This window comes from Syzygium oleosum, unplaced genomic scaffold, assembly GCF_021117445.2.
Source record: "Syzygium oleosum isolate NSW1041296 unplaced genomic scaffold, Sole_v2.1 Sole_v2.37, whole genome shotgun sequence".
Lineage (NCBI taxonomy): Eukaryota > Viridiplantae > Streptophyta > Magnoliopsida > Myrtales > Myrtaceae > Syzygium > Syzygium oleosum.
Genome location: NW_026607521.1, coordinates 2,726,387 through 2,953,328, shown reverse-complemented (window position 1 = coordinate 2,953,328; position 226,942 = coordinate 2,726,387). Strand labels below are relative to the sequence as shown.

The window sequence follows — 226,942 nt, the reverse complement described above, 5'->3', positions numbered from 1 at the left end:
TAGTAAAATGAATTACGATTTTTATATTTTTTTAAAAAAAATTCAATTTATTTAATATAATATAAGTGGTCCAGATAAGAACAGACAATTTGAGAACCAATCAATTCAATTTTTGGAAACGGGAGTCGCTATGTTCAACTATTTATGTTAGAACTTTTTAAATGCCTTTTGACTTAAAATTTCAACTAAATGGTGTGCACTTTGTAGTTATCAAACATACAAAATTGCATTAAATACTTGGGGAAAAAATAATTGTTAATATTTATTGGAATAATCAAACCATCGATAGTTTCGAGCCTTTATAGCCAAATTTGGTATAACTAATCGAGTATATGATTGGGAGCATCGCGGTAGAAACCCTGACATTTTTTTAACATTTTTTTGCCTAGAGAAGATTATCGAGAGGGAGCTCGAGTGTATTAAAATATTTAGTTTGACCCACGTTCGCTCAAAAACTTAAACTAATAAATTATGGGCTGATTTGAATATATTACTTTGTTTCCTACGTCACATTAATTTTTACAAATGAAATTTCTCGACTTAACTTTTACATGCATCCTAACAACGTGTCACTCAATTAAGTGTAGTGGCCTCTTTGGCCACGTCAAGGTTATATTCCTCCAGGAACCAACTTACTTCTTGATTTGATTTGATCTTGTTTTAAGCTAATGCATCATTTAAGTCAACCATTCTTTACCATTTGATAGACGAAGAGGGGAGGTTGCTGCCAACGTCGCCGCCACCTTTTTTGACCCCCAGCATTGCTAGAGGTGAACAAGCATTAATCACATGCTTTTTAGACAGAAATGTTCACACTCTCGAGAAGATGCAAAAATTTCTCCCTCCAGTTTTAGGTCTGCTCCATCTTAATTCAAGTATCTATACACAAGCTCTGATATCATAGAGCCGATACCTTTTGCCTGAGGACGTCGTTAAGAGGAAATCGAAATCGAGAACATTAAAATATGGAATTAGATAATGTATTTCGAAAACTTCATAGAATATTTGTTTGTAGTCAGTAGGGATATATTAACAGTTTTATCTTGCTAAATTCTTTGATGTACAATTTCCGTAACCACAGACTCCTAACAATATATCACTCCATTCGATGTAGTTCCTCTCGACTATCCAAGATTTATTTCTCTAGGCAAGTTGCTTGATTTGATTCGATCTCATTTTAAGCTAATGCATCATTTAAGTCGACATAAACACGAAACGGAAACAACGACATGCATCTAATTTTCATAAGAAATAACTATGTCGTTATAAGACGAGTACGATAAGGGCAACCCGGCGCTCCCAATCAAATTGTCATGAAAACAAAGCACGGGGCCCGAACTTGAGAACTACGAGAAGTATAGGGGACTAAAAGTCTTAACTTTAATTTAGAGATTTCTTATGTAGGAGCCATGTATCAATAACAAATGTTGACTCCATGAGTTCGACTAAAATTCGAACGAATTTTGATGGAATAACTTAAACCATCGAATACAATATTATAACGACTATAGTAGTAACTAATTAAGCAAAACAATAATGACCAAAAGTGAATTACTCGGTACTCACCAGATCCAAGAGCTAATTTTCACTCTCTCTTCTTATTGTCGTTTCGATTTGATATTTGAACTTGTCTGTTTTCATATTTAGAAAAGAAAATCTAACAGCGAATAGTTGATATAAAAGTTCCTTGAACATCTATTTGTTTATTTTAGATCTAATTGAGAAAAATCTCACAATACTCATCCCAACTTTCGGTACATTACACATTTTGCCCCTGTACTTTCAAATATTACATTATTCCCCAACTTTCCAAAATGGCCTCGCACTCGTCTTCCTACCTGTTCATGTACATCCCAAGCAATCAATTCTCATTGACGAAGTCATCCCAAACAATCAATTCTCCTGCAAGTCTCCGGACGACTGAGTCGATCCTCTTTTTTCATGGACTAGGTTGGGACCAGACCAGTCAATTTTTTCAGAAGATTATAAACAAAATCGATATATCGAATGAAATCTTGATATCTATTAATCTGCTTAATAGCAAAATTTGAGCACCGATTCAGGGATTAGCCCTCAAGCAGGACCGAACCAACACCGTGCAGTCCGATTTGAGTCGGCTCCCTTGGGAAATGGTCGATGCTCAATCCCGAAAATTGGGAACCGACACTGTAATCGGTCGGGTTCCAAGGTTAAGAAAGTCTTTGAACATAGGACCGACTTTTAGGCCGAATTTTTTTTACCGGAAAAAACTATATTAGTCGTTTTGCGTTTGGTTCTCAGGTGGTTTTAGAATTTAGAGCAATCTTTTGTGGATGAATGAGAGATGAAGTTCTATAAATACATCTCACCGTGCAGGTGGCAGCCATTGAAGCAGCAGCTCTTACTCTACATAAAAGGTTGAGTGTTCGAGATAAGTCTTAGCGGGGGTAATTACTTAGGTGCACGTGTGTGGTGGGTGCAGCAGCGTGTCGCAGGATTTGCACTCCCAGGTGGCTCGGCCGTCGCGAGGTTCGCAGATTAAATCAAAAAAAAAAAAAGTTCTATAAATACATCTTTTACGTTAAGTTTTCAGAACTTCTTGTTGTTTATTATATTTAAAGTGTTCATCTTTCGCGAATGGTTACTTTTGGCAAGTGGAGATCTTTACTTTTGCTTTAGCTTTCGTTTTGCTTGACCAAAGGATGAGTTGACTTGGATAATTCCCCGCCGCTTTAGATTTCTGTTTGGCTTTTACCGGCGTTTTACTTCTCGCCGGTTTTTTGTTTCTAAGCATCACGGTTCTAGATATTGCGTGTTGAAGGATACGTACTTTAAAGAGTAAGCCTGGCATTTCAAGAAATACAGAAAAAAAAAAAAAACACGAAACTAAAGAGGAGGAAGAAAAGGATCGGTTCGGTTCTCTGGATCGGCCCTCGGAATCGACAATAGGCATGGTGGTGGTTTCGGGGCTCTGCGGAGGTCGGTTCGGGTTTCTCAAAGCACGAAGCCTAGAGCCTGTAAGTGGGATTCCGGATTTGAGATCGGGACCCGGCTCGACTCAGAGACATTCGCTGCCCCCTACTCAATAGATTATTTTTTTGTTGGGAGATCTGTGAGAAAATCCCTTGGGATGGGAAAGGAACTCTTTTCAGTGTTTTTTTGAGTGGGCAAAGGAGGAGGAGGAGGAGGCCATTAGAATCATCATATCCCAAGTGGGACGTCCAAATTAGAAAAGCCCAAGCGCCCCACATCCGATGAAATTCAAGGCGAAAAAGTTAAATGGTTTCTCTAATGCTCCCGGGGAGGGGAGTGGGGGATGGAGTACGACAGGGTGTGGGAGCGCCACGTGTCGATGCGCCTTCCCCCGCGGGAGGGCTTTCGGATCTTCAGTGGGGCCCCCGGATGCTGATGCGGGCCGTCGCTTTCGAGCTTTTTCCGCTCTCTTTTGCGCCTCCCACGCCTTTTGGCAATTTGGGATTTGAGGTTCCCCCGGTTTCAAGTTCATCGTCATCCCTTTTCTTTTGTTCTCTCTCTTTTTCTCTGTTTTATAAGGAAAATACCACCGTCGTATATTTGGTCCAAACTTTTTTTTTCAGTCAAGCCATTTAAAAATCTCCCGATTCGTCAGATTTCTGTTGATGGGAATTTATTAAGAATCTGCAACCATAAATGTCAGGAAGCGAAACGGTATTAGGCGCTAAAGGTGTCAGCGGAATGCTTGACGGAAAGTGAATGTATCGCGTAAGTACGAGTTGAGATTTTTTTGTATCGCGAGAAAAAGTTTAGGAAAATGTGTCACCGTGAACGTACGATTTGTAATGTCTCGAAAAATTTCAAGATAAATATGTTATGGTGGCGATCGATTTGCCTTTTTCTGGCAAATCAGACTTTAAGCTCTTTTATCATTTGGATAGAGTTCTTGAATTTTTTTAATAATAAAAAGTGGAGAAATTTTAGGATGATGATTTCTTCTATGTGTTTGCAACAAAAGATTCTTGTTGGCGGTTGAAATTTGTCCAAGCCTTTCGTCTCGGTAGTCGCTCCTTGGACGTCGTAATAGCCCTCTTGTCTCGGCCACCGCCAGCTTCCCGAGCCTTGTCAAATTAGCTAGAATTCGGTTCACTCACGGGGCCACGCTAAAAGAGGTTGTGCTCCAATTCCCTCGGTCGATAATGTAGAAGCTCGTGCTTAGTTGGCCAAATCCTCCAAACGTGTGATTTAGAATTAAGGGACCATTTGGGTGTTAATCTTTACTTACAGAGATAACATCGTAAACCACTTTACTACAATAAGTACGACTTCATCGGGAGAAAATTTCATAGAAACAGGCCTAACTAGTGACATCATCAAATTGTGACCAACTGAGGATCATCGATCAAGAAATGTCACGCTTCCTTACCCCTTCGAAGATCTTCCTCAACACTTCCCAGAAAAAGGCATGATCATCATTTAATAGATTAAATTAAGGATCACTTATCATCTGCTCTACTTAAGTCTAATGGTGGCTTAATTAACACTCGATTCCCAAAGCAGGATCGATTGCCCCACCATCACATGAAGCAAGGCAAAGAAGAAATTTCTAGGGTTTCGATTGATCCTATGATTATGACCTCCAAGAACGTGATTAAGTTTTTTAATTGTCTTGATCAGTAGCCGCCACAAGCTTAGGAAGGCACGTGATGCACAACTAACGAGTGAAGAAGAAGGGACAGGTGTTTCATTAGATTGCGCAGGGCTTGCAAAGTGCGATTTTTTCGGGAATTGCCAAAAACTATTTAATTGATTTTCTCCTGAATTTTGATTTTCTACACAGTGGAAAACTTAATTTAATTTCTCATTTTTTTGCCCCTTTGGAAGATGGGACAAGCAAATGATTCCTAGTCAATATTTGTATGCTGATAAATTTCAAAAAGCTCGATATTGAGCACGAATATAAATCCCCTAAAAAGGTATAACCAAAAACAATAAGTCACCTTCGACCCAAAAAAAAAAAAGAAAACTAAAAGTCACCGAAAAATTCGAGATGTCTAACTTTTTAGCCCTTCGCGATAAATTACAACCGACTATGAAAGAAGTATTACATATCTATTCATGGAACTCCTCCGAAAATTCGAGAAACGAAAAAAAAGAATTAGACATAAATAATACATATAATTCCGCATTAAGCGATGCGGGTTAAATATAAATTAAAGTGCGAAGGTTGCTAAATTCAGCAAAAAAAAAAGAATAAATTTCAGAATCACTCCCAAAATTAGTCCCTAAAGCTAAAAATTAAATTACACGATCATCCTAAATACTAGACAACCTCAACAAAATAGAAAGACTAGTCAAGGGTATTTAGTATTTACATCTCCAAAAAAAAGGGGCAACAAGTCAAAACGATGTTCACAGTCTAGACTTCTTTAGCAGCAAAAAGGCCAAAAAATAGATTAAAAAAAAGGAATAAAAAGGGGAAAAAACGAAAGAAAAAACGGAAAAAAGCAACTTTTGGTTTAACTCCGAAAAGGACACGGGGCCCACCCGCAATTGGCCACTTTTTTTCCAATTTTTTAATCCCGCTTTTTCTTATCGCCAGATGGGCCAAACAACATTAACTGCATTGTCCAAATAATAATATAATATACCGACAAAGGGGAAAAAGACAATATCTTATAATATAATAATAATAAATATGATATCCTTTTTTTTTTTTAATATATATTTTCTCTCTCCTGCGCGCTTTTCATCGTCTTATGTCACCCTTCCTGCTCGGTTCATCACATTAGCACATGCACTCCTCCCGCAGACATACCCAACCCGCCATATATCTCTCTCTCTCTCCGATTCTGCGGCTCCTCCGCAGCTCTTCTTCTTCTTCGGTCGAGGGTTTCCCTGATCCTTCCTCCCCTCCTCCTCCTTTGCATGCTGCTGCTGCTGCTGCTGCGCTTCCTCGCCTGACGTCGGTGGCCGCCGGAGCTGGTTGGGTGATCTCGCCGCCGTCTGACGAGGTGGGGTTTTTTCGCGGCTGTTTGTCTGTCCGTGTCGTCTCGTTTTTTCGTGGGTTTTTGTTCGATTCGGACGGGTCGAAGCTGCGTCGCTCGAGATCAGCTTCGCGAGCTTGGTGATCGAGGAGGGCTTCGGTTTTTGGGTCGACCGGGGGTTGGGGATTGGGTGCGTGGGAGTTCCGCGGTTGGATCGCGGAGTTTCCGTGTTGGATTCAAGGGGAGGTGAATTGGAGGCGCTGGTGTAGTTCGGGGGTCTGTTTTTATCGATCGTTCCTCGTGATGTGGGAGGATAAGGTTTATGTGGTCCTTATTGCCGACGGACATGCCGATGTGAAATTGAATGCTTTTTTTTTTTTCAGTGGTAAAGAAGGATAATAGTTCTCTGGTTCTCCATAGGCTGACTGATGAAGTTAGAAATCTGCTTAGTTTTCTTGGTTAATCCACAAACCCTTTTGGACAAAGTTTTTCGTGCTTTCTTCAGGTAAACCCTCTGCATCAGTCTTGAGTTGCTTTAAGTTTCCCTAATATCTGCTGAAAGGTTTCACTTTTCCTCTTGACATTATCTCTAAGTAAAGGCTTCTTATAATTTTGTTGCTCTCAAGCTTGAAATTGGGGGTTTCCTATCATCTTTATAAAGCTCAATATTTTTCGTTGCATTTCTCATGTGTGTTTTCGCTTGAGCAAACTACTGCTTTGGGAATAGCAACACGAGAATTCTTGGTCGAGATTACTTCTTCTTTGCTTGTCCTATACAAGGACTCAAAGCTTGATCTCCTGAAGCTACATCCAGCTGACTAATATTCTATCTTGTTGACAGAAAGGAGAACTGTGTGACTGAGGATCGAGAAGGGCTTGGTGGAATCTCAGAGATTGGAAGAAGCTGTTCTTGCTGTTTATTTTTGAGATCCAGTATTGCGGTTTGAGTTGAAGAAGTATCCCAAATCTCTTGATTCTGTTCAGTCTCAACTAGGAGTTACCGCTTGAAAATGGGTTATATATGTGAGTTCTGTGGAGAGCAGAGGTCTATGGTGTATTGCCGATCTGATGCTGCATGCTTGTACTTATCATGTGATCGGAATGTTCATTCTGCCAACGCCCTTTCGAGGCGCCATTCCAGAACACGCTGTTATGTGAGAGGTGTAATTCACAACCTGCTGTTGTTAGATGTGCAGAAGAGAGGGTCTCGCTTGTCAGAATTGTGATTGGATCGGTCATGGGGCATCTACCTCTGCATCAACACCATAAGAGGCAAACATTAAACTGTTATCTGGTTGTCCCTCAGCAGCAGAGCTTTCTTCAATCTGGTCTTTGTGCTAGACTTCCCCAGTGTACGCGATTCCACGTGTGAGAAGGAAATGGGGTTGATGAGCATAGCAGAGGGGGGAAAACGCAGCTTTCTGCAGTCCGCCAAAAGATAGCAGTAGCCAAGATGTATCTGTTTGAGCTGATGTTGAGGCTGGGAAGGCAAAGGTTTGGGTCGGGTCATCTTCATTGCGGAACTTAAATCAGTGTCTGTGAACGTGGGTCAGCCGGCTGCATCTGCAAGCACAGCGACTCCTAAGGTAAACAACCAGTTCATTTTATTTGCATCTACTTTGAGAAAAGAAAGTCATCGAGAAGAACACGAAGCAACCAATGAGTTCTCTTCCAAGGCAGACAAGATTGTCGCAACATAGTTGGTGCATGATGGTGTGAAAAGAAAATTTTTAGGTTGAAAGGTATCTGATTCCCTGAAATCAGAACTGTTTGCTTGACAAGCATTATTCAAAGACGGAACTATTTTCTGATTGCTCCCTCCTTTTCCTCGATTGTTCTTGCCACCATTTAGTGAATGATTAAAACCATTTCCTTTATTTGACTGAATTTTTTTGCTAAATGACATGCACATTGGCGCTTATTATTATCTCTCTTGCAATCAGTGTTACTGAATTCTGTTGTGGCAGTAATAAGGTTTATTTTTGCCATTTGACGTTCAGAGACATGTTTGAAAGAATCAATCTAGATCCTGTGATTGTGAAGATACAAGTTTAATGATGCTTTACTAGGTCGGGAAAGAAGTGTCATCCCGAATTCTGTTTTCCATTCTTTTCAAAACAAATAATAGCAAATATGATACTAAAAAACCTACCAGTAAGGGTCAGAGTTCCTTAGTGCTTGAGAAGTTACTAATATCAGCTATTATTGAGCGATTTCTGTTTTCCATTTTCAGAACTTAAAAGGTTCTCAGCACTTAAAATTCGGTTCTATTATTTTTAGTTCTCAATTATAGTTCTATCAAAGAAGCCCTAAGTTTTCACTCAACTTCGCGTATGGGATGTATATTGTTGAGCTGAAAATTAAAATAGTGTGGGTAGCTCCATCTGCTATTTCGAGAGTGCTTTCACCTTTTAAACTTGTCCTGCCATGTTTAAATTCTAGAAAAATAGTCACATGAAAGTAATGATAATTCTATTGCTAAGGTATTTCTCTTGGTTTTACCCTTTAAAAATCATTCTGAATTAAGTTAGTCTATGAAGCGAATCAACAGTTAATTTCTTTTCAGGAATCTAACAGTATTTGTAAAATCCTTCTAATATGCATATCGCGTGAATGTGAGTTCTACTTTTTGGGTACAGATCTCATGAATTTGACTTTGTTTGTGCAAATGCTTGTTTATCACTGGACCGTGGTGTGATATTGAATTTTATTTTCAACCATCAAATAATCTGTCATCGATTTATCAAAGGTAAAACTTCTACATGAGCATCGACAAAGTTTGCGCTGTTCAGTTCCAATAACGTTGACCTTTTGCTTTAGAGGCCTTCATGAGAAAACGCAAGTTAGACAGGCATCTATGTTTCTCCACTCTTGTGCTGATCTTTTCTCCTGTAAATTCGATTCTTAGAGGGGCATCCTGGTGCTAGGCTCTAGCAGTAGTCCTGCTATTCTTTATTGTAGAGGAAAATGATTTGATAGCAACATTTCCATTAGTAGTAGATATCATAATATGTGGGTTCTGTTGTGGAAAATGACCCTGAAACACCACCAAAATCGATCGCTTTATTTGTCTTTGGGATTGATATCGGCTTTTCTAAACCTTTTTGCATTAAGCTCCCTCCGTTAGCATTTTGTACTCGTGCATATTGATGCAGTGCATCCATCACTGAATTCTGAAGCGTCCTATGCATCTTCATTTAGGTGTGCATCCCTATTACAAAAAGTCCGGGGCTTTTGAAGACGATAGGTTCTATGAGGATTTCAACATGGATGAAGTGGATTTGGATCTTGAAAATTATGAAGAACTTTTGGTGTTGCCCTAACTAACTCAGAATTGCTGTTTGAGAATGGTGGGATCGACAGCTTATTTGGGACAAAGGAAATGTCTGCTGGTGATTCCAACTGTCAGGGGTCCAGTAGTTGCTGAGGTATTTTGATAGTAAAGGAAGCGTTTTTGGTCTTTCTGAATATTTGCCAGCAAACTCTATCCTATGATCCGATAGAAAGAGACATGATCTCTCTACCACTCAATTGTGCATCATATGTTTTTCTGTGTTTGTTCCTCTTTTCTTTCCGTTTTCTGTTTGGCGGAAGAAGAGTGGAGTTTGGTTATGTTGTTATATCGGTAGTTGCTGTTGTTGAATCCTATCAATGTTTTTCCATGTTCGCTTTCTCAGAAAGGATAAATACTAGGTCTATGATAGTTTGCACTGTTTCTTGGGATGGATTGTATTCTCATCAGGAGAAGTCCTTAGGCGTTTTCTCATTGACATTGAGATGAAATGATGTAAAGTATTGGTTTTTCTAGGTTAAATAAAATTGGAGGCTGGGTATCCCTGTAAACATATTTGCTAGTAAGTTTTAATATATATTACTTGTTTGTTGTACACAGAACACTTTTTGAGGGATAAAATATAACTATAAACACAAGAGTTTCCAGCATGTCCTTGGTTTTGGCTATAGATTAAAGCAGCGTGAGATTGTCATCAAAGTCAAGCTACTTCTGGTATCGATTGTCACTTCAAACTGATTTGAGAAATAGTGGGCTATGTTTGAGAAGATACATACAAAGAAGGGTGGGGTAGTGGGATGTTGAAAAGAGTTGCTGTCTCCTTAAAAGCAGGGCATATGATTTTCCTTCAGACTGAACTAGCAGAGACACGGAGATGAAGAATAGTGCACGTAGGCTTAGACACGAGGGCATTCTTTTGAAGTAAAAAAGAAGAAGAGAACATGGGGTGGGACAATATGTCAAACACCGTGTTATTTAACTACCATTTAATAGAAGCTTGATGTTTGATGTCCCCTTTTGTTTATCCCAGCTCTGGGGTTGAGTACCGATTCAATCATGGTTGACTGTTCTTGGCTTGCTTTCTTGATGAGATGACAACCTTTGTCTTCCAAGGAAATAACTAATAATTTTGTGGGATAAGGCTTGGTGTTTGTTGTCGTTGTTGTTTGTGTTTCTTTCCATGGTGCAGGGAAGATTTCCCTCTCACTCAAATGTCTAGGAGGATGAGGAATAGTCCTTTCCCATTTTGAAAGATGGGTGACACTAAGCAATTGGAAACTGTAAGGGTATCTGAAAGTTGTTTTAACTCTACTATATGAATGCTCTTGGGAAGTGTCTGCTCATGGATCAATAATCTTGTTCTGATTCATCTTCTATTGTTGGTGACCATCATTACAAGGTCAAGGCATGCTGAATTTTTTTGCTGGTATTTTAAGTTCCTTTCTTCTGTATAATGAAGTAACGATTTGTGTTATATACTATCATTCTTTTTCAAACTCAGGAGGTTTGTTTGGTGGTATTGGGAATTCGCTTGGAGTCTAATGTCAATTTCATCACAATCTGGTTGGGTTAAGGTTATTGTGCTTAACCTGCTTTCTAGTTTGGCTTTATGGCTGGTTAGGTGCATAGTCTGTTGCAGCCATGGTATATAGGTGACAGGTTCGCTGAACTCTCTCGACATGATGCCACTGCCTCTTGTTTCTAAATCTTCCTAGCTGTCAGGAAATAATGGCATTGCTTCCACTGGTAGGGCTCGTAGAACTTCTCTCGCGTTCTTATTCTGTCTTAGTTTGAGTATTGCTGGCATAAGAAACTTGTATGTAGACATATGACTGAATAAAGATAATTCATGATTTTTCACAGGGATCATCTTCTGGACACGCAATACAGCCTGCATGCAGTGTTGCCTCGAAGCTGAGTCTAGTGATGAGCTCTAAAACCGAGCCTGTTATTTGTTTTTCGACAAGACAACCCCATTCCAATCTCTCATTCCTCTGGTCCTATTGGAGAGAATAGCGCTGGTGATTATCAAGATTGTGGGGCTTCATTAATGCTTCTTGTGGGAGAGCCTCCATGGTCTACCCCTGGTCCTGAAAATTCATTCACATCAGCAAGCAGGAGCAATGCTGTGATGCGTTACAAGGAAAAGAAGAAGTCACGCAAGTAAGCATGAGTTTAATTCCTTTACATCAAGTCATAGGCATGATAAAATAGATCCTGTACGTTGATCTGCTGTGTTGCTTGACATGTTTCCTGAGCTTTAATAGAAATTGAATAAAGTAGTTGGGAGGGGATTTCAGTACTGGTCCAGGGCCCGGCTGGCATAACTCTTTGGTTCTCCAGTTTGAGAGAGTTGAGTCGGGGGCAATGTGTGTTAATTGTTTCTCTCATACACTTTTAATGGCACACGTGAATTATGCTTTTTTTAGAAGTGCCACTAACTATTGGGTTGAGGTGGAAAATAAAAGATAAGCACTTGACATATTTGGGTGGGCTTGCAGTTCCCATTCTGATTGTGATGCAACTGTATATGAGCCTCACCCTCTTCAAAGTAACTTGCACGTTCTGTCCACATTAGTACCCAGCTAACCATTCTTTTTGTTTTCTTAATCAATGCCTGCTCCTATAAGCTATCCAGTGGTCCCATGTCTTCCCTTCTCCCTCCCTCCCCTCCCTCCCTCCCCTCTGTGTGTGTGTGGCCAACTTAGGGTTGAATAATTTTTTTGGCGGGTTATCAGTATCAATAGAAGAATTTGGGCCTGTGGTCCTAGTTTCATGCCGGCAAACAAGCTTCTGTACACTCATGACCGATGGCCTTCTTGCTCTTTGATGCACTTGCTTCTGTGATCTGGAGGGATTGAAGCCTGCGCTATTGATGTTACAGTTATTTTCTTTCAATATTTGTCTCTGTTCAGAGCTGCCAAGGGCATCAATTATCAACAGTCAAGCACACCAACTTTGGTCATTGGGCAGTGGTAGTTGATGGTCACAAAATCTTCGTTGCATGATTGTTTGACATTTATAGTGTGCTGGTATGTGTCTTTGGTTACTGAGAAATAGATGGATAACTAGTTGAGGAACTTTTTGTTTAAGCAAAGTAAATGGCCTGATCAACAGTTAATGCGTGAATTTACTCGTGACATTAGCAGATATGGTTTCGTTTTTGTGGCCAAAGATACTAGAGTCTAGAACGGCAGACAATGATGGCTCCCTTTGACACCCCTAAGCAAAGTTACTAACTCAGTAACTCGTATTCAATCATTTCAGAGTAAAGTAGGTTTGAAATAATCATCTTTTACATAGATCTACAAGTCTGTTCGCTTGTTATGTGCATTTATAGTAGTGGAGCTTCATGTAAAGTGCTGTACATATGCTTCATTGCCTATCCAACCACCTTTCCCCTGCCTGGTCTGCAATCTCCAGGAAAATTAAGCATTTATGCGCATTTTCTCTAGAGCCTTGTAATCAACAACTGCTTAATGCCGAAATGTGTTTCCATGCGTCTGCATTTGCTGGGTAGTTTTGTTTGATTCTCGGGACCCTCACAACCAACCACCACCACAAGCGGGAGGAGTTGTTTGTTTTGTACCTTGATTATTTTTATTAATCTCCATTAGTATCTTGGATTTATGCGTAGGTTTGAGAAGAAGGTAAGAGATATGCCTCTCGTAAAGCTAGAGCTGATGTGCGAAGCGCGAGTGGAAGGGGTCAGCTTTGTCAAAGGCTGGTGATGCTTATGACTATGACCCCATTGAGCCAAACCAGAAGCTACTGAGTTGATCGTATATATTCCCAGAGGGAAAACCCTCACCTTCTATTTGCAAATAGTTGGTCTCGATGGGAAGTGGATGGAGCAGGCGCAATTCTATCGATTGCCTTGACTATCTGCATGATGGTGACACTGGAGCCTCAGTTATAGCCAAGAGAGCTGAATATGAAAGGGATGGTGGGATGGCATTACTGAAATGTGGGAGCTGATCGTAGTCCCTGATCGCCATAAAGAATTAACTAATCAAGCAAATTCCTCCCGCCAAATTGTACAAATATCATTTGCTTGGCAGTTCCTGTTGCCTTGCCATCCTCTGGGCTCTTCACTGTGCTATAAGGGGGAAATCAGTAATTGGTGCCAACTAGACAAAGTTAGGGACGTCATAAATGATAATATGGGGTAGGCTTTTGTCTACACTCTTTCTCTGAAGCTCTTCCTGCATTTGGCTGCTCGACTCTGTGATTGGTCAAATTTACGGTGTTCAACTGAAGCTCAGTTTAATAGTGCTTTTATTGTTTCTATTGCAATTCATGTATAAGACAGCTGGGAAAAGAAAATCACACTTTCATGTATAGGCAGGATATAAATATATGTGGAATAGTGAAGGACCAAATCTGGCTATGGTCAGCGAAGTTATTGTAGTGTTTCATTCAGTACACATTTCTGTGTAGCACAGGGATCTCCTGTACGTCTCTTTTGCAGGGAATAATCTGTACTTATTTCATGTAGAGGATTCATTTTTTGTCTGTCATGCGAAGTATATGAACACTGAGTGCAGTGTAATTTCTCGTGTAAAACTTGTCGCCGTACTAGCTGTCACTTCTTCTATGGGATTTAAATTATCGATTGATGGCTCGAGTGAGGTGGTGGATGTGACATGGAACTTCTCGTGGAGGCTATTTCCTGCTGAGCCTCTTGGTTTAGGCTACTGAGATATTGAGTTCTGTTATTGTCATAGGTTTCCGACATATTGAGTTCTGTTCGAGGTTACCATTGTGGTGATGGTTTTCAGTGTTGAAAACATAGAACGTGGTTGCAAATTTTTCAAGAGCTTCGCAACGTAGGATCAACCGATTATCATCTTAAGTTTCCACAGAAAATAGTAGTTTTACTGCATTTAGAAACTTAGATCTACATTTTGTTTTTATGAGGAACAAAGAAATTAGTCTCTTTACTTAACATTTGTTAAATGAGCAGAGATTTGCCTTCCTTTTTTCGAACCGACGTGGAACTCATAGCACGGCAAGCTCTTGGTGGTAGGTGGGTGCAGTCTGAGAATGTTCAAGGTGCATGTTCTTGAATGAAACTCGCTCGACTGTATCCATTGTCGACTTGGGCTGTGGATGCAAAATAGTCGAGTTCATGTGTCGGATTGTGTTGCCATTGGACAGCCACTGTGTACTGTGTGGAGACCTCATGCGGTGGCTTCATGAGGAATGGAAAGTATCGTGGTTGTCTGTTCTTGAGTCGGATTCTTGTACCTGCTTTTGTGTCTTTTGATGATGGACGTCCTACGACATTTTTTATCCATGGACTCCCACTGACTTCTCATGTTCTTGCAACTTCTTCTGACAACGAGTGTGTAATAGAAGATGCTTTTTTCAGTTGAATTACTCTATCTATCATGGGTCGGAAAATTGGGATTGAGGACGTTCTCTCTTTTGTTTTGACAAACTAAATGCTTTTCTGATAAAACAGGAAAAACGAACCCGAAAGACCGATTTTCGATTTTACTTCAAATGAAATAAAAGCCGGAAAAGATTTTTGCGTGACCGGGTCCTTAGTAACGAAAGAAAAAAGAAATGAAAAATTGACCGTCGATCTCAGTAAAACACTAACTTCACATGTACCTTTAAGGCTTGAACTACTCAACGATTTTTCAACATAACCTCATCTATAACAAATAAAGCAAAATTATCATTGCATTCATATCTGTCACGAGATTGAACACGTTGCTTGTCAATATCAATAGTCACAACAACCGTTGGCTCTACAGGCTTCACGAAAAGGAAAGTATGCTTGTTGTTAGCAACAATTTTTTATTAAACATTGGACTTTTAGCAGGTTCAGTTTACTTTTGGATGTGCGACACGTGTACTCTTTAATAATTCTGTGATTAAACCCGTCCAACGATGAAGGCGTAGAAACATTTTTGTAGTGTCAGTGGACATAATAGGATGATATCAAACCAATATAAGTTATTATTAATAACAAAATGCTTTCCGAATCATCGATTGAGCGGCTCGTTCAAACTATATATATATATAAGAGATGGTACACATCAATAGCTCGAAAAAGGACTTTTTATTCGAAATGAAAATATGAGAATAGGTTTCGGACTCGATAAAGAACGTAGATTTCGTTCGGTTCGAACCACTTTTTTTCTTTTTCCTTTGAATTTTTTTTTTTGCCATAATTCGTGTCAAGCAACATTTTTTTTATTATTATTTTGCCATACGAGAATAATTAGGGATCATTATTATATCCACTTACGACGTAATTTATTTTTCCACGCATTTATCGTTAGGTGTAAAAATGGGCACGGACTAAACAAAAAAAAATAAAAAATGAAAAATCTAATGTTTTTAATTGAAATAAAAGTATTTTTTTCCCATTTTCCTATTGGACGGTGCTTCGGCGATACGAATGCTTTCCCGCGAGTCACCAGCAACCGCTCATTTCCTCTTCTTCTCCCCTCCCTCAGATAAGCTCTCTCTCTCTCTCTTCTCTCTCTCTACATCTGATCGGCCATGGCGGGAGCTGCTGCTGCTTCCAGAATCTTCCAGACTTCGCTCCTCCCGCCCTTCTCCCCTCCGCTCAACAGCAAGGCCTACAAGCCTCGCTCCCTTCCGCCGCCGCTCCCCGCCCCGCCCCTCGCTCCCGGCGGCGGCGGCGACGGTGGTCTGCTCCGCGCCCGCCGCCGCCGCCAGGGCGTCGGAGGCGCAGCGGATCCCCTGGGGGTGCGACGCCGACTCCCTCGAGAACGCGTCGGCGCTGCGGGGGTGGCTGTCGGACTCCGGCCTGCCGCCGCAGAAGATGGCGATCCAGCGGGTCGACGTCGGGGAGAGGGGGCTCGTCGCGTCGAAGAATGTAAGGAAGGGCGAGAAGTTGCTGTTCGTGCCTCCTTCGCTCGTGATCACCGCGGACTCGGTAAGGTTACTGTCGCCGTTGCTTCGGTATTGAGAAGAACGTGATCATCCCTATTTACTGTGTATTTCAAGGAGAGCGTCAGAAGCTTTGAAATTTGATATACAGTGAGGGTAAAGTGAGCAGGTCACGAGCTGAGCAATTTCACGTGAATTACGTAGTTTTGGCATGAATGGCTTGCCTTTCATGCGTCTGAGAGATGAATATAATAATGGGGTACGTGAAACAGAAGAAAGAAAGTAGATAATTTGCTCTGTCTGGAAAGCGATTTGTCGGGTGCTCTTTTACATGGTATTAGATCAGGTTAGGTGTTGGATCCGATTTATTTAACTGTCATGTCGTTCTAGAGTAATGAATTGGGCACCAATTTGGCAGAGGCTGTTCACAAATTCTTGTTTGGAAGTTTGCGATGCTCATTCATTACTTGCTAGATTCATTAATCAAGAAATTTTGTCTCTCTGCCTGTTTGCTTCGATGACGGTAGGAGTGGAGCTGCGCAGAGGCTGGCCAAGTTTTAAAGAAAAATTCAGTGCCAGATTGGCCGTTGCTTGCTACATACTTGATTAGCGAAGCAAGTTTGATGGGGTCTTCTAGGTGGAGCAATTATATCTCGGCTCTCCCCAGACAGCCGTATTCACTTTTATACTGGTAGTTCCTGCGCTGTTTTACCAACTTACTTACAAGTTCAATAGCTCTTGTTTCTATTTTCTCGTTTCAATTTATTTGATTAAGGATCTACTCTCAGTTTTTAATTTCAGGACGCGTGCAGAACTGGACAGATACCTAGAAGCATCACAAATTAGACAACGAGCAATTGAAAGGATTACTAATGTCATTGGAACGTAAGCTTGCCCTTTGCTTTGCCATTAACATTGCCATATTTCACTGTGATGTTGTTCTACTTGATTTCTGAGATCATGATTTTCAAAGGGTGGATGCTGATATCGATCTCCTGTGCAGATATAACGACTTAAGGTCCAGGATATTTTCCAAGCATCCTGAATTATTTCCTGAAGAGGTATTTACCTTAAATAAGTGTTGATATCCTAGAATGCTGGAGATTATTTTAGAAATATTTGGTAGCGGTAAACCTGCATTTAGTAATTTTTTGCCAAGACTTATAGACTTCCATATGTAATGTCGGAATTTGTTGACATTCAATATTGTAACTAGCATGTAAATTCTATTTCTCAAGTTATTTATCTGGTCCCGGATTCTCTTTTGTAGAGATTCCGTACTTGCTATAAGCAGGTTCTTCTCTTACCCTATAGTCATTGAATTACAGGTATATAATTTGGAGACATTCAAGTGGTCATTTGGCATTCTTTTCTCGCGCTTGGTAAGGAACTCTCAACAGCTCTAAGACATGTATCACCAAAATGACTTTTGCCTTTCGAGAATTACGTGTGCCCGTGATTCCTACTGCTGATGGATTGTTCATACCAACTGTTAATGAAGAACTGCAGTTACATTGCTGTAGGAAGAGGACATGACAGAAGGATGGTAGAAAGTAGTAACGTCCTATATAAAGAAATGGTCTATCATCTATATTCCAATGGATGTTTAAAAAAAAAAAAAAAAACAAGAAGTAATCAAGCCATCATTACATAATCTGTCCGAGTGCATATTTGGCTAGTGAGTGTTTTTAACTGTTTCTGGGATGAGGTGGTTAAAACAATGACATTTGATTTTAACATTGCTTTCAAACAGGTCCGTCTACCCTCAATGGATGGAAGGGTTGCATTGGTTCCATGGGCAGATATGTTGAATCACAGTTGTGAGGTGTGTTGATCATTCTCATGTCAAGCTATATGTTTTGTTTAGTGGTTGATGCTTAAATGGCAACCTCTGACTGGCCTAGGTCGAAACTTTTCTGGACTATGATAGTGCATCACAGGCAGTTGTCTTCACAACTGACCGGCCCTATCAACCAGGCGAGCAGGTAACTTTCTACAACTCGAACTGTTTTAAGAATGAGATGTGGAAGTCTTCTGATTTCTTGGATTGGCTTTTGCAGGTTTTCATATCATATGGCAGGAAGTCTAATGGAGAACTCCTACTGTCTTATGGGTTTGTTCCTAAAGAGGGCACGAACCCAAGTGATTCAGTAGAGATATTACTGTCACTCAAGAAATCCGACAAAAGTTACAGCAAAAAGCTAGAAGCTCTAAGGAAGCATGGCTTATCTGCGTAAGTAATCTAATTTTGCTACATCAATTTAATTTGCTCGACATCGACATCTGGTTGCAACCCCTGAATCACCTGCGACTAATATTTTGTTAGCATCCTGTTATATGCGATTTATGTACTAACATCAACATCCGATTGAGGCATTAAGGTTGATTTACCATTAGTTTTGATGTAATTGCGCATCTATGTCCTTCAGCATCGTGCTATACAAATCTTGGTCCTTGATATTTATTTTACACCATGTTTTGAGAAGCAAGTTATCTCTGTCTTGGCAGCTCCCAGTGTTTTCCCGTACAAATAACCGGCTGGCCGGTAGAGTTGATGGCATATGCTTATCTAGCTGTTAGCCCGCCCAGCATGAGCAGTCAATTTGAGGAGGTAGTTAAGTTTTGCTTCGAGAAATATAATTGTCATATTGTTATATTTTCCCTATACAGCTATTATCTGTTTGCAGTTGGCAGCTGCAGCTTCAAACAAAACAACAACAAAGAAGGACATGAGATTCCCTGAAATAGAGGAACAAGCATTGCAATACATACTAGACAGCTGTGAATTGAGTATATCTAAGTACTCCAAATTCTTGCAGGTGAACATTCTGCCTTTGGGACTGAATGTGTGCAGTTTGTTATATCTTGCATCAATTTTTAAACTGTGCCAATCTATAGTTTCCTCGTCTTGGAATAGTTAAATCCCACCTTGATCAGAAGTGATAACGTGACTATCGACCTTGTTGCTTCTTTCTTAATCTAATGTTTCAGGAGAGTGGGTTGATGGATTTAGACGTGACTTCTCCGAAACAACTCAACCGAAGATTGTTTCTAAAACAGTTGGCAGTAGACTTATGCACTAGTGAGAGAAGGATACTTTTCCCGAGCTCAATATGTAAGGAGTCTAATGTGCATCATTTGCCGATTAGTTGCATCTATTCTGTGTGATATATTCTTATGGCAGCAATGTCTGATTTGTCTGATTTGCCAACGGTCATCTTGGTCACTGTTCTGTACAGATAACATATGTGTGATATGGCATACGTATATTTGCAGCCATAAATATCGCTTTCCATGCTTACCCAGTGTGGCTATTCGTTTCAGATTCTGAGAAGAAGATTGAGAGATCTAAGGAGCGGCGAGCTGCGAGCTTTGACAATATTTAATGGGTTCAGAAAGCTCTTCAAATGAGTATGTGAGAAAAATGGTGATACTTCAAAAGGTGAACTCTCAGACTTGTTGAGATCTCAATGTGACCTCAGATCAAAATCTGACTTCGGCGTCAATGGAGATATGAGGACTTCGGCATCAACTGAGGTCAAGCAGGGATACAATCATCTTACTGTCACTCTATAAACTTTGATTGTACTTTTAGATTGCGAAGTATGGAGAGGATAGCAGATCAGGTGTCTCGGAATGTCATATTGCAACTGATGTTGCCTGTGCTGTTTCTAACTATCTTTTGCTTTTGAAATTCTAGATCAGACAGAGAAACGCTCGATCTGTCATTTTATGTTTTGTTTTGTTTTATTTCTGAAGAGATTATCGTCCAACACCTATTTAGAGTACTTTGATCTTGAATATCTAAGACTCTTATTTGGTTCAATGAGGATGATAGGAGGATAAATCTTTAATTTTTGTTGTTATTAAATCTAGCAAATCTCCACTTTTGAGGTTGAAAACTGGTTGAGCAGAGTGTTCTGAAATGAACTATGAACTCCCCATGATTCCATCCCGATAAACATATATGGCCATGCAGCATCGAGGCGTGCGTAATTGATGAAATTTATAGGTCAAGCTCTCAAAGTTTAACATTTATAAATTATTGAAACAGTTAGACATTTGAGTCAGTTACTAATGTTCATTTGATTGTTTCCTCACCGACTATTCCAATAATTCAATAGCAACGTCTAATAATTCACCGACTTAGTTTCATGTAAGAGCTGGCAAATTAAAGCTCTGCAAATAAATGTTGAAAAATTATTAACGTACTTAGCAATTTTGAAAATAATTAGTAAATTCGTGCAAGAGTTGGTAACTGTAACATGCCTTTAACTTTAACAAATAAATGTTGATAAATTATGGGGACGGATGATGTTGTCCAAACAATCTAATATACGTTAGTAAGTGGACTCAAATAACAATTGGTAAATATTAAGAAGAGTTAGTTGCATGGACAAGTTGGCAAATTGTGCAAATAAATTTAACTTCTTGGTGACTTTAACCAATAAATTGAAATGGTTGGCAATTTCAAATAATCAAATAAACATTAGCAAAAAGACTTAAATAAGAGTTGGTTAATTTACCATGCTGGTAAGCTTGCACATAAATGTCGATAATACATTCAAATAAGAGCTAGTAAAGTTGAAACTAATTGGTATATTAACATGCGAAAAGTTAATAATCACCCAAATTAAGGCTCATGGTTTTCTAAATCAAGTAATTTAGTAAATTTTATTGCATCAATAAATTTAACAAATAAATATTGGTAAATTATCGAATTGTTTTTTGACAAAAAAAAATATTGTTATGTGGACTCAAATAAATATTGGTCAAATGAACTATATCGACAAATCATCAAAATGTTTCGGATCCAATTAATAGGTTTAAAACCTTTTTTGGTCAAAAAATATTTAAGATTGAATTGCCATAAATACAATATGTTTAGGATTTCTCTAGAGATTTGCAAAAGAAAGTTTCAAGGGAGGGGGGAGCCGACAAACGGAAGAAACCTAATAAAACTGCCGCCAAAGCAACGCTCGAAAACTGGGAAGTCTCAAGTGAAGCGACTCCTAGTCCGACCAAAGTACCGAGGAGTTACAACGACCCGAGTACGAGGAGGATTCTTGTCCGAACCCACTTCGAGCGAAGCGAAACCCGGGCGCTGAATCGATATGGCTCTTTGGATGGAGAAGGGGTCGCAGCCCCAAACCGAGCGCGAGGCCGCCGACCTCGACGCCATTGCCGCCCTCAAAGAATCCGCCGCTCTCGAGCTGAAGGTCAGATCATCGCTTCCCTCAGCGGAATTCACGGTTTTTTGATGCGTGTAGCGGTTGCCCCTTTGCAAGTTCGCGTCTTGTTTCGCACCCATCACTCGACTTCGACGCCTCTTTGGCGCCGTCTAGACGTGCCGTATCGTGCAACAATTTGGCTCCGCGCGAGTCTTTGACGGATGCTTTTGGTGAAGTGGATTGGTTGGAGCGCGAATGGTGTGATTTCAGTTGTCAATTCGATCGGAAGTTCGAAACTTGGCTGACTTTCCTTTTTTTTTTCTATTGTGGGCCTGCTTGTGGGGGTAGGAGACTGTACGCTGTGGCAACTTAAATTGCTCTGTCAGTTGGTAACCATGTGAATTTCTTTTACATTGAGTTAAATTGTCTGTGATATTGCCACCTTCTTGATCGGAATACTAGTTGGATTCGTCGAGATGATGTGCTGTAATCAACAGATAGTATCGGTCGAGCTACTAGGTGTTAGGAACAGGAACTGGTGCTACATCCCTTATCGGGTCATCAGTACATGAATGTTGTGCTATGTTGGTGTGCCTATTCAGTTTGTAAGGACTGGGTTCTTTATATTGATGTAGAGCGACTTCTCTATTTATGTACGTTTGGCCGTCAAGATGCAGGAGTTTAAGTGCAAGTGCGCTTTTTAGGGGTAAGTTCATTGAGTAGATGTTGACAGGAACTGTTTTACTGATAGGTTAGTTGCACCTTGGGACTGCCAAAACACTGTCATTAGATTGATGCCTTCATCCATAGTTCAGACACTGTTGCTACTACCGCTTTTGAAAAGCAGTTTCTTCGTGTCTGTTTCACTTGTCCATTTGCTTTGCAGGAGAAAGGTAATGAATATGTCAAGTTGGGCAAGAAACACTATTCGGATGCTATTGATTGTTACACGAGGGCCATTAATCAGAAAGCTCTAAGCGACTCTGAGAATTCAGTTCTTTTTGCAAATAGAGCACATGTCAATCTGCTTCTTGGAAATTATAGGCGTGCTCTAACAGATGCCGAGGAGGCAATTAATCTGTGCCAAGCGAATGTTAAGGTAAGTCACCTACAGTTATATTCCAGTTATGTTGACTTTGTGGATCTTAAGGCATGATTGTGCATGCTATAGGCTTTTTATCGAGCTGCCAAAGCATCTTTGTCACTGAATCTGTTGAAAGAAGCCAAATTGTATTGTGAACATGGGCTCGAGAAGGACCCAAGTAATGAAGAACTAAAAAAACTTGCAAGGAAAGTCGAGTCCAACATAATGGAGCGCCAAAGCCATGAAGCCGAAGTTTCCAATGCGGTGACAGTAGCTAAGGTAGGCATCTCAAATATCTTCATCTGTACTTGTTCCAGGAAAATCTTCATTTTTTTACTGATTGTTTTACGTTATGTTTTTAACCTCTATGTCTTGGTCTTGGAGAAATTCTTAGGGCCTTGTTTCTGCAATTGAGGCACGCAAATTGAAGATGGGGAAGGCGATGTATCGAGAGCTTACTGGCCTGAAAAAGCCTGTACTAGATAAAGATAACATTCTTCACTGGCCAGTTCTCCTTCTGTATGCAGAGGTCATGTCCAGTGACTTCATTGAGGACTTCTGCGAGATTGACATGTTCTCAGCTCATCTTGACTTAATATCCTTTTCTTTTACATGATTTTTTACTTGACAGTTTGTTAACTCGATTTGCCATCACGTGGCAAAGTCTATATCCATGATCAGTTGCATGTTTGAGATAACTGCGTTTTATTTCCATCACGTGATTTCTCATTTGGATTCTGATGCTAACACGTGCAACCTCCTCCTGCCATCTGTGTTTTTGGTCTTCTGGACCATTTTCGGTAATGGGTCCTCAAAGAGATTTTTCACGTAGGATTAATGAGTTAGAATATCTCCATTGACTCTTGATTACGGATCGGTATTGTTTAAAACACATAAAAGGTTGATAAGAGTCTGTTATGAGATGGAGAAAAGACTTTGCAGAAGGCATTCATACTACTGTTGTGGTGAATTTACTTTGGGATAGCACTTTAAATGGAGTAGACAACGATGTACAATTACACTGGATTCTTAGAAATAGCAATTTAAAATGGTCAGTAGTTGATACAGGCATCAAATGCTTAAGGGTATTATTGATCTCATAAACCTTAGGATATAGCTCACAGTGTTTTGAGATCAGGCTCCTTTCCTAGCTAAACTTGTCATGAAGTCTTGTGAGATCAGGAACCTCTTCAGCGCCCTTCACATTATTTTCTCCCGAGTCAGTGTCCCTTGTGATTAATTGGTCTTTGCTGAATGCTGATCAGGGAAGAGGGTAGCGAAAGATGGAAGAGAGAAGGCTTCTATCAGCCCTTTTACTTTAGAAAAAGTACTTTACCTTCTTACCAAGAATTCCATCGAATTTGAAGAGAAAACTGGAGAATTTGTCATGGATTGGACAGTAGTCTGAATCAAGTCACCTCCGTGACAAATTTCTTAGTTGTGACTGATCTATAACCGGTTCTTAATGTACAACTAACATAATGAGATTGCAACGTGGGAGATTTTAGTGGTGCAACCGTCTTACAATCAGAGGGTTCTTTTTCCCCTTATCACCCCTGTTTGACAATCAGAATTTTGTGATGCGAGCACTTCCTTCATTGAATGTTTCCTTAACATTTGAACATCTTCTCAGAGGATTCTCCTCCATTGCCATGGGATACAGAAAATAAGTACACCCATGATGCTATTGAGATGTACTATGAGGTGAGCCGCTAAAGATTCTATGGTTAAGGTTGATACTTGTTCATCTTGTGTCTCTCATGAGTAATCTTGCCATCTAGGTCAAAATGCTTTTTCATTGTTTACATAGATTGATTCTCTACATCTCTGTTACTTTTTGTCGGTCATGTTATCGATGGATTACTTCTGAGCACAACGCAATGTTCCATACTAGAGGTTTGATCTTAGGAAGATGCTGGGAGATGGAAAAATTTCCACTATACTGTATCTACACCCTCGGGCAGAAGTGTTGGCAATAGTATACTGCAGATATATTGGGAGAGATTCTTCCATCAGTATCTTTTCCTTGAGAAACGACATGCTGCCTCTAACTTTATTGTGGAAGATTAATACAAGAGACTAACTTTGGTCTGCAGGCTAGTTCTGGAACTTGTCTGTCAACTGCAAAACTCCTCCAATATTTTTTAGAAGGTACTGCGGGTGCTAATGTGGAACTTCCATATGAAGATGAAAACGCTACAGGCAGTTCTTCTAGTACCACACTCTCTGCTGGTAGAGCTTCTCTTCGCTGAAACTTTCCTGTAGTGGTGCTCTTATTTTTCCTATTAGATTAGTTGCTTTGCAACACTTGACTTGAACATGTCTCTTACCGTTGGACTTTAAGAGTCTTTTAAGTGTAATTGTTTTCCCTATAGAAATATTAGGTACAAAATAATAAAACAACCTCAAATGAGGTTTTCGGATGCTTGGCCAGCATGAAAGGTTTTCATCAAAGAATAATTCGAGGGATTTCCTCTAAACATCTAGAAGGGTAGGTCAACTGATTGTGTGGGCCTCTCCATTGGTTATGTTGTTTATGAACATCAATCATTAATACTTTAGGACAACTTGCGAAGATGAAGCCATACTTACAGGCTCCTTTGGTATGTACTAAATTTTCTTATTTTAAGAGATTCTTAATTGGCTCCTGATTATTAAGTAGAATGTAACTAACTTAGATTGATATTTGGTTTTGAGATGAACATGAAGTCCTTCATGATCTTTGGGAGGATGATTTGAAAGACACCTGTGATTATCTAAAATGTGGGGAGATAAGTTTGAAGCTTAATGTGAGATTGAGAGTCATCATGAAGCATATATTTATAAGCTGGGAAAACATCTGATAGGAGACAATTAGCAGTAAGGAGCCTTAAAGAAGCCGGTTAAGTGAAATAAACCTTCAATGGCTGCTTTTGGGATTTATCAGGAGAGATGGAGGAATGCACTTCATGGGTTTGTTGGAGAGGCCAGAGGGAGTTTTTGGGTGCCGCTGAAGCAAACAGAAAACGGGTGGACAACTTGCGTTAGTTATCATATTGGACATTGTTTGGTGATAGTTGAAAGTGGTTACGTCTCATTATTTCCATGCTTGTTGGTTCATTGAAGGGTGAAGCATGCATATTCAGACCAACTGACTTCAACATAACTCGTTTGGGTCATTTACTCTTACTATTGAAGTTATCTTTGCTTTTGAACCTTTATGGAGTTAATGGTAATAGTCTGTTACCAGAAGTATAGTATCTGATTATCTGATGTTGGTGGCTTTCACTCATATTTGAAGTGATCTTTTCTCATGATTTGTTTAGTGCTATTTAGGAATGTAGTCTCAAGTTCATCTTATTTTATGGAAACGCAGCTTTAGATAGTTCATATGTTCCCTCTGTTGAGAAAATCTCAGTTGAAAGAAGTAGAGCTCGTCTATACATTTTATGTAATGCTTAATTCCCATCTATTCTCTGGGCATATTTTCAGGTGATGACTCTGGCAATAAGTGGATCAGAGTTAACGAGAAGAGAACACTCCATGATGTTTTGAGAGAGTCTAGATTCATTATTCCGGGAATTCCAGGTGCGTATTTATGACCTGTTTGTTTCAAGGAGTGAAATGTACTTTGGTTTTCTGGCAGAAACGGAATAAAATATGAAAAGAATCTAGATGACCTAAAATGACTTGCAATGATTGTAATATTTCTACCGTCATCTGCACTTCACCTCCCTAGCGAAATCTTTCATTGTTATCTCTTCCTTATTGAATGTGGTGGTGGCTGTGCAGTGTTCTTCGTCGTTTCCAGAAGGTCCAGCTTCTATCGAGTGTTCAAATCTGGAAAGTGGAGTCCACAATGATGTTAGGTGACCATGTTTGTTGTATCTTTGACAGAACTGTTTTCTTTTCCGCTTTTTTTTTTAATCAAAATGAGTGTGAGCACCACAATTTCTTATTTAATTTATTCATAGAGAAGAGGAACATATCCAATATACTAGCAGGAGCAACAGAGATCACATAAATGTTTCTGATGTTACGTTTAGTTAACATTCTGTAAACTATGTATGACCTTTTACCCTTTTGTGAATAACTACCAACTTCCAAAGGAGAGAATAATTTCTTTGGAAAGGTGTGGAGGGTAAAAAATTTAGATGACGATGGCAAATCATCAGCTCTTGTATATCTATGCGACAAATTGAGCCAGGCACAAAAACCATTACAAGTTGAGTGCATCTATATGGCCACTTTCTATTCTTTACCCATCACTTATTTTACTACCGTGTACTTGTTTGGACTGGATGTTAATACTCCAAAATCAGTGTCTGCCAACTCAAGAGAATGCATCTGAAAAAATTGGAGGGCCTTCTCATTTGGACATAAAATGAGTGGTAACACGTGCAATCTTTGGTCTTTGCTTTGTCGTTGAAGCGTCTGTATAATTGGTGATTCAGCAGTTGATGACTTATGATGATATACGTTAGAAGCATCTTTACATCATAAATTCTCCATACGGAATGGGGAGCCGGTGTGATTCCTATTTCTCAACGGTAGGCAGCCTAGACATATTTTTTAAGGAAGTTTGGCAAGAGAGAGAGAGAGAGAGAGAGAGAGAGAGAGAGAGAGAGAGAGAGAGAGATGCGTTCACAGAATGCGAAAATACCATGCTCATGCACTCGTGTACATGATGCTCGAGATGGAGCAAAGGCTACCATAGAAATGGTAGATTATTGGCAAAATTGCGCAAAACGCTCAGGAGAGGTTCCCAGTCTATCAAATGGAAATAATTATACAGAATGTTTATTGCGATGAACTCGGACCTAAGATGTCATCTCCTACCAGTAGATATTTGAATACAATGCTCTCCTCCATTTCTTTGCAAATGAGGAAGCTTAACAATGACCTGCAGATACGTCAAACAACAGTTCGCTTAGCGCATCCACGGCATGCTAGCTCCATTTTAACTTTGCTCTGAGCTCACAAGGAGAGGTCCTTCCCAAAAAGTCCTGCAATTCCCTTCCCGGGATCACTTTGCTTCACAATCGACTCCCCAACTAGGACCTGCAAAAGTAATATGAAAGTCCATCAAATCACCTGCAGCTCATCTGAGAATCATGTCTGGAAGTGTGGAAGTGTAAATTTGTAACGTTTATAATTCTTATATCACAAATAATTTCTTTGAACACAGTTCGGTACATTTATAGGTTGACCCGTTCCCCAATGATGGAGTTAATCTCATCATCCTCCCTTCAAGTACCATCAGATCCATCAAAACTACAACCCAAATGAGATGGTAGACAAAATGGAAAAAAACAGGAGAAAATTATCACTTGGGATTGGGGCTACAAATGATAGACTGACTTGACCACGAAAAAGTTCTTGCTTAAACAGCAAAACATGTATTTTGGGCGGGAATGAAGGAAATGCAGAGCAGATGCAGTGCTTACCGCCTTAACACCGGCTTCTTGTACATAGGCAATGTCATCAGGAGTAAACAGTCCAGACTCCCCAACAACCTTAAGGTTCATAATTATTGAGAAAGAAGATAGTTAGAGAGATTTAAGATCAGGCAAGCAACCGTTATGACATACAATACTTCCACCAATATGAAAGGAGACCAGAGGGGATTTGCTCTTTCTGCTTTGCAGCATGAAAGAAAATATAGTAGGGGGATGCCTTACAATTATATCCTTCTGACGGATTAATTGACCACGCTCTCCAAGAAGAAGCTTCTTTGTGTTGCTAATATCCACCTCAAATGTTTCTGCAAACAAAGAGGTCAAATCAATCATAAATACTAGAACGTGCAGGCGGTCTCATCGAATTCTACACCCCTCCAATATGATATCATCAAATTGAACACCATCCAATCTCTGGAGTAATGTCTAAATCCTGATTCACTTCTCATGGAGAATATATATTGCATTTGAGAGGAGATATAAAAATGCAGCTGAAGGACATCACTCTCTCTGAATGTGTTACTGCCTCCTTTCTTCTTTCTCCTTGCTAGAATCATTTACTATGTATTTTTCTCTTTTGTCGCAGTGGCTGTCCTTAAAATTCCAAGCTTATTCATTGGTTTTACCATCAATGATTCAGTTAGAAATAATAAACTGAAACTAACTAGTACAAAATTGTTCTCCCCTGATACTCACATCACATAGAATGACTAATTAGTTTAAAAGCTATGTCATCATATATAAGAAAAGCCTACCCAGATTGCGGTTGTTGATACCAATAAGCTCGACTCCCTCTATTCCAAGGACACGATCCATTTCCCGCTCATCATGCACCTATAAATAATTGCAATTCTTGTCAGGAAATAATTTGACCACATCGGAGCTGAAGTGAACCACCTGAATTAAAAGTCCAAGGCGATGATCCGACTAATACCTGTGTTACTAGGTATGGGACATAGATCACAAAGGACTAATAAAAGAGAACATCACAGAAGTTCCAATCACCAATAAAATGAGATGACTAGAACAAGGCATAGGCCTTCTGGCTAGATTATACCTTACAGATTTGCATATAAGCGTCGCAAACTTTTGAAGGATATGGTACGACAATAGGTAAAAATTTAATTTTAGAAGGCATCATGAGTTTTCCTAAGCTAACTTGCAACCAGGAGAGCAAAACTAGTTTCAAATGAGATAAGCTGACTCTGAACCAGAAGAGCAAAACCAGCTTGAAATGAGATCAGCCAACTCTCAACCAGAACAGCAAAACAAGCTTGAAACTAGGAAAAATACAAAGAGAGATATTCAAACCTCAACAAGAGCAGCCAAGCCAAGCATCTTACAAATCTTAATCATGTATCCGATGTCAAGGTCAGGCAGCACAGCTGCAATCAAAAGAATGGCGTCTGCACCTTTTACTCGAGCATAGTAGATCTGCCATGCATCTACTATAAACTCTTTGCACAGGAGAGGGCACTGCATAAATTATTTCATTAAGACGATAAGCAAAAACGAACTTCCTACTGATGTACCTATTCAAGAAGATAGCTTATCTCCAGGGGCAAACCTTTATTCCTGCACTCCTTATTGCTTCTAAATTATCAAAGCTCCCCTGGATTGGCCAAATTAAAATGAACAGGCATATATCAGCCACTGCCGTCAGTCGACATATCTATTATTTGCTATTCATATTGCTAATACTTATGAACATTAAAATGCTACACCCAAAGACAGTTCACCAACATGTTTACCTGAAAATACTTCTCATCAGTCAAAACACTTAGACATGCTGCCCCTCCTTTTTCATAAGCCTGAGCGATTTCAACCTGAAAGAAACATTTGCCAACAATAAATCGTTTCAAGAGATACTAACAGCCACTACTATTCGTCAAATTTCAGAGCCAGATCGCTGCCACAGCTTACCATACACCAGTAACGTCAACAACAATTAAGTACTTTCCCATTAAGTGGGATTGGTCGCATTGATTCTTTTCTAATCAAGGTATGTCTGTGCCAAATCCTCTGTTGCACAGCTGACGTCGAGTATTCTAGGGAAAATTCTCATGAAAAACGATGGAATTAAACCTATAGCGGCTTAGCTATGAATAGTGGATACAAACCAAGGCTCCCCAAAGCCTAAATAGGTGATAGATATCTGTAACTGGAAATGTGACATTCTCCTATAAAGAGATGAGGACATATCCATTGTCACCTAGCATACATTGTTACATTGGTATGACTTTAAGTAGGGTCACTTACAAATCTGTAAATAGGATAGGGATGTCATTAATACAACAGAACATGCGACTTACTGGATCAAAATCTTCCCTCAGTACTCCTCTACTTGGAGAAGCCTTTTTAACTTCAGCAATCAAACCTGGAAGTCCTGTACGCTCATGAGCAGCTTTAAGAGCTCCAACAAAATCTCTAGTCGCAGGAACATTTTGAAGGAATTTCTTAAGCACCCCCAGGGGTCGCTTTCCCTTCAACTGAAATTAAAAGCATAAGAAACAACTGATCACAATGAATCACCAATATTGCCTGCTTGATATACTACAAGAAAAATGATAATGAATTGCCTGTGAGACTTCCTTTTCCTTGTGCCATATGATCTCCTCCAGAATATTTCGAGGAGTGTTGCCTTCATTTTGCAATCGAAACTCAAAGGGCCCAACATAGTGCAAGGGAGGTCCAGTTGGTGGCCTTCTTCTAATCCTGATCCCTTGGCTAGCAGCTACTTCATTTTGGTACATCCCTAATTCCCAGTCCTTAGCATTAAGAGAATTTTCTTGTGATTCATTAGCAGATACAACTGTAGCAGATATATCACTGGTCTCCGACTGCATAGAAAAACAGTATATGCCTTTGCTGATGAATGCTATCATAGAAGTTAATAAGATCAACTATTTTGGAAAGATGATGAAACGAGCTTATAGTTTCCATATCAAGATGCCTATCTTGAATAGTACTGCAAATTACATAAAACTGAAGCACGAGTTCAGCGAAGATCTTCAAACTTTGTTGCTTCTATCATGAACACAAGCTAGCAAATGAGATAGGTGGTAAACATGGTACTTTCAATAAACAGTTGATGATCACAAAGCCGAGGAAAAGGTTGATGCCTTTAAAGGAAATATGAAAAGGTTGATGCCTTTAAAGGAAATATATCAGGCTTGCTATTTAACTCGAACAGCCATAATTTTTCTCATAGCATTTTGTTACTGAATCAAATGCTTGATATGTATCATAGTGCAGACATAACATGTGATATGTATCATAGTGCAGACATAACATGTCAATTCACCAAGACAAGATAATGGAGCACAAACACTCTACCAACAGCATTTATTTACTCAAATTATGCCCACATTGACTCTGCCTAGATCCGAGAAATTGAGCAGAAAAGTTCTTGATGCATATTCCAAAGATAAGTTGTGCTAATTCCCAAAAGTCATTAAGCAGGTAAAGCCAATTCGAAGATACTGGTTATGTAATTCTACCATAGAAACAACAGAGTTGGAAGAGAATATCAACCTGTTGAGCTCGGATACAGCTGACAGAGAGCTTACTTTCCTTGGCATGAAGGTTCATTGCAGCAATTGGAAGTAATTTACAGATTGATGACTTTGTGGGCCTGTGCATGAGGGAAGGTACACCATGAAATGGAACCCTAGCCGTCGCTCGAAAAGAAACTAACCCCTCCATCTTCTTCTTGATTTGGCTTTCTACCTTTACTTTCCAATGACTTTGTTGTTTGATTTTGGGCCTAGGCAAAACTAACTTCTGCCATAAAGAAATGAAAGAAAAAAAGAAAATTTCATTCTATCTATACAACCAAATAGTAGGAAATTAGGAATGACTTGTTGACCTTCTGGCACAGAACATGATTTTCTTTCCATGCATAGGTTTAATGCATGACATGAAAATTCAGTTCATACCCAAGTACACATGCAACTGAAAAAAGTTTTCGCAGGTGTGGGTATGAGATCACACAGTATTAGACTGAGCCACAACTTCTTGAATACTATTTAATATGAACTAAAGAGCATACATTGGCATAATAAAAGTTTTGATATAACAGGGTAATGTACGAGTTACATGATAAAAAACTTCTAGCAAATGCAAGGCTAATACCCACTTAGAAGGTTCCCTGTGGTGACAAACGGGTAGGTCCTATAAGCATTTGACTGAAATGGCCCATTTAACTCACATCTACATATTCAAACAGATACAACCTGCAGAGCCTTATCGAAACCAACCCAATCCAACCCAAAGCCACCCGATTTGCTCACATTTTAAGCATTTGAGCATATCAACACGCCAACCTATTCTGCTATTGCACTGTCTTACAGATAATGAGTGTAGAAATTATATCCGGGAAACCACCTTTCTATTGGAAATTAAACCAAACATTTGGCGTGCACACACGATTTTCTTGCATTCACACGCTCTTTTATCTTGGAAATACATTCACCGCACATATCAACAAACACATCTCCACATTCGCAGGTACAATACTTAAAAGTCACCCTTTAATCCAACGAGCAACCAACACACTATCAACTGAGTCCCAATAATGGCAAAATTCATAAATCCTTCGCTTAAGCTCGCTCAATCACTAACCAACCAGCAATGGTCACGGAACACTAATTCGATTGCTGAATGCACTCTAGCTTTAAAAGAGCCATTCCCACCACCACTTTTGTGCTGCTGATAGCTAAACGGCAATCACCAGCCACCATTTGCCAATAAAGTTTCGAACTTTAATCATGCCCAGGAGATTCCGATTAATCACACACGCAGAGTATTCTCTCACGTACTTCAATCACAACCTCTGCTATCAAAGAAACCAAAGAAAGAGAAAAAGAAAAGCCAAATTGGAATGAAAACTTGGAAGAACCAGAGCAGGACATACCCACCCTCGAGACAGCTGCAGATTCTGCGAAATTCGAGCAAGATTTCCAAGCCTCAACGATTGGTTCACGAGACGAGCAAGCGACCGGGAGCGCTCGGTTGCGCTCTTCAATACAGAAGACGGGTGTGTTCTTCGGCGACGGCAGGAGAGTTTCGGGCCGTATGCTCGCAACAAGCGGAGGGAGGGAGGGAGGGAAGAGAGCTGCAAAGATTAGGACACGAATTCCGTCTCCTTTAAGCACTCATCCCCATCTCATGACAGACGATCATAGTCACATTACAGGGAAGGCAAATAATGATAAATTAGCAAAATGGGAAATAAGAACCCTGTAGTAAATGGAAAATTCCAAATAATGACACGAAGTATTTTTATTTTCTCAAATAAGAGTTTGAAGTAAATTTTGTGTCAAATAAGAATCTGAAGTGTCCTCATTTTTTTCAAATAAGGGCTTAAAGTAAATCTTGTCTCAAATAAAAGTATGAAGTGACTATCTCAATCTCAAAAATGGGTCTAACCTCACTAAAATCAAGGCATTTTTGTTTTATAATTATTTTTTATTTTTTTTCCATTTTTTCTTTCTTTTGTTTCCTTTTTTTTTTCCATAAAAAACAAACTAAAAAAAAGCTAAAAAAAAAAAAAAAAAAACACACAACGAGAGGGCTGGCATCGCTCGCCTGTGGCCATCGCCCTATCGCCGATGGGGCGACGGCAATGACCAGTACCTCAGTGAGAGCCGGCAACCCTTGTTGACTAGAGGCGAGGGACCGGGAGAGGGTTGCTCTAGCGAGGGTTGCTCTAGCGAGGGTTGCCGGCGACCTCGCCAGTCATTGTCGTCGCTCCACTGGCGATGGGGTAGCAGCCACATGCGGGGAGGGCTGGGCTAGCCCTCCCACTTGTTTTTTTCTTCTTCTTTTTTTAATTTTTTAATTTAATTTAGCTAAAATTCATGTTAAATTTGTTTTTGGATGAAAATGCCTAGAAATTTTGGTTGGCCGGCGGGGAGGCTTTTATTTAAAATTGTTATAGCCACTTTAGGTCTTTATTTGAGAAAATAATGGCACTTCCCTTATTTGGAATTTTTCCCGTAGTAAATGACGGGGATAATTGCAAAAAAAGGAAAACACCACCAAAAACCCTAAACTATGCCACTTGTGACAAATTTACCCCAAACTTTTTTTTTGTGACACGAAAAACCCCAAACTATATCACTTGTGACACATTTACCCCACAATACATTTGTCCATGGACATTTTCGTCTTTTTCTTTTTTTTGTTTTTTCTTCCTTTTTTTTCCTTCTCTCTTCCCCTCCGCCGTGGTTGGTGGAAGTTCGGCAAGGGCAGCCCTCGCCCGACTAAAAAGTTCGGGGTAAATTTGTCACAAGTGGCATAGTTTGGGGTTTTTGGTGGTGTTTTCCCCAAAAAAAATCACAAACCTATCGTATTTATGTCAATTTAGTCCCAAACCTTTTAATTGTGCCAATTTAGTCTTACATTTTTCAAGTTTTGTCAATTGAGTCAATTAGGCTAATTTTTTTACCGAAATGGACGCTGATCATCTTACGTGGCACGGTTGAAGTTGACGTAACAACTTTGTTTAGTTTTTTAATATTGATTTCTCTTATGTTTTTTTTTTTCACTATGGGCGGCGAAAGTTGCTAGAGCTCCGCCGACCATTAGGCTAGAGCCACGAAGCCCTCATCGGCCGCTGGCGGAGGTTGCATCTCTCGTCTAGATCTGGGAAAGGCCATCGCGGCCGTGGGCGAGGCAATGGCGAGGCTGGGTGAGTATGGCCCTCGCCCAATGGCTGACGAACTACAACAATCCTTGCTGACCACAATAAAGAAAAGAAAAGAAGGAATAGAGAAGAAAATAAAAAAAGAAAAGAAAAGAAAAAAATTAACAAAAAATTCGGAAAATATTAAAAAATTAAAAATTTATCTATGTCAGTGTCGGTTATGCCACGTAAGATGGTCGATGTCCATGTTAGCGTTTTTTGGTCAAATGGACTCAATTGGCAAAATGTGAAAATGTTGAGTACTAAATTGGCACAATTGAAATATTTGTGGATTGAGTTGACATAAGTGTAATAAGTTTAGGAATCTTTTAATAATTATCCCGTAAATGAAGAGTGAGAAAATGCGAATTAACAACAGGAATTACAATTTCAAAAACTCAAATCATCATTTTTCAGGATCAAAAAGTACTTTTTACTTATTTGTTGCTTATTTTCATCGAACGTGCTTGGATCATTTTTTCTCTTTTCGTTTTCAAATTGTAATGAAAATATATCGCCAAATATAATTTAAAAAGATGTTTTCTCAATTTAATTGGGACAAAAGGCAAAACCTTTTAAGTCAATCGAAATCGTAGCAACTCCCTTAAGTAATACTTTGAGTCGAACCAAGCGTGTCATATCTTTCATTAGATGCACATTTCTAGGATTATATCTCAGTGAGAAGGGGCATTCGCTCGACCTCGCATATTAGATTTGGGGGGGAAGAATAGCAGAAGTGCCAAAAGTTGTGTACGGAGCTCACTTTGGTGCCAAAAGTTTCAAACGGATCACTTAAGTGCCAAAAGTTTACGCCGGCGATCACTTAAGTGCCAAATCGGAGAAAAAACGATCACTTAAGTGTCAACGGCAAGAAATTCCGACCAAATTTAATACGTGGCTTTTATATTTAAATTTTAATGACACGTGGCATTTTCACGTGTCTAATTCAATTTTTTAAATATTTTTTTCTGATTTTTTTTCTTTCTTTTCTTTCTTCTTCTTCTTCTTCTACCATGGTCGGTGGCTGGCCACCGGCCACCGGCCAAGGCCGGCCTCGCCAGGCGTCGCCTTCCACCTGGCGAGGCCCGGTGAGGCAGTCGTGGCCTCGGTGAGGGCTGGCCTCGCCGGATCTGGCGAGGCAAGCCCTCGCCAAGGCCACGGCGGCCTCGCCGAGGAGTCGCCTTCCTCCGGGCGAGGCCGCCGTGGCCTCGGCGAGGGCTGGCCTTGCCGGATCTGGCGAGGCGAGCCCTCGCCAAGGTCAGGCGGCCTCGCCGAGGCATCGCCTTCCTTCGGGCGAGGCCCGGCAAGGCCGGGCATGGCCGGTGGCTGGCCTCCGGCCACTGGCCATGGTAGAAGAAAGAAAAGAAAAAAAAGAAAAGAAAGGAAAAAAGAAAGAAAAGGAAAAAAAAAGAAAAGAAATCTGCCACATCAGCCTCCCAGCGATCCACATCAGCCTCGAGAAATTAATAAAAAAAACGCCACGTCGGATTTCCGCGATGTAGTGACTTAAGTGATCGTTTTCACAACTTTTGACACTTAAGCCGATCCGTTTGAAACTTTTTAGCGTAAAAAGCCGAGTTCCGTACACAATTTTTGGCACTTCGCTTGTTCTTCCCCCTAGATTTGGTATTACTTTTTCTTTTGGGTTCTCCTGGACATCATTTGGACATCATTTGGTACAATTGGAACGGAACAATATTTTTTTACCTAGTTTACAAAATAATTGCATGATTAATAACATAAACATTATAGCAACTATAGAGGAAATTAATTACTTTATTAAATGTTAAAATTAGCAGGGGATTAAAAGTCTAATCTGTTGTGGAGGCTCGGACGCGCAGGCACACGTGTCACCAACCGGTGCCAACTTGGCAAATTTCTGGCAAATTTGGGAATGGAAAACTGCTGAAAGGACTTAAATTGCATCATGAGAATAATATGACGAGCAAAAATGTAATTAAACCAAGTGTATAGGACCAAAAGTGAATTCCCCTACAGTTAGGGGACCGAAAATGTAATTCCGACAACCTTAAGTCCCATCATCTTCTTCGCTTTGTCGCAACATCAAAGTCTCTCTCTCCTCTCTTTCTCTCTCTACTGTGATTCTCTCTATCCATTGCGGCATTCTATCCACTGACAAGGAAACCTGAGTCAAGCTTTTCTCCTTCCAATGGCGAACTCGAGTCGTCCAAAAGCTTCGACTTGTCATGGCGGGCTCGGCGTTTCAGCTTCCTCCTTCGCTCAGCTGTGAGCCGTGAAGCGTGAGCTTTCCTCCGGCGGCGGCCGCCATGGACGTCTCTGAAGCTCTGCCTCGCCCCAACCTTCGCCACCTCTTCGCTCCCAACCCGTCTCCTCTGCTCTGCTCGTAAGTGTCGAAGCTCGTCTTGAGTTTTTCCGGTACCGACGCCGGTGGTTGAGTGTGTAATGGCGCGAGAGGTCGTCCGTCTCGCTGTCCTGTATCCGGGGATGAAATCTTTGGCTTGGTAGTCGTTTAGCCGGAATTCAATTGGAGCTTCTACTGCGACATGTTTGAGCATTTTACTGATGCTCTCTTTCTCTAAAAATGTGTGTGCCTTTGGCCGCTCTGGATATTTACGAAGCCGCACAGCGAGCGCATAGCGACCTTTTCTTTCTCGTTTTGCTTGAATGATTATGGAGTTCGTCGAATGAGGAATTTTCCGCTCAAGCTTTTGATATGAGGAGCCCTTAGTGTTCTGTGCATGGTTGTCGCTGAATACTTCTACGGCTTTGACTGAAATTGCAATTGCATGTAATAGTAATAACAAATTGAGGGTGGCAGTTCATTTGTAAGAAGTGCATTTTGAAGAGCCAGCGATGGTTCCCTTCAGAAGATGACTTTGGGATGCTTTCATGGGAAACATCCTCGAGATCATATTTTCTTTGGATTTTAACAATCGAATAAGCTTGGGATTTGTATGAGATGGTAGTTGGAGAACACTGGAAAGTGTTTTGTTTGCTAAAAACATGTCCTTTTCTCACAAAAATGTGAATTTACTGCGTGCGCTTAATTAGTCGACAATTGCTCTTTCTCTCTCTCTCTCTCTCTCTCTCTCTCTCTCTCTCTCTCTCTCTGTGGATGTGTGCATGTGCTGTGGGCGCATGTGCAGGCACTTGTTAACAGTATGAAAGCCATTGACGTTGGATTAATGCTGAACCAGGTCTATGTGCTGGCATCCACAATACGAAAATGTTTTGGGACATACTATTCGCACAGGAATTAACAATTTCTGCATGAGATCAGCTATAATGCATACAAGGAGAGGTAAAGTGCCACTCGCATTCTTTGCTTTTCTTTTTTGCCTTTTGGTGCCGGATTTTTGTTAATCTAATCTAACAAATAGTATGTTTGAGCGTTAGCAATCTATAAGATACCAGTGCTGTCGTTCTTCTCTTTTTCATTAAGATGGTTGCTTATGGCTAAGTTTTTGGTGTTCTCCCATGTCCATAGAGAAGAACCTTATAAACGGTACATTTGGAAGGAAGACCTCTTGTTCTTTTTCGAGTGGTGTCAGTTTTGCTCATTAGAGACATGGAAGAAATTCGAGTGTGAGCGTCCTTGATTCTGTATCATGGATAATTTATGATCTCAAAAGTGTTTATCAATCTAAGCAATTTAAAGGAGCTTTGTCCCATTAAACCACTTTCTAAACTTCAAAATTTTCTTGGTCTCACGTTTGGGGTCTATGTAGATCTTGTGATGATTACTGTCTGCTTGAAAAGTTTCTACCTAGGTAATTAGAGTTTCTAGCACTAAGTTACTTTACGTATTGAAAAAATTACTACCACACTGAGATAGTGTTATTGGATACCTGGGCATGTTTGCTTGTGTTCAACTTATTGGACTAATTTATTCTTCGAGAGCCTTGTTTACTAGGAAAAACTTATCAATAAAAATTGCAGGTGAAAGAGTTGCTGTTAGCTATATAGTTTCCAAGATGAACTAAATGGACTTCATGTATTAATTCATAGAGATACACCTTTCCCGATCATTTTATTTAGCTGTTTGGGATGAATACTTTGGAGAGACTGAGGCAGGTCTATCTCATTCCAAAATCCAGGGAAGTCCTCTATTACTTCTCAGAGCTACTGCAAGGTGGTTTGGACTGTTGAAGCAGAAGTAGCAGATGATCAACTTCTGTATCTAGCTGGTGATCTTATGGAACTAGGCTTCTGGGAACCCCAAATGGCCATACCAATGTCTCCAACTCAACACACCAACTTTTGGAAGGCTGAAGTCAAGGTAATTGTCACTAGATTGAAAACAATAAATTTAGTTGGCAAGTATCGAAATTGAAGTGTTGCCTGCTTAACAATATAGAATCGTAATTCTCTTGTTGAGTGCCTTAAGTGATCTGCCTTCACTTTTCAATTTACCTCTGGTGAGTTGATTGGTCTCTTGAGAGAGTGATGATTGATAGAGGTTAAGGAAGTAGTTGTTTCAGGGGCTTTTCTTCTTGTGCTTAATTTTTCTGTGTGTTCATTTTATTCATACTTTGATGGCTGAAAATTGGAATGAAACAGCAAACTTTCTGTCTGTCAAAATCAATAGGTCAGACTTTTCTAAGTAATAACAATCAAATCTTTTTCCATCAGATTGCTTGCGGGGTTAGTTTTAAATATAACTATTTCAAGAAAGGAGCATCATGGCCTCCTTATGATACTGTTTGGCGGTCTGGGCCTGAATTTTCTCTTGTCGTCCCTCAACATTACGAACAAGATAAGAATATTGTCGTGAGGGATTCATGGAAGGAGCTCGGAACCGGAAGTAGAATACCCTCAGCTCATTTATGGGGCTCATTGATAGAGGAAATTTACCTGCCAATTGAGCCTTTGACATCAACTGTGCCAAGAGGTATTATCTTTTTCTTGAATAGATTGTTACTGTAAAACTTCCTTACGGTGCTTCTGAACACTCAAATGCTTCCAGTGGCTTATCAGATGAAGATGAAATTGTCAGATGCCTGGGAACTGATCTGCTGGAGGCGGAAAGATCCTTAGATGTAGAGGTCAACCATGAGAGTTACTCCAATAATAAACACATGATAAGTAATACGCAGAAGGACTATGTTTCTGCTACTTTTATCTCTGAAAGACAGCAAGCTATTGAGGAGCCCTGGCTCATCTCAACTCTTCCTAGTCATATATCGAAGGGTATGGATTTTGATGTACCTACAGAGAGTGGCAGCGTGGAAGATGAGTTTACTCTAACAGAGTCTGAAAATCAGCATTATCAAGACGCTGGTGAGTTGTTGGCAGAAGAAGGAAAGCATCTAGTTTCAGTTGAGGATTCTATTTCTACTGTTATATTAATCAATTCCTCAATATGCACAATGCAAAGAATAGCAGTACTGGAAGATGGGAAGCTAGCTGAGTTACTTCTGGAGCCTGTTAAAACTGATGTACAATGTGATAGTGTGTATCTAGGTATCGTCATGAAACTTGTTCCACATATGGGTGGTGCTTTTGTCAACATTGGCAATTCGAGACACTCCCTTATGGATATCAGGCATAACAGAGAACCTTTTGTATTTCCTCCATTTCATCAACAAACAAGGAAAACAAAACCAAATGGCTCAGAGCACGAAGCTTTTGAAGGTCATCCACTTAATCATGGAGATATCCATGCACTAGATAATGTTGAAAGTATTGATGATGTCACAGAGATTTTCTCCCATGACGCTTCAGGAAAAGCTGGGCATGATGACTATGAGGAAAATGAATACGAGGATGATTTTGATGCTACAGAATCCTTGAATGGATTTTTGAATGGTAGTCTGTTGCATATAGATGAAGTTGGTGTGGCTGCTGGTATAGAGGATGGTGTTGGTGGAACCAACAAACATCAACAGGGTGAGTCTCTCGAAGGTTTTCTTCCTATTGAAACAGCAATTGCCACTAACTCTGAGAGATCTAAACTTCAAGATGCAAAGGACGCTACTCTTACATCTGCTGGGGATAATAAGTGGAGTAAGGTCCGGAAGGGCACCAAAATTGTTGTTCAAGTAGTCAAAGAAGGACTAGGCACAAAAGGTCCCATGTTGACTGCGTATCCTAAACTGAGGAGTAGATTCTGGGTGGGTTCTCCATCATATTTCATCTAGTCTGAATAGACTCTGTTGAGCTATTGTTTTGCGATATCTAATTTGCTTCAACCTCTATTGGTTTGCAGATATTGATGACTCGGTGCGATAGGATTGGAGTGTCAAAAAAGATTAGTGGAATGGAACGTACTCGATTAAAAGTTATAGCAAAGACTTTGCAGCCGCGAGGTTTTGGTTTGACTGTGAGGACTGTTGCTGCTGGTCATTCTTTAGAGGAATTGCAGAAGGATTTGGAAGGTTTGCTTTCAACCTGGAAAAACATAATGGAACATGCAAAATCTGCTGCTCTTGCTTCAGATGAAGGTGTTGAAGGAGCCGTTCCTTCTATTTTGCATAGGGCTATGGGTCAAACACTCTCAGTGGTCCAGGACTATTTTAACGAGAAGGTCACTGCCCTCTGCACCTGTATTATTTTAAATTACGATTTGTGGACATCATTTTTAATCTAATTGCATAAATTATACTAATCAAGACAAAGTTTCTGATCCACTTCTAGGTGACAAAAATGGTGGTCGACTCTCCAAGGACTTTTCATGAGGTATTGCTGAGTAAATGCGAAGCATGTTTTTGGTGAATTATGCATGCTTTTCTTTACTGGGCTGCTAATTGGATGGAATAGCACGGTAGTTTTCCCTGTTTCTGTGAGGTTCTGGATATGGGGAAAATATAGGTGATTACTCCTTCATATATAGATCGAGCACATCTCCTGATATCATTTAGAAGCAACCTGATCCATGTTGATATTGTTATGAACATATTAGTGGTTAAGATATCTCTATGCTATGAGATTTCTTATGATGATTTACTGAGCAAAACACTGTTTCTGTGCTGCTGTTTTACGTGGAACTGAGATGATGGTCGAAAAGCAATATGTGGCAGTGATTTTGTCTAAGTTGCTTCATAGTGCTTTGTTTATCTGGTTGGAACTAATTTTATTAGTTGCTTCTCACGATGAGGATAGTCTTTGCTATCCAATAAGGAGTATGGACTTTCTCTAACCTAAAAAGTATAAGCTGTCTCTTGTACTTTCAGGTTGCCAACTATCTTCAAGAAATGGCTCCATATCTTTGTGACCGAGTTGAGTTGCATGATAAAAGAATTCCTCTTTTTGATGAATTCAACATTGAAGGGGAGATTGATAATATCCTGAATAAAAGGTGAGTTCCATCCTGATATTACCTGGTTTAGGATTTTAAATGAAGAACTCAAATATGCTATACCTTTTTTTTAGAATTATTACTATAAGTTAAGTGGTTTATATACACTAGTATAACCAAAGATGTGTTGTAAGGCAGTACAAATTTGTTGCATGAGTTGAGCTTCTGCAGATAGAGTTTTCTCCAACTATTTGGTAGGTGAGAGTGAATTGCATTTTTGGATGATTTAGAGGATTGCAATTGGTAAAGTGTTGGAAAAGAGGAGGATGCTATCAATTATCCCTATTACGTTTTTATGAGATAATTGGAGGGAGGGAAATCTAGGGCTTTTGAGAATCAAGAATTTGAGTTTTCAAGTGCAATTAAAATTAGATGCAATATTATCTTGTGTATTACCTTTTACAATATATATATGCATAAAATCCAACTACTCCATTGGACTCAGGAGCTGCTCGAGTCAAGTACTGTCAATATGTGAGCTCAAACTTGGTTTGGTACTTGAGGCACTTTGATCTTAATGACAAATTGAGTCAAACTCAGATTTTCAGTGTCAATGAGTTGAGCTCTGGCTCATTTGCACTGTAGATGCAGCGTCCTTCGTCAACCACATCTTGCATGGCTACTGCATAATATTTCTTCTTAAAGAGTCATTGATCAGCTGAGGTATAAGGACAATTGTAGTGCCGTCACTTTCGTACAACACTCACTTTGGCTTCATAAATTTTTCGAGTGATTATTTAAGCATCATAACTGTTAAAAGCAGATCAATTAGGTTACATTGGCAGTTTTCTTCCCAAAATCCTACGAGGCATTAATGTTCGGTGGGCCACATCAGATGATTTAATATTAGATAAATGCCACATAGGATAGCCAAAGAAAAGTGCCCATATAATTTAAGTGATCAATTTATTGAAGTTATGATGCTCAAATAATCACTTGAAAAGTAATGGCACCAAAGTGAGCTTCAAATGAAAGTTATGGCACTGTCAGTGTCATTTTCCCATCAGTTGACTATTGAGGGGAAAAACTAGGAATTGGTAGCGGACTAGATTTCAAACTCAAATAAGATGTTGGAGGGTCCATTGAAAATAGAAGCTTAAAGTATTAGGAAAGCCAACGATAATTGTATATTGAAAATCCACTGGCAGAGTTGAGGGATAGGAAAGAAAGTCCAAAGATGGATGCTCATAGGGTAATTATTTCTCATCAAATGCATTTATACGACGAGCAATCTATTGGATCATGGAGGAAAAAATTACTCGTGATAATCTTCCTCTTTTATGTATTCATTTCTTGTATATTATTTGCAGCCTTAAAGATAATAATCTCATACTCATGTTTGGTTAAACTTGCTTCACTTTCGTACAATCTCAGGGTTCCACTTGCTAATGGGGGTTCCCTGGTGATTGAACAAACTGAGGCTTTAGTCTCTATTGATGTGAATGGCGGTCATGGGATGTTTGGACAGGGAAACTCACAAGAAAAGGCAATTCTTGATGTAAACCTTGCAGCAGCTAGACAGGTGCTTTGGATACTAAACTCTTATTGCAAGTCTTCGTGTACATATTGCAAAATGAAATGTTTTCAGTTTTCTTTTGCCTATTCTTCATTACAGTTCTTGCGTAGTATCTTTTTTATCCAAAAGCAAAACAAACTTCTTATATAGTATCCTCAAAGAAAATGAAGAGGAAAGATGGGGTGCTTTGAAACGACTTTTTCTAATGCAGTTAAAACGCTTAAAGAACATGCAATTTCACCCAAGTTCTATCTACTTAAACATAGTATGACTATAGAGAAGGATAGAGAGTATAAAACACGATGTAAAGTTGGTTGGCTTGTATTCAATCCTTTGTTGACCATCAGGAGCTTCTGTATTCAAGATTCACGGTTTCGATTTTATCTAGAGATAGCACAAACCTTTGATGCTCGACTTGAATGCAAAGCAATGTCTCGTCATACATCAATAGGAAGCCACAAGGATCAGAATGGTATCTCTCCAATATAGAGCAAATAAAAGTACTAGAGAGTGAGACTGATATAGGAGTGGATGTAATGCTAGAGTTAATAAGCATATGATGTTTTTTCCATCTATAAGTTTGCTTTTCATCTAGATACTAGTTATTCTGAGTAGTTAGTCTCCATTTATGCAATCTTTATTTAGAGGCCAAAGTATGTTAGATGTCAAGGATAGTGGTTTTGGTCAAGACAAATTTATTCAAGATCGCTCTAGATTGGATTTTACCAAAGTACATGTTACACACCAGGACATGCCTCATGGGTCCTGCTCATAAGTATGACACTGTCAAGTAGATACAAGCTAAAATTATTTGGCATTCCTGTTATTGTTCACATGTAGTTCTCTTAACACGACTCATCTTTTCATCTGAGTTGTCATTAGCGTCTGGTCTGTTTAGTACTATAATAACAATTATTATCGTCTTCCTACTGTCGTCATCTTTGTGATCATCATCGTCATCATCTTTTTATCATCATCAGCACAGTAAGATAGTTTTGTTACTATGGTCATGCATATCTAAGCTTTATTCCCAGCTCTGATATCTTAGAGGCATAAGCATGGTTAGTCTAATAATATTTTTCTTTGTCCTGGTTCCTGAATCAACTACTGAAGTCATGGGTGATTATCTAGGCATAATAAAGGGAATGTGTTCTATTTTGGCAAAAGCTAATGCCATAGCTGTTCTTGGTACGTTTCAGATTGCTAGGGAGTTAAGACTTCGGGATATCGGCGGCATTATTGTGGTAGACTTCATTGATATGGCAGACGAATGTAAGTGATCTCTCTCTCTCTCTCTCTCTCTCTCATGCTCACTCAATCGTGCCCCCAATGATGTTTCTGATAGTCCATTCTTTATTTAAATTTAGCTCCATATGCTGAAACTAGCAGAACTTGATTTGCATTTTTTCCTGAATAAGTTAGCTCTAGGAATACCGTGTCTAGCTATAGTTTACTGCGTAGTATATTATAGTACATTAACCCATTGAAACTATTCAAGTCATATTAATGATTTAATTACTGAAAGATGCTTTTTGGTGAGGTGATATATTGAGAGGACAGTATAAAATTCTCCAGAGAAAAAAAATATTGATGTTGCCGCAGATGAAAGTACTCATTTATGTATGGGACTGAATACCAGATTAAAAACAAGCTAATTTTCAATTGCCGACTCAGTGCGCCTGTGTATTATCAGGAGTGAAGATTGGGTCATGTTTAAGGTGCATTCAGTCTGCTGTTTCTGTTGAAAGAGTAATAGTATTTTATTGTTAATGGCTCTTCTCATTGTTTCTTATTGAGAACAATTGCTTCCTTCAGCAAATAAAAGGCTAGTATATGAAGAAGTGAAGAAGGCTGTGGAGAGAGACCGTTCTTTGGTGAAAGTATCTGAATTGTCCAAGCATGGACTCATGGAAATAACCAGAAAGAGGGTAGGTGGCTCTCTTATGCTTGCAATTTTACTAACATGCTTTTGGAAAGAAGTGCTTTGAGTATCTTTGGTACGGTCCTCTTGGTCACGGGGTGATATTTATCATTTGGTTTTTGTGCGTTGCTATCCTACAACATCCATTAGTTGATCATCCAAACAAACGCCACACTTTTATGGTTGCATACGTTGTTGGGGTTCAGCGTCCACAAATTTGTCTTGCTGATGTGTGCATAACGTGGGCAGGTTCGACCTAGTGTCACTTTTATGATAAGTGAGCCATGTACTTCTTGTCATGCTACTGGGAGAGTAGAAGCTCTAGAGACTTCATTCTCAAAGATTGAGCAGGAAATTTGCCGTTTGCTGGTGAGTAACATATCATGCCTCATGTTCATTTCTATATACTTTTGAAGCATGATAAACTAGATATATGTTGTAAGACTGCTGCCTGGAAAAAGAAAAGGAACTTACCAAGTTAAGTGCTTCCAGGGCTTCGATATGTTTCAGGGATGGAACTATTTGAGTATATTCAACCCGTATCATGATTTGTGACTGCATCAGATTTTTGACTGGTGATCCTTGCATTTTGATTTTTATTGGTACAGGCTGCCGCGGAGCCAAAAGCTGATCCTGAGGACCCTAAGTCCTGGCCAAGACTTGTGCTAAGGGTTGACAATCACATGTGCAACTACTTGACCTCTGGAAAGAAGACCCGGCTTGCATTTTTGAGCAGTTCTCTTAAAGTTTGGATTCTTCTGAAGGTATGCCCTGTCTTTAAGTGTTCTTTCAACCATAATGCAATCCCGAGTCAAAGGTCGAGAAGATTGTCGTGGCATAACTTCTCTAAATTTCTTTTAGCTGGAACGATAAATCACATCTGCTTGGACTTCCATTAAAAGCAAGCACTTGTCATATGGTTCGCTGAGTAGTCGTTTTGGCAACGAAAAGTTGTCAATGAAATGGGGGAAAAGGAGAAGTTTGAAGATTAACGTACGCCTTTTATTGCTGTAGAGATTTAATGCTTTTACGACCATATCTTTTTCCTTTTATACACGTGGCCTTTAATTGTCTTGTTATGCTATAAAAGTACAAGAAACAATAATCTAACCCTTCAACATGATGTTGGCTACTTTGACATGGCCATATCTCTGTCTTTGATATTCATAATTTCAGTTTTATCCATGTATTCAAGATCGTTCACCTTTATCATCCAAAAAATAAATTCGCGGAGGCCTTTTGACTTTAATCACTACCAAAAAGTCACATTCTAAGGAGTGTGCGCGGAGTCTGTCATTAAGAGTGTCCAAATCATGCAAGGTCGGGTAGAAAATTCCGTGGGTCAACGTGATAACATCAATCCTAAGACTGCAAAAGAAACATTATGTCTGTCTTTTATGACACCTTGCCACATGTTAGATACAGATTCCATCTATTGTAGGTTGTGAACAGCGCACTTGCATCTCCCCAAAAATATTTGATATGATCATGGAAGCTTATGAAAGATACATGAAAAGAGTTTGCTGGTCATTATCTCTTCTTTCTTTCTTTCTTATTTTTTTAATAATTTTTACGCTAATCAAATGGCTCAGGTTGCTAGAGGTTTCACCCGGGGTGAATTTGAAGTGAAGCCATTCGGCAATGACAACAAGGTGAATAAGAATCAGCATCAGGCTACCATTCCGATTCTACGGTCAAAGGAAAGAAGAGCCAAAGATTCAGGGAAACAGGTGACTATAATTCCAGTGAAGAAATGGAAAACTCGTCGATAGCACTTGCCCGGAGAAATAATTATCTTATGCAGACAGAAGTCGAGCCTTCCCGGGTGCAAAGTGGCAGAGGAAAAAGATCTGCGATTAATTCATTCTTTCGGAGGATACTTTGTGCCGCAAGCCAATGCTTAGTGCAGCCAATGAGATCAACATATTGAATGTTCGAACTCATGGCCATAGACTATGATGCCGGATGTGGAATGAAGTGCGTTGGTTCATGGAATCGATACGGTGAAAAGGGTCGGAATGATAAGTTAAGAATGTACATATTCTGATTGGAAATTTTTTTAGCAATTTTCCTTGTCAGAGTATTGTATTTTTCACTGGTGCAAAAATAATGTTAATTACCAAAATTTATGAATGAGAATGGCTTCCCCCCACATCAATTTACATTTGTCATCATTGAAAAAAAAGGAGATTTACGTTTCTGGCTGAAAAATAGGAGAGATGAGTTCCTTTGATACAAAGAATCCAGTGCAAAATACAAATTCCAATTCTACAAGTACACCAAAAGAAAAAGAAGGGAGGAGATTGCACGATCAATGTCAATTATGAATTGTATTGAACAAAGTAATAGCTAAAACTGAGCAAAGAATTGGAGACATCCCCTTTTTATTCATTACAAAAAGCTAAGCTGACAGACATTAGCTCACGGTTAAAGAGATCTTCCTACGCCTGTCCCTCGGGCCTATGCAGCTATGCTAATCGGGGTTTAATGCCTATTACCTAGACCCCATTGTAAGGTACATTGGCACACTGCCAAGCGCCAATCGGCTTTTGAAAACACTAGTACGATATATGGTAGCCATTGCCAAAGAGAAAATCTAGGGATCACTCGGATGAACAAATGGGATTTTATCCAAGTTGCAAACTCGGCCCTCCTCGTGCAGCATATGAAAGAAGCAATTGGAAAGAATCCATCCAGAGCATACCGGACAGTATGAGCTGGCGAGTATATCAACTGACAAAAACCTGAGGATGCGAAAGATTGACTAAGACAACAGCACCCGAGCTCACGACAAATGGAAGATCCTTGAAAGAACCAACACTAGGACAACATAATTGAAGCTAAAACCTTTCAATCTTTAATGCTACCAACTTACTAATGTTAGGTTTTTCAAGATGAAGAAACAGAGATAAACCAAGAAAGCAAAACATTTCTGAGACTTTTGAAAGAAGTGGGATGGGGAATAGAAGAAGCTAATTTGAAATCAATAAAGCTGGGCGATTATCCGCTACCAAATAGATTGTTATCTTAAGCCCGACTGCCACACAGGTCTACTAGCATGCAATAACCATAGGAACACCAATTCTCTCGATCTAAAGTGGTAAGTGAGGATATGGAGATGGTACCTCTTATCTACACATAATGCAATAGAAGATCCGAGGAGGAATTCTTTAGTCTACAGCTCTGTCCAAGATGAACATCCCCAAAAACATACCTGCACCACCATTAACCCGAGACGATGAATATTTGCAAGCACAAAAGAAGAAAGGCATGCTCAATAAGGCATAGCGGTTTAATAAAAAAGACACCTGTATTCGCAATATTTGGACCACGCACACCGAGCTTTCCCATAGTCCCAGTAACAGTCATTGTCCCTCAGAGGTCCACGCTTAGCTGCCAAAATTTTTTTTAGTAAGTGGACATTCCTATGTGCAGCCTTGAGCGTGAACAGTAATTAATAAGAAATGCATTCAAAACTGGTCGAGGGAGAGAAAATACCCTTTGTAACAAATTTTGTTTTTGCTTCAGGATGGATATCATGCCACATCTGAAGCCAAACTTCCCTCATTAATACTGGGGACCTCACGATATTCCTGTGATTTGCTACACTAATATAGCGTCAATTTACTATAACTGAATTGCCCAGATAAGATGGCATATACAGTTGACAAAAAATGACTTGCACTGATTTAACGTACATATGTCATGCTTCAACTCTTATACTATATTTATGCATGAAATAGAATATTTCACTGACGAATGAATAAGATCATACTACAGCAGCAATGTACGTACTTTAAAATATTCCGAATAGAAAGTAAATCAAAGGCTAACCCCCCATGATTTAATGATTACATGAAACTCGACGGCATCTTATTTAGCTAGGTAACAGAAAACAGAGTGAATGAATCAGTGAGACCAAAATCCAAGTCTAAAGCTTTGAGAAGGATGATTTGCCAGTTGGGCCAGCCACTGTGCAAGGTGTAGGAACCTCTTTCATGAAGTTCATAACTTATCAATCCAGTGTCATCCAAACTTAACTAGAGCTCATCTATCTTCAAGGAAAGAGAAACATCAAAATTATCATAAAAAGTGGAATCTAATTGGTATGGGCATGTGCTCTACTTCAGCTGCAACTAAACTAAGTGTCCGTGTAATTTAAATCCCAATTTCTAAAGGAAAGGAATATTCTTTTTTCTACAGTGGTTCTTCTTAAAAACTATAATGATAAATTTACTAGAAATAATCATTAATATCATTTCAGTTTTTATTCATTATCATTTTCATGAAAAAGTACCAATTATACGTTCTTCAGGTGGTAGCTGGTGACCGGCCAATAACAAAGTACTAGTTGGTGCAGTGCGCTAGGCATTGAAAAACCCATTCTGAAGCCAGATGTCCTTAGTCAACTCATCTATCAGCCAAACTCAAAAGGTCATATCAGTGTGTGAATCACCTTTATCAAGCTCCCAGACTGCTGTTGTCCTTCCTGGAATGCTTTCACCATCTTCATAATAGGTTATGTATTTGACCCTAGGAGATCTTGTCATGTTTGGAACAATATCTTCATCATAATGATGCTCCACATTCAATTCCACTTGGACATCTGAACCATCATGCTCAGACTGCAAATTCAGAGAGGCACATAAAATTAGCTCTTTGGTAACTACTTTATCATGCTCTAGCATGTGAGGTATGAGAAACTCCAATGTATATTAGTCTAGCCAGGCTACACGATGACTATTCCTGTGAAATTCAACATCATGAGTGTAGATTGTTGAGTCCATGAAATATATCAAACTCCAGAAAAATGGACCACAAACTCAATATTTTACTTCAGTGCCCATCAGGTTCATGCTTACAGAATTTGGAACAATCCAATGCAATTGTAAGCAATGAATATCACTACCATCTGTCAAATTGTTCGATATTCCTTGTTCAAATAAATAATTAGGTTATCTTCATTCTAATCCTCAACATGCACCAAAAGTAGGATCATCTAATAAAATTACCAATTTCATATGGAAACTTGAAAACTACAAACGTGAATTTAGGCCTAATTCCCCAACAAATCTCAAACTTTAGGTACAGTCCAAAATCTGTTTTGAAACTCTTCCTTTGTCTAAAAAAAAACCCCAAACTTTAGATTCAGTCCCAAATCTGCCCCAAGCTTTTTTTTTGTTTAAAAAAAACCTCAACTGTATGTCCAATCCTAAATCTGCCCTTGTTAGCCCTCCGTCCAAAAATCGTCATTAGTCATCCCTAATTTCCTTAATTTTCACATCAAAGAACCGTTTTGTTTTGAGATAATTTTCTATGTCACCTTATTGATGTGGATTTGTTATGGACGTGGAAATGCCACGTCAAACAACTAATGACAATTTTACGACGGAGGGTTAATGAGGGCAGATTTGAGACTAATTGGAAGTTGGTGATTTTTTTAGACAAAAAAAGTTTCCCTAATATTCCTAATTTTCATATCAAAGAACAATTTTGTTTTAGAGATAATTTTCCACATCACCTTGCTGATGTGGATTTGTTACTGACGTGAAAATACCACGTCAAGCAACTAATGGCGATTTTTGGATGGAGAGTTAATGGGGCATATTAGAGACTAGATTGAAATTTGGTGAATTTTTTTAGATAAAAAAAGTTTGGGGCAGCTTTGGGACTAGAGTAAAAGTTGGTGATTTTTTTTAGACAAAAAAAAGTTTGAGGCAGATTTGGGACTGAACCTAAATTTTAAGATTTTTTTTAGACAAAAAGAAAAGTTCAAGGTAGAATTTTTTTTTTTAATTTTTTGTTCGAACGGGGCAGAATTGGGACTGGACCTGAAGTTGGGTTTTTTTAGACAAAAAAGTTCAGGGCAGAATTGGGACTATACCTAAAGTAGAGGGTTTTTTAAAGGCATTAGGCCCGTGGATTTATGTATGAAAGAAACTAAAAACAGAAATACACCAGTCACTGTCGCTGGTACCTGAGGTGCTCTTGTAATGTTTATTCTGTGACCAAGCCAATTCTTGCACGAAGACAGAGAATGGTATGATACCTGTGAATCGCTAGATCATTTGCATTAAAAAATGTTTTTTTTTTACTTGATAAAAACTAAGAAAAAGGCTTACCGTCTCATCACCACTTGTAGCTCCTGGATTCCCCTCGACCTGATTCCCTGACCTATTTAAATGGTAAAAAGTGCATCAAAAGCACAAATAAAAGCATTACTAATGAATTCAGGTGTAATAGAGTTGGGCACATCATGCGAATGATACAAATTATTATCCTAGATTTTGGATGTGACTGGTGTGTCAGCATACAATAGTGAAATGTCTCCAACACAGGAATACAAAAGGTATGGATGAAAATAGTGTTATAAGATCTAGTGTTGTACTCTAAGATTTGATTGGGAAAATCCTTAATCGCCCACAAATAACACTAGTTCAAATTAGGCCCTTCAAGGCTTCGTGTAAATCCCTGTTCTCATTTCGTGGTAATAGTTCTGCAACCTATAGAGGACATGCTAAACTTGGATATGATGTTTAGATCTAACTCAAGCGCTTATATTCTTTTTTAACAGCAAGTACTTATATCTTGACAAGTGTCTTCTGGTTAGACTAGGTGACTTTCTTCCAGAGTTATAGATCTATGAGAAGTGAACTTTCTATCAAGCATCAGAATTTATACTGTTAGCAGGGGTCAGGATAAAATTTGAAAGGAAAACCAACAGAAGATTCCTGTGAGAATTGGAACACAGCCACTAGATGCTCTTGAGTAGAATCATCACTAGTCAGAACAGTAACACTCACCTTGACAGCAACGATCCTTCAAATTCATAAATGACATCAGTGATGATCCAGTTATCAGGGTAAGGTTTTCCACTTGGTGCAAAATAGTAACCAACCTGAGTACCATTATCAAGATATGTGTTGGCACAAAATCCAAATTAGTATATTAGGAAGCCAATTAACCAAATAAAAATTGTCGGCATGTATGAAACCCATAAACACTGTTTAATCCAATGCATCATAAATCCTTATGTTGAGAATGCTTCATACCTCAGTCTTGGAATCTATCCCATAGATACAAAAGACATTCTTTATAGGTGGCCTCTCCCAAGGTGTAAATGGATTTAAAACAGGATCACCATGATATGACCTGAGACAGCGAGCGAGCATCTGAAATTTTATCTAAGGGACAGAAAAATTATAGAAGTTGTTCAGTCACTAAACTTTTAACAAAGCAACCAGTTAAGAGATTCATTTTCAACCTAAAGTTTTTATGTTGGTTATGATGAACCGTATCCCACAATAGATCAATAAAGCGATAGCTAAGAAGTCCATATGCACTTTCAGGGGAATGAAAACAACCCAGAAAGGTAGAACATGAAGGCTGAAGCAACTAATTAACAAATTTATGGCGTGGAAGTTGCATGCTCTTACGTCGAAGTTGAGTCTCTGTCAAGGATCACAACAAGACCAGGGGTTGTATAGGGCAAGCATCGTATGTCAGGATAGCAATGTACAACCTATACAGAAGCTGCAATGATTGAATGTATAGTGGCATTTACACCTTGAAAGGCAAAAAGTCTTCTCAAAGTGGAAAGGGCATTCCTCTGAGTACACTAAGGAACATTTCAGGTTCTAGAATATAACATGGGACGACCAAGATACTGACTGCATACATGACTACGAAGCATTTGAAGGGCAACCTTGAGAAAGTAATGTTATAAGGTGAGCAACAAGACAAAGGAACATAAAGGTTGTTGCTTCTAAATTTAATCATAAAGGGGATATGTATATATTGGAATAGATCGAGGGAACTCAGTCACTTTTATTATATTAAAGCCACAATAGAATGTTTGTTTACACTTAAGCAAAAGTAAAAACTACTTTTTTTGTTTTCTCTCCAAATTCCAAAATATTATTCAAATCTCAGAAAATTATGAAAAAATTATATACGAATTACGTGTCGACATTCAAGTGTTATGAAAATTTCATAAGTTTCATTTTTAAAAAAGAAGTGCATAAGTCACAAGATTTAAATTAAGCAAAAAGCAAAAGGTAAATGTCAATTAGATAGGAGTGTGGCAGATGCATAAACATGTCAAACTTTTCTTTCAATGAATCTAACATAAACGAAAATTTATCCTCGTTCAGTCCAAAAATTAGTCTTCATTGGAGAATAATAGGATATTTACTTTTGCAATTGGTGCAAAAGTCTCTTGCTATCTGGATCATAATCCTCAATTGCTTTGAAGAAGGTCCCATCTGATATTTCCCTGGCTGAAAAGGATAGCTGAGTAGGAAGGCTACATTCCATATTTGACAAATTGACATCGGCAATGTCTGAAACTGATGGGTAGGCATCAACTCCTGCCAAAGAAGAAAAAAAGCATAAGAGCCTGTGCATTTTCACCATACCATTAAAACGAGACTTTCAGCTCGTACCACGGTTGGAGGGAATTTCAATGTTTATTATATTTGTCGGCCATCCAGAATAGTTTGATCGATATTCTTGTTCATCACATTGATAGACATGATGACCTCTGCTGCTTCCCATAGAAAAATGCTTCCAGTATACCTTATCCGTCTGACAATACTTTGAAAATGGCATCATCCACAGAGAAGAAGCAAATGAATTGAACAACAATCTGGCCGTCCCCTGATGCCTTGCACGAGAATGACATAATAAAAATTTAAGATCTATAACAAAAGCTAACACGATACAAATACATCCAATTGTTCTTGTTTTAAGTTTAGTAAAGCATATGAGCAACTTTGTAAAATAAGATGACACGATATATCTTATAGACATTTCAATTTTGGAAGGTTTAAGAAGCACGGAAATTAATAAGAACTACCAATGCAATACAAGCATTATCATGACTTAAAAATTCCTATTTAAACTTCATGAATTATTACAAGATAATTGGATTAGATTCAACACATATGCATTAGCATATGACCACAAAGTAAAAAGAACCAGAGAAGGGCAAGGGCTGTATCTACCTAAGATGTCATGATACAAAGTGCAGAGAAAATGAATGAGAAGCAACAGGGTTCTTTTTGAGAAGTAAAAATCCAAATCATGAAGCACTCTACAATTGACGGGAACAAAGATCTAATCTACAGACATGTAGAAAAGAACATCTGGGAACTCAAATAAATATGAGAATATTTCTGTTAAACCTGCATCACGGAAAGGAATCAATGCTTAATGACCTCGCATTCTATCATTATAGGCTGAACCAAATTAAAAAGGTGTCAAACACACAATAATTAGGACAGAGAGAAGCATATAAAGAAAAAGCTAGCAGGAACTTTTATATGAACACAGAATCACGTAGTTTGTATAACAGTCCTGCCGACTTAAAGAAAAATGAAGGCTGACCTCAGAAATAGGAAGACCGAATGTATATCCAGAAAGTGTTGCCTCAATTGTCTGAGTTGATCCAAGAAGCGGAGCCCCTGCAATGGAGCACAAAAGAAAGCCAAAGATGAATTCTTCTCTGCTTTCAGACTGCTATTTAGACTGATAATTAGCTTTCTGTAAGTTGACCATACCGACAGCGAAATAGGCATGTATGTGTTCATCAAGCCACTGAAGATACTGTTTTGGAGCAATTTCTAGCTTTAACCATTCCAGGAAGTAGCGGAAAACATTATTACCCAAGGAATGTGCAAAAACTAATGAGGGACCTCCACGAAGTTTTAGTGCAGTCTCAAACGTCAGCCTGTCACAGCAACAAAACATTATTTAAGGCATTCTTATGCCTGTAGGTATCTGTCTAGCGTAACCATAGCTGTGCTGGATGTGCCATTGTCCATGTGTTTGACAACCCATTTTAAATAGGCAACGACTCAAAGTGGGGTAAAGCAGCATGATAGAAACAGCTCTGAGCTGTGCAGTTGTGGAGGTGCTGCTGCGACACATTTGAAGAAAACAAAGCAAAAGCAGCAACACCCTTTGCAAAAGCTGTAGCAGCTGTGCAACACCTATACTAAATGCCATCCAAGAGCATTTCTTCCTTGTTGTATTTGTATTTAAAACAGCATTTATACATAATAGCATTGGAGTAATTTAGTATTTACCTAAAAAGAAAAAGGAAAACGAAGAGTTTGCCAAAGCTAGTCAAAATAGTCTTTCGTGATATCATTATAACTGTACATACTTCAGCTTGTGAAAGTAGAGATCTCTCTCCTCAAGCATCGATGGTGACAATCTCCAATCATATGGAACAGCAATGATAGCATTCGCCTCAATACCAAATTCAATGCACCACTTTACCCAGTCCTTCCATACCGACGAAAGAGGACCTATAGAAAAAAAAAAACTTTCACCAAAGCATTCTTTACTACCAAAAGCACGCAACTAACATAATGAGAAAGTAAATAGGCACAAGGATAAGGCATGTTGCCAAAGCACGAAACGAAAGGTCCAGGAAAGCACCTGTGATATAACCAGGATCAAGTTCTGTAATTGCTGAAAGACCACTATCCGGCCGTGATTTACATTCAGGATGATCTGTTTGATTATAAGGGTCTAGAAGCATGCATTTAAGCCAACAGTTTACAGCAGAAAGAAGCTGCAAAAAATGTGTCCAATTAACTTTCAGTTTACCAGCCTTTCCGCACTAGCATATGGAGAATATCCAAATTATAAGGGTTAAGAGGTCAAGAACTTCGGTACAGGATTTAGTTTTGTGTCCAACCATAAATTCATGACGGAACAGCACCAAGCAAGAACATTAGAATAAACTAACGTATAAATTTAAGAGAACAGGTGTCAGAAAAATAGAATTGCCCAATGCCACTCACACACGACCAAGTTTGACAAAGAGCTCTGAGTCAGTCAACACTAAGCTTGGACTATAACTATGAATGTGCATATTGATCTTAGAGCTAATCGATTTACATTGATCCTAGAGGAGAAAAGAGACGGATTTCATAAGGAAAGAGAGGAAGCATCACAATCCAACTGGATAAAGCCCTAACATGAAACTCATTGCAAAGATTCTTTTAACCTGATAACTATGCAGGATCCACAAAGCATTACACCAAGCCTCATGTTAGCTGCTTGGAATATCCTTGGATGCTCATCGCAGCAATTTGCGAATGACTGCATGGATGAGGGGGAAAAGAGGCACAGACAGGGAAGCAAATTTGGCTAGCTTGGCAGGTGACTGAACAGAGTTTGTTAGTCTATGAAGCAAAGAAGACAAGACATCACCCATCAATCAGATGAGTAATGACATCTATTGTTCTCGTTCCAATCACTCCTAAATTGTGTCCACTGCTTTCTCTTCTGCTTCCAATGCCTATCAATCCACGGAACACGATTCACAGGTTTTTCTAAAGAATGCCGTCACGTACTGAACAAAACACGAGTGCTCGATTGGCGCATAATAGAAGCCGAACCTCGCTCATTCCGGCTCTGCCGACTCTAACAAGGAGCAAGAGATCAATAGTCTAAGCCAATAAGACAGTCGTCCCAGCCAAACTTGTCACAACAACACCGACACGCACTAAAACAATACTAGGAAACCCTGAGCGAAGGAACAATCAACGAACGGATAGAGCGACACCAAAACGTCGAAAGTTTACACACTCAGAACAAAAACGCTTGAAGTCAGCACATGCACACAAAAAACTCACGAAACAACGAAACTACAGCAGCAGAATCCGAGCACACGTGACCTTGGTGGTGTCGAGCCAGACCAAGTCGAGGGGGTTGAAATCGAGCGGCGAGTAAGGGCAGTCGAGGATGGACCAGGCCCGGAGCTGAGCGGAGGCGAACCCCGGGATGATGATCCCGGAGAGCCTCTGCCTCTGCTTCGACCGTATCTCCTCCTCCTCCTCCGTCGACGCGCCCGCGGCGGCGGCGACGACCATCGCCAGCAGCAGGACCGAGGCGAGGAAGCGGACCCGAGCCGCCGCTCCCGCTCTCATCCCCTCGCCTTCCGAAGCCGAACCGCGCCGCCGGAGATCGTGGGCGGAGGCCGAGGTTGCTCCCGCTCTCCGCTCGCCGCCGCCGCCGCCGGAGAGAGGGAGTTGGGGGGGAGAGGAGTCGTCGGAGTTGGAGCGGTTGGTTGGTTTTCACTGAGAATTACTGGCAGGCGCGGCTTTACTTTTGACTCCTACCCGAGTTTTCATTTTTTTCAGTTCGCCGACGCTTCAGATCGGCGAGTTTCCGGTTCGAAAGCTTGGTGCCTTTTCGGTTTTGTGACGTAAGCAAACGACGCCGTTATACGTAGATCTTCTTTTTGCGATGATGGCACAAATGGTCCCCGAAGTTCGGGTTCCTTTGAATTTTGGTCCGATGTGTAATGACATCTCATGTACTTTTAATTTGTTCAATATCGTTCTTGAACTTTGGCCGACATTAATTTGTTCGATATGGTTCTTGAGTTATTGGTAAATATGTAATTTAGTCCTTAAAATATATGAAAATGACACATACGGAAGGGCTACATTGAATATTTATCAATAGTTTAGGGACTATATTGAGCCAAAGTTGAAAGATCACGTCACACAAATTAAAAGTTCAAAAACGATATTGCATATTAGACAAAGTCGGGGGACTATATTTCGTATCAAAACGAAGATGAAGGCAACTAGGACCATAACGAAGCAACTTCTCAATTTGATTAGTAAAACTCTCCAATAGAAAAGTAAGAAGCTATAAATAATTATTAGTAATTATGCCACACTCATTTGCATATAAGAAGTAACTATGAGTACTTTTTCAGGACCGAAAAAAGATTGGCTCGACTCGTCTCCACTCAATCCCGCCTTTAAGTGTGATCGGAGAATCCTCAAACGATCTTTGTGCGCGATAGGCGTCGCACTCGTCCGTCATCACGAGAGATGGAGCCAACAACCTAGAGGAGGAGAGCACCGGTGCTCCCCTCGAAAGGGCACACCTAACTCGAATCTCACTGCTTCGACGACGGCGGACCGCGACGACGAAAATATGAGCATCATAGTTAAGGAAGAGAGGGGTTAACAGTGCATTGACACCGGTCTCGTTTGGTTCTTTTAAATGTGCCTAAATCTGCTCTCATTTCCTTGATTGCTCTTTTGAATAGTTGCCCACTTTGGACAGAACTAGTCGATGGACCTCCTCCTCTGACTTCTCTGTTATGTCAGCTATGTAAGTGTTAGAATATTTAAGTGTTAAGTACGCCTTCATCTAACAACTTAAAATTTTTAAAATTGTTAACGGTGGTCCCATAAAATCATTCGGTAAGCACGTTACGAAATCTCGTGATCGTCTGTTCTTTCGAGTGTAGCTTCTCTTCATGGGTACGGGTCGGAAGAGAGGTCTGCTGCTATGCTATGTGTTATTGGTCGAGTTCCTGGAAATTGGATTACTGAACTGCACTGGATCAAGCAGTCTGCTAAAGATGCGATAGAATAAGGTCGTCTGAACTATGGATGTGGCTTTTGCAGAGGCTTGAGCCTTTCCTCTCAGTTTGATGAAGAAATGAACTCAAATTACCCATTTGTCACGTGAAGGCAAGTACAATTCTTTCTTCTTCTCTCTGCAAGATGTAAGCACGACCTAGTAATAAGGAAGAAAGAATATCAAAGTCGGCATCACCAAGACCTAAGTTGAGTATGAAGGCCAACGTTGGTACCTATGAGCAAAAGGACAAAGGATATGAGCCTTATTTAAACAGCACAATCAGTCAAAAAGACAGAAGACCTCGATTGTTTAGCGACAAGACCAATGCTTTGAAAAGAATGGCACAGCATGACAAATGAGTAGTCCCAAAAAAAGCATCCTCTGGTTCATCTTTTATAAAGACAGTGTAAAGATGTCTAACTCTTTTAGCCATCCATTGACAAGGATCACAATGGAGTCTTCGTCCAGGTTCCTATTCAGAGATCACCAAGACACGGACAATTCCACGCTCTCCGACGTGAGCACCAGCATCTCTTCAAGCGCACACTGCGACGACGACGACAGCGACGATCAGCTGCAGTCCATGACTGCCAAGGTACGCATGCATCTCTGATCTCGTGGCAAAACATTATGGGTTGTTTGATACTGTATGTAGGTTATATGTTTGAATGATTTTTCTTGATCTTAATTTTTCTTCGATGCTAGGGTATAAAACATCTCCACTCGGAGCTTATCGAGCTAAAGGCGGCATCCGATGAGGAGTTTCACCAGAACATCTATTCTAATTATTCAACCTTTGTTAGGTAATTTGTTTTCGACTATCTTGCCTGGATGTACTCAACCAAAGAAGCTTTAACAAAGTTCATTTAATTAATCTAGAGTACTAACTTTCTTTCTTTTGTATGTATACATGAGATACCATACGCATGAGATATGCTCTTAAGATAATTCTTGATTATGATCATTCATTATTTCGAGCCTTGTAATCGCAATTGTAGTCGTGCTTAATGTAAAATGTTTTCATTGCGCATGTTGAGAACATGGAATCATCACTTCGCGGATGTAATGTTATTTCGACAAGGTTTGATCTCTTATATCCGTCGTGAACGTTAAATCTACGTTACTTTCTGTACCATCAGATATGCCATTTGAGAGTTGAAAGATTGCCTCAAATTCAAATTACATAAAGACTTAAACACAAAAAAAGAACCTTAAAAATAACAAGTTACAATAATTGTGGTATCGACTCTTATTCTCATGTAATCGTGGGACAATTAATTAGCTTTGTCTATTGTGCAGGGTATTTGAGGAAGTCGAAGGGATAGAGAGGGAACTGGTTCAATTAAAAGATCATGCTTCAAATCAAAAGAGACTTGTGGAGGAGTTCATGGATGGGTTGGATCTAGAAATGGCAATAGAAGACGCAATGGAGCCAATCCCCATTGAACATGAAGCCGAGGAATCGATCCTATCGAACAATCTACAGGCTCACGTCATCGATGTCCTAGAGACTCTTGACATTCTCTTGATGGAGAATAGAGTCGATGAAGCTGTCGACATTCTCGAATTAGAGGACAGGAATTTCGCGAAGTTGCACGCCCAAGTAAGCTCTTCACCGAACATTGTACACTCTTATAAGTCTATGATCTCTGAGAGGAAAGTCAAGCTCGTGCTTCAGCTAACACAATTGGCTCAGAATCAAAGAAAAACTGCGCCGGAACTTCACAAGGCATTAATTGGTCTTCGAAGACTTGGCAACAGCAATCTTGCAATCCAGTTGTCGCTTCAATATCACCACTCGCGTATTGCGGCTGGAATGCGCAATCTACGACAATCGAAATCGTTGTTGAATGAAGTATACATACGAGAACTCTCGAAGCTTGCCTTCTCTTTGATCTCTCAAGCGGCAAGGAGCTTTGCGATGTTGCAAGGAGACGTATCGGGATACGGTCTCGAATTCATCCGATGGGCACATCAAGAAGTCGAAGCTTTCGTCGCTTATTTTGATGAGTACATAAAGTCAGCTTCCGAAATAAGCGGCGGCCTGTCCATCGCAGTACAATCGATGCAATTCGCTTTATCCTATTGCTCTTTGCTAGAGATGGATCAACAGTTAGTATTGAGGCCATACTTGATTGAGCAAATACAACCTCACATGGAGGAGGTTTTAGCAATTCATGTAGATCATTTCAAGAAAGTGGTGGACATAATTACGGCTACTGATACTTGGATTCTTGGTAAGTACCTCGTTTCGGGGATTTTGGCCAAAGGATATTCGTCGATGGAAGTGGGTCATTTGCCTGAATATTGTTTTCTCACGAACAGCGGTCGTAAATTCATAACATTACTACAGGTATGATTATTTTGGTTAATTACTCTATGCTTATTTCTCAGTGATCAGTAATACTACTATGTTGTGATTTTTGTATTCAGAAAATCGACTTTATTTGGTTGCTCATAATTTAATCTGCATTCTAAATGATGGAAAAGTGCACTGGCAAATTATAAAGTAATCTAGCCATTATAATGTTCTTATTGAACTTAGGTTGATCCATATGACATTTAGTGTTAGATTGATGTACCTTCTGATCATGGTAATAGTCTATATCCTGTACTAATTACGATGTTTTTGTTTTCTCTTCAAGGCTGTTGCAGAAGAACTTTCACCTTTAGTTGCAGCTCAGATGGAAAATTCAATCATTAGAGGACTCACAGATCTATTCATACACTATACTGTAATGCTCGAAAAACTTGTGATTGGCGAAACAATTTGTCTAAAAAAAGAGAAAGATTGCCCAAGCTCCGTCGAGATATTGACTGGACAAGTATCTGCTTTGGCGAGTCTATCAACTTTGGAAGGCCTTTTCTCCAGAATACTCAGAAGCAGTTTCCGAAACGATGGCAAGATAACTCGTCGAAGCGAAGGTGATGAGTACGATGCGTGTTTATCATCTACTGAAGAGGCATATAACCGGCTTCGAGCCTGTTTTTGTCGGGTGTTTATATCTAGAGTCGCATCTTGGCAAAGCAATGAGCAAACTATTTCAGAAATCGATGCCCGAGAAGAGAATCATTCCATCGATGATATGATGCCTTCACTTTCGTTTCAGGTATACCACCCTTTTGCCTTCTAGGGTTATTTTGTCAATCAATATCTATCCTATATGTAAATCTTTTTAATTTGCTCGAAGTTTACTAACCTGCATTTTATCATTTGACAAAGCCGTTTTAGTTCAAAAGGTTTCGGAGATAGTTATGATTATCGTCAATTGGACAGGTTTAATGTTCATCATCTTACTTTGAATCCCCAGATGCTGTTCTTGGAGCTTAGGGAAATAGAAAAACTTGCTCAGGAAGATACATTCGAGCATAGTTGGGTAATGGAGCTTTTGAGGGAGTTGACAGAAGCGATATTTTCTTCGATGTCGAATGAAGAAACGAACTCGGACTTTGACGATGACAATGCAACGATCCGATATCCAAAAAGTTTGCCGCAGGTATGCTTGTTCCTCCTTTTGAGATCCCTTATTAGTAAAAGTCGATCCCATTTCCTATTTGTGATGTCCGGTATGATCGACAGAGCAAGAAAATAACATGTATTTATGTAAAGTGAACATATAAATTGATCAAATTGAAAAGCTTGAATTGGTCGTTGTACAATAGGTTTAGGACTTTTTGGACAATTATCAACCAATAAAACTATTGGTAAAAAAGGTTACCGATCACCTGATTTTCCAATAAGTTGTTGGTAACTTACCGACATTTTTATAAAATTACCAACTTTTTTTTCGCGGCCTACAATTTATGAGCGATTTTCATCTTTTACTAATTTTTATTTGTCTCTTTTTAACGCCTTACATTTAACAATTTCATGTAGGAATATGGTAGCTCTTAGGGAGAACATACAGATTTGTTCGGCTTTTCATACTAGAAGCTTCGCATGAGCGTTCACCAACAGTCACTTGTCTCTACTATCATGAGTTATTCTCATCTCTAATACTAACTCTGTTTTGGTACCATCGTAATCTGCTTGAAGCAGCTATTTATCTTGGACGCGCAATTTATAGCCGAAATAGCAACACGCAGTGGATGCTTTTCTCAGAATCCCTCGGATCTGATAGATCTCTTGACGTCTGCACATCTCTCAGCTGGGTTGGATCCTCAAAGGTGATGCTCGATCACGAGATCAATTGGCACTAATTAAAAGTGACATCGGCAAAGTTGTTGATTTCATGTTAAGCTATACATTAAGCCATCCATCAGGAGGGCATGTGTCTTAGTTATCATTAGTTCGTTCATTTTTATTCCATTGTTTTCTTTTAAATAGGTATCCGACCGACAATTCTTGGGCCATCACGGCTGCTGGTAAAGCAGTTGAAAAGCTAATGGAGATGGAGAAAAATGATGATTTGATGAGACAATGCGAGGATGCTGTAGAGGAGGGTTATGATCACCTTCCCGAAAACCAATTAACGAACAAGAGCAGCCCCGGACTCGATGACTCTACATGCATCACAGCAGATGACAGTTCAATGTTGGAAGAAAGTTTGAGCGTCGGAGATGCCTCGGAAGTTCCAATTAGTGCTCCAACTAATAAGTTGGAAGCAGACGCAGACCAGCTTAATGAGTGCGCTCCTTTAGGCGAGGAGCGTGCATCGGGTAATGAGGAATCTAATGGGTTGACTCATGAAGTATTGAGCTCTGGGAAAGCTATGAACACTAAGGATCTCGAGGGTATGGACGATGATAGCTTAAGCCACGTCAGCTTTTCGAGGTAGAGACCTCTGATCAACATGACGGGCTTGATGAGAAGGAAGAGATCAACTAGAGAGATGATGTATCCCCAGGATCCGGACCATTGGAGCAATGATATAACAGGAGAATGAATTTGCATATATGCTGAATTTGTTGAAGTAGAGATGGATCTAAATTCACTCCCATGCATATATATGTTTGAAATTTGTCATACCTTGTATCATTAAACCGAGAAGATACATAAGAGCAGAAAATCAATAAAAACTCCGATGAACTTCGTGGGGATCTGAATTGAGTTATTGGTTTTTCTTTTGTCCAAAAAATTGGTCATGTAATGCATACTGATTCCATGATTGTGCATGGAACGTAAGCCTCTTGGCAAAAGGTAATGTAAAACAACTTACTGTCACCACCGCCCGTAGCGGCTACGTTGGTTCGCGCTCTCTGCCCCTCACGAAGGGTGGGGAGTTCGAATCCCAGCGTAGTCGTTAGGGATTCTTAAGTGTGGCGCCGTGGTGGTGGGTCCTGCGCTAGCGTCACCCCGGGTTTACGTCGCCGGCTGTCGGCTGTACGGCGGTTCCCGGGTCATAAAAAAAAAAAAAAAACAGCTTACTGTCATCCATGACCTCTTTTTCTTCCCTTAAGGTATCCATTGTGATGACTTATCCGTCTATTAATCCTCCATAACCCTTAATTTTCAAGATTCAAATGTCTCTAGGGGATTTCATGTACTTTTGCCGCTTGTCCGAGGTTTCATACTGCCGGTAACAGAAGATGAGTGTACAATCATGTGTTAAAAATTAACGAGAATCTCAGTTTTTATGAGTTTCGGCGCAACTTCATCATTGACAAACATGATAATCATAGGGGAATAAAGAGGATAATGTCCGTCAACTATATGCAATAAAGTTTACAATGTCTCGATCTTATAAATCATTATGTGTATGACATTTTATCGTGTTTTCATTCGACGGTCATGGCCTTGTGATTAGCTGAATTCGCAGGCAAAGCTTCCTTATCTTTATCAAAGGTTACTTCCTCGTTGTAGACGAAAAACTTGGCCACGACAAGGAATACCAAAAAATTGACTAACGTGAGGACCGCCAAGAATGCGTAGTGGTAGTCGAGGTGAGAGATGTTAAGGTTGTCCAAGATCCAACCCTTGTGGCCGTGTTCCTTGGTGATTCAAGAGACCGTCTTGAGAATAAAACTACTTAGGAAGTTCCCGATGCCTAAACTACTAGTGCCGTAAGATGTTCCTAGACTTTTCATGCCTTCAGGTGCTTGGTCGTAGAAGAACTCGATCTTCGCCACTTCGACGAAGGTGTCGGCGACTCCCATGAGGATGAATTGCGGCAGGAGGATGAAGATGGTGAGAGGGACTGTTTGTAGCTCACCGTAAATGCCATTCTCTCTGGCGACGCTCAGCCTCCGCCTCTCGGCGAGACAAGCTGTGATCATTATGATTATGTGGAGGAAGAGGCCTACCCCCATTCTCTGCAGCAGTGTGATGCCTCTAGGGTTCTTGCTATAGCGCCTGATGGCAGGGACGATGACGAAGAACTGGCCATAGATGACGAGGCTTATGAGCATGAAGATTGTGACAAACGCGGTGAGGCTAGCGGGAGGGATGTCGAAGTGGGGGCCCAGGCTTCGGTCCAGGGTCATGCCCTGCTTGATGAAGAGTGTTAGCATCTGCGCATACATGGTGTTTGGTATGAACGTTACCGCTAGGATCGGGAGCATTTTGACCATCTGCTTGGTTTCCTCTACTTGGGTCACTGGACATAGCATCCACAGCGAGCTCGAATCAATCTTCGCCGCAGCTTTGTCAAGAAATCTACAGAAGTGACATGAAACTGTCCTGTTTAATTTCGTGGAAACTATGTAATGACATACCATAGAGTTAGGGGCGTGTAACCTCAAAGAAGTAGAGTGATCAATCCGGAATTTCTTCGATCCACGTATTCTTCGAGGCTCAATTCATGAAGCTCCTTTGTTTCACTTGGAACAGGCAACTTCCGCTTCCTGATCTACGCCACCAACACTTGAGCAATCCTTGTGAATGGGCTTCCTGAGGGCACTTTGTGCCTATAAAATGGAGTGCCCGCCAAGAACACTAGGACTGATAATGCAAGACCTAGCGTGGGAAGGCCGTACCCCAATCCCCAACCCACGTTGTCTTGTACGTAGATCAAGACTGTGGTTGCGAGCAGTGTCCCAAAGAAGATGCTGAACATCCACCAGTTGAAGAATGAGAGCTTTTGGGCCCTCTCTCTGGGCATCGAACTGGTCTGCGCCCATGGTCGAGATGTTGGGCTTGGTCCCGCCCGTCCTGGCCGCGATTATGTAGAGGGCGAAGTAGAAGATGCCTATCTGGAGGGACAAGGCATATTTGTTGCACTCCTCTTCTTTGATCCCTGGACCGCACGATGGAGGCCTCAGCGACACACACCAACACTGAGCGTTAGGAGGGACATGCCCTGCACACTTTCTAATCGTGTGTTACGGATTGAATTTGTATTGTGTACCTACATAAATGAATCAGAATGCATCCGCAATACCATGAGATAAATGACGGACGCAAAAAATGAAAGTCCAGTAACATCCGAGATATGCATCGGCAATGTAAGCGCCGAGGATGGGCATCATCCAAACCGTCCCGACCCAGTTCGTGATGCTGTTCGAGAATGTCACAGTGCCTTCGTGGAGCTTCTTCGTCAAGTACACCACTAGGTTCGCTGCAATCCCATAGAATGCCATTCTCTCAAATACCTCGTATCCTACATACACAACGCCAGAATGAATTAACGTGGATCAAATCATAGACTACTTTCTCTTTCTCCCACCTGGTAACGGAATTGCGTACGTTTGAGGACTCAGTAAACAAGAATTACAGAAGCAAAATTTGAGTATGACAGGAAAAGTTAACTCTCTCTTTTCTGCCCAAAATGTGAAATGCCAGAATGAACTACTTATCTAGCAGCTTTGGCAAATTTATGTCGAAGCAAAAACTTATGAACTCGAAACATGACTATGTTCCGATAACCAAGCCTTGGCTTCATATAGAAAGGCCGCGCCACCTGCTTTGCCCTTACCGACGATGAAGGAACAAGCTTTCCATCGACCGGTCTTGGATCTTAGGATGGGTCTTCCTTTGAGGTCCACAGTGCCATCTTGTGTGTTATCATCCTTGTCTGCACTCCCTTTCTCTTCGACCTTTCCGGTCATTGTGTTTTGAAGGGAAAGAGAAGAAGAGCAACCTAGAGTTTCCTCTATAAATTGGGTCTATTCAACTTGTTATGCCCTTTATAAGGTTTGCTAATCATGGTCGACTAACTAATTACTCTTTCAATTTCATAATTTTTTTTGAATAGATCCTAACTCTTAACTCTTACAGGAGCGAAAAGTATATTTACTAAGTTTCTTAGGGTTCCTCAAGGCCAACTAATCGGTTTTTACTTTTTACCCTATTCAGGCGTAAGTTGACACTGATTACTTAACGATACTATATCGATCTTTCAATATGAGACTCGCCATAGGATTGATGAAATTACACATAGTGTTATTTCAGAATTTTGTAAAGGAAAAAAATATTTTTTCTCTTGAAATGTGAGTAGCTTCTATCTCTCTCTCTCTCTTTTGTTGTTGTATTAATCGTTTTGGTATATCCACCTTGGCGAATTCGCCGCCGAAGAGTCGACCAAGGTCTTTCTCAATGACATCGGAGTCATGAAAGAAGCTAGGAATGAGCGACAAACATTAGGTCGCATTTTTCCAACTAATTAGCCCTTGTTTTATTAGCAAACCGCGACCCTTAATGGGGAAAGACCAATGGAAGTTCGACAGATGTCCATCTGCGTGTCTCTAGTGAATATAAACATAAATTAAGAGTTTTATTAGGCTGTTCTAGTCTTTTAATAAAGAGACTCATTGTCTACATCGTTCCTTTTGCCAGAAGAACATAGTTAAGGTTGTTTCCCCACGACAGATTATTGAATGTTGGTCTTGGATTTGAGTCAAGCTTTCCCAGCTTCTATCCATTTGAACGAGTCCTTTCTAAATGACGAAATTGATGTTTAGCACTTTAGCTTCAGACATGGAGAAGAGACAGCCTCAAAGCGACCTGCCTGAGTACTTAAAGTTTTTTGGGTAAAACCTGCCTAATCTTAAAAAAAGATAACTCAAATTAGGTCAGTTATTGGTGATTCACGCCATAGACACAATAAGCATCACATCAACGAACCACAAGATGGGATTCACATGAACATCGTGTGAAGGGCAGGTTTGATTCTATAAAAAGATGAAACGTTTCTAGATCACAATGCCATTTTCTTCTTATCAATTGTGATCTCCGAACCGGGTCGGTATAACTATTTCTTAAGATGTGATCATGAGTGGTACGAAGAACCGTGAAAATGACGAGATTGGTATTACTTTGGATCGTCCATGGTTATCTCACCTAGGTATATATTGATGCAATCAATTTGGACACCATCGTTAGGCGTATAATCATGGTTTAGTGAAAACTGTTCGATATGCAGGTTCGCGAGTCGCGTCGTAGAGGGTTATCTTTAGAATCCTATTTGGTTAGCGTGGTTCGATGTTTGCGCGGGTCAGTATTGATGGGCTAGTGAATGCTATTAGCACTCTAACGTGCAAGTAAAATGGGACAGTTTTTGTAACTTCACACTTCAGTGAAAAGGACACATTCGAAAATGCCATAATAGTCCCACGAGGGAATTGCTATTCTAGGGTTGGTTTAATCCCAATCTATGTTGCGAATTGTTGGCACCACAATTATGGCTATTCCATTTAATCATATATTTCATAAGAAAATTAGGGATCAACCTTGACCCCTGATAAAAAATATCATTTACATTTAGGATCAATATTTCATTTCTTTGCATGTAAGATTGGGAAAATCGTCCAAAAAATCATGAACCTATTGTACGAGGCCAATTCAGTGCTAAACCTTTTAATTGTGTCAATTTAATCCTAAACCTTTTGACAATTTGCCGCTGTAGTCATTCCGACCAAATATCCAAACAATAGGTTTAGAACTAAATTGGCAAATCTTTAAAATGTTTAGGATTAAATTAACACAAAGAAAGATTTAGTACTAAATTGGCAAATCGTTAAAATGTTTATGACTAAATTGACATAATTGAAAGGTTTAACTGAATTGGCTACCGTATAATAAGTTTATGACTTTTTGGACTATTATCCCCTTGAGCTACGTTTAGTGGGCCGGATAAAATTTCGGATATGATAACTTTTATCCTATTTGGTGTTTGGAGTGACGCGAAGTCCAGATATGACCAGATATAGCCCGATATAGTCTAGATTAAAAAATCCCATCTAGGGGGTGGGATATATTGGATAGGATACGTGAATTTTGGAAAATTGAAAAAAAAAAAGGTCACACTTGTGGAATGCAACCCTTTTCACCAACTCGTTCACGAGGTGGGACCTCCACCACAAGGGCCTAAGCAGACTCCAATGGCCACTGCTCCTCCCACTGGCGACAACCTGCTCCCCGCCTTCGGCCACCGAGAAAAGTGGCGCTGGAGCTCGTTGGCCTTGCCTCTTCCTTATGTCGACAAGAACCCAACGTCGTTCGAGATCTACAAAACAACGCATATTTCTTGAGGAAAGTCGCAACAGGTATGTATATAAAAAGGGTTGCAAGGCTAGAGGTGATTGGTTCTAGGATGGATGATTCCCACCTTGTAATTGGAAACCGCCAACTAAGGCCCAGTTCCACAAAATGGGAACCGAGAACGGCCCATTGGTTCCCTTGACCCATCGGGGAACCGGACCACCAGTCAGGTCGGGTTCCCGAGTGAGTCGATGAAACCGTTCTACTTGATAGCAAGGATGATTTGGTGATTTTTGAGAAGTATTTTATGCTGAAAAGGTCGACTAATTGGCCCATCATCAGCTCGCCTAGACTCAAAAACTGATATATACTAGTTAGCTCCCCTCGCAACGCCGCGGACAAAATAAATGAATAAGCCTAAATCAATTGCTGGCAAAAAGGAATTTCACAATTTATATATTGGTCCTCAAGTTTCTGAAATCGCTCAGCTTACAGGATTCAAGATGGGGAGTTTGCCTGTAAAGTACATTGACTTCCTCTAGTTCCTAGGAAACTTTATGAGAAACACCGCAAGCCTCAGACAGATAGAGAGAATGTTAAGGAGGGTGAGAAGTTGGACTGCCAGACGTGTCTTTTGCTGGCAGACTTCAGCTTTACAATGAGAGAGCCGCAAGCCTCAGATAGAGAGAATGTTAAGAAGGGTGAGAAGTTGGACTGCCAGACGTGTCTTTTGCTGGCAGACTTCAGCTTTACAATGAGAGAGCTGCGATCTACGACTCTATGAGAGCGAGTTGCGAGAGTCTCGCAGAGAGCGTGAGAGAGCGAGCTGCGAGACTGAGATGAGAGGAATAAAGGTTTTTTTCTTTTTTGACAGAGAGCGTGAGGAGGCTGAGGAGCGTGAAGCCGTGAGACGAGGGCAGGAATTATGTATTGAATTTTTTTTTTTATATATATCTAATGGTCCGGTCCGAGTGGTTAGGGTGGGCAGTTCCCTCCCGGGAACCGGGAACTGGACCGATACTCAACGGTTCTAAGTTTTTGGAACCGGGAATTGGATCAGTACTCGTGGGAATTGCCCAGAACAGGGCGGTTCGGTTCGATTTTTTTGCACACCCCTAGCAATGGCCATTCCTTGGGTCCATTTCACTCATTTCCAATATAAATGACGAATTCAAAACTTTTATGGAATAAAATATACCAATAGCCCGTTTTGTTGTAGTATTAGAATAAGATTGTAATGCAATAATTATTATACTGTAATGAAATAAAGCTGTCATTATTATATCCCTATTTGGTTTAAATATTGTAATACTTATTACGCTATTTGTTTTCATGAATGATATATGTAATAAAAGAGGAATACGATCAAAATACTCAAAATACCCCTAAATCAGAATTAGATGGAATATAATAATTATTGCTTTAAAGTCAATTATGATACACAAGTTTAGTGCCCCCATGTTGGTATATAATTTATTATATAAAAATTTTAAGATTTTAGCACATAACGAATGATTATATTAACATGAATATAATACTATAGTGAATATTACTTTAATAGCCATTTATGAGTGTAATAACCCAAATAGATTATCAAGATTTTAAAATCTACTATATATATTTTCATCTATGAAGTAATAATTACTATATAAAATTGAATTATATAATGTATGTTTAGTCATAAATATTAATTTTTTACATAATTAATAGTATGATTGAGATATAAGTATATAACAATTTGAGCGTTTATACATATAATTAGTAATTAAATCAATCACGGATAAGATAATATTTAATTATGAAAATTTTGGTAACCGTACCTAGTAAGCAACTACTATTATGCTAATTATTGTATTGTGAATAATTCTTATTATAATAAATAATTTATATTATCAAGATAACATAGTTATTCTTACGTAAATTATTTAATTATTACTCATTATTTTCTATAATTAGTGTATAGTGATTATGTGCAATTGATTATAATTAGTGTCGTTGTTTCATAAATAATATAAATAAGTTTAGTTATAATTAATATCAATTATAATTATAATTAATCATCTAACATTGTTAAAGTGAGTGGAAGATAAGAGACATAGTACTCTCAAATCGTCTTCTATAATGTAAAATAGTTTACTATCGTCCATGGCCTATTTTTCCTCCCATAGGGTATCCATTTTGATGACTTAATCCATCTTTTAATCCTCCATAAACCTCAATTTTCATGATTTCCAATATCTCCAGGGGATTCCATGTACTTTTGCTGCTTGTCCAAGGTTTCATATGCCACTTAGTGTACAATCATGCGTGAAAAATTACCAGGAATTTCTGTTTTTACGGGTTTCGGCGCGACTCAATCAATGATGAACAGATAGTCATAGGGGGATAAAGAAGAAAATGTCCATCAACTGTATATAATAGAGCTTACATAGTATCAATCCTATGTATCATTATACGTGTATCGATCTTCTGCATCATAATATGTGTCTTCCCCTGCGGTCATAGCCTCATGATAAGCTGAATTAGCAGGTAAAGCTTCCATCTCTTTATCAAAGGTGACTTCGTCGTTGTAGACGAACAGCTTGGCCACGACAAGGAACACAAGAAAATTGAGAAACGCGAGGACCGCCAAGAACGCGTAGTAGTAGTCGAGGTGGGAGATGTTAAGGTTGTCCAAGATCCAACCCTTGTGGCCGTGTTCCTTGGTGATCCGCGAGACCATCTTGAGAATAAAACTACTTAGGAAGTTCCCGATACCTAAACTACTAGTGAAGTAAGATGTTCCTAGACTTTTCATGCCTTCTGGCGCTTGGTCGTAGAAGAACTCGATCTTCGCCACTTCAACGAAGTTGTCGGCGACTCCCATGAGGGCGAATTGTGGCAGGAGGATGAAGATGGTGAGAGGGACTGTTTGGAGCTTACCGTAAATGCCATTCTCCCTGGCGACACTCAGCCTCCGCCTCTCGGCCAGACAAGCGATGACCATTATCATTATGTGGAGGACAAGGCCTACCCCCATTCTCTGCAGCAACGTGATGCCTCTAGAGTTCTTGGTATAGTGCCTGACGGCAGGGACGAAGAACCGGTCGTAGATGACGAGGCTTATGAGCATGAAGATCGTGACAAACGCGGTGAGGCTCGCGGGAGGGATGTCGAAGTGGGGGCCCATGCTTCGGTCCAGGGTCGTGCCCTGCTTGATGAAGAGTGTGTGCACCTGCGCAACAATGGTGCTTGGGATGAACGTCACAGCTAGGATCGGGAGCATTTTGACCATCCGCTTGGTTTCCTCTACTTGGGTCACCGGACATAGCATCCACGGCGAGCTTGAGTCAATCTTCACTGCGGCTTTGTCAAGATATCTACAAATGCGACGCGAAACAGTCATGGTTAATTTCAAGGAAACAATCTGATTACAATCCACATAATTAGGGAAGTGTGTACCTTATAGAAGTAGAGTGATCGATCCGGAATTTCTTGGACTCCGCGTATTGTTTGAAGCTCAATTCATAAAGCTCCTTCGGATCACTCGGAACAGGCAACTTCCGCTTCCTGATCGACGCCACCAACACTTGAGCAATCCTTGTGAATGGGCTTCCTGAGGGCACTTTGTGCCTATAAAGTGGAGTGCCCGCCAAGAACACTAGGACTGATATTGCAAGCCCTAGTGTGGGAAGGCCATACCCCAATCCCCAACCCACCTTGTCTTGTACATAGATCAAGACTGTGTTCGAGAATAGTGTCCCAAAGAAGATGCTGAACATCCACCAGTTGAAGAATGAGAGCTTTTGGGCCCTCTCCTTGGGCTCGAAGTCGTCGAACTGGTCTGCGCCCATGGTCGAGATGTTGGGCTTGGTCCCGCCCGTCCCAACTGCGATTATGTAGAGGGCGAAGTAGAAGATGCCTATATGGAGGGGGGAGGCATGATTGTTGCATTCCTCTTCTTTGATCCCCGAGGCGCACGATGGAGGCCTCAGCGACGGCAGCGACACTGCCAGCGTTAAGAGGGACATGCCCTGCGCATTCGTTAAGCGTGTTAAAGACCGACTTTGTATGTATACCTACATAAATGAATCCTAATGCATGCGCAATACCACGAGATAAACGACGGATGCGGAAATGAAAGTCCAGTAACGTCCGAGATAAGCATCGGCAATATATGCGCCGAGGATGGGCGTCATCCAAACCGTCCCAGCCCAGTTCGTGACGTTGTTGGAGGATGTCACAGTGCCTTCGTGGAGCTTCTTTGTCAAGTACACCACAAGGTTCGATGCAATCCCATAGTACGCCATCCTCTCAAATACCTCGTATCCTACAAACACAACACTAGAATGAATTAACGTGGATCAAATCGTAGACTCCTTCCTCTTTCTCCCACCTGGTAACGGAATTACGTACGTTTGAGGATTCGGTAAACAAGAATTACAGAAGCAAAATCTGAGTATGACGCAACTTGTTATATCTGAAAATTAACTCTTACTTTTCTGCCCAAATTATGAAATTGCACTTTTCTAGAATGTACTATTTATCTAGCAGCTTTGGCCGATACATATCAAAGCGAAAACTTATGAACCCGAAACATGACTACGTCCCACTAACCAAGCCTCGATATCATATAGAAAGGCCGGGTGACCGACTTTGCCCTTACCGACGATGAAGGAACAAGCGTTCCATCGACCGGTCTTGGATCTTAGGATGGGTCTGCCTTTGAGGTCCACAGTGCCATCTTGCGTGTAATCATCTTTATCTGCACTTCCTTTCTCTTCAACCTTTCCCGTCATCTTGTTTTGCAGGGACAGAGAGGAAGAGCACCTACTCTATAAGTTGTGTTTATTCAACTTGCTATGCTCTTTATAAGAAGGTTGGCTAATCATGGTCGAATAATTAATCGCTCTCTCACTTTCATAGTTTTCTTCAAGAAGATCCTTACTCTTAACTCTTACAGAGGGGAATATATGTTTACTAATAAGTTTCCCTAGGGCTCCTCCGGGGCGACGAATTGGTTTTTACTCTTCACCCTTTTCCGGGCGTAAAATGATACTGGACAATACTTTATCGATCTTTCAAGATTGAGACTCACAATTAATTGAATTGGCGGTATTTCATCACATCATTAGATATACTGTCCGTAAAAAAAATAAGGTTCTTTTTCTCGAAAGCAGAGAATGTTCTCTCTCTCTCTTTTGGTTGTACTAATTGTTTAGTCGTATCTCCCTCGACGAATGCGCATACAAATAGTCGACCGAGTCTTAGTGTTTGTCGATGACTGCCGTCATTAAAGAAGCTGGCAATGAGCAAAACAGATTAGGCACATTTTTGTAAGCATTTAACCCTTGTTTTATTAGCCAACAGGCATACGGCTTTGCTGGCAAAGGGATTAGGGGGTGGGGCCAGAGAGTATCAGGTCCGGGGTTTGATCCCCGGAAGCACCGCACACATATGTACATAGTAGAGAAGAGTAAGACAAAAAAGAAAAAAAACCCATGTTTTATTGGTGAAAGACGACCCTTAAGGGAGAATGGAAGTTTAATGAATTTTTATCTGCGTCTCTAGTTAAAATATAACAATTGATTAAGAGATGATCACACCGTTTTTGTCTTTTGATAAGGAGGCTCATTGTCTCCATCGTTGTTTTTGCTTAGAAGCTTCCGCGAGACGACAGGGATAAATAACATGATAAGATTTCTCACCATGGAAAGAATGATGTTGCTCTTGGAGTAGAGTCAAGTTTTTTTGCAGTTTCCATTTATTTGAGACATTGAGAAGAGGCAGTCTTAAAGCCACCTGCCCGATTATCAATTTTTCGGGTAAAACCAACCCGATTGTTTAAAGAGATACACGGATAGGTCAATTATTGGTGATTCATGCCATAGACATTGTAGCATCACAATCACATCAACGAACCACAAGATGGGATTCACATAAACATCATGTGAAAAGCAGGTTTAACTCTATGAAAAGATGAAATGTTTCTAGATCACATTGTCCTGTTTTTCTTGGGAAAATAATATCAGAAGTATCATAACTTTCGTGCGACGCTCACTTTAGTATAAAATTTTTTTAAGCGATCATTTTAGTGCAACTTTGGTAAAAAAAAAATGATGACATAGCAATATTTTAATATTTTTTCCAATCGATGTTGCTTGCCAGCACTCTGAGTCAGCATAAAAGCCCTAAATGACGTCGCTAAACATGTTTGCTCAACAGCAAAACGAATTGCAATTCGCAATAGAGAACGATGCCATGAACGGAGCTAACATCGACGAAGAAGAAAGCCTCAGTCTCCTGCAAGGTGGGAGTATCTGGAGCTAGTGATGTCGCGAGACCTCCTCCACAAGTTCCCGGACAACTCGGCTTTGATTACTCGCAAGGCCTGATCCGGTCTCCGCTCCTCCCTCGCTTCCACTTCTCCATTGACTCCGACTGCTTTGCCACTCCGAGTAGCTCCTCTTTGGATTCGATTCACAGAAGACGACGAAGAAGAAGATCAATCGAGAAGCCACTCCGAGTAGCTCCTCTTTGGATTCGATTCACAGAAGACGACGAAGAAGAAGATCAATCTCTCGATGAGTGATAAGAAGAAGATGATGAAGACGAAGAAGTCGGTGAAGGTCTCTGATTCATTGCTCACTCCGATGAACATTACCTGTGAGCCTCTTGCTAGAAAGTTAGGGAAAATTACCAAAATAGTCCTAAACATATTGCAATTGTGCCAATTCAATTCTAAATATTTTACATTTGTGCCAATTTAGTTCATTCGGCCAATTTTGGCCGGCTGGTGCTGACGTTGACATCAGCCGGTGCCGGCCGCCCGGTGCTGACGTGGACGCCAGCCGGTGCCGGCCGTCCGGTCAATGCTGACATGGCAATTTTTAAATATTATTTTTATTTTTTTGATTTATTTATTTATTTTTCTTTTCTTTTCTTTTTCCCTTTCTTTTTTTTTTTTCCCTTCATCTTCAACCTCTGGCCGGCAAGGTCAGCCCCGTCGGCCGCTGGTGAGGCTCGACCTCACTGTCGTTGGGCGAGGCTGACCTCGCCAGATCTGGCATGGTGACCTCGCCTAGTGACGGTGAGGTCGAGCCTCGCCAGGGGCGGGCGAGGCCAACCTCGCCAGTCAACGGCGAGGCTCGACCTCGACTAGTCGACCATGGCGAGGGCACTTGACCTCGCTAGATCTGGGCGAGGCTCGACCTCGACTGGTCAAGCGGAGGCTCGATGGCCATGGCCAAATCCGTCGAGCTCTGGTTCAGCATCTGGGTCGGCGTAATCTGACTCCGGTTGACGCCCCCTCGGGCCGCCTTGAATTCGACTGTCCTCGGGTTTTCGTCCGTTGAACAGAAAAAAATGCCAAAGCAAAAACATCCCAAGAGGTTGGGGGAGGGGATTGATACTCACGGCGTTCGGGCTGCGAGGCGGCCTGTTCTGGTTGCGCGACGACATTGAGAGAAAACGACGAAAATCCACGGACAGTTGGATTCGAGGTGGCCCGGGGGGGCGTCAACTGGAGTTAGATTTCGCAGACCCAGATGCGGAACCGGAGCTTGACGGTTATGGCCATGGCCGTTGAGCCTCCGCTTAACCAGTCGAGGTCAAGCCTCGCCCAGATCTAGCGAGGCCATGGCCAACCTTGCCCGCGACGGCGAGGGCTTGTCCTCGCCGGCAACTGGCAAGGCTCCACGCCAGATCTGGTGAGGTCGGCCTCGCCCAACAACGGCGAGGTCGAGCCTCGCCAGAGGCCGGTAGGGCCGACCTCGCCGGCCCCCGCCTCTAGCCGGTCGTCGGTAGGTTAAAGATGAAGGAAAAAGAAAAGAAAAGAAAAGAAAAGAAAAAATAAAAAAATAATTCCAAAAAATAAAAATAATATTAAAAAATTACTACATCAGCGTTGACCAGACGGCCAGTGTCAACGTCAGCGCTGGCCGCCCAAAATTGACTGGATGGACTGAATTGGCACAAATGCAAAAGGTTTAGGACTGAATTGGCACAATTGCAATAGGTTTATGACTGTTTTGGTAATTTTCCCTAGAAAGTTACTCCGCTATTCGATTCTCTCCATTCTTGTTAAATGTTTTTTAGAAATTCATTCTATTTAACGATTTCTTTTCTATGTTTTTGTGATTTTTTTGCTTGATTATGGATATCTAAGTTTGGATTATTGAATTTCTATTAAGAATTTCCAATTTAGGGTTCATTTGTTTTGGGATTTTTCAAGGTTGGAACAAGTTGCTGAAGGTAGCATCCAAGCATTTCAAGAAGAAGAAGAAGAAGAAGAGATCCCACGGTCCGCAATGCATGAAGCTCTGCAATTATTTAAAGGGCTGAGATTATTTCTTTTCTTTTCTTTTTTATAAAAAAGCCATGTAGGCATTAATGTTTTATTAAAAAAGCCACGGAGGATTTCTTACGGGAATATGTCGTTGGAGACACTTAAGTGATCGTTTTTCCTTCAATATGGAACTGAAGTGATTGCTTGAAAAATTTCGACACTAACCTGAGCACCGTACGAAAGTTATGGTACTTCTAGTGTCATTTTCCCTTTTTTTTCTTCTTATTAGTAATCTTCGAACCGGGTCGGTATAGATATTTCGTAAGATGTGACCTCAAACGGTACGAAGAAACCTGAAAATGACGAGGATGTGATTGCTTTGGATCGTCGATGGTTGTCTCACCAAGACATGCATTGATGCAATCTATTTGGACACAATTATTAGGAGTATAAGATTCGATGTTTACACGGGTCGATATTGGTGAGCGGGGAGAGTTTCGTAATTTCTTTAGTGAAAGAAATGAAAACGCCACAATAGGTCCACAAAAGGAATTGCTATTCTAGGTATGATCCCAAATCTATGTTGGGTATGTGTTAGGAAAGGCTCCAATGACAAAATATGCTATTAGCCCGTTCGATTATAGTAATGGAATAAGGCTCTAATGAAATAATTATTACGCTGTAGGGTAATAGAGCAATAATAATAATTGCGTTGTTTGGAAACTTTTCCTCGTGAGACACTACTACCCCAAATGATTTTTTCGTCTCACAAATAATCCAAAATTTGTATCCGTGACAAAAAAATATTAACTTCCATTTATAATGACAGTAAAAAATCCAACGTGGCATTGTCTACGCATAATGCCACATCCGTCTTTAATGACCATAATGGACGAAACTGTGACGAGAGAGAGATTTTTGGGTTACCGGTACAAATTTGGGGTATTCGGTGACTCTGGAGAAAATTTTAAGATTTTGGTGGGATTTTCTCTCATAGAAATACATGTCAGCAATAAGGATTATACAGTCCTACCCACAAATGCTTGTGTTGATCCTTTGATTAAGTCTCTTGAATAGTCTTCTGTAAATAGTTTACTATTATCCATGGCCTCCTTTTCTTCCCATACAGTATCCATTTTGTTGAAGAGATAATCGTGTTTTATTAATCAATATAGGGTTACAAATATATATGCTTAACCCTACTAAAACATAAATTACTATTCTACCCTTGTTACTAACAATACTTTTCAACACTCCCCCTCAAGTTGAAATATAGATATCAAATAATCCCAACTTGTTACATAAGAAACTCACTCTATTCTTTCTATAGAGATTTAGTAAAAATGTCTACGAGTTGATCCTCCGTCTTTGTGTGTTGAAGAATAATTTCCCCTTTTTGAACTTTTACTCGCACAAAATGACAATCAACCTCAGTGTACTTAGTTCGCTCATGGAAGATAGGACTAGATGCAACATGAATAGAGGATTGATTATCACAATATAAAACTGATGGATTTGACGGTGACATTCCAATATCTAATAGTAACATCCTCAACCATAATTTACCCGTCACATGTGTCATAGCTCGATATTCAGCTTCAGCGCTTGATTGGGAAACTACATATTGTTTCCTGCTCTTCCACGCAACTCAATTGCCTCCAAGAAACGCACAATAACCCAAAGTAGATCTCCTATCAATAGGACATCTAGTCCAATTGGCATTAGAGAAGCATGTAGTGTTTTTTTTTTGGTAAGGAGAAGCATGTAGTGTTTAAATGACCATTGTTGACACCTAAATTTTGGCGTATCATTTAGTCGTAATTTGTATAGAAAATTAGGGATTAAATTTTTAACCCCTAAACAAAAATATTTAGGTTGCATAACATCTAGTTTAAATTCATTTTAGATTAATTGCATTTTGCATCAGATTGGCAGTGGCGAATGAGCTTAAAATTTCATCGAACGAGACTCGGCTCGCTTGGAATGCAAGGGCCGGGAATTACAAGTCAAACGGGCTCGGTTGTTTTAATTTGAGCTTAATTCAGCCCATTATCCTTAATTAATTCAGCCCATTTAAATTAAATTAAAATCTAAGCCCAAGCCTAAGCCCATTAGGACTAGAGAGCCCATCTAATTGACCTAGATTAGTGTTATATATACATTATTAGGTCAGGCTTTCTTTTGGGGGTTCTGATCACACACAAGAAACATAGAGAGAAAACAAGAAAGTTCATAGGGAGAGAAGAGTCGTCGTCTTCCTTGGGCATGTGTCTACACGATCACGACCGAGAGCTCCATGACCAGACTCTATTTCTTGCTGCTTTCGTGCCTCCTCGTGGCTGTTCCTCCGCTCATCGCTGCGTCACTTAAGTAAGTCGGCAGCAGTCCGTGAAGAAGTTGCTGCTGCTGTGCCCACCTCCGACAACGACGAGGAGCCACTGCCCACGAGCTGCTTCGCCCTCACTTGATGCTGTCCTTGCCGTGAACCCAACTGAGATCTGAACTTCTATGTTTGGCTCGATCTTCTCTGATTTTGCAGGTTCAGCCAAGGTTGGCTTTTGTTGACGGAGTCAATATACTACGTCCAAGTGAAGTCCAACTCAGTGATACCCTTGCCGAACTGCTCATCACTGATTGCTGTGAGCCCCTTTGCTGCTGGCCACTCTGCACCACCACGCTTCCAACATCCGAAGTTGTCCCTGCCTCAGCCCTTCACGCCTCAGACGCTGCTCCAACAGTCAGCGAGCGCCTAGAGATACCAGCCAGTAAGCGCGAGCGGTTTCCAGTAATTCCAAACAATTTTCTGCAGATTCTCAGCGAGCCCATCCTCTCCGACGTTCAGCACAGCAGCCCAGCAGAACTAGTGCTCATCGTCAACCTGAACCAACGCTGCACCTGCCACCGAGAGCTGCTCATCCAGGACGTTCGCTGAATCCAACGAACGGCAAAGTTTCTCGGCCTTGACTTGTGCTGGTCACAGCACGCTCCAGCCAGTTCCAGCACTCGAGTCCCAGTCAAGTCCAGTAGATTCCCTGCCGTTGAATTTCCGGTGCGCTCCCCAATTTAGTATCGGGTCTAGTGAATCTTTGCTGCCACCATCATGCCTCTGTGACGTCCACTTGGTCTTGCTTCCTTGCTTAGTGGGTCCAACGAAGTCAACAGAATTCGTTGGATCCAATTTGAGTTATCTGCAGGTTTCTTTGGTCTTGCCGGGAAGTCCGATAAATTTCCTTGTCGGTTATTGTGATTCCCTTTGATGACGAAGCCATGAAGTAGCAGCTCCGCGCAAATCACACCGAGGAGCCCACGACCACACCATCGAGCCCCAGTCGCGAAACCGTCGGCCACCGTCCCGATCCGCGAGCCCGAGTCCGATCCAAGTTCGAATCGGAAATATCCACAAATTAGGTAAGATTCTCATCTATAGTCTTAGAATATTCAATTTCCTAATATGGGTGTTTGAATATTTCGTGAATATCATGTGGATATTTAGAAATCTTAGGATAATGTTCGATATATCCGCAATATTTTTAAATATTCAAAATTAGGAAAACTTCCTAATTTAGCAACGTATCTGGACGACTATCCGACCTTATCCCTAAGGTTCGATACGCGGCGATACGGAAAATTATTATCCTATCCATAACCACTTGAGTACGATAATGATTTTTATCCGCTTTCCAAATTTGAATAATCGGCTTTCCGTCGATATCTATAACCCTATAGATATGACCGATAGTTTGATTTTTGTGCCTAATCCGAGTTTGAAACAAATATGGCGGATCGCGTGGACGTTTTGAATGTGGTTGCTATCCTTGTTTATTTAATTGCTTTCCTTTTTCAAATAAACAGAAAATTCAAAAAAATATTAATTAGATTTGAATTAGAGTTTTTGCATGTCTAGGAATCCTAAATGTATCTAGAAGATAGAGTAGTTATTTAATTTAAATTAGGACTTGAGATGATCTATTTCCTAGTTTAAATTAAGTAATATTCTAATCTTAATAGATTATTCAGGTTATTCATTATTTCGAATTTTAACAAAAATCCTAAAAAGAAATCATGCTAGGGTAGATTAAGTCATCATAGTTTGCATGTTAATTTAGGCATTTTTATTATTCCGAATTTAAATTGAGAAAATACCAAAAATAATCATTCGTCTTGTCATTAGAAATAGGTCACGTCGTCGCACGACATATAGTTTGCATGCTAGGTTGCATTAATCGCATGTCATTTTCGCATGTCATTGCATATAGGCTAGATTTCATTTAAATAAGTGAAAATCCAAAAAAGAAATTGAGTGAATTGCTTGTTAATTAGAAATCATATTAGGTTGTCAATGTGATTTTCTAGCTAACAATGCAGATGCTTACATTGCTTCCAAGTAAGTAATTCTTCCAAACTTGCAATTTATTTAATGCTTTCTGGGTGTTAAATTGGTGGTTTGCGCACTCGCATGAACACCTCACATGTTAATAACTAAGTTGAAATGGATCCAAACTGCCTGCCAAAACATTTTTGAAAAGAAAAGGTACCGAAAGGGCGTTAGACCAGATCTAGCGTAATCAAGTCCCCGGGCTTAGAATCTCTGGTTCGTAGGAATAAAACATATCTCCCTATGTTTTATTTAGGTTTCTAATCGACCTACCATAAATAGATTAGTGGCGACTCCAAGCATGAAAGCTTTTGCATGTTAAAAACTTAAACCCTAAGTTGCGAATTGGTAGGGCTTGGGAGGGCCCGAGTTAGGCTTAGTCTTAACAATCCATTAGCCCGAGAGAAATTTCAGGTCGCGACAACCATAATTCTTAAATAGTAGTCCTTTGCCTAGTGTTCCCTTCAAATATTTAACGATTCGAAGAACAACATCCCAATGAGTAGTACAAGGAGAACTCATGAATTGACTTAATACACTAACGGCAAAAGATATATCAGGTCCTGTGACGGCAAGATAGTTTAACTTACAGAAAGGTTTCTCTAACACTACTTTCAGCTGATGAAGTAGCCAGCCAAATCGCACAGCTAATGAAATAAAGGTTTACTACACTAACAGCAAAAGATATATCAGGTCTTGTAATGGAAAAAGATATATCAGCTTTGATGTCGTATTAACAGGGCATTTTTCACATTCAGCTGATGAAGTAGCTAGCCAAATTGCATAGCTAATGAAATAAATACACGAACAGATGTAACTTTGGCCATCGGAGAGAAAGCGTCATCATAGTCGACACCATAAGCTTGAGTGCACCCCTTCGCAACCAACTGTACCTTCAATCGGTCAAAAGCGCCATCCGGATGAACTTTAACAGTAAAAACCTAACACAAGAGTGTGTGCCTTTCCGAAAAGTAATGGGCGGATCAAGAATAGGTTTAGAGGCTGGTATTGTAACTGACGGGGAATAGATGAATCAAGTGTTAGTAAAGACAATACTGTTATAGTAGGGGCTGTACTGTGTCGATGATAGATGCGGTCAGCAAACTGAAATCGTGTGGATGTAGCTGGAGAAAGTGAAGGAAGTGGAATCGTCGGTATGACACAACCATCACCATCACAAGACGCCGTTGGAACTGTCGGAGAAGTAAAATATGGCTGGTCCTTACAATGGCGAGTAGTGTGACGATTGTTAGTGATCTGCCCTAGGAATCAATCAAGGTTGATACTTTAATATTAGTTGTGGATTAGGTTGTGTCGGAAAACCGACATTCACTATACTTAGGTAGTCATAATGACTTGCTAGAGACCGCTTATGACTTGTGGGCCAAAAAGGGTTTTGAGCATACTGCTAATGTTTAGTGAACCTACAGGGTTGCACACAATAACGAACTGAGTTAATATTTTCTGTGCGCCGGGATCTACTTAAAATAAGAAGTAGATTTTAATTTATTCTCCTATTCAACTTATCTACGCGGTCGTGCACGTTATGAGATAACGATTAAACGTACGATTGAAGGTGGACAGTTTGGCGGGCCCAAATCGCCCAGCCCCACTTCTTTTAATTCGCGTAGATAATGAGGCTATATATATATATAGCGTGTGGGTGATGAAAACCCTAAGAGAAAAACGCCTCCAAGAGAATACGAAGAGAATCGTTCTCTGTTAAGAGATCTTTGAGAGAGTCTCGAAGATCAAAGACGATCAGGAAAAAGAAGTCCAAGATCTTTAGCTAGCACTTGGATCGTTGGAGACTTCCGTTCGTGTGTGTGGATACCGGTAGAGGCGCAACACTTGGGGCGCTAAATCCAAACACAATCGATTGTCAATTTACCTTCGATATGCAAAAAGGTACGTGTTGAAATTCTGTTTAGATTTCAATATACGCATGGATCCTGTCTAGGGTTTCGGTTTACAAATTCCGCTGCATTTTTAGCACTAGAGGTGCCCTACAGCGATGCGGGGCTGGGCGACTTCGGAATAGAGGCGACAGGGCTAGGTGACGCCGGAATAGGGGTGACAGATCTGGGCGACGCCAGAATAAGGGCGATAGGGCTAGACGACGTCGAAATAGGGCTGGGCGACGCCGGAATAGTGGCCTCCCGACTAAGTTTTTTTTTATTGGCTCTGATACTAAGTTGAAGAGATAATTGTGTTATATTATTCAATCAGAATAGGGTTTCAAATATATATGCTTAACCCTACTAAAACATGAATTACTTCTACCCTTATTACCAACAATACTTTCCAACACATTTTGATGACTTAAATCATCTTTTAATCCTCCACGAACCTCAATTTTCATGATTTCAAATGTCTCTACGGAATTCCATTACTTTTGCTGTTTGTCCAAGGTTTCACACTGCCACTGACAGGAGATAAGTGCACAATCATGTGCGAAAAATGACCAGGAAGTTCAGTTCTTACAGCGCGACTAGATCTTTGATGAACTGATAATCATAGGGGAGTAAAGAGGATGATGTCTATCAACTATATGTAATAAAGCTTACACTGTATCGATCTTCCGGATCATTACATGTGTATAAGATGTTTTATCGTGTCTTCATCCGACAGTCATGGCCTCGTGATTAGCTGAATTAGCAGGCAAAGCTTCCATCTCTTTGTCAAAGGTTACTTCCTCGTTGTAGACGAACCACTTGGCCACGACAAGGAACACGAGAAAATTGAGAAACGTGAGGACCGCCAAGAATGCGTAATAGTAGTCGAGGTGGGAGATGTTAAGGTTGTCCAAGATCCAACCTTTGTGACCATGTTCCTTGGTGATTCGCGAGACTGTCTTGAGAATAAAACTACTTAGGAAGTTCCCGATACCTAAACTGCTAGTGAAGTAAGATGTTCCTAGACTTTTCATGCCTTCTGGTGCTTGGTCGTAGAAGAACTCGATCTTTGCCACTTCGACAAAAGTGTCGGCGACTCCCATGAGGGCGAATTGCGGCAGGAGGATGAAGATGGTGAGAGGGACTGTTTGGAGCTTACCGTAAATGCCGTTCTCTCTGGCGACACTCAGCCTCCGCCTCTCAGCCAGACTAGCGGTGACCATTATGATTATGTGGAGGACGAGGCCTACCCCCATTCTCTGCAGCAACGTGATGCCTCTAGGGTTCTTGGTATAGCGCCTGATGGCAGGGACGAAGAACCGGTCATAGATGACGAGGCTTATGAGCATGAAGATCGTGACAAACGCGGTGAGGCTTGCGGGAGGGATGTCGAAGTGGGGGCCCATGCTTCGGTCCAGGGTCGTGCCCTGCTTGATGAAGAGTGTGTGCACCTGCGCATACATGGTGCTTGGGATGAACGTCACTGCTAGGATCGGCAGCATTTTGACCATCCGCTTGGTTTCCTCTACTTGGGTCACAGGACATAGCATCCATGGCGAGCTTGAATCAATCTTCACTGCGGCTTTGTCAAGATATCTACAATTGCGACGCGAAACGGTCTTGGTTAATTTCAAGGAAACAATCTGATTACAATCCACAGAATTAGGGAAGTGTGAACCTCATAGAAGTAGAGTGATCGATCCGGAATTTCTTCAACTCTGCGTATTGTTTGAGGCTCAATTCATAAAGCTCCTTCGGATCACTCGGAACAGGCAACTTCCGCTTCCTGATCGACGCTACCATCACTTGAGCAATCCTTGTGAAAGGGCTTCCTGAGGGCACTTTGTGCCTATAAAATGGAGTGCCCACCAAGAACACTAGGACTGATATTGCAAGCCCTAGTGTGGGAAGGCCATACCCCAATCCCCAACCCACCTTGTCTTGTACATAGATCAAGACTGTGTTCGAGAATAGTGTCCCAAAGAAGATGCTGAACATCCACCAGTTGAAGAATGAGAGCTTTTGGGCCCTCTCCTTGGGCTCGAAGTCGTCGAACTGGTCTGCGCCCATGGTCGAGATGTTGGGCTTGGTCCCGCCCGTCCCAACCGCGATTATGTAGAGGGCAAAGTAGAAGATGCCTATATGGAGGGGGGAGGCATGATTGTTGCATTCCTCTTCTTTGATCCCCGAGGCGCACGATGGAGGCCTCAGCGACGGCAGCGACACTGCCAGCGTTAGGAGGGACATGCCCTGCGCATTCGTTAAGCGTGTTAAAGACCGACTTTGTATGTGTACCTACATAAATGAATCCTAATGCATGCGCAATACCACGAGATAAACGACGGATGCGGAAATGAAAGTCCAGTAACGTCCGAGATAAGCATCGGCAATATATGCGCCGAGGATGGGCGTCATCCAAACCGTCCCAGCCCAGTTCGTGACGTTGTTGGAGGATGTCACAGTGCCTTCGTGGAGCTTCTTTGTCAAGTACACCACTAGGTTCGATGCAATCCCATAGTACGCCATTCTCTCAAATACCTCATATCCTACATACACAACGCCAGAATGAATTAACATTGATCAAATCATAGATTCCTTTGTCTTTCCCCCTCCTAATTACGAAACTACAACGTCTGAGGACTCGTAAACATGAATCACAGAAGCAAAATTTGGGTATGACACAACGTGTTATATCTGAAAGTTTCTTTTCTGCCCAAAATATGATCTAGTAACTAAATGAAATGGCCCTTTTCTAGAATGAACTACTTAGCTAGCAGCTTTGGCTATTATGTATCAAAGTGGAAACTTATGAACTCGAAACGTGACTACGTTCCGCTAAATTAGCCTCGATTCCAGATAGAATGGCTGCGCCTGCACCACCGGCTTTGCCCTTACCTACGATGAAGGAACAAGCGTTCCATCGGCCGGTCTTGGATCTCAGGATGGGTCTTCCTCTGAGGTCCACAGTGCCATCTTGTGTGTAATCATCTTTATCTGCACTTCCTTTCTCTTCAACCGGTCCCGTCATCTTGTTTCGAAGGGAAAGAGAGGAAGAGCAATTAGAGTTTCCTCTATAAATTGTGTTTATTCAACTTGCTATGTTCTTTATAAGGTTGGCTAATCATGGTCGATTAATTAATAACTCTTTCACTTTCATAATTATCTTTAAGAGATCCCAGCTCTTAACTCTTACAGAAGGGAATATATGTTTACTATGTTTCCTAGGGTTCCTCTAAGCCGACTAACTGGTTTTTACTTTTTACCCATTTCCGGCATAAGGTGACACCGAATGATACTAAATCGATCTTTTAAGATGAGAGTCTCGATTGAATCGATGATATTATGTCGCATCATTAGAAAAAGATTGCTCTTCTCGAAAGGTGAGTAGATACTCTCTGTTTTTTTGGTTGTACTAATCGTTTAGGTGTATCTCCCCCGGCGTATCTGGGTACAAATAATCTACCAATTCTTAGTGTTTGTCAATGACATTGACGTCGTGAAAGAAGATAGCAATGAGCAACAAACACTAGGCAAATTTTTTAAGTTTTTAACCCTTGATTTAATTAGTGAAAACCACCCATTAGGGGGAGAAAAACCAATGGAAGTTCTGCGTGTCTCTAGGGAATAATACATTAATTAAGAGGTGATTATGCCTTCTTTGTCTTCTAATCAAGAGACTCATTGTCTCCATCGTTGTTTCTGCCGGAAGCATCAATGACAGCGTAGCGGTAAATGTCACATTAAGATTGCTTCACCATGAAAAAGATTGGATGTTGTTGGTCTTGGAGTTGAGTCAAGCTTTCGCAGTTTCCATTATCTTTGAACGAGTCCTTTCTAGATGACGAAATGGATGTTCAGTACATTTGCTTGAGACATGGAAAAGAGAGTGTCTTAAAACCTGCTTAATTTTAAGAAAGATAACACAGATTAGGTTAACTCTTGGTGGTTCATGCCATAGAGATAGTCAACATCTCATCAACGAATCACAAGATGGGATTCACATAAACATCATGTGAAAAGCAGGTTTAATCCTATAAAAAAGATGAAACAGTTTCTAGATCACAATGTCCTTTTCGCCTTCTTATCAGTAATCTCCAAGCCGTCCGGTTGATTTCACTATTTTTTTAAGATGTGACCGTGGATGGTATGACGAAACCTGAAAATGATGAGGATGTAATTGTTTTGTACCATCCATGGTTATCTCACCATGGTATACGTCGATGCAATCAATCTGGACACCATTGTTAAGAGCATAATCATGGATTAGTGAAACATTTCCCGGAAAAATTGTCCAAAAAATTTTGAACTTATTGTACAGCAGCCAATTCAATCCTGAACCTGCTGAATGGGAGAAATGAGAAAGGGGTATTAACCATGTTGTAATAGTTATTACTTGTGGGGGCCATGTTATATGTATTACTCTAAAAAGAAAAATTATAGTAGTCAACCCGTAATAGGCTTTTGACCAAAAAAAAAAAAAACCCGTAATAGGCCCGTAATTTTAATTTCCATTGCTGCCAAGCGTCTCATAAAGAGATTGCGTGCGTTGTATCCCAATTATTACTTGTTACTTCTGTTAGGAAGACAATTATACCGCATGGGAAACGGTTATATATACTATTGTTTTTCTTAAATGTACGTGAAAAAAATCCAGGACTCTTATAATATAAGTTAAAATTGGCGTTGTGTTCTATGGAAAAATCAAAAGAAAATCGAATTTAACTGTGAAAATGATATTTTATAACCAAAATCTTAGAATATAAATAACAGTGGACATGTTATATCATTATTTAACCACTAAAATGGTATGAAATAAGTTAAAAAATTCAAGTATATTTAACCCAAGTATAAAATGACATGTTTTTATACTTGCATAATCATCTTTATATTGAAAGAAGGAACGTTTATTCGTAAGTTCAGCAAATGTGAGAAACGGAAGTTTTACTATAGAAAATCAGGTACATCTATACTTGCATTTTACATTTACCGGAGAGGTTGCTAGAATCTCGTGTCCGCAATTCAAATTGTACTTTCCTTTTCGCTTTATTTGGTCCATTTGAAAAGTTACTAATTTGATAAGAAGGGTTATCAGGACCAAGATACTAAGGCTTACGGTGAAAGTTAATAAACCACATATCTATTGAGCGAAAAAGAACATTGAAAATTTACTTATTTCTTTGGGATATGCACATTGAAAGTTCTAAAATTTGTCATGCAAGTGCAGTTTAGTCTGAAAACTTGCAAAAAGTGCAATCAAGTTTTAAAACTTGTCAAATTGGTTCAATCAAGTTATTCCGTTAACTTTGTCCAATTTGGCTAACGAAAATTGCCGACATTTTTTTTATATTGTTTTCTTTATCCTACGTGGCAATGACGTGGCTAAAACGACGTCGTTTTGGTCCAAATTTAATTTTCAATATAAATTTTATTTAAAATCAATTTAAAAATAAGCTAAATAAAAACAAAGGAAAGAGAGAGAAACCAAACGGTGAGGGCTGCAAGCCCTCGACGTCGTCGTCCCACCATTGCTAGGAAGCACCGGCGAGGGTGGGGGATGGGCGGAGGGGGTCGCCGGGCCCTGGCTAGGGGCCTAAACTTGGTTGAGGGCTCGATTGCGGTTGGTGAGGTCGGCCCTGGCCGGGGCCAGTGACTCCTGCCGGCCATCCCCTTCCCAGTGAGGGAGGGGCGGCAGCGGCAGCGGCGGCTGCAGCCCTTAACTCCGGTTTCTTCCTTTTATTTTATTTTTTTTAAATCTATCTTATTTTTAAAATTTAATTTAAATAAAATTTGTATTAAAAATGATATTTAGACCAAAACGACATCATTTAGCCTTATGTTTCATGATTTAGTTACATTATCGCCACGTAGGAGAGAGAAAATATTCAAAAAATGACACGTCGGCATTTTCCGTTAGTCAAGTTGGACAGAATTAACGGAAAGACTTAATTGAACTGATTTGATAAATTTTAAAACTTGATTGCACTTTTTACAAGTTTTATGGCTCAAATGTACTTTCGTGACAGATTTCACATTTTCTAGTGCATATATCCCTATTTCTATCGTGCCACCGAAAAATGAGAGCATTCCAAACAAGCTTGCACAAGATATTGTGTTGAGAAGGTTTGTTCCCCAGATTCATTAACCTTGCGGAAGAGTCGGCATCACACAACAGTGAGACGAAGTCGAGAGGGCGTGAGAGGAGGAGTTCACGATCCTAGTGGGACTTGGGTGTCGGGCAGCAGACGAGGAATATCAAGCAAGCTACTTGTTGTGGCGAATATTTTAGTGTCTTGCGACTGAAGTCCAAATGAGTCCCCTTAAAAAAAACATAAAGTGGTTCGGTATTCATAATGAGAGGATCAAAGAGATAAGAATCAAGTTTATGAGATTACTGTCTACGTGGCAATTCTAGCTTAAGGAATTGACGGTGGACGTGCCATCACGTGCCCGGGAATGCGGAGCAATCACGAGTTATCGCGTGTCGGGAGAACACGGGCCGACACCAAGCCCACTACAAAGGTCGGGAACTAGGTCGGGGCCATTCTCAATAAGCCCGCTACGAGTTTACCAAACTAATCATACTATTATGTTGGGGTTAATTCCAAAAAAAAGGCACCAACTTTAGGTCGATGGACAATTCTGGCCCGAACTTTTTTTTGTTCCATAAAAAAGCACCAACTTTAGGTCGATGGACAATTCTGGCCCGAACTTTTTTTTGTCCCATAAAAAAACACCAACTTTAGGTCGAGGGACAATTCTGGCCCGAACTTTTTTTTGTCTCGTAAAAAAGCACAAATTTTCATTTAAATCCCAAATTTGACCTCCCATTGACTTTCTGTCTGAAGTTACCCTTGTTTGAGAAAAAAAGTTATGGTGGTGAGCCTGGCGAATCTCTTCCATGGCGTCTGTCGACGGGCGGTGGTCTACAGCTTCAAATTACGACAAAACGATGAAGTTTGGCCAGAAAGATTCAATCTGGAGATATTTTTGACTTGCCAGTGAAGTGAAGGAGACGAACAGTTTCACCGTTATTCTTCAAGCTGTGGTTCAGAGAATAAGACAATGAATAATACTTTAAATCCGGTCAGCAAGTCACGTGGATTTATTGCTAAGGTGGAATAGTCAAGTTGGAAAATCAATGGTTTTAAGTCAATAAGGGCAAGATTTGAGATTTAAGTGAAAGTTGGTGCTTTTTTACGGGACAAAAAAAAATTCGGGCCAGAATTGTCCATCGACCTAAAATTGGTGCTTTTTCACGGGACAAAAAAAGTTCGGGCCATAATTGTCCATCGACCTAAAGTTGATGCTTTTTTATGAAACAAAAAAAAATTTGAGCTAAAATTGTTCCTCGACCTAAAATTAATGCTTTTTTTTTTAATTAACCCTACTGTGTGAACATCTTAACTAGAATCCTCACTGTTTCACTTCCCCGACATGCCCTTATCACTTCCTCGGAGTCCTCGAATCATCCTCGTCTCTCTGTCTCTGTCTCTCCCTCCCTCTCCTCGACCTCGGATCGGAGGATTTCAAGAACCCATTTCCATGGCTCTCTGCTGATTCTTGCACCCCTCTTGGGAAGTGTCCTCCAGACATGCTCTCCCGGAGCTGCTCCGGCGTCGCGAAACCCGCCTTCTTGCTCGCCGCCCACCAGGACCTCCCCGTCCGGCTCCCATGGCGACCCAACCTCCCCCTGCCGAGTCGCCGCGACCGCCGAATCTGGCAGGTCTCGCGGTCCCAGACCTCCGTCTCGGAGCGGAATCCGCCCTCCGGGTCGGACGGCGGCCCGGCCGCGGCGGGGCCGAACAGGGTCCGGCTGGGCCGGAGGGATAGGGGCTCCTCGTCCTCCTCGTCGTCCCTGTACAGCCGCCCCAGCTTGGCGGAGATGAAGAGCGAGAGGATGGGGAACCGCGCCAGGGTTTACGAGTTCCTCCGCGGGATCGGGATCGTCCCCGACGAGCTCGACGGGCTGGACCTTCCCGTCACCGTCGAGGTCATGAGGGAGCGAATCGATTTTCTTCACAATTTGGGGCTCACGATCGAGGACATCAATAACTATCCTCTCGTCCTGGGTTGCAGCGTGAAGAAGAACATGATTCCGGTGCTCGATTACCTCGGCAAGTTAGGCGTCCGGAAGTCGACGCTGGTTGAGTTTCTGAGGAGGTATCCCCAGGTTCTCCACGCGAGTGTCGTGGTCGACCTGGCTCCGGTGGTTAACTACCTCCAAGGTATGGACATTAAGCTGAACGACGTTCCTCGCGTTCTCGAAAAGTATCCGGAAGTTCTGGGGTTTAAGCTTGAGGGGACTATGAGTACTTCGGTTGCTTACTTGGTCGGGATTGGTGTCGGTAGAAGAGAGATTGGGGGTGTTCTGACTAGATATCCAGAGATTTTAGGGATGCGAGTGGGCCGCGTGATTAAGCCCTTTGTGGAGTATCTTGAATACTTGGGCATTCCGAGATTAGCTGTGGCTAGCTTGGTAGAGAAGAGTCCTCACATACTTGGGTTCGGATTAGAGGACACGGTAATTCCCAATGTGGAGTCGCTGTTAGAATTTCATGTCAGGAGGACATTGGTTCCCTCGGTTGTTGTGCAGTATCCTGCGATTATAGGGATTGATTTGAAGCCTAAGCTTCTGAATCAGCGGTCTTTGCTTGGTTCAATTACCGAGTTGAGTGATGAAGAGTTCGGCAGAGTTGTCGAGAGGATGCCACAGGTCGTCAGCCTCAGTAATACTGCTGTGGTGAAGCATGTGGACTTTCTCAAGGATTGCGGATTTTCGTTGCAACAAGTTAAGGATATGGTTGTTGGGTGTCCTCAGCTGCTAGCCTTGAATATAGATATAATGAAGTTCAGTTTCGATTACTTTAGTAAAGAAATGGGACAACCTTTGGAGGACTTGGTCGCTTTCCCATCATTTTTCACTTATGGTCTCGAATCCACTATAAAACCACGGTACAGAAGGATTGCTAAGAAGGGTTTAAAATGTTCTCTTGCCTGGCTGCTCAACTGTTCTGATGAGAAGTTCAAGGAAAGGATGGATTATGACAGTATTGATCTGGAAGAAATGGATGCATTGCCATCATTCGATATGAATAGGTTTATGAAATCTAGGAGTGATGGTGAATCAGAGTCTGACTATGATGACGAGGATGATGAGTAGTTTGTCTGATATAATGTTAAATTCAGGTGGTTATCTGCAGGAAAAGCCGGAGGTCTTCTCCTCCTTAACTCTTCTGAGGTAAATCATTCTGGTCCTATCATTAGCTTATTCAAAAGCTTGATGAATCTTGTGCATTAGAGCACATTGTGTAGAAAATGCGGATACGTCAGGACCAATTTCTGGTCTTCCTTTGCTAGTTATATTCATGTCATTTTGGTCACCTAGGAAAAATTCAGTAACAACAGTTTCTCGCTGGTCTGCCTGACAACAATGACAAGCACCACCATATAGCTGATGTCATCCTTCCTGGACATCAAACTCAACTAGCCTTAAAACAGATATACATGCAGCTACCTTTAAAAAAGACCAGTTTTAAAGTTATGTGTATGTTGTCTGATCTCTGGTAGTCCTGTCAGCAAAATTTTTATTGTCTCTATATAGGTCCCTGATGGTTGGGAGCTGGAAACTTTTCTTTATCGGTTGATTTTAAGCTTCAAATTATACTCTTTAGAAAAATTTGCAATCTGTGTGTGTATGTATAACTTGAATATGTATATGTTGAAGAAAGAGATCCATATGGAGTTGGTTTTCTGAATCTGAAATCCGATTTGGGGGCAGGAATTATATGACGACAGGATTCCATAATGATTTAGCCACCTTTACATTTTAAATGCCTGTGGAAAAAGTTCTGTCTCAATTCTTGCGTATAGGTAGGAGGGCGGACATATGTAGCTGGTACTTCAGTCTATTTTCTGATGGAAGGTCAAAAGGAAAATGGCGTCTGATAGTTCTCCAATAGCTAAAAGATCGTGAACTTGTGCATGCCTTCGATGCAGTGGCTCTTTGACGTTTTGAACTTTCTGAAAGTAAAAGGAACCGTAAACTGAAGATGCCTCTGATAAGTATTGTGCACTGTCCAGCTCTTTGAGCCACAATAAATGCCCTTGGTAAAGTCTATTAGTAGTTGTACATCCGGAAAGTGGGAAAAATGCGGTGATGATTTACTGATTCTATTCACGATCCACGTTATGCTCTTTGTCGTCTTCATTTACCGATACTTTACTGACTCTAGACTTCCTCCTGATTCAACAATGTCACTCTAAAGGTCTTTTCATTTCATATGCTTACTGACCTAGAATTATATACTCTTGTCTGCTTTCCCAGTCGGACCTGTTCAAGCAAGGTATGGCTACTGCTCCTTGTTGGCATTTAGTTTTGCTATCATAAGTGAACAAATTGCAGCAGCCGGAAACGACGCCACGGATCAAAAGATGTGTGCACAAAATTTTCTTCCAGCCTATGTTTGTCATTGTAGAGATGAGCATTGTACCTGTTTATCTTGTGAAATTGTCAGCTACTTTGAGGGTACTACTGCTTGAGAGGCCCTTGGCTTTCGACTTCAAAGGACATACTGTATGCATTCCTGTATGCTCAATTTTCCGACAGTTCTAAGTGCTAATTGTCGATTTGAGGAACTAACTATTGGCTGTTTTACATGTACACAACTTATCTGAATATAGACACCGGTTCTTCGGGGGTTCCCGCGGATGTATCCATTGATTTCTGTCGATAATTATTAATTTTTCTTTTACTTTGGTTGCTTGCCGTCTATGTGCTGATTGAATGCAACTATTAGTGTCAGTCATTCTGACATAGAATCGATATCCGACGCACCCGGCACCGATCGGCTCAAAACATGCAGAAGCTCCTTTCGTCACTCAGGTGTTCATTTTAAACGGTACCGAACATGGACGGCCCAGAAAGTCCGAGCTTGTCAATCTGCATGCGTGTGACAGGGTCATTAGTCTCTCTGTACCATTCCAAAGCATGTGTGAACTCGAATCGCGAAACCAGGCCACATTCGCACGGGCATGTCACACCGACCTGACGATCACAGAACAGCCGAGCACTCCTCGATTCATTTACCCGACGGGGACCCGACGATCACAGAACAGCCAAGCACTCCTCGATTCATTTACCCGACGGGGCCACCGGACAACGCACCGGCCGCCGCGCTGTGGGAGTAACCCGTATCTGTAACAACAGCAAAGGAAAGATGACCAAATACTTAGCTTTTGCAGCAGAGACAGCTATCTTGTGGCCAATCGGGTGGGACCCGGTTCAACGGTCCGAATCGGGTCCCGTAGGCCCCCCCGAATATATAAACGGAGATTATTTATTTATTTATTTATTCACTTGGTTTTTTTTCTTTTTTTATATTCAATTGCGCGTCATGCCGCAAGTGCTCCCCTAACGGTCACTTGCCTTTTTCGCAACGAATAGCAGCCGACGAAGGAGGGAGATTTCGAGATTATTAGAGTAATGGATGAATGCAAAACCCTAGAAATCCCTCTCCCCCGAAAGAGTTCCAAGATCGCTCCGGGCTCTTCCGCTGTCTGATCGATCCGATCGATCCGATCGTTGCTTTTGCGAGGAAGCCATGGATGCTGCTGCTGCTGCTGCTTGATCAGGAGTCTCGTCGCCGCCTTCTCCTTCGCCGGAGGACTTGAAGCCCTTTTGAGAGAGAGAGAGAGGGAGGGGGAGGGAGAGGTGTCCGGCGATGGGTTGCTTCCTCGCGTGCTTCGGCTCGTCGAAAGACGGGAGGCGGCGGCGGAAGCAGCGGGGGAAAGTCCAGCCTCGCGACCAGGTGAAAAGCCTTTGCTCCGTCGAGCTGCGGTTCCGTCCGTCTATCTTGTTCATCGCTGGCCTTTCGCTTGCTTTTGTTTCTTTTTTTCCTCTTTGGTTTTCTGGATCTTTGAACTGGTTTTCCCCCTTCACTTGGCATTAATGAGGGAAGAACGGGTGATCGGGAGTTGTCACTGCCGGAATTCTTTGATTCTCACTGGATCTTTCTGGTTAATTGTCTGCAGCGGAATTCGGGTAGCCGGCCGGTTCAGTTTCCCGTCTCGTCCGGGCAAGAAATCCCGGCGAAACCAGTTGCTTCGGTTACTGATGTGCTGTGAGTGATTACTTCTTTTCCCTTGTTTGTCATAATTCAGACACGTTCTTCGATCTTTATGCATATCTTTTACCTGAATCAATTGTGTATGGGTAATTCTGGGTAGTGAGATGAGTTGTGTTTTATTTGGTCTAGTGATAAGCCTGAAGAGACATTGAGCTGCAGTACCCGGAAGAAAGTAACATTTGATTCGAATGTTAAAACCTATGAGCATGTTTCGTCGCCTCCTGATGATGATGATGCTGATGCTGGAGAAGAAACTTTACGGGAGAGTCGAGATATGGTCGAATCGGATGATAATTATGAAAAGTTAAGTCAAGCTCAGTGTGCTTCTGAGGATAGCTCGGTTGCGTCCAGCATCAGGTCTTACCCTCCAAACCACAGGTACCAGAACTGTAGAGACAGCGACGATGAAGATGGGGACTTGGATTGCAATGTGAGTAATCTTACTGATGATGATTATGATGACGACCACGACGGCGATGAGGATGAAGGTCAGGACTCCAGTGAGATATATGAGGGCGATGATGAGATCGAAGAAACGAGGGCAGTTCGCCCAACTCCTAGTGAGGTTTGCAATCCTGAACACATGCGCCGCGAATCTCCTGTAGCGGAGATGAACCCTACTAAGTTGAATGTGAATGCTCGAGATAGGAGTGTGTACATCCATTCAGTGTTGAATCCTGTCGAAAATCTAACTCAATGGAAGGCCGTGAAAGCGAAAGGGACGCCACTGCCGAAGCACCAAAAGGAGAATTTGAGCTTTGACCAAGAAGCTAGGATGTCATTCGACACTGCACCAGCTTCGAAGGAAGTATCATTCAGTTTCAAGGCAAAACCGATTGAGACAAAGAAATCTACCCAAGAAGTAGCTGTGGATGCTAGCCTTTCAAACTGGTTGCCTTCCTCAGTAACTACACCGATTGAAAAGAAGAGCGCAATGACTTTGGACTCTGTCCAAGTCGAGACCAGAGTGGTAAAAGGATTTATGAGCTCACCGAGGAGCCAAGAAGATAGACCAATTTTGGGTGCATTGACTGTTGAAGAACTCAGACAGTTTTCAGCCAAGTCTTCACCAAGGAAGTCACCGAGCAGAAGTCCCGACGAGATGCCCATAATTGGGATAGTCGGAACATACTGGAGCCAGTCGGATTCGGTCGGCAATTCTTGCTCAACGGCTTCCTTCAAAGGAATACCAAACACCACCAGCAAATACGGAGAGGTATTGGGTCATCACAGATGTGCAAGTGGTTTCATAAGGTCAAAGTGGGAAGGAAACTAATTTCTGTTGTTTTTTCTTTCGTTGATGTTGCAGGATAAGAAAGTGAATTGGCACTCCACCCCTTTTGAGACAAGGTTGGAGAGAGCTTTAAACAGGGGAGCTCATCAACTGTAATCCGTGCGTACACATTCTTCTATAGGTTCTCGAGATGGTTTGCGTGTGCTCACGTTTGTCATTTTTTCCATTCTTTTGTGAATTCGATTCTGTTTATTGTGTGGTGGTATATGGTTGGCTGATGTTTTTGGCTTTATGCTATTCAATGTTTGTACAATCTGATCTGTTATAGTTACATGTACCTGTGTGATAAAAGAGTTGATGTTGAACAGATATAGTGAAATGAGTTTTTCTATTGAGAGTGAAATCATATCTAAATTGTGTTAATTCGTTGATCTATACTTGGATTTTGGAGCTTCATATGGGTGCTGTTACTGTTTTTCATTTTTCTTATGAGGGGAAGGGGAAATCCACGTGCGATGGATAGGCTTAATAAGAGTAAAACAAAACTCTGTATTTGAACCCAAAAATGGAATCGGGTTATATAACCCTCAGGTATCTCACGTCATCACACACGTGGTTGATATACGGTTTTGGCCATAGCGGTACTCGGTACCTCGGCACTCGACGTACTCTTATTTACTGTGGCTAGGCTTGTGATGTCTATTGTTGTCTTTAAAACATGTTTGCAGATCTCAAGTACGCATATTCTAGTCGATATAAAGTATAGGTCATCACTTTGGATGATATAATAGACTACTTTCCCGTTTTGTTTTCCTGTACATTGGTACGTGGGATGTGTATCCAAGTTGCCCTTTCGATGGCCCTGTAGAGATATTTGCGTGCTCAAGTTCTAACTCTAATATGGCGTTCTTCCTAATAGGTTTTTTTGTCTGCAAACGAACTCTGAATAAAAGTTATTTTGTCGATCGCATCAACTGGGTTGACAATAATCTGAGAGCTAAACACCGTGAACATGAACTCGAACTTGATAAGATCAAGTCGTAAAAAAATACCGCATCTTGAACTTTGTTATCGAAGTAAAAGACCAAAGAGTAGCATGATGGAGATTCCCAATGTGTATAGCCAAAGCTCTTAGCAATGTTTCTTTGTTGGCCCACAAAAGCTCCAGCTTGAGAAGCTCACATTAATGTTTAGGATTTGGCTTTTCTCGCTAAATTATGATGTTAGTTAGATTCTCCAACCAAAATAGTATTCTTATCATAAATCTCTCAAAATGAAATACCCACAAAGAAGGGTTTCCGGAGCTCCAAGGTAAAGAGGATTTAGTGCAACTATTTTCGGTATAATTTGTTAGAAAAGTCCAACATCGGAGAATTGGTGTGATGTAGAGTAGTTGATATATCCAAATTGGCTCATAACGCATTTGTTTAAGCTTTTGAGTTAGGATTGGTCCAACTGGATATGTTGATGGGCTCGGGCTTTAGACTCTCTCTTGGTGAGCTCTCCGGGCGAAGGTGATTTTATTTTGGTTCACACTTAAACTAGTGTCACATCTAGCAGATGATTACAATATAATTAGCACATCTCTTCCAATTCTTAGGGTGCGTTTGTTTCGTGGAAAACTTAATGATAAAGGAAAATATTTTCTAGAAAATCATTTTCCAGAAATACGGTTAGTTTTCCTTTATTTAGTGATACATAATAGAAATCGGTTTCTGATGTTTGGATTTCATTGGAAAATGATTTCAATCTCATGAGTTTATTTCCGCCGAAAAAAAAATCGAATTTTTAAATATTTTTAAATATTTTTAAAAATCGAATTTTTAATTAATTTTAATTTCTTTTTAAAAAATTCGAATTTTTAATTATTTGTTTCCTTTTTTTCTTTTCTTTTTCTTTTTTCTTCTCTTTCCTTTTCTTTTTTCTTTTCTTTCCTTTTCTTTCTCCACCTTCCTCCGCCGTGACCAACTAGCGACAGCCCCAGGCGAGTCGCGAGCCCGCTGGCCTCAACCGAGCCCGAGTTGGCCTAGATTTGGCGAGCTCGTGGCTCACCTGGATTTGGCAAGCCACGAGCTCACTGGCCTTGGCTAAGCCCTAGCTTGCCTAGATCTGCTTAGCCTCGAGCTTGCCGGGCGAAGTCGAGGCAGCGAGGTCCAGGCGAGGTCGGGCCTCGCGCGACACCGGTGAGCTCGAGCTCGCCAGATCCCGGTGAGACTCAAGCTTGTTGCACTGAGGCTGGCGAGACTCTAGCTCGTCGAGATTTGGCAAGCTCGGCCTCGCCTGAGGCTAGCCGTCGTCGGCCCGTGCTTGTGGCCGGTCGTCGGCCGCCACCAAGGCTGGTAACTGGCGGAGGGAGGAAGAAGGAAAAATAAAAAATAAAATAAAATAAAAGAAAGAAAAGAAAAATAAAATGTTAACAAATTTTAGATAATCAATTTCAGAAAGTGTTTTCACCTTCTTAAACTAGAGAATTCACTTTCCTAAATTTATACATGAATGGTTTCCTTGATCGGAAAGTATTTTCGGTTGACCAAATCGTTTTCGGACAACCAAACGGATGAAAGTTCGGAAAACACTTTCCCAGAAAACAATTTTACCAAAACAAACGTACCTTTAGTTACAAGAGAAAGAGATTATATTTACTCAGTAGCTATTTATGGGTTCAAACTATAAAAGCACTCTAGTGTTGCGGAGCGCTGCCCACTACGATTCCTGCCGGGACAACCCCCCGCCCGCTCACCGAGGAGTGGGATCCCGTGCCTTTCTGTTGATGCAGAGTATCAATCAAACCCAACACAAACAACATCATGAGGAAGAGGGAAGACAAACAGGCTGTCCAACATGCTAAAATGACATACCAAGGAAAATTGTCCAAAAAAACATTTTGATTTCGCTATTTGGCCGGATGGATTTAATTGGCAAAATATGAAAAAGTTTATGACTCAATTGCCAAAATTGAAAGATTTAGGACTGAATTGGCAAAAGTGCAACAGATTTAGGACTTTTTGAACAATTTTCCCCATTTGTTCAAGCAGTCAAAAGAGGCATGAACATTGTAATTTAATTTCTTATTGAATTTAGATGTAGAGCTAAAAATCGGTTTGATTCATTCCTGAAATTGGGTCTTTCATGTTGGGATAGAAATCTTATCACGAAACCGAATCTTAAAAAACATGAAAACGTAACTATATAGGATCCTCGTCGCTTGCATAATCCAATTTCGAGACGAATTAAATCAACATACAATAACTTTTTTTTGGGCGAAGCGGATGTCGCGAATCAACTTATAATCACATGAGGTTTATGTTCATTTATGAGACCTTACAAGAGTTTGTTGCAATGTGAGCAATTCATTTATTAGATGAATGTGCAAAAATAAGTTCCCTAACCATTATTCCAACAATGACATCGTCAGAATTATTCATAATGTACCTTAAAAGTTGTAAATATGCAAGAAACGTTTTTAAGAAAGTGGGTAGTTCAATCCCCCCTCCCCCCCTAAACTTTCAAATATTTTGCAGTTAAAAACTTTGTTTGAAAGTCGTCATCAGTCCAGCCAGCAAGATGCTTGGGCGGTAGTTCTATGACTTCTTCGAAATTCGGCGAAGGCTATCCTTTCCTAATTTAGGTTTGATCTAAATCTAGAAGTTTTCTCTCCCGATTTAAATTTAAACTTGTAAATTCCTTAGAGCCGTTCGATCTATGGTGATTCAACAAGTTATTGTTGTTGTTATTGTTGTCTCCGTATGGCGATGGTGTTGAGGGTATTGAACCTAGGCGCGCATTGAAAGCCGTAGTTTCTGGAGGAGAAGATCTCAGCGTGCACCCATCACTGATGATGCCGGTGATCAGCCGCCGATTGTTTTTTTTTTTTTTTGAGTGCTATGATAGATCTGGTCTTTTGGGAAGAGAGCGTACTTATAACTACAGGCAGTACTCACGTTATTTTCTTTTGTTTTGTGGCTATTTGGTATTTGCTTTGTTTGGAAGCTTTCTATTTTCCTCAACGTTTGATCTTTACAAACCAAATGAAATTTTCTTGCGACAAAAGGAAAAATCCATTGTTTTACTACGAGAAAGCAGTAGCACAAACATCAAAGAAATTAATATCAAAATTCGAAATATTCCCACTTTAAAGGCTATCGGAGATGGAAATTATATTTTACAAACACTTGATAATATCTGTAGGCTTCTGGTTTGACCATTGACATTTCTGTTTTTAATTACTTTCAAATTCAGAGAAATAATAGTAGATACGTAAAACTATTGGCCGTAGAGAGTGGGTAGTTATAAGAATTTATCTAAAACACCGTCGCATAAATTTTTCTTTGCACAGGCAGACTTGAGATCAAAACATGTGTCCACTTGGGTGGTAACGAAAAGTTTACACTAGCAACGTACTGTATTTAAAAGTCCTAGTTATAATCCTCAAATTAAGAGTGTTGGAGATTGCTGGAGTATAATTTTCTTGGTATTTATGGCGTATTTTCTATTTCTCCTTAAATATAAAAAGTAGATTCGTGAGGTTGTTTACGCAATATGCTCAAAATCTTACACAAAAATATTAATATTTAAACTCCTTTCGATTTTTTTAAATGGAAGTACGTCTTGTTATAAGAAAGATGTGATGGTTTGAAATAACCTCAATTATAATTTAGTTGGTTCGAAAATGAAATGGAAATCTAATGTCCCTAGAAAGGAAATGACCATTCCCCATGTCAATGCAATGAATTCCAACTAAAATTATTTAATTAAAAGTCCTCCAAACAAACACGGCTTGATTTGCTTCAGGTTAATCTTCGATTATATGTATAAGCACAATAAAAAGTGCAGAAATTCAAAATTTGGCTTAAAATTGCTTTTTTCGATATGATTAATATGTTAATATATCGTTAAATTGATATATCAAATGACATATAATCATTAATATATTTAATTAAAACGTTTATAACATAAAGTGGAGGAATATTTCTCCCAACAAAATATTAATAACAATCATCGTGTTGCTTAATAGCGCGCATTTTCGTTTTTTTATTTTTTATTTTGCTTGAAATTTAGGTTCAAATCGGTACACTTACCTATTCTTATGATATCCTCTTTAAGAGCATGAATTCGAGTTCCGTCTATCACTTGATACACGGATGAGAGGAGTATTATGCTTGAATAATTAATGGGAAAACCTATTTCATGGTGAGAAAAAAAACGAAAAACGATATTGGACTATTCTCTAAGGCTATGTTTGGCAAAGAAAGGAAAATGGGAGGAATGCAAAAATTGGGTGGCTATTGAGAAGAATTCAAATTCTGGTGAAAAGATTGTCGACGGAAACAAAACAAAAAAAAAATGTAAAGCGAAAATTATGTAAATCACCTTTAACATTATTTCTCACATTAGATATCCTTCTGGCATTTTGAAATCTATAGTCATCATCCTCATTTTTACAATGGATTTCAAGTTATACCTTTCATGAACACATAATTTTTCCAAATTACCATTCTATTTCCCAAACTATTCTTACCCACACTCTCTCCCTCATTCGAGAGGCTTGCTCGGTCCGATACATCCACCACAAAACATCTCCCTTTCGCCACTGAGAGGGGCTTTGGAGGCCGTTGCCGACCCCATATCTGAGGTCGAGCTTGAGGATCAATGTCAAAACGGCGTCGACTAAACTAACGGTCATGATCGAGCTTTGCTACAGATCTTGCGAGCCTCCTGCAAAGTCCCGCGGCAGGTTGTGGCCCTCGTAAGCTCGAGGCTAGCCTCTTACGATGCTCGAGTGGTGGCTTGATGCTCTCTAGTGGTGGCCTTCGTTCATTGTCGTGCCGCCGCATGTGAGGAGAGAGGAAGGAAAGGAGGAAGAGAGCAAGAGAGGGGTGGGTTGTGACGTGGATTTTAGGTATTCATAAAGCCAAACGAACATTATTATTATTATTAGATTGAGGGAATAAAAATAATATTTTTTCTAATGTGTGGGAATATTTGATGGAGTTTTGCTAGCATAACAGTCTTTGGATTATTGTTAAAATAACAACATACTGTGAGTCACGAATTTTTGAAGGAGTGGACCTCATAATAATTTCTAATTACTCTTTGTTTATTTTCTTGGCTCAAAATAGGCCGTTAAATAGTGACAAAAACGTTTAAGATTAAGATTAGTTTTTATGATTACCCAGACAAATAATACTTTCTAGCCCCAACATTCTCACTCCTCGCTCCCATATATTCCCGCCCCAACCATCCATCACTCACAGCAAAGATAGAGAGAGAGAGAGAGAGAGAGAGAGAGAGAGAGAGAGAGAGAGAGAGAGAGAGAGAGAGAAAGCTTGCCCAACCATCCATCACTCAGATCCGGCGAGGTCGTGCCTTGCCCAACCATTGGAGAGGCTCATCTTCTCCCAGCCGCTGGCAAGGGCGAGCCTTGCCAGTGACCAATGGGGCTCGCCAGAGGCCCCCTAGCCTCCGGCTGGAGGAAGAAGAAAGGAAAATAATAATAATAATAAAAAATTCGAAAAATATTAAAATATTATTAAAAGTTATCCACGCCATTGCCGACGGTGCCACATAGGCCGGCCGACGTCCACGTCAGTAAATTCCGACCGAAATTAGCCGGAAAGACCGAATTGGCACAAAAACAAAAGGTTTAGGACTAAATTGACATCGATGCAAAAGGATTAGGACTTTTCTGACACTTTTCCCGGATTTTAGGTATTCATGAAGGCAAACGAACATTATTATTATTATTATTATTATTATTATTATTATTGTTATTAGGTCGAAGAGATGAAAAAATATTTTTATTGTAATGCGTGGAATATTTGATAGAGCTTTGTTAGCATAAAAATCTTTGGGCTGCTATTAAAATAACGTCATATTGTGTGTCATGAATTTTTTAATGAGTGGATCTTACAAAAATTTCTAATTATTCGTTATTTATTTTTTTGGCTCAAAATAGGCTATTATTATAACAGCAGATTAAAAATAGTCACAAAAACATTTAAGATTAAGATTAGTTTTTATGATTACCCAGACAAATAATACTTACTAGCCCCAACATTCTCACTCCTCGCTCCCATATATTCCCGCCCCAACCATCCATCACTCACAGCAAAGATAGAGAGAGAGAGAGAGAAAGCTTGAAGAGAAACCATGCTTCTCCTCCTCTTCTTCCTCCTCCTCCTCCTCTCTGCAGCTCCACCCGCTCTCTCCCTCAACCAGGAAGGCCTCTACCTCCACGGCGCCAAGCTCTCCCTCTCCAACCCCGACTCCTCCCTCGCCGCCTGGGACGACAGTGGCGACTCCCCCTGCGGCTGGCCGGGGGTCGGCTGCGACCCCGCCTCCGGCTCGGTCACCTCCGTCGACCTTCCCAGCGCCAACCTCGCTGGTCCTTTCCCCCTCCTCCTCTGCTGCCTCGCCAACCTCACCTTCCTCTCCCTGTACAACAACTCCATCACCTCCCTCCCCTCCGGCGTCTCCGCCTGCCGCTCCCTCGTCCACCTCAATCTCGCCCAGAACCTCCTTGTCGGCGGTCTCTCTGCCTCCCTCGTCGACCTGCCCAACCTGGCCTACCTTGACTTGACAGGCAACAACTTCTCCGGCGACATCCCGGTGAGCTTCGGCCGGTTCCAGAGGCTCGAGGTGCTGTCCCTCGTGAACAACCTCCTCGATGGCACGATACCGGGCTTTCTCGGCAACATTAGCTCGCTGAAGATGCTGAACCTCTCGTACAACCCGTTCACGCCGGGTCTGATCCCGCCGGAGCTCGCTAACTTGACGAATCTCGAGGTGCTCTGGCTGACCGAGTGTAGCTTGACCGGGGAGATTCCGGAGTCGCTCGGGAGGCTCAAGAGACTCACCGATTTGGACCTCGCCATCAACTACTTGGAGGGACCCATACCGAGTTCGCTCGCTGAGTTGGAGAGCGTCATCCAGATTGAGCTCTACAATAACTCCCTGACGGGGGAGTTGCCACCAGGGCTGTCGAAGCTGACCGCATTGCGGTTGCTCGACGCATCGATGAACCGGCTGAGTGGCACTATTCCGGACGAGCTGACTCGGTTGCCTCTCGAGTCGCTCAATCTCTATGAGAACCAGTTCTCTGGCGAGCTGGCGGCAAGCATTGCTGACTCACCGAACTTGTATGAGCTGAGGCTGTTCAAGAACCAGCTTACCGGCGAGTTGCCAAAAAATTTCGGCCGAAATGCACCACTAAGATACATAGACGTGTCCACCAATAACTTTTCCGGTGAAATTCCGAAAAGTTTGTGCGCTAAAGGTGAGTTGGAGGAGCTTTGGATGATAAAGAACTCGTTCTCGGGACCGATCCCAGAGCCGCTTGGCGGTTGCTGGAGCTTGACCCAAGTCCGCTTGGGCAATAACGGGTTATCCGGTGAAGTTCCCTCTTCCCTCTGGGGTTTGCCTCGGGTTTATTTGCTCGAACTTGCGGATAACAAGTTCTCAGGCCCCATTGGAGAGGAAATAGCGAGTGCTAGTGCTCTCTCTGTTTTGAGTTTATCAAGAAATGAGTTTGCTGGGTCTCTACCAAGAGGGATTGGGACTTTAGTGAGCCTTTCAGACTTCTCCGCAAGTGAGAACAAGCTTACAGGGTCACTGCCAGGGAGTATTGTGAATCTTGGGCAGCTGGGGAGGCTTGATCTCCACCACAATGAACTGTCTGGTGAGTTGCCCAGCGGCATTCAGCAGTGGAAGAAGCTGAATGAGCTGAACTTGGCAAATAATCGGCTCTCGGGGAGTATTCCTGGCGAGATCGGGAGCTTATCGGTGCTCGATCATCTGGATCTCTCGGGGAATCGGTTCTCCGGGAAAGTCCCCGTCGAGTTGCAGAATCTGAAGCTCGATCAGCTCAATCTGTCCTACAATAGGCTATCTGGTACTCTGCCTCCCATGTTCACTGAGCAAATGTACCGAAACAGCTTCTTGGGCAACCCTGGCTTGTGTGGTGGAGGCAGGATGAAGGGTTCATGCAATGGCGGAGGCGAAGAGAGGAGCTCGGGTTACGTGCGGTTGCTCAGATCGATCTTTGTACTTCCCGGGTTGGTTTTAAGTGTCGGCGTCGGTTGGTTTTACAAGAAGCGCAAGAACTTCAAGAATGCTAAGAGGGCTATCGACAAGTCGAAGTGGACGCCGATGTCATTTCACTAGCTTGGCTTTAGTGAAGACGAGATCTTGGATCGTCTCGACGAGGATGATGTTATCGGAACTGGATTCTCTGGAAACTGGATCCCTGTGCCTTTCTGTCGACGGAGAATATGAACCACACCCCAACATAATTAACCAGCCGAGCGAATGTATATAGGTCCATTATAGATCTCGTGAGTTAATTTATGTGAATTGGCTTTTCTGAACCTACACTAGGTGTATAATATACACATACCGATTGTCGATTTCTCATATTATTTGACATAATTGTCTTATCTTCCACTCGTTCGTTTTTGTTTTCTTGTTTTTTCCTTTTGTTTAGCCAATTCACACAACGTTACTTAATCAATGTGTAAAACTTCTAAACCATTCCGGAAACACGGTAAAGTCTTGAATCTTCTTAAAAATGAATGCACCAAAAATTAACCAGATTGTCGATATGGATGGGCACGCGACTAGAGTACAAGTTATAGTTAAACACATGAACTATTATCGACAACCATAAGAAATGTCATTCGTATTGATATACATTGATGACCATTAATCAGTTGTCGATAAACGACGGCATATGACTGGTAATTGTCGATAGATTACCAATTGAAACACCAAGAGAAGACTAGATACCTAGAGGGCGTCATGATACGATTATGGAATTTCAAATTTGAAACTGGTGAATAAAGCAACAAAGTCCTAAAAATCGTGGAGTAAGAATAGATGTGGCAATAGATGGACACAAAAGATCAAAATGCGATTTTAAGGGAACAACCACTTGAATACGAGATCTTGGCATTGTGAGAGCATGGGCACGAGGCTTTTGGAGATATGGAGGCATGGATATAACTGCAGGAGAACTGCTCCCAGATGGTTATGTCATGGGCAGTATAAATACCAGCATTCATCTATTGGAGACCCCTTACGCACAAACAAATGAACATGTTATATTTCAATTATCTTTTAATTTATGCACTATAGTTATAGTTTCTAAACTCGCGTCGTTGATTAAATTCCGACATATATTTTTGCCGTATATCTTGGGTGCCTCGGCATCAATTAAATTCGGGCAAAGTTTTTTACGTTTGGTTCTATTTGAAGTGATTCGATCTTAAGCTTTGTTGTCGATTAAATTCCGGCACGATTTGCATAAGTTTAGTTCCATTTGAAGTAAGTTACCGATTACATTGTCTATTTATGATATTTTCTGTTTGGAATCGCCACAGAACTGATCTCCTCTAATAAATAGAAAAATGACTTTCATTAAAAGATATTCTATCGCGAAGTCAAATTCTAACGAAACAAAAAAGTTGTAATATAGTCTTTTCAATCATCACTTTTTTCCTGATTTTCCCCTCTCGATAACCTTCATTCACCTACTATTGAAACCTCTTACAAGTAATCGCTCAAAGTGATTGGCAATTTCGACAAAAAAAGAAGTGATTGGCGATTTCTCGAATACCATAAGTTTCCGTAATTTGGAACGTCGCTAGTGGTACACATTCATCTCTAGGGCATCACACATTGCTCAAAAAGAGAATTTATTGACTTACATAGTCCTAATATGAGAGAACATATACCAATCCTAGTTATTGGTGGGTTGGAAGTTAGGCATAAATCGCATTGTTGGCGACTTTTTGACTTATCAATTGTACCCACTTTCAGGGTGCAATCCGACGGGTACGGCCTGCTTTGGCCCAAAACGCAAGTCTTCTTAAATCACGTGTGCTTCCAGAGATTTCTCCAGATGGAAGTGTAGGATTGGATTGACTGAATTTTATACATAGCGACCCTTTAAAAAGGTTGAGCTTGAAGAAGACTTCGGATTGAATAAGCTCTGTTTTTAGATGGTTCATTGGTTTTCCTTGAACATATATGTAGAAAGATTGACAATTGATAGCCATTCCTGTTCCAAAGCTGAAAACTTTGAAGTCGAGTCTATGGACGATGAACTTGAAATCCTCTAAGTTAAGACCTACTGTACAAGGACAGGAAAAAGAGAGAGAGAGGAAAAAAAGTAATCGTTACCTCAATTAGCTCTCTAGTTTTAGTAAATTAGGAACACTAGTGCAGATGTCCAATCATACAATTAACTCTCTTAAGAGCATAACACATTATAAAACGGATTATTACTAGGTTCATTGTAGTGAAGAAAATGATTAACGGGAGACGGTCGAATGAATTTTGGTTCTTCTATATGTCTATTATGTTCTTTCATTTGGTGGAAAAAACATTTTGGATCCTTTCCTAATACAATTTTTATTTCAGATTCAATTTTTTAAATTACAAAATTTCTGACAATATTAATGTGACTATGCTGACGGTGTAATGATTTTGACTGAAATATAACATTCGTCGTGGGAAAATTACCGAATAAGACCTAAATCTATGCACTTTTGCCAATTTAGTCATAAACATTTTAATTGTGCCAATTGAGTCATCAACATTTCACGTTTTGCCAATTGATTCCATCCGATCAATTTTGGCCAGAAATCACTTATGTGGACACTAGCTGTACTACGTGGCATGGCTGGCGCTGTCATGAAAAATTTTAAAAATTTAAATTTTTTTCTATTCTTTCCCTTTTTTTGCTTTTCTTCTATTTTCCTTCTTTCCTTCTTTTTTTTTTTAATTGTGGCCGGCAATGATTGCCAGGCCCTTGCCTAAATTTGGGTAAGGCCATTGTGTTCGTGAGTGAGGCCAGCCACACCCAAGTCTGGGCAAGGTAGCCTCGCTGCGGCCTCAATGGTTTGAGTGAGGGCCATGAAGCCCTTGCTGGCTGCAGGAGAGGGCCACTGGGTGAGGGCCGAGACCCTTGCCGACAACACTAAAAAAAAGAAAAAAGAAGGAAATGAGAAAAAATTAAAAAATTTAAAAATCGAAAAAAAATATTAAAAAAATTTGTCTATGTCAGTGGTGCCCGTGCCACGTAGGATAGTCGGCGTCCACGCCAATGATTTCTGGCCAAAATTGGCCGGATAACTCAATTGACAAAACGTAAAAACGTTTAGGATTCAATTAGCACAATTAAAATATTTAGGACTGAATTGAAAAAAGTGCAATAAGTTTAGAATTTTTTTGGTAATTTTCCCTATCCGTCACTTTGTTAATTGTTGGATTCGATCAATTAGTTAACACACACACACACACACACACACACACACACACACACACACACACACACACACACACACACATATATATATATAGTGACCCCTTTACAAAGTTGAGCATGAAAAAGACTTCAGATTGAATAAACTCTGGCTTTAGATGGTTAATTGGTTTTCCTTGAACATATGTGTAGAAAGATTGACAATTGATAGCTCACGATTGCAGAGGTACAATGACACAATCAGCTCTCTTAAGAACATAACACATTATAAAACGGATTATTACTAAGTTCGTTGTAAGGAAGAAAATGCTTTACGGGAGATGGCTGGACACCAAAAAAAAAAAAGACACAGAGATGTTTGTTTTGGCCAACATACATATATATATATATATATATATATATATATATGTGATTAATTCAAACAATTGCCAACTTTCTCTTTTAACTTGCATTCCATATATACAAGTGAGAACGCAATTAGAGTTATTTAAAATTATTATAAGACACAATTAACCTAATCCCATATAGTAATAACAAGTAGTAATATATCTCTAATACCCTCCACGCACGCAAGAAATGTCAAAGTCCCAGTTTGGGGGTCAATCATTACTTATTAGCTATGCCTTTGGTGGTGTTTTGCCCACCACTTTCAAGGTGGGATTCGTTTTTAATTACGTTGGTGCGTTGATGGACGGTGCTTTTTCCCTCGCGCCTGCTTTGAATCCTTTGATAGGTTTGATTTAACTTGAAGGACTTGTGTGCGGCTATAATCTGATTTTATATTCCGACGTGATTAATACTTCAAATGAATTTCCTCCTTTTCTATTATATCCTTGGTTTCAGCTTTTCCAATTGCTTTTTCTACATCAAAGCTGTCAGCTGATGGTTGAATTGATCATTAGCCAAAGGAAGTGCTTGGTGATACCTTGAGAAAAGATTAGTGGGTCGTTCAATTTCCGTCCCGCTTCTTACCGCGTTACTAAACCTTCGAAATATGCAATTGGATCGGTGATAGTTCGAAGCGGTCTTAGATGGAATCTTCATCATATAAGCATCGAAAAAGTGCTCTCTTTCAGATCTTCTTAGAGTTCATAAGGCCGACCTTGACAATTTTTCTTAATCGTAAAAGTCTGAGTTTGGCTCTACACTTCATGTTATCGACTATCTTTGCCTGATTTCGATCGACTTATAGCCTTTTAACTCCATCTGCATTACTCGCAGTTTTTATTTCCTGCCTGATTTACCTACCCTAGTTGACTTTCGTTAAATTGTATTTTCAACCAACCTTTTAATGGCGCGAAATTAACATTAGAAAGTATTTATGAGCTATCTTTAGTAATGTTTTGCTCATCAACTCTACGACCTGCTGTAGTTCACTATTGCTAGTGCGATGTCTCACTATGCTTTCCTTCATGTTGAATTTGACAGCTCTGAGCAAAACTCCATATAACTGTTAGTCAACACATACTTGATCGCCTTACCAGTTTCCTTTTCTTTTATTAAAGCTCTCAATTGCCTAATTCTGACAACTACATGAAACTTGTGTCTTAGCACAAACAACTAGGTCTTCCTCGAGTAGTCATCCACAACTATCATCATAGATATGCCACTCTTCCTCAAAGAAAACCACGACATCTGGCGAACACCCAAGTCAATCAACTTTGCAATCTCTATAGTTTCTCTGATAGTCATACTGCACTACACTTTTCGCCATTTACTCAAGTCATGGCACATGCATACATTTAGTTCCTTAACCGAAAAACCATATAATGAATTCCTTTCACTCAAAACCTTCAGGCTTCTCTCGCCAATGTACACCAAACGCATTTGCCATAATTTATACTTTGGAATAGATGCATCGGACGTCTCCGCAGCTAAATGGATCATTGTCTCCTCTTGAAACTCATAAAGGCCACTGTACTTAATTCCTCTCAATATCATTAGGGCATCTTGAACAACCTTTGGAACTCTACCTTTTGAAAAATAGTGACACCCGGATGAATTCAGGGGACTCAAGGAAATCGGTTCTTCTTCAACTCTAGAACATGCCTCACTCTAGTAAGATACTATCATGCGTTTTGATTCTAACATCACCAAGACCAACAACATCGTAGTCATCGCTGTTCCTTAAAGGCACTTTACCACTATCAATGCACTCATTAGTAGTAAACCAATTCCTTTTTGTTGTAGCGTGAATGAATAACCAAATTCCATAACTCATTCGTCAAACAATGAATCCTCAGCAACAGACAATATAATCATCACTATCCGAGTTACTATCACCTACTACAACAATATTATCAAGCATCTGTTATTCAAAGGTTTATTAATTTGTGATTTTTCGTGCTATTAATCCAATATAACGGAAGGTAAATTTATGACAAGTGTACCAATTTAGGGTTTTTGGTGGTAAAAAAATTAGTTTGGTGTAAACTTGTCATAATTGTACCAGTTTGGGGGTTTTTTGTGGTAAAAAATTAGTTCATGGTATATTTATTATGTGTGTACTAGTTTGATTGATTGGTTAATATTAAATAGTGACCCCTTTTAAAAGGTTGAGCGTGAAGAAGACTTCAGATTGACTAAGCTTTGTCTTTAGATTGTTAATTGGTTTTCTTTGAATATATATATATATATATATATATATATATATATATATATATATATATATGTAGAAAGATTGATAATTGACAGCCATCTCCTGTTATGATTAATCATTATTCAACTTACTTTACAATTATAATTTGGTCAAATATTGCATCATTAACCATTACTATATTATTTTGGTGACATAATTTCCGCCCTCTAAATGACTAAATACACTTCGTTTATACAAGATGGACAAAATCACCCTTGATGGATTCCACATTTATGCATTTTCCCCTCAATTTAGTTCTTTTCTATTGTGGGTTCCCTTCAAATTTAAACCCGTGGTTGTTTAGAAAATAAAAATCAATATTTTCTTTGTCAATCCAAAATGAATGAAATTAGACTTTCATGAAAAATATTTCTTTTGCTTTAGGCATAGTTTTCATTTTCCAAAATTTGTTTGTATATAGATTTTTCTAGATTTCACCATGAAAATTGATTGAGAAATTTGCTTGACGAAATGAAAATAGAGGGCGATTCTGTCTCTTTAACGAAAATGGGGTGGATCTATTTTTATAAGGTATGGAAATAGCTTTGCCCTATTTGTAATTGTGAAGAATATATATTGGTCTTATTCTAAAATTGATCGATTTAGACCTATCAATCATGATATGCCATGTGGCTCTCGATGCTCCTCCCCATAGGCCTCTTATGTTAGAAAAAATATTTTCTCGATAATTAATATTCCGCGAAATAACTATACGCATACGTATTATTGGTCTTGGTTAGTTACGAGATTAGCGAGCAAAGATTTTCTACTTGACTCTATGTTTACATTGGCTTGTTTGCCCTTCCAAAAACAGAGAGGTTTGTTGAGGACTAATTTAAACAATTGCCAGCTTTCTCTTTTAACTTGCATTCCCTATGTACGGGTGAGAATGCAATTAGAGTTAATTATAATTAATATAAATTGTAATTAACCTAATCCTATATGGTAATCACAAATAGTAATTTTTTTTTTCTAACACCCTCCATGCACGCAAGAAATGCCAAAGTCACTTTGGGGGTCAAATTAATAGAAATTAGCGGACTCTGGTGGTGTTTTGCCCATCACTTTTTAGGTGGTGCGTTGATCCGCTGTGCTTTTTCCCTCATGCCGGCTTTGATAAGTCTAATTTAATTGGAAGGACTTGTGTGCAGCAATAATCTGACTATTTTTTTTTTATTTCGACGTGATTAATGGAACAAATGAATTTCCCCTTTTTCTATTATATTCTTGGTTTCAACTTTTTCAATTTGTTTTTCTAATCAAATCTGTTAGTCGATGGTTGAATTGATTGATGGATGATCATTAGCCAAATGAAGTGCATGGTGGTCCCTTTTGTTCCCTCCTATGGCCTGTCCTTATAATATGAGAAAAGTTAAGTGTATCATTCAATTTTCGTACTTCTTCTCGTCGCATTACTAAAATTTTGAATTTTACAATCAAATCAAAGCGATTTAGATAGAATCTTCGTCAAATGACCATAGAAAAAGTGCTCTCTTTCAAATCTTCTTGGGTTCATAAAACTGACCTTGACAATGATTATCGTTATCATACTATTCCGAGTTTGGCTCCAAATTTCATATTATCAACTATCTTTGCCGATTTCGATCGACTAGTAGCCTTTTGATTCCATCTGCATTGCTCGCAACTTTTGTTTCCTGCCTAACTTACCTGCCTCAATTGCTCCTTCGATTGGATTTTCAATCAACCTTTTGATGGCGCGAAACCGACATAAACTGATTACAATGATGCATAGTCCATCCCATGAATTTGAAAAAATCTCTATCCGTTGATGCGTAGTCAAATGGCACGAAATGGAGATTTACCGCTGTGACACTAGAGTTGGCGTAATCAGATCAACCGCAACTACATTTTACCGGTGCTGTAGGTATACTCCTGCAGCTTAAAAAATGACACTAGCACTTTATCATTTCAATTGAACTTATAATTTTATTTTTATTTGTTTTGCTAAATCAAATTTGCTGTATCGAACTTAGTAAGCGAATTAAAATAGAGGGTTGTTTTTCTAAAATGGCTTCCCTTGAAATGGTGGCAATCTTCAGTAGACCAGAGTCCATACCTAGCCAGTGGCTAGTTATTTATAACTTTTTCTTAATCGATAAAAGTAAAAGTATTTTGGTATCGTTTTCTAAGTTTTAGAGGGAAATTAATCATATGGACCCAACATGAATAGCAATGACGAGGTCTCGTCAAGAGTGTACTTAAATCCATCCATCATTACCACTAAATGATAGTGTGGCGAAAAACAAGCAGCGGGACACAATAATAAAGAAAAAATAAATAACTAAATTAGAAATCAAATTTACATGATTTGATTAGTGTGATCTATTCCCAATCAGCTTAATTCATCGACTCTAGTTTCTTGCTAAACAAAGGTAGATGCAGATTCCTCTGATATAGATAATCCTCAATCTGCATTTTTCAAAAATCAAAATTATTCTTATAAAATCTATCGATTTTCACTTTTTTCTTATTCTGTTTCTATCGATTCACTTCAACTCAGCCAAGCTTACTTCAATACCAATTGTTGTGAAGAACAAGCGATCGAACACAATAATAAACAAAACAAAGAAGTAAATCGAGATTTACGTAGTTTGGTTGGGGCAACCTACTCCACAGAGAGAGCAACACAAGATTTTACTATAAATCAAACGATATAACAAAAATTACAACCACGCTCGAATCACCCAAATACTCTAAGTATTTTGCAACCTTTAATTACATCAAATAACTAAGATAATGTTTAGCCTCGACATTTCCTCGGAAACAATCTCTCAATATCACAAAGGACTTCACAAATCTTACCACAAGATTTATTAACTTCAAAACACTAGCAATTTCTTTAGGATATAATTCACAATCGTACCACACATTTGATTGTGTGTGTGTGATTGTTACGTAAAAAAATTCCTCTACTCACTGATGGGAAAAAACCAACACCCACCTCTTAAATATATAATATATGTTTTTTGGATCCAGAATATGAAATGCCTTTTAGGAGACGTACTCAAACTAGGAAAATTACTTAATCGGATTTCATTTACGGGCTTAAACTCAAGATATATTCTCAACATATAGTAAATCTTGTTTTCTAAATAAAATGACTAGCAAATGGGTGTCTATTATAATTAAACAAGCCAATCTTTGTACGGATGGATTTCGGTTATTAATTGGACACCTGACCAAGAACTTCAAATCATATCTTTTTAAAGTACTACTCGAGTATCAGTATGAGTAAGAAGTATTTAGGTAAATTTTTGAAGAAAAGAGATATCACGTGGCTGTCTACGCCGGCATAATGACACGGAGGCAGTGACGTAGAATTTTTATCCAAAGTGGTTAAATGACAACAAAAATAAATGGGGATAAATATACTGAAAGTCCTAAAACTTATCATGAAACTGCAATTGAGTCTTAAAATTTTTAAAAAATGCAATCAAGTCCTAAAACTTGTTATCAAAGTGCAATTGAGTCCTAAAACTTATTAAGTTGATGCAATCAGATCATTCTATTAACTCCGTTCAACTTGACATATGAAAAATGCTAACAAGTTTTAGAACTTGATAAATTTTTGGACTTGATTGCAATCAAGAGTGATCTTACTAATGATGATTATGGTCGACAACCACGATGATGAGGATGAACGTCAGGACTCTAATGAGATATGTGAGGGTGATGATGAGATCAAAGAAACGAGGGCAGTTCACCCAACTCCTAGTGAGGCTTGCAATCCTGGACATATGCGCCGCGAATCTCCTGTAGCAGAATGGAACCAGAGTAAGTTGAATGTGAATGCTCGAGATAGGAGCGTGTACATCCATTCAGTGTTGAATACCGTCGAAAATCTAACTGAATGGATGGCCGTGAAAGCGAAAGGGACGCTGCTGCTGAAGCACCGAAAGGAGAATTTGAGCTTCGACCAAGAAGCTAGGATGTCATTCGACACTGCACCAGCTTTGAAGGAAGTATCATTCAGTTTCAAGGCAAAACCGAATGAGACAAAGAAATCTTCCCAAGAATTACCTGTGGATGCTAGCCTTTCAAATTGGTTGCCTTCCTCAGGAACTACGCCGATTGAAAAGGAGAGGGCAATGACTTTGGACTCTGTCCAAGTCGAGACGAGTGGTAAAAGGATTTATGAGCTCACCGAGGAGCCAATTTTGGGTGCATTGACTGTTGATGAACTCGACAGTTTTCAGCGTAGTCTTCACCGAGGAAGTCGCTGAGCAGAAGTCCCGACGAGATGCCCATAATTGGGACAGTCGGAACATACTAGAGCCTAAGTAGCACCGACAACGACACCGACACGCGACACGACACGACATGCCGACACGTCATTCTCAAAAAATAGAGAATTGCAACACATTGAGACACGTTGTATATTAAATATATATATTTTTTATATACATAATAAATTATCATTTTTATTATTATTTCAATCAAATTAATTTGATTTAAATCTACAAATAAATAAATAATTACAAAAAGAGTGTCAGACGAGTATCGGTGTCCGACATGTCCGATATGTGTCCAACACGACATGGAAGCCCCCGGAGAGTGTCCCTGCTTCCTAGACTCGAGGCAGTCAGATTCGGTCGGCAATTCTTGCTCAACCGCTTCCTTCAAAGGAATGCCAAACACCACCAGCAAATACAGAGAGGCATCGGGTGATCACAGATGTGTAAGTGGTTTCATGAGGTCGAAGTGGGAAGGAAACTAATTTCTTTTGTTTTTTCTTTTGTTGATGTTGCAGGATAAGAAAGTGAATTGGCACTCCGCCCCCTTTGAGACAAGGTTGGAGAGAGCTTTAAACAGGGGAGGTCATCAACTGTAACCCATGTGTATATATTCTTCTATAGGTTCTCGAGATGGTTTGCGCACGTTTGTCATTTTTCCCTTCTTTTGTGAATTTACCTAGACATTGACATCAGGAGTAAACAGCAACCAACAACAAAAACAAAAACAGAGCAAAGAAGAGGACTCAAAACACATGACTCATTATGTTCGTTTTTCTTCCAACCTAATTACTTCTCGTGGACTTAATATATAGTAAGCCATCCTCATATGACCATTGCCCGTCGAAATCCTCAAGTACCTATTGGTTTTAGCCATTGTCAATAGCAAACCGTTGCTAGAAATCGTCAGAACGGCTTTTTGACTTGGTAAAAGTGCAATAAATTTATGACTTTTTTTGTACTATTTTCCCCATTTGTTCAAGCACTCAAAAGAGGCACGAACATTGTAATTGATTGATTATTGAATTCGGATGTATAGCTAAAAATCGGTTTGATTCATTCCTGAAATTGGGTTTTTCATGTTGGGATAGAAATCTTTTCTCGAAATCAGATTCAGAAAACATGAAAATCGTAACTATATAGGATCATCGTCCCTTGCATAATCCAATTTCGAGACGAATCAAATGAACCAACAATAACTTTTTTGCCGGGGCGAAGCGGATGTCGCGAATCAACTTATAATCACATGAGATTTACGTTCATTCATGAGACCGTACAAGAGTTTGGTGCAATGCAACCAATTCATTTATTATTAGATGAATGCGCAAAAATAAGTTCTTTAGCCATTATTCCAATAATGACATTATCAATAATGTACATTTTTTTTATCAATCATACTCTAACTCTCAACTCACTCTCAAATTTTTGCCCTGCCTCTTTGCAAAGCATGAGAGTCGAAACCTACGTCTGAAACTAAATGTCCCCATCCCTAACCCTCCTGAGAAGATAGATAATCGAATTCTCCACCTCCCTCTTCTCAAGTAGGGAGGGTAGCCACTGGGGCAAACCCCGGTAGTTTAATAATAATGTACCTTAAAATTTATAAATATGAAAGAAACGTTTTTAAGGAAGTAGGTAGTTGAATTCCCTCCCTCAACTTTCATTAATTTGCGGCTGAACTTTGTGAGAAAGTCGTAATTAGTCCAGCCAACAGGATACTCGAGTCGTGTATTCACGACTTCTTCAAAATTCGGCGGAAGCTATCCTCTCTTGATTTAGGTTTAGATCTAAATCTAGGAGCTTTTCTCTACCGATCTAAATTTAGACCTTGGAGTTCCTAAGAGGTGTTCAATCTTTGGTGGTTCAACATGTTATTGTTTTTATTGTCGTTGTTTCCATATGGCAATAGTGTTGAGGGTGCCGAACCTAGGTGCTCACTGTAAGCCGTAGTTCCTGGAGGAAAAGATCTTAGTGGGTGTCCATCACTAAGGATGCTAGTGATCGGCCGCCAATTGTTTTTTCGGAACAATAACAAATCTTGTTTTTTGGGAAGAGAGTGTGCTTATAGCTACAAGTAGTACTCTCGTTGTTTTCTTTTGTTTTGTAGCTCTTTGGTATTTGCTTTGTTTGGAAGCTTTCTATGTTCCTCTACGTTTGATCTTGACAAATGGATGAAATTTTCTTTCAACCAAAAAAAAAATCTATTGTTTCACTATGAGAAAGCAATAGCAAAAGCATAAAAGAAACTAATATTAAAATTCGAAATATTCTTATTTTAAAGGCTATCGGAGATGGAAATTATATCTTACAAACACTTGAAAATATATGTAGGCGTCTGGTTTGACTATCAACATTTCTATTTTTAATTACTTTCAAATTGAGAGAAATAATAGTAGATACGGAAACTATTGACGCCGCCAATCTCCAATACTCTTAATTTGAACCCACCCATCGGTGGCCGCGTTGGTTTGCGCTCAGTTCCTTTCACGAGAGGTCCTGGGTTCAAACTCGCCCATCGGTGATTTAAGTGGGGGGTCGTGGCGGTGGGATGCTGCGCTAGCCCCCCTCGAGGACTAGTCGGGCATCACCGCTGGTTTGAGCCCTAGCTCGCCGGCCGCGCGGACACCTCGATTATCAAAAAAAAAAATACTCTTAATTTGAGGATTATAACTAGGACTTTTAAATACAGTACGTTGCTATTGTAAACTTTTCATTAAATATAAAAAGTAGATTTGTGAGGTTGCATAAGCAGTATGCTCAAATCTTATACAAAAATATTAATATTTAAACTCCATTCGATTTTTTTAAACTTTTCTAAATGGAAGTACTTTTTGTTATAAGAAAGATGCCATCGTTTGAAATAACCTCAATTATAATTTGATGGGTTTGAAAATGAAATAGAAATCCAATGTCCCTAGAAAGGAAATGACCAAACACGGCTTGATTTGCTTGAGGTTAATCTTCGATTATATGTCTAAGTGCAATAAAAAGGGCAGAAATTCAAAATTTGGCTTAAAATTGCTTTTTTCAATATGATTGATATGTAAAATTAGTATGTCGTTAAATTGATGTATTAAATAATATATATAATCATTAGTATATTCAATTAAAACATTTATAACATAAAGTGCGGGAATGTTTAACAATCATCGTGTTGCTTAATAGCGCTCATATTTTTTTTTTCCTTTTTTTTGCTTGAAATTTAGGGTCAAATCGGTATACTTACCTACTTTTATGATATCATCTTAAAGCGCATGAATTTGAGTTTCGTCTATCACTTGATATATGGATGAGAGGAGTATTATGCTTGAATAATTAACACGAAAACTTATTTCAGGGTAAGAAAAAATAATGAAAAACCATATCGGACTATTCTCTAAGGCTATGTTTGGCAAATGAAGGAAAATGGGAGGAATGAAAAAATTGACAGGATATTGAAAAAGGATTCAAATTTTGGTGAAAAGATTATGGATGGAAACAAAAAAGAAAAATGTAAAGCGAAAATCATATTAATCACCTTTAACTTTATTTCTCATATTAGATATCTTTCTCGCATTTTGAAATCTATAGTTAGCATCCTCATTTTTACGATGGATTTCAAGTTATCCCTTTCACGAACATATAATTTACCAAATCTCCATTTATTTCCCAAGCCATTCCCGTCCACACTCTCTCCCTCATTAGAGAGGCTTGCTCGGTCCAATACATCCACCACAAAAATCTCCCTTTCTCCACTGTAAGGGGCTTCAGAGGCCGTTGCCGACCTCAGATCTGAGGCCGAGCTCAAGGATCGATGTCAAAATGGCGTAGACTTAGGGCCTGTTTGGTTCAACTTTGAAAATGCTACTTGGGGGAATGCAAATACCTTTGGGTGAAAGCCCATTGGGGAAATACAAATGGTGTTTGGTAAAAATATTTTGTAAAGCTACTTTGGCCAAAATATAGTGTTTGGTGAATTTTTTTTGCAAATGCACTTTGAGAATTATCTTATTTATTAAAAAAAAAAAAACAAAACCTACCCATCGTCGGAGCCGACCGCTGGCGGCCGTCGCCCGAGGTCGGGCGACCCCCGGCGACCCTCGCCGGCCGCCGTCGCCGGCCCTTCTGGTGAAGAAGATGAACAGCGCTAAACCCAAAAAAAAAAAAAAAGAAAAAAGATATGAACAGTAGTATTCGTGGAATGCTGAAAGCTCAAGGCTGGTCCGGACCAGCCTTGGGCTTTCAGCATTTGGAATGCCAGCATTTGGCCAATGCTAGGCCAAATGCTGAACCAAACACTCTAACATTTTGGGAAGGGGCTTTCGAGGCCCAAAGCCCCTTCCCAAAGCTGAACCAAACACCCCCTTAATGGTCATGACCAAGCTTTGCTACATATCTTGCGAGCCTCTTGCAAAGTCTCACAGCAGATCGTGGCCCTCGTAAGCTCGAGGCTAGCCTCTTACGACCCTTGAGTGGTTGCTTGATGCTCTATAGTGCTGGCCTTCGTTCACTGCTGTGCCGCCGCATGTGAGGAGAGAGAAAGGAAAGGGGGAAGAGAGCAAGAGACAAGTTGTGATGTGGATTTTAGGGGGAAAAGTGTAAGAAAATTCCTAAACCTTTTGCATTAGTGTCAATTTAGTCATAAACTATTTTTTTATGTCAATCCAGTTCTAAACCTTTTGAACTAGTGCCAATTCAGTCCTTCGGGCTTATTTTGGTCGGATTTTGCTGAAGTGGACGCCGGTCGGCCTACGTGGCATCGCTGGCGCTGACGTAGATAATTTTTAATAATATTTTATCAAATTTTTAATTATTTTTTCTGATTTTTTTTTCTTTCTTCCTCCCTTCGCCGGCGACTAGCCACTGGCCACAGGCGACGGCCGACCACTGGCCATGGCCGGGCGGGCTGCCCTCACCTGAGTGAGGGTCACCGTCGCTCGGCCAAACCCGGTGTGGCCTAGGCGAGCCCCGGCAAGAGCTCCCCTCTCGCAAGCTAGATCTAGCGAGGCCAACCCTCGCCTAGGCCACGGCGGCCTCGCCGATCGTCGCCTTGGCGCAAGCGACACCTGGCGAGGTCGCCCTAGCCTGCACGAGGGCGTACCCCTGCAAGGGCTCGAGCCTTGCACTGGGTTGGGCGAGGCTCGCCCTCGCCGGATCTGGCAAGGGTCGAGCCTCGCCGGCCATGGTTGAGGCTCGACCTCGCCAGATCCAGTGAGGTCGTGCCTCGCCCAGCCCAGCGCGAGGCCATCCTTGCGGCCATCCGGCGAGGGCTCGAGCCTCGCGCTGGGCTAGGGGAGGCTCGCCATTGCCGGATGTGGCGAGGGTTGAGCCTCGCCCAGCCATGGGTGAGGCCCAACCTCGCCAGATCCGGCGAGGTCGTGCCTCGCCCAACCATTGGAGAGGCTCATCTTCGCCCAGCCGCTGGCAAGGGCGAGCCTTGCCAGTGACCAATGGGGCTCGCCAAAGGCCCCCTAGCCTTCGGCTATAGGAAGAAGAAAGGAAAATAATAATAATAATAATAAATTTGAAAAATATTAAAATATTATTAAAAGTTATCAACGCCATTGCCGACGGTGCCACATAGGCCGGCCAACGTCCACGTCAGTAAATTCCGACCGAAATTAGCCGGAAAGACCGAATTGGCACAAAAACAAAAAGTTTAGGACTAAATTGACATCGATGCAAAATGTTTATGACTTTTCTGACACTTTTCCCGGATTTTAGGTATTCGTGAAGGCAAACGAACATTATTATTATTATTATTATTATTATTATTATTATTATTATTATTATTGTTATTAGGTCGAAGAGATGAAAAAATATTTTTATTGTAATGCGTGGAATATTTGATAGAGCTTTGTTAGCATAAAAATCTTTGGGCTGCTATTAAAATAACAGCATATTGTGTGTCATGAATTTTTTAATGAGTGGACCTTACAAAAATTTCTAATTATTCGTTATTTATTTTTTTGGCTCAAAATAGGCTATTATTATAACAGTAGATAAAAAATAGTCACAAAAACATTTAAGATTAAGATTAGTTTTTATGATTACCCAGACAAATAATACTTACTAACCCCAACAGTCCCTCTCGTCGCTCCCATATATTCCCGCCCCAACCATCCATCACTCACGGCGAAGATAGAGAGAGAGAGAGAAAGCTTGAAGAGAAACCATGCTTCTCCTCCTCTTCTTCCTCCTCCTCCTCGTCTCTGCAGCTCCACCCGCTCTCTCCCTCAACCAGGAAGGCCTCTACCTCCACGGCGCCAAGCTCTCCCTCTCCGACCCCGACTCCTCCCTTGCTGCCTGGGACGATAGCGGCGACTCCCCCTGCGGCTGGCCGGGCGTCGCCTGCGACCCCGCCTCTGGCTCCGTCACCTCCGTCAACCTCCCCAGCGCCAACCTCACCGGTCCTTTCCCCCTCCTCCTCTGCCGCCTCGCCAACCTCACCTTCCTCTCCCTCTACAACAACTCCATCACCTCCCTCCCGTCCGGCATCTCCGCCTGCCGCTCCCTCGTCCACCTCGACCTCGCCCAGAACCTCCTCGTCGGCGGTCTCCCTGCCTCCCTCGCCGACCTGCCAAACCTGGCCTACCTTGATTTGTCGGGCAACAACTTCTCCGGCGACATCCCGGCGAGCTTCGGCCGGTTCCAGAGGCTCGAGGTGCTGTCCCTCGTGAACAACCTCCTCGATGGCACGATACCAGGCTTTCTCGGCAACATTAGCTCGCTGAAGATGCTGAACCTCTCGTACAACCCGTTCACGCCGGGTCGGATCCCGCCGGAGCTCGGGAACTTGACGAATCTCGAGGTGCTCTGGCTGACCGAGTGTAGCTTGACCGGGGAGATTCCGGAGTCGCTCGGGAGGCTCAAGAGACTCACCGATTTGGACCTCGCCATCAACTACTTGGAGGGACCCATACCGAGTTCGCTCGCTGAGTTGGAGAGCGTCATCCAGATTGAGCTCTACAATAACTCCCTGACGGGAAAGTTGCCACCAGGGCTGTCGAAGCTGACCGCATTGCGGTTTCTCAACGCATCGACGAACAGGCTGAGTGGCACTATTCCAGACGAGCTGACTCGGTTGCCTCTCGAGTCGCTCCAGCTCTACCGGAACCAGTTCTCTGGGGAGCTGCCGATAGGGAGTGGGAGCTTCGAGAAATTGCTCGAGTTAGACCTCTGCGATAACAATCTCTCGGGGCAAATTCCGTCCGAAATCGGAAGCCTGACTAAGCTCAATTACCTCTACTTGAACAACAATTCGCTCTCCGGCCCGATCCCAATAGGGATTGGGAGCTTGGAGAATTTGCTCGATTTAGACCTCTCAAGAAACAATCTCTCCGGCCAAATCCCTAGGACATTGTGGAACCTCAGCAACCTGCAGTTCCTCGTGCTTTTCTCCAACAACCTCACTGGGACTATTCCTCCAGAGGTCGGGAATCTCGCGTCGGTGATCTATCTCAACGTCGACATGAACCAGCTTTATGGAGAGCTCCCTGAGACCATATCTCGCCTTGCTAAGTTAAGGGGGATCTTCTTGCTCAATAACAATTTCTCGGGAAGCATACCACGTGATTTCGGCAAGTACAGCTCTTCTCTGCGCTACGTTAGCATTTCCAACAACAGCTTCACCGGAGAACTGCCGCCAGATTTATGCAACGGCTTTGCTCTTCGATTTCTCGATGTCAGTGGGAATAACTTCACCGGGCCGCTGCCCAACTGCTTGAAGAATTGTTCGGGGCTAATGAGAGTCCGCCTAGACGACAATCAGTTCACTGCAGATATCACGAACGCGTTCGGAGTTTGTCCTGATCTGGTCTATGCAAGCCTTAGCAACAATCGATTTGTCGGGAAACTCTCGGCACAATGGGGAGACTGTATGAATCTTACGAATTTGCGGATCGATGGTAACAAAATCTCCGGCCACATCCCGCCAGAGCTCGGGAAATTGTCTCAGTTGCGCGTCCTGACATTATCCAGCAATGAATTGACTGGGAGTATTCCCGATGAGATGGGAGATCTAGGGGAGCTGTTCGGGCTGAACTTGAGCAACAACCATTTGGCTGGAGATATTCCTTCCTCGTTAGGAAAGTTGACGAAGCTCAATCATCTTGATTTGTCGGAGAACACATTGAGCGGTAGCATACCTGACAAGCTAGCGAATTTCGAGAATTTACTGAGCTTGAACTTGAGCAACAACAATCTGTCCGGTAACATACCATCCCAGCTCGGGAAGTTGTCCACGCTACAGTTACTCCTAGACCTGAGCCACAATTCCCTAGCAGGATCAATTCCCTCCAATTTGGCAAAGCTTACTAAACTAGAAAATCTCAATCTTTCGCATAACAATTTGTCGGGTATGATCCCAGCTTCTCTCGAGAGCATGGAGAGCATAAGCTCCCTAGACGTATCGTACAACAAGCTGACGGGTGTGGTTCCTATTGGTAGGATCTTCGAACAAGCACCCGAAAGTGCTTTTATTGGGAATCCGGGCTTGTGTGGAAACGCGACCGGATTATCTCTTTGTGGGATGAGCAGTAAATCGACCCAACACAGAAAAAAAGTTCTGGTTGGTGCGAGTGTTGGCGTTTGCTGCTTACTACTTCCAGCGATTCTAACTTCTGTGATTCTGGCGCTTCGGCGACGAAACAAGCTTTGCAATGAAGAGATCAAGCGTCTTAAAAAGCACGAGCAATTTGAGCAGATCATATGGGAAAGGGTAGGGAAGTTCACATTCAGCGACATTGCCAAAGCCACCGACGATTTCAGCGAAGAGTACTGCATCGGAAAAGGCGGGGCCGGGAGCGTTTACAAGGCCGTATTGGACAGCGGCCAAATCGTCGCTGTCAAAAAGCTGAACGCATTGGAATCGGGCGAAGTCCCTGCGGTCATCTGCCAGAGTTTCGAGAACGAAATCCGTGTGTTGACCGAGGTCCGGCACCGCAATGTGATCAAGCTCCACGGGTTCTGTTCCAAGAGGGGTTGCATTTACTTGGTCTATGAGTTCGTTGAAAGAGGCAGTCTGGCAAAGGCCTTGTATGGAGGAACGGGAGCTGCTGTACTGGACTGGGGTACAAGGGTGAAGATTGTTCAAGGCGTGGCTCACGCGGTCGCCTACTTGCATCACAATTGCTCACCGCCTATCGTCCATCGGGACATAACGTTGAACAACATCTTGGTCGAGTCATACTTCGAGCCTCGGCTCTCGGATTTCGGGACGGCGAGACTCTTGGATTCAGACTCGTCGAATTGGACTGCAGTGGCTGGATCTTATGGCTACATGGCTCCTGGTAAGCTACATGATCAAATCTAACCATACATTTCACACAGGTACATATTGTCTCGGATTGATCAAATAGCTTTAACTAACATTTTGAAATTCGATATATTGAATAATTCTAACGACTTTCGGAAGAGCAACTATAGATTTTGAAAATTGATTTGTGTCAGGATACCTTAGAAGTTTAGAATTTGTGTACCACTTTACATTACGATCAAAATATTGATTCGCTCTTCTTTCTTGGAATAACAGAGTTAGCAGTTACAATGCGGGTGACGGACAAATGCGACGTGTATAGCTTTGGAGTAGTGGCGCTAGAGATTACAATGGGGAAGCATCCGGGGGATCTTCTCTCTTCTCTATCAATGACATTCTCGGAGACCCTAAATTTGCTGCTGAAAGACGTGCTCGACCCACGTATTCCTCCTCCGACTGGCCAGCTAGCCAAGAAAGTGGTATGCATCGTCGCGGTGGCACTGGCGTGCACGCGGACGAGTCGCGATTCGCGACCCACCATGCATTTCGTCGCGAGAGAATTATCCGCATGCGCTCGAGCTTACTTGTCCACGCCATTAGGCTCGATGACTATCAGCGAAGCCATCGAGTCTTCAGAAATAAAATTTTAAGGGATAGAGCAAAATCAAAATGATATTCTTCCGTCTCTTCTTCTTTTTTAGGTTTTGTTTAACTTAGCTTGCAATGAATGAGAAAGAGTGGGGGTTGGCGTGTGCACCGGTCGATGTACAAAAAGGATAACTTAGAAAATCTCTATTGCACTGGTAGTGAAGAATTCCTCACCGGATGAAGCAGTCTCCCAGATTTCCAACTTCTCTAACGCTTTGAATCAACTTGAACTCATGTCATTAATCGTACAAATGAATTTCCTCTTTTTCTATTATATCCTTGATTTGAACTTTTTCAATTTGTGTTTTTTTTCTGTTCGATTATGTTTGTTGATGGTTGAATTGATGGATGGATGATCGCTAGCCAAATGAAGTGCATGGCGGTGCCTTGTGTCCCCTCTAAATGGCCTATCCTTATAATTTGACAAAAATTAAGTGCATCGTCCAATTTCCGTCCTACTTCTCATCGCATTACTAAACTTTTGAAATTTACAATCAAATATGTGACGGTTCGAAGCGATTTTAGATGGTGGTACATTCATCTCTATGGCCACCACAAGTTTCCATAGTTTTTTAATGTCGCTGATGGTACATTCATCTCTATGGCATCGCACATTGCTCAAAAGGAGAATTTATCGACTTACAAAGTCCTAATTTGAGAGAAAATTTACCAATCCTAGTGATTGGTGGTGGGTTGGAAGATAGGCATAAATTGCATCGTTGGTGACTTTTTGACTTATCAATTACACCCATTTTCTGGGTGCAATCCAACGGGTACGGCCTGCTTTGGCCCGACATGCAATTCTTGTCTGCTTGGAAATATTCGAGTGCTTCCAGAGGGTTTCTCTGGATGTAAGTGTAGGATTCGATTGATTGGTTAATATTACATAGTGACCTGACCCCTTTAAAAAGGTTGAGCGTGAAGAAGACTTCAGATTGACTAAGCTTTGTCTTTAGATTGTTAATTGGTTTTCTTTGAATATATATGTAGAAAGATTGATAATTGACAGCCATCTCATGTTATGATTAATCATCATTCAACTTACTTTGCAACTATAATGTGGTCAAATATTGCATCATTAATCACTCCTGTATTATTTTGGTGACAAGATGTTCGCCCCCTGTATGACTAAATACACTCCGTTTATACAAGATGGACAAAATCACCTTGATGGATTCCACAATTATGCATTTTCCCTCATTTTAGTTCTTGTCTATTGTGGGTTAGTCCCTTCAAATTTAAACCCATTGTTGTTTAGAAAATAAAAAATCAACATTTTCTTTGTCAATCCAAAATGAATGAAATTAGACTTTCATGAAAAATATTTCTTTTGCTTTGGGCATAGTTTTTATTTTTAAAAAAAATTTGTTTGTAGATATGTTTTTTTGGATTTATACATGAAAATTGATCGAGAAATTTGCTTGACGAAATGAAAATTATGAAGATCTCTCCACTAGACAAGGTAGCCAACATGTATAGAAGTCAAAAAAGGATGGCTTAATACCACGAAAAATCCCAAACTGGTATACATGTGTGACAATTTATCCCGAACTATTTTTTGACCATCAAAAACCCCACGCTGGTACATCGGTGACAATTTTACCCCGAACTAATTTTTTGACCATCAAAAACCCCAAACTGGTACACCTGTAATAATTTTACCCTCTATTAGTTTTCGTTAAATTTTACCATTAAATTACTAAGTTTGATGACACGTGGTAATTGATAGGTGTACCGGTTTGGCAAGAAATGTCAAAGTCACTTTGGGGGTCAAATTCATACTTATTAGGCAGACTTTAGTGGTGTTTTGCCGACCACTTTTATGGTGGTGCGTTGATCCGCTGTGCTTTTTCCCTCGTGACGGTTTTGATAAGTCTGATTTAAATGGAAGGATTTGTGTGCAGCAATAATCTGATTTATTTATTTTTTATTCCGACGTGCTTAATCGTACAAATGAATTTCCCCTTTTATTATTATATCCCTTGGTTTCAACTTTTTCAATTTGTTTTTCTAATCAAATCTGTTGGTCGATGGTTGAATTGATTGATGGATGATCATTAGCCAAATGAAGTGCATGGTGGTCCCTCTCTAAATGGCCTGTCCTTGTAATTTGAGAAAAGTTAAGCGCATCATTCATTTTTTCATACTACTTCCCGTCGTATTATTAAACTTTCGAACTTTACAACCAAATTAAAGCGATAGTTCGAAGCGATTTTAGATGGAATCTTCGTCAAATAACCATAGAAAAAGTGCTCTCTTTCAAATCTTCTTCGGTTCATAAAACTGACCTTGACAATGATTATCGTAATCATACAAGTTCGAGTTTGGCTCCAAATTTCATATTATCAACTATCTTTGCCGATTTCGATCGACTTGTAGCCTTTTGATTCTATCTGCATTGCTCGCAGCTTTGGTTTTCCGCCTAACTTACCTGCCTCAATTGACTTTCCTTCGATTGAATTTTCAATCAACCTTTTAATGGCGTGAAATCGACATAAACCGATTGCAATGATGCATAGTCCATCGCATGAATTTGAACAAATCTCTGTCCGTGGATGCGTAGTCAAATGGCACGAAATGGAGATTAAAGCTTCGACACTAGAGTTGGCGTAATTAGATCAACCGCAATTACATTTTACCGGTGCAACGAAATGAAGATTAACCCTTTGACACTGAGCCCGAATCCTTGGCTCCTGAGCACAGGCCCAAGGGTCCTGGGCCCAAATCCCTGGCTCCCGAGCACAAGCATCAGTCCGAGGTCCACGAAAGCCGGACCCGAGAACCCAGTGCCCAGGATCCCAGCCCCCAAAGCTTGGGCCCGAGCCTCGGCCCAATGCCCGAGACCCCAACGCTTGGGCTCGGGCCTCAGTCTGGTGCCCGAGACCCTAGTGCTTGTGCCTATGTGTCCATCAAGGTCGGGCCCGGGCCCTGGTGGCTAGGCCAGGTCCAACGACGATGAGCTCTTACCCCCACGCATGCCTCGGATCCATTGAGGCCAAGCTATGGATCCCAGTGCTCAAGGCTGGCCTCAATGTACCCGGGCCCAACCGCCCGAGCCCGGCCTTGATAAACCCAAGCTCAGCCTCAATGGACCCTGGCCTAAGTGCCAGGGACTCAGTTCGGGGCCTAAGCATTGGGGACCCAGTGTCAAGTGTCGATATATGTGGCTCGGCCTCGATAGACCCCACATGGGCGCCAGGGTCTCAGTCCCAGCCTCGGTGGACCTAGGCCCAGGCATTGGGATCCCGAGCCAAGCCCGATGGACTTGAGTCTGGATGATGGGGTCCTCGGCTCGACATTAATGGACCCACTCAAGCACCGAGGACCTCGACTCGAGCGAGAGCGCCAAGGACCTAAGCACCAGCACTATGGTCTCGAGCCCAGCCTCAATACACCCAGGCCTGGTAATGATGGACCTGGGTGAGGGTGCCAAAGATTGATCCCAAGCGTCGGGGCCCGGCCTTGATGGACCTAGGCACGGGCATTGGGGTCCAAGGCTCAACCTCAATGGGCTCGTGTCCGGCCACAATGGACCCAAGCACGAGCGTCAATGACTCGGTCCCAGGAACTGAGCTCTCGAGCCCGACTTCGATGGACTCAAGCGCAGGCTGAGGACTCGGGCATTGGCACCGTGGTCTTGGGGCCAGCCTCAATGGACCCAGGTCCGATCACAATGGACCCGGGCTCGAGCACTAGGGTCTCAAGCTCGACTTCAATGGATTCGGGCGCTAGGGACTCGGGCACAGGCATCAGGGTCTCAAGCACAAGCATCAAGGTCTTAGGCATGGCGATGGATCTAAGCCTAGGTGTCGGGGACGCAAGCATGGTATTAGGGTCTCGAGCTCTACCTTGATGGACTCGGGCTTGCCCCAGGTGAAACCCTGCAAACCTGGCCTCGACCTCTAGACCCAGGTTCACTATCAAGGGCCTAGGTCAAGTGTAGGAGTTCTTGTGGCCAAGCGTCGATATTTAGTCATATTTTGAAAATTGATTTTCGATTTTTCAATAAATAAGTCATTTTTTTGAATTTAAGCATAGGTTTTTTGTTAAATAGGAAAACTTTTTTCTATTGACTCATTTTCCCAAGCGATCCTGATGCCGAAAAATGAGAAAAATGTTTTGTGAAAAATGTTTTTCACAAAACAAACGGAGTTCTAATGTAACAAAATAGTTTGGAGGAGATGTGCGGAAGGAGCATCATGATATGGAGTTTTAAGCTCATCTCCCCACACTCTCACACGAAAGATTCGAAGCCTATTTATAGAAGGACTCCGCCGCCATAGACATCTAGACATTTGCTGGACCTTAGATAACTTGTTTCAGTTGACATTTGTTTTGACTAAGAAAGCTTCTTCAACTTGGCTTCTTCTTCTCTTGCACCGACTTAGACAGCATATTTCCAGGCGGACGTTTCTTGGTTCTAGTTACTGTCGACTTTCTTGACTCTTCTTTCTTCGTTGATTAAGCAGCCTTAGTATTAGACTTCAAGTGTTCCACTTGAACTTGGACACTTCTTGTTTTCTTCATGGTTATCTCAGTTGACCACTCTGGAGAAATCTTGAGAATTTGGAAATTGGATCACAATTTCCAACAGGAAGCTTCCATTGTTCTTGATTTGATTCACATGCACTGAATTCGAATCATTTCTCGACGAGATGCACGGATAACAAACAGATGCGAATGGCAGAATATTCTGCTTCAAGAGATATCGAGGATTTCGTCAGTCGCGGCCCAGAGAAGCATCGTCCTTCTTTTTGTTGAGCAAGTTCGGCAACCAGATGAACTTCTCGTCTGGGCTACCTCCTTCATCTTCCGGAAAGATGAGCATGAAGGGTTTGTTGCTGAGGCAATTATGGGTTTCGATGGGATTGAAGAAAGATAAGAGCTTCGAGTTTGAGGAGAGATTGGCTATGGTGGCAGATGAGAGTTGCAGAAATAACACTGCTTGGTAGAAAGACAAGAAGAACAAAAAAAGGAATAAGAAACCGAAAAGAAAAAATTGCCCCCGGACGAAAATGCCTCTGATCAGGACTTGGAAATCGTTGAATCGCGTGTGCTCACCGGCCAAGGAAGATTTGGTTGGCGGGAGAGCTCAAGGACTCATTCGAGACTAAATTGATCACTTAATGACCTTATTTAAGACAAGATTCATTCTGAGGCCTATTTCAAAAGAACATCACATTTCAAGTATTATTTTCAATTTTTCCTAAGGAAGATTGAAACATTTTGTGGTTTGTTATATTTTCATTATCGACAATAGACGTGTGCATTTACATAAATTTAACACGCGTCTAATTAAAAAAAGAGTTTAATAGGACTAATTTAGACAATGGCCAACATTCTCTTTTAAACTAAAGATTTCCTCGAAGCACGCCAGTCTGTTCGGGTTCAACCATGGGCGGCCCTCGGTGGTGTTCGCTGGCCACTTTTAAGATGGGGGAATCGTTTTTTATTACATTGTCGGTTGATTTCGTTGTGCTTTTTCCCTCGTGCATGCATCGATAGATCTTGCTTGATTCAAACGACTTAGCGTGCGGCAACAACACGATTTTAACGGGAAAATTTCAAATGAGAACATGAAGTAAGATTATTTTCTCAAAAAAGAGTCTAAAGTAAATATTATTTCGAATAAGGACCTGAAGTTGATAAGTTAGTTTCAAATGAGGGCCTAAAGTGGACAAGTTAGTTTCAAATATGGCCCTAATTGAAAATATTGGTCGGAAAAGGCCCTTAATTGAAACAAAATCTACTTTGAACCCTCATTTGAGAAAATTACTCCACTTCGAGCCCTTACTGAAACAAAGTCCACTTTGAACCTTCAGTTGAGAAAATCACTCCACTTCGAACTCTTATTGAAACAAAGTTCACTTTGAAGTCTCATTTGATAAAATCACTCCACTTCGAGCCCTTGTTGTAGGGAACTTAGTAAGCAAATTGAAATAGAGGGTGGTTTTTTTAAAATGGCTTCCCTTGGAATTTTGATAATCTTCGATAGACCAGGGTTTAAACCTGCCCGGTAGCTAGTAATTTATAACTTTTCTTAATTTTGCAAAAGCAAAAATATTTTCGCTTTTTTTTTTCAAAGTTTTTAAAGGAAAGGACCCAAATTGATACATTTATGACAAATATACCCTACATTAAATTGGCTTAATACTACGAAAAATCACAAATTGGTACACCTATGACAAATAGAGGGTAAAATCTCAAACTGATACACCCGTCAACTGACACGTGTCATTTAACTAAAAAATTTAACGGTAAAATTTAACAGAAACTAGAAATTGTCACAGATATACCAGTTTAGGGTTTTTTGTGGTCAAAAAATTAGTTTGGGATAAATTTATCACAAGTGTACCAGTTTGGGGTTTTTCGTAGTATTAACCCTATGATTATATTAGGGGTGAGCGGTTCCAGGTTCCGGTTCGGTTCCGCTTGGAACCTGGAACCTACCCTCGGGTACAGGTTCCTCATTTTTTGGAACCTGGAACCTACCCGTCAGAACGTGGAACCTAGAACCTACCCTGTCACAGGTTCCAGGGTCGGTTCCAGGTTCCAAAAGGTTCTTTTTTTTAATTTCTTTTTTAATTAAACAAAACGAAAATAAACGCAACAATGACTAGGTATTAAAAAACAATATTTCGCTTAGTAGAAAGGGGATATTATCTAACAACCTAGATCCATTTATGCAGAATAGAAAACATCAAGAGTTCAGCATCATATAACTTTATTATCAATGGATCAGTGCAAATATAATTAGTAGAATGATATTGTCAATAAAAGGCCAATTAGCAACACCAATAGCAAACCTCATTAATCTAGGAAAGAAACTTAAAACAATATAATAGTGGAGGAGGCAAAAACTAGCTAATTTGGAATCAATATTGCAAAGAGATATCTTCTATACAAAAAGCAATAGAGGACATATCGCAATGTTGTAAAAGCATTTATACAGCTAAGCCCCCTTTGTGCAAGGCTTACTTTGCTGATGTTCAACTTAAAAATCATTGGAAGGGATAAAACGAAAATAAATCAAAGGAAAACAATCCAAAGGTCCACCACTTAAGACATACATGTTTACTGTCAGAAATCTTCTTACTTTCGAACTGCATAGACTGGGCCAGTGGCAGCCCCAGCACCAGTATGCAGTCAACATTGTAGGAAATGCAAAATAGACGAAGAGGAAACAAAACCTACCTCTTGCAGCATAAATCATTGCCAATTCCTGAAACCGAATATCATAACAGATGCCTATACCAATACGTCCAACGTCTGCATAGAGCCAAAAAGAAAAGAAAAGAAAAGAAAACAACTCAAACAACAAATAGACTAGAAGACTCAGGCAACTAAATGTTCCATACATAGTTACTTAAGGAAAGAAAAGTTACCTTGTGGTGCTTGGCTTTCAGCACTCCAATGGAACCAAAAACACAGCAAGCGTTGTACAATCGATCACCACATCTTTCTGGGATTGAACTGCCCACTATGGTAACCTTCAAGGCCTTAGCAGCTTCAAATAACATAGCAGTTGAAGGAGATGAACCTCCATCAATGTCCTCAGCATAAATAGGGAAGCTATCATTTGAATAGGGACTGTTCCATATTTCCTGGCACAGAGTCAACAAAACCATGAGGCAAGCTACGTGATTTTTCCCTCCTTTTATAGAACGGCGCAAGCTGCAAATATGGCTGATTTTACTGGAAGCCAAAGCTTGCAGTATAAAAACATAGCAATTAAATAAGCATCAATAAGAACTTAGCCACAGAAAGTCACCCAAAACTGATGAAACGAACACGTGCCTACTCAAGATGCTTTTATCCATTCTTTCTTCTAGTGCACGCCTTCACAAAAGGGCATTTGATAAGGTATACAAAGTTCTTGTAAGCCATAAATTTCCCATTTTGCAATCAGGAGGCACATCCAAACTTTCCGCAGCTACACGAAATCATGCAAAAAAAAATGTCATTTCCATAGAGTTAGATGATTGGATTATCATGAGATAACAATGAATTATTCTAAATCAGAAGATGATCAACCAGGAAGATACATGCCTTTCCAGCTTTTCAAAGAGCAGCACATTGTGCCTCTGCTTCTGAAGGGGCCTGACATACATAAACTGAATCTGGTATCTAACATTTTTGTTACGAATAAAGAAGAATGAACTTCTCAGACAGAATAGTAACCTCAACTACTGGGATACCCATAAGTCTCAATAGTTTTTTGCAGTCTTCATTGTGCTGTTGTGTCACCTGCAATGGTATCAAAGCCATGTACCACATGCGCACACATATCTGGTTAGCTACATAGATAGGTTTTTCTGGAAAACAGAGACAACATCAAACTTCTCATCGAATAGAACTAAAATATCGCACAGTAAGGAAGTGATCAAAACAAAGACAAACCTTCACATTTAAGGTAACTAAACGTATTCATAGACAATTAAAAAAAAAACGAGAGAAGAGAAGGCTACATAATAATAAAGTACCATTGTGCGAGCTCTTGCTTCTTCAAATCAAGAGGTTTACCATCAAATACGTAGCTATCATAACAACATAAAGTATAATTCAGAGAAGCACAAACTTCATTCTTCTTAGCATTCTATCCCAATGAAAACATAGGAGGTAAAGAAAAAAGCTTACACTGGCTGTATCCCTGCTTCCAACAGCCTAATCGTTCGGTAATGCATGCCTTGCAGATGACTTCATGAGACGACAAATCAAAAAGCAGCTCAAAGTCAACACTTCCCAAGAACAAATATCACATGGCAAGTACAAAATAATGTGACACACGTCGATCTCATATACATAAACCCCAGTCCAAGCAATAACAACTGAAGCATCAAAACAGAAACTCGAGCAAAGTGGATTATCATTTCCATGGAGTATTCCGATGCCATTAGTGGTACCTGGTGACTTGACCAGCCTCATTGGTGAGCATCTGAGTCCTCTTCCTCCCAACCACAACCTGATCCCCCAATCAAAGACCAAAAAAAACCCCCAACACTCAAAATCCAAATCCCCGCCAACACCGAAACACACAATCAATCAGGAACATCAACTCATAAAAAGCAAAGCACTTAACGAGGAACTGATAGATGCTCAGGCTGGCATCGACGGCGATCCTCCGGCCGAAGTAGCTCTCCAGCTTTTGCTCCCTCATCGCCTTAGGGGCATTGTCCGCCAGTAGCTTCGTCAGCCCCTATCGAAATCAACGGACGACTCAATCAACAATGAAGAAGAGGGAGGTGGAACTACCTTGATGCCCATTTTCGGAAAGAAAAAAAAATTTCCCGAATCGCGTCGCGAGCATGGGCAATGTTCCTCTCTTTATCCGCCGTCACCGAAAGTTGGCATAGCCCGATCTGAAACTGAAACCACACCACCCAAAGAAAAGACGTCAAATTTCGAGGTCGCATCGATGATCGAAGTCGAGGGTTCGAGCCCATGCCTTGGCGAGGGGAGGAGGGCGAGAGGAGCGCGGGCGTCAGCGCGCTTACTCTTTCCTTGCTCGCTCCCTTCTTGCGCCTCCAGCCACAAGCTGCTCGATTGGTCACCAAAAGAACCTAGACTCGGAAATCCGCCGTGGATGAGCCGGACCGTGGTTGATGAAGACAGGAGGAAGAGCCGAGGCGGACGCCGAACGGAGCGAGGAGAGGCGAGAGGGTCTCGTCGAGTCGTGGGTGTGGGGAGTGGGAGAGAGGGCGCAACGGAGGAGCAACCGAGAGAGAAATTTGTGAAGAAAAGTTAGGGTTTTTATTTTTTACTGGGAAGAGCGTCGGTTCCGGTTCCGGTTCCGGTTCCCGGTTCCGGAACCGAGAACCGGGAACCGGAACCGGAACCGGCGGTTCCTAAAAAATTGGAACCGAGAACCGGAACCGCTCACCCTAGAACCGGGAACCGAACCTTACCCATCGGTTCGGTTTTTCGGTTCCCGGTTCTACCCTGGAACCGTGCTCACCCCTAGATTCTATTGCATTACAAGTCTAGCTTTACATGCGTTACGAGGATCTACCTATATTTAATATGAAACAATTCTTAATTAAGGTAAATTGCAATAAAAAACTCGATGCGCAGTTTCCATGTCATATTTGAGATGTGAATAACTTATCACTTATTGTACTTCGTTTACTGAAGTGTATTTCCTTTAGACTATGTTGAACATTAACATTTTTGTCTTCATTGATTTAGACCTATCAATCCTGACTTGCCATGTGGCTGCTAATGCTCTTTCCCGTAGGATGGTTGGCGTCCACGTCAGCGAATTCGGGCCAAAAGTGATCGGATTAACTCAATTGACAAAATGTGAAAATGTTTAAAACTCAATTGACAAAATTAAAAGGTTTAAGATTGAATTGACTTAAATGCAAGAGATTTATGACCTTTTTGAGTAATTTTTCCTTATTATCGGGCATGAAATTTTGGACCACAACCTATTCGGACTTTTGTCTCATACAAATCCTGTCTCGTAAAACTGATTGTTTGCATTATTTAGAAAATTTAGTCCGCGAAAAATACTTTTATTATCAACAATAATCTGTGCTTAAATTTTTATGCCCACGATGAACATAGTTTGTGCTCGTACCTTTTTATGAATAGCACAAACGATCGCTTTAGAAAAAATATTTCATAAATCATTCATTCTTCGATAAACAAATGCTAAATCAAATATCGTTGGTCTTTGTTACTCACGACCACGCGTAGAGATGCTTGTTTTGGCCATGATAGAGACTAAGGCTGCGCATGAATACCATTTTGTGCCTGGGAACTATTTCTGAACAGAAATGATTTTTTTTTATTCTGTGCCCGGAAATAATTTCTGAATATTTGAAGGCGTCTGATAAACTGTCCAAAATTTCTATTCCTAGAGTAGAAAAGAACAGAAATGCGTTTGGTAACTACACAAATTTCTGTTCCCAAATAATATTTTAATAATATTTTGAATTGTTTAATTTTTTTTTCTTTCTACCATTTTCTTCTTTGGCCATGGCCGGTCGCCGGCGACCGGCCACAGTCCAGGGCCGGCGAGGGCATCACGGCCCTCTCCGGCAGCCGGCGGAGGCGAGGGTCGCCCTCTCCGGCAGCCGGCGGAGCGAGGTCGCCCTCGCCGGCGAGGGCGAGGCGGACCCTCGCCGTCGCGACCGACGGCGAGGCTCGGCCTCGCCCGATCCGGGCGAGGGCACCTCGCCCTCGCCGACGAGGGCGACCCTCGCCTCCGCCGGCGGCCGGCGGCCGGCCCAGCCCAGGAAAGAACAACACAAAAATAAGAAAAGAAAAAAAAGAAAAAGAAGAAAAAAAAAAGAGTCTCAAAATTGTGCCGAGAAACAAGAAGTAACTTTTTTTTACTTCTTGTTTCTCTTCCAAAACTGTTTCTCGGCACAAATTTTTGCAAAAATGTGCCGGGGAACAAAAAGTTTACCAAACGCATTTCTGTTCCCAAACTATTTCTGGGAACAAAAGAACAGAAATTTTTACTGTTCGGCACGTTACCAAACGGGCCCTAATTTTAACCAATCGCCAACGTTCTCTTTTTAACTTACAATTTCCTCGAAGCACGCAAGAAGTTTCAACAACGATGGTGGTGCTTTGCCGACCACTTTTAAGGTGGGCATTGCAATAATATTATTTTATTCAATCGTGATTAATTGTACCAATTAATTTCCTCCTTTTCTACTGTATTTTATTCCCACGTGATAAATTGTACAAATTAATTTCGTCCTTTTCTATCAAATCTGTTTGTTGATGGTTGAATCGATTAATGGATGATTATCGGCCAAATGAGGTATTACCAAACTTTCTTTTGGTCTACTCCTTGTGGTATAACTAAACTTTCGAAATTTTCCATCACGTCGGTTGTAGTTTCGAAGCGGTTTCAGTTGCATCCCTCGTCGAGTAACCATTGGAAAAAAGTGCTCTACCTCAAATCTTCTTGGGATTTGAAAAGCAACATCGATAATTTTTACTAATTTTCAACTATTACCAACCATCACTGCCCGATTCCGATCGACTTGGAGCCTTAATCAAACTCAGTTCCATTTGCATTGCTGCTGTACAAGTATAACACTCAAAAAAATAATCTCCTGCAGCTATTACAATATATCTTCTCTTTCACTCTTAAGCCTTATCTATAAGCTCGAGTTTCACCGCCTTTTGAAGTCGGTGGTGTCCATTTACTTGTCACTTGAAGATCAACTTCGAATTGTCCTCCTTTGCTGCCGACTTCGTGCGAAGGAAGTTGCCGTAGCTTTTTCAAACCTTCAGTTTGGACATTTCTTTCACCAAGTCTTCAGGGTTGGAGTCGGTTCAGGAACCAAAGTGCAATTACGACATTTCTCTTGTTTTCTCGTATCAGGCGTCGACCCCAACACGTTGACGGTTAACCTACTTTTTTGTTTAAAAATGTTAAATACATATAACCGATGCAGTAATTTTTCCAAAAACGAATTACACGTGGGTGTTTACGCGGGCGAAATGACACGCCACGTAGAATGTTCATACAACGTTGTCGGAAGATGATTGAAAGTCCAACTTTGTGCGTGAGTGCGAGACTGCCAGTTTGCCACTTTCTCGTGGCCTTCTGTCTAAAAGTGCATACAACCCGTGGTGCTATAAAACAGTATCATCCAGCTCGTTTCTCATGAGGTCCAATGCCATCTTGCTAGGCATGACAGAATCAACTGCAGCCCACCCTGTCTTCCTCTGTCTTCTCTTCTTGCTGCCATTTCAGGCCTCGGCGTCCCCGATCAAAGAGGCACAAGCTCTAGTCAAATGGAAGAACTCTCTCTCTCCTCCTCCTCCTCCTCCTCCTCCTTCACCTTCTCTGAGCTCATGGTCACTCGCCAACATCACCCATCTCTGCAACTGGACTGGAGTTGCCTGCAACAATGGTGGGTCAGTCTCGGGGATCAGCCTCTCCAGCTCAAGCCTCAGTGGCACACTTGATGCGCTCGACTTCACTTCGTTCCCGAACCTGACCAGCTTCGACGCCAACAACAACAATCTCGGGGGCTCGATACCGTTGTCGATTGGCAATCTCTCCAAGCTCACGTTCTTGGACCTGGGTAGCAATCTCTTGGAAGGTGGCATACCACCCGAGATAGGCCAATTGCAAGAGATTCAGTACTTGAGCCTCTTGAACAACAGTCTCAATGGTACTATTCCTTACCAGATCAGCAATCTCGGGAAGGTGTGGCACTTGGATCTTGGATCAAACTACTTGGAATTTCCTGACTGGTCAAAATTCTCTGCCATGCCGTCGGTGACATACCTGAGCCTCTTCCTCAATTCGCTCGACGGCGAATTCCCGAGCTTCATGGACGATTTTCACAACCTGACATACCTCGACCTGTCGCAAAACACGTTGACTGGCCAAATTCCTGAGGCTGTGTATGCCAACCTGGTGAAGCTTCAGTACCTCAACCTCACTGACAATTCGCTCCAGGGGCCGATCTCAAACATATCAAAACTTTCCCAGCTGAAGGAGATCCGGATTGGTAACAATCCGCTCGGCGGTCCGATTCCTGGAGACTTAGGGTTGGTATCTGAGCTTCAGATGATAGAGATGTACAACAATTCCTTTGAAGGGGCAATTCCTAGCTCCATTGGTCAATTGAGAAAGCTTCAAAAGCTTGATTTGCACCTAAACCGCTTGAGCTCTTCTATACCTTCCGAGCTCGGGCTTTGTTCTAACCTCACGGTGTTGGCCCTCGCCCAGAATTCGATCTCCGGGGAGCTGCCTCTCTCTCTGTCCAATCTGGTTAGATTGTCGGAATTTGGAGCTTCGGAGAATCACCTGTCAGGTGAGTTATCGCCTTACTTATTCACAAATTGGACAGAACTCGTTTCTTTGCAGCTCCAGAACAATTTTCTCTCTGGGCAAGTTCCTCCGGAAATAGGAAGCCTGACCAAGCTCAATAACCTCTTTTTGTACAACAATTCACTCTCTGGCCCGATCCCTACAGGGATCGGGAGCTTGGAGAATTTGGTCAAGTTAGACCTCGCAACGAACTCTCTCTCCGGCCAAATCCCTTCAGCATTGGGGAACCTGAGAAACCTGAAGATCCTCCAGCTTTTCTATAACAAACTCACTGGGACTATTCCTCCAGAGGTCGGGAATCTCACGTCATTGACCATTCTCGACCTCAACACGAACAAGCTTTATGGAGAGGTCCCCGAGACCATCTCTCGCCTTGCTAACTTAGAGTCGATCTCTTTGTTCACAAACAATTTCTCAGGAAGCGTACCAGGTGACTTCGGCAAGTACATCCCTTCTCTGCATTATGTTAGGTTTGCGAACAACAGCTTCACCGGAGAACTGCCACCCAAATTGTGCAGCGGCTTTGCTCTAAAAGAACTCACCGTCAATGGGAACAAGTTCACCGGGCCGCTGCCCCACTGCTTGAGAAATTGTTCGGGGCTAACAAGAGTCCGTCTAGATGGCAATCAGTTCACCGCAGACGTCACCAGCACATTCGGAGTTTATCTGAATCTGGTTTATATAAGCCTCAGCAACAACAGATTTGTCGGGACTCTCTCGGCACAGTGGGGAGAGTGTACGAATCTCACAAATTTGCAGATAGATGGTAACAAAATCTCTGGCCAAATCCTGCCAGAGCTCGGGAAATTGTCTCAGTTGCGTGTCTTGTCTTTGGACCGCAATGAACTGACCGGGAGAATTCCTGATGAGATGAGAAATCTAGGGGAGTTGATCGAGCTGAACTTGAGCAACAACCATTTGGCTGGAGATATTCCCGTCTCATTAGGAAACTTATCGAAGCTCAATCTTCTTGATTTGTCGAACAACACATTGAGCGGTACCATACCGAACGAGCTAGCGAATTGCGAGAATTTACTTAGCTTGAAATTGAGCAACAACAATCTGTCTGGTAACTTACCGTCCGAGCTCGGGAAGTTGTCCGCGCTCCAGTTACTTCTAGACCTGAGCCACAATTCACTAGCAGGATCAATTCCTTCCAATTTGGAAAAGCTTACTATATTGGAAAATCTCAATCTTTCCCATAACGATTTGTCCGGTACGATACCGGCTTCACTCTCCACCATGGTGAGTTTAAGCTCCATGGACTTATCGTACAACGAGCTAACAGGTGCGGTTCCTAGTGGTGGCATCTTCCAACGGGCGCCCGAAAGTGCTTTTGTTGGGAATTTGGGCTTGTGTGGAGACGCAACGGGATTATCTCCTTGCAGAACGAGCAGTAAATCAACCAACCACGGCAAAAAAGTTCTGATTGGTGTGAGTGTTGGCGTCGGCTGCTTACTACTTCTAGCGATTCCAATTGCCGTGATTCTAGGGCTTCGGCCGCGAAACAAGCTTCTTGACAAAGTGATCGAGAGTGTTAAAAAGCACGAGAATTCAGAACCGATCATATGGCAAAGGCGAGGGAACTTCACGTTCAGCGACATCGCCACGGCCACCAACGACTTCAGCGAAGAGTACTGCATTGGAAAAGGCGGGTTCGGGAGCGTTTACAAGGCCGAACTTGCCAGCGGCCAAATTTTTGCTGTCAAAAAGCTCAACGTATTGGATTCCTGCGATGTTCCCGCAGTCAACCGCCAGAGTTTCGAGAACGAGATCCGTGTGTTGACCGAGGTCCGGCACCGCAATGTGATCAAGCTCTACGGGTCCTGTTCCAAAACGGGTTGCATATATTTGATCTATGAGTTCGTTGAAAGGGGCAGTTTGGCAAAGGTCTTGTACGGAGGAAGAGGAGCAGCTGAACTGGACTGGGATACAAGGGTGAAGATTGTTCAAGGCGTGGCTCACGCGATCTCCTACTTGCATCACGATTGCTCGCCACCTATCGTCCATCGGGACATAACGTTGAACAACATCTTGGTCGAGTCAGACTTCGAGCCTCGGCTCTCGGATTTCGGGACGGCGAGACTCTTGGATTCAGACTCGTCAAATTGGACCGCAGTGGCTGGATCTTATGGCTACATGGCTCCTGGTAAGCTACGGCATCAAATCTAACCATGCATTTCTCATGTACGTATGATCCCGGATTGATCAAATAGCTCTATTTAACATCTTGAATTTGGTTTCATCGACTAATTCTAACAAGAATTTCGGAATAGCAAGTATGGATTTTGAAAAGTGGTTTGGGTCAGCGCATCATAGAAATTTGGAATTTGTGTACAACTTTACATTATGATCAAAACATCGAATCATTCTTCTTTCCTGGAATAACAGAGTTAGCAGTTACGATGCGGGTGACGGACAAATGCGATGTGTATAGCTTCGGAGTAGTGACGCTAGAGATTATGATGGGGAAGCATCCGGGGGATCTTCTCTCTTCCCTATCAACGACGCAAACGTCGACATCAATGGAGAACCCAAATTTGCTACTAAAGGATGTGCTCGACCCACATCTTCCTCCTCCGACCGGCCAACTAGCCAGGACAGTGGTATTCATAGTCACAGTGGCACTGGCGTGCACGAGGATGAGTCCCAATTCGCGACCCACCATGCATTTCGTCGCGCAAGAATTATCCGCACGCACTCAAGCTTACTTGCCCGAGCCATTAGGCCCAATCACCATCAACAGAGCTATAGAGTCTTCAGAAATAATCTTTAAGTAGATAGTGCAGATCAAATGATATTTCGTTGTATTTTTTTTATTATAATTTAGCTCATAATGAATGAGAAAGAGGGGGCGCATGTGTGGACCAGCGTACGTACAAAAAGGACAATTTGGAAAGGGTTAATATCATGAAAAATCTCAAACTTAATTATTTGTGATAAATTTACCCCAAACTAATTTTTTTACCATCAAAAATTTCAAACTGATACACCTATGACAAGTTTTCCTTAAACTAATTATTTGACCACTAAAAACTCCAAATTGATACATTTGTAACAAATATACCCTCCATTAAATTGGATTAATACCACGAAATATCACAAACTGGTACACCTATGACAAATGGAGGACATCCGTCAACTGCCACGGGTCATTCAACTAAAAAATCTAACAGTAAAATTTAATGAAAACTAGAATAGGGTAAAATTGTCACATGTGTACTAGTTTGAAGTTTTTTGTTGTTAAAATATTAGTTTTGGGTAAATTTGTTACAAGTGTACCAATTTGGAGCTTTTCGTAGTATTAACCCTATGATTATATTGCATTACAAGTCTAGCTTTACATGCATTACGAGGATCTACCTATATTTAATATGAAACAATTCCTAATTAAGGCAAATTACAATGAAAAACTAGATGCGCAGTTTCCATGCCATATTTGAGATGTGAATAACTTAATCACTTATTTTTACTTCGTTTACTGAAGTGTATTTCCTTTAGATTATGTTGAACAATAACATTTTTGTCCTGATTGATTTAGACTTATCAATCATGATTTGCCATGTGGCTCCTGATGCTCTTCTACGTAAGACAGCCAGCGTCCACGTCAGCGAATTCGAACCAAAAGTGGTCGGATAGACTCAATTGGTAAAATGTAAAAAGGTTTAGAACTCAATTGGCACAATTACAAGGTTTAAGACTGAATTGATGTAAATGCAATAGATTAGGATCTTTTTGAGTAATTTTTCCTTATTATCGGGCATGAAATTTTGGACCACAACCTATTCGGACTTTTGTCTCATACAAATCCCATCTCGTAAAAATGATTGTTTGCATTATTCAGAAAATTTAGTCCGCGAAAAATACTTTCATTATCAATAATAATCTATGCTTAAATATTTTTGCTCACGATGAACATAGATTGTGCTCATACATTTTTATGAATAACACAAACGATCACTTTTAAAAAAATATTTCATAAATCATATTCATTCTTCAAGAAACAAACACTAAATCAAATATTGTTGGTGTTTGTTACTTATGACCACGCGTAGAGATGGTTCAACAACGTTGGTGGTGCTTTGCCCACCACTTTTAAGGTGGGCATTGCAATAATCTTATTTTATAATACCATGAAAAACCCTAAACTGGTACAGTTGTGATAATTTTACCCCAAACTATTTTTTTTACCACGAAAAACCCCAAACTGGTACACTTGTGACAAATTTACCCCGAACTATTTTTTTTACCACCAAAAACCCCGAACTGGTATACTTGTGACAATTTTACCCCAACTAATTTTTTAATATTATTTTTTATTTTTTTCGAATTTTTTTATTAATTTTTTTTCTTTTCTTTTTTTTTCCTTAATATTCTTCATCTTCAACCTTTGGCCGGTCGCCGGACCGGCGATCGGCCAGAGGCGGAAGCCGATGAGGTCGGCCCTGCCGGCAGCTGGCGAGGCTCGACCTTGCCGGCCGGTGGCGAGGGCTCGCCGGCGGGGCCGAGCCCTCGCCAAATCTGGCGAGGCTCGACCTCGCCGCGGCTCGGACGAGGCCGACCTCGCCGGATCTGGCGAGGGCTCGGCCCCGCCGGCCGCCGGCAAGGTCGGCCTCGCCCAACGCCGGCGAGGTCGAGCCTCGCCCGGCGGCGCGTGCCCTCGCCACCGGCCGGCAAGGTCGAGCCTCGCCAGCTGCCGGCAGGGCCGACCTCGCCGGCTTCCGCCTCTGGCCGGTCGCCGGTCCGGCGACCGGCCAAAGGTTGAAGATGAAGAATATTAAGGAAAAAAAATTAATAGAAAAAAATTCGAAAAAAATAAAAATAATATTAAAAAATTAGTTGGGATAAAATTATCACAAGTATATCAGTTCAGGGTTTTTGATGGTCAAAAAAATAGTTTGGGGAAAATTTGTCACAAGTGTACCAGTTTGGGGTTTTTTGTAGTCAAAAAAATAGTTTGGGGTAAAATTGTCACAACTGTACCAGTTTAGGGTTTTTCGTGGTATTAACCCTTTATTCAATCGCGATTAATTGTACCAATTAATTTCCTCCTTTTCTACTGTATTTTATTCCCACGTGATAAATGGCACAAATTAATTTCGTCCTTTTCATTCAAATCTGTTTGTTGATGGTTGAATCGATTAATAGATGATTATCAGCCAAATGAAGTATTACTAAACTTTCTTTTGGTCCACTCCTCGTAGTATAAATAAACTTTCGAAATTTTCCATCACGTCAGTTGTAGTTTCGAAGCGGTTTCAATTGCATCCCTTGTCGAATAACCATCGGAAAAAAGTGCTCCACCTCAAATCTTCTTGGGATTCGAAAAGCGACATCGATAATTTTTACTAATCGTCAACTAGTATCAACTATCACTGCATGATTCCGATTGACTTGGAGCCTTAATCAAACTCAGTTCCTTTTGCATTGCTGCTGTACAAGCACAACACTCGAAAATAATCTCACGCAGCTATTACAATATATCTTCTCTTTCACTCTTAAGCCTTATCTATAGGCTTGAGTTTCACCGCCTTTTGAAGTCGGTGGTGTCCATTTACTTGTCACTTGAAGAACAACTTCGAATTGTCCTCCTTTGCTGCCGACTTCATGCCAAGGAAGTTGCCGTAGCTTTTTCAAACCTTCAGTTCGGACATTTCTTTCTCTAAGTCTTCAGGGTTGGAGTCGGTTCAGGAAGCAAAGTGCAATTACGCCATTTCTTTTGTTTTCTCGTATCAAGCGTCAACCCCAATATGTTGACGGTTAACTTACTTTTTTGTTTAAAAATGTTGAATACATATAACCGATGCAGTCATTTTTTCAAAAAGGAATTACACGTGGGTGGTTATGCGGGCGAAATGACATGAAGGAAGCCACGTAGAATGTCCATCCAATGTTTTCGGAAAATGATTAAAAGTCGAACTTTGTGTGGGAGTGTGAGACAACCCGTGGTGCTATAAAACAGTATCATCCGGCTCGTTTCTCATGAGGTCCAATACCATCTTGTTAGGCATGGCAGAATCGACTGTAGCCCACCCTCTCTTCCTCTGTCTTCTCTTCTTGCTGCCATTTCGGGCCTCGGCGTCCCTGATCAAGGAGGCACAAGCTCTTGTCAAATGGAAGAACTCTCTCTCTTCTCCTCCTCCTCCACCTTCTTTGAGTTCATGGTCTCTCGCCAACGTCGCCCCTCTCTGCAACTGGACTGGCGTTGCCTGCAACAAGGGCGGGTCAGTCTCGGAGATCAGCCTCTCGGACTCAAGCCTCAGTAGCACACTCGATGCACTCGACTTCACTTCGCTCCCGAACCCGGCCCGCTTCGACGCCAGCAACAACAATCTCAGGGGCTCGATACCATCATCGATCGGCAATCTCTCCAAGCTCACGTTCCTGGACCTGGGGTTCAATCTCTTCGGAGGTGGCATGCCGCCTGAGATGGGCCGATTGCGAGAGATTCAGTACTTGAGCCTCTTGAAAAACAATCTTGAGGATACTGTTCCTTACCATATCAGCAATCTCACGAATGTTTGGCACTTGGATCTTCAATCAAACTACTTGAAATCTCCTGACTGGTCGAAATTCTCCGTTATGCCATCGATGACTTACCTGAGCCTCTCTGAGAATGAGCTCTGTCACGCCCCGAACCCACAAGCGCACTAACATCCCGCCAAAGGTCATGAAATGGCAACGTCCCAGGACGCATCACCGACCCAATCAAATCCTTAACAATTAAACGCATGCGGAAGCGAACTTAATTCACCCAACAACAATCAATAAACGGGATAGTAAGGAAAACACACTTCAATTTAAACAACATCATCAGCAATACATCGGGTTAATATATTACAAGTCTGCCACGCGGACCTTCCAGATTACAACCACAAAGGTAGGGGGTTAACCTATCTCCTCTACCTACGAGGTGACCTCAAAAGAAGTTTGACCCCTCGAACGGGTACCTTGTCACCTCCTGGTCCCAGTCAACAGGGACCCCAAAATCGCACGTGGCGATTTTTCATCACTTAGGGCCTGAAAATGGTTAAACAACAACAATGAGATAAATCTCAGCGAGTTAACAACCTAAGCTCGATTAGGAGGTCAACTCATCTCGGATACACCTAAAACATGCAACTCAGCCCAACGTACACAAGATGCCGTCACACAATCGTAGGTAACCTTACCTTGCCTTGGCACACACCCTGCACGTTATAACATCATATACAATCATAATGCAACACGCATATAATGTAATCAGAATACGCAACAACTTTTCCATGCACAATGCATCAACATGTGTCCCAATTATAAAGTGAAACCGCTTCGGCCCGTCCCATACCGTGCCTCACAATTTCATCCTATAATCAAGCGCAATGCCGCCACAATCTTTCATGCGTATTTCGATTACTACAGCCACACCTGGAGCATGGCACAACCCGCGATATTCGCATCAAGTTCGCGGTTTTCCTGTATAACCGGGCATCGTCCCGCCCCATCGGGCACGGCATCGTCTCACCCGACCACAATAACGGCATATCCCATAAATGGGTTCATTCCGAATCCGATTCGCGAATAACTACGTCTCCCCTGCTACCAGCAACGACTTCCAATTACCAAATTGGGGACACCCGTTAGGGCCACGGCCAAATCCTAGATTGGCGGTCATCCGGTATACGATTTTCCGATATAATCGGGCACGAAAGGAACCTTTAGGTTATCATGCACACATAGCAACACTCAGGTTCCATCATTATATTTATCAATAGCCAATGCAAACATGATCCGTGCTAATACGTTGAAATATTGCAACTTCCACACATAAAAATGTACTAAAATATTCACACGTGATTATGCACATATCAATAAATTCTCAAACTTGGCATGCTTCTATAAGTATGTATCCACAACATATTTCTCACATAAAACTTAACAAATAAACCTGACACCTTAGGGTTTATTAATTAAATTCCCACAATTCTATATTTAATAATAATCAATCAATTCAATTCAACATACAAACCAATATATAAGGAAAAATTCCAACTTAGGCATCACAAATTAAGCCTAAAATAACCACAATTTAATTTCGGAATTTCCACAAAAATATTAATATTTTAAATTCCGAAATTAATAAAATATTATTATTTAATTCCCGAAAATTAATATAATATTCCAATAGCTTAACAACTAATTCCTAATTAATTAACACTAAACATAATTAACTTAAGCTAATCCACTCTAATCAAGTTTAACCTACTAAGCAAGGGATTAGGGCGATAACTCACCCGTTAGCGATTCCGACAACACGGACGCGACGGCGGCGGCGAGGGCTACGCGTTGTACGGTTCGGAATCGACTCGGGACGACGACACACAGCCGGAACGGGGCTGAACAGCAGCCCACAGAACCGGTTTGGCTTCGGTGAGGCGATTTGGCGACGGAAAACGGCACGAACGGGTTGCGCACGGTGGCGGGGAGTCACAGCGTCGCTGCTGATGGTTCTGGCCAGTAAATCAACAGCCAAAGGGGCCGAATGGTGGCTGAATGTGGCTGAGCAAAAAGGGAGGAAGGGGGTTGGCGTGAGGAAGGAAGAAGAGGGAGAGAGAGAAATGGACGTGAATGAGGGGGGAAAAGGAAAGAGAGAGAGAGAGAGAGTGGTCTTTTGGGGGGAAAGAAGAGAGGCCAAGAGATATTTCTCTCATAAATGCAAAGCCAACAAAGTCTTCTTCATGATCACACAAGACAACAAAGTCTTCTTGCATTAAACCATTTTGTTTCTTTGTCATAAATGCAAGAAGGGAAATTTGGTAATTTCACAAAGGTATAAAAATACTATACACGTATACGAGCTAGAATTTTGTACGGGCTCGTATAAATCAAGTTTGGGCTCAAACGGATAAGGAATGGGCTTGAAAATGCTAATGGGCTCAAACTTGGGCTTGAAAATAGAAAATGGGCTTAATGGGCTTCATTGGGCTCACTTGGGCTTGTCTTGGGCCCAAATGGCTGAACCACATTGGGCTTGAGGCCCAATGTGCCTTTGTCCGGCCCACTTCCTTGTGGGCTCCAAATTCTCGGCCCATTAATCCTTTTTCGAGAATTCCGAGCAAATCGATAAATCAGAGAATTAACGAGGCGACGTCCAATAGTTTAGTCTTGAAATCCTCGAAAGATCGACACCCAATTTCGGACTCTAATTCATGGTCAAAATCGATCGATTGCGATTTTAGTATATCTCAAACTAACGGGCGGCTTTTAGGAGTTACGCGTATACAACCCATGGTTGATTCGACATCAAATCACGTTTAAGTTTTCTCGAATCATGAATGATTTCGATTGTCATGTAATTGCGAGGGATCAATCGCTAGTTCCGAAATACGCGATCATCAGTCAATGGGTTTAGAATCGTTCGCAATACATACAACGGTCAAGCGGAATCACCCGCGATCCGATTGTATACTATTGGTGAATCGTTCTATAACCATCCCTTGATCAGTCTATAATGGCTCAAAATTGTCCCTCGTCAATCCTTATGGTCGAATTGTCAATCCCTAGTCGAGTTTTCAGGTCGTGCGTACTTAATTCCTTAACAGCCTTTCCCTATCGGTTAGTCTCTCATGAGTGATCAATTCAGAGCGAGAATTACTAATAGTGCATCGATTAAAATCATCATTTCATTACATCCCGAATAGGTCGAAATTTGAGGATGTCACAAGCTCGATGGCAAATTCCCAGGCTTTGTGGCCAATTGCCAGAATCTGACGTACCTCGACCTGTCACTAAACAGATTGACCGGCGAAATTCCCGAGGCTGTCTATACCAACCTGGTGAACCTGGAATACCTCAACCTCACTGAGAATTCGCTCCAGGGGCCAATCTCAAACATATCAAAACTTTCCCGGCTGAAGGAGATCCGGATTGGTAACAATCCGTTCGGTGGTCCGATTCCTAGAGACATGGGATTGCTGTCTGAGCTTCAGATGATAGAGACGTACAACAATTCCTTTAAAGGGGCAATTCCTAGCTCCATTGGTCAATTGAGAAAGCTTCAAAGGCTTGATTTGGGCACAAACCGCTTGAACTCTTCAATCCCTTCCGAGCTCGGGCTTTGTTCTAACCTCACCGTGTTAGCCCTCGCCGAGAATTCGATCTCCGGGGAGCTGCCTCTCTCTCTGTCCAATCTGGTCAGATTGTCGACGTTTGGAGCTTCGGATAATCGCCTGTCCGGTGAGTTATCGCCTTCTTCACAAATTAGACAGAACTCATTTCTTTGCAGCTCCAGAACAATTTTCTCTCCGGGCAAATTCCTCCGGAAATCAGAAGCCTGACCAAGCTCAATCTCCTCTTTTTGTACAGCAATTTGCTCTCTGGCCCGATCCGGTAGGGATCGGGAGCTTGGAGAATTTGGTCGAGTTAGACCTCTCAACAAACTCTCTCTCCAGCCAAATCCCTTCAACATTGGGGAACCTCAGAAACCTTCAATCCCTCCAGCTTTTCTTTAACAAACTCACTGGGACTATTCCTCCAGAGGTCGGGAATCTCATGTTGTTGACCACTCTCAACCTTAACACAAACCAGCTTCATGGAGAGGTCATTGAGACCATCTCTCACCTTGCTAACTTAGAATCAATCTCTTTGTTCACGAACAATTTCTCAGGAACATTACCAGGTGATTTCGGCAAGTACAGCCCTTCTCTGCACCATGTTAGGTTTTCGAATAACAGCTTCACCGGAGAACTGCCGCCCGAGTTATGCAGTGGCTTCGCTCTACAAGAACTTGTCGTCAATTAGAACAAGTTCACCGGGCTGCTGCCCGACTGCTTGAGGGATTGTTTGGGGATAACAACAGTCGTTCTAGAGGGCAATCAGTTCACTGCAGCTATCACAAGTGTGTTCGGAGTTTATCCAAATCTAACCTTAATAAGCCTCAGCAACAACCGATTTGTCGGGACTCTCTCAGCACAATGGGGAGATTGTACTAATCTCACGAAATTACAGATAGATGGTAACAAAATCTCGGGCCGTATCCTGCCGGAGCTCGGGAAATTGTCTCAGTTGCGCATCCTGAATTTGGACAGCAATGAATTGACCGGGAGAATTGCCGACGAGATGGGAAATCTAGGGAAGTTGTTCAAGCTGAACTTGAGCAAGAACCATTTGGCCAGAGATATTCCCACCTCGTTAGGAAACTTATCGAAGCTAGATTATCTTGATTTGTCAGAGAACGCATTGACTGGTAGCATACCAGACGAGCTAGCGAATTGCCAGAATTTACTGAGCTTGAACTTGAGTGTTAGCGATATCAGGATATCTATTTGATTCTGCTTATCTCTCAGGATTATGCATATATTTCTTTCGATATTGCATATCCTTGATTGATTTAGATTTGATATTATGTTTATCTTGTTTCCTTAATCAGTTATCTAATAAGCCTATAAATAGACTCTCCATATACTCTTTTATATATTATCGAATATACAAAAATCCTTCTTCTGCTTTACTTTTGAGTAACAACAATCTGTCAGTTAACATATCATCTGTGCTCGGGAAGTTGTCCACGCTACGTTACCTCCTAGACCTGAGCCACAATTCACTTGCAGGACCAATTCCTTCCAATTTGGCAAAGCTACTAAACTAGAAAATCTCAATCTTTCGCACAACAATTTGTCAGGTACAATCCCCGCTTCTCTCTCCATCATGGAGAGTTTAAGTTCCGTAGACTTATCGTACAATGAGCTGACTGGTGCGGTTCCTAGCGGCGGGATCTTCCAACGAGTGCCCGAAAGTGCTTTTATTCAGAATTCGGGCTTGTGTCGAAACACAATGGGATTATTACCTTGGGGGATGAGCTGTAAATCGTCTCACCACAGGAAAAAGGTTCGGGTTGGTGCGAGTGTTGGCGTCTGCTGCTTACTATTTCTAGCGATTCAAATTGCTGTGATTCTGGCGCTTCGGCAGCAGCGAAACAAGCTTCTCGACGAAGAGATCAAGAGTCTTAAAAAGAAAGAGAAATCCGAGCCGATCATATGGGAAAGGGACGGGAAGTTCACATTCAGTGACATCGCAAAGGCCACCGACGATTTCAGCAATGAGTACAGCATCGGAAAAGGCGGGTTCAGGAGCGTTTACAAGGCCGAACTGCCCAGCGGCCAAATTGTTGCTGTCAAAAAGCTCAACGCATCAGAATCGGGCGATGTCCCAGAGGTCAACCGCCAGAGTTTCGATGATGAGATCCGCGTGTTGACCGACATCTGGCACCGCAATGTGATCAAGCTCCACGGGTCCTGTTTCAAGAGGGGTTGCATTTACTAGGTCTATGAGTTTGTTGAGAGAGGCAGTTTGGCAAAGGTCTTGTATGGAGGAACAGGAGCAATTGAATTGGACTGGGGTACAGGGGTGAATATTATTCATGGCGTGGCTCTCGCGATTGCCTACTTACATCACAATTGCTCGCCCCCTATCGTCCACCAGGACATAACATTGAACAACATCTTGCTCGAGCCCGACTTCGAGCCTCAGCTCTTGGATTTCGGAACGGCGAGACTCTTGAATTCAGACTCATCGAATTGGACCGCAGTGGCTGGATCTTATGGCTAGATGGCTCCTGGTAAGCTCCACGATCAAATCTAACCTACATTTCACGTTTACATACCATCTCGGATTGACTAAATATCTCTGACTAACATCTTGAATTCGCATTCATCGAATATTTCTAACAAGACTTTCTGAAGCGCAAGTATAGATTTTTGAAAAGTGGTTTGCGTAAGCATATCATAGAAATTTGAAATTTGTGTATGACTTGACGTTATGATCAAAACATTGATTCATTCTTCTTTTAATGGAAAACAGACTTAGCAGTAACAATGCGGGTGACGGACAAATGTGACGTGTATTACTTCGGAGTAGAGGCGCTAGAGATAATGATGGGGGACCATCCAGGGGATCTTCTCTCTTCCCTATCTATGACGCAAACGTCAACATTATTGGATGTTGGGAAAAATCAATCCCCGATCGACACATTCGAAACATATTCGGAACGAATTCGATCAATGCGGAAAACGTGCCCGAGGACCATCAACTTGTATCACCGATCGTACAGGCATATCACATAACGAACATACCCGGTATTATCACAGATTAAGAGCCACTTTGCGCTTGAGAGTTCTTCGATCGTCTTTCGTACTCGTGTGCGTTCCGAAAGAAAATAGAGAAGACGTCGTATTTGAAGGAGTGTGTTTGCATATGGAAAAATCACCTTGGTTTTCCAAGGGGTGCCTTCTATTATAGATAGGCAAATAACTACCTTGTGGGCCCTTGTGGCTCACGGGCCGGGTTTGGCCCATCTTGGGCGGTCCACCCAATATGTCTTACACCTCCCACTCGCCCACGATGGGCTAAACACAACTCTCTTCCTTGCAAAGTTCATATTGGCAAATAATCCGTGCGACCAGCATACTCCGAGAGCTCGTTGTTATACATCTGTTAGGAATATATAACAGCTCAAATTGAGCATTATCCAGAGTAGAATTAGTATGCAGTTCCCTAGATCAATCAGTCACAATTTTCATCTCTCTTAATCTGTTTTAGTATCTCGTATATTGTATTCACAACTATGATTTACTCAAAATCATAATTGGTCGACCTGTGAATACAAATATAGAATGTGACATCATAAATCAAATTGATCTTCCTCTTTCCTTAAACCTCTCCATTTCAGTCCAACTTGATTTTCTAGAAATGCCCCGTTAGACCGAATTATCATGATCATCGGCAAGATCCTAAGATAGCAAACATTGAATAGAAATTTTGAGAATAAGTAAGAGTCGTGAGGGCACTTTAATTGAGAAAAACTATTTTCCTCAAGAGTCTCACACGACTTAAAAGTTGAGATCATAACTTTTTGCCAACTCTTATCGGTCGTCCCATGCATACGTAATATGAAATACGTATTACGGTATTCTCTCCTTTTCCCATAGAGCGTATGTCTTTACTCTCAATACCGTACAGATGATAGTTTAGACATACTCAATGTCTAACTTGAGTTCACAAATCTACTCTATTCATAAGCATCTATCAGAACTCACATCTGACATTAAAGACAGGTAAAGTGAAATATGTCGGTCATTTCACTTTCGGACATAATAATCTATATGTCCTCATCTTAACATTCTGTTAAGGCGACGTCCATGCTTCAAGCTTGAGCTCTCAATTATCACCTAGATAACAAGCTTAAAACTGTCTCATCTCTATTCATCACACAGTGAGTAGAGGCGATTACCCGTGTGAGTGGGCTAATCTCTCATCTGTCCGACATACCTTTTCAATATAATGCACTCAGCATCGACATTCACAAACGTCATACAAACTTATAGGCTTTGATAATAACAAACTTCATTAATAGTGAACATTCTGGGAAAATTACAATATTCAGTACATCATATTCTACACAGTCCTAGATATCTCACATGACCAAGAAAAACTTCTCTAGGAATCGGCTTCGTCATAGGATCTGCTATCATCCTTTGTGTAGATATGTACTTCACGTTCACTTCCTTTCGTGCAACCATGTCCTTGACATAGTTATACTTGATATCTATATGTTTGGTCTTTCCATGGTACTTGGGATCCTTAGTGTACGCTATTGCTGCTTGGCTATCACAATAGACCAATACTGGGTTTGCGGCATTCTCAGTAACACCTAAGTGATCCAAAAATCTTCTAAGCCAAATAGCTTCTTGTGCCGCTGCTGATAGAGCCACGAACTCGGCTTCCATTGTAGATAAGGCTACACACTGTTGCTTCTTACTGCTCCAAGATATGGCGTCATTATTCAATAAGAACACGTATCCAGAAGTAGATTTCCTTTTTTTTAAATCTCCTCCCCAGTCAGCATCAGTATAGCCTTCAAGGTGTAGATCACTTCCTTGATAAGTCAGCGCATAGTCAGCACTTCCCTTTAGATATCTCAGGATTCTTTTGACGGCGATCCAATGTGCTTGACCTGGATTGGATTGGTATCTACTTACCATTCCAACTGCATAACAAATATCAGGTCTTGTACATATCATAGCGTACATCAAGCTTCCGACAGCACTAGCATATGGAACTTGTTCCATTTGCTCCTTTTCTTGTGAAGTCTTAGGACACATTCTGTCGCTTAATGCTTCGCCCTTTGCAATAAGAGTATATATTGGTTTACAGTCTTGCATACGAAATCGCTCAAGGATTTTATTCACATACGTCTCTTGTGAAAGGGATAGGGATTTCTTTGATCGATCTCTTGAAATCTTAACTCCAAGAATGTATGCAGCTTCACCCATATCTTTCATCTCAAAATTGGAAGATAACCAATTCTTAGATGTATTAACAAACTCCATCTTTGCTTCCGGCAATTAGTATATCATCAACATATAATGATAAGATCACAAATTGATCTTTGGATCTTTTGATATATACACAATTGTCTTCACTAATCATTACAAAATCATATGCCATTATGGCATTGTGAAAACGTATATACCATTGTCTCGAAGACTGCTTAAGGCTATTTATCGATCTCAATAGTCGACACACTTTGTGCTACTGGCCTTTTGTAATGAAACCAACATGTTGTTCCATATAAATTTCTTCCTCTAATTCTCCATTGAGGAATGCAGTCTTTACATCCATTTGATGTAATTCAAGATCCATACTAGCTACTATTGCCAGAATAAGGCGAATAGAGGTAAATCTAACCACAGGAGAAAAAGTTTCTTCAAAGTCAACTACTTCCTGTTGATTATATCCTTTCGCCACAAGGCGAGCCTTATACCTCTCTATTGAGCCATCAGCCTTACGCTTTATTTTGAGAACCCACTTGTTCCCAATGGCTTTGCGTCCTTTTGGAAGATCAACCAATTCCCAAACTTGGTTTGATCTTAATGACTCTATTTCCTCTTCCATTGCATGTATCCATTCTTCCTCATCATGGCACTTTAGAGCATCGTTCACATTCTTCGGCTCATCTTCATCTTGTGGGGCGATCATGAAAGCTTCTCCTTCAATTTCAAAACGTCGACGGGGAATCCTATTACGACTTGACTGTCGTATGGAATGCTGTACTCCTGATGATTCACCACGTTCCATTGCGCTCCCACTCGAATTAGATAATGGTGGTGTCGACTCTTTAAATGGTTGCAATTGAGACTGGGTTGCATTCAACTCTCCATTTGTCACAATGCTCCCACTAACTTCACTATCACGATCCACAGATTCGTATAGTGAGTAATCACCACCTACTTTGCCCTTTTTAGGAAATTTATTCTCTAAGAATGTGACATCCCGTGATTCAAATTCAGTTATACTTCCGCTTTCTTGCTCACCTATGAATACATATCATTTTGAATGCTCTGAGTATCTTATAAAAATACTCTTTTTTGCCTCTTGGGCCTAATTTTCCATACTTGTGAGTAGACTCACGAGTATAGACAAAGACAACCCCAAGGTTTTAGAAAGCTTAAATCGAGCTTTACGCTGTCCATAACTCATATGGAGTAGAAGCAACTGATTTAGAAGGCACACGGTTAAGTATGTAGGCAGCAGTCAACAAAGCATCACCTCAAAAGGTGATGGGCAAGTTAGCTTGTGCCATCATTGATCTAACCATTTCCATTAAGGTTCTGTTTCTTCTTTCCGCAACATCATTTTGTTGAGGAGTATATGGAATAGTCAGTTGTCTTTCTATTCCCTTTTCATCACATAAATTTATGAACTGATCAGACAGATATTCTCGACCTCGATCGGATCTTAATGCTTTTATTTTCTTGCCTAATTGATTTTCCACTAAGCTCATAAATCTTTTAAAGCAATTTAAAGCCTCGGACTTATGAGAAATCAAATCGACATGTCCGAATCGAGTATAATCATCAATGAATGTGATGAAATAAATAGACCCGTGCCTTGCTTTTACATTCATTGGACCACAGATGTCAGTATGGATTAATTGCAAAGGAAATTCAGCTCTTATTCCTTTTCCAAATGGTTTCCGCGTTGTTTTTCCTTCTAGGCAATGCTCACATATGGGCAAATCAACCTTTTTAATGTTGCCCAATAAGCCATCTTTAGCCAATCTATTCATTCTTTATTAGCCAATATGACCAAGTCTAGCATGCCACACGTTCACATCGTTCTCATAAGAATCAGATGATGTAACTAAGGAATAACTAACATTAACTTCACAATAGTCAACATCTAATACAATGAAACCATCTAAAAAATATCCGGAACCATAATAACTTGTACCTAAACACAAGTCTACACCATTGTTATGGAAGTTTACATTAAAACCAAGTCTAACTAAAATCAACACCAAAACTAAGTTCCGATGAATCTCTGGAGCAAATAGCACATCATGTAGGAACAATGTGCGTCCACTGCGCATAAGTAGTTGACAGGTGCCAATGCCTCTGACCTCCACTCTTGAATTGTTCCCCACGTATATCCACTTCGTTCCTTGTGGAACTCGTCGGAACTCCACGAAAGCTTCTATGTCCTTCGCTACATGGTCTGTGGCTCCCAAGTCTACAGTCCACAAAGGATTATATTCGGTTAGAAACACTGAACTAGACACATAAGTAGCATTTTCATGAATGCTAAGGGTTTCTACCTTCTTTGGCTCGCCACAGTCGTGAGCAAAGTGACCCTTCTTGCCACAGTTGAAACATTTCACTCTTGAAATGTTCTTCTTGAAAGGACGCTTTCCTTTCTCCCGTTGGTTGAGCCTCGGCTTCTTCCCTGAAGGACGTGGCCCCTTGCCTTTCCACTTCTTTGACCCAGTAGGGTGCTTCCTCTTGGAGCCCAAAACTCCATGCGAGTTAGAACCAGCAAAGTAAATATCAGTTTCTGGTTTAGCCACCATGAGGCGATCCTCTTCCAGTTCAAGATGCCGCATAGCATCCTCGAAGGTCTTAATACCCTCATTGTGGGTCAAATGGATCTTCATATGCTCCCAGCTTTGAGGCAAGGAGCGGATTACTGCCTGCAACTGCTGTTCATCAGTGAGTATGTGCCCGGCATCCTTTAGCTCACTAATCATATTCGACATCTGCCTCAAATGTTGTTTCATGGTCTTTCCATGAGACATCTTGTATGAGTAGAAACGGATAGTGAGTTGTTTCAGTTTGGTCACAGAAGTTCGACCAAATCTTGATTCCAGTGCAGCCCACATGTCTTTGGCGCTCTGGAAACGTCCGAACTCTCGCATGATGTCATTGTCCATGCTGCTTAGCAACGTAATGCGAGCAAGAGAGTTCTTTCTTTTCCAAACAGCAAAAGCATCTTTGTCCCTCTTGTGTTGGGCAGTTGTCACATCCTCAGGTTCTTCCATAATCTGGTTAAGAGCTTCGAGTGCCTCTTGCTCTTCCAGCACATATTGAATCGTGAGACTCCAAATCTCATAATTGTCGCCATTCAGTTTTTCTCCCTTATTAAGTTCAGCCACTATGTTCTTAGTTGCTGAAGTCATCGTATCTGAACATTTCAGACACATACGCACGAATTATTAAAGCATATCTAAATGCTTCATCAGCATCATTATTACATAAACTAATCATATTAATGAATAGTTTCACAAAAGGTCTTAGAGTCGAAAGTTCACTATGTTCTCAATCATCGTCTAAAAATCCTAATTTGAAATTACCATTAACATAATCATTTATGTAAAGAAATTGGTTCTTCAAAAGTTATACAAACTTTTAAGAACTTCCCACATATAACATAACATATAATATGGCAATATAAAATGAGAAATCACAAAAATTCATAGCCATATATATATTTCATAAGACATTCACAAATGTTTAAAAACATGTAATATCAACTTGAAACATGTACAGAATTGATTCCGAATCCTAAAAGAGCAACATCAAGTGTACCAATCCAACACATAGACAGGAAAGGACTCATAAAATTCTTTAGAAAGTTCTATTTTCTTTGGAACATAAACAGAGGCTCCCGGAAAACCCCTAGATCCGAGCCATGGTTTGCGTCGAGACCCATTCAATGCAAGGGTTGATGTTCTCCTTGCCTCGACCCTTATATATTCTTGCAGAAAATTCTCCACAAGCATCTTATAGCTTGGACCCTTTAAGGTTTCTTTAACCTTATCAAGAATTCTTCCCAACTCCTCAGGAATAGTGCATTTTAGGGCTCCGACCATTACATATTCCGGCATTACAAAACCGTTCCAAATGATATCCTGTATCATTTTGTTGACCTTGATGATGTGTGTCATCATATCATCCCCAGCGTCCTATCGATAAAGAGCTAGCTTGACTCTTAGGTTCTCAAGCTTCTCCTTTTGAGCTGTCGTTCTTGGGATTATCGGAGTACGTCTCAAATGTACCATTGTTTCTGCAACAAATGCAGAACAAAGGATTACTTATAATCCATGATACATTAAGATAAGGAATGTTTATTCATATACATATGATCTAGCACTTGTATTTCAAAAAACTATTGAGAAATACTAGAGAAAATGCCAAATAATATACCCCTAAGTACGTGTACATAGGGTTTATCGTGCATTTTCACATTCATAAGTGCAGCAAACATGTAATATGAATATACCATAACGTAGAACATTCCGATACGAGCACGTTGATACCAAGAATGCCCAAATCGGAGCTCAAATGAGCTCGAACGGGCCGAAAGAACACATAGGGTCATTCTGCCCGGTCTGAACCGGTCCGGTTCGACCGGTTTGACCGGTCCGACCGTTGACCGGTCAACGGTCAACCGGTTCGGTCAACGGTCAACCGGGTCGGGTCAACGATCTAGGTCATAGGTCAACCGGGTCGAGTCAACGGATCGGGTCAACCGGGTCGGGTCTCGGGTCAGAGGTCGACCGGGTCGGGTCTTGGGTCCGCTCCCGATGACGTCACGCTGACGTCATCATCGACGGTTAAGCGGCGACGGACGCGCCGTTTCGCACGGACGCGCGTGGGCCTCACGCGCCGTCGCCCCCAAGGCCCTTGGAGGTGCGTGAGGGCACGTGCGGCATCCTCCGGCGACGTGCCGCCCATCATTTTTCTAGTCTCGACGAGCACTTTCTGTTTATGCAATAAAATTCAAGTTTTGACGAAAAACAGAAATCGAAACATGCATGAATAGTTTGGCGACGCGAAGAAAACGAAAAAAAATGAGGCCAAAACGAAACAACAAGCAGTATACACTTCAGACGATACATATGCATGATCGGGAAACAAGTAAACGGGCTCTGATACCAATGTTGGGAAAAATCAATCCCCGATCAATACATTCGAAACATATTCGGAACGAATTCGATCAATGCGGAAAACGTGCCCGAGGACCATCAACTTGTATCACCGATCGTACAGGCATATCACATAACGAACATACCCGGTATTGTCACAGATTAAGTGCCACTTTGCGCTTGAGAGTTCTTCGATCGTCTTTCGTACTCGTGTGCGTTCCGAAAGAAAACAGAGAAGACGTCGTATTCGAAGGAGTGTGTTTGCATATGGAAAAATCACCTTGGTTTTCCAAGGGGTGCCTTCTATTATAGATAGGCAAATAACTACCTTGTGGGCCCTTGTGGCTCACTGGCCGGGTTTGGCCCATCTTGGGCGGTCTACCCAATATGTCTTACATTGGAGAACCCAAATTTGCTGCTGAAGGATGTGCTCGACGTACGTCTTCCTCCTCCGACCGGACAACTAGCCAAGAAAGTGGTATTCATCATCACGGCGGCACTGGCGTGCACGCGGATGAGCCCCGATTCGCAACCCACGATGCATTTCATTGCGCAAGAATTATCAGCACGCACTCAAGCTTACTTGCCTGAGCCATTAGGATCAACAACTTTTGACAAAGCCATCGAGTTTTCAGAAAGAAAATTTCGAGGGATAGTACAAATCACATGATGCTTCTCTCTTTTTCTTGTTTGACTTAGCTTGTAACGAATGAGAAAGAGTGGGTGGGTGGGTGGACCGTCGTCCGGACAAACAGGATAACTTAGAAAATCTCTACTGGACTGGTACGTGTAAAACTTCGGCCTCAAATTTTGAAGCTGTCCAACCCCTCCAGCTCTTTGAGTCAACTTGAACTCAGGTCAATTCATATTGCAACAGAAACTCTGTGACAAGGACTTCGAGCCCTCATGCAAGACGAAGAAGAAATGTTCAGAGTTCATCATCATAGCTCGAGATTGACGAGGAGTTTCTTCGTAGGATCTCACCAATGCGCCTCTACTTCTCAGGACCATCCCATCAGGTCGGGGTGTTAACTTACTGTCTTCTCTGACCAATACTTATCAACCTCTTCGTTCTCTGTCTGCTTCTTGTCAGGGAAAGGGGAAATCGGCTTGTGATGGATAGGGTTAAGAGTGTACAAAGCTCAGTATGCCAACCCAACAAGCCTAGGCTTGTGCTGTTTGCATTGTCTTCAAAACATGTTTATCAGATTTTAAGTACGAATATTCTAGTGAATATAAATCACATCATCCCTTCGGATGATAATACAGATTACTCTCTCGTTTTGTTTTCCTTTAAGTTGGTACGGGATGTGCCATGCAGCGATACTTGCGTAGTCAAATTCTAGCCCTAAAATGACGTTCTTTGTATTATTGATTTTATCGGAAAACAAAGTCGAATAGAAGTCACTTTTTGATGGTGACAAATAGGTCGAACAAAATCTGACCACTAACACCACTACCAAGAACTTTTACTTTTTAAGATCGTGTACTCGAGTCATGTAGGAAATTGCCATCTCTTCTAACTTGGTTAATCGAATCAAAAAACTAAAAGAATATCATGATGGAGACTTCCAATGTGACTAAGCCAAAGCTCCAGCATGATTAGCTCACATTCGTGTATCGGATCTGGCTTTTCTCCCTCAATTATGACGTTAGATTTGCCAACAAAAGCTATTCATATTTTTTAATAATTCTCTCAAGATAAAATAGCCACTAAGAAGGGTCTCCCCGTCTCCAAGGAAAAAAGGATCTAGTCCAACCAAAGTGAAGAAAATATATATCCACTATATATATAGTGGATGGATTTAAGTACACTTTTGACCTCATCATTGCTATTCTCGTTGGGTCCAAATGATTAATTTCCCTCTATAACTTTGAAAAAGAAACAAAAATATTTTCACTTTTATAAACTAAGATAGTAAGATTCTAGTCTATTAAAAAAATTTCAATATTTGAAAGGAATCCATTTTAAAGAATCACCCTCTTTTTTTTAATTTGCTTACTAAGTTCCTTACAACATACGTGAATTAGAAATACAAATAAAAAGAAAAATTATGGGGTCAATTGGAATAATAAAGTGCTAGAGTCATTCTTTAAGATTCAGGAGTAATGCCTACAGTACCAGTAACATGCAGTTGCGGTTAGTCTAAGTAAAGTGCCAACTTCAGTGTGAAAGGGTCGATTTCGTGCTATTTGACTGCACATCATCAGAAAGAAATCTGTTCGAATTCATGCAATTGACTACACATTATTGTGATTAGTTAATGTCGATTCCGTGCCATTATAAGGTTGATCGAAAATTTGATTGAAGGAAAATCAATTGAGGCAGGTAAACTAGGCGGGAAATAAAAGCTGCGAGCAATGCAAATGGAACTAAGTTTGGTTAATGATCCCGGTTGATCGAAATTGGGCAAGGATAGTTGATAATGTGAAATTTGGAGCCAAATTTCGACTTGTACGATTGGGAAAAAAAATTATCAAGATCGGTTTTTATGAATCCCAAGAAGATTTGAAAGAGAAAAGATTTTTCAATGGTTATTCGATGAAATCATTTTGACCCTATAAATGGCATGATTGAAAGTTTCGAAAGTTTAATAGTGCGATTGGAAGTAGCGCGATAAATCGAAAGATGCGCGGTAAGGACGGGCCATCGAGAGAGGACAAGGGACTACCATGCCCTTCATTTGGCTAATGATCATCCCCATCAACCAATTCGACCATCAACTAAAGAATACTTGATTAGAAAAACAAATTGGAACAGTTGAAACCAAGACTATATTCTATAATAGAAAAAGGAGGAGATTCATATTTCACAATTGATCACGTGGGAATATAAAATCAGATTATTTTTTTTTTTTTTTTTTTTTTTGCTGCACACAAGTTTATTAAAAACGAATCCCCACCCTAAAAGTAGTCGGCAAAGGACCACCAAAGGCCGCTCATCATTGACCCCATACTTTTATTTGGTCAAAATTGAACCCCATACTGACATTGATATTGATGCTTCTTGCCTGCTTCGAGGAAATGCGAGTTTAAAAGAGAAAGTTGGTCATTGTTTAAACTAATCCTCCTATTGTTATTATTATTATTATTTTAATTAGAAACATGCTACAGCCCAAAACGAACATCTTTTACGTCGTTTCTCTTGTTCGGTTGATCCTAATCAAGGGCACGTAGTCAAGCTAGTGTATAAACCAAGAAAGTCAAGTAGAATTAACTAAGACCGATAGTATGCAAGGGTGTATTTGTTTCGCCAAAAAATTGACCATTTACTAAAGAGAAATGATCGTATGACGGCATTATCTCTCTTGGAAAAGAGACTATGCATATTCTGCCTTTAGTTTTCCCTAGGGAACCAGATAAATTGTTCATCCAGCTTCCTCGGGAAATTTGGAAATGAAATCTCGAGATTTCCTCTAATCAAGATTCCTTAAATGTGAATATAATTGAAACAAAATAAGGGAAATTATAAATATGAAGAAAACCCACAAAACATCCGCAACAATAAAAAAAAAAATTTATCCATGCCCGTTTATGATCATCAATTGAGCAGCCATGATCACGAGCTTATATCGACCGGCCTTGGGCTCGAGTTTCGCGAGTCGAAACTCTAATGGTCGCGGCCGCTGCAACCAGGGTTGCCACAAGCTTAGAGCTTGAGCTCACGACTATGGCGGCCGTGAGGGACCCTCATCTCTCTCTCTCTCTCTCTTGTTTTGTCTCGTCTCGTTTGATGTGGCGCCTTATTTGCTCATGTTAATTTTGGGCGAATCATAACATGACACGTATATCCCAACGTCTGTGTCCTTAATTCTGCAATCCATGTGAACAAAAATCGACCAGCAAGAGAAAAGTATAACGGAAGGACTATATGTTGACATCTTTTAAAAAAGTCGAGGGACATCTTTTAACAAAAAAAAAGAAAGATGGAGGAATGATTTTGATTTTCGAACAAAAATAGAGGAACATCGATGATATTATTCCAATCAGTTGCCCGTTCCTTTGAAGTGGAAATTGCGGCTCACAATCCACCGTAATCATCGCGGATGATGGTGGCCTTTAGGCTAGCGACGACCTTCATAAAACATTTCCCTTTAGGATATGATCGTTTGTGTCACTTGTGTTTCGCCGGATATGCTCCCGCGACGAAATATAATTCACCAAAAGTCGTTATTCGGTTCTTAATAAGAGGAAACCGAGTTCCGTGGTGACTCCGGACAGGAAATATCCAGGAAGGCAAGGGAAAATTGCGAACTTGTACTCCGAACTTCGAACCGGACTGTCCGTACAAATCGTGCCGGAATTTAATCGACGACAAAGCTTGAAAATACAGCCACACACGTACACAAAGATGTAACGCCAAAATTTAATCGACAACGCAACACCCGGGATAGAGTTACACGCCGGAATTTAATCGACGACGCGAATCGAAAAGCTACATCTAAGGAAAAGTAAAGTGCGGTACATAAAAGTAAAAATAATTGAAAGATAACATGTTGTTTGATTTGTCGGGAGTGGTCGTCTCCAGTAGATGGCCGGTGATATTTATAATGGTTGTGTGGTAACTGCTCATTAGCGGTTTTCAACAGTTGTGCTCATGTTCTTCCATTCCGAAAATCTTATCTTCATGTCCATGTGACGCCATGATCCTGCTTTCAAGATAACTATCCTACGATCTTGTTCACAAGTGATAACTGCCTCATGATCATGCTTCCAAGTAACTGTTTCCTCAAAATATACATGTATGCTCCTTAGTGGTTTCCAACAGTTGCGTTGAGTCCATTACCTTGACGGTTTATTCGACTCCACTACGTTGGCGGTTGCTTCGACCCCACTATGTTGACAGTTACTTCTTCGATAGTTGTATTCGAGATTGTCGACTCCACTTTGTGTCGATTCCTTCAAGTTGGCAATTCTTCACTGAAGTATCTATCAATTTTCATATCCTGATCAGTCATGACCGTCGACTTCCTTTTAACGTCAACAACTCTACAGTGATTTTCTGAGAAAACTTAAAACATAAAAGTTGTAGATCCAGGAGTCTTCGTTCTTTTGGCTTTGGAATAGGTCAATCCGATCTGTCTCGACGAAGTTATGACCATTTTCCTGAGCTAGCGCAGAACCGAAATTTCCTCGAAGAGACGAAGTTATGATCAGTCACGTACGTCGACTTCCTTTTTACGTCGATGTGATTTTCTGAGAAAACTCAAAACATAAAAGTTGTAGATCCAGGAGTCTTCACTCTTTTGGCTCTGGAATCAGGTCAATCCGATCTGTCTCCACAAAGTTATGACCATTTTCCCGAGCTAGCGCATAATCGAAATTTCCTCGACTAGACGAAGTTATGACCAGTCACGTCCGTTGACTTCCTTTTTACGTCGAGGTGATTTTCTAAGAAAACTCAAAATATAAAAGTCGTAGATCCAGGAGTCTTCATTCTTTTGGCTTTGGAATCAGATCAATCCGATCTGTCTCGATGAAGTTATGACCATTTTTCCGAGCTAGCACAGAACCAAAATTTCCTCGACGAGACGAAGTTATGACCAGTCATGTCCGTCGACTTCCTTTTTACGTTGATGTGATTTTCTGAGAAAACTCAAAACATAAAAGTTGTAGATCCAGGAGTCTTTGTTCTTTTGGATTTAGAGTCAGGTCAATCCGATCTGTCTCAACGAAGTTATGATCATTTTCCCGAGCTAGCGCAGAACTGAAATTTCCTCGACAAAGTTGTGACCAGTCTTGTCAATAATACCCAAAAATTGATCATCTTTGGGTGTAAACATATACACATGACTCATGTCTCTGATATGTGTCTCTTATGTTCGTAACTTGATGATATTTGCTTTCACGTTGCCTCAAGCCTCCGTCAGGTGTCCGTTGATGATGTTTGGTACAAACACTTGTCGACCATGACTGAACCATGTCGACAAGTTGGCCTTTTTTTGGTGTAAACAGCTTGTAAAAATAAATGAACGAAAAATATTTTCATTATCGACATAGAAATTTAGGATTAAACTATTGTTGACAATGAAAATAAATTTTATTGACTTATTTTTCTAAGCAATGCGAAAAAAATCATTTTGACAATTGAGCTACGACGGAAGCACAATTACAATTTTAACTCGATTGATTTTTTGACCTATCAAACGTTATTTGCCATGAGGCTCCTCCTGTAGACCTCTTGTTTGACAATAACATGTAGGGCAAAGCTATTTTCACATCACATATGACTAGATCCACCACATTTTCGCTAGAGCTACGAAATTTTCTTTTATTTATTGTAATTGAAACTTAAAGTGATGGACCCCAATTTAAACACTTTCCTTCTCTTTCTAGCTTTTCTAATTTTAATGTAGCATCCGGTTATCGTAATTAAGAATAATAAATTTATGTGGATATAACCATGCACATAAGGAGCCTATCTTTTCTTCTTCTTTTTCACCTCTATCTTTTAATAATATTGTGTAGAAAAATCTTAAAGAATTCTTCACATCGTCAATCAAAGTTCCAGATTAATTGTCATGTAGAAATCTAGAAAAATCTAAACACAAACAACCTTTTTAATTCAAAACTCTGCCTCAAGTAAAAGAAATATTTCGATGCAAACTTAATTTAACTCATTTTGGATTGACAAAGAAAATGCTGAATTTTATTTTTCAAACAATCATATTGTTGAGATGCACATATAAGTTGTGAGAATAGTGACATATCGGAAAATTAGTATGGTGTGAAATAGTTAATTTTATCCTAGTTGAGCTTGAGCTTTTGAGTGAATGGATATGTTGATGGGCTTAGACTTGAGCTTCCTCTTAGCAATCTCCCCGGGAGAAGGTATCAGGTTTTTGTCGCGCGTTCTCTACAAATGGTATGAAAGCCAATGGTTGATTGATGGCATACTCCCAATGCATATTGATATTTAGTAAATATCTCAATTAAGGAATCTAACCAACGCGATTTCCAAACAATCTTCATGGTTCGGTAGACCTGAAGTGGAGAACAAGACCAGGGATAAAGTAGGGGCTTGAAGATTCAAGTTGAAAATGTTGATACTAGAAAGATATTCAAATTAAGGAGGAGCAAACCTAACATTAAGCTCACAAGTGAGAGAGAGATCATTGATATGCACGTGCAAATAGTGCTTAAAAAAGTCACACATCGAAAAATTGGTATATGATGAAAAGTAATTAATACATCATAATTGACTCACAACTCTTTGGTTTAAAGTTTTTTGTGATTATGGTCCAACTAAATATGTTGACAGACTTGAATTTGGGCTCCATCTTGGCAATCTTCCCCGGTGAAGGTACGGGGCTTCTATTGCGCGCTCCCAATTTAAAGGGAACCCACGATAGAGGACAACTAAATTGAGAGAAAATGTGTAATTGTGGAATCCACCAAGGGTGTTTTCATCTATCTGGTATAAAAAGGAGTGTATTTAGTCATATAAAGGGTGGAAATAATGTCACCCACAAGAATGGTTAGTGATGCAATATTTGACCACAGTAGAGTTGCAAAGTAAGTTGAATGCTAGTTAATCATGACATTTGAAAGTTCGATAAGTGGGTTTTATTGATAGGTCGGTCAAGTCACCAACGATGCCATTTATGCCTAACTTCCAACGCACCAATAACAAGGATTGGTGAATGGAGCCTCGACTTTGGACTTTGCAAGTCAGAATATTCTCTTTTCGAGCAAAGCGTCATGCCTTGATCTTGAGATGATGTGCCGCCAGTGACATTCAAAATTACAAAAAACTTATGGTAGTTAAGAAATTCATAATCACTTTAAAACTTTATTTATTTCGCGCAAAATAAATGATTTAGAAGATATTTTTCTAAAAATGATCACTTACATCGCTTACAAAAAATGACAAATAATTTCATCATCCACGAAAACGTTTAAATATAAATTGTTGTCGGTAATAAAAACAGTTTTCCTCGATTAATTATTTTAAGCGATACAAATAATTATTTTTGTTCCGAATCACTTAATTTTCGTGAAACAAACGGAACCTGCATAAGAACTTGTGAAAGGTTTTAATGACAGGCGATTAAAGGTTTATCGAGGAGAAATAATGCAAAAAACGGGTGCCCGAAAGGACTACGCTATAACTTTTCAGAAAGATTTCAGGACTGGACCGTGTTTCTTAAATGGTTTAGATTTTCTAATGATCACCTCTCGTTAATTGAGTAAATATTACGCGGAATGGGTCAAACAGAGGGGACAAGAAAAAAGAGAAAACAGAAGAGCGGATGCATGGTCAAGAGTCAAACTTGGCGGGGCTAGACTGCCAGTTTGTCACTTTCTCTTGGGCCTTCTCGTCTGAAGTAAACGCTTGGAAAAAAGAACAGCGCACGCACAAACCAAGCACCCTGTCTCTGCACCCATGTGAACTGCTCCTTCCTTAACTCTTTTCCATGACTTCAAAACCAAATGAAGTCGGCATGTCAATGAAAGTGAAGTCATGAAAACCCACTTTTATCTTCTTCTTCTTCTTCTTTTTTATCTTTTATAGTTGGTTAAATTTAGCATAAAGTCTACGGACTCGGCGAGTCAAAACTCACGTCGAAATGAGATTGTATATGACTTCACATGTGCATGCTCAGACGATGCGAGAGGTATTCCCGAAAACACTTTGATTAATTTAGTCCCTAGACAAACCAAAAATAAGTAACAAGAAAGCCAAAGCCCTTTGTGCTATAAAACAATTTGATCCAGCTCCTTTCTCATGAAGTCCAGCAGCACCTTGCTAGGCATGACAAAATCAGCCGCGACCCGCCCTCTCTTCCTCTTCCTCTTCCTCTGTCTCCTCTCCTCGCTTCCATTTCTGGCCTCACCGTCACCGACCACGGAGGCACAAGCTCTTGTCAAATGGAAGAACTCCCTCTCTCCTCCTCCTCCTCCTCCACCACCTTCTCTGAGCTCATGGTCGCTCACCAACATCGCCCGTCTCTGCAACTGGACTGGCGTTGCCTGCAGCAATGGCGGGTCAGTCTCAGAGATCGACCTCTCCGGCTCAAGCCTCGGCGGCACGCTCGATGCGCTCAACTTCACTTCGTTCCCGAACCTGACCCGCTTCGATGTGAGCAACAACAGTCTCGAGGGCCTGATACCGTCCTCGATCGGCAGTCTCTCCAAGCTCAGGTTCTTGGACCTGGGGAGCAATCTCTTTGAAGGTAGCATACCGCCCGAGATAGGCCAATTGCAAGAGATTCGGTACTTGAGCCTCTTGAACAACAGTCTCAATGGTACTATGCCTTACCAGATCAGCAATCTCGGGAAAGTGTGGCACTTGGATCTTGGATCAAACTACTTGAAATCTCCTGACTGGTCGAAATTCTCCGCCATGCCGTCGGTGACTTACCTGAGCCTCTTCCTCAATTCGCTCGATGGCGAATTCCCGGGTTTTGTGGCCGATTGCCAGAACCTGACATACCTCGACCTGTCACAAAACACATTGACCGGCAAAATTCCTGAGGCTGTGTATGCCAACCTGGTGAACCTTGAATACCTCAACCTCACCGCGAATTCACTCCGGGGGCCCATCTCAGGCATATCTAAACTTTCCCGGCTGAAGGAGATCCGAATTGGTAACAATCCGTTCGGCAGTCCGATTCCTGGAGACATAGGATTGCTGTCTGAACTTCAGATGATAGAGATGTACAACAATTCTTTTGAAGGGGCAATTCCTAGCTCCATTGGTCAATTGAGAAAGCTTCAAAAGCTTGATTTGGGGACAAACCGCTTGAACTCTTCAATTCCTTCCGAGCTCGGGCTTTGTTCTAACCTCACTGAGTTAGCCCTCGCCGTGAATTCGATCTCCGGGGAGTTGCCTCTCTCTCTGTCCAATCTGATCAGATTGTCAATATTTGGAGCTTCAGATAATCGCCTGGCAGGTGAGTTATCGCCTTCCTTCTTCACAAATTGGACCGAACTTGTTTCTTTGCAGCTCCAGAACAATTTTCTCTCCGGGAAAATTCCGCCAGAAATCGGAAGCCTAACCAAGCTCAATTACCTCTACTTGTACCACAATTTGCTCTCCGGTTCAATCCCTTCCGGGATCGGGAGCTTTGAGAATTTGCTTGAGTTAGACCTCTCACAGAACAATCTCTCCGGCCAAATCCCTTCAACATTGTGGAACCTCAGCAACCTGCAGATCCTCCAGCTTTTCTCCAACAACCTCACTGGGACTATTCCTCCGGAGGTTGGGAATCTCACTTCAGTGACCATTATCGACCTCAATACGAACCAGCTTTATGGAGAGGTCCCCGAGACTATCTCTCGCCTTGCTAACTTACAGTCAATCTCTTTGTTCACAAACAATTTCTCGGGAGGCATACCACAGGATTTCGGCAAGTACAGCCCTTCTCTGGGCTATGTTGGCTTTTCAAACAACAGCTTCACCGGAGAACTGCCGCCAGACTTATGCAGCGGCTTTGCTCTTCAATATCTCGCCGTCAATGGGAATAACTTCACCGGGCCGCTGCCCGACTGCTTGAGGAATTGTTCAGGGCTAATGAGAGTCCGTCTAGACAACAATCAGTTCACTGCAGATATCTCGAATGCGTTTGGAGTTTATCCGAATCTGGGCTTTATAAGCCTCAGCAACAATCAATTTGTCGGGAATCTCTCAACAGAATGGGGAGAGTGTACGAATCTCACGAATTTGCAGATAGATGGTAATAAAATCGCCGGCCACATCCCGCCGGAGCTCGGGAAATTGTCTCAGTTGCATGTGCTGACTTTGTACGGCAATGAATTGACCGGGGAGATTCCCAACGAGATGGGAAATCTAGGGGAGTTGCTCAACCTGAATTTGAGCAACAACCATCTGACTGGAGATATTCCCATCTCGTTAGGAAACTTGTCGAAGCTCAATCTTCTTGATTTGTCAGAGAACGCATTGAGCGGTAGCATACCGAACGAGCTAGCGAATTGCAAGAATTTACTGAGCTTGAACTTGAGCAACAACAATCTGTCGGGTGTCATATCGCCAGAGCTCGGGAACTTGTACACGCTACAGAACTTCCTAGACCTGAGCCACAATTCACTAGCAGGATCAATTCCTTCCAATCTAGCAAAGCTTACTAAATTGGAAAAGCTCAATCTTTCGCATAACAATTTGTCAGGTACGATCCCCGCTGCTCTCACCAGCATGGTAAGTTTAAGCTCCATAGACTTATCGTACAACCAGCTGACGGGTGCAGTTCCCAGTGGCCTCTTCCAACAAGCACAGGGAAGTGCTTTTATCGGGAATCCGGGCTTGTGTGGAAACGCGACGGGGTTATCTCCTTGTGGGACGAGCAGTAAGTCGACCGACCGAAGGAAAAAGGTTCTGATTGGTGTGATTGTTGGCGTCTGCTGCTTACTACTTCTCGTGACCCTTATTGCTCTGATTCTGGTGCTTTGGCGGCGAAAGGAGCATCTCGATGAAAAGATCAAGAGTCTTATAAAGTATGAGAAATCCGAGACGATCATATGGGAAAGGGGAGCGAAGTTCACATTCAATGACATTGCCAAGGCCACCAATGACTTCAGCGAAGAGTACTGCATCGGAAAAGGTGGGTTCGGGAGCGTTTACAAGGCCGAACTGGCCAGCGGCCAAATCGTTGCTGTCAAAAAGCTCAACGCATTGGAATCGGGCGACGTCCCCATGGTCAACCTCCAGAGTTTCGAGAACGAGATCCGCGTGTTGACCGAGGTCCGGCACCGCAATGTGATCAAGCTCCACGGGTTCTGCTCCAAGAGGGGTAGCATTTACTTGGTCTATGAGTTTGTGGAGAGAGGCAGTGTGGCAAAGGTCTTGCATGGAGGAAAAGGAGCATCTGAACTGGACTGGAGTACAAGAGTGAAGATTGTTCAAGGCGTGGCTCACGCGATCGCCTACCTGCATCACGATTGCTCGCCACCTATCGTCCATCGGGACATCACGCTGAACAACATCTTGCTCGAGTGGGACTTCGAGCCTCGGCTTTCGGATTTCGGGACGGCGAGACTCTTGAATCCAGACACATCGAATTGGACCACAGTGGCTGGATCTTATGGCTACATGGCTCCTGGTAAGTTATATGATCGAATCTAATCATATATTTCGCGGGTACATATGGCCTTGGATTTATCAAATAGCTCTAACTAACATCTCGAATTTGCATTCTTCGTATAATCCTAACAAGACTTTTAGGAAGAGCAGTATAGGTTTTGAAAAATGATTTGTATCAGTGTATCATATAAATTTGGAATTTGGGTATAGCTTGACATTATGGCCATAACATTGATTCATTCTTCTTCTTGGAAAAACAGAATTAGCAGTAACTATGCGGTTGACAGACAAATGCGACGTGTATAGCTTCGGAGTAGTAGCGCTAGAGATTATGATGGGGAAGCATCCAGGGGATCTTCTCTCTTCCCTACAAACAACACAAGCGGCGGAAGACCCAGATTTGCTACTGAAGGACGTGCTCGACCCACGTCTTCCTCCTCCGACCGGCCAACTAGCCGAGGAGGTGGTATCCATTGTCACGGTGGCGCTGGCGTGCACGCAGACGAATCCCGATTCGCGACCCACCATGCGTTTCGTCGCGCAAGAATTATCCGCGCACACTCAAGCTTGCTTGTCCGAGCCCTTAGGCTCCATAACCATCAGCAAGCTATCGAGTTTTCAGAAATAAAACTTCAAGGGATAGCGCAAATCAAATGATATTTCTTTTGTGTTTTCTCCTTCTTCTTCTTCTTCTTCTTCTTCTTTTGTTTGACTTAGCTTGTAATGAAGGAGAAAGAGGGGGGGAGTGTGTACAATGGTGTATATACAAAGACGATAATTTAAAAGAACCCCATCGTAAGGTAGGTGGAACCTTCCGGCCACGAAGTTTGAAGCTGAACGCATGGTGCAGCAACAAGTAGACCTAAATTTTATGACTACTTTTCGGTGTATGCTTCCTTTGACCTTTGACTTTTGCAGCAACTTGGTGTTTTGCAATTTAGCTATCAGCAGACAAAATCAGTAAAGAACCAATATGCATTGCAAAACAAAACGAAATAGCAAACAGAAATTGGTCTCCATCTGACTTTTTAGTTTTGCATTTTGTAGTTCTTAACCCTCGTAAGATTAATAGAAGGGCGTTTCTAGACGATAGCCAAAGCAGTGGTCTAAAAGTGGGAATTTCTGAGATATACATAAGTGATGTGTATCTATGTATGATATCAAATATTGCAAAAATTGTGCCTATTAGGTAGCAACCTAATTAAGCTCAAAATGACAAAATCAATAGCAGAAATGGAAACGAATCAAAAGGGGGAGAAAAATGGATGAAGCAGCCTACCAAGTCCCAATTGCTCTAACGCTTTGAATCGACTTGAACTCATGCCGTTCATATTGTAACGAACGACATAGACTTCAATCCCTAGTGCATTTGACTTTTCCTTTTTTTTCTTCTCTTTTGGGCCTTGTGATGCATTTGATTAGGTAAAAGGAAAATATTTTGCGTGATAAATAAAGATATTTCGTTATAAACATTTTAAGAAAAGCGATATCCTCTTTGCAAGAAAGTCGGTTTGCCCGATCTAAGCTTGTCACTTTCAGTCCCTAAAAAACGTTTTCCAAACACCAGAAAGTCCAAAAACAATTTCTCAAAAACAATCTCCATTCAAACCAATCGACCCTAATGAAAATATTTTTCATGAAAATCATTTTCAAGAAAAATAATTTTCATTTGTTTGATAGTTTAGGGAAATCAATTTCTTTCTTGCTAGAAGTGGAAATCGCTTTCCTCCAATCTAAGCTTCTTATTTTCAATCCATGAAGAACAACTATCGTAAATCGATTAGTTTTCGCCATCCAAACATAGGAAAGTCGAAAAATAATTTCGCGAAAACAGTTTTCCTTCTGACAGACAGTCCCCAAGAGTGCAAAAATTGTCTCTTGATGGAGCATTCCCATGTGATGAGAGAAAATCAACCTTTCTGTGAAATTTTGCACAAAAATCTCCATGACAGATGGTGTAGCAATTACACAAGACAGCTTTCTCATGTCTACCAAAACCGAGCTTTGGATCACTGCCAAACTAGAAGCATGGAATGATATCGCCTTTCATCTAAAATGACTCGGCAACACGAAGAAGAATTGTTCAGAGTTCATCATCATATCTCGAAGATTGGTGAGAAGCTTCTTGGAAGGATCTCGCCATGCGCCTGTACTTCTCAGGACTATCCCACCAGGTCGGGGTATTAATTATTGCCTTCTCTAACCAATACTTATCAACCTCTTCCTTCTCTGTCAGCTTCTTGTAAAATCTTCTCCACTGGTACATCGCACGTCTTAATCTAACGCTCTGACTTCCTCCAAAAAGATACTTGATGTAATCCTTAGCTAGCCGAAACAGCTCCTCTCCAGTTATTATATAGATATACTGCATTGAATGGTCAAAATTAGTTTGTCAACAAGGATGATAAGAAATAACATCAGATGGAACAAAAGCATAGAAATATAAATCAGCCATTGTGTGTATAACACTAATGATATCACATGAACTTGTGCAAGCACCATGATGTAATATTACAAAAAACGTGGGGGACAGACTATGGATCTCTGCTAGAAGATTTGTGTGTTTATCATCTGAAATGTAAAGAGTGATGCTACACTAAAACGATCTATTAAATCGGTATAATAACTGACATAGTAGACTGCAAATGGACCTTTCGAACAAGTGGACCATATTCAAGATCCAGTTACTAAAACTTTTTTTGGTTGACAATTACTACAACTTCACTCTGTACCAATTTAGTCAAGGGTCGATGTAATTGAGGGTTTTCTTTCTCTTCCACTGAAGAAACCGATCTCATTATATCTGACATAATTTGAAATGTATATTTGGACTGTCATTAAAGCATTAATGAGACAGTGATACAGAGGTCTTCAAAAAATGAGAATTACATTATCAATATCAACATGTCGAAGCACGCACTATGATAAAGACATGATTCCCTCTGTCTACCATCATTCCCAGCACCTCCTCTAAATTGACACTACCACCACCAAATCCGACAGCACCACCAGCAACCACTAACCAGGCAATCGCCTCCATCTCCAGAATCGGCGCCACCACCGAGTCTACTTACTTCATCACTATTCGTTAGCATTACCTTTAACTCCTACGCCGCTATGACCACCACCTCAACCTTCAGCAGAACAGAAATTCCCAATAGATAACATCCTCCTCTGCCACAATAACTTCTTCATGATCGCCATTACCATTACATCACCTGCCAGAGTATTACCAGGAGCACCCTCTCAATTATCCCTACTATCGCTGCAGTTACCAATCTATGGACGTACCAACATTTGTCCCCCTTAACTAGCCCCTCATTATCTGTTACATAAATTGTTTGTTTGAGGACATCAAGCAGGCTTACACTTACTTACAGGATTAGATCTTAAGCTATGTTTAATAAACTGAGTTGCCTCTTGCAGGATGTTATTAAGTGCAATATATACTAAAAATTCTTATAGAATGTCCCGGTAATTCATTACTGAAAAAACAGAAAAGGAAGGAACATAAATATCGTATTTTGACAGCAAAAATTTAAACATAAGCAAGTAAAAATACTATACCAGAAATATAAAGCCAAGTGTTGCCAAAACTACTTGCACTGTTTCATCCATGATCCCGGAAAAACCTTCATCGTCAGTTCCACCAGAACCACCACCGCTGCCACCACTACCTCCAGCACCACCAGGTGGTCCTTTGCCGGAGCCTCCATCATCATAGAATTCTTGTTTTTCAAGTTGCTGCCTCAATACATCCTCGATTGACTTGTCTTTGCGAAAACTTCCCATTGCATTCTCAAGAGACTTCCAAGCTGAACCCTAATGACAACCAAATGCTCTCATCGGAACCTTGCAGAGAAAAAACAAAAAAAGAGGGAGAGAAGAAGAGGAGGGGGGGTCGATCGTACGTAGTAAGCTTGTTTAAGTAGATAACTCCCTTATCTTCTTGTAAAGCTTATAAGAGGACAATCAAAGTCATAAACAACACCGACAATGGAATGAAACAAGAAACGAAATAAGGCAAGTCATAATATCTCCAGGTACCTTGATGCCAAAAGAAGAACAGTACAGAATTAAAAGAACCCGATAGCAGATTGTTAATTACAAAATAAGATTTCCACCTTTGCCCTTCCTCAAAAATATAGAACGTGAGAAGCATAAGGTTTTAGCCGATAGAAAATGTTTCTTTGCAGGAACAATGAAGAACATTAGTCATGGAACAAAATTAAATGATGAAGCATTCACGGAAAATTCTCTCTAGAGTTCCTCTTTCTAAGGGTGAGCGCTGAGCATGGCCTGGGTGAGTCAGTTCCAAGGCAAGAACCAAGAACCAACCCTTGGTAACCTTCAGCCAGATCTAACCCCAAACCAGTTCCTTCTCCCCAGCTCTAAGATTTTCCATGCTTCGCATAATCCAGTAGGATTCATCAGCCTTAACTTCCCTTTAGCATCACCACAATGAGTTCCATTCACACTAGAGTTCCTTATCCAGGATTACAACAGAAGCAAGAAGACAGAAAACTTATCATTACGGAAAGGACATTGTTTTCGTCGAGCGAAAAAAAAAAAAAAGACAGAGAAAAAGGAGCCCTTGATAAGAACTTCAGAATAGAGATAGCATAGGACAAATAATTATAGGTTTTGCTCAACCTACCAGGGGGATTGGGCCATTAAACCTGGCTCAGTGTTAAACAGTAAGCTTGACCACCCTAAACTGTACACAGCTTGGCACAAACTACAAATTTGTTCAATCAACTTCAATGATCTCAAGAAACAAAGTGCAACGAGATGCATACACGGCTCAACTGGCTTAAGATCGAAAGGGGGAAGAGCAATCAATGAACCTTTACACATAATCGAGGACCCCTTATTTGGTCTACTCAACGTAGCAGATATACTGTGAACATATAAAATGTTGCCTGCACGACCTCGGATCCATGCCAATGGCACTAGTCAATTTATAAAATGGTGTCCAAGCACTTTATTTACCATAAGCATCATCCAACATCAAATAAGACGGCATATGACTTACCTCATTCTCACTTTCTGATTTTCCTTTGCCACCAAACAAGCCAAGAGGAATCAGTTGATGGTGGTTCAATACAGGTAGACGTGGCTTGTGCTTTGGCACCGGCATAAATTGCGGGGAGAGGAGCTTCCTGGCAGACAGCTTCAAAGATGTCCCAGATGAGCGACCAGCATCGACGGGCAAAACACAATGAGCCGAAGGAAAGCTGCGTGACGGGGACGCCCCATCACGACAGACGAGATAGCCATACGGCTTGACAGCAGCAGCTTGAAAGCAACTCATCGTTTGCCAAACAGAGCAGCTCCCGCCTCGATCACATATCATGCCCTCGCCGCTACACCACAAATCACAAAAGGCCGAGTCGATACTCGCAATTGCCAAGCATTTTTCACCGCAAAGACCGAACGAAACCAAGTACAGGAAAAACCCAATTCATCAGATACGCTAAACAACCCCCCCCCCCCCCAACCCACATCGCCCGCGATACCCGAACGACAATCAGTGTCATGAGCAAAGAGCTCCACAGCATAAGAAGCCAAAGCTAACAATCTCATCCAGTAAGGACACAGACAAAGACGTGTACGCGACAAGCGGTCAGCAAGAAGTTAGCAAAGGGCGCACCACAGATAACATTCAACAGAGCGGAGCGAACATTCAAAGAAATTCTCAGCCGCGACGTCAAAGTTTCGAGCATTAAACCTCGGCAAAACCCATCGGGAAAGCAAAAATTCGACAGCAGGCGAATGGTTTCGGAGACATGATCATGCGAAAGCCCTAAACTTGAGGTGCGGGAAACCTTAGGGATGACGAAACGAGAAAACCCAAGAGACGAAAGAGAGAGAACTCGTCACCTGGCAATGGAGAGAGAGCGACCGACTTGGAGGGAGAGAGGAGAGAGAGAGAGAGAGAGAGAGCTGTGAAATGGTGGATGGAGGCGGAAAGAGCCGGAATTATAAGATGATGTGGTTAAATATTAAAAAAAAATATAAGAAATTTTGTAAATGATCAAAAAAAATAAATGATAATCTACTGATAAACCATTACATTTATTTCGGATTAAGGCGAAAACTCGATGTTAAAAATCTTGCGTTAACTTTTACTGTGGATTTCTTTCTCTTTTGTTTTTTTGTTAATGATGAAAGATTATTAGTTTGTTTCACACATGTTTGCCAACTAAAGATGAATTCTAATGTGTGTATCTTTTACTAGGATGTACTTTGAAGTCATTAAAATTTTGAAAATTTTGATATTTCAAATAAATTATAATATGATTTTTGTATGCCCATCAAATATATCATATTTGTAAAGTTGGGTAGGATTGTTAGGGTTGCGCTCGATGGTATTACATGCGAGCGGATGAAATCTGATATAGCAACATCTGCTGATAATATCTTACTACGTAGCGGTAACTTATCTTAAAAGGCATTTTCCCCGTATGTTCGAAACGGATCTAATGCGTTTTCATTAAATTAGTATAATCGTATCGTATTAATATGTTTGGGCATAATAATGACGATCATATCACGATATGTACCACGTACAAATTACATGTGATAGCCTTGCTTCTAATAACAGTTCTCGTTAGAATAGCTACTATAATCGAACTACATAGCTATTCCCAAAATATGTTCTTTCTCTCTCTTACTCTGAAATGGTGGTATGATCAGCAGCAATTAAAAATTATTTCATAGAAAACATAATTACATAGTCAAGGTGATTATGATTTAGTCAAGGTGATTATGATTATCAAATTAATAAATAAATATCACAATTACTTTATGAAAATATAATGTGATGTAAATTATTAATCGGACGAAAGGCCAAATTTCTTGCAGAACTAAATGATAAGAGAAAGTTAAGAAAAATGAAAGGTCGTTCCTTAGGCGCTGCAATTCCTGGAATAAGGTTGTCTCTATTATTAACAACAGATGGATGCCAAGTGCTTAATTTTGAGCATAATATATTGCAAAAAGTTCAAAACCAGGACTCTGCACATGCCAGTTCCAACATACTCTTCAAGCAAACCCCTAGAGATTTCAATCGGGAAGATTCCCCCTAGTGCATGATCATATGTCCCAAGTACGAGACAGAAAGAAACAGCTTAAGCGACACCTCCAATCGGGTCGAAGAGAAGGCGTGTTGAATGAAGTCCAGTAGCAGAATCAGCATTCCACCCCGCACGGTTTGAGAATCGGACCGGTTTGCTTTGGCAAGAACGGATCGATCCGGACCCAGACCAATGAGAAAATAGAGGCGAGAAGTACGGACCAAAGGACCACGATCGTGGGTGTCCTGTTCTGTCTTCCCATCAGACCTTTGAGGAAAGGGTAGAGATGGACAATCACCCAAAAGGCGAAGAAGAGCTTCCCAAACAGAGGGCCCCATGATCCGTATCCGTTGTTTATAGCATCCGAAACACCGGCGACAACACCAACCATGTTCAAGATTATTAGGGTAGTCGGTGGTATGAGCAGGGTAGTCCACTTGAAAAGGTAGAGCTCACCAAACTCGCTGTCTTCGGCTGCCTTTGCTGTAACAGTGAAGTTAGTATCAACTCCAGCAAGCACCTTGAGGAGGCCTTGGAATACAGCGAAGAGGTGTGCAGATACACCACCGATGACCCAGAATTGTTCATTACGCCACCAGTCCTCAATGCCGACGCCACTCCACCGTAGTTCAAGCACGCCTGTGGCTATGATGGATAGAAAAAGGGCCAAGAACCATATGCTCGCAAAGTTATTGAGCTGTCAAAGGTAAGGTTGATTAGAATAACTGGGACAGACAAAAACAAAGAGAATGTTGGACCAAGGAATAGTCCTTATCATTCTGGAAGATAACTTTTAGGGCACTCTCTAGTGCATCCTTGAGAAACTAACTGAATAATGTCAATTTATTACAATGAACATTACTATGAACAACTGGACAAACATAAAGCACTGATCCTTAGTAGTGCACCAATTTGAGGGTGTCATGCCACCAAAAATTTAAAAATTCTATCACTCAAATAGCCTGAATGAGGATGTTAAGGTGTGTGAGTGTAGACTTTTCAAAAGTTATCCTTAATGAACTTACCGTGGGGATAATGAATTTCCCAGTCAGAAGGCAAACGGCAGGTATTGTACAGTAGGCAAGCAAGGGAATAGAAGTGAAAGGGTAGACGATGGTGTTGATATAGGCAAGCCTCTCGAGATATTTGAGTTTTCCTCCATAAGCATACCACAAGGGACAATGGCGACTGAGGAAAATCTCAACAGAGCCAAGAGCCCATCTCAGAACTTGATGGAGTCGATCTGACAGATTTATAGGTGCTGATCCCTTGAAAGCTGGTCTTTTGGGCATGCAATACACGGACTTCCATCCTCTACAATGCATCTTGAAGCCTGTCAAGATATCTTCTGTAACTGAGCCATAAATCCATCCAATCTGCCAAAGGAAAGTACAGTTTTCAGTTTCATTTCGCGAAACAACAATAAAGAATACTTGAGCCAGTTTCTGACGGTAAATTGTTTTGAGTGAATTCAGCAACATTTTCCAAATAATTCAACAATGAGCTTCTCTGATGACTAAACTTCTCAAAACTTCACAAGCAAAAATTCTCTAAAACAATCAGTAATTTCACAAATAATATGGAGGCACACTAGTAATTCTTCCCTGAAAAGTCATTTCCAGCTCAAGGAACCATAAGGATGCCCTTACTAATTTCCATTAAAAAGGGGAAGCTAAGTAAGAAGTTAGAAGATATTCAATGATAAAAAGTAAGAAAACGAAGTACTCATGAATATAGGGAGCCTTAACCAGACTGCACTTGCCTCTTTGCCCCATTCTGTTTTCTCTTCATAGCCACAACTTATAACATGGATAGCTTCCTTAATAAGTGAAGTGGAGTTAGTCCCTTCTGGCAAGCCACCATCTTCCATTAGTGTGGAGGCAATGAATACAGGCGACTGTCCAAACCGCTTCTCAAAATTCTTCTGAGACATAAGCGATGATTTTTCTAGCTCATCATAACCCTCAAGTCCTTCTTCAATGTCTTCTAGATCAAAGACAGGTCCAGACCCTTTCTTCTTCAAGTAGTTCTTTCCTGTCATCTTTTTCTTCTTCGTGTAAACAGACCCAAGCAAACTTGTGTCATCCTTCTTCTTTGACTTTGACTTCCTTGAACCACCGCAGCAACAGCAGCACCATGAAGGCCAGCAATCACATGTCATCTTTGGCCGCTTTTGGGACACTGGCGGATCATACCCATACAATGCCTGCCGATTGAACACACATCCAGTTCCAACATATACTGGTCCTTGAATCCCGTCGAGCCCTCTCATGTTGATCTGAAAGTGACACAAAGGCACATTCAGTCCCTTTACCTATTTGGAGAATAGGGATCGAAAGAAGGATAGAATCACTGCACACTTACATCAAAGAAAACTATGTTCCTATTAGCATATCTGTCATGTCGATCAATGCCATCGAACCTCTGAGGGAATTGAACATAGCAAAGCTTCTTTCCAAGTTGGGGATCCATTAGAAAACACATAGCTTCCCTGACAGCCTTACTGTTGTTGATGTAATGGTCACAATCCAAGTTCAACAAGAATGGTGCATTTGTTAGCACCGCTGACACTCGAACCTATGAAAAATATGGTTGTTGAGGCATTCAGTTCATTCAGCAGGTTCAAGAAACAGGCAAGTAATAGAATGCGATGTGCTAAGACAAGATAAACTTTGAAATAGAGGCCACATATGTCACATCAAATAACTAAGAACTAACCTTAGCATTTAGTGTCGCAGGTCTTCTAAGGAACATATATTTTTATCTTGTTGGTCTCTCAATGAATTAATTTGTATTTCAACACCAATATGATTATATGAGACAAAATTTTTCCATTGCAGGACAGCGTGAAATGCTTGGACAATAGTCATAAGGAACTCACGAGAGCATTCATTGCACCAGCCTTCTTGTGGTGCTGGTAACCAGGTCGCTTCTCACGTGACACATATACAAGTCGAGGCAACTCCTTGCCTTCCACATCCAATGCTCCAGCACTTCCCAAATAAACCTATAAAATACATGTATGTGAGCATTCTGTCATCCATGATAAAAACTGAATTTCTATACAACCGTTGTTAATTTGTTCATACAAGTTGACATTGCCCATAGCAACAGTCTGTTCTTCTTGTCTTTTGCTGCACCTACTTCTAATTTCAGAGAAGATATTGCTGAAAGCATCTAATAAACAGAAACCTATCATAATTCTTTATGTAGGGAGACTAACAAGCCTCGCAAAAAGATGTGGAGTCATGTTTTCTGCACTGTCATTAGTTTTTCTCTTAAATGCACAAACAATTACCTGGATCATGCCAGGATGATCACGTGTATTGTTTCCAGGCCAGGGGGTACCATCTTGCATTACCCATCCTTCTTCAGGTTTTTTCTGAGCTTTTGCCACCAGTGCATTGACCCTCACTTTGAACTCTTCATACTCTCTCTACATCACATACGAGAGACACCCCGACTCTCAGTGGATTTCACAACAAAAAGGAAGAAGAAGATTCAGCATTCAAACAAATAAAAGCTGCTTCTTACTTTCATGGCTCTGCGTTCCTTCACAAAGCTGGGTTCCACCTTATCTTTCAGGTAATCAATCTTTTGGGAAAAGTAAAACTCTGGAGTCCTCGGCTCGATGCTATACTTCTTGCAGAATGGAACCCACCTCCTCGCGAACTCAGCAGTTTCAGAGAGAGTGTCAAAAAGCAGCATCGAAGCACCATCATCAGATACATAGCAGCAAATTTTGTCCACCGGGTAATCAACGGACAAGATAGAGAGGACAGTATTTGCAGTGATTATTGGTGGTTCCTTAAGAGGGTCCACAGTACTCACGAACACATCCACAGGGGCTAAGCGATTGGGCTCACCCTCCCGCTCAAACCTTATGGATAATCTATCCAAATAAGTTTCTCTATTTATCGGGTTCCATTTAGGGAATTGATCAAGAATCCATGAAAGAGCAAACCATGTTTCACATATAACTGAGATAAGCCATAGAGGGAATGCATCAGTTGCAGGGGTTAAGATACGGAAATGGAGGAAAAAGCATAGGACTACGAGGCGCAGGACGATGACAATTCGGTATGGGCTTATCTTGCTCGAAGAAATTGGTACTTTTCTCCAAAGTGGTTGCCGAGCTTCAGCCATCCTGCAAAATTTACATGAAGAAGAATAAGCTTTCATTTAGCACGTGCCACCAACTTTAAATAGCTGTAATGCGTCTGCCTTGCATTATGTGAGTCCTTTGAGAGGTAAGAGTATCAGATCTTTCGCAAGGACTTCCAAAGGTGTATTTTGGCATTTGATAAGGAGCACACGTTTTGCACTTGAAAGTACATTTGAAACATTTTGAAACAAGTCCACGCGCTGAAGTTTTTTCCATGATGTGTGAAGCTATATCCTTTCTTATTTTTAATGTTGAAAATACCCCCAAAGCATGTGTTTGATCGGATCATCAAGGACCCGATTCAGAGTTTCAGCAAATAGATCCGTTGCCTCTTTCCCAAACAACAAAGAACTCTTTAACTCCTCATCAAATGTTAGACTTCGATGGACAAGCCAGTGTCGCCTAAGAAAAAATTTTCTTGGCTGTCATTTTGCACAGAGCAGTAGCAGTGAATCATGGATACCCCACTAAAATCACGGAGAATCGATAAGTCCCAAAGGAACAAAATTTTGCGGAGAACTTACAGGTATTCATCTTCCTCTCCATCGCCATTCCCGCCATCGTCCTTGCTCACTAAGCCTCTCTTTTCTTGCCTGATTTTCCACTTCTCTATCCTCTCTTTCCACTCCGCATTACCTTCTCCTTCCAACTCCGCACCGACAACTACAGAACCAGAACACACGGGAGTACTTCACTTTGTCCGACCGCCAACATACACACAAACACCACCCGAACAACACTAAAGAGGATAAGCCAACCATCAAACAACTAATCAGACTCACCGCTTCCAGCCGAAGAGAAAACCTGACCATTTGGATGGACTTGCGGCGCATGATTGTCCCCATTCTCCTGCGATAACCGTCAATCGATCAGCCATCTTCATTTCAAATCCGGCCTCTCTTTTTCCATCTAACAGAACGCCAAAATTAGAAAATCCGAAATAGAGCAGAGATCGAGCTGGCCATTACCGAATGATCAAAAGCATGGACGCGGACTTCGTTCTCGCCGCGGTTCCTGAGCTGAAACTCGTCCTCGAAATCGTCGCCGTCGAAGTTGTCGTCCTCATCGTCCCCCGCAACGCGAGGGCACCCTGCGAAACCCGCACAACAAAAAGACAGAAAAAAAATCCCGTCACTCGAGGAAGCGATCCCGACCGACCGGCGACCGGCCGACCGACCGAACCCGCCGTCGGTCGGCGGCGGCGGCGGCGCGAAGAGCGAAGAGGGGGGCTCCGGATCGGACCTTTGTGGCGCTTGTAGCGGGCGTTGCACTGGGGGCAGCACTGGTTGCCGTCGCTCCGCTCGTACTCGTAGCACGGCCGGCAGACGGGGAAGCCGCACTCGTGGCAGGCGGCGAACGGAGCGCCGTCGTCCTTCAGGCCGATCTCGTCGCCGCAGACTCGGCAGGTTTTCGACGGATTTTGGCGGGGAGGGGAGCGATGCTGGGGAAGTTCAAAAAAAAAATAGAAAATGAAAATGGAAAAAGGAGGTAAAAACCCGAATTACATTTTTTTTTTCCAATTTCACGACTTATTAAGTTATAGGGATATGTGCACTAGAAGTCCCAAAACTTGTCACAAAAGTGAAATTGAGTCCTAAAACTTTCAAAAAGTGCAAACAAGTCCTAAAACTTGTCACGAAAATGCACTTGAGTCTTAAAACTTTCAAAAAGTGCAAATAAGTCCTAAAACTTGTCACGAAAGTGTAAACAAGTCCTAAAACTTGTCACGAAAATGTAAATAAGTTTTAAAACTTTCAAAAAATACAATCAATGGAATGACTTGATTGAACCAATTTGACAAGTTTTAGGACTTGTTTGCACTTTCGTAATAAGTTTTAGGACTCAAGTGCACTTTCGTAACAAGTTTTAAAACTTGTTTGCACTTTTTGAAAGTTTTAGGACTCAATTGCATTTTCGCGACAAGTTTTAGGACTTTGAATGCACTTATCCCTTAGTTATAAGCACGTGTAATAATAATCATTTTATTGCTCCATAATAAATTAAAAAAATTTAAAATTTGAGAAGAAAACGAAATGATAAAAATAAAATATTGTGAATTTCTCGCCCCTTGCTTTTTTTTAGATAGCTTCCCGGCACTAATCGGATCGATCTATTTCAATTTATTCGATGGCTTTGAACTGAATTTAATAATTTCGCATTATCTTAGAATTTGTGCAAAGTCAATTGTAATCGAGGGGCGATCGTTTTGATAAATTAGTTCTTGCAACTGAATTTTTTGAATATATTATGTGAGTGGTGGTGCTAGTGGAAGAAATTACACCATCAATTATAGATCTAACAAGCACCCGCCTAATGTCGAGAGCCCAATTTTGACGGGTTAACGTTATGCTTATATAAACTTATATATGAATCGATTTCCCGGGTGATGCGATAATCTGTAACTAGAAGTTTAGATAGGTGATCGTAATCGACCTTGGAAAAAGAGCTTGCTATATTATCTTATATAATAGATATAGTAAATAAATGATATCATTACTCCTTTTGCATACTCTTTTATATTGATGGACCAAAAATTCTCTAGTATCTAGTGAAGAATTTTCATGTGATTACGAAATAATCGTGATGAACAGGGGACGATATAACACAAGATGAAAGAACATGTAAGCAAAAATTTCGAGCATGCATTCAATACGATGTCGGTGTAACATCGCGACACATGATGATTCGTTAGCTCGCAAGAATTTTACGACGAGAATTTCCGAGGATAAAAGAGAGTAAAAGAATGGAATAAACATATGGTAACCAGCTGGTGAAAATGGATGGAAACAAGAGGAGGATGGGGGGGGTGGCTACGTACTTCGTCCGCCGCGCCGCCATGCGCGACGTGGAGCTCGTTCCGGGAGTGAGAGCCCACGGCGAAGCCGGACATGGTGTTGGAGGCGGCCACGGGCGAGCGATCACGAAGAAGGAGCGCCGAGACGAGACAACGAGAAGGTACGAGAGAGAGAGAGCTCACCGGGTTGCATCATATATGGAAGAGAGCGAGGAACAGAAAAGGGTTTTGCTTGAGAGTGCGTGTGAGTGTGCGCTGTGCATCTACCAAACGGTGAGGTGGGAGGTCGTAGGTTTGAGTTGAAGAGACGTCAATTTTTGCAGGTTCTGGTGGAGGGAGGGGAGGGGAGAGATTGCTTGTTAGCTCTGCAGCTGCTTCGATAACTTCGATTCCAAGGCTGTCTTGAAACGCTGACGCTAACTCTCTTCCAAACTATGACAGCGTTATTTTATGGGGACATTGCACTGCAATCCCGTACCCTCTGTATACATGTATGTATACGGTTTTTACTGCAGTCCCGTTGTCACTTGATGATCATCATCGATTATCGGGCGGCGTCGAATTGGATCCGGCAAAGCCGGCAAAGCAAAACCTACGACTGACCCCCGTTTCATGAGGACTGATTCTGCAATGATAAAATCCGCCGATGTCAGTACGAGGGCTGCGTTTTCGCCCATTTTTTTTTGGTTGGTGAAGCTTCGCGTATCGAAGTACTTGGCGAGTTTGAAAAATGAGCGATCGCTTTTATGCAAAGTTAACTAAAAATAAATATACACGATGCCAATCTATGTAATCATAAGGAAGAAGTTTTCTCATGTCCTTTGATTTGTGTACCTCTATGCATGCCTATTGCTGACTTACCATTACGAGTTGGGTCTTTGTTCCCCAATCGCAACCCCTGTTTTTAACTTTTCCAATTTTAATATCGATAGTAGCTCATTCTCTGCTAAGTACCATAAGAAGAAGAGATGGGTAATCTCATCAAATATTTCAATAAAAGAGCAAAATCCAAGCAAAGCGCTTCATCTTCCATTCATCCGGAAGTAGCAGATATAAGAGGATACCATTCAATACATATGAATCATCAAAGTGCAGCATCCCCACATGTTATCGGGATTAGAGACTTCCAAATCTCTTGTAGCCAGACAGAAAACTGATGCGCCAGGGCCGACACCATGTTCGGCTAATGCGAAAGCCGCTACTAAGTAGTGATACTTTGGTCAGCTGAATTACATATATCTATTGCAGCAAATAGAGACAATGAAAAATGCAGACATAATAAGCATTGAATTTCAATGCTCCATGTGAAAAAGCTGAGAATAACATCATGAACGACGCATTTCTTCCTTTCGTTTGGTTTGACATTCTCACCGCAAATTTGCAATGCTGAGTTGGGATAAATCATAACCTCAAGCATGCATTTTCTGACGCTTTGAAGGCTGAGAAGACGACTCACGCATCCCTTGCTCGGGACTCTCGAGAGAGACGGCTGCAGGTTCGCTTTGCATCCCCCCCTGCTCCTGCAAACATTCTCTAGGAGCAACGTTGCTATCATTGACAGGATCGATATCAGTTTTTTCTGGCTCCTCCTTGGATTCTTCATATTCGCCTTTTCCAGGGGAGTCTTGAAGTTCTCCAGAAGGCGCAGAGTGATTGTCTAAAGTAGAAGAAGATTCTTTCAGCTTGTTCATTCCTGATTGGCTCTGCTTCTCGAACATCTTCTGGAGGTATCTCCCCTGCTCTTCAATCTGAAGCTGGAGTTTCCTCTGAATCTGCAACAAATGAAAAAAGAGAATGAATCAAACAAAGAAGTTGTCCACTAAACCAGTTAAGTTTCCACAACATCCAAGTAGCAGTCTGCGCTAAGGAGACCTTTCTAGATGGGTAACATGCAGTTAAAGTTACAGGCATGCTCCTACCAAATGCTTGCTAAATGAGTCCCAAAGCTGAACAAGCTCCACAGTCTATGCGAATACTCCAAAAAAAAAAAAACGGAGGGAAATACTCATGTCCTAATGTCAGCACTGGAACATAAAGAATAAACGCGAAGATAGTGACAACTTGGTTGAACGAACCACCAAATATTTTTCTCGTCATTAGCTCAATCCAAACCACGATAAAAATATCTGAGAAGTTATACCTCAAGTTGTTCATGTAGCCGCTTCTGTACTTCCATCTGCATTCTCAAAGCTTCAGTGATCTCCATGCTCCTAAAATTCAAGCAAAACTTAATGAGTTCTTTCACAATTGCTTGATAGATAAGAGACAAACCACAAATCAAATCCAGCTGTTCAACTGCCTTTGCGTCGTCTTCAAGGTCCACAACCCAGTTAGCTACATAATATGGAAAATGAGTATAATGCATGAATCAACTGACATCACACTTATCTTTCTTTGTTGGTCATATATATAGGACAACACCGACATTCTTGGACGGAGCTGGAGCAATTAGGCAGTGGGGGAAAAATTGCAAAAGAGATTACAACACATTATGTAATTGCTTTTTTTTTCTATGAAATGTGCATAAGAGCTAGAAGTTGAACAATTAGCAGGTAACTTAGTACAAAGGGATTTGCTTTATTTCAGATAATCTTGTGGATGCCAAAAAGAGAGCTAGTTTGGATTATCAGAGCAAAATGTGGGTCAAAGCCTAGAACTTATGAATGAATCAGTTTTCTTATAAGAAGAGAAAATATACTAAAATTTTAAATATCAAATTACAGTGGGGGCAATTGCCTCCACTACATAAGCTGTGGCGCCATCCTGACGAGATTAGGCAATATACAAAAGATCCTTTATGATCTAGTACTGCAGAAGCTAGGACTATCAATAAATTGATGAGCGGCTGGGGAAATCACAAAGGGTTAACCACGACAGTCAGATTCCTCTAACAGAGTAGACAGGTGAAAACCATTTACTGGGAGAATCGCACCATTAGACATCAGTAAAAGAACAGAAATCCATCACTTGAAATAATTTCCACTTAGCTCCGATTGCAGTTGTATCACTTTTCTGTATTTTCTAAAATCATATTAAATCATTTATGAATTTACAGTCGCATTCAAAAATTAGTGGTTCCCATCATCCTAAATCCTTATTAGCCAGATAGACTAAATCTGCCTTAAACAAAGAAATATGGAGTAATAAGTACTTCAATCATTAGCTACATATAGGTTTGTTTAAACAGTTGGTCGTTTGAGAGTAGACAAATAAGACCCATTTAATAGAAAAACAGCACTCCTAGACATATGGGAAAGAGCAAAATCCCATCTTTTAAAAAAATCTGCAAGTTCCTCCAATTAAGGTTATCACTTTGGTATGTCGTTTCAGAATGCACATTGAATGATTCACAAATATAAAGTCACATTTTAAAAGCTAATGGTTCTGATTTCTCTTAAATCCCGGCTTTTGTAATTAATTTAAAGTCTTTACATTAGCTAAATGATCTGCATTCAACAAAAAACTATGGAGCAATAGGTACATTGATCAGCAGCTACATATAAGTTTATAGAACAGGTTGGGTGTTTAGGCGATTCAACCAAACTGCATACTGTCACCATTCTTTCTTATGAAGGGACCAAGTGAAAACATCACTTGGAATCTATTCTAGGTCCAGGAAACAGACCAGATATTTTTATGCTATACTATAACCAAAGACAATCTGCTCAGCTGATACATATGCTTTTTTAGGCATCTAGGAAATATAGGGAAAAAAAGGAAGAGAAATATGGGATGGAGCAGCAATGCACTTACGTCTTTAGATCAAGGGTTGACAATTCTTCAATAGGAGTCAATCTTCTCTCTGATGACCCTGAAAGAAGAAAATAGCAAAAATTTTAATTCATCATTTTTCCACTGAAGCGTGTACAAAGAATGAGTAGAACAAATATTAATAAGAAAAAGAGTTTAGAAAAGAAGGGCACTTAAGCACAAAACAAAGGATAATGGGCGGGGGAGTACTTGAAAATATACTTGTGACCTAGCATCAGAGCAAAATTAAACAGAACCTTGCGAATTAGGACATTTTCTAACCTAACCCCATAAACCATTCTCCACAGCATTAACTCCAAACACAAGGCACACCCAGTCCATCCGCATATATGACACAAACCCCTATATAAATCTAATGTATTTCAGGAATATGGTAAATTCAACAGAGGAACCAAGTGAGTGTGAGAATAAGCTCGAAAGATGTGGAAACCCAGAAGCATGAGCTATATACCTTCTGAACAATCTGGTCTATATCTTGCTGTTCTATACTTCTGCAATAAAAGTTAGAACAACTTAAACCAACAAAAAGAAGAGAGTTCAATGAAAAAGAACAGAGGATTTATAGTGAAGATCTCAACCGGAGAAATTTAATTTGACCAGAGAAAAAAAAGTCACGCACCTGTAAGTGGCTTTTTACATGATAGATCGTCAGCCCTTCAACTTTCATGAGTTTTAGCACACCCTTAGGTGTGGCTCCTGAAACATAAGTTAACAGAATGAACAATTGACTCTTGGTAACTTCTTAATATTAGATATCCATAGCTTGGACAATGACATACGTTCACTGCCACCGAGTTTACTGACAGCCTCCACAAAAGCCTCATGAAGTTCTGGTGTCCAGCGCATACGTGCCTTGGCTGCAGTACTATTTGCCGTGGATGAAGAGTTGTTGGCAGTATGGATATCGCCCGATGAAGCAGGAAGCTCTTGATGTAATCGTGTCTGATGTGCTGAAAGACTTGATGGTGATTTGTTGACCCCGCATGCCATCTGCAGTGACACAACAAGCAAGTTAAAGAATTAGAATCACCAAAGTTGCCAATATTGTCAGCATGCTTTCCAACCTTTGATTCTGGATTAGAGTAGTTGGTTTCGCCAAGAAGCTCATCCCAATTTGGTGTCAAATCGTCATCTTCATTGATTAGCTGATCTGCCCATTCCTGCCAATTGTTTGGTTTACTTAAGTCCTCAGATGCCAGGACACCAATCCCATCACCACTTTCCATCTCATTGTTCTGAAAGGGAGAATTCACGGGAAAATCATATATGCATGGTAATGCATCTGAACCCCAAGATGCCTTCTCATTGTTAGCATACTGTGTTGAAGCTTCAGCTTGAAGAAGCTCAGCATCAGCAGAAGATTTTATTATATAAGTCGGTCTACCACTTGTTGACTGAGAAATAAAGGGAGCACTTCCTGAATGCTTTTCCGGAGGAGCAACAGATGAGTAATGAAGACCCGTTGAGTATCCAGAGGTCGATGAACACATATGACCAACTGCCCCACCACTGGACTGCAGAGGAGTTCCAGGAGATAGAGAACTTGACATGGTAACCTGATGAGAATCTGGAAGCTTGGGATATCTCTCTTCAAAATGAGTTGGAAGAACCGGAGAGGATGAAGACATTACTCCTGAGGCCCTCACATTATTCAGCTGCTGCATACCAGGTTTTGGAAGCGAATAAGTATGGCTTGCTTCCATTATGCTCCTACAATCAAGAAACATAGATAAAATCAGTTTGCAACTAACTGAGTAGTGTAATGTGTGTAATATGGCAAAAATGTAGCACGTTCCCGCCGGCTTCTTTCCTCAATCTTTATATGCACCGGACAAGCTCATCAATTTGGACACAAAAAGGCATGAAAAAGGCCTTATGTCAACTCCATGATAAAATTTCTCAATTGGTAAGCTTATCAGCAGAGGATACGATCTTTAGTGAAAACATTAAGTACTGAGAAATTAGGAAACTGCAGCCCAAGCCTATAAACAAATTAAGTTCCACAGTCAAAAGATATTACCGTTGTCATCAAAGAATTTGACAAAGTGCACTAGTGAATGGGAAGCATAATTTTTCAGCTGATTGAGCCCTTTTGGTGGCAAATCAGCCAACAAACTCATACTATTTTACATCACAATCCCCAGTGAAAACATATTGCTACTTGTAAGAGCCGAACCAAACAGAAAGTATCGCTACTAGAGAACTCTGCTTTATTATATTGTACTTATCTCAGGTCGATACACCAAGATAAATGAAAAGACACGAATGAATAGCCAGACACCGGTTGAAAGCCATCAGAGACTAACCACATTCTTCAAACTTAAAGCAAATAGTTGAAGCCCACCCATCACTACAAGTCTACATTACCATCACACTTGGGTCACGGGAGGGAATAGGAAAGTAATGCAGTAACAGTTCCCTGGGAATATAAATATAAACATATCAAAATAGGCATGGATCTTAACAAGAAGACTGATAAGCATATGATAGAATTTCCATCAAGAATAAACCCGGAATGAAATGGTTCTTCCACTGTCCCACTCATATTGCAGCCCGGACATTCATCCTAGTGGGCTGGTATTGGACATGTGGTGGCATCAATAAATGGACTCGAATCTCACTCTACCAAACGGGAATATTCTCTTTATCCATTCACCAAAAGGAGAAGAATACTGACTTTTAGTTGACAACCTACATGGTAAGCTAACTGACATTTGTGAAAATGATTCACCCATGAATTTGACAGGCACAACTAAATTGTTCCGCTCGAGGGTGAGCTATGGACTCCAAAGTCCTTCAAGGAAGGTGCCCGCCGTGGACTTCACGCCTTAAAAATGCAGGCTTTGGGCTCGAAGAGCTTCAAAATAACGACAACGAACAGCAAAATTTCTCAGACAAAGACTTTGAAAGAAGAAAGCGGATATGAAAGGTTTTTTTTTTCCCAAACTCTGTTCTCACGAAGTCACAAGAACAACCAGCGACAGTAATCCGAGACAGAAATTGTTCCACTGAATTATCCGACGGCAACGTTTGCCCGAGTCTCGGCTTCACCTAGGACTCAGAAAATGAAAAAAAAAAAATTTCAAGGCGGATATCGCGCGCGAACACTCGCGGACTCCATTCACAACCACAGCTCAAACAGAATCGAACGAAAGCTTGAAGAAACTCCATCCTGTTCTGCTACCACAAGCACCCTACCTCGCCCGTCCGCGATCAATCTCCTCGAGATTCGACCCGAATTGCAGCCGAAACCGACCGAGCCGCCGAGCGATCGGCCATTGCTCCTCGCCGCTCCCCGGAGAGCCTCGGTCACGGCGGCGGGAGGAGAGGGGAGGGGAGGAGGGGCCCGGCGCGCGGTGGTGGATGGCGGAGAAGCTCGCCGGCTCCGGCTTCGCGGCGTCGAGGGCTGTTCGCAGTTTCCGCCACAGGCCACCCCCTCCGTCGTTGATCTCTAAAGCAATATACAGGGGTGTCTCTCTCTCTCTCTCTCTCTCTCTTCCTATTATTCTGTTCTCCTTTCCTGGAATTTTAGGCCTCCCCCAAATTAATGCAAATACTTTTAAAAAGCACTTCTTTTTTATCTCAACAGTAAGAAAAATATATAAAAAAATAGTTAATACCACGAGAACCTCACAAACTGATACACTCGTGATCAATTTACTCTAAACTACCATAAACTAGTACACCGTTAACAAATTTACTCTCCGTTAGTTTCGGTTAATTTTTACCGTCGAATTACTAAATTGGATAACACGTGATAGTTGACGGGAATACGGGTTTGAGGTTTTATCTTCATTTGTCACATGTGTACCATCTTGTGGTTTTTCGTTATATTAATCCAATTTAACGGAAACTAACAAAGAGTAAATTTTTCGCAAATGTACCAATTTGAGATTTTTGGTAGTCAAAAAATTAGTTTATGATAAATTTGTCACGGATATACCAGTTTTAGGGTTTTTTGGGTAAATATGAGATTTTTTGTGATATTAATTAATGGTCCAAAAAAAAATTGAGGTAACTCATATTTAAAATGTGAAAGGACGTAAGCTAAAATAAAATTTTTAAGAATGACAAATGTTAATTCAACTTTTCCACTACTATAATGAAGAGGCCTCTTGAGGAAAAAAAAATGGAAGCTAACTTATTTTAAAAAATTCTATGTGAATGAAGCGGCAAAATAAAAATCAGCACATAAATTAAAAAAAATGCATTTAAACTAAAAGCAGAGCCTACTTTCTGTGTAAAATTTGGGTCAAATAAAAATATAAACCGAAGGATAGGGAAAAAAAATTTTAGGGTCGTTGAGGGAATTATCAGATGCTCATAAATTTCGAAAATGATTTTTTGGTTGAAATCGCACGACATTTGGAAATTTATTTTTTTGTCGTAAATTTGGAATTTGATAAGAAATCATGACATATAAAGCTCTGTGAGCTATCACTATCCTAATGTTAAGTGTTGCCAGAATAAGCACTCATTCCATATGGGATTCGACAAAACCCTTTCTTTTGCTCTCGTATCTTATAGTTCCCTCATAAGATGCAATTGCATGGTGATCGAGCAAGTGTCTCTTTTGAGATAACCCGATCGATGAAAATCAAAAAGAGGAAAGAAATCGATGCTCATAGACGTGTGAGTTGATACCATCGCATATTCACCTATTAATCGGCTTCTTTTTAATCGGGAGGGCAGATGAAGCTGCACACAAAAACTTTCACCAATAAAAAAAAAAGAGAGAGAGAGAACAGAATTAGTCGTCGCAAATTGGACAAAAGAACAATCTCATTATTTACAAGAATGCTAATTTTTTTGTAACAGAATTGCGAGATATATACAAAATCACCAGCATCAACTTGATAAGTTATATAATTTTATGTAATTGTATTTGAATATTTGCTCATGGTCATTAAAATTTATTAGTATTATAAATTTAACAATACCATAATTATTTAGATAAAATTAATGATCATGTTATAAGATAATTATGTCTGCTTGACCAGTAAATTGCCAGCCTAGATTTCAATTTTTGTACTGGTCATGAAAAAATTTAATAAATTTGATATTCTGTTTTTAGTTCTTTTTTCCTTGACCGATAAAAAGAAAGACAAAGGACAAAGAAAAAGGAAAAGGAAAAAGAAGGTTATTTTTTTTCCGACAACGGCGTCGTTGCGGTGCGGCTCAGCCCCTCTGTCGCCGCCATAACTCCTGCGCGAAGAGAAAAAAGATCAGAGCTTTCTCGAAGCCGCAGCTTGCGTCGCTGTCCGTGGTGGCTCTGCTCCCTGAGAGATTCATTGGAGAAGAAGAAGGAGAAGAGGAAGAAGAAGGAGAAGGAGAAGATGTTCAAGAAGGCGCTCGAAGCTAAGACGCAGCAGAGGCTGTCCGGCGCCGACAAGAAGAAGCTGCGGCGGGCCGTCAGGGACAAGTTCCCCAGGTGCTCCGACTCCGATCTCGACGCCCTCCTCCCTCCTAAAGTGAGCTCCTCCTCCTTCCACGTCCTCCTCCTCCGACGTCGTCTCCTTCTTTTCGATTCCTTTATTCTTAATGAAAACGTTTGAGCCCGATTGGGTTCTGGCGGATGTCGTTTCGGATTCCGCCTTCCGATGGAGGAGGGGTCTGCTTGTTTGGTGGATGAGTTTGTGTTTTTCTGAGTCGGTTCCGATTCGCAATGCCGCGTTGAAGTGGCGTTTTCCGGCTCTTTGGCGCGGCGGATTCGATTGCGATGTCGGTTCGGGTCCCCGGGTGTTGGTTTGTATTGCTGCTGCATTGAACTCGCGAGGCTTCTTTTAGCTTACTGCTACGCGGTTGCTTTCAGGCGACACTGAACCGATGAAAGATGTGGCAGTGCCGAAGAAAAATTGGATTTTTACCGAAAAACTGCGTGTATGATGGATGAAATCATCCTACTTAATTGTTCATCCCAAGGATGTTTGCAAGTTGAACGATAAGTGGACAATTCAAAAAGAAGAAGAAAATGGTGATTTGCGATGTTTACAAGCAATTGAAAATCATGGGCACTTCATAGTTTTCGCTAAGAGTGTGCAAACTGCTGATCTGGAAGATATAGCTTCCTAATCCTTTTTGAAAAGATGTGTGTCACGGAGTTCCTCCTTGGGTAGCCTAGCAACATGGCATTTGTTTGATCAAATGAGAGAGCTTGCTACACCTACGAAGATCAAAAGAACGTGAACGTTACTCGCCGACCAATCTCCGAGAAATGACCAAATTATATTTACATTTTGAACTTTCATTCAAATTACTAGTGACTTAAAGAACTTATCACATCGCTTTAATAGTGCACTAATCGAGCGTAGGTGTCCCTCTGGCATGTTTATTCTAGGCCGAGATGATGGTTGCAAAGCTTCAAAACCGAGTGCATGTGTACAGTGTGGAAGGCGAATTTCCAATGTTCTTTGACATTGATGGAAGAGGCTCGGAAATATTTCCTTCAGGTAAGCATTTATATGTCCGCACTTTTTTGCTAGAAATGAGGTTTGTTTTCTTCCGAATTTGCCATTATGTGTCCTGCTAAACTTACTGCTCAGCTTTCAAGGCTTCATTACTGACAGCACCCTCTTAATGAAAGTTCACGTTACCAAAGATCACACAATTGTTTGGGCCATTGTTTTTGCTCAATCTCCACTCTGTAGAACCATATATCTGTCCGTGATTGTTTATGATTTTTTATTTGAATCAAGTAAATGAAGCCTATATTAATGTTATTTGGGTTCTTTTAGGACAGTTAGCTATTGGTGGTGAAAGATTTCTTCTTGTGTTGAGGTGGTTTTTGAGTTTTTTTATGGGGTGCTGTGGCTTAAGCATTGTACTATTGGATTATGCCACTGCTCATATTCTTTACTCCTAATATTTTTTTTTTAAAATTGAGTGTACGGATGCATACATTAGACCCAAAGTCATCCGACCCTTCCCCTGACGCTTTGCATGGCGACGCTTCTGCACGTAGCTGCCCTTTATATTCACACAGCTAGTTCAAGGTGCTTGCTTAAGAGATTTCATTGCTTAGAAGCTGTGAAAGTATAGAACCTCAAAAGAGGAAAGAAGGGAATAGGAAGGAGCAGAAAGCTTCAAAATATCAGTACACCTTGTGGAACATGAGATCTTGACCTATAGTATATCATTGCAATTAGTAATCTGTGTCCTTGAAAATTTTGCATGATTTGATGGTTCTGCTTTTATTGCTGCAGTCTATGCTCTTTGGAGAGTCCCTGAAATTGTACCTGCTTTCCTACTCAAGGGAGGCGAAGTATCTCGCTTTATCATTGGTGGAGCAGATTTGATGTTTCCTGGAATTAGTGTGCCTCCTGAAGGCCTACCTTCATTTGCAGCGGGGGAGATATGGGCAGTTAAAGTCCCTGGCAATCCTGCTCCAATAGCTGTGAGTGTCTCTTTAGATTTTCTCATGACCTTTCGTTTCCTTGCTGTTATGCTATTCTCTTTGTGTTAAATACCAATCCAAACTTAAACAGGTGGGAACTACCACAATGAGTAGCAGTGAAGCCTTGAAAGCTGGTTTACGTGGAAAGGCTTTGAGAATAACCCATCACTATCGGGACCTCCTTTGGTAAGTATTTCCAAAAACTAATTTTGGGCTTAATCGAGTTATACAATTTTCAGGTTATCTTATCATTTTGTCTGGAACGTAATTAGGGAGACTGCTGAGGGCCGGTTTGCTCCAAATGCCGGTTTCTTGGAGGATGTGGTGTTTGAAGACCCTGCTTTCTTATCATCTCACCAGGAGTCAACTGCTTGTGAAGGTCAAAGCGAGGTTTCAAATGATCAAGAGGATGGTGCTGAAGATGAAGACATGACTGAGTCTGTTAATGAAATGAATCCTGACTCTATTCAGATGAGAAAGATGGATGGTAGTACTGAAAGTTCAGATAAATTAGTTGCAGATATTGGTACTTTGACGGTTGCAGATGATGTTTCTGCTGAGGGATCAAATGTTGAAGACCAGCATAATTTCACATCTGCAGATGTAGATGCACTTCTTGACAAATGCCTCTTGCAAGCCCTGCATACAACCATCAAGGACAAAGACCTTCCGATGCCTGGAAGCACATTATGGTAAAGAATCCTAACATTCCCAGCCCCATGGACAAGAATCTGCTGGATCTTAGTTTGGCTGTGTTTAGATGCCTCTCAAACCTGTTTGGGTCGCTTATGCACCTTGTGACAAAACTGTGAGTTTTAGCTTTTTGGGAGAACTAAGTCACTCATGGATCCATGCCTTATGTTGATCCATATGTCTGGATTTGTTAGGTACCATGCTGTGCATTTCTGACCGGGCTCTATTCTGGTGTCTACTAGTTGCCTTATTTGTTTGCGTGTTTCTAGAGTATGATCCTAGTTGTTTTACTCCACAGAAGCAGAGTAGACTCTGTATTGGTTTATGTGAATGTAGTTGCTATGGGTCCAATATTCACCTGGTAGTAAATTGTGCATAGCAATATGAAACCTGCATAATATCATCATATCCAGTTTTAGGAAACATGAACTAGTATGCCTTGTGGTTGAGAGTATAGTATCATCACTTCTCTCGCTATTCTGTGTGAGACGTCTAGCTAAGTTTAGATTGCATTCATAACTTTTTAGGTCCTAGTTTATTCCCAAGCAGAATTGTTTTGCTTTTTATAGTTGATTTGTATATTCTAGCCTAATCTGGCTGAATTATATTTTATGCTTGAAAATGAAAAAGATAGAGGATTTCTATGGATAGCAGAGTATGTCTCTCTCGATGCTGTTTAACAGTCAGTTGAGGAACAAGGAGATTGATCTCTTTCAGGCAACCTGCGAATTAGGAGTTCTAATGATCGAAGAGTATTATATCCAAGAAAATTAGAAAGCTGGCTTGACTGAAAGCCTAAGATGCTTATGATGTTATAATATCTTGATTTTCCGTACTCATTATCCTTGCTTTAGCAAGACTTTATGATCATCTGCTCTTTGCCATACCCATGTCGATGTACGTGCCAAATTATTTTGACATTTCACTGGATGTATTTTACTTGGGACATGTTTTACTTTCTTCTTATGTGATTGCTGCAGGTCAAACCATGTATTGCCTTGTAGGCCTCAAGGTGTCACTCTTGATATCAAGAAGTCTTCATACAAGAAATTGTCAAAGTGGTTGCAGGCGAAATCAACTGCCGGACTGGTGTGTATACCTGCACTGTTAGTGAGCTTTAAGTTTGTTCTAGTGCTAAAGCTCTATGATTCCAACATGTGCCCGGTAGTATATCTTTAATTTACATGGCTTTTAGCAATATCTATCATCTTTCACATTTATTGCTTCAATAGCTGTTCAGTCGGGGAATAGTTGTGAACTTAGTGCAAAAAGGTCTCTTCTGTTGTAGTTTTTTGGCTTGCTCTTTTTTTAAGAGGACAAATGAGGCTCTTCTTTGGCCTTTGCACCGCTAAATGTATGCCTGTATGATTAATTTCGTATGACCTTCTCTGGTTCTTTGGACAGGTTTCTGTAAAAGAAGATAAATATAAGAAGGAAGTAGTATTATTAGGAGTTAATCGAAATCATCCTGATTACTCAGCATTCAGACCAGAAAAACGGCCTGTGGAGAAAAGTGACCAAGTTGGTGATCATGCTGCAAAGGAAAGTCAGTCAGATAAAACTCTTAATGTGGTGGAGGTCTACAAACCAAGTGTGCATGTCAATGCCATTTTCACTTCTGTAGGAGCTGATAGGGGAAAACTCTGTACTGCTTCAGAAGCAACTGATATTGTATTTAGATACGTTGAGCAAGAAAATCTGGTTAAGCCAACAGACAGGTCCACTGTGGTGTTGGATGCCATACTGTGTGATGCACTGTTTAAAGGAGCCATAAAGAAAGGATCAATGTACCCGTCGGAAATTCATAAGAAAGACCTGGGATCAACATTCATTAGCCGCATGCAACCACATCACGTAGTTACCAGAGGAAGTGATTCAGTTGTTCGTAAGGGTGCCTTGAAAGCTATTCAGATAATGACAGAACGAAGGCAGGGTAACAAAAAGGTTACGAGACTATCTGGTCTCGAAGCATTTTTAGTGGATCCAGAAGCATTGGCATCGGAGCTGCAGAAGAAATTTGCCTGTAGCACAACAGTGGCTGAACTACCAGGTATGCTACTTCTAGGTACTCTGTTGTATAAATAAGCAGTTTCTACTGTCATATTCTACTTATGGCAGGCCAGAGAAAACATGTCGGTAGGACTTTGGCAATCAGTTTGCCTTTCACTGCAGAAATCAAAATCTTACTTGTGTAATTGGCTTGGCTGAGCTTATCCTAACAATAGGAAGTAGGAGTTCAATAGACTGCTTCTCTTCCATTTCAAAAAAAAAATTGAAACCTGGTGCCTTGGTTTGTGAAAGCTGCCAGTTGCATTATGCTCTCACGTGCAGCTCGTCTCAATGAGGAAACAAAGAAAATCTATACCCTGTGAGAAGCAAAAACTGCTGTAATTTGGCGAGGCAGAAAGAAAGTTTTTTGTAAGCACAAAGACTTTGTTATGCCCTGGCCTTGGATTGTCTCGTGTTGATGGAATCAGCCTAGGAGCAGCTAAATCATGCAAGTAAAGAAATCTGAAATAGTGGCATCTTAGGTTCAGAAAACATTAGGCTTTGGATTTGGATTTGATATCATCCTGCAGGCTATTTTGGCGACCTCCTTTGCATTACGCAGATGTTAATATTATCTTGAAAACCGTTCGATTTCATGTTTATCTAAGTCGGATGTGGTTGACATCTCAGGTAAAAAGGGGTACGAGGTTTTGGTCCAAGGTGGTGTGATTGATGATCTGGCGAGACATCTGATTGAACAGTACGGAATTCCAAAGAGGTATATGGAAGTTCTTGATAAGACAAAGAAATAAGGAGAGAATTGGTCAGTCCGCCGTGGCGGTACACTTTACATGTTGTTCCTTTATGAATAATGTTGCGAAATGATGTCTGAGGGTGCACTATTCTGTGAGATCAAGCGTCTGTTAACGAGGTCGACCTTCTCTATTGCCTTGTAATTTTGGCTTCATTTCAATTTCTTTAGATTTTCAAGTTTGTGGCTTCTGAGTTTTGATATGGACATGGATTGGAACTAGTAAGTAAAACCATTTATGCTCCTGGAGCACCTTATGGCCATACACCAAGTCAATGATGAAGCACCCTGTTATGAACTCCTGTATTTGTTCTTCAAAGAAAGATGTTACCTGGACTCTTGGAGCGCTTAAATCTCTTGCAGCCCCTTTATCGCATTAATGGAATTAGATTATAATGTAATAATCATTATGCTGTAAGGTTTAAGTGATGTAATACATGCTACACTATTTGATTTTATGAACGACATATATAATAAGGGCAGGATAGCATCAGAATTTCCAAGTTCCTCTTAAAATATAGAATCAGATGGAATATGATAATTATTACTTTAATAGTTAATCATGATTCATGAGTTTAATTATTCTCATATTAGTATAATTTATCATATCAAATATGTATTTATGGTAATAATTCATTTAATTACAAGTGAAGCACATAACAAGTGATTCTCTTAAAATATAGACTATGCTGTAGTAATAATCACTTTAAGCCAAAATCATGAGTGTAATGGCCCAAATAAATCATCAATATATCACGATTTCATATATAGATTTGCGTCCATTATTCAATTTTATGATTTAAATTTAATCATATAATATGTGATTATATTAATAGAATTGCGCAACTAATGATTTGATTGAAGAAGCTAGTATATAACAATTTGAGCATTACTAGATATGATTAGTAATTAAGATAATTATGGGATATATAATATTTTACTGTGAAAATTTAGGTAATCATACCTAGTAAGCAAATAATTATGCTAATTATTCGATTATGTCAAAATAATTATAATTGGTGCTATCATTACAAAAAATAAATAACTATAGTTACAATTAATATAAATTCTAATTCTAATTTATCATCTTATAGTGCTGAAGTGAGTCAAAGAAAAGAGACGTTGGGAACTAGCATGTAACGGTTATTATAGTTTTGACTATAATAAGGATTACGATGTAATAGCTATTACTGTAAGTAAACACTGTAATAGGCAGTCAACCTGTAATAAACATGTAATGTATAGCTATTACTGCTACCAATTTTTTTTGTATTTTAGTGCTGATTGCCCAATTAAGGTGTCAATTCTTTGTTAAGTGTCGTCAACTATTGAAGAGAATTGAAGGCGTGTGAATGATCGCGCGAGCTCTTCGAGTTCTATTCGGTCTGATTAGATATGTCGCAGCTTATGCTCATGCATCAAGACCTAACAATCTTCACGATCACTTGTTAGCTGGATGCTGCTTATCCATTGTGTATTATCTAGATTGGAGGATTTTTGGAATTTTTGGTGCGTTTCTTTTGCGAAAAAAAAACGACTGTCGGAAAATCATTTCCTCATTTTGCCTCATTTAGCATCACTAAGAAAATGCACCAACAGATAATATTTTCATGCGCAACAATTGAACTTGTTACCTAACTTGAGATCCCAACTACAGGAGCCGAGTGCCGAGTGCTCAAATCAAGATCCCCGTGTCCGAACCCGAGTCCTTGCTCGCCCCGTGAGCTAGGACCTATGTCGTTGGTTCGTCCCCTCCAGAAAACGTGTCAAATAATTTGAAAAAAAATATAATGGATCGAGTCAATGCTAATAATCAATCCGAGTTCTTAGGATTGATATCGGTCCATCGGTAGATCACGGAATGTCGATGATCTTGTCTGTGTAATGATGGGGAGTCTGCTTCGACATCATCCACCCCGCATCTGCCTTACCATCATATACTTCAACAAGAATCCCACGATGATCTTCTCGTCTATGCGTATAAAACATTGCAAAATAGTACAGTACTGTAATTATTACCACAAAGAAGGTTCTCAGATTGAAATACCTTCCGATTAAAAATCAGTTTCATAGACAAACAAAAACACAGGTAAATCTACCAATTCCTTCGTGCATAGCACTGGCTATTTAGCTAGCTTTATAGAAAGAGATATGCTACATCGCATCATACCTATAGTGGTAGAACATTGCAAAGAGACTTAGAGCAACACGAGATACATTCTAAAAGACCTTGAATGAGACTCAATTTATCACCGTGTCAACTATAGTATACCGTGATGACAACATGCTGGCATGACAAACATTTTATACCCGAATCAGTACTAGTTGAACACAGCAGGGTTCTGCATTCTTTCATTGAGTCAACAACGAATGTAGCAGTATATGTTTACATACTCAAGACGACCTCCCTCTCATACAACATCAACCTCAGTCATTGGCATGGCAAACTAAAGAAGCTAACACTAAGAAGGCTAAGGACTTCCTTTTTTACAGGCAGAAAAGGACGGTCTTGAGGTGGTGTTGCATTGCATTGACAAAGAAATCAAATCAGAAGGTTAGCTCTCCAGGACTCGAAGCCAGGTCAGAGCCAAGAAATTGATCTAGCCCACCAATCCATAATCTCCTGAAGGGTAGTACTTTGAGGACTTCACTGACAGTTCAAAGCTGAAAGCAGAATTGACATCTGGAAGATTAGAACCAGATATTTGTACCACAAACGAGCAAATGCAAATAGATCGGGAAAGAAAAATTCATGGTCCAATCCCAAAGTTTTTCTTATCAGTTCAATCTTAAAGTCTATGCATCACAAAACTTAAATAGACCCACTATGATAGCCTGGCATGATACTCTTCGTTCAACTTCCGCATGCCAGTTAACAGTATTTATGCCCTAAAATTTTAAGAGCCTAAGATATAAGTTTGTTAACTATATCCTGCTACACGTGATTTCAAAAATTACCTGACTGCCAAAATGCATGTGGCCAACCGACCTATCAGCCAACAATCATCACAAAGACCACTTGAAAAGCCATTTGTAGGTGAAACTTTCCTTGTATGAAGACTGTTAATGCACTCAACTGGTCGGGGGAAGCTATACTTGGAGGGAAGAAGCTCTGCTTAAACAGGCAGACCAAAACCTCATTCATCAATGCCACCAAGCCACAACTGAGGCCCACGAACGTGAAAGATATGAAGACACCATATCCTCTCAGTAAGTTCACCTAGAAATGAAGCATGAATTTTGTTCAAAGACACAACTTTATTTGTTAGAACAATTAACACTTCGAGCAAATGCCCTGATCTGCAGGGAACAAAATCATCGGTTACATTTGGAGGACCTAAAGAGATATTATACGTGTGAGATTTATTGCAAGCACGATAAGACATTTGGAAACTAAACTAGGCCTTGCAGCATGAAGCCCATATGATGAGGAGCATGTGGGTTCAACTGGCTCTCTCGAATCATGCACTGGAAGGAATATTGTACTCCCCAAAATCACGTATATAAGCAACTAATTAACTGCAAGCACAAGGAAGTAAGAAGAGATGGCTGCATATACTCACAATCTTTGTGCTCCTTCCTTTCTTGAGTGCAACTACAACACCTACAAGGGAAAGGTCATGCAATTGTTTAGATCAACAAATTCATCTCCACAAATTCATAAAGTTATCTTTTCCTGGCTTTGGAAAGAAATCTAAGAGTAATGGATCTGAATGACTGGGAAAAAAAGTGAAGTTAGAATTACAAACCTTAGCATCGGAGAATCTTCTTTAAGCTGAATCTCAATCTGGCTCACGTAGAATCTGAACAGAGGTGACCTGCCAGGGTAACAGTCATTCTGAGTCTCACAAAAGAGGAGGCTTGACTTATAAAAAAACACTTTACCTAGTGAAGCTCAATAAATACAAAGATTATCAGTGTCACCATTCAGAACGTTAAGTGTGTATACTTTTCTGATAAAATCGCAGACAACGATAACTCGGAGATAAACAGTTTGAAGAAAAAGATGCTCAGATTACCAGGAAGGAATTGCAGCTGCTGACAGAGCAGGTGGTACCATCCACAGCAGACGAACTTGACCATCCAATATATTCATAAGATGATCAAGGATGCGACCTTCCTGCTTACATTAAAGCAACACTAAGCAACCCCAACTTCGATGGTAGTAAAAAGTTTAGTTTCTGGAACTACAGAAGAGGAGTAAGAACATCATGTGACAATCACACTGTCTCACTAATACCGAAATCGCATCATTTATATCCCTCTATTTCATTTCATGAGAACCAGAGGCCTAAGAGGCCAGTTTCCAGATTGTATTGTATGAGGAGGTTAATAACTGTATTGCTCTTATTTTTAAGGTGTTACGGGGGGTGTTGTGATGAGATATAGGATTGAGGGAGGGCAGTGGAATATAGAAAAAAAAACGAATGATGATCCATATAAATAGTATCATTCCTATTATCAAGTTATTCATGACAAAGACTATTACTAACTTTATTGTCCGAGTTCAATCAAGTTGTATATCATAAGGCAATAGAGTTCAGCAACTTTTGAGTGGTGGTCAACCACAAATCCAATGGAAAATGGCAGATCAAGTGGAAGCAGCAGCTGTCAACAAACTATGAAGGAGCAGCTGCTGACCTGTAGTGTTGATGTAACTGATAGGTCTCTTTCATAGCCAAAGCAACCGATTTCAATGACAAAAGATGATAAAGTTGAACAGCAGTCACACAATCTTTCATACCCAAAGCAACCGATTTCAATGACAAAAGATGATCAAGTTGAACAGCAGTCACACAATTGCAAAATATTGAAACTTAACCCAGCATTCACAAATTCCATGAATTAACTTGTTAGCATAAGCAGTTGACATGAAGATCTTACAAAATTATCATACCTTTGAGTGCACCATCTTCTCTTTTAAAACTAAATTTTGAGATCTTTCTGAAAGCAAGTTGCAAACTTCTGAAAATCTTTGTGAACTAGCGAAGGAATCACAAGAAACTGACTGAAGATGTTTGATTACTGAGCTCCATCTTCTGGTAACACATCCTAATAAAAGAAGTTCCTACAAAGAAGAGGAAAGGGAAGATCATTGCCAGTAAAAAAGGGAGGAAAAAGGCTCTAAGTCCACATTGATGTATTTTTAGTACTTTAGCTTCAAGAGGATGTTCCACTTAAGGATCAGTCCATCATTCCTTCATATTTAATTATCTCATTATTAGTGAACAAGGAAAGATATTATCTAAATGGGTAAATAGATTGACCTTAAAATTTATTACTTTTATTGCTTCTGTGTGCATCTACTCAAATTTATGTAGAGATCATCTCTAGTCTTGAAGTGAATGATCCATAAAATGGATTAATTAGACAATATTGGAAATCTCAGAGAGCATGATCATTCAGGTACCAATAATCTGGCACTTCCAGAAGAGAGGAAAAACGTACTATTTTGTCAGACAATCTGCCAAGATTTCTCTCTTCTGACATATTCAGACGTTCAAAAACTTGCAACCACTGTGTTTGAGAAGCAGCAAATATCATGCTGGCACCAGATACCAGTCTGATAGTTCTCTTATCGACAAAATATGTGAGGCTCCTTGTTTTCCAGCGATACCAAATTCTTACCTCGTCCAATTGATCAGTATTCCTGAATGACAACTCAAATTTCTCAATGTGAGGCCAAGCTAAAGTCAGTGCTGCAAACTAGCAAGCAGGCGGTTTCAGGTAAAGCATTCAGCATCCATAACATTGGCATACAGACATTTAAACACGCTGCACCTATGTAAAAGTTCTTTAACAGTAAAACCCAAGCACCATCTGCTAATAGTCACCACGTAATGCAATCTAATTGCAAGAGCAGACGCACTCCACCTAATTTTTGAAGTTTGCTGAGCTGTGAAAATCCACAATGCCATGGTCTGCAGTCACCTAACATATTTTGCGGAGATCTTTTCTCTGAATAGGGCAGAATAAAATTGGACTGCCTTGTCCAAATGCAATGGGTACTCTGTGGCTCATACATTGGCCCGATGTGATGGCTCCACCAGAAAAATAAGTTCTTCAAAGGAGGATGTAGTGATATGACTGTCCTAAGCTCAAGGAATAGTCAACTTATACAAATAAAAAACAAAAAGTAGCAACTTAAAACTAACACGATCACAAAAACCAACAGAATGGCACTACCTAACTTAAACTAATGTTCAGATTTCTTCTTACCACTGATGTTAGGGTACGTAATGAAGCAATCAATTATTAAAGACAACAAGGAATTAACTGAAGGGTTTCAACAAACTTCCTGTTAAACTTTTAAACATCAACCGACATCTTTATCAAAAAAAAGAAAACCGCTTACATGCCACCCACCTTGAAGCTCCATCATGTGTTAGGTGCTCCCTAGCAATGCTTTGGTCGCACCAAGTCAGCTGACTGCTACTTACAGCTTTAGAGATAACAGCCAAGCTTTTCTCTGCTGAAAATATACACGAAACGGCAGACTGCCTTTTCAGAAGCTCTTGGATGCAAGAGCTCGTCCCGTTCTGCTTACCACGCTCTTCAATCTCATTATTTGCTATGTCAGCGTGATTAAAAGGTGAAAACTTCTCAGAACAATCGCCGTCGTGAAGTGAGTCAAGAGAGGTATTCTGCAGGCTCAACGTGTCCAGGTATCTGCTGAGGCGACCGGGATCTTCTCGTGAAAGGACATCAAGATCCATCTGAACGGTTGAACAGAGAAGTGCTCTGAGATTTGAATCTCTTAATGGCAAGCTATGGACCAACTGCTCGAGCACGATGTCTCTAGCCCTACTCAGAGTAGCAGAGGATAGTTTTGCTAGACCCTGAACATTGGGAGAAAAATGCTGAGAATTTGCACACTAGCTTCAGGAAAAATCATCATAACACTCTCCAAAGGTTCACAGCTTGGAAAAACCATTTGTTACCTACAACCTGAGGGAAAGAAGCGTCTGCTACTATCACAGAGAGAGCTTTATCAAGTTCTTCCACGGACTCATCATAGTCCTCTGAACAGCTGAAGGACTTGAACACCTGATAGTGATTTTAACGAAATCATCGATCCCGCTACAGTTGCTAGAAACAAAAAAACTAAGGCCTAGTTCAGACTTTGAAGTAATAAGACAGGCTAATCCAGAATTATGATTATATTCATACTAGAGTGACTATCATTTGCTCAAGCAAACACGCTCTTTCAAATTTCTCACGGTGGCAACATTGAAAGGATTGGAGGTTAAATTAAGTCGTGCATCGCATTGTTGAAGCTACAACAAACCCAAAAATTAAAGAGCGAGTGACAGCAGATTTACGAACTATAAAAACATCAAGACCCACAAGCATCAATCAGCACAAACCATACACTTTCTGTATCATTCACCCAGAAACGAGATCACTCAATTCGTCATCAGAGACTAAGAAATCAGCACGAGGGCGTCAAAAAAGAAGAAAAAGATACAGACATGTTCGAAGAAGACGCCCCATTGGAAGGCTTTGGTGACGTTCTGTTGGTCCCAGTGGGCTAAAAGGCCAGAAGACTGGTACCCAGATGCAAGAATCAGGATATCCGCGAATCCCTTCACCAGATTCACCATCTCTTCCAAGCTCACGTCCGGGTGCTTCCACCCCATTTTCCCGGAAAATTTGCAGAACCAGGTTTCGCGAGCTTTCTCTCTCTCCCTTTTCTTTCACTTGCTAAGAGCAAAAGAAGATGGTCTGGCGACGAAAGAGCCAGAAAGATCGGTTTTTTGGCTGACCCACTTGGAGCTTTTCCTTTTCTGTGGCAAACCAATAGAAGCCTTGAATTGAAAGTGCTCCCTTTTCCCGCTTCCAGATGTTCGCACACCTTGGTCGATCATCACGCGACATTAATGGCGTCACTGGTAAAGAAAACATTTTCACGGGGTTTTTGAGTGATATCAGAGAAATTCCGTGAGAGCGCTAAACGCGTGAGACGATAGTATGAGCGAAAATGACACGGATAATCCATAAACTCTGCTCCAACATGTAATGTAGTTTCTAAAGTTTTTGTACATGTTCAATCTAATCTCTGAACTATTGAAAGTTTATGAATCACATTACACATTTAAAGAAAGTTTAGGGACCATATTGGACAAATTAAAAGTTTAAGGATTATTTGTGTCATTTTCCTATACTATAAAGCCAACTCAATGGCCACTTCAATCTCAAACTTTTATCGAAAAGATCTTAGAAAGTTTGTGACCATTTTAAGATGCAATGACGATACGACGTAAAAAAATAGACGAAATGGTTTTCTTTTCCTCATTCTAAGAAGTTTAAATTTCAATTCGTTCCCTAAACTCAAAGGAAATATTTACTTTCCTCATTCATGTTTTTATCATTACAACATATTTATCGTAGAATTTTATGCGCCTTAACGGGGGTGGCAAATCATGAGACGATTCGTTGACAAAAAATCAAACATGATACGAATTTACAAAAATCACATTTCGATAGAGCCTAGCACGGTAACACCAAAAGGGAAACTTTACGCATTCTCATGTGAAAATGCAATATTGTACACTTTTCTTGTCCTAACTAGAATCTTATGTATATAGCCTACCAAAAAGGAAAACGGAGTAGTGTCTGATACGTGAATGGCATGTCCTACTTCTTGCCGTGTCAACTCTGTTGATTCTGAGAGAACTTCCGCGGTTAGGCGCCGACAGAAGCCGTAGCCTGCCCCCGAAATTGCGGCGACATTGCATAAGTGGCAAGCGACGCTTCCTCTTCATCTTCATCTTCGCCCTGCTCGTCTTCGTCTATTTCCCATAGAAAACTAGCATATGCTGCTTGAACATGGCTGCGTTCGTGAAAGGATTATGATTTATGAGTCGGTATGTCCACAGAGGTAGTCAAAGTTGAAGCGCAATGCCAATAGATCAGTTGGCGAAATGTGCAGACACAAACCTGTCTTCAGGGGCAGCTTGAACAGCACGCTCGAAGTACGTCGACGCTCTCGGTTGGTCGCGATGGAGCTCCCATACTAGCTTCGCATATTGCGACAGGATCTCGCCGTCTCGAGGATCTGCCAAAATGGCGCGAGCATAGTATTCCTCTGCTCTCTCCAGGTCTCCCTGTGTCTGGTAATAAAGACGTTGGCAAAATTTATTAAGACAGGTCAGGAAATCGTGGCAAAGTAGCAGGAGATGTTCTTCGATAGGAATTCCCGAATGATTGTCGATTTAGAGTCGAGCATTCGTCCAAATTAACCATCACTGTGCAAGGTGTGATAGAGTTCGATTTGTTACTCAATAATTTGCATCTTCTTACTGATTAACCCGCGTCGGCGAATTTAACTGACGTGATAACTGCACCAATTGCCAAATATTCAAGAACCCCGTATAGCATAACCTTAAAAAACCCAAAATAACGTATAACGAATAGGTCCGTGCAATTGTGGTCAGATGATATTAGTCGTTTCTGCAACTGATTCATCAGAATTTCCAAGAAGAGCCCGTGATTATATCACCTGGAGTACTGGGTGATGACTGGTGAGAACTGTTATGCCATGTAAATCTCAACATTTCACAAATTGAAATCATCTGACACGGAGAATACAGGAAGTGACTTGTAATTTACCTGATAGAGAAATTGAGCATAGTTTCTGAGAAACAAAGAGTTGTTAGGACTCTCCTCCACCATTTTCTTATAATGCTCTTCAACCCCCCGATTATTTCCATCATCGGCTCCGTCGTCCGACGAATTAGACCCCCTGCCGCCTCTGCTGCCGCCGTCACCGTCCCAATCGCCTCCGCCGCCGAGCCCTATCGCTAGATGCATTTCTTGCCTGACCCTCTCTTGGTTCTCTTCGAAACCGGACTTCTCAATCATATTCACACCACCAACGCTGCTCACCTCCTCCTCCGCAATCAAACTCATACTTTTACTCCCCTTGAACTTCACACTACTCTCCACCAACGATGCCTCTTCATATTCTTCGTACTCTTCTCCCTCCTCGACGTCGAAATCGCTGTTCTCTTCGTCCTCGTCCTCGCGGCCATGCCCGTTCCTATGAAACGAGAAAGACGGTATCGTCTCCAACATCATGCCTCGAGGCCGAACCGAGGGCTTCTTAGCATGGCTCGTGGCGCGGAACTGATCTTCACTGCTGCTCAAGGGAGACATGTTGAAGGCCAAGCCTTCCAAGTTGCCGTCGGATTGGGCTCGCCGGAAGCCGCCGGCGCCGCCCTTGCGTTGGTTGGGAGCGTCGCCCAAGTCATGCACGGAGGGAGAGGTGGGGGAGGAGTTGCATGAGATGGTGGAGAAGGCGAGGGACCCTTTCGGGTGGAAAGAGAAGCTGTGGTGGCCATGGAGGCCGGTCTTGCGCGCCGCCGCGGCGACGGCGGCGAGGGCGGCGGCCTCGTGGTGGCTGTGAAGGCTTGGGCTGTCTGAGAAAGAGGAGAGGAGAGACCCAAGAACTGGGGTGGAAGAGCTCCTCAGCAGCATTCTTCCTCTTCTCCAAGAAACTGGGGAAGCAAATGGAGGAAGAGCTCACAACTTCTAAAAGAGGGCAAAGGCAAGGAAGGGAAGATTGTCTATCAACTGATGAGGGAAGACAGGTTAGTTAAGGGCTACCACTTTCTTTTATATGGAGGGAGGGAGATCTCATTTACCCTTTTTCCATGAATTATTTCATGTGATGATGGTGAGAAAGAGAGGTTATGTGGTGGAGGTGGGTGGAAAGGGATGTGCCTTGGGGGCACGATTGCACCGAAAAATATCAAGTGGGGGGCTGGGGTTGGGAGCCCCCCCAGAAAGAAACAAAACAAACACAAAAGGCAAAGGAAAAAATAAACAAATAAAAAAAAATTGGGATTGGAAAATTTAGTATATGAGAATTTCCACTTCTATGTTTTACCAAGTGTCGCAATTTACATTGATCCGGATCTCCAACACTAGTGCATTGAAAGTTTTAAAACTTATCACAAAAGTGTAATCGAGTCTTGAAACTTTCAAAAATTGTAATTAAGTCTTAAAACTTATCATGAAAGTGCAATTGAATCATAAAACTTTCTAAATGCGCAATCAACAAAAAGACTTGATTGGACTAATTTGATAAAATTTAGGACTTGATTGCGCTTTTTGAAAGTTTGATAACTCAATTGCACTTTCGCGATAAATTTTAGGACTTAATTGAACTTTTGAAAGTTTTAGAACTCAATTACATTTTTATGCCTTTATGTTAAGACTTCCAATGCACTTTTATCTCTGTAAAATAATACGTTACGTTCTCAACTAGCCTTCATATGCTCGTAAGAATTCTCCGCGGGCCTCGTGCAATCGCCGCCTTCCGCCAAGCATTCCGTGTGTAGAAGAATCCATCGTCATATGACAGTTCAAGCTTTTACGTAAGCGCTGTCGTATTGTCCGGATCTTTCATCGTTCGTTCCGGGACGGGGATGCTCGCTTCGTGGAATTTTGAACTTTCGCCAACGTGTTAAGCGGAACAAAAAAGGCATCTTTCTTTCTTTCCCCCACGACATTCTCCAGCCGTGTGAAGACCCCGGATGGCAGATGGGGAAGTTTCGGAAGCATATGCAACGTACGTTGGATGCTTGGCTGTCTGTCTTGAGTTCTGATGTTCATGTACACTATACTTGCCTCAAAGGGCCTGTTTGATTGGGCATTTGAAAGCTACTTTGGGGCTCTAAAGTCTCTTCCGCAAATGCAAACCTGTTTGGCAAATATTTTGGCAAGCTTTGAGGAGATACAATTGCATCTCCAAAGCCTCTAAGGGACTTTGGTTGAATGGAGGGATGGAGGAGCTTTGGGGACTTGCATTTTCGAATGTAATGTGCGACCGTTCACGTGCACTGTTCATCTTCCCGACCGAGACCGGCGACCACCGCCCGAGGGGTCCGGCCACCGCCGCCTGGGGCGGCCGACGTCCGGCGACCGTCGCCTCGGGGGTCGGTGACCCAGGACCCGCCGCTGCGGGGTCGGCCGACCCGGCGGCCGACGCCGCAGGGGTCGGTCGACCTCGAGGCGGCGCCTAGGTCGCGTGACCCGGATCCGGGTCGTGCGACCTAGGCGCCGCCCTTAGGTCCGCCGACCCTGACGGCAGGTCGCCGGGGTCAGCCGACGCCCAAACGGCGATCACCGGCCTCGCGCAACCCAGGCGAGGCCGCCTGAGGTCGCGCAACCCTCCGGCAGCAATCGCCGGGGTTGCGCAACCCAGGCGACGCCTGAGGTCGCGCGACCTCAGGCAAGGCTAGCCAGCCGGCCATGGCTCTTCCTTCTTTGCTTTTTTTTTTTTAAATATTAGCAAAAGTTATTCACAAAATTAAATTTTACTAAACGGTATTTAGATCAAAGTTGCTTTCAAATGTGATTTTAAAATACTCGTTATCAAATATTATTTGTATTTCGAAAAATCTCTTTAGCTCAAAGGTATTTGTATATATGCAAATGTATTCCCTAAAAGTCGAACCAAACATGCCCGAAATCTCTTCAGACAAACAAGAGAGAGGGAGAGCGAGACAAAAGGAGGGGCCAAGGTTGACCCGACCACCACCAAATTCTTTGATTCACGTTTTTCTTTGCCTTTTGCCAGCTCCTCCTCCCCGCACGTCCGTACACGTGGCAGAGGCCAGGACTTTCGTGGGTTCGCGCCACGTGTCCTTTGGCTCGATGGAAAGAGTTACCTGTCCTATGCTCAAGACAAGTTTGTAACTTTCACTCCCGTGGAAAAACCAATTGGGGAACGCAAAATGGAAGACAAGTTTGATGGGGAATTCGCTCGATCAATCTTAGATTCATAGTACGGATGTGAATTCAATTATAAATTTATCAATTTTTATCGATTTAGACCTAAATATTTACTCAAAATTTTAATAATTTCCACCGAAAATCGAAACTTTGATCGACACAACTTACCATTCTCTAGTTACTGGCACGACAAATGACATCTAAAAGTTGAAAGATGTCCATCATTTCCTCGACGAATTCTGAGCTTGTCGTCGGGCTTTGCACTAGTAGGAGTTGCCAAGTTGAGCCGACGCTGATTCCGATCGATCCGAACGCAGCTTGCGGTATTTTAGGTCGGGTTTAGAATTCCTCGATTGCAACAGCTTTCGCCTTTTTCTGGTTTTCATGTGACTCCCCAAGAACTAGCAGTCTAGGGATTGATCACATTCTAGCAAAGAAAGCACTCTACTCTCAATACGACAGACAGGATGAGACTCACACAGATTTACAGTCCTAAGAAACCGATTTTAGTTTTATTTCGCCAAGACTCATCATGGTAAAGAAACCATAACCCAATTCAAATTCGTCCTCCTAATCAATTATCACAGCGACGATATTAATAAGAAATCGCGCTTTGTAAATAGTCCTACCGCGCGAAAAAATAGAAAAAAATCCGGGTTCCTAATTCTTCCAAGCCACTGAGATGGGGCTTCTCACTCTGTACACGCTTTGGCCAGAATGAACCCAAGTCAAATGTCCCTGAGAGTAGCTAAGTTTTGGAGTCCCAGCTCTCTTCCTTGCTATAAACCACACTCTGTAGCTCAAAGTCTGGTTCATGTGCCTGAACACAAGCCTCCTTGGCCTGACTCTCAAGCTTAGCCCCTCCGGCGCCGCCGCTTCCACCGAGTATACAGAATTCGGCTCGCCCACGTTAGTGACCCGCCTCCTGACCATCTTCCTCCTCTTCCCGTCCTTAAACATCACGGAAATTGCAGGGTAATTTAGGCTGAAGCCCCTGTTTGACCTTGAGAGCTCGCGACAGCTGACATTTCGGTGAGTGATAGTGAAGATGTCCAAATTCGTGTAGCCTAATGTGCACAGATGGGTGATGTAGTCGTCCGGGTTGATGTCGTAGATCAATCCCGGGTTGATGGCTCTCGCCGGGTTCACGTGCCCCGACCCCATTGCGAAGATCCCCGCAGGTTTGTTTCCGTCCATGATTGGCTTCCCTGAGTGGTCGGTTGTGTCCGAGGTCGTCATGATTGCCGACTTGATGGCTGCCGGGGTCCATCCTGGGTGGATGGAATGGATCAGAGCAGCAATCCCGCCGACGTGAGGGCAGGCCATGGAAGTCCCTGACATGACTGTGAAGTTCACTCTCCTGGAATCTTCAGGAAGCGCACTTGGACCTAAGTTTTGAGGCCAAGCAGCAATAATGTTGACTCCTGGAGCAATCACATCAGGCTTCAGGATTGTAGGATTAGTCAAGCTCGGTCCTCGGGCCGAGAATTGAGCCACTGCGGGCGCTCGGCTTTTCCCAATGACGGTCCCGCCGAACTCGATCCTGGCCCTTGGCCTTGCGGTGGAGTTAATGTAGGCCCTCAAGAGGATCGACTCCGAATATCCGATTGTCGTCGCTGGCAACACGTGGACATCCACCGAGTCCTCTTCAAGGTTTATCTCGGTATTCGCTAGGATCATCGCGGCCCCACCCGCTTCCTTCACGATTTGGCCCTTCTCCGACCTCCCATTGACTCCGCGGTCGCAGACAACCATCTTGCCTTGAACCTTTTCTCTAGGGAGTGACCCTCGCAAGCAAAATTCGCCCCCCATGTTGCCGTCAGTGACGTAAATCAACTCGAGTTCTTCACCAGACATTGCTGAACGGTCCCTCGCGGGGTACAAAGATTCTCCGTATAGGAACTTCCCGTTGCCCAACCGAACAATAGCAGGGAATCTCCGGTCAAGCGTGCTTGCGCCTACAGTTAGAATCCACGGAGCTTCGTTGGCGACTGAGTTCAGGATTGGCCCGTTGTTTCCGGCAGAGCATACGACTGATACACCCTGCTCGACTGCACGAAAGCTCCCGATAGCAATGCTATCCGCAAAAAGGGGGATCGGGAAGCCGCCAAGTGAGAGGGAGAGGACATCGACTCCATCCCTGATTGCCACATCCATCGCAGCTAATATATCAGAGCTGTAACAGCCACTGAACCAGCAGACTTTGTACACTGCAATGTGGGCGCCCGGGGCCATCCCGCGGGCCACGCCGGCCCCATTACCAAGCACGCTCGCCATTGCCACAGAGGCTCCCCCAGCCGTTGATGAGGTGTGGGTCCCGTGGCCATGGGAGTCTCTTGGCGAGACATACTCAACCACGTCGTCCGCCGAAGGTGACGGAGAAGCCACCCGGTGCCCCTTGGTGAAGAACCGGGCGCCGATTAGTTTCCGGTTGCAATTCGAAAAGTTGAAGCCCTGCCCCTCTTGGCACGTCCCCTTCCATTTCTTGGGGACAGGCGGCATGCCCCGGTCGTCGAAGCTTGGGCTCTCGGGCCAAACTCCGGTATCTAGGACACCGATGATCGTCCCGCGCCCGAACCTCGACTCACTCCAAGCCCCTCCCGAGGGATTCAATCCTAGGAACTCGTAGGAATAAGTAGTTTGCACTTGGAGGACCCTGTCGGGCCGAATGGCAATGACATCGCTCATTCGCTCCAAGTTCTCGCGCTCCAAGTTGGACAGGCGAGCGGCGAAACCGTCCATCGCGGAACGGTAGGAATAGAGCAGGCGAGAAGAAGGGTCTTCCACGGGAGAGGGAGGGACGGTGCGGTGGATGAAGGAGAGGTGCCATTGGAGCTCAGAAGCGAACGCGAACCGGGTCGGCCCATTAGGATGGAGCTGAACTATGTAAGTGTGGAGAGGGTCGGTGTTCGCATGGAGCACGGCCAAGCAAAGCGAAAGCGAGAAGGTGACGATGAGCGAGTTGATATTGGCTTCCATGGGTATTGTGTCGAGACACTTTGCTGCATGATTCGGGGACACATTTGCGGGTGACTTATATGAAGAACTCGCACAGAGAGAGAGGGAGTGAGAATTCAAAACTGACCTCTGAGCGTAGAAAAGACGAAACTCGTGAAATTCCAGGGCTCTTCATCACGAGGATCATTTGGCATGAGAAAGAGACAGAGAGCTCTTGAGGAGCTTCAGTGTTCGTGTGTGCTCTGAGCTCTTCGTCTTCACGAGAAGTAATGGTCGGTTTTAATACATGAAGAGCCGTTGGATTCGAATGAAATGTCGGGCGAATGTTTGATGCTCGGTACTTGGGTTAAAGAGACGGACGGAAGACATGGTAAGTAGAGCGGAGAGTTCGAAGCTGTACTGAGATGAAAGGTGAAAACGGCCATCGCCAATTCAATGCTTGAGCTTCTGTCTCTGCGCGCGCGCGCGCAGTGCATTAATGATAAGGTCTTGGACTTAGCCATCCATGGCTCCCATTCCACGCATTTGCCCACCGCGCAAGTAGCCAATCAAATTAGCTAAGGAGAGAGAGAGAGAGAGAACCACACTGTTCTAGGAATTACAACATTACTGGGTATATCTCAATCCCTAAAAAATGTGTTAGAATCTCACTCTCAGTACTTACAAAGACCCGAGATGCGTCGAAGACAGCGATGATTTTGGAACGGCGATGCGGTTCTCAACCAAACGAGCATTCTCGTGGATACAACCCGGCGACTTCGGGGGCTATGGAATGATCCGTCGGTGTGAGATCGTGGTTCACGGCCATCCTCCAATCCTAATGCTAAATGGAGGTTGCAAAGGGTTCATGTATTTAAGTGTGAGTACATGAAACAAAGGATTTTAGATCATGATCGTGTATGCAAAGAAGTCGATGCAAATCACAATTCGTTTTCACGGAATAACAACATCAAAATGACCAACATCGATTGGGAACAGATTTACTTCTTTTTTTTTCATTACCTTTAATAATATTACGGCATTTGGTGCGGTTTTCCGAGTAGTGGCTACGTATGTATAGACGATGCCGGACTATCTTGGGTCTGGTTCTTTTATCGCTCCGACCCGTAGTTTTCGGACGAGACAAGAAATCCAGATCTGGCCCATTTCATCGAGTTTAGCATTTTCATGTAGAGAGCTATGTGCAGCAGTGCAGACCTTTCCCTACCAAAAAATCTTGGTGGGTACAAGAAAGTTAGGGCTAGAGGGCCATTGACTAAGCCACAGGAGGTTTAGTCACACGTATGGCTTCCTTGTAGACGTGATAGGTGCATCAGATTCGGCTCTCTGCTCCTTTGCCCAAGCCCATATGTAATTGGGAACAAGTTTGCTTAAAATACACTATTGGAGAATTATCCTGATAGATACCTCATGCACATAACTATATCTTTGCTGCCTTCGCGAACGCCAAAATCGCATACACCTGTTCACATCGTGACCTAAAAATTACGCTTCTTTAAGCGGAACACGTCGGTCAATGAAATATTTATCGAATCCCATTATTTTACCGCTCTTTATACCGCGATCTTTTGACAAGTGGGCGTAGCACGCAATGGACAGACTCCAACTCCCTGCAAGGTTCAGTGTACTCCGCACCATATGGCCATGATTTCAAGAAGTACTATGATGGGCACCGTTATTCTATTCTACTGCAGGAGAACGTGATCTTAAGGTCGAGTTAGGAAACTAGATCTGGACCGACTAAGCTCGGATTATCATATTAAGACTTGCAATTTCTTTAACTTAAGAAGGTCTAGAAGACGTGTTTAGGGGAATCGTGTTGACTTCTTGTCTTGGGAGGAAATGTGTCTCCTAGGGTTTTACCAAGAAACGTGCTGGGAACTACTAGATTCCAGCTCGAGTCAATGGGAAACAGCAAAAGTCAGAATTGTCTAGCCATCGCGTTTAACTTCAGCTGAGATCCGGCTTTGACGGCAATTAAGACAGTCATTGGGGTTTCCTGTTGGGAAAGAGAGTCAGGCTTTCCATCAATCAAATTATGCAAATTCTCCAACATTAGCCACGGTCAAAACTCGACTCGAGCTCGAACGAGTATTAACAATTCTGCATCGAACCGAACCCGAACTACTCGCAAGTAACTTGTCTTGGTTTCAACTCTACCTATACACATTAGCCCCTACTCGCGTCTCTGCAATGTGAAATGTCAAACCAATTCCACCATAATTTGGACATTCAAGTTGCGAAGAATGACTCCTCGAATTCTTACGATGACGTTTCGTGGGTAAGTGTCTACGGATTCTTGTTAAGCAATCAATGAAGGGAAATTTGCACTTGAGGCGGCGATATTGAGAGCCAACATGCCAAGAACAAGATGGAGATGGCGACAAGAAATAGCCCGAAAAGAGCTCCACCAGTTCATTCCCTATGGACATTAGGTCATCACCACTATAGCCAGGAAAACGCCACAATGAATGGGCCACCATACATATTCTTGCCAACAAAGAAGAAAGTGAAAAGGGTAGTAATGACAGGGACTCCCTTTGTTGCACGTCTAGTATATAAAATTCCTGACCATGTGAAGCCGATCCGGCAATCGTATTTTAAATCCTGACAATGAATGGCTTAGTGACATATATGGTGGAAGATCCTAATGTCATGGCTAGGAAAAGATACCATTTTCCAGGTAAAAGAGACGAATACATGAATCCGGGATAATCCTCCAGAATCTCTGGGTATTTTAGACGCCAGAAGAAGCTGCTTCTTCAAGCTACTGAGTACTAACTCAGCACACAAACACAAATAGGTATCACAGAGAGATTAAATCACTGAACTTTCTGAACAAGATGAAACAAGTTTGCATTTCCATGCTCGAAGAGTCTTTAGAACCACAGGTTGGCAGGTCCTATCAGTCTTAAAAGCAAACATGTAGAGGCAAGAAGTTCATGCAACGAAAACTTTCCCTAGAGCTGGGATAGGGCACAAAGCGGATTTCGCAAGCCTGACCGAAAACACCCTTGAACGTTGGACAACAAAAACAGGTAGAGAACCCTACCAAACAACAAGACCCAATTTCGCAAGCCCCCTCAATTTTGGAAAACTTGATGAGATATAAACATGCAACCAACTACAGGCACTTGAAAACATGCCAGAATCTGCTAAACATCAACCTTACAGAAAAGAACAGTACATTGGCTTATATAGCTGCTTCTACTGAGAACTTGCAAAGATGGAGCAACTTGGGTCCACTATGCTGAGATCGAAAGCTTGACCAGAAACAGAAAAATTATATTTCTCATGAAAAGTTCCAGTATCTATGCGAACATGGACATTAAACAGATCCATCCATGGAATATGTGCTATGTAATACCCTATTAAACGCAATTAAAGAATCGCTAGGCACGATACAGGCAGAATGTAGAAGGAAGCGGGACACTCAACTATGTTTCTGTCTTTGATTGCCTAGCACGGCAGTGGACCTAAAAGGCTGAACTGAACGGTATATTAGCTTCAAAAATATGTCATCGGAGAGCCATTGTGCTCTTGCCTTCGGTCGGAATCTCTCTTGACATGAACTCCATCTAGAGGCATCACCATGCATCAGCACTTGGTAAAGCTTCTTCAGGAAAACTGAAGCCTCCAGATCATGACTGGTCTCTCTGCTCGTTCTTCCAAGACTTCTTCGCAGCTTCTGCAGAGGAACCTCCAGAATCTCCCTCGCCCTTTGGCTTCGAGAAGAAAGGATCCCATTCGTGGCCTCCCACTTCACGCTGTCCCTCCTCCAACAAGTCATATTTCCAGCTATTCTCTTCAATAAAGTTATCATATTCAGTACGGCCCTCAATAATGTTCCTTCTCAGCCTCGTAACCTTGTCAATGACGGCCTGCACAGCTACATCGAAAGCGTCCTTCAGAGTCTCTAGTTTCGAGCGGGGATCAGCATATATAAGCCTCGGGATGAGATTTATGACTTCCTCCCTCATTATCTTCACCTGCTCAGGAGATATTTCCCGGAGCCTCTCCTCTATGCTAACATTGCGCTTTCTTAGATCATCTTCAGGAATAAAGACGGAGTACTTTGTGTAATCTTTCGGAAGATGCCAGGTGTATTGAGTGTAGGCTGATCCCGGATGGAAGAAGACTGGTATACAACCTGCCAGCATCGAGTCAAAAGCAGATCTCCTCGTATATGAATCACCCTGTGGCTGCAAGCAGAAAAGGGAGCTTTGGAACATCTGCATAATACTGCTTGGAGAATGACACTTGCTCTCCCCAAAATCACACTCTAGCAGCTTGCCGACCTTAGAGTTCCTGCACTGATCAATGATTTGTCCTCGAATTGATTTTGGGTTGTCCGGACGAGGAGCGCCGGCAAACGAGAACAGCCATTTGCGCTCCAATTTCCTCATCCTGTCCTGCCAATTGAATACGTCAGCATCTTTTGCTGGGTGAAAATAAGTCGGATAAGGAATGCCGAAATCATTCGCATTCCATGGACTTGACTCCACAACAAGCATAGACATGTTTCTTGCAGCAGGGAGAAACAGAAGCTTATTGCCCCAGTCCGTTTCTTCGTCACTTAACCGCCTGAAATCCCATGTGATCCTCCCAGCAACAAGGAAGTGATCCTTCCCTCCCATGATGTTCCACTCCGGCCTCTTCATCAGCCATTTAACTAAATCAACAGATGCGGCATCCCTCACAGATGTGTTGTAACCCCAGAGATACCTCGCGATGTCAAATCCAGCATAGAAGGGTACGAAAACAGCCGCGGCAATGGAAGAATCACGCGTTAAGCAATCGTACTGCTTCATCCTATTGTTGAAAATGACATCAACAGCAAACTGATTCGTCGCGTACCATCCCGTATTCGAGAACACACCTTCGACATTCTCGAGCGGTGGACCGAGCCCGGCATTACTGGTGAACTTACACATATTGGTCCAGAGGCTTAACTTCCTACACTCCTTGAGCATGTCCTCGTTAAACCTAGGCGGCAAATCGTGGACATATATGTACCTCCCACCGCACGGATCACTCTTGTTCTCTGTAGTTCTCAATGCTCTCATAAACGGGAAACTCTCTCTTTTCCTTTTAGTTTTCCGTTTCGGGGACTCCACCACTTTAGGAATTTCCCTTTTCGGGGGATCGACCACTCGGGGAGTTTCCCTTTTCGGGGGATCGACCACTTGGGGAGTTTCCAAATGGCTCTCCCTCAGCGGCGTAGCGCTCATGCGGGGTTCCGACGAAGGGTCATCATCGATCCTATGAGAAGGCGTGGATTCGGTTCTAACCGGAATGGGCTGCAATTTGGCGGATTCATCAAAGGGATTACCCCCTAGAACTACGAAATGGAAGTAAAACAGCAGAACCCAGAAAAACAAGGACAATGTAGCCAAGAAACAGAGGCGGGAGTGCTGGTTCTTAGCCGTTCCCTTCTCCATTTGCTCCGATGCGACACTCGCCGGCGAACGGCGTCTCATCAATGACACGAGCACAACGATTTAACCCACCACCCAGACCACCGTCATATCCACATCCAAGCGCCGCCCAGAAACCAGATCCCCGACAAATACAAAGGCCGACCCAGTTCGACCGATGAAACACGAACGAAAACCCTTTACTCCGATCGCGCAGGCGCAGGCGCAGCCTAAATTCGGGCCCCCGCCAATCTCCGGAGACGGGTAAAACGAGCTGCCCAGAATCCCGAACGGCGATGTCAAATCAAATGGGGAAAGAATGCAAGAGAGCAACAGACCCACCGAATTCGAGCAGCCAGGAGCTGCGACGGAACGATCTTCGAGGATGACGACGACGATGACAATCAAGAATCGGCAAGAACCTCGACAACTTACTGAGCCTTGCCTCCCCCGCCCGCCGACCTCGATTCAGACAAACGGATTCAGAGCCTCGTCACCGCAAGAACGAGGCAGCAACTGACGATAGAGAGAGAGAAGGGGTTGATCTATGTGATTTGGAGGAAGCTGCTAGGAGCGATCACGGCGTCGATACGAGCGAATCATGGGGGGATGAATGGGGAGGATCGAAAGGAGAAGGAAAGCGAAGCGCATTTATGAGAGAGGGGAGAGGGGAGGGAGAAGGATTCAGGGGAGGCGCATGTTAGCGACGTGCGCTCGTCCCGGGAGCTTTCCATTTGCCTGTCGGTAGCCCGTAGATTGGCGCCACGTAGGCGGGTGTCGGGTCAAAAGAGGGAGCCCCTAACCTAGCGGTTCCGCCTCCTGGAATTACGTCGCCCTGATTTTTTGAGACAGGAACAAAACACAATTAATAGGATGATTGACGACAATATGGCCCGGGACTAGGTTCGCCGGGGTACGCCCAAGATCGCTCGACAGCGAAACGAAGACTGCGATTTGATATTTAAATTATAAGTGTACCGAAACTATTAAAACTTTGTCGTGAAAGTAAAATCGAATCTTAAAATTTACAGAGAGTGCAATCAAGTCTAAAGATTTATAGAATTTGTGCAATCGAATCCTTTCGTAAACTCCGTCCAATTTGGCTAACGAAAAAATATTGATGCGGCTTTTTTTTCTTCCATAAGTGGCGATGACGTGGTTAAAACATGAAACGCCAGGCCAAAACGACGTCGTTTTTAACCAAATATGATATTTTTAATATAAATTTCATTTTGATAAATAAGCTAATTAATGAAAACAAAGACACATAGGGGAGAAACCTGGCGGCTAGGCACCTGCCTTTTTTTTTTTTTTAACTAGCTTATTTTTTATATGATTTAAATGAAATCTATATTAAAAATCATGAATTGACTAAAATGACGCCGTTTTAGTCACGCCATCGCCAAGTAGGATAGAGAAAATATAAAGAAAGTCACGTCAGCATTTTTCGTCAGCCAAATTGGACGGGGTTAACGGAATAATTCGATTGCACCAATTTAATAAGTTTTAGAACTTAATTGCACATTTTGCAAGTTTTAGGACTCAATTGCACTTTCGCGATAAATTTTAGGACTTCCAATAAACTTATCATAATATTTAAATATTCTAACACTTTTGTTTTACGCGTGATTTGGATGTTGTAAGGAGATATGTCCATCCTCGGCATACAATCCCGTATTGTATGCTAAAGGACCACTCATGTCTAACAAATCATATACCAATTTGGTAAATCGATCTTAGTAAGTCCTAGCATCACTCTTTTATTATTAATGCTCTTCATCCCTAATTGGGAATAAAACGAGGGAAATAAAGAAAATATCATCGTTTGTTACGAAACTACTAGTGAAATCATCGGCCTTTATGAAACTCATAACGTGTTACGCTTTGCCGTAACGATAGCATCTTTTATCATGGAAACTCTATAAAATATAGGAAAATTGCCCAAAATGTCGTAAATATATTGTACGTATTCAATTTTATCCTAAACTTTTCAATTTGGCGAATGTAGTCAAAATCTTTTGACTATTTTTAAATGTAGTACATCTAGCCAATTAAGGCTGGAGATCACTGGCGAAGCAATCCACTCAGCACCTAGCGTATGAGATTGGACAATCTTAAATGAAACAACATGGTTTTGAGTTTATTATTTTCAATCTTCTTTCTCTCCATTTTCTTTCATTTCTTTTCTTTCTTTTTTTCCTATTCTTTCTTTCTCTACTGTTCATCTTCTTCCCTCGGCATTGGCTGGCGATGGTCGCTAGGGCCTATGCAATGGCCGGCGACAGTCGCGGCTCTCACTCAAATCTAGGCAAGGGCCTGCATGCACTCGCCGATCACAAGAGAAGCTAAAACCCATGCTCTTGTTGCTGCAGATGGCGGAAGAGAGGAGGAGTTGAAACCCAGATATGGGTTTCAAATTGAAGATGAACAGTAAAATAAAAAAATAGAGAAAAACAGGTTAAAAAAGAAATTCAAAATTCAAAAAGAACTGCTCAAAACGATGTGATCCACACCAGTTCACCGACCATGACACGTGAGACAGCCGACGTTGACTAAATCGTCATATTAGTAATTTCGGCTAATTTTAATTAGATAGATTACATTGAAAAATCACAAAAAGATTTAGAATTATGTTAACTGAATTTAAAAATTTTAATATTGAATTGGCACCCGCGTAGGTTCAAAATAGATTTCAACTATATGCATAGTTGCAGACTATTTTACATATAACAGCAAAGAAAGGACGAGGCTAAAGACAGGAGCAACAGCCGAGGCACGTGGCGGGAGAGCTGATTGATTGAGGCTGTCGTCGGGCGGCGCGCGCGTCTACGGAAAAGAGGCGACAACACCGACACGAGCGTGGGCGTCGCCGTCTCGAGGCTCGGGCCACTCTCGGTCCGAGGGGCAAGATCCTTACCACATGGCACATGGGAGATCTTTACATCTCGGGCCACCCCACCCAAAAACAAAAAAAAAACAAGGAAAAGAAAAAGGACCCTTTGTTTTTCTTTGAATCATGTTCACAAATAAGCAAAATTAATAAAAGAAAAATGTGACGGTGTATGTATAATATATGAATGTGGACAGTGGCCCAACCCAAAATTTTAATTTGAGGGGGGGTGAGTTGACACTCTTGGCAAATTATAAATTTAAGGGGAGGGGTTGAGATATGTCGATTCTAAAATAAGAATGTATCTAATGCCGAGCACGTAGTCAGCCTTATTATCTAGATTTCTTAAGGAAAAAATTACTCAATCGATCGTGCCGATTCAATCATAAACTTTTCAATTTTGCCAATTTAGTCTTAAAATTCCAATGTTGTCATTCCCGATCAGTCTTTGCTGGAAATCGCTGACGCGGCGGTATGCCGTGTAGGACGACCGGTGGTGATCGGACCGCCATGTCAACGATTTCCTGCGAAAATTAATCGGAAGGACTATATTGGAATTTTGCGCAAAAGTTTAGGACTAAATTGGCAATATTAGAAAGTTTAAGACTGAACTAGCATCCGTATTTAGGTTACCAAAAAAAAAAAAAAAACTAGCATCCGTATAATAAATTAATGATTGATTGGATAATTTTTCTATTTTCAAAGCACACACAATTAAATCTCCAAAAGTAGTGCAGTCCCCCCCATTCAAGAGGCTGGAGCACACTGTGGTGCCCCTACAGATGATTTGAACCGTGTTGCGAACTTGCGATCAAGACTCAGACAATGAGCGATGAAGATGAATGTACTTACCACTCAGAGTGACTTTTAGGGTTAGCGACATCATGTAACTACTATAAACAGTTACAAAGGGGATTGTAACATGCCAACATTTAGAGGAGAAAAAGAAGAAGAAGTGGGAATAGCTATCTTACACACTAACCATAGATTGTCAAAAGGGTATTAGGTCTTTAAGAATATCTTTGGCAAACCTCTCGCAAGACGAGACAATAGGACGATTAAAACGACCCGAGCATCGTCGAAACATCTTATAGCAGCTTTTAAGAAACCCCCGTCGCAAGTTTCACGATCACGAGTGCCGAACGGGCTCCTGTAGATATAGGACGAGGAGGGAGATCTCAAAAATGGGGCCATGGTCAGTTAATAGATGGGCACGAATTGGTGTTTCTGTTGGTGGCATGCATCGTGGCCGGGCAGTGCTTGCCTGTATGCTTCGGCCCCGCTCAACCACTCGGGACTCCAAGGATATATGGCTGGAGATGAACGAAGGGAGAAGAGTACCAAAGCTTAGGAAACGTCAAATGTTCGACTTAGTCGGGAATGGACCCAAACAATGTTGCCAAATAATTGAAATGAGACGCTTGTCAATGAGCAGTTTGAAGGTACGGGAGTTGGCATTGATAGCATAGTGATTAAGGGTTCTTTTTTGTGTTTTAAGCATATCATAAAGAAACGTAAGATGTGTTAGAAAGTCCAACCTAAAAATTTAAATTGATACATTATCAATTTAGCAGGGAATAGACCTAAACAATGTCGCCAAATAATTGAAATTAGACGTTTGTCTATGAGCAGATTGAAGGTACGAGAGTTGGCATTGATGGCATAGTGTTAAGGGTTCTTATTTTGTGTATGTGTGTGCGCTTTAAACAAATCATAAAGGACCATAAGATGCATGTTTTGCACAGATTCTGTTCACTTGTTCATTTATATATTTTTGACTCTCGTGATATTTGTGTTGTAACTATGGGTTAATGGCTCGACAAAAGTGAGCAATTGTGAACATGTCTCTTCAGATCAATTTCTACAACAGTTGCCACATGTCTTTTCGGATCATTTTCTACGGCAGTTGTTTTGGTCTTTAATAGACATAGCCGAAAGAACATGTCTCTTCAAATCATGTTCTTTCAAATCATGTCCTATCAATCTCCATAAATTGAAATGGACTATCATTCATTTGAGAGAGGCATACCTAGCATTTCTGTGCTTAGAAAGTTGTTTCAATCTCTCTGTGTTCAAAGTTAGAAAATGAATCTATTCTCTTCAATTATTTATTTGTTAAATCTCTAAGTGTGTCGGTTCGAGAAAAAATTCGAGTGAGTCCTATATGTATAGTGCTAATACAAAATAGGTTCAAGATGTATCTCGAAAGGCATAATTCGTAAATTTGCAAAATACTGTTGTTGACAGGAGAGCTAATTG

The 226,942-nt window shown here is 41.4% G+C and overlaps 21 protein-coding genes and 6 pseudogenes across 38 annotated transcripts; 13 read left to right on the top strand and 14 right to left on the bottom strand.

The window, feature by feature from the left end:
- The first annotated feature begins 6,857 nt into the window (after nt 1-6,857).
- LOC130135782 (zinc finger protein CONSTANS-LIKE 9-like) lies at nt 6,858-13,006 on the top strand (annotated as a pseudogene).
- Nucleotides 13,007-15,735: 2,729 nt separating this feature from the next.
- Nucleotides 15,736-19,840, top strand: LOC130135704 (ribulose-1,5 bisphosphate carboxylase/oxygenase large subunit N-methyltransferase, chloroplastic-like; annotated as a pseudogene).
- Nucleotides 19,841-21,022: 1,182 nt separating this feature from the next.
- LOC130135703 (uncharacterized) lies at nt 21,023-26,489 on the top strand. Its single transcript, XM_056305296.1, has 8 exons — nt 21,023-21,323; nt 22,162-22,374; nt 22,447-22,638; nt 22,754-22,956; nt 23,985-24,063; nt 24,456-24,591; nt 25,831-25,926; nt 26,131-26,489. The coding sequence occupies exons 1-8, from the start codon at nt 21,219-21,221 to the stop codon at nt 26,199-26,201; spliced, it is 1,095 nt and encodes a 364-aa protein (XP_056161271.1). The 5' UTR covers nt 21,023-21,218; the 3' UTR covers nt 26,202-26,489.
- Nucleotides 26,490-27,023: 534 nt separating this feature from the next.
- LOC130134466 (indole-3-glycerol phosphate synthase, chloroplastic-like) lies at nt 27,024-32,932 on the bottom strand. Of its 7 annotated transcripts, none has more exons than XM_056305550.1 (11): nt 32,717-32,932; nt 31,332-31,580; nt 30,377-30,637; nt 30,110-30,286; nt 29,549-29,623; nt 29,365-29,409; nt 29,109-29,273; nt 28,553-28,631; nt 28,020-28,102; nt 27,786-27,854; nt 27,024-27,399 (listed from the first exon to the last, which is right to left on the bottom strand). In XM_056305550.1, exons 2-11 carry the CDS (start codon nt 31,500-31,502, stop codon nt 27,316-27,318), a joined length of 1,209 nt encoding a protein of 402 aa, XP_056161525.1. In that variant the 5' UTR covers nt 31,503-31,580; nt 32,717-32,932; the 3' UTR covers nt 27,024-27,315. The 7 variants fall into 7 exon arrangements, with proteins under 7 accessions (XP_056161525.1, XP_056161521.1, XP_056161520.1 ...); XM_056305546.1 differs by having other exon boundaries at nt 32,709-32,922; XM_056305545.1 differs by having other exon boundaries at nt 32,713-32,922.
- Nucleotides 32,933-36,547: 3,615 nt separating this feature from the next.
- LOC130134379 (ribonuclease E/G-like protein, chloroplastic) lies at nt 36,548-47,351 on the top strand. Of its 2 annotated transcripts, XM_056305409.1 has the most exons (14): nt 36,548-36,850; nt 37,665-37,768; nt 38,565-38,746; nt 39,100-39,358; nt 39,445-40,580; nt 40,676-40,993; nt 41,104-41,145; nt 41,640-41,764; nt 43,139-43,286; nt 44,480-44,552; nt 45,096-45,208; nt 45,451-45,570; nt 45,810-45,965; nt 46,794-47,351. In XM_056305409.1, exons 1-14 carry the CDS (start codon nt 36,774-36,776, stop codon nt 46,971-46,973), a joined length of 3,033 nt encoding a protein of 1,010 aa, XP_056161384.1. In that variant the 5' UTR covers nt 36,548-36,773; the 3' UTR covers nt 46,974-47,351. The 2 variants fall into 2 exon arrangements, with proteins under 2 accessions (XP_056161384.1, XP_056161385.1); XM_056305410.1 differs by lacking the exons at nt 36,548-36,850; nt 37,665-37,768; nt 38,565-38,746 and having other exon boundaries at nt 39,217-39,358; nt 39,434-40,580.
- A 272-nt stretch (nt 47,352-47,623) lies between these two features.
- Nucleotides 47,624-57,232, bottom strand: LOC130135748 (phospholipid--sterol O-acyltransferase-like). Of its 3 annotated transcripts, XM_056305411.1 has the most exons (16): nt 56,895-57,232; nt 55,648-55,783; nt 55,370-55,514; nt 54,762-54,931; nt 54,589-54,665; nt 53,646-53,859; nt 53,396-53,570; nt 52,254-52,353; nt 52,005-52,099; nt 51,324-51,375; nt 51,179-51,250; nt 49,658-49,826; nt 48,700-48,804; nt 48,510-48,594; nt 48,327-48,415; nt 47,624-47,945 (listed from the first exon to the last, which is right to left on the bottom strand). In XM_056305411.1, exons 1-15 carry the CDS (start codon nt 57,144-57,146, stop codon nt 48,334-48,336), a joined length of 1,929 nt encoding a protein of 642 aa, XP_056161386.1. In that variant the 5' UTR covers nt 57,147-57,232; the 3' UTR covers nt 47,624-47,945; nt 48,327-48,333. The 3 variants fall into 3 exon arrangements, with proteins under 3 accessions (XP_056161386.1, XP_056161388.1, XP_056161387.1); XM_056305413.1 differs by lacking the exons at nt 47,624-47,945; nt 48,327-48,415; nt 48,510-48,594 and having other exon boundaries at nt 48,713-48,809; XM_056305412.1 differs by lacking the exons at nt 47,624-47,945; nt 48,327-48,415; nt 48,510-48,594 and having other exon boundaries at nt 48,713-48,794.
- A 7,091-nt stretch (nt 57,233-64,323) lies between these two features.
- LOC115677020 (protein NRT1/ PTR FAMILY 5.2-like) lies at nt 64,324-66,591 on the bottom strand (annotated as a pseudogene).
- A 4,811-nt stretch (nt 66,592-71,402) lies between these two features.
- Nucleotides 71,403-73,740, bottom strand: LOC115677018 (protein NRT1/ PTR FAMILY 5.2-like). Its single transcript, XM_030600067.1, has 4 exons — nt 73,608-73,740; nt 73,054-73,271; nt 72,404-72,975; nt 71,403-72,321 (listed from the first exon to the last, which is right to left on the bottom strand). Exons 1-4 carry the CDS (start codon nt 73,738-73,740, stop codon nt 71,403-71,405), a joined length of 1,842 nt encoding a protein of 613 aa, XP_030455927.1.
- Nucleotides 73,741-84,095: 10,355 nt separating this feature from the next.
- On the bottom strand, nt 84,096-86,039 carry LOC130135787 (protein NRT1/ PTR FAMILY 5.2-like). Its single transcript, XM_056305538.1, has 3 exons — nt 85,827-86,039; nt 85,177-85,748; nt 84,096-85,094 (listed from the first exon to the last, which is right to left on the bottom strand). The coding sequence occupies exons 1-3, from the start codon at nt 86,022-86,024 to the stop codon at nt 84,224-84,226; spliced, it is 1,641 nt and encodes a 546-aa protein (XP_056161513.1). The 5' UTR covers nt 86,025-86,039; the 3' UTR covers nt 84,096-84,223.
- Nucleotides 86,040-90,943: 4,904 nt separating this feature from the next.
- LOC130135791 (transcription termination factor MTERF4, chloroplastic-like) lies at nt 90,944-94,249 on the top strand. Its single transcript, XM_056305553.1, has 2 exons — nt 90,944-92,736; nt 93,823-94,249. The coding sequence occupies exon 1, from the start codon at nt 91,090-91,092 to the stop codon at nt 92,656-92,658; it is 1,569 nt and encodes a 522-aa protein (XP_056161528.1). The 5' UTR covers nt 90,944-91,089; the 3' UTR covers nt 92,659-92,736; nt 93,823-94,249.
- Nucleotides 94,250-94,898: 649 nt separating this feature from the next.
- Nucleotides 94,899-97,280, top strand: LOC130135706 (serine/threonine-protein phosphatase 4 regulatory subunit 2-like). The gene is made up of 4 exons (XM_056305311.1): nt 94,899-95,305; nt 95,529-95,617; nt 95,753-96,839; nt 96,933-97,280. Exons 1-4 carry the CDS (start codon nt 95,219-95,221, stop codon nt 97,011-97,013), a joined length of 1,344 nt encoding a protein of 447 aa, XP_056161286.1. The 5' UTR covers nt 94,899-95,218; the 3' UTR covers nt 97,014-97,280.
- Nucleotides 97,281-104,006: 6,726 nt separating this feature from the next.
- On the top strand, nt 104,007-106,130 carry LOC115663789 (receptor-like protein kinase HSL1; annotated as a pseudogene).
- Nucleotides 106,131-108,770: 2,640 nt separating this feature from the next.
- LOC130135730 (protein JASON-like) lies at nt 108,771-116,653 on the top strand (annotated as a pseudogene).
- A 5,511-nt stretch (nt 116,654-122,164) lies between these two features.
- LOC130135729 (probable leucine-rich repeat receptor-like protein kinase At1g35710) lies at nt 122,165-130,775 on the top strand. The gene is made up of 3 exons (XM_056305348.1): nt 122,165-125,279; nt 125,522-125,724; nt 130,581-130,775. Exons 1-3 carry the CDS (start codon nt 122,165-122,167, stop codon nt 130,773-130,775), a joined length of 3,513 nt encoding a protein of 1,170 aa, XP_056161323.1.
- A 1,999-nt stretch (nt 130,776-132,774) lies between these two features.
- LOC130135776 (omega-amidase, chloroplastic-like) lies at nt 132,775-133,826 on the bottom strand. The gene is made up of 2 exons (XM_056305527.1): nt 133,279-133,826; nt 132,775-133,162 (listed from the first exon to the last, which is right to left on the bottom strand). Exons 1-2 carry the CDS (start codon nt 133,519-133,521, stop codon nt 133,142-133,144), a joined length of 264 nt encoding a protein of 87 aa, XP_056161502.1. The 5' UTR covers nt 133,522-133,826; the 3' UTR covers nt 132,775-133,141.
- Nucleotides 133,827-133,942: 116 nt separating this feature from the next.
- On the bottom strand, nt 133,943-135,336 carry LOC130135775 (flap endonuclease 1-like). 4 transcript variants are annotated; one of them, XR_008815009.1, is made up of 6 exons: nt 134,973-135,315; nt 134,797-134,855; nt 134,531-134,590; nt 134,377-134,430; nt 134,075-134,140; nt 133,943-133,993 (listed from the first exon to the last, which is right to left on the bottom strand). XR_008815009.1 is itself a non-coding variant. In XM_056305526.1 (6 exons), the coding sequence occupies exons 1-6, from the start codon at nt 135,155-135,157 to the stop codon at nt 134,137-134,139; spliced, it is 270 nt and encodes an 89-aa protein (XP_056161501.1). In that variant the 5' UTR covers nt 135,158-135,336; the 3' UTR covers nt 133,947-134,136. The 4 variants fall into 4 exon arrangements, 1 of the variants encoding a protein (XP_056161501.1); XM_056305526.1 differs by having other exon boundaries at nt 133,947-134,140; nt 134,973-135,053; nt 135,146-135,336; XR_008815008.1 differs by lacking the exon at nt 134,377-134,430 and having other exon boundaries at nt 134,973-135,313.
- Nucleotides 135,337-138,540: 3,204 nt separating this feature from the next.
- On the top strand, nt 138,541-142,573 carry LOC115667226 (MDIS1-interacting receptor like kinase 2-like). Its single transcript, XM_030588837.2, has 2 exons — nt 138,541-141,852; nt 142,095-142,573. The coding sequence occupies exons 1-2, from the start codon at nt 138,552-138,554 to the stop codon at nt 142,481-142,483; spliced, it is 3,690 nt and encodes a 1,229-aa protein (XP_030444697.1). The 5' UTR covers nt 138,541-138,551; the 3' UTR covers nt 142,484-142,573.
- Nucleotides 142,574-145,701: 3,128 nt separating this feature from the next.
- On the top strand, nt 145,702-160,612 carry LOC130135728 (MDIS1-interacting receptor like kinase 2-like; annotated as a pseudogene).
- A 7,938-nt stretch (nt 160,613-168,550) lies between these two features.
- LOC115677131 (MDIS1-interacting receptor like kinase 2-like) lies at nt 168,551-172,661 on the top strand. The gene is made up of 2 exons (XM_030600199.2): nt 168,551-172,001; nt 172,243-172,661. The coding sequence occupies exons 1-2, from the start codon at nt 168,671-168,673 to the stop codon at nt 172,608-172,610; spliced, it is 3,699 nt and encodes a 1,232-aa protein (XP_030456059.1). The 5' UTR covers nt 168,551-168,670; the 3' UTR covers nt 172,611-172,661.
- A 1,221-nt stretch (nt 172,662-173,882) lies between these two features.
- Nucleotides 173,883-177,937, bottom strand: LOC115677208 (uncharacterized). The gene is made up of 4 exons (XM_030600328.2): nt 177,866-177,937; nt 177,018-177,348; nt 175,550-175,804; nt 173,883-174,347 (listed from the first exon to the last, which is right to left on the bottom strand). The coding sequence occupies exons 2-4, from the start codon at nt 177,336-177,338 to the stop codon at nt 174,066-174,068; spliced, it is 858 nt and encodes a 285-aa protein (XP_030456188.1). The 5' UTR covers nt 177,339-177,348; nt 177,866-177,937; the 3' UTR covers nt 173,883-174,065.
- A 969-nt stretch (nt 177,938-178,906) lies between these two features.
- LOC130135760 (cellulose synthase A catalytic subunit 4 [UDP-forming]-like) lies at nt 178,907-186,218 on the bottom strand. Its single transcript, XM_056305485.1, has 12 exons — nt 186,045-186,218; nt 184,469-184,667; nt 184,195-184,316; nt 184,009-184,075; nt 183,751-183,889; nt 182,596-183,208; nt 182,360-182,497; nt 181,943-182,068; nt 181,426-181,638; nt 180,824-181,339; nt 180,087-180,437; nt 178,907-179,758 (listed from the first exon to the last, which is right to left on the bottom strand). Exons 1-12 carry the CDS (start codon nt 186,114-186,116, stop codon nt 179,177-179,179), a joined length of 3,138 nt encoding a protein of 1,045 aa, XP_056161460.1. The 5' UTR covers nt 186,117-186,218; the 3' UTR covers nt 178,907-179,176.
- Nucleotides 186,219-187,027: 809 nt separating this feature from the next.
- Nucleotides 187,028-193,279, bottom strand: LOC115677083 (protein PHOSPHATE STARVATION RESPONSE 1-like). Of its 2 annotated transcripts, XM_056305513.1 has the most exons (9): nt 192,990-193,279; nt 191,591-191,773; nt 190,856-191,501; nt 190,571-190,781; nt 190,411-190,487; nt 190,243-190,282; nt 189,774-189,831; nt 188,161-188,230; nt 187,028-187,792 (listed from the first exon to the last, which is right to left on the bottom strand). In XM_056305513.1, exons 3-9 carry the CDS (start codon nt 191,492-191,494, stop codon nt 187,430-187,432), a joined length of 1,458 nt encoding a protein of 485 aa, XP_056161488.1. In that variant the 5' UTR covers nt 191,495-191,501; nt 191,591-191,773; nt 192,990-193,279; the 3' UTR covers nt 187,028-187,429. The 2 variants fall into 2 exon arrangements, with proteins under 2 accessions (XP_056161488.1, XP_030455999.1); XM_030600139.2 differs by lacking the exon at nt 191,591-191,773.
- A 1,796-nt stretch (nt 193,280-195,075) lies between these two features.
- On the top strand, nt 195,076-200,940 carry LOC115677082 (uncharacterized). 4 transcript variants are annotated; one of them, XM_056305511.1, is made up of 9 exons: nt 195,162-195,262; nt 195,471-195,671; nt 196,129-196,240; nt 196,994-197,184; nt 197,276-197,370; nt 197,457-197,876; nt 198,858-198,966; nt 199,282-199,927; nt 200,557-200,940. In XM_056305511.1, the coding sequence occupies exons 2-9, from the start codon at nt 195,618-195,620 to the stop codon at nt 200,676-200,678; spliced, it is 1,749 nt and encodes a 582-aa protein (XP_056161486.1). In that variant the 5' UTR covers nt 195,162-195,262; nt 195,471-195,617; the 3' UTR covers nt 200,679-200,940. The 4 variants fall into 4 exon arrangements, with proteins under 4 accessions (XP_030455994.1, XP_030455995.1, XP_056161487.1 ...); XM_030600134.2 differs by lacking the exon at nt 195,471-195,671 and having other exon boundaries at nt 195,076-195,262; XM_030600135.2 differs by lacking the exon at nt 195,471-195,671 and having other exon boundaries at nt 195,123-195,262; nt 196,103-196,240.
- Nucleotides 200,941-202,965: 2,025 nt separating this feature from the next.
- On the bottom strand, nt 202,966-208,561 carry LOC130134667 (uncharacterized). 2 transcript variants are annotated; one of them, XR_008815000.1, is made up of 10 exons: nt 208,150-208,561; nt 207,626-207,724; nt 207,044-207,516; nt 206,126-206,327; nt 205,575-205,745; nt 204,697-204,797; nt 204,427-204,495; nt 204,241-204,281; nt 203,636-203,897; nt 202,966-203,341 (listed from the first exon to the last, which is right to left on the bottom strand). XR_008815000.1 is itself a non-coding variant. In XM_056305489.1 (9 exons), exons 1-9 carry the CDS (start codon nt 208,315-208,317, stop codon nt 203,815-203,817), a joined length of 1,407 nt encoding a protein of 468 aa, XP_056161464.1. In that variant the 5' UTR covers nt 208,318-208,561; the 3' UTR covers nt 202,966-203,814. The 2 variants fall into 2 exon arrangements, 1 of the variants encoding a protein (XP_056161464.1); XM_056305489.1 differs by having other exon boundaries at nt 202,966-203,897.
- A 579-nt stretch (nt 208,562-209,140) lies between these two features.
- On the bottom strand, nt 209,141-211,279 carry LOC130135761 (uncharacterized). Its single transcript, XM_056305490.1, has 3 exons — nt 210,290-211,279; nt 209,618-209,790; nt 209,141-209,510 (listed from the first exon to the last, which is right to left on the bottom strand). Exons 1-3 carry the CDS (start codon nt 211,154-211,156, stop codon nt 209,363-209,365), a joined length of 1,188 nt encoding a protein of 395 aa, XP_056161465.1. The 5' UTR covers nt 211,157-211,279; the 3' UTR covers nt 209,141-209,362.
- Nucleotides 211,280-213,913: 2,634 nt separating this feature from the next.
- LOC115677127 (subtilisin-like protease SBT1.2) lies at nt 213,914-216,408 on the bottom strand. Its single transcript, XM_030600194.2, has one exon. It carries the CDS (start codon nt 216,395-216,397, stop codon nt 214,079-214,081), a length of 2,319 nt encoding a protein of 772 aa, XP_030456054.1. The 5' UTR covers nt 216,398-216,408; the 3' UTR covers nt 213,914-214,078.
- A 2,007-nt stretch (nt 216,409-218,415) lies between these two features.
- Nucleotides 218,416-221,967, bottom strand: LOC130135756 (xyloglucan galactosyltransferase MUR3-like). Its single transcript, XM_056305463.1, has one exon. It carries the CDS (start codon nt 221,854-221,856, stop codon nt 220,018-220,020), a length of 1,839 nt encoding a protein of 612 aa, XP_056161438.1. The 5' UTR covers nt 221,857-221,967; the 3' UTR covers nt 218,416-220,017.
- Nucleotides 221,968-226,942: the final 4,975 nt, after the last annotated feature.

Bases quoted from the DNA above. Each gene is read 5' to 3' on its own strand.
- LOC130135703 (XM_056305296.1), top strand. From the start codon at position 21,219: ATGGCTCTTTGGATGGAGAAGGGGTCGCAGCCCCAAACCGAGCGCGAG. The intron at 22,375-22,446 runs GTAAGTCACCTA...TGCATGCTATAG, and splicing joins TGTGCCAAGCGAATGTTAAG to GCTTTTTATCGAGCTGCCAA. The intron at 22,639-22,753 runs GTAGGCATCTCA...AGAAATTCTTAG, and splicing joins ATGCGGTGACAGTAGCTAAG to GGCCTTGTTTCTGCAATTGA.
- LOC130134466 (XM_056305550.1), bottom strand. From the start codon at position 31,502: ATGGAGGGGTTAGTTTCTTTTCGAGCGACGGCTAGGGTTCCATTTCAT. The intron at 30,287-30,376 runs GCAATTCATTAT...TTTTAATTTCAG, and splicing joins AGGAAAAGGAAGTCTCACAG to TTGAAGGGAAAGCGACCCCT. The intron at 27,855-28,019 runs GTAAGGCATCCC...ATGAACCTTAAG, and splicing joins TCCGTCAGAAGGATATAATT to GTTGTTGGGGAGTCTGGACT.
- LOC130134379 (XM_056305409.1), top strand. From the start codon at position 36,774: ATGGACGTCTCTGAAGCTCTGCCTCGCCCCAACCTTCGCCACCTCTTC. The intron at 36,851-37,664 runs GTAAGTGTCGAA...ATGCTGAACCAG, and splicing joins CCGTCTCCTCTGCTCTGCTC to GTCTATGTGCTGGCATCCAC. The intron at 41,765-43,138 runs GTGAGTTCCATC...GTACAATCTCAG, and splicing joins GATAATATCCTGAATAAAAG to GGTTCCACTTGCTAATGGGG.
- LOC130135748 (XM_056305411.1), bottom strand. From the start codon at position 57,146: ATGAGAGCGGGAGCGGCGGCTCGGGTCCGCTTCCTCGCCTCGGTCCTG. The intron at 54,932-55,369 runs GTATGTACAGTT...TTGCTGTGACAG, and splicing joins CTCTACTTTCACAAGCTGAA to GCTGACGTTTGAGACTGCAC. The intron at 52,354-53,395 runs GTAAATATCCTA...TCGCTGTCTCAG, and splicing joins CTTTTGCACCAATTGCAAAA to GTCATATCATGGTGATCCTG.
- LOC115677018 (XM_030600067.1), bottom strand. From the start codon at position 73,740: ATGACGGGAAAGGTTGAAGAGAAAGGAAGTGCAGATAAAGATGATTAC. The intron at 73,272-73,607 runs GTAAGGGCAAAG...TTGTGTTTGTAG, and splicing joins CGCTTGTTCCTTCATCGTCG to GATACGAGGTATTTGAGAGG. The intron at 72,322-72,403 runs GTACACACTTCC...TCGCATTTGTAG, and splicing joins GATCACTCTACTTCTATAAG to ATATCTTGACAAAGCCGCAG.
- LOC130135787 (XM_056305538.1), bottom strand. From the start codon at position 86,024: ATGGCGTACTATGGGATTGCATCGAACCTAGTGGTGTACTTGACAAAG. The intron at 85,749-85,826 runs GTATTGCGCATG...ACGAATGCGCAG, and splicing joins CATCCGTCGTTTATCTCGTG to GGCATGTCCCTCCTAACGCT. The intron at 85,095-85,176 runs GTTCACACTTCC...TCGCAATTGTAG, and splicing joins GATCACTCTACTTCTATGAG to ATATCTTGACAAAGCCGCAG.
- LOC130135791 (XM_056305553.1), top strand. From the start codon at position 91,090: ATGCTCTCCCGGAGCTGCTCCGGCGTCGCGAAACCCGCCTTCTTGCTC.
- LOC130135706 (XM_056305311.1), top strand. From the start codon at position 95,219: ATGGGTTGCTTCCTCGCGTGCTTCGGCTCGTCGAAAGACGGGAGGCGG. The intron at 95,306-95,528 runs GTGAAAAGCCTT...AATTGTCTGCAG, and splicing joins AAGTCCAGCCTCGCGACCAG to CGGAATTCGGGTAGCCGGCC. The intron at 96,840-96,932 runs GTATTGGGTCAT...TTGATGTTGCAG, and splicing joins CCACCAGCAAATACGGAGAG to GATAAGAAAGTGAATTGGCA.
- LOC130135729 (XM_056305348.1), top strand. From the start codon at position 122,165: ATGCTTCTCCTCCTCTTCTTCCTCCTCCTCCTCGTCTCTGCAGCTCCA. The intron at 125,280-125,521 runs GTAAGCTACATG...TTGGAATAACAG, and splicing joins TTATGGCTACATGGCTCCTG to AGTTAGCAGTTACAATGCGG. The intron at 125,725-130,580 runs GTATGCATCGTC...TGCGAATGGCAG, and splicing joins GCCAGCTAGCCAAGAAAGTG to AATATTCTGCTTCAAGAGAT.
- LOC130135776 (XM_056305527.1), bottom strand. From the start codon at position 133,521: ATGGTTTTGTTGACTCTGTGCCAGGAAATATGGAACAGTCCCTATTCA. The intron at 133,163-133,278 runs GTAACTTTTCTT...GGCTCTATGCAG, and splicing joins TGAAAGCCAAGCACCACAAG to ACGTTGGACGTATTGGTATA.
- LOC130135775 (XM_056305526.1), bottom strand. The intron at 134,591-134,796 runs GTACCACTAATG...CGTCTCATGAAG, and splicing joins GAGGCTGGTCAAGTCACCAG to TCATCTGCAAGGCATGCATT. The intron at 134,431-134,530 runs GTAAGCTTTTTT...TTGTTATGATAG, and splicing joins GAAGCAGGGATACAGCCAGT to CTACGTATTTGATGGTAAAC.
- LOC115667226 (XM_030588837.2), top strand. From the start codon at position 138,552: ATGACAGAATCAACTGCAGCCCACCCTGTCTTCCTCTGTCTTCTCTTC. The intron at 141,853-142,094 runs GTAAGCTACGGC...CTGGAATAACAG, and splicing joins TTATGGCTACATGGCTCCTG to AGTTAGCAGTTACGATGCGG.
- LOC115677131 (XM_030600199.2), top strand. From the start codon at position 168,671: ATGAAGTCCAGCAGCACCTTGCTAGGCATGACAAAATCAGCCGCGACC. The intron at 172,002-172,242 runs GTAAGTTATATG...TTGGAAAAACAG, and splicing joins TTATGGCTACATGGCTCCTG to AATTAGCAGTAACTATGCGG.
- LOC115677208 (XM_030600328.2), bottom strand. From the start codon at position 177,338: ATGATATGTGATCGAGGCGGGAGCTGCTCTGTTTGGCAAACGATGAGT. The intron at 175,805-177,017 runs GTAAGTCATATG...GGTTGTCATTAG, and splicing joins AATCAGAAAGTGAGAATGAG to GGTTCAGCTTGGAAGTCTCT. The intron at 174,348-175,549 runs GTATAGTATTTT...CATTCAATGCAG, and splicing joins CACTTGGCTTTATATTTCTG to TATATCTATATAATAACTGG.
- LOC130135760 (XM_056305485.1), bottom strand. From the start codon at position 186,116: ATGTCCGGCTTCGCCGTGGGCTCTCACTCCCGGAACGAGCTCCACGTC. The intron at 184,668-186,044 runs GTACGTAGCCAC...GAACTTCCCCAG, and splicing joins ATGGCGGCGCGGCGGACGAA to CATCGCTCCCCTCCCCGCCA. The intron at 182,069-182,359 runs GTAATTGTTTGT...TGTATTTTATAG, and splicing joins ATCATCCTGGCATGATCCAG to GTTTATTTGGGAAGTGCTGG.
- LOC115677083 (XM_056305513.1), bottom strand. From the start codon at position 191,494: ATGGAAGCAAGCCATACTTATTCGCTTCCAAAACCTGGTATGCAGCAG. The intron at 190,488-190,570 runs GTATGTCATTGT...CTTATGTTTCAG, and splicing joins TAAACTCGGTGGCAGTGAAC to GAGCCACACCTAAGGGTGTG. The intron at 190,283-190,410 runs GTGCGTGACTTT...CTTTTATTGCAG, and splicing joins ATGTAAAAAGCCACTTACAG to AAGTATAGAACAGCAAGATA.
- LOC115677082 (XM_030600134.2), top strand. From the start codon at position 195,128: ATGTTCAAGAAGGCGCTCGAAGCTAAGACGCAGCAGAGGCTGTCCGGC. The intron at 197,185-197,275 runs GTGAGTGTCTCT...AAACTTAAACAG, and splicing joins GCAATCCTGCTCCAATAGCT to GTGGGAACTACCACAATGAG. The intron at 197,371-197,456 runs GTAAGTATTTCC...GAACGTAATTAG, and splicing joins CACTATCGGGACCTCCTTTG to GGAGACTGCTGAGGGCCGGT.
- LOC130134667 (XM_056305489.1), bottom strand. From the start codon at position 208,317: ATGGGGTGGAAGCACCCGGACGTGAGCTTGGAAGAGATGGTGAATCTG. The intron at 204,798-205,574 runs GTATGATAATTT...TAATGTAAGCAG, and splicing joins AGAAGATGGTGCACTCAAAG to GAAGGTCGCATCCTTGATCA. The intron at 203,898-204,240 runs GTGAGTATATGC...CTTCATTTCTAG, and splicing joins AAGGAAGGAGCACAAAGATT to GTGAACTTACTGAGAGGATA.
- LOC130135761 (XM_056305490.1), bottom strand. From the start codon at position 211,156: ATGCTGCTGAGGAGCTCTTCCACCCCAGTTCTTGGGTCTCTCCTCTCC. The intron at 209,791-210,289 runs GTAAATTACAAG...CTTTATTACCAG, and splicing joins ATGCTCAATTTCTCTATCAG to ACACAGGGAGACCTGGAGAG. The intron at 209,511-209,617 runs GTTTGTGTCTGC...TCACGAACGCAG, and splicing joins CAAGCTGCCCCTGAAGACAG to CCATGTTCAAGCAGCATATG.
- LOC115677127 (XM_030600194.2), bottom strand. From the start codon at position 216,397: ATGGAAGCCAATATCAACTCGCTCATCGTCACCTTCTCGCTTTCGCTT.
- LOC130135756 (XM_056305463.1), bottom strand. From the start codon at position 221,856: ATGAGACGCCGTTCGCCGGCGAGTGTCGCATCGGAGCAAATGGAGAAG.